We start from the raw sequence: 251,136 nt of genomic DNA on the forward strand, positions 1-251,136 counted from the left end.
TAAACAGTCTCCTCTAGGGACCTCCTGGTGACGAGTGTTTCCAAGATTTCTATCAGTACACTCTTGGACCATGTTAATCTGGGGCAAAGAGTGAATATGGAAGTGCAGAGAACTGATCATACTAGTTAAATCTCGACTCCAGATCAGCATAGGGTCTGGTCTAAGCCAAGAGGGAGAGGAAGAAAGAAGAACAACCTGGAAGGCGTATCTGCCTTTCTCTCTATCACAACGTTCAGATTAAGTTTAACTTCTTTTAAAATCAGTGATCAGAATTATATAGCTCATCATAACATCTTCCTTTATCAGTGCAAAACCTTGTTCTTCCTTCATTTAACACGTTAATTTCTAAAGGAAAACACACACTGGATGACGATGTGACCAGTTCACTGGTTTTTATTTCCTTCAAATTCTTCATGGCGCCCCTGAATCTACCAGCTGCCTCAACAGCTGAGCCTTAGAGGGCCTCATCTGCTGTCTAGTTGACCAGCGATCAGGACGCTGAGGTAACCCTGCTTATCACTCAGCTGATCAGCAGCTGAGCTGAAGAGGAAGTTCCACGTTGATCAGTCGATGGGTGGCCAGACCCTGGGGGGAAGACACTCTGCCTGCCACTCAGTGGTTTGGAGGTGGTTGGCAGAGAGCTGGAAGACAATACAGCCAGATCAATAGCTGGGGCAGCTCTCCAGCATCCATGCAAGGTCCTACCCCTCCCTAGGGACCAGCATAGCTTTATATGGGAGGAGGGAAGAAGCTAGGGATTATTAATTTATAGTCTGCCTTTCTCACTGAGACTAAAGGCAGATTGCAACTACAAACCATGCAATAAGAACAGCATTAATACATACAGACCTACAAAACCAGATAACATTGCACTAAAGACATATAATACAGACACAAATGCAGGAATTACAAGCGTGTAGAACAAGGCAGTGAAATGTCATAGCAAGGTAAGAGAACCATGCAATACACAGAGCAAAATGTGTAGTGTGGGAGCCTTCTTGACTTCATCAGACAGGATATTCTGCACGGTGGGAGCCATTAAGAGAGAACACTTGGGTATGGTCGGCTGCTGAACCTGCCCATTTCCAGGGTGGTATATTCAGACAGCTCTGCTCAGAGGTGGAGCTGCTGCAACAGAGCATGTCAGGAGAGATGGTCCTACAGATCTGAGGGTCCTAAGCCATGATGGGAACCATAGAAGACAACCAGAGCCTTCAATTGAACCCAGATACTAACTGGTAACCAATGGAGCGACTGCAGAATAGGTATAATATGCATATTCTGTGTAGCTCCCCACAGTAACCCAGCTGGGGTTTCCGAGTTGTTTTCAAGGGCAGATCCACGTCGAGTGTGTTACAGTAGTCTAGCTGCAAGGTTACTGCAGCATGGATTCACATGGCTAGGTCTGCAGATTCAAGGTAGGGAGCTACCCTCCAGACTAAATGAAGATGCAAGAAAGCATTTTTTTCCAGCTGAATTAACCTGCATCTTTAGTAAGACTGCTGCACCCAGTATAACCCCCAGACTCTTAACTGAGTCAGCAAGGGTCAGTTGAACCACAACAAATGTGAGAAGCTCAATACCGCAGCCTTCTTGACCAGCATCACCCCCTGCTTCAGAATGCAAAATAAAAGGCCGAGAGAAAGGAGAACAAGGGTGGTCCAAGTCTCCATCCATGTGCCACCATATCCTGAGGACTGAAAGCATCTACTTGGGCACTGCCTTCCCCTAAGAATGGCAACTTGACACTTCTCTCCTACAGGCATCAGGCAAGTTTGTTTGGGGTGTGAAATACTGTACCACACTGTTGGATGACAGAACATTCAGTGGATGTACTGACAGTAGCCACCTGTGCCAAGCTGGCTTGCAGTCTGGGAACAAAGGCATTCAGTGACTCCTGGCACTGTCAGAGCCTCGAGGTTGTTGATGTGGAATTTTTTCAAAAAGCCCGATTGACCGAATCAGTGTCACAGTAGGGGATGCAATCCCAAAGGGAGGAGCCTGTCATCAACGTGAGCTGTGGGACAAGAGATGTAAAAAGGGCAGTCCTGCCTACACTGTTTTGATATGTCCTCCATTTGAGAAAATGTAATAACCTTGTTGGTTCAAAAAACATTTTGTCCTGTGAGTCTGTAATGATTTTAAATGTGTGTGTGTGTGTGTGTGTGTGTGTGTGTGTCTTTAAATGCTTGGGGTGATACAGATGAAGAGTGGGGGTGAAAGGGAGGGATGAGTGAGGGAGATGATTGGCTGATGGGCAGAGTGAAGGGAAGCTACGTGGAAGCCTGAAAGACTTCTCATTCTAGTTCAATCAGGCAATCTGTGTGAAGCCCAAACTGTGTTTCTGAAAGAAATAAAGCAAGCAAGCTGTGTGCAGCCTGAGTGAGAAAGTTTATGAAGATCTGAGTGACTGTGCCTATGAAAAGAAACTTTAAGAACAGATAACACTCTTTGAAACCATCAAACTTAAGAAATAATATGAAACTGATACTCTTACTGTAAAAATAAGTTTATTTTGTTTTTTTTCAACCCAGAGTTATTCCCATATCCCATTCCTATCCTCAGGGCCACATAGTCCCACGAAGGAGCCTGACGCTTGGGCACGTTATTAAAGAGGACATTTAAATTATTTTGGAATATAATTCCTGGTGGCAGCAATCTACCCAGAGGGGGCAAGAAGAAAAGGGTTAAAGGCAAAATCTAACTAAAGAAAGAAAGGGGCTCGTAACAAGAGTCCCTCACGGGCTGGAAGTGACAGATGTACCAAAGTTGCAGAGGCCGCATACGTAGTGTGGCGTAGCAGACCAGAGACGAGAGACTCTAAAAGGTTTAATAACTTCAGCATTGTGTCACAGCTGTGTGAGTGAGAGGATTCTATATTAGGCCCCTGTTAGCCACATGAAGGGGTTGCCTGCAATTTTAATATAAGCATTGCCTCAAAGCATGAATAGCACATGTGCTTTACAAGTCAAACTTTCTGGGCTACATCAATTTTGTTTCAGATTCTTCTGGTTGCCTGGGCTGTGGGGATTACATACAGGGCATGACCGGTATAGGATAAAGGAAAGTTCTCTCTATTTCTACCTGAAGAGGGTAAAACAGAATCTAAAGTGGGCAAAATGGTGCCTTTTTAGTAGCATGAGCAAAATACTGGCCTTATCACAGGTCGTGCTATTTAATGTGTAAGGAGACCTTGTCCTCTGTCTCTAGGGGATAATAATCATAAATATTCAAACTGCCATGTGGACTGCCTGAAGGGCCAGTGGAATACTGTTACCTTTCAGCTTTGACATACAACACCAAAAGAGATCCATAAATGCCATAATTGATGTCCCTTCTGGGCTTTGAGTCCAGACTCAAATGAGGCATCTGCAGGTGATGCTTGGAAAAGGGGGTCTACTGGCCTCAAAAATCTATACTGGGGTCACTGGGGAGGGGGCAGCTGTGTGGGTGTCAGTTGTCATGACAGCCCAATGCTGTGAACAGGACTGAGTCTCAGCATCAGAAGAAAGCTGCATATATTAGGGCAGAGGCAATCAGGGTCCCAAGATTACCATACAAAGGTGCTGGTGTGAAGTGGAGATGCGGCAAAGCAATGGAGGTGTACCTCTCTGCCCTGGATATACTCTGGGACTGGAAGCAAGCAGGGCCAGTTGGGAGCTCTTTTTAAGCCTGGTTTGGTACTTGCAGTGGTGACCAAGAGTTCTGAGGCCCTGCATGAGAAAAAGAAGGGGAAAAGGTCTTTTTTCAATCCTCTCTAGACTGGAGGAAACATGGAAGCCAGATACATTTGTCTCCTGGTGCAAGCAGGCCCTAGAGAGGCCTGTAACATAGGCAAGTACCTCTCCAGTGCAGCCCTCACATTCTGCCTTATTTTACTATTCTGTCCAGTTTTGATCAGCTACTTCTTAGAAAAATATTGATACCATATTACTGTTAAAAAAAACTCTTCCAGCAATCATTGCTGGAATGGGGCATCTGCATACTTCTCTACTCTGCTTCTTCTTCTAGCTCTTATTATATAGACCCTTCCACTCCAGGCAGACAATCCACCAACCCCTAACCTCTATGCTTTTTCCTGTCTCCATTCCTTACCAAAGAACTGGCCACAGCAACAGCACACTATGCAAACTAAGTAAATGCATGCCTGTTTAGTTACCTTGTGCAACGTACCAGGACAGCAGTATTTGGCTCCAAGGCACAGAATATACAGCGGACCTGTTACGAACTGACTTTAGGAGATTTCAGCCTTTGCCTCACCTTGGATCCTAGTTGCCTGGGATTGTAACCGTTGGAAATAAAAGGCTCTCTATTATTTCTGCTGGATTTTTAGTTTGAAGAAATGCTTTCTATCAAGAACATCTGGCCTTGTGAATTGTGTCAGCATTATTCCCATTTTTCAAGTCAGAGCGCTATGACTAAGGCCCAAACTACACGTTGCATTTGACATAAGATCACTGTGGGGACTCACAGTCATACAGCAAGTCCTGTGGGAGCTAAAATCTAAAGCACCACAGGGCCCAATTCAGATCATGACTGTGGAGCAGGAGGAAGAGGGGCTCCAGCCTCCCCCACTTATGCCATTTTCCTTGCATATATATTCTGATGACAGGGCGAGTAATATCCACTGGGGCCATTTTGGATTGGAAAAACAGTGTGTGGGGGAAGGAAGGCTGAAGCCCCCCACGCTGGTGGTCTTGAGCTGAACTGGGACCTTGCAGTACTTTAGAACTGAGTTCCCACAGGGAACTTACAGATGATGTCAGGCTGTAAGTGGGGAATCACAGGTTGAATGTAATGTGCTGTTTGGCCTGGAGAAGCAGTGATTTGTCCACAGGCCATGAGATCAGCATGGCAGGAATGGCATTGGGGTCACGCCTAAGTCCTTGCTCTTTGTCGCCATACCCAGAACAAGAGTGAAAGGCATTTGAGACTTCACAAAAAGCCAGCCCGGACCCAAGGCTGGACTGCTCCATGCTCCACTTATATTACTGGCCGCACTCCTGAGTAAATGCATCTTTGAGCTGCAAGCTGAAGTGTATGAAGAAAATTACAGTCCGTGCAAAGGCAACCTCTCGCCACATGTCCTGCGAAGGAAGAAAATGAAATGGCCCAGCCAAACACAAACAAGAGGTGATTCTCAAGACCATGGGTGTGCGAATCAACTATGGTGGTACTTCTTCATTCATTCATTCACTTGAAATGGGCAAGCAGCACTGAGAAGATCCTGCCAAGATAAACCACAGGCGAGGGTTAAAGGTTCTCTTTATACATCCCTATGAAAATGCTAACTATAGAGCCCATACCCAGTTCTTGCCCATCAGTCACAGGAGTAGAAGAGACCTAAAAGGGCTCTTAAGCACCTTTAGCTACTAGAAACAATGTTCTTGGTAGAGAGACACATTCATCTTAACCAGGTTTCAGTGCAGAAGGCAGGCCCAGGAAAGCAAGCTGCACTGCAGAATCGGCTTTGCTCCACAGTAGCCAGCCAGCCTGCTGTTTCCTCTCTCTAAGCTCTCCTGCTTATTTGTTCCTAATACAGACAAAAAGAAAGAAACGGCCTGCACATAAGCGGCAGGAAAGTTTCCCCAGGTTGTGTAAAGGAACCGTGCCTGCAGTAATGCTGCAGTGTCGATGCCACGACATTGATTTGCAGTCTTGGGGGAAGGCTGAGCCGGGCTGCAGTGTCAGCTGCACTTGTAGCAAGCAGACAAGCGCCCACCACACCCTTTAGGCTGCAGAAAAGAACAACCTCCCTAGCATGGTATTTAAGAAAAGACATCTGCAGGGGGCTTGTGTGTCTTTTACCCCTTATACAGGGCACAAGCACCTGTGCTTCTTGATCCAACTGAGGGGGACATTTTGGACTTTGAGAAGTTCACTGTCGGTATATAGTATGTGTCCCCATACTAGGATGACATCTCATGCCTTGAGTTCTCCAGCAAGCTTTTTCATTTGAAACAAGTTTGGTTTATTTGACACGTTCCAGAGTAATAGCCAAGCCACGTTAGTCAGTAGCAGCAAATGCAAAAAGATTCATCTTTAAACTAACAGTTCTATGAAGAAACATAGTTTTCAAGACTCTGTTGTTTTTATTCCCTTGTTATACTTGTCATTTATAGGCCTTTCCCATCAACTGAAGGATCAGCGATGTTATACTGGACGGAAATACAAATGCACGTCACACTCCACTATGACATGCAAAAATATGGAAACATCTAACACATTTTTAAAAGAACAGATTTCATGAGCCTTGAGCATCGCATCAATTCTTGGTCACCATCCTCCATCACCTCTTCAGCACCAAACTGAGCAAAAGAACAAGAGACCAACAAGCAAATTCTGCAGGTAATGAGAGCCTTCGCTTTAAGGCAGACACAAGGAAAATTTACTCCTTTGTAGGCAAAGTTGTTTCTTTGGGCAATTACTGTGTACTCTAAAGTGCCCATTATACCTATTGTATATCCTGCTTAGCACAACACATATTCTACAGGATCTGTCAGCTCTCTTTATCCACCCCTTTCTTTCCTGTGGGACAAGACTCCTGAAAATGAAATGCACCCATAGCCCAGTCATTGGTATTATTTACTAAAACCTGTATAAAAACAACCACTCAAAGCAAAAATCACCAGGAGGACAGTACTAGCTTGAAACCGTACACATCACTACCAATCCAAACATACTGCGCTAAATAACTCCAAAATAAAACGGTTTTAACTTGCTGCAGGGGAGAGGCTTAGCGAGACGTCTGGGGAACCCGTTCCTGAACTTTGGCAGCAGAACAGAGCGGGCCTTGATGCTGGCTCCCTCCAACACGAGTGGACGGTACTCGGAGCGTGGATCTCAACATGCTTCGGGAAAACCAGGGCTGGGGCATTCCCAGAGCCATACTAGGCCAGGCAGGCAACAACCAGCCTCGTGAATTGCGCTCCCCAAAACGCACAGCCCCCGATACCCCAGCACCGCCTCACCCTTTTACTTAATAAATAAATTTTATTTCCGTGCATAAACTCAAAATACAATCCTATAACCCCCATGCATCTACTACCTTCTGCTTCTACATTTATCTACCTGAAACATAAACCAGACATTATAAATTTTAACATAAACCTAAACTAACGTCATCCCCAGCATTCACATATTTGTATAGACTCGCCTTCTAGGTCCCTGGGTTTCCACTTCTATTTCAACATCTCTATTCTACCTTTACCGTCTATCTTCCTCCCCAATAATGGTTTTTATTCCACGCCCTCCTGATCCTGTTTCTCTCCCGGGAAAAGACACGCGGGCCCTCTTCCCAGGGCAGCGTCATCGCCGCCAGCGAGCCCAGGAGGGCGCAGAGGACGGGGCGAAGGGGGCCCGGGACGAGGCGCCCGGGGGAAGGGCCCCTCGGAGCCGGGGAGAGGGGCCCCAGCTCGTCCCGCCGGCTCTTCGGGTCTGGAGGCGCTTCGGCCTCGGAAGTCCTTGCCCCAGCCTCCCTCTGGCGACACCCGCGTCTCCTCGGCCTCCCGCCCGAGCCCCGCCGCCGCGCTGCCTCTCCGCCCCTGCGCCTTACCGCGCTCCAAGCCCCTCCGCAGCGCCGCCCGCTCCTGCTCCGAGCCGACCTCGCCGATCACCGCCAGCAGCGCGGCCCGCCTCTCGCTGCTGCTGCCCCGGCCCAGCGCCGGCGTCTCCAGGGCGACGGGCCCAGCCGGCGTCCCCATGGCAACCGCCTCTTCGCCCTGAGGATGCCAGCCGGCTGGCGCCTGCCTCTTAAGAGCAGCGGCGGCCGCGCGTCCATTGGCTGCGGGAGGCACACGACGCCGGCGGCCCCGCCCACGTCGCGGTGCGTCGCGCGTCCCAAGCAGTCCCTTTTTCTTGGGTGGTGGGGACGGGACAGGTAGGAGGCTTCAGTTTTTTGCGGAAGCCTAGGGGGCTGTCCAGCCTTAGGATCTAAGCGCGGCTCCCTGCTTGCAAGCAGCGCCCTCTTCACAAGGAGCGAGGGGGGAGGAGTGGGACCTCGTGTTTTCCACGCCGCAGCTGTGACTGCAGTGCAGTGAAGGGACTCAGAGCTGGCTTCCCGCCAGGCATTTAAGGAACGTCGTCAGTCTAGGCGTGGGTCTTGCCAACTTTACTGAAATCAGAAGCCTGTGTTGGTCCTAGAAAAACGTAATTGGCTAATTCTTTGTTATGTAAAGATTGGGTCCAGATTAAGAGTGCAATCCTAAACAGAGTTACTCCAGAATAAGCCCATTAATTTCATTTGATTTAGAATGGGGTAACTCCATTTAAGATTGCACTGTAAGCCTGTTTCACAGCATTACTGCAGCTGAATTCCTGAAGCTGACTTGGAGGAAGGAGGGTTCAGTTGAAACTAGATTCTACCTAGGCTCCCCTTAGTCTCAACTCAGGGTCAATCATAGAATCCTAGGGTTGGAAGGTACTACCAGGGTCGTTTTAGTCCAACTCCATTAAATCATTATTTTCAGAACCATTCCGAATCAGGTTCAAGGTGTTGGTTCTTACCTTTAAACCCCTGAGCGAGTTGGGACCAGCATATCTTCGGGACTGCCTCTCCCTGTATGTTCCCCGGAGACCGCTTCGATCAGTGGATAAATGTTTACTGGTGGTCCCCGGCCCTAGGGAAGCCCGCCTCACTTCAACCAGGGCCAGGGCCTTTTCAGTCCTGGCCCCAGCCTGGTGGAACGCTCTGTCAATGGACACCCAGGCCCAGCGGGACATATTGTTCCGCCAGGCCTGTAAGACAGAGCTGTTCTGCCAGGCATTCAGTGGTTGAAGGGGGCGGTGCCATGTTGGCCTCCCACCTTTGGGATGGGGGGCTGTCCCCACTATTGTACCTTAATATATTTAGTTAATTTACTTTATTATTCTTTGTTGTATGTTGATTTTAGAATTATTGTTTTCTTGCTTTTATTGATTTTAACTGTTGTTCACCGCCCAGAGCCCCTGAGGACGGGCGGTTTAGAAATCGAATAATAAATAAAATAAATAAAATTGTACCTGTGACTTTGTATCCTGTTGGTGTAAAGGGAGAAGAGAGCGGCCAACCCCATTCACCTGACTTGCTTTCAGTAGTCCCAATGCTGTTCAATAAATATGGGCATTGCTGTATGTCTCTGTGTGACTGGGGTGTAAGAGATCAGGATCAATCTCTACCCACTGCTCCTTACTGACCTCAGCAGTTGTCAGCACACAACACGGGGTGAGGCATGGTGGGGAAGAGATCCCCAGTTTGCACATTCCACCACATCTTTGCGGGTCCTTGGTAACTTAGAGCCAAGCTACAAGTGACGCCTGACACAGGTTGGACACTTGTCAGCTTCCCTCAAGTTTTGATGGGAAATGTAGGCATCCCGGTCTTGCAGCTGTAATGGTGAGCCAAGCTGTAAAACCAGGATGCCTACATTTCCCATCAAAACTTGAGAGAAGCTGACAAGTGTCCAACCTGGGTCAGGTGTCACTTGTAGCTTGGCTCTTAGGTGCTTGGCAGGGAGGCAGCTTTTTTATTTCACTTACCTGGACCGTTTCTATGCAGCCTCTCTGTAGAGCCTGATCAAGGCAGCTTACAAAGTGAATAATAACCTCTGGATCCTGAGTAAAATTATGCGTTATCTTCTTGAATGTTATTTATCTACTTCTTGTTTCATCACTCTTTATTCAGTTCTGATGCTGTGCTAATAAATATTCCTCAGACAAAAGCTTTAAATGTATCCCATGTAACTTGGCCAGCTAACCTCAGGAGTTATATCGAATGAGAAGAACGAATGAATATTCAAATGTATTATTTTCTGTACATCTGCTCTCTGCAAAAACCCGTTACCCAATCTCCCTCCTTGAATGAGATTCCCTGTCTTATTTAATAAGAATCGGTGCATGATTAGCATAGACCAAGAGTTTATACTAACACAAATGGGGGCCCTCTTGAAAATTGTGAGGGGGATTCTTTCCCAGCTCGTTTGATCTCAGCCTTGCTGCCTCAATAATGGCAGAGGCATTTCCATCCCTCTCCTGAGTCACACATCCCAAGTGAAGGCATCTGCAATGCCACAATTTAGTAAATTTCAGTACTAAGTCACCCTTATGAATAAGGCAGAATCAAGACTCCTGTAAATGAATGTCCGGGAAAACTTACTTTTTTTCCTCCTACAGGCTTTTCTGTGTTGACTTTCTTAGTGTCAAATTTGTGACCATTAGTTTGCCCTATACACATGGCATGTATATTTGTAGATCTTAAAGTGTCTATCCTAAAAGTGAATTTCAAAAACAGGACACAGCGGGAGATTGCTGAGATAGCACGATAACCGCTGGCCAACTCCCACCTTTTCCTAGGTTTGGCCCAGCCCAGGGTTTGTTAGAAGGGTACTCATGGGTGCCTGGGTCCCCCTAAATTTGTGAGGAGCCCCTCCCTAAATCCTCCATGGCCCCGCCTCCATAGATGGTGGCAATGGAAGCCCCTCCCTGTGATGTCATTGGCTCCTCCCTATGATGTCACTGGACCCCCGGTTCTTTTAAGGACCGGATATAGCAGTGCCTCTGTCCCAGCCCCAGCACCCCCCCGGGAAATTGGAAAGTCTACGCCCCTGCTCCCGACCCAAATCCATGTTCTCCACCTCAATAGAGGTGGGGGCAGCAGTGGTGCCCTCCTGCCTGCCTGAAGACAGATTTGTTACCCTGTTGGTGGGGTGGCTTCCATCACCTGCCTACGTTTTCTGCCTGAATGGAGACAGCAAAGGTGTTTTCCCTATACCCCAGCCTGCCTGACTCATGGCCTTCCCTTTGGTGCCACCTCTTTGCTGTCTTAATGGCAGCAGTGGTGATCCCAGCCCAATCCATCCAACTCCTTTAAATGTCACCAGGCCGTCCATAGACATCCAGGCCCCCGGGCCCTCCTCCTGCTACTTGAGGACCTTTGAAGGTGACAAAGATGGTAGCAGCTACACAAGCACAGACAGATGTAATGTATTGGGAGGTATTTAAAGCCCCTTTCATTTTTTCTCAACTTTTCAGATTTTTCTGCAAACCTGGGGGAGTTCCCCCAATTTTGTACCCAATTGGCCTGGATTGACAGATTTAGATATCAGTATGTCATGGCCATTGGTTATTGAATATATGATCAGGGCTTTTTTTCAGCTGGAATGCAGTGGAACGGAGTTCCAGAACCTCTTGAAAATGGTCACATGGCTGGTGGCCCCGCCCCCTGATCTCCAGACAGAGGGAGTTTAGATTGCCCTCCGCGCCATGGTGCGGAGGGCAATCTCAACTCCCTTCTGTCTGGAGATCAGGGGGTGGGGCCACCAGCCATGTGACCATTTTCTCCAAGGACAACCCACTGAGTTCCACCACCTGTTTTCCCAGAAAAAAGCCCTGTATATGATTACCAGTCCCAGACATAACTGATGGAGTAAGAAAGAAAAACATTGATTCTCAAATATGATTTATGTGGGGATTAAAACTGTTATCTATAACATCTGGGTGGTGTATTCTCCAAGCAATCATAAATTGGTGATTATAAAGAGCTTTCAAAAATGTTTTTAGCAAAGCTTTTACACTAGGTTTATCGGATTACCTATCCCTGTTGGAGTTCTTGATAATATTCAACTTTTCAAAGCCACACTAGAGTGAAAGAGCGCACAATTTAGAGGACATGATAAATGTAGTTAATCAAAAGCATTTTGAATTTGACAATAAGCCTTCTAAAAACTACACTGAATTTTACAGAGAGTGAAAAAGAAAAGCTTGATCATGTCAGTCACAGTGAAAGGGAAAAGATTTGCCTTAACTATGGGTATAATCAGCCAATTTAAAATATTTTGTAACAAACTAAACACATTGGAATAGTCTTTTTTCCCTTCTTTTTTTAAAAAAACTTATTAACTTTAAAAACAACATACAATGCATAAACAAGAAAACAAATTACACAATGTTAAAGTCAACTATAATACAAGAAAAAACAGATAGCTTATAATATACTACCCGTTTTCAAATATAATATTAACAAAGGAATAAGAAGATTCGGTTAGAGAATTGCAATATACCTAAGCAGAGAGGGAGGTTCTTTACAGTTTGTATGAAACCTAACATATTGCTCAGAAACACCATGGGACAAACGATAAATGTTTTGGAGGGTGTATATCATTGGTTAATAAATAGTCAAAGAAAGGGAGCCATTTTGTCATAAAATCAGTTTCTTTTGGAAAATGCTGAGATTTATAAACAGAATCATAAACCTCCTCCTACACATTGGAATAGTCTAGCAAAAAAATCAAATTTGACTTTTTGAAAAGAGACAAAGATAGCAAGAGGTGCCATTCGGCCCATATAATTTGGCAGCTGCTATTAGGAGTTCAAAACAAGAACAACAACAACACCCTCTCTGTCCAGATGGATCGACTCCTCAGTTCTATTAATTTTTTTTAGATAAACCAACACCTATACTATCTCTGATAATCAAGAGCTACTGTTTGCCTGTATCTTTTAATTAGCAAACATAAGACATACCCAATTTGGGAAATCTTAAAATTTGGAGTGATAATAACTTGGAAACTTTAGAAGCATTAACCAGCAATCAACATAAATTAGGATATGATGAAATTATCCTGAATATGAGTAGGACTAAACCCCTGCTCTTTCGGTTTTCTCAAATCAGACATTTGGTAAATACATTGATGAGGACGTACAAAAGCCTGAGAATGAAATCACCTTTTGAATTATTGATTACTGCCATACTGTGGAGCTGTTTGCCTGAGGCTATTAGGGAGGTACTCGCTATCGTTTTGCAAAATGTGCAAAGCAGAATGGTTCAGGAAAGAGGTGCATAGATCTGGTGTAATGAATCATCTCCATATATTACTTTTTGGGGATTTTTTTTCCTTACGCTGATTGCTTTTGTTTTCCTGTGGTGTTCTGCAAGTATCTGACGAATGACATGGTGAGATAGGGAAGTCAACATGGACTTGCCCCTAACAGGTCCTGCCAGACCAACTTCATCTCCTTCTATGACCGAGCGACGGGCTTACTGGATTGCAGGAATGCTGTTAATGCAGTTTATCTGGATTTCAGTAAAACTTTTGACAAGGTTCCTCTTGACGTTATGATGGTCCAAACAGATTTACTTAGAGCACCAGGTTTTATTTCTTCAGATACTACTTAATATATTGCCGCTCCTGCAGCCTGTTTTTACTTTCTTGAATCCAGTAACTCCAGGAGGGCATTTGCTTTAGCTAGAAGTTCGACTCTACCCTCTGCCATTCTTGGAGGAAAGTTTAAAGCTGTCCCTTACTCTCTTAGGCTTTGCTCCTGTCCCCTAAGAGAAATTGACTCAATAGAGCACATCTTCAACTGCCCAAGTCACAGTAAAATTAGAGCGGAAACCATCAGTCCATTAGTAGAAAGATTCCCTGGAAGTCAGGGCTTTTTTTCAGGGGGAACGCGGGGGAACGGAGTTCCGGAACCTCTTGAAAATGGTCACATGGCTGGTGGCCCCGCCCCCTGATCTCCAGACAGAGGGGAGTTGAGATTGCCCTCTGCGCCATGGCGCGGAGGGCAATCTCAACTCCCCTCTGTCTGGAGATCAGGGGGCGGGGCCACCAGCCATGTGACCATTTTCTCCGAGGGCAACCCACTGAGTTCCACCACCTCTTTTCCCAGAAAAAAAGCCCTGCTGGAAGTTCAAATAAAATCAAACTTGATTATCTTTTGTCTGATTGGACAGATCACCAGACAACACGTCAAGTAGCAAGATTCTGTGCCCAGGTCTACAAGCAACGTAAATCGCATAAGGCAGACTGAATGTATTTTAACCTTTTAAACAACTAATTTATGATGATCTTATTTTTCTACTCTTATATTTATTCATTGTTCTTCTCTTGTATCAGGGCTCAACTGTTTTTAAACTGATTTGCAAATGGTTTTATATGTGCTGGTCGCAGACTGTAATGATAAACTTGACTTGACTTGTTCTGATGGTAAACTGAAGGACTGTGAACTGGACTGTAGGATGGTTAGATGGATAGGGAATTGGCTTGATAATTGCACCCAAAAAGTAGTTGTCAAAGGCATCACATCTGATTGGAGGGAAGTGTCCAGTAACAACAACAACAATAACAACATTTGATTTATATACCACCCTTCAGGATAACTTAATGCCCACTCAGAGCGATTTACAAAGTATGCCATTATTATCCCCACAAAAAAACACCCTGTAAGGTGGGTGGGGCTGAGAGAGCTCCAGATAACTGCAACTAACCCAAGGTGACCCAGCTGGCTTGGGGAATCAAACCCGGCTCTCCAGATTAGAGTCCCACGCTCTTAACCACTACACCAAACAGTAGAGTACCACAGGGCTCAGTTCTGGGCCCAGTGCTTTTCAATATTTTTATAAATGATCTGGAAAAGGGTGTGAAAGGGTTACTCATTAAATTTGCAGGTAACACCAAACTGGGAGGAGTAGCAAACACCTTTGAAGATAGGGATAGAATCAAAAGAGATCTGAACACACTGGTAAAATGGGCTGGTTTTAATGAGATGTCATTTAACAAGCATAAGTGCCAGGTTCTGCACTGGGGTAACAAAAATGCAAAGCATGTATACTGGATGGGGGATACACTTCTGGATAGCAACATGTGTAAACAGGATCTTGGAGTACAGGTGGATGGGAAGCTAAATATGAGCAGTTAGTGTGATGCAGCAACAAAAAAGGCAAATGCAATCTTGGGCTCTGTCAACAAAGGCATAACATCCAAATCACAGGGTGTAATTGCCCCACTATATACTGTGTTGGGCAGGCCCCATGGGGAGTATTGTGTGCAGTTCTGGAGGCCTCCCTTCAAAAAGAGTGTGGACAAATTGGAATGGGTGCAGAGGAGAGCAACCAGGATGATAGGGGCCTGGAGACCAAGCCCTATGAGGAAAGACTGAGGGATCTGGGAGTGTTCAATTCGGAGAAGAGGAGGTTGAGGGGAGACATGATTGCTCTCTTTAAGTATTTGAAGGACTGTCACTTAGGGGATGGAAGGGAGCTGTTCCTGTTGGCAACAGTCCTAGTCCTATCATATTGCTTATTAGATATCCTGTTGATTGCATTGATTCAGACTGTTATTTGACTTGAGTACCAGTGAAAAAGGCAGCATATAATGTAAATGAATCAACAGAAATGTTTTAGCCTTTCTCTAAGCCAACCACTCAGGCTGAGCTGATAGGGAAGATGCTCCCTTGGTGCTGGGCAGCATCCATCTGAACCCTAATTGCCAGTGGGAAGGTGTTGGTAGGGTTTAGCACCACTTGGCATAATTCTGTGCAGGAAATAAGGTGCCAAAATGTTCTTGCCACACTCCTTGCTAGAGAATAATAATTACTGGCCTCATCACTGATGAGGGGGCGCTACAGTAGTCGGGACACACCAAAGTGGGGGATAGGAATGCCAACCCGACCGTGCCTTCAGCCCCAGAGGCTGGCTGCTGATGTGCGGCACCTTGGTGAGGGGCCACCGTGAAGCAGCCTAGGGTTGCCAGCTCCAGGTTAGAAAATTCCGGGAGATTTTGGTGGTGGAGCATGGAGAGGGTGGGGTTTGGGGAGCGGAAGAGACCTCAGTGGGGTCTCCTGCAGGTGCCAGGCTGCACATGGGTGAACGAAAAAAGACGGGGGTATGCTCTTCCCGCTAGACCAAGGTAAGAGAAGGGGGAGGGAAGGCAGCGAAAGCCATACTAAACAATTATGAAAAACTTTTTATATATGCTGGTAATAGTGTAATGTAAATACAAAATAAATTGTCTTTTGGTGCTACACCTCTGAAGATGCCAGCCACAGCTGCTGGCGAAACGTCAGGAACTACAATGCCAAGACCACGGCAATACAGCCCAGAAAACCCACAACAACCATCGTTCTCCGGCCGTGAAAGCCTTCGACAATACACAAAATAAATTGCTTGTACAAAAATTAATTCCTCCAATTATTAGTCAAATGAACATATGTTGCAAGATAAATACAAGAACAGAGACCAAAAGAACATGGGACATGTTGGTTTGGTATTGGAGTGTGACTAGTTTTTCTTTTGTGCGTGGAACCTGATTAACGCCCTGAGGAAGCAATGAATTGTGAAACGGGGGAAATGGAATAATATGCAGGCATAATCCCATTGGCGTTTGCATCAGAATCTTCAGCCTTCCAGTGTACCACCCACATATGGACATTTATTTTGATCATCATGGTTCTTCTGTATACATTGTGTTCTAAACCAACTTACTTTTGAGTTCATTGGCTATTGGTCCTGGTATCTTGCACATTACTAATTGACATTTATTGTATTTATTGCATCCTTTTCATTGTATTTATTGCATTCTTTTGGTCTCTGACCTTGTATTTATCTTGCAACATATGTTCATTTGACTAATAATTGGAGGAATTAATTTTTGTACAAGCAATTTATTTTGTATTTACATTACACTATTACCAGCATATATAAAAAGTTTTTGTTTAGTATGGCTTTCGCTGCCTTCCCTCCCCCTTCTCTTACCTTGCACATGGGTGAAAGCAGCAGCACGTACACGGGCTTTCTCTGTGGTGGCCCCTATCCTGTGGAATGACCTTCCTGAGGAGGTCAGAAGAGCCCCCACTCTCCTGGCTTTTCCTAAATGATGCAAAATGGAACTATTCAAAAAGGCTTTTCACTCAAATGGGAGGGCTGCTTCGCTAATGAGTTAGGGACCATAGACATCATCACAATATTGCCTTACATATTATTTGTTGCTTTTAATATGTACTCCTATGTACCACCAGCACTCCACGTTGTCCTAGAATTGATTATGCACTGCTTCAGTATTTTTTCTACTCTGTATTGGATTCTTGCTAATACTATGTCTTTTAAACGTCTATCTATTTACCCTATGGCATTGTTTATGGACATGTCCTTGATATTGACTGTTCTAATCGCACACCGTGTAATCCGCCTTGCGTCTCAGCGAGAAAGGCGGGCTATAAATGACACAAATAAATAGCCACAGCGAGGCCTTGCCTGCTGTGGCGCCGCGCCCCCTCCCCGGCGCCGGCTTCTCCTTTGCTTTCCCGGCCGCGGCCGGCGCGATCGGCAGCCGAGCGCGCGCGCGAACCCCTCACCATGGCAACAGCGGGGCCCGTCGCGCGCGGGGCGGGGCGGGGCCTGCCGCTCGGCCCAATGGCGGCGCGGAGGAGCGCGCGGCTGGGCCTGGGCCCGCCCCCGAGGCCCGGGGCGCGCGCGCTTCCTCCCTCGCTGGCTGGCGCGGTGGCTCGATGGCGCTCGGCGGCGCCCCACCGCTGGGCCTGGGCCTCTCGCAGCCGGGGCTGCCCCAGGAGGAGCCGCCGACGCCGACGCCCTGCCTGCTGGTGGACGACTCGCAGCCCGGCGCCACCGCGGGGGACGCCCCGCCAGCGCCAGGCCTCGGCCTGCGCCCGCCCTGCGAGGAGAGGGAGCCCGGAGGCGGCCAGGAGCCCCCTGAGGGACGGCCCCCGCCTGGCCAGGGGCCGGGCCTGAGCCGCCCCCCAGGGCCGGAGAAGGAGGAGGGCTCGTCGGCAGAGCGCAGCGGCGGGCAGGCCTCTCCGCCGCCCCCTGTCGTCGCCTGCCCTCCGGAGGAGGCGTCGCCCGAAGCCCTTAGCCCCGTCCTGGCGCCGCTGCCGCGGAAAAGCAGGTAGCCCAGACGGCCTGGAAGCCGCGTGGGCCGGCGGTGCTCGTGTGAAGGCTGCCCGGGCAGGTCGGCGCTGGGGCTGCAAAACAAGCCAGATCCGCCGCCCTCCGATAGACAAACCGCGCGGATTCCGGTCAGAGCTCCTTCCTTTAGGCACAAGGGAGAAAAGGAGATCCGCCTTCCTCCTCTTTGCAGAAAACCACAGAAGGGGAGCTGCGCCGGGAGAGGCCCCGTATCCTAAGCTGGGGGTGATGCTCCGTGTCCGGGAATGGAACCGCCTGGGCAGCTGTAACAGGTGATGAGGGAGGTCGCAGGTTCTGGTCTCTCTCAGATCAACAAAAGTGCGATCAAGAAGTGGGACTAAACTAGTGTAAGAAAGAGGTGCTTTAAAGCATGAGAAAATGGACTGACATCTGTCCTGGTTTATAGTGGGCTGCACGTTCAGCCCCCTGGGCCCTGATCTTTAGAGAAGGGGGATGCTGCTTGTGCGCTGTGTTAATGATGTTTTTTATCATACTGTAATTGCTACCATTGTTTTAATGCATATTATTGTGTTGTGTTCCACTCTCGGCCTGCTTGTGGGGAGAGCAGACTAGAAATCTAATAAAATAAATATTGAAGTTACAGAAAGAACGGTCCTTGGATTATTAAAAGTGACGATGATAGAGGAATCCCAAGTATCTGTTAAACCAGGGCTACAGAAGGTTTTATGTTGGTGGTGAGTTCTGATTCATGGCTTTTGGCTTGTCTTTTTGTTTTGTAGTTTTTCTGTAGAACAGTGATGTCTAAATCGGCAACAGTACGTCCAGGAGGACTAAAACAGTCACCCAGCGGTGTCTGAGTATTGCAGTTTCTTATGTCAGATTTACGCTCATGGATTTGATAATATAGGGAACAACATGTTTGTCCAGCCTAGATAGTAGAGGTTAGGGTGTTGTTATATATTAAACTGTCTAATATGCAAGTGGATGAGCCCAAGATGGTGTAACTGATGTCTTTAGTAATGGTATTATCTGACAGCCAGACTAGGCATGACAGCCTTCTTGTGGCCACCAAGAGGGTGCAGTTGCCTGTGGCATGCCCCCCCCCCCCCCCGTGCCTTTTCAAGTACCAAAAGAGCCTGCGTCCGGGAGAATGCTGTTATGTCTACTTTGGCCCTCAGTGTATTTGAGGACAAAGTTGGCATCTAGGTCTGTTGCAGAGGTTTTCTCTCGGATAGATGGTCTATTGTTGTTGATAAGAAGTTGTTTAAAGTTAGCAGGTTGTCTGTAAATGGGGGAACATCCTGCAAAAAAGAAACATTTTTATCCAGGAGAAGCTGGCGGTTGTCCGTGATGCACTGGACTCTCTTCATTAATTAGCTAGTGTGGTGTAGTGGCTATAGTGATAAACTAGAATCTGGGTGACCCAGGTCCAGTCCCCCATTCTGCGAGGGAAGCTCAGTGGGTGACTTTGGGCCGGTTGCACTCTCTCAGCCTAACCTAACTCACCAGGTTTGTTGTGAAGAAAAAGAGGAGAGAAGAATGATGTAAACCAGTATCTCCCCATTGGGGAGAAAGGCAAGGTACAAAGGAAAATTTTAAAACCTGAAAGTAGATTAGTTTGTTTATTCCTCTTTATCGCACTTTTTTGTCTTCATTGCACCTGAGAAAGGCCAGAATCTCTCACCTGTATTAAACTACCCCAGCGGTTCTCCTGAAGGATTGCACCTGATTTATTATACTAAACCTCTCTCTGCTTCACTCTTCTTTCCTCCCTTCCCTTCTGTAATTTTCTGCGGCAAGGAAGGAAATTACTTCCATTCTTCCCATTGTATCTGAAGAAGTGAGGTCTGACTCATGGTGGGATAAATTTTGTTCTGGGACTAGACCCACCTTGGTCTCACCTTGTCCCAGGGGCACTGTGCCCTGTTGATACTGATGGACTTGGGGACTCTTGGTGGAATGGGGGCGTGCTGGTTTCTGCCTGTGATATTCCTTTGTTGTGTTTGTCCTTCTAGAGATGAGGCGACAGGGGCAGATGCCCTGGAGTGTGCTCCCCACTCTCTCTGTACAGAAGGTGAGTCTTCCTCTCTCCACACGGTGCTTTCTATTGGCTTCATTGCACTCTGAGGAACTGATGGCTTTGTGCTGCGGGGAGGAAAAAAATGCTTCTTAAAGGCAAGAATGAAGTCCCCCCCTTCCCTTCTGGGAGTGGGAAAGAGATGGGGATCTCTCTTAGAGCCAAGCTACAAGTGACGCCTGACACAGGTTGGACACGTGTCAGCTTCCCTCAAGTTTTGATGGGAAATGTAGGCATCCTGTTCTTGCAGATGTAATGGAGAGCCAAACTGTAAAACCAGGACACCTACATTTCCCATCAAAACTTGAGGGAAGCTGACACATGTCCAACCTGTGTCAGGCGTCACTTGTAGCTTGGCTCTCAGCCTCTTCCCTGATCCTTTGAAAGTACAGTCTTACTGAAACTGTGCTGTGGACTGATACTTCAGTATTAATGTGAGACTCTCTGCCTCTGATATTTTCCTGTTCATTGTATATTAATCTAGTGTGCATCTGAAGCCACTGTTGATGATTGACTGGGAATTGTCATTGGTTTGAAGATAAGCCAGTGGTGGTGATGTCTGTACTTTTAATGTGCATCAGTTTGAGAATATGCCTGAGAGAGTTCCTTTAAATTTTGAACTCGCTTCATTTTTTTAAATACTGAGTTTCTGCTGTAGTGATTAGAGTGTGGTATTAAGATCTGGGAGACTTGCATTCGAATACTCAGAGTCTCTCTACATGAGGATGGTGGCCTCGACCAGGGCCAGGGCATTTTCAGTCCTGGCCCCAACCTGGTGGAACTGTCTGTCGGAGGACACCCAGCCCACCAAGACCTTATCTTTTTGGCGGACCTGTAAGACAGAGATGTTCTGCCAGGCATACAGTTGAGGCCAGTCTTTGATCATCTTAGGAGCCTCCTTACTGGTGTCCCGCCAAGGGGGCAACGAAATCATCTGCCCCCTATAAGTGCAGTCACCAGATTATTATAAACTGCGGCCCCATTCCACCCTTTCTGTTCTGTTCGGCTTGTTTACATAATTGAGGAATTGGAGGGGAGCTGCCATCCAAGATGCCGTTGCATGCATCTATTGTTGTTTTTTGTTTTTTAACTGTATTTATACGTTTTAACTAGCAACAAAGCCCGTTTTAGCAAAAAATGCAACTGGCTTCAAAAAGGGCAGGGGGGACAGGCTGGCCATTGCCCCCTCCCCAGCAACCTGATCTGGGTTGGGGAAAGGAGGGCAGGGTAGCGGGGCTGGGTATTGCCCCCTCCCCAGAGCCCCAGCCTGGGTTGGGGGAAGGAGGGCAGGGCAGCCCAGCTGGCTACTGCCCTCTCCCCAGAGCCCCTACCTGGGGGTGGGGAGGGCAAAGCAGCCTGGCTGGGCATTGCCCCCTCCCCAGACCCTCTATCTAGGGGTGGGGAGGGCAAAGCGGCTCAGCTAGGCATTGCCCTCTCCCCAGCACCCTGATCTGGGGTGGGAGAAGGAGGGCAGGATGGCCTGGCTGGGCATTTCCCCCTCTCCACAGCCCCTATCTGGGGCAGAGTGAGGAGGGCAGGGCCGCAGGGCTAGGAACTGCCCCCTCTCCAACACCCTGAGCTGGGGTGGGGAGGAAGGCAGGGTGGCCTGGCTAGCCATTGCCCTCACCCCAGAGCCTTTATCTGGATGTGGAGAGGAGGGCAGAGTGGCCCATCTGGGCATTGCCCCCTCCCCAAAACCTCTATCTGGGGTGGGGGGAGAAGGGCAGGGTGGCCCGGATGGGCATTGCCCCCTCCCTAGTGCCCTGATCTGGGATGAGAAAGGAGGGCAGGGGGGCCTGACGGCATTGCCCCTTCCCCAGTGTTGCAATGAGAGGGACGGTGCCAGGTGCCCTGATGGGCGCCTGCGCCTGGCAGTGACTGCTGCGGGCAGGGAGCACACAAGCTTCTCTACCCAGCAGCCACCTGGATTGGGGCCGCTGCAAGTGGAGAGGGCATGAGGGGGGCGGCTCCAGCTCCTCCACCTGACAGCCACCCAGATCGAGGTTGCTGCGGGTGAGTAGCGCGCGAGGGGGGTGGCTCCAGCGCCTGCACTCAGCAGCGACTTGTTCCGGCCTCATTGGCCCACGGAGCAACTCCCCTCTTCTCCCACTAGGGGCGTTCTACTGTGCCTGCGCTGTGGAATCCCAGTGAGTCATCGGAAACTCATTTACAGAATTATGTAGTAGGCCTGTTCGTGGGGAGGGCGGGCTATAAATCGAATCAATAAATAAATCAATAAATAAGTGTAGCGAGAGGCAATGTTAGCCGGGAGGCATAGTTTAAAAAGACAGAGCCTCAATTTCACCTCTCTACACTGTCTCAACCTAATCTATCTCATAGAGTTAGAAAAGGGGAGAATGATGCAAATCACTTTGGGTCCCTGTTAGGGAGAAAAACGGGGTATAAATAAAGCAGATAAAATTAATAACCTGTACCCGTACAGTGGCGGTGGTCATATGACTAGCCCTCCTTGGGAAGGTTGTAGGCAGTCTTGAGTCCTGAAGTTGGCTTTGACTATTACTTAGTCTATAGACAAGTGGATTTTTTTCCCCTTTGTGTTAGATTCTAGCACATCTCAGTTGGGCTTTGGTGCCCTAGAACTCTCCCAAAGCCAGGATTTAGAGAGCGACATGACAGCAAGCAGTGTGGACAAGGAGCGGGTGCAATCCAGAGACACAACTTTGGAAGAAGAGGAGAAAGCTAAAGGCGGTATGTGAGTGCTGTGTGCCTCAGGTGTTGTATGTCTAGGGCAGGATCCCCCCGGTACTTATCAGTTGTCCTAATCCTCCAATGGCCGAGTCTGCTTCTGCAGCCATGGAAAAACCTTTTCAATTGACTGAGGGCAGCTAATAACATGCCATTCCATACACTGGCCCCTGGCCCTGCCCGCTTTCTGAAAAAGCTTGTTGGATGCCACAGTGGGGAACTAATTTTGGAAATTGGTTTGCATTTGGGGATGATGTTAAGAAATGCAGCTTAACTTCTTTTGGATGGAAAAATATCTGGATCCAGCTCATTTATTTAAAAAGTACATAGTTCCTTGTTGAAGAAAGTCAAACCACCTAGAAAGGCGTTCAGACATAGTTTCTCAGACAGATGGCTTATCCTGTTAAATATGCTTGCTGCCCTTCTGTTGCTTCAATTCTTTGGATCTCTTTAGGTAACATGTCTCAGTTTTTCCCCCCCCCTATGTATGTGTAATTTTAAAATAATTGAGCAGGATCTAGAGGATGCTTCTTTAGTAGGGATTTCTATTGCGGAGGGCATTGCAATTTTTAGTAGTAATAGTTTAGTAGTAATACTGTTTGGGCTGTAGTCAAGTGAGCATCATGAGAACTCCTTGACTGGTGACATGTCATGCAAGTGTTAATTTAAAATTCTAATGAGAAACTACTTGTAAGATTTTACAAAATTTTACTACTTTAGGTGCTGATCTTCTACTGTAGTGAGGATGTTCGAGGGAGGCAACCAGTAAAGAGGGTTCATCTGCTGCAGCTGCAGTTTTAGCGTGCTTTTAATTTAAAAACCTGTGACTTAGTGTGGAATCACACAGATGCCTCTTTCATGAAAAGAGTATTTTATTGGTAGAAGGCTATACCGCTCATCCTGTATAAATTACTCTTGGATCTGAGTGCAGAGACAGTGCCAAGCCACGCTGAAGTCAGGTCCTGTCATTCTAAGGAAATAGTCCATATTTCTGCCAGTATTGTCCATATTGTGATGTCTTAGGCCAGATTATGGCCCAAGCAGTGCACAACTGTTGCTGTTTTTTTCTGTCCTATTTGCAGATCATAATACAGAAGAACCTGGTGAAACAACAGGGTTGGGGAGTGATTGCATTGAAAGGTAAATCTTTGACACCCCCCCCCCTTCAGTAATGCTTGATTGCTTTTTGTGACTGAGCCTGCAGAGAAGACAGTGCATTGGAGAAAGCCCAGCTTGTTATATTTTGTTCATTTTGAGCAGCTGCATTGCTTTTTCCTGTGAAGCAGGTTCTGCAGAAGAGGCACAAGTTTCTGAACAAATAAATTTGTCCTTCACTTGCTGCGTGTGTGTGTGTGTGTGTGTGTGTGTGTGTAAAATCTGTCCTTCACTTGCTGTTTGTGTGTATATGTGTATGTGCTGTCAAGTCACAATTGACTTATGGTGACCCCAGCAAGGGGCTGTCAAGGCAAGTGAGAAGCAGAGGTGGTTTGCCGGTGCCTTCCTCTGCAGAGTCTTCCTTAGCCCATCCAAGTACTGACCTGCTTATGAGATCTGATGAGATCGGGCTATGCCATGCTGCCTCCCCTCCTGGTGAAGTGGACACCCATCCTATTTCCTACCGTGAGGGCTGTCAGGTTGTATTTGTGCTGCACCATGATGAATATTGATTATACTGATGTTCCCAGCTCACAGGTCATGTCCACTAGCACACCCAGAAATCTGCAACTCTGTAAAGAAACCACCAGTGGCCCAATACCTGCTTGCGGTCACCGGGAGAGAAGGCCAGAAGCAAAGGAGCCGACGCGTTGGGGTTCTCCTGGTGTTGAGATCTTGTCTACTCAAGAAGATATGTTTGACCAGACTAGAATGACAGGTGATAATAGACTGCACACTTCTGCGGTGCCTGTATGCTCTGCTCTGCTTGTCATGGGAACAGGTGGCTTCCTGCAGCCCAGCTTTCCCAAGCACCCAGGGATATGTAACACCCTAGAAACTGTTTACAAATCTGTGCTCAAGGGTTGTGGTAGTTGTAATATGGATAGTAGGAGTTCTAGTGAATCTATGAATCTTTCTAATTTCCCGCAGAGTACGTTTCATACACAGCCACACATCACTCTAAATGGCTATCCTGCTATGGTGATAGTTACAGCACTTGTTCTGGTTTTGCAGATTCCGGAGGGATAGCTAAGTTGGTCTGTTGCAGTGTCTTGTGGCAACCTTTTAAAGCAGGGTCTAGTCCATAGAAGCTTATGTACAGTTAAACACTTGTCTATCTTTAAGGTATCACAGGGCTCCTGTTGGTTTTGCAGAGACTGTTTGCAATGAACTGTGACTGTAGTGCAGAGCAAGTTTATATAGGGCTGTGAGTTTCTAGCATGGACTTTTCAAAGCATATCACTTGCAGTCTTAATCTTGTGCAACTTTCCGATGGTTTTCTCCCAGCATTCAGCAGTTAGAGTTACAGGTGTCTTGCATTAAAAGAAGGGTGGCTGGGAAAATCCCACTCAGGAAATTTATTATTGTTATTATTGTTATTATTTCTAATCCTCTCTCCCCATGAACAGGCTCAGAGTGGAACACAATATATATAAAATACATAGACATGTTAATTCAAAACTAGATAAAAACATCAATATATCATACAATTTCTAAAAGGCAGCCGCACACATATTGTGCTTACTTACTGCTAATATTCAGGATCATAATGTGTTTTATGAACACACGAAGTTGCCTTATTTTGAGTCAGACTGTGATGAGTCTGCTGAGCTCTGTCAGTGATGTGAGTGTCCAGAAATACTAGAATTGGGAAAAATTCTGGAAGATTATCTAGTGCCTTAAATCTGATTTTAGCGTGTTTATTTTTACTTGTGTTTAGTAAACACATTAAAAAAGTAGTGTATGTTGATTTTATATACTGATAGCAAAAGATTGGATAAGCAAAAAAACCCACAAAACAAATGAGTTGAATTAAATGTTGTATGCAAATAAGTTGAAACCTATGAAGAAATTGTTTTTATTGGAAATGTAAATTTTCGTACCTTGTGAGTTGGAACTTGTAAATTTTTAAAGACAATATGTAGACTTGTAAATTTTTCATAATTTTTAAAGCCATTGAAGAAAAGTTCCTATTTTTTGGGGAAAAAAGTGATATTTTGGAAAAAAAAAGTTGTGTAGTACTTTTCTATCAAACCTAAGCCAATTGTTGCTTTAACAACATAAAATGCATAATGTATAGCTTAGCATATGAAATTATGTTGATTGACATATTTATAGACTTTAAATATATGCCTTACTTTTCTACAAGCAAAATTGCAAATACTCAATACTAAAGCATATTTTGCACATTCAAAAAGAGAAAACACTATTTTGTAGGAGTTTATTTCAGTGCTTACCAAAATTACCCAATTTTCTGATGGAGTTTTAAAAAAGTAAATAAAATCTTGTCTTAAAAAGCATTTCACTCATCTCAATTTAAAAAATAAGATGTTTCTGCACTCCTCCAAATTTCTCCCATTTCTAGTTGGATTATTATATATATTTATGGTTTTAGTCTTTTCCCCATCCACTTACAGATCAATAAAACATACATGTATTCTTTCACACAATTTCTAGAGATGATTGCCTAAAAAATACGAATTTTGAAATTATTCTTATTTTCATTTTTTATTTATTTAGAATATTTCAGTGCTTCCTCTTTAGAGTCCTGTTTGAAGTGGCTTACAATTAAAAACCAACAATATTAAAACATATTACTTTATTTATACCCTGCCTTTCTCCCTATTGGGAATGCAAAGCAGTTTACATCATTCTCCTCTTTGCTATTTTATAGCAAATGACCCTGTGAAGTAGGTCAGGCTGAATGTGACTAGCCCAAGATCACCCATCAAGCTTTCATGTCTTAGTGGGGATTCAGACCTGGGTCTCTCAAATACTAATCCAACATTCCAGCCATTAACTACATCACAAAACTGCTTGCTTACCAATGGCCTTTTTTCTGCTGATATGTGCTGGAATGGCTTACTGTGACATCTTCGAGCAGGCAGGACTTGGGCAGCAGCACATCTTTTTAAAGAGAGAAAAAGCTGTGCAGAGGAATAAAGGAGGGGGCAGATCTCTGTGTGAACACTTTGTCTCCTTAGTGGGTTCAGGCATTGTCAAGAAGAGGAGGATGAACTGGCTCTTCCCGCTTCTGCCTTTGACTCTCACAAGTCTCCCAATAGGAAAAGCAGTGGCAGATCTGTTCCCTGTGCAGCACCCATACTGCATGAGTGAACTGATGCCCTGCAGGGGGAGCGTTTTCTGCCCTCCGTTCACAAAATCAATCTCCTGAGGCCCAAAGTACACAGTGAAACCCCCCCCCCCCCCAAATTGCTCCAAGCATGCACAGAAGGGAAGGCAAACCTCCATCCTCAAAAGCAAAGGGAGTGGAGTTGCCATTCTGGTATTTCCCTTTCTGGTGTAAAGCTGCACAATCAGAGGATGTGTTCTGAGCTTCTGTTCAGTGTCTGGCCTTCTTGATGGATTCTTTGAGGAGGGAATGGAAAGCGATGGAACACTACTCCCCCCTGTTGGCAAATGTTGGGGTCTCTTGTCCGTGGGACAGCAGTTGGGGCAGAGGAGAGACTGTGGCCAATTGGTACAGCTTAATTTTTTAATGCTTTTATCCGGCTTTGCCCAAGCTGCTCATGGTGGTGCGCATTGGTCACCCAATGCGGAGAGCAATTGGCTGTAGGTCGCACACCAAGTTTCATGGCAGAGTGCGGAGTTTGAACCTAGGTCTTCTAGACCCTGGTTTGAGAACTTGGACAGCTATACCAAATTGGCTGTGCAGCTTTCCGTGCAGAAGGTCCCAGGTTCACACCACAGTGTCTCCAGTTCAAAGGATAAGGTAGGAGGTGATGTAAAAGATCACCATGTGAGACCTTGGAGAACTGCTCCCAGTCAGAGTGACCTGGATAAACCAGTGGTCTGGGTCAGTACAAGGCAGTGTCGTGTATGGGAGGAGGAAATGTTTCTTAAAGGTCCTGTTCTGTGCTAACTTTTGAATCGGGAAACACGCTTTCTAGACTATAGAAAAAGTGAATGGATTGAAGTTAGTGTTTTGATCATAAAGATAACATTGTGATTTTGTATTGTTTCTGGGAAATATTTTTATCAGTACAATTAAAACAAAAGAAATGGAACCAATAGTATATCTGGACTTTTATCACGTTGGATAAGAAGGTAGTGTCACGGTCCAGATGCAACAACAAGCCATAAGCCTGGAGAGTCTCATGCACATCTTTCAGAGACGTGGATGGGAATATGATTTTGTACTGTATTTTTCCCTGAAAAGTTTCCATTTCTAAAATGGTCTCATTAAATTAATTACAACCAACGGATGCCATTGCCAATTCAATGGGCTGGATCCAACCACATTTTTGAATGTTGGAAGAGGTAGGAGAGAGTTCCTTTTTGACCACCCAAAAGCCTATGCGATTTGCACGGACAAAAGCCACGTAGGATGCGGATTGTAATGAGGAGGAGAATTGAGTGAGTGCGCTAAATGGCTGACTGGATCCAGCCCAATATTATATAAACTTGTCAGTTTCAAAATTGCAATTAATCTTTTCCGGTAATTACCCCTATCTGCGACAGTGTACATGTATGCTTTGTAGATTTGTAAAGGGAAGGTGGATAAAAACATAAATACGTATAATACTCCAAATAGGGTTCCCAAGGTGGCAAACATCATGGCGCCTCTTGTTTTTGGAAAAACAGCAACAGCTGAGCTTAAAGACTGTATTTGTTGTGGCATCCTTTCCTTGTTAATTTAATGCAACAGTCTTTTGAAATGGAAAACTTTCTGCAGAAAAATAAAACACTGGAAATTTTCTTCCCTCCATCACTGTGCTTAGTATTGTTTATTGTTGACTGGTAGTGGCTGTCCAGGTTCTCAAGCAGAGAAAGATCTTTCCCACTACCTGCTACCTGAGATGCGCCTGCTACCTGAAAATGCTTTGATGGGAGAGGCTAGAGTTTGAACCTGGGGCCTTCTGCAGATACTCCACCAGGGAGCTGCACATGGGCATATTTAAACTTGAAGTCTTCTGTTTTCACACTAAGAAGTATAGGTGATCTTCAACAATCCTGTATGTTTAAAACAAAATATGCAGATTCTTTCTCAGATGTGAGGAATGTGAGTGCTGGCTTGTGTTATGTGGGTAGGACACAGCTTGTCTTGGGTGGCTCACTGTCACAGGTCAGTGAAATAGCACCTCTTGGAGGGTGGTGTTGGTTCCGTGATAAAATACATGCTTTGTAGAAAAGCCTGACATGCGGTCTGTCAATATCTTGGATTGGATGTTGGAAAGTTACTGCCAGTCAGGGTAGAGAGGACTGAACCAGAAGGACCAGCGATCTAACTTGGTCTGAGGCAGCTTCATATAACAGGAAGCCTTCGTGGCACCTTAAGAGACTGACAATTTATTCCATCATTAGCTTTCGTGAATCAGAGCTTTAGTTCATCATGTGCTTGAAGTGCATCTGTTAAGTATAAATAGCTGCTATGAATGTATGTTTTATGAATCTAAGCAAAGGACCTCTGACTCACAAAAACTTATGCTGGTTAAAATTATGCCTGTCTCTAAGGTGCCACTGAACTTGTTTTATTTTGCTGGTACACAGCAGCCCATCTGGAATTAATCGTATGTTCATGTGTTGCTCTGCAAATATGCATAATTATTCTCTTAATTTTTTAATCTCTTTTAAATAGCTTCAAATGGTGGCAGTAGTGTATCGAAGGTAGAAGATGCAAGCTCTCTAACGCACCCTCCTGTTGATTCTCTGTGTGTCCTTCACCTCTCTGGGCAGGGTCCTCTTTTCACGTAAGCTACAAGTTCATTTTGGTTGCTTTTGCTACCTGTTCACTTGAGAGTATTTGGTCTTCTGTCATACAGCTGTGCTGGATGTCTTGCTTCATTCAGTAATCGAGTCACTTGTACAACTGGCAATCTCTGTACTGATCTTCCTCTTACATAGAAACAGGAAGAGACATGAGGGTCATCTATTCAGGGCCGGCGCGCCTATTAAGGCCAGGTAGGCGGTGGCCGCAGGCGTGGGGTGCCAGAGGGAGCGCCGGAGGAGGCGCGGCGGGCGGGAGCGCGCGCCACAAAGCACCAGCCTTCTATCCCTCCCACCCCGCACCGCTGCTGCCACCAGCACAAGCTCCTGGCCAGGTGCAGGCAACCGAGCGGGAGAGCTCGGAGGCCGCCCGCCACAGCAATCAGGCCAGCGGCGGCGCGCGCGCGCTCGTGCACGTGTGGGGGTGCCCGGCCGGCCGGCCGCGAGCATGGCAGACCCTTGCACCGCCCTTGCATCTATTCCAACCCCCTACACAGTACAGAACATCAAAGCTACCCCCTCCCTCTGTGACCCCTACTCAGTGCTCAAAGAAAGGCAAAAAAACCCCCAGGATCTTTGGCCTGGAAGAAAATTTCTTCCTGACCCGGAAGTGGTGATTGGTATTACCCCTGGGCATGTAAGAAAGGGGCACGAGACCTGATCACTGGCTCATCTCTTCTTGCCCTCCATCTAGCCATCTGCCTGATTTTCTAATCTTCCTAATTGCGTTTGCCTTTTGAAATACTCACTTTCTCGGGCCGCTTGCTTTGCTTGCTGTTTCTTCTTTCCTCCTGTGCCCTTTGTTCTCCTTTTTCCGTCTTCCTTCCGTTTTGTTTGTACGTCCAGAATGCCGTGTTCTAAGGCCAGCTTGAGGTTGTGACAGAAAATTGCACCACGTTTTCATAGTTCTTCTTAGCGAAGCTTACTTTGTAAGCTGCCCCTATCGCTTTGATTTTAATAAACCCAGTGGGGCTATATCGTGTGAGCTTGGCCTTGTCTTCAGCTCTGGGGAGGGTTTACTTACGTTGCGTTAGCTGGAACTGGCACTTCTGTTGTGTAGTTGTGGATGCTGAGAAACACTGGCACAGCTGTGTGCTTTTCCCCTCCCAGTGGTGCTTCTGGTCTTGCTACGCATTCTCCTGAAAGCTTGCAATCCGTACCTCTCATCATCCCAAGAAGCCCGACAGAACAAGCATCGGAAGGTACGTCGTCCTTTCTTTTAAGGGGCCACAGAAGCCGGTGGCTCAGCAGTTTGTGTGCCCCTGTTTTTCCTTTGGGTTCTGAAACCCCAGGCCCAGTGAGATTTGTTATCTTTCCGCCGGGCCTGTAAGACGGAGATGTTCCACCAGGCATATGGTTACGGTTGGGGTTTGGACGTGCTTTCTTCCCAGTCTCCTGTTGAGCGTATCCCCCTCATTCTGGTTTTTCATCAGTTGGTCCACCATTGTTTTACCGCCCCCCCCCCCCATGGGATGTATTGCCTGGGGTTGAACAATATATGCGGTTGTCTAGAGATCTCTTTTCACTGAATTGTATGTTTATTTGGTATTTTCATGTGAATTATTTCATGGATGTTACCCGCTCTGAGCTCGCTTGCAGGGGGAGCGAACTATAAGACCAATCAGTCAATCTGAGGGTGTATTCACACAGTAGTCTTGAAGAGTACTGAAATAGGAGTGCAGCTAACAAGAGGGCCAGTTAGCACCACTCTTCTTTTTTAGCAGTGAAACTCTGCGCTCCAGCGGCAGGAATGTCAGTGTCCCTGTTGAAAACTTTTCAGTCTTCCACCGTCTTCTCTTTCAGCAGGAAGGGAGCAAAAGGAGTCATTGGATACGAAGAGTCCAGGGCTTCCTCAGGTCTCCACTCCTGTCTCCCACAGCATCCCTTCTGTCGCTACAGGATTCATTCCCGTACCATCACAGCCAGAGTTTTCCCATGTGAGTAGATGATAATACTCGGCAGTGGGATTAGTCTGTACTGGGGCTTGTTTTGGGGTGCACGCAGAAAGCAGAGTCAACCTCAACACTTGAAAGGAGGTGATGTCTTAATCGGTTGTCCCATAATTTGACAATCCTCTTTTTCAAATGTCACAGAAGAACTTTGGTAGGGGAAAATAAAGCAAACCAGCTCTGTCAGTGTTCACCTGGCTGTGAGTTCCTAAGGGTAAACTTCCTGTCCTTTGACTCTCAGCATATTGGGCTTCCCAGCTGAAGGATGTTACTGATTTCTGGAGGATATGGCTTACGCTGTTATACCCTGGTTGGAAGGTTGCTTTTAAAGTGTATCTTTGAGTTGAGTCATGTCTTTAGTTTTGCTATGGTGGCAGTTTTCCTGGGGCTGGCTGGCTGGCTGAGGGCCCTGCTTTGTGCCTTCCCTCTGCATCCTGCTTTGGAGGGAGGGCTGCTCTGCTCAAGCTGTGGCCCCTGCTTCTCTGATAAGAGAGCTGATGTGACTGAAGGGCAGATTGCCAAATGTCTTTTGCAGAGCTGTTGTACCTTCAACTTCTTCCTTTAGGACACCTTCTTTCCAACGCCAAGCTTGGAGGAAGGGCCAGAGACACAAGCTGAGAAAAGAGAGAGCTCTGAAGGCCTGGAGAAAGTGACCGAAGCATCTTTAACAGAGGCCCGCTCGGAAGCTTGCACGTTGGTGCATTCTGCTGGTGAACACAGTCAGCTCACTAAGACAGAGAGTAGAACTCTGCAGGCGGAGGACAAAGGGACAGTGGCTTGCAAAACTCTGGCAGAACTTAGTGGTAACATGCAGCAGAGGCTTAATAAGGACAGTCAAGCCTTGCATGTACAGACAAAAGGAAGCACCTTCACTGTCCAAGCTGGGGCCTGTAAAGATCTCGGAAATCAACCTCGTCAAGGGAACTCCTTGAAAAAAGAATCTTTGCCAGTGGAGTGTGAAGCTACCTCTGAGATGCCACATGAGGGAGTGAGCGAATCTAAATTATCAAGTGAGGATGGAGCTTCCTTCCATTTGATGCTTTCTCAAGAACCGTCCCTTTGCCAGGAAGGCAAGGTAGCAGGACAGATGGAATCTGCTGCAGTTTCAGCCAAAGATTCCTCTCAACATCTGCCCAGGGTGACTCAGAAGGGGGGAGAGGTGCATGCAGGAAGCTCAAAAAAAGACTCCTTGGAGGAAGCTGAGGCTGCCAGAGAAGGGCATAGTCCCGAGATGCTGAAATGCTCCGATTCCCAGGTCCAACCTGACATGGACAGTAAGAGGTGCCAGGGGAAGGTCGATGTCCTGATGCCACCTGCTGAAATCTCTGCAAGTGGAAGTAGTGAGGAAAGCTGTGCAGAGGCGGCACAGGTTGAGGAGGACGAGGGCCTTGTGCGGCTCCCAAAGGAAGGGGTGGATGTGATGAAAACCAGCCAAGGCAGCACGCTGGAGAGTCAAGCTGACGGGGGGCCTGTTGCCATTGCGGAGAGCCAGCTGACTCCTGAACGAGAGAGTGCAGTGCTGGGAAACCGGCCACTGGCTGGGAAAGGGGATGAAGTGGTGACTCTGCAACAGAAAGCCCATCCCGTGAATTCAGAGAGTCATGTGGGGGACCAGCGGGAGCCGCGTGTGCCGGAGGAAGAGGAGCAGCTGCAGCAAAGGGCGCCTGACCTCCCTGCTAGCCTGCCTGGCGGTAAGTGGCCTGGGAGTTTGGAATGTGCATAAGCAGGGATGAACATGAAACCATGCAGTGACAAAGGTCGAGGCAAGGGCTTGATGCCTGTGAGGCCGGAAGATCATGCCAACCCGTCTCTCTCGAGCTATTATTCCATATTGTCGGGGTGTGGGCATGCCTTTTTTTTTTTACATCTGATTGAAATAGCATCGTACTATGCCAGAGTTGCCAAAAGGCTGAGGATAAAAACAGAAATGGGCCGCTGGTTCCTTCCCTGTCCTTTCCTATCTGTCAGCTCCCTTTTTGGGGTTCAGATAAAGAGAGTGCATTGGTTTTTCTGTGCCCCGCTTTTGTTACCTTAGATACCTCCTGAAGGCAGTTAAGCATAGATTGCCTATAGTCGGTTGGGACTTGAGCAGAGCCTTTGGAAATATTGAAGGCCGGGGGAGGAACTGGGCCAGACTTCAGTGTACTGGCTGTTTGACTCTCCAGCCTGCGTCTGGTCTGTACTTCTTTTGGTACCTTGTTACAGTGTTTGAGAAGGTGAACCTTGGAAGCAAAGCCGATTTTTCAAGAATGCTTGTTGAAATGGAATCTCTTTGGTATAACCAGTAGGGCATGTAAAGTTGTGTAAGAGGGAGCACCTGAGCTTCGTCTCCTGCCCCATCCTTGCAGATCTGCTTGGCTTCAAGCGTGTGTATTAGAAATTTCTTTCTAAAATAGCTTTAAGCAGTTCTCCCTTTGGCAGAGGAGGGTCACTTCTCCCATTCACTCTAGGGTAGGTTAATGCAAACAGAACGATTTTTTTCTCTGTGGGTGGGAGGAGCACCCCTTCCACCTGTCTGTTGCCAGAGCACTGAGTTTCAGTGAGAAAAGTGGGCTAGAAGTGAAGTAAATACATTTTGATTTAAACCGCTCTTGTTCTCTTTCCTTGCCTTGAATGTGGTTTACACGTTCCCTAGATTCATCAGTTAAGATGGGAAGGAGACCAAGCCAAACTAGAATGATAGTGGCATGTTTTCCAGGGGTGGCTTGCTCTGCATCAGTTAAGAGTCACAGGCTCCCTAAGGTGTGGAGGAGGAGCCTGTTGCAACCTTGAAACGACTTCATGATCCTGACAACTGGACAGGCAATGAAGGGGTTGGAGCCCCCAATCTCAGATCTACTTTTGCTCCTTTCTGATGAGAGCACCTCCAACATGCACCCAGGTGCCAAAACAGCATCCCATGTGGGGGTCATTTTGGAATAGCATTCCTCTTCAGACATGCAACTTGGAGGGTGCTTATCTGCTGGGACACGACTCCCTTTCAGCCTGTGGGCCAGAACAAATGCTGGGATTAGGTAGGGTGGCAGAACATACATGTGGACTCTCGTGTACAGAACTCTAATGTATCTAACTGTAGCATGCCAAATGAATTTCTTCATTATGTAGCTCACTGGAAAGGCAAAAGAATAAGCTGCAATTGTTTAATATACTTTAGGTGACCCTCTGAATTAAGTAAAGCTCCATATGCCATAAACCGTATAAAAATGTGAGAAAATTGATTTTTCCCCCCCCATTATATCACAAAATGGTAATGGATAGAAGCATTATTAGTATTAATTATTAGTAGGAGAATGTGTTAACTTTCCAACGGAGCTTTAAAATTTGAAATTGGTCGCTCAGTTCATGAGTTATAGCTCAAATTAGACAAGGTAAGAGAAGCTGGCCTCGGCCATCTTGGTGATATCATAAAAAGCTTAAGCTACCAATCGGAATGCATTATCATATCAAAACATAATACATAGATATACGCCTTTCAGAAAAACGTAAAGAAACTTTGCTATCTTACCTGATAGCAGTACGTCAATTTTTGGTTCTTCGTCCACAGACTATTTGGACTGAGAGACTTGCACTCTCCCCCCCCCGCCCCCCGCCCCAGTCTCGTTGTGGATACAGACTTCTTGTATCTTGAAGCAAAAAGGTGTAAAGCAAAAAGTAATAGTAAAGCAAAAAGGTGGTTGATTAGCATGAGAGAAGCATGTAGGAAGAGCCCTGTTGCATCAGAGGAGTCGTCCATCTAGACCAGCCTTCTGCTGCGTGCTGTAGCCAAACAGCAAACAGGGCACAGAAGCCAAAACTTTACCTGATGAGATGTTGCCGCCTGCCATCGGTATTCAGAGGTGGATCGTATGAAGGTGGAAGTTCCCTTTATTCATCACGGCCAACAGCCACTGTTGAACTTCTCTTCCGTGAATCTTTCGAACTCCTTTTTAAAGCCGTCTATTCTCAGGCCGTGACTGCCTCCACTGGCAGTGAGTTTGACAGTTTAATTACTCGGTGGGTAAAATAGTATTTCCTTTTGTCTGTCCTGAGCCCATCAAATTCATTGGGTGTCCCAAGTTCTAGTGGCATATGAGAGCGGGGAGAAGCATGCTCTGTCCCCTTTCTCCACCCCATGCACAATAACCACTCTCTCTAAAGCACTCCCTTAGCCATCTTTTTTCTAAACTGAATTGTCTGTCTGTCTGTTCTTTAAAGGAGTTAAGCGGAAGAAAGGGTGCTTACCTGAAACAATACAGAAACCTACCAAGGTTGTTAACGTTGAGTATTCTGGCAGCTTGCACTGGGCTTTGCTTGTGTTTAGAGGCTTTGTCTGAGTAGTGGTCTCTTTCTCCCTTTCAGACTGTCTCTATCAGCACTTGTGTTTGTGCACTCCCCAGGCTGCCACCTGATTGCTTGGAGCCTCCTTCCGGCTGGGTCCAATGACTCATCTCCTGAGCCCCAAACAATGGCAGCCTCTGGCAGATGATTGGCCTTAATCAGCAGAAGTCCCTCCCACTACAAAATGTGCTCAAATCAAGCAAGCTTCAGAAAGGCAGATAGACAGCAATCGACCCTGAGCATAAAGAAGCTTGCTTATTTACCCCCACCTTGCCTCTTGTACCAGAACAGTGCCTGCCAACTGACTTGTCCAGGAAGGGGGTGGAGGGAGAAACAGAAGTCTAAAATAAGGCTCCTAAAAGAAGTGGGCTCTCATCCTGTCCCCCAGTCTTCTTTTTAACTCCTAGGCTGATAGGATGGGAATTACTTCTCTGCAGAATCAGGCCAGTGAATAGCATCGACTGACTTAACATTGGGGTGGGGGTGGGGGATGGATAGCTGCCCTTTTTACATCTCTTAGTAATGCTCTTTTTCCTGAAACATTTGAATAAAAGTTACAGGGGAAATCAACCACCAGCTCTTAACGGGAAGGACACTCTGAGTTCCACTCAGTGCATTAATAGCCTGCTTCAGTTGACCATGAATGTTGTTAGGGTACCACTGCTAGATTCCCTGGCAGCTGTCCTGTCTGCAGATCTCATGAAATATCAGGCATGGCTAATAGGGCATTAGTTGCTGCCTGTATATCTTTTGTAGATAATTCATCATGTGATGAAGTATCCTTTGGTAATTTGAACCATTCTTTGGTGGTTATTAATTTCATTCTAAAACATTTGCTATTAAGAATGGAAGGGAAAAAAAATACCCAACATTTTTCTTTTTTCAGCACAAGCATGAAGTCCTTTTGGGTGATGGTGAATAAATTTCATACACTCCAGCAATAAAGTAAATCTGGACCATAATCCAGTATATGTAATTACATCAAACCTGAATATAAAACCACCACTTGCAATCTTCTCTTATTAATTGGGCTCTGTTTTTAGTACCACTGAAAGTTAGTTTGAAGACTGAAAGACTTGTTGCTTCTTTTCTAGGCCAAGTTTCTCTGTCCCTTCTCATCCCACCGAGCACAGCCACTTGCCTGCCTTCAGCTTTCCCTTGACTGCACCAGGAGAGGGTAGAAATTTCCAACGAAGGCAAAAGTCATCTTTCTTCTGTGTGGTGCTGGTGCTAGTGCTGCTAAGCAGACTAGGAGAGCAAGCACTGGCTGAGCTCAGTTTGCAGTACTGCTTGTGTCCTAGCAGCAAATTAGCTCTGTGCAATGAGTTTTGCAGGGCATTCCTTTTGAGGACTGACTTCCCCTTTTGCCCCACCTTCGTGATGGGCACATGGTCGCAGTTGAGTAGCTGAAGGCAGATGGCGAGCATCAAAGTGCAAATACAGCATGCATGGCTAGAATAGGGGTCCCTAACCTTTTTGAGCCTGCAGGCACCTTTGGAGTTCTGACACTGCATAGTGGGCGCCACCACAAAATGGAGGCAGAGCCAACCACAAAATTTCAGGGAATGAGTTTATATGTAACTTTTTTGGCCTTTCTGGCAGAAGCTCTGTTTAACAGGATGTCTTTTAAAATAAACATGTTTAAAATATTTTCTTGCATACACACAGCTTATCTTTCATTCATACAGTTAAGATCCGTGTGCTGTGGTGGCAGCTGCTGCTGAAGCCACTTCTAAAAAATCTGCAGAGTGAATCAGATCTCTTAACGGCCACTCAGAAGCCTTGCTGGGCAAAAGAACCACCTGCCCCTGCCACTTTTTAAAAACACTTGCTGGGTGCCAGGAAAGGTGCCCATGGTGCCATGGCAGGGAACTCTGCTAGAACTTAAAATATTATGCAAGACATTTTATGCATTCAGTATCAGCTCAGGAAACCCATGTCCCACGAAGGAGACCCGTGTTGTAATACTTGGTAACCTGACTGCTAAGGCTGCTGTCTCTCCGTTCTCTGCATTCTTTCCTCTTTGTGTGCTCACGTCCCCACCTGCCCCAATTTGGATGACTGTTCATCTGCCCTGCATGTTTAGAAAAGCTGCAGCATAAATCTTTGGCACCTAAATCACACGGAGTGATTTTTCTGGCCCGAGGCTCAGTCAAGCAACAGAGTGGAAGTCCATCCAGTCATTTATCTTTTGCTGTCCCTATCAGAAAAGTTCACTGATACCTGGTGGAGCAGAGGGCTTAGATGCCCTAATTTACACTAGATTCCAGGATGCCTCCAGTGCCTTACCACCAACATCTTTCTCACCAGGGTTCTGTGAAAGGCAAGAGTAGAAGAGCTCCTTATTGGTTGTACTTCATTGGTAGCAGAGGCCATATTTTTTGGATTTAATTTGTACGGTAGTTTATCTGCCTTGGATGATAATTGATCTCTCATGGTCTGCTGATTTTCTCATTCCATCATCCAGCTGTGGTTTAGTACCATCTTTCTGGCTGATGCTGAGCAGAAAATCCTATACTTCAGATGCTTCAAGGGTGAGAGGTGGAAATATTTGGGCATTTCTATGCTGCTTTTCTCCTTGGAGGAGCTTACAAAAATTTCCCAAACCACCATTTTAAACAAAACAGTGTCAATAAAACAAGCACAGAAAACAAACACATCCCAGATGAGTCCTGATTTACTGTGTGTGCTGTCATAGGCTCCGAGGCCTATGTGAGCCATGGGCTAACAGCCAAAGGGGCCTTTGGCTCTCACCTCTGGCTAGAGCTGGGCTACATACCCCCTAGTAGAGAAGAAAAGAAACTTAGTCCAGGTGGAACTTGGCTACTGGAGTGATCCTACCAGTGTCTTTCCATTCCACTCAGCAAAGCCTTCCTCTAGCCTCAGGCAGCCTTTTCCAACTTAAGTGGCTCTTCTGTTGCTACCCGGTTGGCAGAATTTTCCCGACTTTCTCCCTTGCCTTTCTCTGCTGATGTAAATTTGATTGTGTTTCAACTTATGGGTTTCCTGTTTGCCAAAGGACTTTTGTCTCAACACTCTCCAGAAAAACTGGAGCTCATTCAACTGTTTTGATCGGACACCTCCCCCCCCCCCGCCACTGTTTGTAAGGGGCAGCTCTGCTGAAGCCTCTAACAGCGTTTATCTCCCCACCTGTGATTTATATGAGTTGCCCGGTGTCACCAGAGGAAATCCTTAAACTCGGGAAAACTATGTTTTAGGATTCTGTCCTGAGGGGCTGCTCTCCTAGTCTACAGAAGAATCTTTGAACGAGGAATTCTCTTATTTAGAAAGGAATTCTGTATACTTTGTCCCAACAGGGTTGTCCTCAGAACTGATCCTTCTTTTATGCCCAAAATAAATCTTTCACTGGGTTCAGGAAGCCATTCTACCACAGGCTTGTTGCATCTAAAAGAAAAGTAGTACTATAAACAGGACATTTATAGGGTAATAAAATCTAGTTGAAAGGCTCTGCAGGAGCTTGTAAGTCTTATTCTAAGTCTGGTTTTATTTCTCTGCCATGGGGTAGTTGGGTAAAGACCTGTCTTTGCCTGGCATGTGAAGTAGAGTTTGTCCTCTTGGGGATTACAACCCACTTGTGCAGGTCAGCCTCTGCTTTGTTTAGTACTAATGCCATGTTGGATGCAATTGACAGAGTTGCCACTTTTGCCTCCTCTTGTTGCTGTATTAGAAAGTTCTGCCTCTAGTTCCAAGGATGACCTGCCCTCTCCAGTGCCTCCTCTTCCATTAATAGCAAAATGAACGTTGGATTAGCCACGAACATTCCTGAAAATGGCCGAAAAGGGGCCCAAAATGGTCAGGATTGGGCCGCTGAGTGGGAGAGTGATCCACCACCCGTCAGGACCCAAAATGGCCGAGAGTCAGGTGGGCGGGGCCACCTGACATATGACCTCTTTGGGGAACTGCTGGAACTGCGTTCCTGCGTGTTCCCCCTCGAAATGAGCCCTGGCCTTGGTCTTCATCTTAAACCCTGATAACTCCCTTTGTGATGTTGCGGCAGTTGCTCTCGCTCAGCCTGATATCACAAAGTTAATATGATAAAATGATGTCCAATCCTGTCTTTGTCACTATTTGAGCTCATTGGAAGAAGGGTGGGATAAGGCCAAAAAAAAATTGCACAGTGCATAATAAAAATGTCAACTTGACTGTGGCAATGGTGAAGAAGGAAAATTCCATGCTGGGAATTGTTAGAAAAGGAGTTGAAAACAAAATGGTGAATATTGTAATGTAGTGCAATCTACAGTGTGGCCTCAATGGAATACTGCGTGCAGTTCTGGTCTTTGTACATTGAACAGGACATTACAGAGTTGGAAAAACTACAGAAGAGAACAATCAAGATGATTATGGAGTTGGAGCACCTTTCCTATGAAGAAAGGCTCAAGAGTTTGGGACTTTTCAGTAAAAAAAAAAAAAAAGATAATAGCAAGCGACATGATAGAGGTTTATGCATGGGGTAGAGAAAGTAGATGGGACGTTCTCTCTTTCTCCTATAATACTACAGCTCACGGGCTCCCAATGAAGTCACTTGGCAATAGATTCAGAACAGACAAAAGGCAATATTTCTTTATTCAACGAATACTTAAACTGTGGAATTCTCGGCCAGTGGCCGTAGCGATGGCCACGAGCGTGGATGGCATAGCGTCAATGGCTACTAGCCATGGTGAGGTAAGGGAATCTCCTTATACGAGATTCTCTGAGACCCAATGGTGGGTTTCTAACAATTCCCAGCATGGAATTTTCCTTCTTCACCATTGCACTCAATGCTGGGAGGCAACATTGGGGGAGGCCTTGGCCTCTACGTCCTGTCGGTTGGTCCTCCAGGGGAACTGGTTGGCTTCTATGAAACTGGATGCTGAACTAGATGGAGCCCTGGCCTGATCCAGCAGGGCTCTTCTGGTGACCTTGCGCAATGAAGTTGTAGAAACCGGTGCCTCAGAACGTACTGATGGGGGCCAGTTTTTGAAGAGAGAGAGTGCGTGCGGGGGGAAAACTTGTATAGGTCTACCTGTGGTTATTCCCGTGGTGTCTAAACGGAGTCTCCTAAGTAAATGGCATTCAGAGGTATATATTGGCTGTGAACATGCGCTATACATCTGAATGCTGCAATGGAGGCTTTTGTGTTCCTTCTTGTTGGCCTTTGGGAAAAAGATACTGGACCTTTGGTCTGTTCCAGCAGGGATATCTTAGATGTGCTGTTTCCTGAAACTGGGATGGAGGCACTCTTCCTACTGGAAGGGACCCCTCCCTTTCTGATTTGCATGGTGCTGCCTGCTGGTGTAAATGATGGAAGTGACCCTCTCTAGGATACCCTCCACACCCAGAGAAGGAATGTTCATAGTAAATCTGGCATTCCTTTCCGTGTGGCACGCTGTAGAGGGCAAGGGGTGCAGGCACAGGATTTGTTCTACTTCTTGTGCTGTACCCGCTCCTTTTCTTGCCTGCTGTGCTCTTGACTGTTGATTTTAGCTGCTGTTCTGTGACGTGCACAAAGCATCCACTGCTCTGTTCACCCCTGCAAATTGCTGATGTTTTTGGCAAGGACAGTGCCTGTCTTTGTCTAATGTAACAAAAAGCAAAAAGAAGCAGTCTCAGTTTCTTTCTCTCTCTCTCTGTCTCTCTCACACACAGAAACTCTGTTTCATTTCACTTTGCTGAAGGAGGGAGCTTCCCTGACGAACATCACTCCACCTCTTACTGGCCAGCTTAAAAAGGGCCCCAGGCGACACAGCACTCCAATTGGTGAGTGGCAGATACGGCCGTACGCTAACCATGCACCTTTGCTGCCCTTGCAAGGGGTGCCAGAAAGGAAGATTTCAGGCAAGCTTACTTGTAGAGGAAAACATGTCCTCCATGGGTGACTGGAAATGTGAATCTGTCTGGTAAGCAAGGCTTGTTTGTTTTCCACATGACTCTCCTTTATTTTCCACATGACTGGAGGTGGGGGAGAGGAGACTTTCTGTAAGTAGAAAGTAAAAGAAGAGGAAAGATGGAAGAACCTGTAGCAAAACCCAAGTGGGAGAGCTGAACTTCAGGAACAGAATCCTTAAGGCCTGACTCAGGCATTTTGCTTCTCTACATATGGACCAAGCCACTTGCCCCAGACAACAGTAAGATGATTCCATGCTGTTGAAGGAACGTTTTGAGCCGACAACAGCTCCAGAACTGGGTAGTTTGGGACATACCTGTTTACAGACAAATCATTCTTCATCAGTGGAGGAGGGTATCTTTGTGAACAGCACACCTCCCATGTGCTCTGCCGGCAAAGGCTATGCAAATTCTTGCATGGCTTTTCCCTTGCAATCGGTGGTGGCTTCCCAATCCCTTCCTGCTTTACAGCAAGGACTTCTCCAGACCTCTGCTCTGTTCCTCTTGCTTGCCCTTGAAGCCGGCTTCCTTTCTCCATCTGCCAGCCCGAGCCAGGCAGGAACGGGAGTTAGTGATAATGCTGAATGAAGTCTATAAACGGACTGCTGCTTTGCAGTCAGGTAGCTGTTGAAACCAAGTGGTGATAGCTTCATAGGGCATGGAAAGAGCTGCCTAAGGAAGCTGTGGAGGAAGCAAAGGCTATGGAGCTGCTGCAGATGTGATCTCTTAATGGCCCCACCAGAAGCAAAAAAGGATGACCATAACAAGACCAGGGTGTGGTTCCTTTTGACCTTACAGGCCACTGTTTGAACCTAGAGAAACTAGGGACGCCAGGCCTTCCTGGACTAGGCCTAGACTTCAAGGCAGGCCCCATTCAATTTGTAGCCAGAACACCATCCTGCATTGACCTATAGACCAGGGTGGACACAAAGAAAATTCTGGTTGACTTACATTGCCTGCCAATGAGTGCTCATTGCAAAGCCAGCCAGCAGATTAATCTTCGAAGGCCAGAAATCCACCTCAATTAGTCATCTCCTAGATATTTGAAGGATATAACTTGCACCTTCGAACCCAAAATTCCTTGGTACAGAGTGTAGCTTCTTCGTTATTGCCCAAGAAACGTGACAGCAGAGGGCATCTCAACAAGCTTGTGAGGAAAAGGAAATTTTGAATGGAAACGGAGGAGCATCGGGGACATTTACTGAGAAGCGTTTCACAGAATCTTCCCTGTGTGTATTCACCCTCTCCTTGGGAAATCCCTCAGATTCGCCGGTGACTTTCAGAGTTTCCAGTTTAGGGCCCTCCGGTTTGGCCTTAGCTCTACAAGCCTTCCCTAGGATCATAGTTGCCTTAGATGCTCACCTACATCTCCAGGAAATGAGTGCTTTCCCCTTCCTTAATGACCACATTGTCCTATTGCTGCCCTAGAAACAAAGTCATCTGGATATCTCTCTGGAACATGGTCTCTTCCAGGAGCCTGTTCCACAGGCATGAGGCAGCCGCTGAGAAAGCCCAAGTCCAGACTGTCGCGGAGCACTCTGTAGACAGAGAGGGCACAGGCAGTAGGCCTTACTGGGAAAAGTGTTGCTGCTGCTGTTGCATGGGAGCATGGAGGAAGAGGCAGCCCTTCATGCATGTGGGCCCTCGATCACGTAGGGCGTTGAAGTTGTAAGCACCAGCACCTGAATTGGATCTGGAAACAAATAGGCAGCTGATGAAAGGACTTTAACATAGGAATATGGTTCAGGTGGCTAGCCCCTAATAACAAACGGGCTGCTGCATTTTGCTGGATAGTTTCTGGGTAGTTTTCAAAGGTAGTCCAGTATAGGATGTGTTACAGTAATCCAACCTCGAGTTTATTTTTTTTATTTTATTTTACAAAATATATGAGCTATAACTAAGAAAGGGGGAAAGCCTATAAGCATAAAACTAAAACTTAAGACAACACCCTAAATCCCTCTATATCTGTTATTTTGTCTAAATACACAACAGTATAGTTAAACATTTTGCTTTGGTTTTACCTTATTCCAATAACTGACGCAAAGACAGACCAGACGTGTTTTGGCCCTCAGGCCTTCCTCAGTGGTCAGTTGTACAATATTTATGTTAAAACAAACACACCCACACATTTAGAAACCAATATAAAAATGTTCCCTATGCTCTTGTCTAAAATACAAAAAGAGAAAGGAGGTAGGAAAAAATTAATTAACAGGCAAGATTAATCAAAGCCTGTATTTTCTGGCTTATGAGTTTCAGCATCTCCCAGTCCCATGAGGATTCTGTTGTTCTCCACGAATTCACCCTTATAGGAAATCTGTCCTGCTGCAACCTGGGCCTCTGCAGCCTATTTCACGAGGCGCTGCGAACTGGACCTCTACCCCTCTGCAGAAATAGAGTTTGGGTATGTGCTCCAACATGTACTTCTCCAGTAGTCTCAAGCAGTTCTCATCTAGGAAGATGCAACTCTTTAACATACTTCACAAGGATATCCTCCTCCACTAAAGATAGGTTTACCGTGAGAATTTTTCTCATCGGTGGATTGGGTGGAATCCTTACCTATCCAGAGGTTGTTTGCCAGATACCATTGGGATCTCAGTAGAGAGTAGTCTTGGGATCTGTCTTCCCTTCCTCTTTCTATATATTATTGGGGCCTAAGCCTCATTACGTTTAGGTTTCCTACTTTGGGGAACTGCCTCCAGTTGCATGAACGCACATAGCTCTGCCTGTGAAGCATGTGGGAGATGTAAGCCTCAAGCAAATACCCTCAAATCCACCAGTGGCAAGAGACCCTCTCAATGCGTCTGATGTTTTGATCATGTTGATTCTCCGTAGCCCCATTTGCACAATGACAATATCTGCGATTCTGGAGCGGGGAGCATAACTGGGAGTCTTTTGGCTGTTGGAAGGCTGGCCAAATATTAACGCATGCGCTGTGGAGCATGATAAGGGAGAGCATGGCCATCCTTCCATCTTGGCTTTGTGGAAGGAAATGGGATGGCTGTTGTGAGGCTTCCGTCTTGTTCTCGTTTCAGTGATTGGGAACTGCCCAGACAACACCATAGCAACCAGTGATGTCACTGCAGAGAGTGCCAATGATGTCACAGTGGAGAGCACTGTAGCTTCTGCGGAGATGGAGGGAAGTCCCAAGGAGGATTCTGTAGCTGTCTGTGAAGATGAAGGAAAGCTCTCCTTACGAATGAACCTCACAACCCCGGCCACTGAGGAGAGTGAGTCTCTCCCCTTCAGCCTGGAGAGTAAGAGACACAAAGCAGGAACGGTTAGGGAGGAGCCTTCCTCATCTGCTCTCTTCTTTTTCTCCCTGTGGCAGGGTACCCTAATCGTTACTGACCTTCTCCTTGCTTAGTAGCCTCCTCTAGTCTTCAAGGATGCTTTCAGTGCCTCTCTGCAATACCTGGGTGGGGGGAATACTGTGCAGAAATACAGCCTTGAAAGGAGCTTTTGGAATGATGGGTGGAATGCAGCCTGTTTATGTTGGCTGCACAAAAACAGGTGGGTTGAGCAGGCTTGGGGAGGCCCAGATGGAACAGTAGCTTGTTACCTGTCCCAGGTATGTTTTTGAATAGTGGTGGCTGGCAAAGTTGCTTTACTGACAGGCAGGCCTTGTTCAGAAGCCCTAGAGTGGGGTGGTGGCGGCAGTGAGTGCCCTTAATATAGCCGTCTCTTCTCTCCCACTTTTGCCCTTCAGAGCCTGCAGCCAGTGAAAGGAAGAATGGGTCTGTGGCTGGTGCTGTAGCCAGGTAATTGGAAATTTGTTGCTCTGAATACATTTGGGAGCAAAAAGAGAGTGTGATTTTCTTACTAAGAAAGACCAGGCTAAATTATGCCCTCTTCCCACCATACGATATGGACCCAGCTGTGTCAGTTGGGTGTGGCATAGTGGTATCTGTCTAAGATGTGGGAGATCTGGATTCAAATCCTCACTCTGCCATGGAGCTGCCTGGATAGCCATGGGCCGGTCATTATCTCTAAAGGTAAACTACCTCACAGTGTTCTTGTGAAGATAAAATAGGACAGAAAAATCCATGTATGCCACCCTGAGCGCCTTAGAGGAAGAGCAGGATAAAATGTACTAGGTAGATACAGTTACAACTTTGGGTTTTTTTAATTTATTAAAACATTTACATTCCACCTTCTGCTGGCTCAAGGCAGCTTATAAAAACCAGTTAAAACATTACAATTGAAAAACCAAATAGAAAAAGAAAGCCCAAACAGCCCAGTCTCCCAGATACCAGCTTTTCATACCCCTTTAAAGGCCTGGGAAACAAATTGAGGCTCTCTGTTGGTGGGGCACCCTCCACCTCTCCCAGGAACCCATTCCACAGAGTGGGAACCATGATGGAAAAGGACCACGTTGTGGTCAGTACCAGATAGACACCCTCAGTGGGAAACAACCATTAGTTACACCCGGGAACTTAGGGGAGGAGACGGTCCTTTAGATAACCAGCACCTTGAATTGAACTCAGAAGCTAACTGGCTGCCAAAGTTGCTGTTTCAAAATGGGCAGCATCCCATTGGTTTGTCTTCAAGGGCAGCTCCAAGTAAAGCATGATACAGAAGTCCAGCTGCAGGGTTACAAAACCATAGATTGAGTGAATCTAAAAAAAGGCTTGTTAAACCTGATGCAGCTGAGAGAAGGCGCTCGGTCTTTGCATGTCACAGTGGAGATTTGTGCATGCTCAGAACAGCAATTTGGGAATTTCTAGAGCAGGCAAAGGCCTCCCCCTTAGAAATGCAACCTTGAATTCTTGATATGTAAAGGGAAAAGGGTCTCATTTTTTATTTTGTTTTTTTATTGTCCACCGTACCATTTGGGGTGAACTGGAACTTCTGTGAGGGAAATTCTGTTTGATTTTCAGCTGGTTTATTTTAAACTAAAAACGTGTTAGTAGTTGATAGTTGTGTATAGTTTTTTCAGCGTGCTTAGACCACCTTGAAAAGGTGCAGCTCTTTCAAGAGCAGGATCCCATTTGCTAACAGTCACAAGTGGTGTTTTTTGCGTCTGGGAGATGACCACTGTTTTTCCATCAGGAGACACAAAAGGAATAACAGAGAGTTAGGTCTTAGAGTTCTTTTGAGGGGGAGAGAGCTCTCTTGCTTGCTCACTTGGGCCATTTCCACGCATGTTCAGTGCAACTGGGAAATGGATTTTTCCTGTTCCCCCACAACGGTATGGTGCATTTGTGTCTCTTCCTCGGTTTTCTAGCTTTTTTGCTGCAAAGTTTTGGGGAAAATGGCTGCAAAGCCTGTATATTTGCCATGTGGGTGGAAAAAGTAGATTTTCCTGCTGTCTTGGCAGCCATTTTCCTTGTCTCTGACCCTCATGGCGGCCATTTTCCTTGTCCCTGATCCTCATGGTGGCCATTTCCTCCCTCTGCCACCAGCGGGGAGTTGTTTTTTTTTAAACTGTCAATTTAATATTGTTATAACATTGTAAAAATCTGTACATCGGGTTCTCTGAATTCCCAGCTTTCAAAAAGTCCAGCTCCATTGTTGCAGAGATGCTAGTGGTGAATGGGAGATCTAATCCAGGACAAGGTGTTACCCATTCCAGACGGGGTTACACTAGTGCCTTTTATCAGCTCTGATTGGTTAGCCAGCAGTGCTGTGGACTTTCCAGGGCAGAAAAGATCTGGCCACTGTGATGCATGCCCTGGTTAGTGTAGGCCAGATACTGCGGTGTGCAGTACGTGGGTCTGGCTGCCCTTGAAAAGGGTTTGGAAGTTTCAGTTGGTGCAGAACGTTGGACGGAGTGGGTCGTAGGGACCATCTCGCTCCTGTCCTGGCCCGTTTACAGTGGCACAGTTCAAGTTGCAGGTGTTGACCTTTAAAGCTCTATAAGGCTTGGGGCCACCATACATGAAGGACTGACTACTGCCTTATGAACGTACCCAATCACCGTGGTCATCCTCCAAAGTCCTGCTTTGAGTGCCCCTGCCAGGTGGCAACTGGGAGAGGGCCTTCTTGGTTGTGGCACCAAAACTCTGGAATTTGCTCCCCAGAGAGGCTTGCCTGTCCCCTTGTGTTGCCGTCGTCCGTCAGTGATCCTCCTTCCTGCTGTATGTTTTAATTGTTCATATGTATGTGTATTTTATTGTATTGTGTGTTTTAACTTGGTTTTAATTCTTTAAGTGGTGTTTTTGTTTTATTTTAATGGCTTTTAAGATGCGTTTTTATTATGTACGTTTTTAATCTGTTAGCTGCCTTGGTGGCCCTGATGAGGGCAGAAAGGCAGAGTATATTTTGTAAATAAATAAAAGGAGAAGGGCATATCTCTGTTACAAAAAGGGCTGGGAACTTACATTTTAAAAAAAGGTAAGCTGGGAATCCAGAAAACATGACACACAGATTGGTGGGGGGCAGGAATGCCCTGCGGAAGCCCCGTTGCTGCTGCTGTGTATTGGCCGCCCCAGTGAGGAAACTGCAAGAGCCATTGTTCATCATTGTTCTGTGCCGTCCCACACTGGGACTAATCACATGCGGGCTGTCCGATCGGAGACGTTTTCATTGCTTCCTTAAAGCTCCGTTACAGGCTGTGTCTCCCAATCACGTAGTAACCTGTTTCCCCACCTAAACAGCCAAATGAGATGTGGGAGAAGCTGCCCCCTTTCCCTGTTCTCAGCTGCCATGAGGAGAACTTTACTTGTGAGTTCTGTGCATTTTTCTTGGTGACTGTCCTCTTGGACTGAGTCTTTGTCTTTGACTTTGATTCACGTCTTGACTTCAGCTTGGACTTGACTTCATCTCTGATTTGTTATTTTACTTCTTACTGATCTCAGATGTCTTGACATCTGCCTCGACTTTGACTACATTTGTGATTCTGGCTTCTTGTCCCTTCTTCCCCTCAGAAGGCACTTTTTAAAATGTCTCAGAAGGCACTTTTTAAAATGTCTCAGAAGGCACTTTTAAAAAATGTACCAAGTGTGGTACGAAAATGACCCAAACCGACAAGCAAGAGCTCTGCCTGTTGTGTTTGGGAGAGGGCCACAGCATTTGAGCCGGTAAGTTTTGTTTACACCCAAGGCCAGAAACGTGAGGGCTGTCTGTTTAAAGGCCACCTTGTCAGAAAGAGTACTCACCGGCTCCAATCCAGTCCTTAGCTCCAAGCTAAATCATCTGCTGTGAAGGAGCGCCCATCCAAGTTGGTGTTTGCAATCCCACCTTTACGTAGGGATTGCCTTTCCAGAACTGTTTGTCATGTCCTCACCAGGACTTGATACCATAGTTTCTCCCACAAGTATTTGCTGGAGTTCTACTGTTCTTTTTAAGAAAAACCATAAGTGTTGACACGTTATGAATGTTTGCAACTTTCATTCAATCTCCCAAAGAAACCTCTAGTGATACTGGGAAGATTGTATGCCATATTTCTGCTATTGGGATCCGTGCCTGGCACTTTACTACCCACAGCTCGACCCCTGTGAGACCATTGATATGTACCACCAGTCATTGTCTCTGGTGTGTTGGCTTCTAGACTGACCTATAGAGAGAGGGGTCCTGAAGTGAACTCTGGAGAATACTGGCTTCGGTAGCAATGACAATGCATTTGACATGAGTACCAATTTGTCCATCCTCTTCAATATTGAGGGTGTTACCTTCGATACCAGTGCCTGTGCAATCAACTCCCATCAGCTTCTATTTCAGCACCTTCGGCTGTGGTGTTAGTGCCACCATTTGTGTCTCCCAGGATCCAGTGCGTCTGCCTCCTGTAATCTTCAGGCCTCCCTCCCCTATACCTTCTGCCATCCTGCCCCCTTGTTCTGCCACTCCTCCTTCTTCTGCCTCTTTCAGAGAACTGTCAAAACCATACTCTGCCTCTGATACTTACTTAGTGAAGCATCTGGATCCTCTCTCCAGCTGAGTGGCTCTTGGAAAATCAGCAGCCTTCAGCGCTGGAAGATTTGAGGATCTGTTCCAAGTAACTTAGAGCAAGATTCAGGTCCACGAGCACTTTAAAGACCAACTAGATTTCCAGGATATGAGCTTTTGTGAGTCAAAGCTTCCTTTGTCAGGTATCTGATGCAGGGAGCTTTGACTCTCGAAAGCTCATACCCTAGGAATCTGGTTGGTCTTTAAGGTGCTCCTGGACCCAAATCTTGCTCTTCTAACTACAAACCAACACCGCTACCCACCTGTAACTTGTTCATTATGTAAACAGCCTTGGGCATAGAAGTAGTGAGACTCAGTAACAAGCAGACCTGGTACTCAGGATTATACAGAGGCTCATACTGGGGAGTGCCTCTGATTTTCCCTGCACTCTCAGACATGTCCAAAGAATCACAGGCAAACCCTTCTTGTTCCTTCTGCATCAAAGAAAGAATGGAAAATTTCTACCGAATCCAAATGGAGTAGTGCAGGTTCCTATTTTCCCACCCTCCAGCAAATTTGATGATTGTTGAAGCTGCTCTAGGAAAGAGAACGCAGATGGGCTGTAAGGGCAGAAATCAGATTCCTTTTGTAGGCAGGTCGGCACCTCCAGGGCAACGACTGTGAAGGTGGACAGCCATTCCATGTGCATGATGAGATACTGGCACTTCCTACCCTCAATACTGGGGTGCCTTTTAGAAGATGTGGACTCCATTGCTGCTACTCTTAGAGAGGAAACTTTTAGACTTTCTGAGCAGCAGCTCCTAATAGCCACGCCTGAGTTTAGCTGAGTGTGCCTTGGAAAAGATGTCCATGGCGATTGTATTGAGGTGACATGATTGGTTATGCTTGACATCCCTGACTCCTGAAGTGAGAACAGTGATGGAGGATTTGCCTTTTCAAGTGGGATGCTTGTTTAGCAACAGAACAGGTGGTACTCTGGAGCTGCTACAGAAGCTGTGACCCACAGCTTGCTTGTAGGGCATGTCTGCTTCTTGTACCAGATAGCAACATGCCTGGTAACCATCTTTTATCCCTTGAAGCAATCTCTGTGTTCTTCTACACATCTCATCATTCTGGAAATCCTTTCGTCACTCCTCGAAGACACAGCAGTCTTCTCATCTAAAGCCCTCTTTGGGATCAAATAGGCTCTTTTGAAGTTTTCTATGACTTTTCTGCTCGCTATCTATGTCAGTAACTTTCTGCCTGGAAATTAACAGCTGATCACTGGGTGCACAGGTGCACACTCTTGTAAGGCTGGGATACTTCCGCCATCCAAAGTGTTTCTGTGTTCTCTTCCAAGAACGGAGGCAAGAGAAGCTCTGCCTTTCTTTCGGAGGGACTTAGGGTACTACTCCAGGTACTTCACAGTACTGAAGAAAAACAGAGGTCTGTGCCCTATTCCTCAGACTCGAGAACATCCAACAGATTCATAATCCAGACGTTCCTGGTGACGATGCTAGCATCTCTCCTGCCCTTGAGTTTAACTATACGTGTGGGCTAGGGCTAGGGCTGGTGCCTTGTTTAAGCACCTGGGTCCACCCCTTGGTATGTCGTCTTGCTAATCTGTACCCATCAGTTACTATGGGAGGCGGGCATGGGCGCTTCAGTTGAAGGCTGTGTGCAGATTCTGCAGAGCACGAACAGGTTGCGCAGTTGTAACTTTTTGACTGATCATCTGTGTGTACACACATCTTGCCCATATTCCCTGCAACAGGTACTTTGCTGCAGTGTATGATTTTGGAAAGAGCTGAGCAGGAGCCTGTTAGTCCCCTCCCCCCCACCTTTAGGCACGTACGGTCCAAGACTGCATTTCTGAGGGAGAGGCCTTGGTGCTCAAACATTTCCAAATTGCTGCTGTGCCCATGACCACTTGAAGAACAACAGTTGTCGGGTAAGCTGCAGCACAAGTGAGCTTGCCCTGGGAAGGGAAGGGGAGAAGAAGGAATTCTTGAGAGACTGCAGCCAGTGAAATATACTCGGAATAGAGAGGACCGTTCAGCAGCTGTCCCATGAAACTAACTCAGAGCTCTGATGTGTTACAGACTCAGGATGTTTTACATGAAATGCTTCTTTCTCCTTGGGCTCATTTGGGTCCTAAGAAAAAATGCAAGCCCCTGGTTGTCTTGATGGAGCTACTGTAATTGAATTGTGAGTTGCTTTGTCTATGTTTATTCTTTCTTGGCTGATCTGTCATGTTTGTTCATAGTTCTCAGAAGATGCCATCTGTGTTCACTCGTATCTGTGAAGCTCAACAAGACGACGAGATTCAAGGGCCAAAGTTACCTTGTTCACCGATCAGGCAAGCCTGCTGAAGACCTCTTTCATGTTGCATCTAGCTGTGTCTTAATAACAGAGTTTTGTGGTGCTTTAAAATCTAACAATCCTGCTAATACTCTTTTCTGAGCTCCTGAATCATGTTGTGTCTGTGTACATCTTCTATTTTACTGGCATTTGTTCCAGCTGCAGGACAAGCAAGATAAAATTGGGCTTTTGTGTTCCTAAGAGGAGGTGGAGTCAGCTGGAAGGAGGTTTATCCTGAGTCAGTGTCCATCTTACCTCTGAGCCTGCCCTTCAAAACACCTTGCTTAATGGGAATGTTGTCCAAAGTGTTAGTTTCAAAAAGAAATTACTAGCAAGGCTTCTTGTCTGTTTTAAGTGGCTGAACAACATGCTGGGAATTTCATCACCTTGTACAATATACGGTAATCAGAGAACTTGAGTTGCATGCATGGGAGTGAGTGTTCATTGTATTGTCGAAGGCTTTCACGGCCGGAGAACGATGGTTGTTGTGGGTTTTCCGGGCTGTATTGCCGTGGTCTTGGCATTGTAGTTCCTGACGTTTCGCCAGCAGCTGTGGCTGGCATCTTCAGAGGTGTAGCACCAAAAGACAGAGATCTCTCAGTGTCACAGTCTGTGTCCAGTGTCCAGACTGTGACACTGAGAGAGATCTCTGTCTTTTGGTGCTACACCTCTGAAGATGCCAGCCACAGCTGCGGGCGAAACGTCAGGAACTACAATGCCAAGACCACGGCAATACAGCCCGGAAAACCCACAACAACCATGAGTGTTCATTGCTTATGTTCTGTGGTAACATCCCAAACTCTTCATGTAAATTTGAAGGCTAGCTGCATTGGTCTTTAACAAGGTGCAAGGCTCGTGCTTTGACAACAGTAAAGTAGGAAGATAGCAGACGGCACACTTCACTGTTTGTGTGTACTGGGAAAAATATAAAACCCTAACATCTGCAATCCCAAGCTGATAGAGTAGCATCCAGACAAACAAGATTGAAAGGAAATTAGTAATGTTCAACAAGAGTTTAGTAACAAAATGGGAAATCACCCTTTGGAGAGGTGAAATGAGTTTTGTGTTGAGATTTTTGGTTCGGGGGGGGAAATTTGGAGGGACTGTCCGTTGTGAGGGTTATTAATACTCTGTTGAATGCAGGTGTGAGTTTTCCAAAAAACTGAGGGATACTCTTTGAATTCCAGACACTAGGAAAACTTCCAAAAGAGGAAAGCAAGTCATTTGAAATATATTCAGTATTGTCCGTTGGACAAATTGGCCTTGGAATGGGACCTGTTAGAGACGTGGCATGGCCATGGGGGGGGGGGGAAGGGCAGTGATAAGGAGCTTTTGAAGTAGGGGCAGGTGTGGCTGTTGCTACCCCCAAAAGGATGAGGAGCTTTTTCTTGCTTCCCCTGTCCTAGGGAGAGGGGCAGCCATAGCAGCAGCAGGCATGAAGCATTGGGAGTCTGGTAGGAGAGAAGGGGTAAGTGAGGCGTGTTTATGCATGTTAAGGTGTTACGTGTGATTGCTTTAGCCATGGTAGCCGACTGGCCAGCTTGTTGGCCTTCATCTGAACCTTCCATGCGCTCTTATATTCGTACATTTGCTTTTCAGAGGCGAGCTGTTCAGTTTGCCGAGCTCTCGGACAGAAGAGAAACCACCCAAAACATGTCTGAGCCAACAGTCTCTGAAGTCTGTGAGTTGTGAACAGGCCCTGGACTTGAAAATGGGTGTTAAGCAGTCCATGAGCTGTGTGAAGGAGGGAGAAGCCATGGAGGTAGTGGATGCAGGGGCTCAGGAGGAGGAGGAAGGAAGTCGGTCCTGGAAGATGCCAGGTTCTGCACTTTCTTCCGAAAGAAATGATGAAGACCGAGTGCTTCCAGTTGTCAGAAGCAGCAAGGGTGTCCAGACTGCAGCGGCATCTCTCTGTGATCCAGCAGTCTTTGTGTCAGCGGCTACGCAGACAGCAGCTTGCAGTCAAGTGGACGTGGGAACAAGCATTGCTGGGTTGAGGCCCACAAGTGGTCCGGGGAAGGAGCCGCAACCTCCAGACAACCAGGTGAGAAGGAGCAGGATGCTGGGCTGCCTGTGCTTGTCGGCTGTAGGAGGACCCAAGCGAAGGCAAATCGTTCTGCATGCCGCCTGGCCATAATTCTGAGCTATCTACTGAGGGAGGCCATTACTAGATGAGCTTCCCTTGGCCTCATCCGCAGTCGGCAAGGTGGGAAAAGTCTCTCCTCGCTGTCTCGTTAAGAGGGCAGAGGGACGTTCCTGGATTAGATCAAGGGAGCAGCGAATCCAGCCAGATGGGAAGTTCAGAGGCCAGATGTGATCAATGTGGCTTTCCTCTGTATTTGGTAATTGGACCAGAGGCTTTCTTGTGTCTCATCCTGATTACAGATGTAATCCTTTAAAAGCCGTGATGAAAGCATGATGGGAGGTTTTAGAAGGGAGTGAGTACAGGTGCCTTCTTGTTTGGAGACTGCCGCCAGGTGCTTCATTTGCAGGGGTGGGGGCGGTCTTGAAGTTTGATATTTCAGGAGTCTGCCTTCACCACCCGAAGTCACTGTGTCATTCGTAATCGTGCCCTTTGCATAACTGCATTTTTCATAAACCTAAAGGCCCCACTTTCTGAAGCTGCACTGCATTCTCTTTCTGTTAAGAATCGGGTTGCTCCTCTCATCCACTTCTAGTAGCAGGACTAAAAATACATTCACGGTTCCTGGACAGGGGGCGCGTCCCCCACTTCTGGTCCCCCATCCACCTACAGAGCAGGGTCTGCCAGCAGCTCAGTTTAAACAAAGACTTTAGAATGACCAGACAATTTTGGTTCGAGTGCACTGGCTCAGCTGCCAAGACTTAAACCAAGCAGTATGTGTGCTTCATTCCAGATTCTTTGGGGCAATTCAGATTAAAGTTGACTCTCCTTCTGTGGACTTCTTTGCCTCTCCTGCAAACCACAATGTCTCCAGGTTCTAGGCTGGTTTTCCTTTGAAAGTGACAGATGGGGTGTATGCCCTAAGAGGGTTGGCTGCTAGGCTTGCTCTGTGTATATCCATCTACATCTTTTCTAGCCAAGAATTATGGAAAAAACATCAGAGTCAGCCGAACAGAAGTTATCCTGTTTGTTTCTTATTGGCCTTGGAGCCCATAGTTTTTTTGAACCCAGTTCAGCAGGCAGCTTACATGCACATTGCCATGGATTCCACCCAAGACTCAGCTACACAGTGACTCTGGCTCTGTGACTGGAGGTTTCATGGCAAACACTGGGAGTTGTAGTTACTCTGATGTGGTTATCAAAATTGTCTTAGTCTCTTGGAGACTAAGACCTAGAAGGCCTATGGAGACTAAGACCTAGAAGGCCTATGGAGACTAAGACCTAGAAGGCCTCTTGGAGACTAAGACCTAGAAGGCCTATGTGGTGCTGTTGCCAGCCCCTCACACCCCAGTTGGCAGGCACCACAAGTTTTGCAGTAGCTGCAATCTGTCTGGAATCAGGGCCTCTGGCCAAATCATCAGAAGGGCTGCATATCATCTCTGTCACGGGGTAATGGCCCCTTTCCTGTACATCAAGTGATTCTTATGTGAGGCATCAAACTAAACTGTAAACTAAATATGAGCAGTCAGTGTGATGCGGTGGCAAAAAAGGCCAATTCAATCCTGGGTTGTATCAAAGGGGCCATAGCGTCGAAATCGCAGGAGGTCATAGCCCCTCCCTATACTGCCTTGGTCAGGCTGCACCTGGAGTACTGTGTGCAGTTCTGGAGGCCCCACTTCAAAAAGGATTTGGACAAAATCGAGAGGGTGCAGAGGAGAGCAACGAGGATGATCAGGGGTCTGGAGACAGCCCTACGAGGAAAGGCTGAGGGCCTTGGGAATGTTTAGTTTGGAGGAGATTGAGGGGGGACATGATTGCTCTCTTTAAGTATTTGAAAGGCTGTCATTTGGAGGAGGGCAGGGAGCTGTTCCAGTTGGCAGCAGAGGGTAGGACCCGAAACAATGGGCTTAAATTACATGCACAAAGGTACCGGCTGGAAGAACTTTTTCACGGTCAGAGTAGTTCAAAAGTGGAATCAGCTGCCTAGGGAGGTGGTGAGCTCCCCCTCACTGGCAGTTTTCAAGAAGAGGCTGGATGAATACTTGTCAGAGATGCTTTAGGCCGATCCTGCACTGGGCAGGGGGTTGGACTAGATGGTCTGTATGGCCCCTTCCAGCTCTATGATTCTGTGATTCTGTGATCAATAGACACATACGTAGACAGTTCTCTAGGCCCTAACAAAACTGCCCTTTGAGCCTTGGAGCGTCTCTGTGCTCCCCGTCCTCCTGCATGCATTGGCAACATCCTAGCTTGCCTAGTTAGCATAATTCTGTCTGCAGGGCAGGTGGAAAAAGAAACCCATCCACAGTCAGGAAGAATTCTTCATGGTAAGCACCAAGATTGATTGCCTGGAGGATTCTGCATGTTTGCCTGGCAATGGTCTAAGAACTACCGAGTAGATGGAGTCTTTTAGTCAAGGTTTGTAATACTTCAACTTCCTAATCATGCTTATAGTTGAGGTAGCTACTGATTCTGGGAAGGGCAGTGTCTGTAGCCTCAGCCAGTTTTTCTGTAAAAGAATCTGCTTCCCACTGGAAGTGCCTGATAGTCTGGACCCCTTGGCCTGGACCACCAGAACAAGTAGAAAGGCAGTTCACCAGATAAGCAAATTTTCCATTGTAAATGCAGAATTCTATCAGTTGAAAGTCCTGTGTGATGTAATATTAAACAGTGATTTAAAAACACACATTTTCAGTCCAAACATGAATACTGCAGGGATCAGGAGAAATGTCTGAATGGTCTGGGCGAATTTTTCTCCTCTTTAGAGTGAATACTTGGATTTGCCCAACTTGCCTCCTGGTAGAGTCTTGCGGCGCCATGTCCGTACAATCCGCGAAGTGCGCACCGTTGTCACACGGGTCATCACAGACGTCTACTACAAGGATGGGGCTGAAGTGGACCGCAAAGTGGTAGAGGTAAGAGGCCCCAGGCAGGCGTCACCCTTTCTACTTGGTCCAGAATTTGTGAAACGTTGCCCTTTCTGGGATGTTGCTGTAGTTTCTGCAGGAGGGCTGTTACTACGCAGAGGATTTGCTCTGCCCCAGCTCTCCAACCGGAGTGGGGTTTTTTGGAGCAGACACACAATGTCCTCAACCTGTTCTTCCCATTTTCCGTTTTTTCTTTGATGTGTCTGGAATCTGCTTTGCTTTGATCTTTCTGCAAGGTTTGCCCATAGAAAGGTACGGATTTCCGAACCTTTTGCCCGCACCTGGTGTCATTTCCCTTCCCCGTTCCGCTGTGCCCACACCTTCCACACCATCCAGACTTTTTGCCAGCTTTTTTTTAAAAAACAAGGTCTTTGATATAGTGTTATAGAGATAAATGTACTATTGATTAAAACAAAAGCCTGCTATTGCTTGTTGTGTAGGGGGGTCTGGAGGGAAGAGTGGAGAATTGACTGGCGGAGACCCTCCGTGGCTGCCACGAATGTTTCTGCGTTCACAGTGGGGAATTGTCCCCTACGTGGAAAGTAGTCTGAGCTTTTCAGAAAGCTGCCGTGCCACATCCTTAGCTTGTATCGTGAGTAGTTGTAATGCAGTTTCTTTTTTATAATTCCTGCTGCCATGTGGAAGAGGAGAGAAGCTGTCGTCTCGTTTTCTCCCTCTCCTCTTTTTAAAATAGTAAAAAGTCCAGTAGCACCTTTAAGACTAACCAACTTTATTGAGGCATAAGCTTTCGAGAACCACAGCTCTCTTTGTCAGATGCAGTGGAGCTGTGGTCCCCAAAAGCTTATGCCTCAATAAAATTAGTTAGTCTTAAAGGTGCTACTGGACTTTTTACTATTGTGCAAGTGCTGACTAACGTGACTAACTCCTCCGGATCTCTTTTTAAAAGGCTCTCTCTGAAGCTAATTGGCACATATGCCGATGGGGAGGTCACAGCTCGTTCAGCCGCTAGAGAACATTGCCCAAGTGCCCTTCGGCTGCCAGATAACTGGGTTCTGGATAATGCCAGGGACTGGTCCAAATTACTGCTGATTTTTATATTTTCAAATATGATAACAGCCAAAACCTGCTTAGAGAAACAGGCAGTAGCCATTGGGGGAACTTGCTGTGCTTTACCTCATCACAGTTCCTGAACTCCCATCTTCTCACAAACTGTAAATTGTGAGGTTTTCAATTTTGTCCTGAAGTATCTTTTTTCTCCCCTTTACCCACAGTTTAGTTTTTCCCTTGCCATTTGGCCTGAAGAAGAGTTCTGGGAGGACTTGAAAGCTTGCTTTCTCCTTTGTATACATAGGTAGCTTTCTTAGATAGATGGTTGGTCCTTCTAGTTGCATGCTTTCTGCTCTGACTCACAGCAGAAAGGACAACAACAACAACAACAACAACAACAACTGTGCTTATATATTGCTCTTCTAGGCAGATTAGTGCCCTGCTCAGGGCGGTGAACAAGTCAGTGTTGTTATCCCCGTAATACATCTGGGGAGCTGGGGCTGAGAAGAGTGGCTTCCCCCAAGGCCACCTGCTGAGCTCATGGCAGTAGTGAGATTCGAACCAGTAGAGTGCTGATTTGCACCCGAACCACTTAACCACTGCGCTACAGCAGCTCTCATGGATATCTGTTCCCTGAGATCATTTTAGCTGGAGCTGCCACGTCTTCCTGCATGCTAAGCTTTATGTTCTTTGTTAAATATTTCCCACCCTGCTTTTCTCCCCATCAAGGACTGAAAGCTGCTTATAATATAAGCAGCTGAAAATATAATTTAGACAGACAAAAAATATAAAGAACAACACCAGCACCCTGGGCCGGTTCTGGATCTAATGGCCTGGCTCTCTTAGGACCAGAGGCTGAGAGCTGTGCCTAAGAGTGCCAAAAGGCTCATCATACCTCTGGCCACGCTCAGGCTAAACTCTACATAAATAAGCAAGGAGGTCCGTCCAGAACTCACTCAGCTGGCAGAGATGTTTCCATTGCTTCCACCCCTGCGGGTTCAGCCTGGTTCAGAGTGGTTCAGAATCCAGACCATGGCCTGTACTCTGGCCACTAGGAGACAGGCCCCCTTTGAAAACGATGAATTGGCTGGGAGTGGACTTAGGAGGTACCTTCTTCCCCTGGGAAGAGGGCTAGTCTTCCTGCCTCTGCAGTGAATGGGTTGCAGAAGACTTCTCTCTTATTTTGCCTGGCTTGTAGGGTTGTCAGTGCTGGCTTGGGAAATTCTTGGAGATTTGAGGGGAGTGCTGGGGGAGTGCAGCGATCAGGGAGAACAATGAGGTTCTGATTAAGAATGTCCTTGGAAGCTGGGGCATTTTTGCAAGCTAGAAGGTTTATTTATTTATGCCTTTTATAATCCGTCTTTCTCTCTGAGACTCAAGGAGGATTACACAGTGCAATTCAGTATGATCAAGAGCTGGGATGTTCAGTAAACAATAAAATAGAATATAAACTACAGTAATTTGAAAACAAGTTAAAATATGATGCAGAGCTGAACAAACATGAACAACTTAAATGATGTAGACAACAGTAGCAGGCAGTGCACAGTATTACAGTCTACAGTCCCTATCCCTTTATCTTAGCATCTTTTTGAACCATTTCCTTACAGCACAGCCCTGCTTCCTGTATAATAAAGCCCTCCAGAATAATTTGGTTTTGTACAGTTTGCAGAAAGCCCAGAAAGTGGGAGCTTTCCTGACCTCTTCAGGCAGGCTGTTCAATAAGGTGAGGGCCATTACAGAAAATGTGTGTGTGTGTATGGGCAGCTGTTGACTTTGCCCATTTGCTGGGTGGAAGATGCAGAAGACCCTGTTCAGATGAGTGAAGCTGCCATGGCAGAGCACAGGCAGAGAGGTGCTCCTGTAGATATGAGGGGCCAAGGCCATGTGGTAACCAAAACTTTGAATTGATTCTGGTAACTGATGGGTAGCCAGTGGAGTGACTGTAGAACGGGAGTAATATGCATGCTCTGCCTAGCTCCTGATAATCAAACTGTGGCATTCTGCACCAGCTGGAATCTCTGAGTTAACTTTGAGGGGAGACCCATGTAGATTCCATTACACTATTCCAGTCTTGATGTTACCATGCTGTGGATCTAGGTGACCAGATCGACCATGTCAAGGGTGGAGTGCATCTTCTGGGCTACATGAGTTCATAGGAGGCATTTTTTTGTAGCTGCAGTAACTTGCTTCTCTAGCAGCAGCGCTGGGTCCAGTATAAGTCCCAGGCACTTAACTGAGTCTGCAAAGGTCAGCTGAACTCCATCAAAAGCGGGGAACACAATTTCCTTCAATATCTCTTTCTTCCCAACCAGCACCACTTCTGTCTTGTCTGAGTTCAGTTTCATTTTGTTCACTTTTAGCCAACTGACCACAACTATCAAGCATTGACTTAAGGCCTCTGTGGCATTACCAGGGGATTTGGAGAGAGAGAGAGAGAGATGGATGTCATCTGCATATTGATGACATCCAATTCCTAAGCTATGAATTATTTCTCTTAAAGGTTTTACTTAAAGGTCGAGTAACATGGAGGATAAAATCCCCCATCTCGCATAGTTTGCATGATCATAACTGTGAAAATACGGCAGTTTTTCTGAAAGTATACACATGCAAGTCCCAAGTGTTATTTCTCTCTTACGAAAAGCAGGATTGGAAAAAATGACCACCAACTGCTACCGGAGCCAAAACTTGCTGTTCTTCGCTGTGCTGCATGTCAGGAATGTCCACAACAGTCCACAAATACTGGCTGGGGTCACTCGACAGTTGTGGCAGGAGCAGTGGCCACAGGGCTCCTAGGGGCCTTGTGAGCATATGTTAATTTAGCATAGTACTTTTCCTGCCATTACATTCTTAGCAGTGTTTCCATGTAAGAGTCCAATGGTAGTCATGGGCTCATTCTGTCCACACTGGGACAATCCAGAGTTCTGCATATGCTGGCCTTTTAATGTTCAGGGAAGTCATAGGAATGTGCCGGCCTCCCACCTGGCAAGGAAGCAAATGCAGTATCGGTCCTCACAGTACTCGGTGGCAATGAGTCCCATAGGCTAGCTCACAACGTAATAAATACGTTACCTTTTTAAGGTGTCACAGAATATGTTGTTTTGGGATTTGGTTGCAACAGAGGCATTTGTTTAATTGCTGCTGTGTTTTTTTATTTACTTCATTTATACCCCAGATTTTTCCTCAGTGGGGACCCAAAGTGGCTTATAATACTCTCCTTCTACATTTTGTCCTTCATAAAAACAACCCTGTCAGGTAGGCTAGGCTGAGAGTGTGTGACTGGTTAAGGTCACCCAGTAAGCTTCCATGCAGGACTAGGGTTTTGAATCCGAGTCTCCCAAATCTTAGTCCAGTGTTCTAACCACTTTGCAATGTAGGCATAAAATATAAGAGCCTGCATTGACAGCCTACAAAAGAGAACCTATAAAATATATTGATATCCCCCTTTTTAGCTATGCAGTCTTTGAAACGGCTTGCTACATTTTAAAAAACACAGGAGAGGGTGAGTCAAGACTATTTCAGATCTGGAGGGCAGGCTAGCTTTTATTTGGTCCGTCCGTCTCTTCCCCCCCCCCCCCCATTTGCAGTCTTGCTTCTGTATCTAGCCACAAATTCTCTCCTCTGTTCCTTCTGATTTCTATTTAAATATCTGGGAAACAGAACTTTCAGTTCTGTCGAAGAGTTCATCCAAGTAAAACATACAGATGTTTCTTCTCTTCTTCTCCATGTAGAATAATAGCTTGGGACAAGAAAAGGAAACAAATGTAACTCAGATTTCCTCCTGCCATAAGCCCGTTAGGAATTGGAACATTATTTTAAACTTTTCAGTTCTGATTTGAGTCCAACCACTTGGGTTCAGAGTTTCTAGGTATTCAGGTGAGAACTCGGCTTTTATGTTAAACTAGATATTTAGATTTGGCACATTCAGAATATGGTAAAAAAAAAACCCTATTTATTTGTTTTGTTTACTTATAGTCCATTTCTCGTTTATTTATAGCCCGTATAAAAATAGTTCAGTCAGACAACGTAAAGCATCTAACAGGATTACAAAATTAGGAATCAGTGCAACAAAAAACTGTCAAAAGTATGACATACTGTGATGCAGAATTCAGCTTACAAAAACAGAACAGAATGCAGTAAAAACAAGGTGATGCTACAATAAGTATTGCAACAGATGGTGGGAGCAGGAGATGCTGTTGCTCTCCGTGTCTGTGTGAACCAGGTGTTAGGTCAGGGTGGCAGGGAGAGGGTGGACAGGCAGGTGCAAGGGAAGGAGCAGGTGATGTGTCCGCCTCCTCCGTGAGTTTAGTGGGTCCCTCGGGGAGGGAATGGGACCCTGAGGGCAGACAGATGAGCAAGCTGGGGGGTGTAGGATGTGTTCCTTCTCTGCAAGTCTTTGGGGTCCCCACTTGTTGCATCAAATTCTCAGCATGGTCTCATTCTCAGCATGGCCTCATCTGTGGATCCTTAAATCTGCAGACAGGATGATGTACAGATGATTCTACAAACTTGGGGGTGATCCTGCAGGTTTGCAAAAAAATAGTTTACCAACAACAAATGCACATATATACTCCTCTTCATCCACTTGCAGGCAGACTAGAGATCCAGTGTGGGGCACTGGTTAGACAAGGATTGGGAACACGCAGATTCAAATACCCAGTCTCCTGGTCACTCTCAGCCTAACTAGGATAAAATGAGGAGGGGAGGATTGTATATACTGCCATGACTTTCTCAGGAATGTTGTAAAACTAGAATGTTTGCTGCAGCCTCCCCAGAGCCAATCATTACTTCAGCCATAAGCCCAAACTCAACTCTGTTCAAAAGAACTACTGAAGACAACCAACCAGCTTAGTGATCATCTAAGCTTCTGACTATTGAGAAGGCCCTGGATCACTCTCTGGCAGATAAGTAGATGGAGGATTTAGCAGGTGAGCAAATTCTCCATTCTTCCTACTTACCTTCTTTGAGTGGTCCACATCACGGATGTCACGGAGAAGTGTAATGACAGTGTGCTTATATACCGTCCTTCTGGACAGATTAGTGCCACACTCAGAGCGGTATCCTCACAATACAGCTGGTGAGCTGGGGCTGAGAGGCTTACCCAAGGCCACCTACTGAGTTCATGGCAGGAGTGGGATTCGAACCAGTCCTAACCATTTAACCACTGTGCTACAGCAGCTAATAGAGAGTTGAGTCTGTACACTATGCACTTTCATCAGCCCGGTCATGGTGGCCACTTGGGAGATCATAACGCAGGAAGGGGAGTCGCTGACCTTGATTGTGTATCTGGTGAGTGTCTTTGGTGTCTGTATAGGTCGCTTGTGTATTCTTACGGTGTATTATAAGCTGCTGGGGATACAAGAGAGTCTGTGATTCTTTGTAGATGCTCTTCCAGTTTCCTTTACTGAGGAATGGACTGAATTGCCGAAACGTGGGGAGTAATCCGGAAGCCTCGTCTTTCTCCGCATGCTTGCAATACCGTGCAGACTGTGATCAACTCAGAACTTTTTCTCAGTCCGCCAATAATTCCTCATGTTATATTTTTGTATTGATAAAAATAATATTATTATTAATATTTTGAATACAATACCATTTTCATTTCGTGTTTGTTTGGGAAGTGCTGCATTTCACGTGAGCCAGGCATGCAGAGGTGGTAGTGAAGAGGGAGGGGAGGGGAGGGGAGAGCAGGAGTCCCTGTGTGAGCCACAGAAGCAGAGGCAGTAGTGCTGCAGTTGGGTAGGTTAGCTGGTGAATGGGTTGCCTAGTGGTGGAGCGGGAAGGGGATTCAGTTTCTCCCCATCATGAAATTTGCAGGCTTCCCACTTCTTATAACTAATTTTGAAAATAGACCCAGCTGCAGATCCTTAAATCCAGTGACAGGGACCACATACAGTCCAAACGCAATTTTCTACAGGACTGGGGGACCTCCTCCCCGATTTGTAGAAAAATGTGAACACTCAAAAAAGGAGGGTTTTTAAAAATAAATCCTTTTCAGAGGAACGTTGTGTGCCCTTGCGGAGACAACATAAAAGGGCATCTTTGTGGGGGCTGGGTGTTGGCCTATCTTGCAGATGGTGCGCGGGGGTGGGGTTGCCAGGGCACTGCTGCCACCTCCCCTATTGTATGTGCCAGGCACAAAAAGGTGGAGAGCTATCCCCTTGCTGCCATGAGAGCTAGCCAGCTATTGGCAGTGTCACTGCAAGAGGCCAGGCTGGCTGTGGGCAAGTGGCCTTGGAGACGGGAAGACCCAAGAGAGGGGTCAAAAAGGATAGGATTCCTCCTCGTTTGTTCCACGGCCCCCTCGTTAGTTCCTTTACAAAAGTGTCCTGCTGAGCTGTTCCATTGTACTACAGTTGTAAATCCCTTTATAAAGATGCCCTCCTCAGTGTTTCTGCTTTGCACACTCTACAAAATGATAGAAATGGGGGCGCTTTCCTGACTTCCACAGGCAGACCGTCCCACAAGATGGGGGCCACAACAGAGAATGTGCCTGACTGTGTAACGTTTTTTTATCCATACCACATTAAAGCTTCCACACCTCTGCTTTTGAGATTTATATCCTAAATTCTGAACAGCTCGGGAATCTTCAGATAAGGTTTAAAGACAAAGATCTTTCTTTAAGGAACCTGTTACATAGTAAAAAATTTTATTGGGTTCTCATTTTAATCCTTTCCCTCAAGGCACACAGGGACTTCATTTAGAAATTAATCTTTATTCTTTATTGAAAAAACTCTTACTCTTTTTAATTAAGCAAGATACTAAAATTAAAAAAAATGATTAAAATGAAACCTGTATTTGATGAACAAACGTATTCAATAAAAAAGCTAGTAATGATTTAAATTCAGATCATACGCAAGTCTACTGTGAAATGGACTGGATTTCCAATAGACACACAGACGCATATATTTCTCAGCTAAACCACCTTCATGAGGTTTCTTTTGTCAAAACCATAATCTCTTACCTGGGTGACATCTTTTATACTAATTGGCAGGGCTTTTTTTCTGGGAAAAGAGATGGTAGAACTCAATGGTGGAATTAGGACCACACAGTGGCATTACTTTGGGTCAGCTGGAACAAGGGGGAAGTTTTTAAAAGTTTAAATCACCCTTGGCAAAAATGGTCACATGGTCAGTGGCCCCACCCTCTGATCTCCAGACAGAGGGCAGTTTAGATTGCAATCTCAACGCCCCTCTGTCTGGAGATCAGGGGGCGGGGCCACCGGCCATGTGACCATTTTCAAGAGGTGCCGGAACTCCGTTCCACCGTGTTCCAGCTGAAAAAAAGCCCTGCTAATTGGCATGTGCTATCTATAAAGACAGAGCTATCTTTCATACATGAGAATAATATAAAGATATGATTGGTCTTAAATTTAGCTGATCTTTCAGATTTTTTATCATGTGATATTCTGCCAAATCCAAAGGAATACTGTGATGCAGATGCATGATAAGCTTCATAAATCTTTAAAAGTTGACAAAATTTAAGTGAATAGCTCATCATCGGTCCATTCTAGCAATGAAAGAATCATTAATCTAACTTCCTCCAACTACTTTAATTGGATGTCAAAAGATAAAATGAATACCTGTTCACTAGCATACAAATTATAACTAGAGTATTTGTGATTAAATCCATATTCCCACTACAAATGGGAAGTTGCCAATTTTATCTGTTTGCGTAGTGGCATCTTCAAAAGGCTTTGCGTTAGCAAGCTCAGGGAGTGGATCATGGCAGGACAGCCAGTCCTGCAGATATGAGGGTTGAAGGCCATAAGGGGCTTGGCAGGTGATAACCAGTAACTTAACCTGAGGTGGGTAGATGGTTGATAACCAATGGAGTGATTGCAGAATAAGCGTAACATGCGTATTCTGCCTAGCTCCTGATAATAATTAAGCTATGCAGTTCTGTACTAGTTGGGGTTTGCAAAAAGACAAACTTTTAATTAAAAATGCCTCCTGCTACATAAGTAATTTTGGAAGATTGTCCAGGGCTAATAAATAAACAGCCAGTGTATTATAGTATTAGCAGCACTAGCCTCATCCCAATTCTGTCTTCCATTGCTGCATATTCAGGGGGAACTGTGGTGTAAGAAAAGGGCCCTATCAGGCTCTCAAGTGGATAAGTTTAATACTCTGGTTCAGGCTCTAAGTTTGTACAGGCCCCCAAACCAGGCCTGTTTTGAGAAAAGTTTCTTGGCTCGCTTATCCGGCGCACCTGCGAGTCGTCGCTGGTCTCTTGAGGACTGGCCTTGGGAGCCCTGGTGGAGCCCAGCTGCAATCACTATCAATCAGTACTCCTCGTATTTCTCATGCTAGTGCTACCAGTTAAGTATCCAAGCCCTGATTGGTTCATGCTCTGGTGAGCTGATGTAACACAGGCCTGAAAATGACTGTTTGATTGTACTGTGGATCCTCTCAGCATGTGTGAGAGAGGCTTGGCTTCCAGCATGACAAGAACTGCATAGCATGTTGCTAAAACGTTTGGTAAGGGCCTCAGCCATGAAGCCAGAGATTGTGAGATAGATAGCTTGCAGTGTTTTAGTTAGTTACGTGTATTTAGAATAGCCAAGCTCTTATTTGTTTTGTGCTTGCCTTAATGCCTATCTGAAGAGCAGTTCCTGCTCAGCATACGTTTCTGAAATCTGTCTTTAATAAGCTGCAATATATTATACCTGCCTGTGTCCAGAGTTACTTGCTGACGTGTACACGCCTTCAGAGCGAACTCAGAGGCTGAAAAGCCTCAAACAAATAGACACCCAGAGCCCTTGGAAGCTCCTAGGGGACTTGGGAAGGCTGTGCTCAGCACTCAGGAATGGGAGAGGGGGGCCTGGGATCTAGACATGTGGGGTATCCCAGATAGATTGATTGAGTGGGGTTTTATGTGCATTCCCCCCCCCCAGTATTCTGAATGGATTTATAGTCCTGAGAAGTTAAGTTGTTTCATGCACCAGATGGTTGATACCCCTCCTTTTCCCAGAAATTAACAGAAGAGCAGCCTTTCTGAATGAAGCTGTGGTCCATTCAGTTCAGTATCCTGTTTCCTACAATGAGCAGCCAGAAGCATCTGGTTAGCCCTCTTGGGAAGCAAGGTGCTGGATTACATGGACGATTTATCTGATCTGCCATGGTTTTATATATATGTTTTTGGGAAAAAAGCAGCTTGGGAAAAAGGGAACCAGTGGAAGTTTCCACTATAGCAGCACATCCAAGAAAAATGGGATTTGACTGCCAAAAAAATGCAGTGAGCACTCTCTGAACTGTGTTTACATTGAGCACCCTTGTAGTTCCATCCAGATGCAAATGTGTAATAGTAACTTGTGTTTGTGGAGATAATGCTTTTTGCCCCTTGGTTTTCTCTGCCTTGTGTCCTGGACTGCCTGTCCCTTGGTTTCAACCCTTCTTTCCTTCCAGGAGACTGAAGAGCCCGTGGTGGAGTGCCAGGAGTGCGAAGTGGATGCCTCTCCCTCCCAGACAGGGGGATCCTCACTCACTTCTGGAGACCTTGGAGACATCAGCTCCTTTTCCTCCAAGACCTCAGGCCTCCAGCACTCATCCAGCGGAGGGAGCAGTGGCTTGTCAGTGATGCGTAGCACTGCAAACTCTGGGCATGGAGCTGGGCTCCTCAGAGCAGGAACATGCAGAAGACTGGAGACCGGAGAGTTGGTCTTGCCTGCCGTCAAGAAACTGAGGTGTGTACAGGGTTTCTGGGTGGGCAAAGAGAAAGATGGCAGAGCCCTGGCCATCGGCTGGGTTTTGTTCCAGGTGAGCAAATATCTGCCTTCCTTTCTTAGGCTGTTCACAGATAACTTACCAGAGAGATTATCTGGCATTCATTGATTACGTATTGATATTTATGTCAGGGGAGATTGAATTTTTTAACTAACACAAGGTATTTGTGACTCAGCTGTATTAATCTCAGGATTGGTTTCGTAGACTTATTTTGCGTTTTTATTTTATTTTGAAATGCGTGTTATGCTTTTGGTAAGTTAAAAGTGGTTTATGGGGCCAATTAAATGCCAGATTTAAAAATCCAGTAAAACCATGGCACATAATGCCATGGTAAAATCATCTGTACAATTAAGTACATAAACCCACAAGACCAACCAGAGGCAAAGCACTTAAAGGGCAGTCAGTGTCAGAGGCGAAGTTACTTAAATAACGTTTCTGACCATTTAGTCAAACCACCTCAAAGGGAGAATGAAACGTGGTTGCTTCAACCCCTCTTGCTTGGCTGTGTGCAAGCATGATTTCAGGACAGCTGACAGGGCCTTCTGTGGCCCGTGTCAGTATTTGCCCCCCCCTTTTTTTTGATAGTTAGATTTTCATGCTGTTTGGATTCATGCCTCGAGTTACATAGGATGAGACCCTGTGCTGTGATAGGGAGAAGGGCAGAAGCGCTGGTGAGCTCCTCTCAGCTGCCTTTCTTTTCCTAGCCCTAAGAAAGGGGGCGGCCAGCCCCGTTCACCTGTGCAGCATGACGATGGGGCAGTGGAAGAGCATGGCCTCAGCAACCAACAGGTTGGGAAAGCACCTCTTACCCCCCGTGGGCGAGGAAGACGTGGCCGGCCCACCTCACGGTCACCTGGAACCAGGTCTGTTAACAGGCGGTGACGATGCCAGTGGGTGGGGGGAACGGGAGAAGAAAGGCTGGAGTGCTTAAGGACCTACCAGCCTTCTCTTTTGGAGGCTGTCCAGCAGTTGTTCTCCCTGGCTCTACAGGAGTGGTCCATCAGCAGCGGAAGATCTCTCAGCAACAGCCTCACTGAAAGAGAAGCTCAGCTCTCACGTCTCAGGCTGCCCTGTGGAGAGGCAGGAGCAGGCTGACGCCCCTTTCCGCCGCAGTGACTCCCCTGAAATCCCCTTGCAAGAAGGGCTGGCTGTCTCTGACTGTGCTGGGAACAGCTTTGTGGGCCTCCGGGTGGTGGCCAAGTGGTCCTCGAATGGCTACTTCTATTCTGGGACCATCACACAGGACGTGGGAGGCGCCAAGTACAAGCTGCTCTTCGATGACGGCTACGAATGTGATGTTCTGGGCAGAGACATCTTGTTGTGTGACCCCCTTCCACTGGATACGGAGGTGACTGCACTCTCCGAGGATGAGTACTTCAGCGCAGGTAACTGAGGCTTAGAAGAGACCAGGGATGTCCACTCTGGCAGTGGTGGCAGGAGTGGCTGGGGAGTAAGGAGCAGGAGAGGCCCCAGTCAGCGGCGGTTCTGTTGTCTTTGCTGCAGGAATAGTGAAGGGGCACCGCAAGGAATCTGGAGAGCTCTTCTACTGTGTGGAGAAAGACGGGCAGAGGAAGTGGTACAGACGGAGAGCTGTCATTCTGTCTCTGGAACAAGGGAATAGACTCCGGGAGCAGTTTGGACTCGGCCCGTATGAACCTAGCACACCCCTGACCAAGGCAGCCGACATCAGCCTAGGTAAGGGGCTTGGAGATGGCAGTCCAGCGGCTCTCTTAGCCTCTGGATCCCTTCAGTGCTCGCTTGGTGTCTTTGGTTGGGAATGTGGAAAGCAGGCCACGCGGCCAGGCCTAGGCCGGCGCAGAGTTATGGCTGTGTTTGATGACTCCATTGCCCAGGAAGGGAGTATCTGGCAGGGGCTTGTGCCACCATCCCTGCATCACGAGTCCTTGGCCTGGCAAGGGTAGCTAGAAAGGTAACGTGTGCAAGCTTCTTTGGGATGGCTTCTCCTACCCTGTAGAAAAGTTGTTCAGGGGCCCGTGTTCCACTGGGGACTGATCTGTCTTATCTTACGGCTTTAGATAACTTGGTAGAGGGAAAACGGAAGAGACGCACCAATCTTGGCCCGGCCAGCACAACGCCAACACGCAAGCACCCTGAGAGTCCTCAGGTATCACACAGGCCACTGACTGGCAAGAGGAAGCTGATGGCTTCCGAAGAAGAAAGATCTCCAGCCAAGCGAGGGCGGCGATCAGCCACTACCGCAAGATCAGGTGAGGTTCTGGGGATCATGGCCCAGGCTGTTGGGCCTCCTTAGCCTCTTGGGTGTAACATGGGCTTCAGGTTTCCACTGAGCTTGGCCTTGGCTTGATGCCACCCTGGGCTCTGCAGGCCTTTTCAGTTGTCCAAGGTGCTGTTGCATGCTTATGAGCTTTTTGGTCGACAATCTGAGTGAGCTGAGAAGTGTGAACCCTTCACCGTCCAACACGGTATTATTACAGGTGATCTGGCTTTGTATCTTGCACTGTAGTTATGGGGCTCTTTCTTTACAGGGGAGATGACGGGTCAGCCCAGCAGTAAAGACTCCGGAGACCTCTTGGCACTTGATCAACGATGGGGGCCTTTGCCCCACAACAAGACCCTCTTTCTGGGATACGCATTTCTCCTTACAGTGGCAAATCCTAATGATAAACTCTCCAGCCACCAAAAGCCTGCCGCAAGCAGTGAAGAGGAGGAAGGTAAGAGCCGTTCGCTCAAGAGGATTAGGCCTGGGGCCAAATCTGACTCGGTATCTCGGCTTGCTTGCAGTGACTTGGGTAGTCGGGCTTCTTGGGGAACACGGCAGTTTGCGAGCCACAGTCTGCAGGGGAAGGAAAAGTTTAGTAGGGTTTAAATTTCCCAAAGGGGATGAAAAGAGGTTTCCGAGCAAAGCTGAGAGGAAGGGGGTGGGGGCGGGGCGATGGAAGGATGTAGTGCCCTGAGAAAGAGGCACTTCTGGGTGGGAGCAGCTGGGCTTTCCTCTTGGAATGCGTCAGATCAGACAGGCATGTGCTGGTGGGAGAGGAGAGCACTAGGCGTGCGCACACACACAAAAAGGTCACAATTCAGATCTGAGTATCCGGAATACCATATATATTTGGTATTCCTGATATTCAGGTCCAAAAATACTGGCGTAATATCCGGATCAGTGTTTCATTTGGAAATCTAAATATATTTGGCTCCATTATTCCTGATGAGGAAACCTATTTGTGGGGCTGTGGGGTCATTTTTATGCAAACTCCACCAAAATCACAGGGAACCTACTTCATGTCCATTACAGACCCCTTACGGTTCAAGAAGATGGGAGCAAGAGGTCCGATTCTGTGGACCCCTGCACAAGATGCCCCCCACTCTCCATTGTTTTCTATTGGTGGGGGGTGGGATTCCAAGGCTTTCCAGGGCAAAGGAACCTTAACCAAACACACACTGTCAGCCTCTAACCAAAAACCAATCCCCATGCAAACTGAAGCAGCAGTAAACCAGAGAATCCCAGCAGAACCAATGCCAAATCAGACAATCTCAGCAGAACCCAAGTGAAGCAAGGGACACTGTTGCAAGCCCAGCAGAACCAGCGTCACACACACATCAAGTTGGTATAAGATCCCACTCTCAAGGAAGGCTTCAGAAAGCAAGAAGGTAATTTTGGGTGACCCAAGTTCTCCTTTCTCTGCAGGCCGCAGCACAGCTTGCACGGTCCCTCACTGGCCGAGCCTCGAGGCAGAACGGCAGCCTCAAAAATGCTTGGCGTCCTTTCTGTACAGGAGACCAGGGCTGGGGGTGTGGGGCAATTCCCCCGCCTGGCTTGCTCATGGCTGTGCCGCACCAGCCTCTCTCTTGCACCCAAAAAGCACCGCATGGTAGTGCTTCTTCAACTGGTTCCTGAGTCCGGTAGTTGAGAGATGAGCCGGGTCTTTCCCTTGACTGATCTGGGCCCTGCACTGCTAGTACTGTACATAGCGAGGGCTCTCCTTCTTCTGGAAGGGATCCCAGATGGCAGAGGTGTAGGGTCTCTGGGTAGACACACTATGTCTAGGAAAGGCAGAGAGAGATGGCTGAGGAGGAAGGGGTTGCGATGACAGCACCCTGGCGGGCACTTCTTTCATCTCTTCCTCTTCCGCCACCTTCATGCTCTCCTCTTGCCTCTCCCTGAAAGGCCTGCTGCTGGCCTCGGAGGAAACTGGCCAAGGCTCAGTGGTAGTGATCGTCTCCTCCAGCCTCCAACAGTCCTTAGGCCCCTGGGGCGAGCTCGAAGACAAGAAGACTCGTGTCCTCTAAGTCCATCCCAAGGACAGCTCATGCTCTTCTTCCTCCAGTTACTGAGTCACAACAGCTGGAGGAAGGGGAGACTCAGCAACAGGCCGCTGCCCAGTGCCAGCTCCTGCCTCAGGCATCTGCTGTGGGGGCAGCGTTCCTGCAACAGGCTCAGCAAAGAGGACCTTGTGAGGCCTCTTGCTGTCACCAGCCAAGCCAGAAGCCAGGCGGGTGGAAGGCAGTTGTGGCAGAGCAAGCCTCCACACAGGAGAGGGGAAAGCTGTCGCCCTCCCCTCCCCTCTGCTGCTCTTCTGCTTTGCCTTTCCCCCAGGGCCCCACTGGACTCCTCTCCTGTTGTTCATCTGTCCCCACTAGTACTACTTACACTTTCAGAATAGGCCTAGCTGAACTGGGCTATGCTCCCTTACACAGCACTAACACATACAATTTTTCCAACCTGCCCTTTTTTTAAATTTTCAACACCTAGCCAAATATCAGACTCTACCTATTCTAAAAACTGGCCAGTTGTTGTTAGTCTAACCTGGAGATGGAAATACGTTCTCTTATTTAAAAGCCTTATTTAGGTTATGTTCTAACTACCCTAGCAAGCAGCTTACTTCCTCTTTGAGAATCAAACAACTCCTTTTTTCAAACTGAGAGACTAGTACAGGTCAGCCTCTGGCTGCAAATACTACTTTTCTAAACTGTCTGTCCGGGCTTCACTGAAGCCAACTGATCAAGAACAAGGTGAGCAGCCTAGTTTTTTAAAACTATGGCCCTGTTTATCTATTTGACAGCAACACCTGCATCCTTCTTAATGCCTAGACAAGCATGGTCCCTAAGCTAAAAATAAATTTGTGTTTTTTAACCAGACCCACACCTCACTTATGCTAAAACCTTATTAAAACCTAGCAACAACAACACAGAATAACCTAACAAGAGCACCCCAAAAGACCACTAGAGGCAAAAACAATAAACAACTTAAGTATACAACAGCAACTCATAATATATAGCAATTAACTGCAAGCAACTCTTCAACTATTAAATCAAGCGAAAAAAAAGCAGTCCCCACAACAGCAACTCTTACTATATAACAGTTAACCTTTTTAAATATTAAATCATACCAAAAAGCAAAAAAGAATGTGCCCCTCACAAGAGCAACATGTATTACATTACATTACCTCCAGAAAACATGCAAAAGCACACCTCAAAAGAGCAAAAGCAATTTAAACAAAGTTTTAAAAGGAAGTTTAAAAGCAAAGAAAAAGCTTGTCCCTTTCCCCACCCCTCCCCAATCCAACACCAGCTCCCCCAAAAAAACCAAGAAAAAATGATGAGGTGACTACTCAAACCAGGCAAAAGTTCCTCAGGTGGTCCTACAGGCAGAAGTTCCTCCATCATGCACTCCAGGCAGGCAGCAGCAGTAATCCAAAGCACAAATCCAAAAGGCACTGGTAAATCTCGAAGACACACTCCCAGAGCAACCAGAGGCTAAGAACACTCACAACATAATCTCCAGAAATCTCACTCAAAACGGAGTCTACTTTGAGTCATGTCTCTTTTTATGTTCTTGCAGAAATTCGGAAAAAAACCTTTCCCATCAAAGAATCCCTGTAATTGGCCAGACAAGTAGAACTTCTACACCCATAGGTCATTCATTCACTCCCCCTCCCTCCTGCCTCACTCCCTCCTCCTGCTGGAAAGAACAGAAGGGAGAAGCCTGCCAGCTTTAAAATGGTCGGCATGGCGATTCCTGGATAAATCCAAATAATTTGGGTATATTAGAGAATCCAGTATTTGGTATAGCTGAATACATCCAGATATAATTGTGTATGCTGAATACACCGGAATAATACCAGCAAAATATTATTCAGGTATATTTTCTGTCTAATGCCCCTAGAGAGCATTAGAAACACCAGCCACGAGCAGGGGAGCCTGAGGAAACGAGGATGGGGTCAATGATACAGTGTTGTAGAGAGGAGCCCAGGAGAAAACGGGACTGGGGAAAACCCACAAAGAAAGACCTAGAAGAGTCTGCCAGGGCAGGCAAGGGAGGCTGCTTTGTCTTGAGTTGGGGCCCTGACAAGGGAGTTCTCCCAGTTGTGATTCTTCTGTCATGGCAACATGATGATCTTGCAACTCCAGGGCCAGTGAGGGTGAGCTGCTGGGGCTAAACTTCAAGCAACGCCGCCTGGGTTTTGCTGTGGACAAATTGACATTTCAGACGTAATGTTGCTGAGATAATAGTGAATGTGGAAGTGACCATGATTGGCTAGCAGGAACCCAGCACGGTGTTTGAAGCCTCACTCTGCCATGGAAGCTCACTCCCTGTGGGCCAGTCAAACACTCTTAAGCACAGCCTACCTCACAGGGTTGTTGAGGACGTAACGGAGGCAAGGACAACGACGTAATCTACTTTCAGTCCCCACTGGGGAGAAAGTCGGAGGAGAAGTGAAGGGAATCAATAACTTCATCAGCCACTGCTCTGAGCAGGAAAGTCACTGTAGGCTCTAAATTTAAAGTGTGGATGTGAAATCCCTCAAGGTGGCTTGCGCCTCCTGTCAGCCCAGTCTGTTTGAGAGCCAGTTTGGTGTAGTGGTTGAGAGCAGCGGGACTGTAATCTGGAGAGCCGGGTTTGATTCCCCACTCCTCCACTTGAAACCAGCTGGGTGACCTTGGGTCAGTCACAGCTTTTTCAGAGCTCTCTCAGCCCCACCCACCTCAAAGGGTGATTGTTGTGGGGATAATAATAACATACTTTGTAAACTGCTCTGAATGGATGTTAAGTTTTCCTGAAGGGTGGTACACAAATCGAATGTGGTGGTGGTAGTGATGGAGATGATGATGATGATGTATGGAGCACCATGTTCTGCTAGTGCTGGCTAGTGTCTCAGGAGCCATTTGTGGAGAAGATGGACTTTTCGCCAGATCACTGCTTGCTCTGAGATCAGGCACGAAACTGTCTCTGTTCTTGACCTCAGCTAAGTATTCCAGATAGTGGTCACTTCTCTGGCTTTTTTGGGATTGATCATTCCATATCCCTCTTTTTGGAGACAAAAATGGGAGATGAGGCGCTGCTTAAAAAGCAGATCTGTTTTGAGAAGTTCCTTGTGGTAGACAACGGGCTTCAGCTTCCTGTTTTGTTCCAGAATTCTCAGATACGACTCCTTACAACAAACACTACATTGAGTTACAGCTGCAAACTGGAGGTGGTTTCATTCTGGAGGAATTCAATGACAGCCAGGTCAGAACTCTGGGCTCTGTGTGTGGGGGGGGGGGGGATGGGGGGCAGGGGGAATGGTGCAAGATGTTCCCTCCCAGGGGTCAGTATGAGGAGGCCTGACTGGATGATACGGGCTTCCTGGCACTTTGCCCTTCCCTTGTTTTGAGCATCTAGTTCTGCAAGTGGTGTACACCTCAGCCACTTTCCAGTTGTATCTTCAAAAAGCTGCTGCTGGAGGAGTGATGAAGTGGTGGGTGTGGTGCTTACCAAAGCTCAGGGTCCAAAAAGCAAGTCATTTTCCTGGTGTTAGAACTGCTCCTCTGGCCTGTGAGCTACTGGTTGCTTTTCTGCAGACGCCAGTGGAGTGTCTGAAGTAAGCAATACTTTCACTGTCACGATTCTTGCTGAAATTTGTGTGCGCAGCCTTGCCTCAAATATGCACTGCTGTGTAAGATTAGGAACCAAAGCTGCCAGAACAAGGAAGTCAAGACATCAGAGTGGTAGTGCAAACAAGACGTCGTGATGGCTGTTCCTTCCATGAAGGAAAGGCACTTATAAAGATGCTTTTTCAGGGACTGCTAGACAAGGGTAATGCGGGCAAAAGGTGACTCTGTTCACCTGTTTCACCTTGCCTTTGCTGCACATGTTGGGTCTGAGTGAGAAGGCAGTTGAGCAAAGGCTGTCCTCTTCAGTGGGCTTTGCACAATGGACTTCAGGCACATTTTGAAGGTTAGGCATATGAAGGAACACTGGGTAAGGATCTAATCAGGCTGCCCCTTAAAATCTTGAGTGCTGTGCTATGAAGGAGCTCAGAAACTACCCTTCTAATGTTAGAGGTGTATGCTGAAAGCCCGTTTAGCATGTGCTGTTCTTTATTTTTGCAGTGTAGCGCAGCTCATCAGTGTCTCCTGATAGCAGACCAGCATTGCCGGACCCGGAAGTACTTCTTGTGCCTTGCGCGAGGAATACCCTGTGTCTCACACGTCTGGGTCCATGACAGTTGTCACGCCAACCAGCTTCAGAACTACCGCAATTACCTGTTGCCAGCTGGCTACAGCTTGCTGGAGGAGAGACTACTGGAGTGGTAAGTGCAGTGAATGGGACCACAAGACAGAGAATTGGGCTTCTTGCTACGAAGAGGGTGGAAGAGACGGTGCGGTGAAACAGAGTGGTGCTATAGGTTGGTGCCTGAAAGCATTTAATAGCAATGGAGCCCCCATTTTTTCTAGGCACCCCCGAGAGAACCCGTTCCATAACCTGAAGGTGCTTCTGGTATCAAATGAACTGCAGGACTTTCTGGAACTCTGGGCCGAAGTTCTCATGATTGGGGGAGCAGCTTCCGTTAAGCAACATCAATCAAACACTTGGAGTGCAGGTATGTCTCTGGCTGCCAGCAGGGAGGGGCTGGGTGACCTGTACAGGAGGGATATGCTGTTCTGCCCGTGGAGAAGTAGCTTATTTGCTACAGCTTGCTTATACCACATGGTCTATACCACTGCTGGGTGCTCCTCTTCATCCACTCACAGGCAGACTAGAGAGCCAGTGTGGGGCACTGGTTAGACAAGGATTGGGAACACGCAGATTCAAATACCCAGTCTCCTGGTCACTCTCAGCCTAACTAGGATAAAATGAGGAGGGGAGGATTGTATATACTGCCGTGACTTTCTCAGGAATGTTGTAAAACTAGAATGTTTGCTGCAGCCTCCCCAGAGCCAATCATTACTTCAGCCATAAGCCCAAACTCAACTCTGTTTAAAAGAACTACTAAAGACAACCAACCAGCTTAGTGATCATCTAAGCTTCTGACTATTGAGAAGGCCCTGGATCACTCTCTGGCAGATAAGTAGATGGAGGATTTAGCAGGTGAGCAAATTCTCCATTCTTCCTACTTACCTTCTTTGAGTGGTCCACATCACGGATGTCACGGAGAAGTGTAATGACAGTGTGCTTATATACCGTCCTTCTGGACAGATTAGTGCCACACTCAGAGCGGTGAACGAAGTCAGTGTTATTATCCCCACGATACAGCTGGGGAGCTGGGGCTGAGGAGTGGCTTATCCAAGGCCACCTGCAGAGTTCATGGCACTAGTGGGAATCAAACCTGCAGAGTGCTGGCTCAGAGCTCAGCCACTACGCTACAGCAACTTGGTGTATAGCAACAAATGGGAGCAGCTTTGAAGCACCTTTCTGCCAGAGGCTGCCTCCAGTTGCACTTGTAGGCAAAAGCCAAAGAGCAGCGCTCAGCACCTGGCTGTGCCTAGAGTGAAGGGGCCAGCGCCTCTTGCAGAGAAGAATAGTCACCTTTCCCCACCTGCAGATTTAGCAGATTCCCTCCCCCTCAAAAGCTGACTCATAGGTCACCAAACATCTTACAGGCTTCTGCAGGGCACATGGAGCCATCTAGCAAGAGGGATTTTGAAATGCTAATTGCACAAATGAAAAGGAAGAACTGCTTTACATGAGAGTAAATACGGAGGGATCTATCCAAGTTGGGGGAGAAATAGCAGAATGTAGTACCACCCATCTGCCTGTGCACAGTATTGGCTGGGCTAGAGTTGGGTCTTAAACAGCGCTTGGATAAACTCCAGGCTAGAGAGAGAGAGAGAGCACTTGAGCTAGCAAGGGAGAAACAAAGCCATGTGCCCTGGAAAACTTTATCTGTGGACTTTCCCAAGCAGCCTACAGCCTCTAGGTAATGCTGGAAAGTCTGGTATTGGATAGGGGAACACATTGTCATGGAGTAGGTTGGGATGAAGTGGGAGTGAGCTGGGAGAGGTCTGCTGATCAGTTTTAATTCCAGGGGAGTTCCAGAAACCACCTGGAGGTTGGTAGCCCTACTTTGCAGGTAACCAGGCGTCTTGCTGTAACATCTCCTAAAATCCTTCTGCTCAGTTGATCTGCTTGGCTGGTCTGTGCCCTTGAGGAGTCAGACCTGTACAGATGCTGTAACCTCGGCTGATGGAAATAATGGAACAGTCTGCTTTCCCACAGCCTGTGATGGATGCAGGTGGTGTTGGCTGAATGAATCATGACACGTTTCCCTAGAAGTAATCCTGGAAGTCCTTTTTTTTAATTACATTTTTTTAATAACAATAAACTATTAAATCCTGGAAGTCCTGATAGGCAAGTAGGAGGCCATATGACATAGTCCCTTATGAAATCAGACCACTGACCTATAAAGGACAGTATCGTCCCCGCAAGCTGCAGCTCTCCAGGGACTCAATCCCATTTCTGCCACCTGATCCTTTGCACTGGAGATGCTCCCCCTTTGAACTTAAGAGATGAGAACCACCTTGTTTGACAGACTCTTTCCATGGCCTCAGCCAGTTGGAATTCTTAGCCCCAGCAGTGGAAGCCATTAGTATACCTGACAAACAGAACTCCCATCTGTTAGCAAAACGGTGAGCCCAGAAGGACAGCGTGTAGTGAGGTATGTTGTTGAGGCTTGGGCATCTGTTCCTTCTTTTAAGGAGTAGAGCCAAGCAAGAGCGGCAATGAAGAGGCAGCTCTTACTACCTTGGTTACCACTGGACGGGTCTCTGCAAGATGGCACAAAAAATCATTAGGCAGGAAAGTCTTAGCTAAAGAGTCCTTTGTCCACAACTGGTGACATCAGGATACTTGTTCCTGAGAAGGTCCACTTCCAGTCTAATGCAGTATTGTGTCTGGAGAGTCTCAGGCCTTCGACCACAACAAAAAATTTAAGTTAGTATTGGCACAACCTCTTTCTGTATGACAAAGGCTGGTGGATGGTCAGAAGGTATAATCCTGGGAAAACTTTAGGACTATCTTGAGTACTTCAGAATACAGATGGGCCATGGGTTTGGCCTGCAGGGTCCAACCCTATTTCCTGATTAGGCTTCTTGCCTTTGGACTTGAAAGACGAGAGGAGCTCGAACTGCTCAATTCCCCACTCTGCCATGGAATCTAGTTGGGCAACACCTCTGTCTTAACACACCTCAAAGGATTGTTGTGACAATTAAATGGAGAGGAAACCAATGTAAGCTGTTTGGAGGAGGGGGACAAAGGTGGGGGACAATTGACATAAGTAAAATGCCCCCCAACCATGGTCAGGAACTGGGTGTATTATCTGCAAGCTCCATAACAAAGCAGGGAGATGGAAGACCAACACTGGAGTCCCTCCTGGGCTAGGAAGCATCGGTTGCCATACATCTTTGAAGAGAACTGTTCGTTACTGTATGCGGCACTGCTCCAAAGTGCCTGGCAGCTGCCTCTCTGACCCAGACTGCTGGCAGGAGGCGTCTGCTGGGGGTTGGGAGTCAGCCTGCAGCAGAGGTTTCCCAGCTGCTCAGCTCCAGACAAGGACACGGCATCCCCAACCAGTATGCCTGCCCCGCCCCACTCCTTGGCCCCAGTAGCTCAATCCTGCAGCGACAGAGGCCGAGTTGCAGCTTTCATTATGTTCCAATTATATTTAAAATAAAGATAAAAAAGGACTCTTGGGCAGCAGCTGGATAAAAGCCTGCCAAAACCGGGGACCGTGGAGGGGCCGGAGGATTGAGTTTTTTCCTGGAGAGGCAGGACAAAGATTGGCTCGGGGGAAGACGTGCCTCCGCAGTCAGTCCTGGGCCCTTCCCTTTCTTTCAGAGGAACTTGCATACCATCTGGGTGGCAAACAGGGAGAAGGAAGCTGTGGCAACAGCTTCAGTGTTGGGGATGGGCTAAGTGAAGTGCCCCCTAATGTGGTTGAGCTGTTGGATGAAGAAAGGAAGGGCATTCTCCCCGCCGCCCCCCCGAGGCAATATGGGTCAAGGCACAGGGGTTATGCCACTGAAGCAGGCTGCCCTCTTCGTGACCTGTTTCTGGCTATGAGGCTGGCCCTGCAGGTAGAAGATGCCAGGAGGGCTTTGGCCCCTTCGTTTTTTTAAATTTTCATTTTTAAAGTATGTTACCTGTAGTCCATCTTTCTCACTGAGATTGAAGGTGGAGTGCACAATACAAGTCACTGTGATCAATGACTGGGACGTTCAATAGACAATAAAGTAGAGTAAGGATAGCAGAAATCCAGTAGAGAGCTGAAAAAATTGCTGAAACAAGCACAAGCAAACTTAATAGGACATCTTTAACAACATGGAACTATCCAGCAAGAACATATTTGCAGCACCAGACAGTACAGAGTAGCATACTAATCCCTGTACCAACACATCTCCTCAAGAATTCAGTTTGGCAGAGTTTGCAGGAAGCCAGGAGGGGGGGGAGCTTTCCTGACCATTCAGGCAGGTCGTTCCACATGGTGGGGGCCACTGCAGAGGATGCAGGTGTCCAGGCAGCTGTTGATGTTGCCCGTTTGCAGGGTGGCACCTGCAAAATGCCCAGTTCAGTTGAGTGAAGCTGCTGTTGCAAAGCATGGGGAGAAAAGCGGCCCTGCAGGTATGAGAGGCCAAGGCCATGTAGAGCTTTGTATGCGATCGCCATTGCCATAAATTTAGCCTGGTGACAGGTGGGTGGCCAATGGAGTGGCTGCAGAATGGAAGTTAGCACGTGCGTTCTGCTTGACTCCGGATAATGATCAAACTGCAACATTCTTCGCTGCCTGGAGTTTCCAAGTCGACTTTGAGGGCAGACTGATGTAGACTGGATGTGCTGAGGTAGGGGGCTGTCTTCTAGGCTCGATGGGAGTTTGTAGAAGGTATTTTTTGCAGCTGCGTCTACTTGTTTTTCAAGCAGCAGTGCTGGTTCCAGTACGACCGCTAGGCTTTTATCCGAGTCTGCAGGGGTCAGCTGAACCCCGATGAAAACGAGGAGTCCAGTGCCCTTCAATATCCCTGCCTTCCCAACCAGTATCGCTTCTGTCTTGTCTAGGTTTCACTTAGTTTGCTTCAGCCAGTTGACCACAGCTGTCAGGCAGCAGCTGAGGACCTCCACTGCATCCGCAGATTTGGATAGAGATAGCGCTGGGCATCATCCACATATTGATGACATCCAATTCCATAGCTATGAATGATTTCTCCTACAGGCTTTATGGAGAGGTTGAATAACATGGGGGATAAGACTGAGCTGTGTGAAACCCCACGTGATAATTCCCACCCTGAAGATAGCTGGTCTCCAACAACCTTTTCGAGTCTGTTCCATGAGGAATGACTTAAACCAGTCCAAGGCACATTCCCCCAATATCCACTTCTGCCTTTCAATGCCTCAACAGGATGGCATGATTTGACTGTGTCAAAGGCTGCAGAGAGATCCAGGAGGAGCAACGAAGAAGCCTGGCCTTTGTCTACATTCAGAGGGAGGTTATCCACTAAAGCCGCCAGAGCCACCTCTGTGACATAGCCCAGCTTGAACCCAGACTGGAAAAGCGTCCAGAGCGCAATTGTTACTCAAGACCTAGAATTGGCCTGCTAGCTTCTGCTCTCTCAATCACCTTGCCTATAAAGGGCAGATTGGACTGTGGGTGATAATGGGTTACATCTAGGGATTTTAAAAATTAGTAACATTCAATTTATACACCGCCCTTCAGGACAACTTAATGCCCACTCAGAGCAGTTTACAAAGTATGCCATTATTATCCCCCCAGCAAAACACTCTGTGAGGTGGGTGAGGCTGAGAGAGCTGTGACTAGCCCAAGGTCACCCACCTGGCTTCAAGTGGAGGAGTGGGGAATCAAACTCGGCTCTCCAGATTAGAGTCCTGCGCTCTTAACCACTACACCAAACTGGCTCGCTCTGGTGGATAACTGTTTCGAGTTGTTTTGGGAAGGCATCTCGAGTTAGTGACCGATCTATAATAAAGGCCTCATTCGTATATTTACATGATTTTAGCACCCAATATGGGCAAAGATCAAGAGCACAAGTAGTGGCTTTCACCGATGCCAGAATCATCTTAATATCTATCGCTGTACCTGGGTCAAAATGGTCCATAAGCTTTGTCTGAATTACCTTCTTTTTCTGCAGATGTTGGTTTGGGTGTGTTTGATGTGGTGGTGACCGACCGTTCCTGCCCACCTGTCGTCTTGAAATGTGCAGAAGCATTACAGCTGCCTGTGGTAAACCAAGAGTGGATAATCCAAAGCCTTGTTGCTGGCGAGACTGTTGGCTTTAAACACCCACAGTATCAACTGGAGTGTAGCCACTGCTGAAATGCCTTTCTGCTTTGTGAAGATACATAATGTAGGATTCAGGTGTCTGTCAGTTGACCTGTGCATGATGTGCTATAGTTAACTGCTGGCGTTTTATGAAAATAAATGCTGATTTTTTGTTGTTGTTGTGTTAACTGAATACTCTTTTATTTTGCGATCTCTAAAGGGCCCCAGTGTGATTCCTTGGCAACTGAAGAAGAGTTTCTTCAAAATAACTTGAATTCCAGTCACTCACACAGAGAGTTTTCTTAAGGGCACAGGGCATATATTTGTGGATTATGTCATTTATAGTCTGCCTTTCTCACTGAGACTCGAGGCGGGTTACAGTTAGAGTGGTGAGTGTTCTAGGCAGTGAGTATATGTCTATCAAATTACATAGGCATGCCAGTCAGCATCCCTTGCTGCTGTACTGAAGTTGGCTGCTCAGCACAGCATGAAGCGGCCTGCTGACAGTAGCATCTTCCAAAGTCCTCTGTATGCAGCCCAGCTCACCTGCACAGTCTGGGCATGGCTGGAAGAACAAAAGCCTTTTGTACTCTTCCTTTTGCCCCCTTTCCTACACTTGCAGTTAGCCAGAGAGGGGCACAATTCAGGCAACTACAGATTTGTAAGGCTGAGGGATGGTGGTGAAGCCAGCTTTTCCTGGTCCTCTAGGTGAGGTTTTCAAGGGGGATTCCCGTAGTCTGAAGAAGGGTTTCCAAGGTGGCTAGTGCCTCCCAGCACTGCAGCACCATTTTGGACTGAATGAGGAAAGAGGACTGCTGCACTCAGAGAGGACCTGCTTCCTTACCACTGACAAGTGCCATTCTTGCAGCTTATAAAAATAGAGAGGGTTTAATACTGCCTAAGGTAAGCAGAATTTTTTCCCCTGCCTAGTTCCATAGACAGTTACACAAACTGCTGGGATTGCAGAAGAGGCCTTTCTGAAAAAAAAAAAACCCTTCCAAGGAAAGATGTACGAGTGTTCTTTATTGAAGTGTGTTGATTTTCCCAGTTGTTAAGAAAGGGGTGGGGGCCCAGGGACTGATGGCTACCCCAAGTGGCTGGGCTAGTGCTCTCAGGTCAGGCAGAAATTACGCTGGCTCCTCGGCTCCAGTTGAGACAGGTTCAGTCCAGCCCCACACTGCAGAGGGAAGAGACAGCGAGAGGCAGGATTGGCTGCAGGTTTGAACCTTGAAGGGGAAAAAGCACTTTAGCCCACCCCCGTGTGGCTAAAGGCCAGAGCAAAGATGAACCAGGACGGTGGAAGTAGCCTCCTTTCACTTTTACGATCAGCAAGTTCATATTGTCTTTCTAAAGAAGTTAAATTGCTTGTCATGGCTCAAGCATATTCGTCTCAAGATAAGGCTTAGGGTTTTTTTCTGCATAGTTAGCCAGCCCCTAAGCTCAAAGGCTAAGGAAGACAGGTGGGCATGTGTGCACCCACAGACAAGAGCGGGCAGGATTGCAAGAGGGAGGTACACAATGCCAAGGGGAAATGGGAATTGTTTTGATGTGATATTTAGGCTGGCTGGGGGACAACATGAGGGCAGGGCCAATGGCTATCTAAAGCTCTGTGGTGGCTTTTGGCAGCCGGTGGGGGAGCATTTTGGGGAACAGAGGGCAGCCAGAATTTTAAGAGAAGACAAGGAAGAGATGTTGAAGGAGGGAAAGTTACTAAAACAAGGCCCTCTCTCCTGTACCCTTTCAAGCACCACTGTATGTCACAGTAGTTTTGCTTGCTGCCCTTAAGATCACACTTGGCCCCCCAAACAGTTGCTTTGCCCAGCTGTACCTGCCCAAGGTGCCTCCAGCCTGAGTGTAATACTTGTTGTAATCCAAGCGTAGCAGCAGTTGAGCCAAGTCTGAGTTTATCTGGTGGTTATGGACACTGGAGAGAATCTTGAACAGAAGAGAAGACTGGCTGCTGAAGCCCTGCAAGATGGACACGCAAGCGGTTTCTTCTGTTTCCACCCTCCCCATAACAGCAGCCCTGCTAGACCACACCTCTGGTATACCTAGTCCAGAACATCCTGTTTTATGCAACAGCCAGACAGTTGCTCCAGATGACCAACTAACAGGGCACTGAAGCCAAGCTGCCGCTGTTGGGTCCTAGCACTGGGATCTCAAGGGCTCCGTCCGTCAGCATGGCTAGTAACTGCTGGTAACTGGTTCTCCGTGAATTGTCTTTTAAAGGCACCTATGCTAGTAGCCTTCACTAAAGCCTCACTGGCAGAGAATTCCACAATTTACTTTCATTGAGGAAAGTAGTATTTCCTATTGTCTGTCCTGAACCCGTTTCCCAATAACTTCATTGGGTGCTCTAAGAAGCAGTACTATGGGAGAGAAAGAAAAAGCTCTATATACTTTCTCTGTCCAGTGCTGAATTTTGTAAACATTTGTCATGCCCCACCCCCCCAGCTTTTTTCCCCAGACTGAAAAGTCCCAGATTGTTTAGCCTTTTGTCATAGGAAAATTACTCAAACCCCTTAATCATCTTGGCTGTCCTCTTCTACACTTCCCTAGCTCTGCAATAATCTCCTTCTGAGATACTATTAGCCAGTAATAGTGCCCCTATATAGATATATGGTGCAGCCTCATTAGAAAATAGTGCTGGGCTGTAAGATGTTATGAGAATAGGCTTTTTTGGCTCAGAAATGAGACTGGGTGTTAAAAAGAAGTGGGGGAAATTGTTCTGTCCCTCTCTTTAAAGGGGGGGGGACCACCCTGAACAAGGAGAAGTTTTAAAAAGTCCTAAACGGTTTCCTCGGAGACATCCCATTTGGAGACAGCTGCTGCTTTTAAGTGTCTCAGCTTACTGAATTTTTGATAAATCACTTAATATGTTTCAGTTAATGCTGTAGAATCAGTAGGGCTTAGATACTGCCTGAGTAAGTGAAGCCTGGAACACCCAGACTCCCTGGCTTAACAAGAAGCACCACAAGCCGATGTGCGGCTTCTCATACTACTAACTGCCCCCCCCCCCGGGGTGGTGGGGGAGGGAGGAGGCTGGACTTCACGCTCAGGCTTCCCTTTGAACACGACCTCCTCCATCCTTCGGTCAACAGCAGAAGTGCACTGCAAATGTCCCCCATCCTCATATAAAGAGACTGAATGTGGGTCAAAGAACAATCTCAGAGCTATGCCGTTCTTGAATATACAGCCTGTGGAGAGGGCTGCCACCAGAAACAGGCAAGATTAGCGACAATCACGGGTAAAACAGCAAAGGGCTACCTTCCTTTGCCCACAGAAGCACCTACTGAGCTTCCACAGTGGTACCTTAAGAATTTCATTGTCTCCCGCCACCTGCAAACACCATACACTGTACCAATTAGAGGAATGAATATACCTTGGCTAGGATGCTCAGCTGGGTGGTGCCTCGTTCATCCAGTGGTCCTAGGTTCTGGCTGACTAGGGAGCAGAAGCTATGGCAGAGATCCAAGATTTCGTTCAGACAATGGAAAGCCTGCACAGCAAGAAAGCAAGCGCATAAAGAGACATTAAAGGGGCTGCTCCCCTCACAGCAGTCCTGGTTTTCCCTTCCTGAAATTTCACATCTCGCTGTTAACGGTGTGAAAACATTTTGGACAAACTTTGAATTCAGTTTAATACATTTCCATAAAGTCTTGGCCAAGGAAACTATTTTGATGTTCATAAGCACCTGTCCAAGCAGTAAACTAGTCTGGAATAAATTACAAGAACATCTCACATGCCAGCGTGTGTGCGGTGCTTTGGGAAAAGACCAATGGCAGCCTTCCTTTCTAACTCTGCTAACAGCTGCTGCTACTAAGCTGCTATCAAGAACGACCCCCCCTTTGAACATATACACACAAAACTTGCCTTTGTGATGCTTAAGTGCACAAAGGATTGTTTAAAACCATTTCAATGCATAATTTTAGTGACTTACATATTCTGTATTCATGGCTCGGAAACTGCTAGGGAAATAACTTAAATTCATCATGAGAGTGCGGGTGGATTCCCCATGTGTGGCATTGCGTTAATTTAATGCTGGTTCCAACAGAACAACTCTTACATATCTGTTGGCTGAAGCAGAAGAGTGGTGTGTGTCTTGTGACGCTAAGAGGCACTCACTGGTTTCAGCAGAATAAAGGACTGTGCGAGGAGGTTGCTCAAGAAGTGATCATGCGCCAGTCGGATGCTCTCAAAGTCACGGGTAGAATTGATCTGTTGCAGTAGCTGTGCAAACTGAGACTCCAGGACATCCACCTAGGAACAAAAAAAGCCAGAAAACTTGCCATCTCTGCCACAGGTATCTTGGGGGGGGGGGGAAAGTCTGTCTGCAGGAACAGGTAAGTCAGCAGGTCTGGGTTGGAACTTTAAAGGCTATCCAAAGAGCTGATGTTTTACTCCATAGAAGAGGTACAACAGCATTGGAGACATCCAAGATTATACGCCTTAAGGTCTGTATTACTCCTTTATCTCGGGCCCGGTTTCCACCTGCCAATTCTCTCAAAGACAGATGGGAATGCCCAGCACCCTCACCTGCAAGTAATACTGCAGATTGTCGACGAGGAAAGTCATGTGATGCCGCATCCGCCACTTGATTGCGTCTGTTCTGTTAGATTCTAGGCGCTTGCACTGCATCTGCAGAGCCCAACAGTGCTGCAGCTCAGCCTGGACTCGCCGCACACTGAGCAGGTACTTGAACACGACATTGTATCTGAAGAGAGGGCAGATCACGGTTGGGCCAACCCCTGGTAAGGAGTCCTGACAGAGCATGGGCTCTCTATACAGAGCAGGATGAGCCTCTGCTCTTTCCAGAGCACACTGCGTGTGAAAGATGTGTCACCCAAATCAGTTCTTTCAGACTTTTGCTATGACCAATCATGAAGTACGACAGCCTCCAAATTGAAACCAAGAAGTTCGGCACTCACTTTTCCAGGACAGCTGGAGTGAAGAGGATATGGAGAGGCCACTGTACTTTGTAGTGGAGCCCTAGTGCAGCCCAGCCTGATGTGGGAGACTCATGGGGAGATAATTCTCGAGAAGGGGTTTCACGAGCCTGAGCATCTGAAATGGAAGCCCAGGGAACAACTTGCATTTCAGTCAGGATGCAGCTGGGTAACAGTTCAGTCCAGGGCAGCTGTCAGAATTGATGTAAGGAAAAAAACCTGTAATTTTCTTAGCATGAATTCCTATTTTTAGGAGAGAGAAGTGGTGATGGAGGTTGCCCTCTAGTCATAGCTGACTTACGGTGACCCCTGGTGGGAATTTCATAGCAAAAGGTGGTTTGCTGTTGCCTGCCTCTGCAACCCTGGCCTTTGTTGGAGGTCTCTCATCCAGTTACTAACCAAGGCCGACCCAGCTTAGCTTCTGATATCACCTTCTTCAGAAGGAGGACAGGGACAACTTATGAAAGCTGACTTGGAGGAATTTCTCTTACTGTCTAGACAGAAGTGGAAAAAACAAGAACAACCTACAGCATGTATGGCGAGTGGTCAGCAATGGGGTAAATGAAGCTGTGTAAAGTGCAGTGATGCACACTGGAAATCCTGACTTTGAATCTATGCTGACGGGTTTCAACTGGCCTCACACGGAGAGAAAGATCTGGGTGTTGTGGTGGACAGCTCAAGGAAAATGTTAGTTTAGTATGTGCCGGCAGTGAAATAGGAAAGTTTCATGTTGGGGATTATTAGGAAAGAGACTGGAAATAAGACAAAACCACTACTGTAATGCCCCCTGTGCAGACCTATGGTATGGCCTTGTCTGGAATTCTGTGTAAGTTCCGGTTGCTGCTTCTAAAAAGAGAGTTGCAGAGCTGGGGAAAAAAAGGGCAACCGAGATGCTTAAGGGGTTGGGCACCTTCCTATGAGGAGTAGTTTTTTTCAGTTTCAAAAAAAAAATGACTGAAGGAGGACATGTAGAAGTTTGTAAAATTCTATCTCAGGTAAAGAAAGCAGATAGAACTTTTTTCTCCCTCTCTCATAACACCCAATGAAGCTGATGGACAGGAGGTTCAGGACAGACAACAGGACAGGTAATTACTTTAAAGTACCAGAATTCACTGCCAGTTGGACCTAGCTTAGACGGTTTCAATAGAGGGCTAGGCAGATTTATGGACGATAGGTCCATCCACGGCTACTAGAACCACATCCAGAGGCAATAAATCACTGAATACCAGTGCCGTGAGGCAACAGCAGGGGAATCCTGGCCCCTATGCCTGGTGTTTTATGGCCTTCTATAGCAACTGTTGGCCTGTGTAAAAACAGGATATGGGACTCAATGGTCTACTCGTCTGATCCAGCAGGGCTTTTCTTCTTGTTGCTACAAAACCAACCAACTTCATAAAAACAGATCCATGTACACATGAAGCAGAGAGGCTAGGGACTGAATTTGTGACTTTTTGCATGCAAAGCAGATATTCCCTCCAGAAAGGCCTTTAGGTACCACCATTCGCTTTTTGCTGAAAGTCAACTAGATGACAGAAGTGTGGCCTGCACTTTTTCTGAATAGCGCTCTCTCTTAACTATTGCTGCAAAGCTTCCATGCTACAAGACTGGGGTTTTTTTAGGTTGATGGCGGTGGATCAGGCCTTGAAATACTAGACCCTTCCCTCTCCATGACCAGCCAATGAGACTTCACTAACATTGATGCCAGCTGCAGAAGCATGGGTCTATGTGAAAAATTAGGATTAAAGCTGTGTTAGGAGTTTAGATGCACTTCCAACATGTAAACTCAGGGAGACTTCCGCATCTGAAATGGGAGCTCCCATTGCTCACATCCAAACTGACCTCTGTGCTCCTTTCCATGGTAATGGATGGTGAGATGAAGGAGAGGGAGGAGGTTGTCATCATCCAGTAACACTTTGTGGGCTGACTGCTGGAATGCCACGTTGACATCTGTGGGGCAAAGGCAAGAATGAGCCAATCAGCAGGCATGAACATCTTTGGCCACTCCCCTTGCCCTCATCAGCAATGAGGCTAAACTGATATTCCACCTTCCCTTGCAGGACACAAGCCCTCCTTGGACAGTAGAGAACGGATGTCTAAGTGGCCAGAGAAGCTTTTCCCTGAAGCACCAGATCTATGGAGCTGCACTCCCCTTCCCAGAACTTTCTGACACTCACCGTGCTCTGTCACCGCAGTGGGAGGTGTCTTTAGCAAATGCTGTGCAGTGTCAATGAAAGCCTGAAACAGTTCTCCTCTCCCCAAGAGATAAAAATCTTTAATAATCTGAAAGGAAAGCAAGCAAAACTGAGGGCATCATGGTCTCCTGCTAAGTCGTTATCTGCGAACAGCCGCCAACATCTTCCAGAAGGAAGAGCTTTCAAAAGTTCAGGAGGGAATCTGCATTTACCTTCAGCTGTCCTATTAGATCTGATTCTTCTACCATCAGCTTCCATAAGTGCTAGGAAGTAAGAGAGGACAATCCATCAATATCCCGAGCCAAGCACCCCCAGTATCGGAGAGGTGGAGCCACCCATATGAAGCTCCTGTACACTGAGCCAGACCACGGGGCCTGTCAAGGTCAGTATTGTCTATTCTGACTGGCAGCAGCTCCCCAGAGTCTTCCACATCAAGCTACTAGCTGGTCCTTTTAAAAGGAGATGCTCAGGATTGAACTTGGGACCTTCTGCTCGACCAGTGAGCCATGGCCTCCACTCCCTTCTACACCAGCTTGCTCGCTGTGTACAAAGTCGTCATCTGACAGTCTTTATTACTTAATCCAGCGATGACCTCAACGGCCATTTCCCCCACCCCAGATGTGTTGCTGCAGGGGCCCCTAAAGGAGCCGCCACCTAGAGCAAGGCTCAGTATGCACGTTTTTTTTTCTCCCTTTCCCATAATATTAGAATTGGGGGCACCCGATAAAGTTGATGGACACTAGATCCAGCATGGACAAAAGGAAATGCTGCTTTACCCAACGAGTGATTAAAGAGAGGAATTCGCTGCTACTGGACCTAGTGATGGTCGTAAGAACGTATGTGCAAAGCGCCGTCAAGTCACAGCTGACTCATGGCGACCCCCGTTGGGCTTTCAAGGCAAGAGACAAACAGAAGTGACTTGCCATTGCCTGCCTCTGCATAGTGACTTTGGACTTCCTTGGTGGTCCCCCATCCAAGTACTAACCAGGGCCAACCCTGCTTAGCTTCCAAGATCTGATGAGCTCAGGCTAGTCTGGGCCATCCAGGACAGGATGCCATAAGCAGAGATGGTTTTAACCATACAGATCCATAGATGGTTTTAATCAGATAGATCCATGGAGGGTAGATCCATCAAGGGCTACTAGCCATGGTGACCAAAGGGAACAGCCGTATTTAATAACAACAGCAACATTTGATTTATGTACTGCCCTTCAGGATGACTTAACACCCATTCGGAGCGGTTTACAAAGTATGTCATTATTATCCCCACAACAGCAAACACTCTGTGAGGTGGGTGGGGCTGAGAGAGCTCCTAGAAGCTGTGACTAGCCCAAGGTCACCCAGCTGGCTTCAAGTGGAGGAGTGGGGAATCAAACCCGGCCCTCCAGTTTAGAGTCCCACTCTCTTAACCACTACACCAAACTGGCAGTAGAGACAGTAAACCTCTGAATACGAATGCTAGGAGGGAACATTAGAGGGAAAGCCTTGGCCTCTAAGCCCTCCCTGTTGGCCCTCCATGTCCACACAGGACCCGCGGCTCTTCTTATGCAAAGCCTTGGAATTATGGCCTACCTCAGCCACAGTGCTCCGGATCCAGTCAACCACAGACTCAAAGTCTACCAGGTTGAAGAGGGTCTGCTGCTTGAGGCGATGCAACTCTGCGGCAAAGATATCTTCCTGGTTCTTCAAGATGGACCCTGAGGCATAAGATAAAGGCAGTCTAGTCGGCAGCTGCCCTTCACGTCCACAGGAAAGAGCAGAAACCCTTACTGAACACATTATTCTAGCTCACCAGTGCATTCCATCGGACACAGAAAGTTGGTCCTGTTTAATGTCACGCTAAAAACAGCAGCACATGCAACACGTCAAAAATAATCAAAGGGTTCTATTCCACACTGGTAGGTCTTGCTGGAACCCCATATTCCCTTCTGAATACCTTAAGAAAACTGGGGAAGCCACAGCAGACAGGGGAAACTCTGAGGGGGACCAAAGTGGGGAAGTGGTGTGAGAACACTCTAAGGTATTCATGATTGCAAAAAAGACAGCTGAAAGATTTTAAGTATTTCAAAGAGATGAAAATGGCAACAGTAGTTCACCTTTGTCCACCAAGGACAGGACAAAAACAAGTATGGAGGCAGCAGATCCCAAATAAATACTGGACATACCAATCAATACCAAAGATAAAATAGCCACGCCTCTCGTTTTCAGCAGATCTGGCAATAACCTGGGGCTTTTGCTGTTCTTTTCAGCAGTCTACCAGATCCCCTCTAGCCTTACAGTACAATTATCTAGGACCAGCCACAGTCCTGCAGTGATTACTGGGCAGGTCTGAGAGCCGTACCAGCCAGCCTTTATATGCATCAAAGTCCTAACGCACTGAGGACATCTCCTTGGGGTGGGTGGACACACTGAAAAAGCAGAGATGAAAGTGGGCCTTTGATTTGCTGAAGCCTGGTGAACACCCAAAACTACCGCAAGTCCCTGATCTCTACTCTACAGCTTCCTGCTTACATTGAGGTGCCCACAACCAATGGGATATTAAATTCCAACTTGAGCAGAACCCACTATGCCATCAAAGTGTGAGATTGTAGGAAGGCTTCACACTCTTTTAATTGGGTTTGATTATAAATGCCACTCTGCCAGGAAGCCAGCAAGGAAACTAAGCATTTAAGCACCAGTTACCTGACTCAATATGCAGAATGAGCCACAGTTCCTTACCTTTTTTTGTAAGGCTTATATTCTGACTCTCAAACATCTGAACAGACTCTCCCACAAAGAGGATTTTCTCAGCAACACGCACGGGGATGTAGGAAGGCAACATTTCTATCCGCAGAGAGAACTGCTTTGGAGAAGGGGCCAACATGTTCTCCTCTTCAATCAGTCGCTGTCTCAACAAGGGTTGGATGAGATACAAGGTGCAGAGACAAAAAAAACCAAACAAGAATGGAAAACCATCACATCAAAAGCACCAAGTCAAGCCACTTCTGCTGAAGTTCCTGGTTGGTGCCTTGCCCATCAAGCAGGTGTTGTGAGAAAACAAAAATGTCATACGGGTTATGTCTGGTAAGAACCCCTGAACCATGAATGATGGCCTGACTGCTTCTGAACTGCCTGTAACTTAGAGAGCACCTAACGAAATAAAGCTACTCCAAGTCAGTTTCATACAAAGTATTAATCATACATTGTTATTAATTGCCATTCAGTTCATTCACAATCATTATACAGTCTCCCTCACCAGACCTATAAAGTGCTTAGTGCATATCACAGATATTATTATTGGTAATGACCCTTCCACTTCATACTGTTTTTTTTGTTTTGTCCAGAAGTTCAATTATTTGTATAATGGTCCAAATGGTCACAAGTCCATTATAGGTCCATCTAGCACATAGATAGAAACGTCCATGGAGACTGTATAATGATTGTGAATGAACTGAATGGTAACTAATAACAATGTATGATTAATACTTAGTATGAAACTGACTTGGAGTAGCTTTATTTCGTTAGGTGGTCTTGAATTCTGTAACTGTTAGCAATTGTCAGGACCCTCCCTGTTTTTGTAACTTAGAGGGGGCAAATAGGACACCTGTAAAAGAGGATGAAGGGACAAGATTTCAAAGCAGCTTTCATGGGGAGGACGCCACATCTTACCATATCCTGCAGCTCTCGTAGCTGTTTTCCTGTCAGCCCTCCAATGCCCAGATCATCCTCCTCCTCTTCAGGCTGGGAAGGGACACTCCCTGAAGAGGGACCCTGCTTAATGAAGAACTCCTCATACTGGTCCAGGAGTAACCCATGCAGCATCCAGGCTGAGAGCTGTTTGTACATGACAGCATGACACATAGCCAAGACCCTGCAGATGAACAGAGAGGGCAAGGCTCATTTCCCTGAGAGGCAGCAGGAGGCCAGGAGATGCAAATGCCACCCAGGCGGCATCTCCTCAGTGGGCAGCCATGCATCCTCACAGAATTCACGTGCCAAAGCCATGCTGAATTAACAGGGGTAGGGTGGATGACTTTGCTTCTGGCAGTGGGTCACACCCCAGAAAGAACAGTGATACGGGCAACAGTGGCACTTGAAGGAGATGAGGAAGGGATCCCGGGGTCAGAAATCTGGCATTTCTCTCCAGCCTCTGTCTGGTCCCTGCTCAGTCGGATCTCAACAGAAGCCTCTTACTGTTCGAGGGCACTCCGTACAGGGGGCAAGCCACCACGACTGTAATGATGGACAATCTCCAGGATTTGACAGCCGTGAATCTGAAAAGGAAGCAGATCCACAGACATTTCTTTCTGCATGGTCTGCTACTGACAGGTGGGTTTCAGAAGACCCACGGACCTCCCCTCTCCTGCCAAACTGAAAGAGGAGGGATTTATTTCAAATGCCTAACATACATCCAAACAGCTCTTTTATTTTGCCCATTTCATCAGTTACTAGCAAGATTTGTGCTACCACAAAAACCTGGGCTGGAATCTGTAAAAACAGACAGCTACTGGCAGTGAGGATACATTGTGCTGCCTCCACGTAAGAGCAATAGATGACAAGCGGCTTTCTGAATTAGGCGGTACCTTCTGCGTCTTGATCTGCTCCACCACAACCATCAATGAAGGAAAAAGGAGCTGAAACTGCAAAATCAGAAAAAGAACTGCTAGTTATAATGGAGGGGGTGGGTGGATCTCCAGCCAGGGAAAGAAACAACTGGTAAAGCTTCACTAGCCACTCTCCCATCCCTGCAACCTTTAGGATGTCAGGCCAAAAGAAGGGAGGTTTTGGTGTTTGGCCCAGGAAGAACTCAGGCACACCTGTCTGCCTTGAGGAGAGAAGGCATCACTCCACCAGTGGAAGTCTGTAGCCTGCAACAATCTGGATTTGCAAGTAGGTGGAACATACCTGGTCCAAGGAATAGTTCACATGTGAGATGGTCAGGTGAGGATCAGCCAAGAACTGCCAAGAACAAAGAGACAAAGGAGACTAGAATAAGCCGTCAGGTGACACATACAAAATTTCCAGAAATTTTGAAGCCACAGGGGAAGAGGGGGGAATAAAATGGAAAGGTGTGTGAAATTAAAATACATGAAATACTTCGTTTCCTAGCAAACCTAAATGTATTTGCCCGCTTTAGAAAAATAATCTGCATCATTTATAACTTGGTTAGCATATTTTTAGGTGGGTAGCTGTGTTAGCCTTTAGTAGCAGAACAAAATTTGAGTCCAGTTGCACCTCAAAGACTAACTAGATTTCCAGGTATGAGCTTTTGAGAATCTAAGCTTCCTTCTTCAGATCCCTTCTCATTTTGCAGGGCGGTGAAGTGGTTCGGCTGTGAATCAGCACTCTACTGGTTCGAATCCCACTGCTGCCATGAGCTCAGTAGGTGGCCTTGGGGAAGCCACTCCTCTCAGCCCCAGCTCCCCAGCTGCATTGTGGGGATAATAATATTAAGTTGTTCACTGCTCTGGGTGAGACCCTAATCTATCTAGAAAAGTGGTATATGTGCAGTTATGGTGATGATGAGTATGATGAGTCAAAGCTCTCTTGAGCTCACTTTGACTCATGAACTTAGTTATCTGAAGAAGTGAGCTTTGACTCACAATGCTTTTATACTGGAAAATTTTGTTGGCCTTCAAGGTGCTATCAGACTTGAATATAGTTAGCATATGAAATGGTACTAATTGGCATATTTGTGGAATTGCTATCTATCCTGTAAAGGGAGCTGACTAGATAAGCACAGATTAAGGGTACCAATGTATGGATGAGAAATTGGTGCCAGAAAGGTTTCGGTTTTTAGGCAATGGAGAACTTTCTAGGACAAGCCAAACTCATACAAAAGAGACTGGCTTCATCTGAACCAAAAGGGAACCACTTAATATCAAAAAAGGCGGCAGAACAGCTTTTCAACTAAGCAGCCTAACATCTGTTTCAGGTAAATTAGTAGAAACTGTTAGTAAAGAAAGAACTTATTGAGAAGGCCTCAGACTCAGATAGCAGGGATAAGAACTTATCAAAGGGAAAGAACTTATTAATGAAGGCTGCTGAATGAATATCAGCATGGCTTCTACAAAAAGGAGTCCTGCCTCTCTAATCTTTTGGAGTTTTTGAAGCAGGTTGATAAAGGCAATCTAGTAAACATCATATACTTGAAATTAGCAATCATGAGCAAAGAGGACGGATGAACTTATAGATTAAAAATTGGTTAAATGGAAGGCAGAAGAGAGCAGGAACAAATGGACAGTTCTCACAATGAAGTGAGCAGTGGGGTCGTACAAGGATTGGGGCTGAAAAGAGCGCGCTGTTCATAAATGAATTGAAAGTGGGGGTGCTGACTGCATGAGAAGGATCTACAAAGTCTTTCTTAAGTTGCTTCTTGCCACTCACATGTATCTCAAGAGGAAATAAAAACGCCAACTGGAAAGAAGTTCAAAAAGGGAAAGCAAAAATGTAAGGCAAGAGTCCATGACTAGTCATTGAAGTAGCTATGGTAAACCTATCCATAAATAGAAAGGGAAGCGGGAAGAATGACCATTTAGTTCCAGTTGCTTCATTTCAAGTTCCTTCTTGCAAATGCAGGTTTTTCAGGAAGCAGCCATGCTCAATCCTCTGCTGAGCAAGGTTCGAGTCCAGTAGCACCTTAAAGACCAACAAGATTTCCAGGACACAAACTTTTGAGAATCAAAGCACCTGAGGATCTTGAAAGCTTATACGCTGGAAATCTTGTTGGTCCTTAATGAGTGACTGGACTTGATCTTGCTCTTCTGCTACAGATGGCTACCCACCTGAATTAATTCTCTGCTGTTTTCTTGCTGGAAAAAAGGCATAGTAGCTAGGATATAAATTTTTATTAATGAGAAAAATAGTATCTTCTTCACACACTTTCTGAGCCTTCTTTGCAAAATAAAAACATCAGTGGTGAAAAATGGGGGGGAATATCACCCTTTAATATGCCACAAGACATTTCTTTTGATTTTCCTCCCCCTCTGAATGCATCTTGTTAGAGTAAGCTTCTTAACACAGCTCTCTCTTTCCCAAGGCCAGTGTACTCTGAGACAGTAATGCATCTTAGAGTCAGGCTGCAAGACAAAAGAGATCCCATGGTTGCTCCACCACCACCTGTTCTTGTCCCTCTGTGTGTGGGGGTGGGTGGGGAGCACAGCTTCCAGCTCTGCTACACCTTTCCCTCTCCACCTTTCCCTCTTTCTGGGGAAAATCCCAGCTTTGCCTCCTTTACCAGCAGTGGCTGGGGCTAAACATAGCTCAGCATAAGGGAAATGTTGGACTCACTTCTGCAAAGTGGGTTCACAAAGGCATTCTACCTTTGTAGGGAAATATCTTTGTAAATAATTTTGCTACAGCTCTCTCTATATGCTTTAGACAATGACGGCAGTATCTAATGACACATGCTTTTGACCACATGAGCATGAGCCACAATACGTGAGTCTTGCTGCTAACTGCTGTAACAGGCTAATGTGGCTTTCTGTTTAATATGTAACGCTTAATACAACGCTTAGAGCAAACCAAGAATTGCTCACCCCTTTCTAAGCAGTCGGCTGAACGTTTCTTTGGGTTGACGCATCTGACGAAGAGAACTGTGATTCTCGAAAGCTTATGCTACAGTAAAGTTGGTTAGTCTTAAAGGTGTTACTGGACTCTTTGATTTTGCTACTACAGACTAACACGGCTAACTCCTCTGGATCCTTGGGTTGTGGCACCTGATTTCATCAGCAGAGTCTCCTAGTGAGCTTGATGCAGCAGGCAAAACAATGCTCCTTCTTACCTCTTGCTCCAAGTCAAGCAAAGCTTGTCGGTATGGTTGCAGGACCGCATCAAGTCCAGTGCAGAAAGCACGTAGGTAAATCCCTTGCTGGGGCAGGTGACCATCCTGAAACCAAAGCAGAGAAGGTGGCTTCTTCAAACCTCTGATGTGAATGCCAATACACAGGGCTCCAATACACAAGGCTCCTGCTTACGTTAAGACAGAAAAAACCCTAGAAGCTAATGGCAATAACAAACCACACACACACCTTCTAGGATCCAATTTGCCGCCTGGGAGAATTCCCTTCCTTGGCAGAAGCTGGAACTGAGGACACAGATCAGGTGGGTGGGTTGGGATGCATTTCAGCAAGTTTGCGGCCAGGATAGGCTGACCCAGAAGCTAAACACATGCATTCATTTTAGTTTTCTGAAATTGTGTTGTCTGGGACTGGGCCGCCGAGTCACAAGATCCCATCCTGAGGAATGACGGCAAACGCACCACAGTGTTCCAGGCTGAACTCTGCAAGGAAGTCTGGTGCTCAGCACACATGTGTATTTTTATTTCTTTATGGCATTTATACTCTGCCTTTCTCAGTGAGACTCAAGGCGGATGACAAGATTAGTACAGTCAATATAAAGGACCTACGGGACTGCCTCCCTTCCTATAGGCTGTGTGCCATTAATAGCAGCAGAGTGGGAGAACAGAGCACCACATCAAGGCTTCACCCTCACTTTGAAGGTTCATGCTGAAAACGAGGAGTTTCGTTCATCTGAACAGGGTCTCCCTGCACATGGGTGAAATCAACAGCAGCCTGCACATGGGCTTTCTCTGTGGTGGCCCCTACCCTATGGAACGGCCTTCCTGAGAAGTCTAGGAGAGCCCCCACCCTCCTGGCTTTCTGCAAATGATGCAAACTGGAATGATTCAAAAAGGCTTTTTACTCAGATAGGAGGGTTGTATTGTAAGTAGGACGTCTCAGAAGCTTCACTAATGAATGAGGAACCATGTACTTCCCCACTATGTTGCCTTACATACTATCTGTTGCCTCAAGTACGTGTTCCTGTGCGCTTCCAGTTGCTTCAAGGATGACTCTACTGGGTAGTTCTATATTGTCTAATGTCAGTCCGAGAATTGCTTATTTCAGCCTTTGTATTGGATTCTTGCTAATGGTGTGTCTTTGCAAACTTGCATTTATTTACTCTATGGCATTGTTTAGGGAGATGTCCTTGATGTTGACTGTACTAATCTCACACTCTGTAATTCGCCTTCTCAGTGAGAAAAGTGGACTATAAATGACACAAATAAATAAACAATGACGTAGGGCAAGTAAATGCAAGTTTACATTAGCAAAAATCCAATAATCAAAATGCTGAAAAAGAGCATAAGCAGTTCTAAGATTGACATTCGGCAGCACAGAACTACCCAGCAGGGCCGTACTTGAAGCACAGGCAGCACATACTCAAGGCCACAGATAGGATGTGAGCTGGGTGACCTGGGGTCAGTCACAGCTCTCTCAGAGCTCTCTCAGCCCCACCCACCTCACAGGGTGTTTGTTGTGGGGATAATAATGACATACTTTGTAAACTGCTCTGAGTGGGTATTAAGTCGTCCTGAAGGGCGGTATATAAATCGAATGTTATTATTTATTATATTATAGGCGCGAAGTCTCCAGTCCCTAAGAAGCCCCTGAAAGGCAGCCGCGAAGGCCTCCCGCTCGGCCTGAGGGGAAAGGCCGTCCCCACCCCGAGGCTCGGGGCCCCACCTGCGGGTGCTGCTGAGCCGGCGGCGGGAGCTGCGGCTGGACGTGCTCGGCGAACTGCTCGACGAACTCGCTGAAGCGGATGTAGAAGGCGCCGAGGCGGCAGACGCGGGCCAGGAGGCCGCTCTCGCTGGGGTGCAGGAAGGGCAGCTCCGGGCACACCTGCGCGGGGTGGGGGTTGGGGGTGGGGGGGGAAGAAACGTTAGCACCGTTAAGACCGGGCCCCGCCCCCCCCCCCCGCCCGTCCCGAGGGCGCCACCTGCAGGCCGCCGCCGAAGAGGCCGCCGGTGTAGCCGCGCAGCGCCAGCAGCAGCTCGTGGATCATCCCGGCCAGCGCCGGTCGCGCGCAGCACGCCGGGAAGGAGGGCCAGCCGCCTCGCCTCGCCTCGCCTCGCCGCGCGGGGGATGCCGGGAGGCGCGTCGCCCCCACCCGGCCAGCGAGCATGCGCGCCGAGTTTCCCTCACGGCAGCCGCCGCCCTGAGTCCGAGAGGCGGGGCGCGCTTCTCCTGCTCGGCGCGGGCGGCCTTGGCACACGTGTGTCAGCCGAGGCGCGCAAGGCCGAACGTGGGAACGGCGGCCCCGGTTCCCCCGGCGGCTCTTTGCCCGGCGAGCGCCCGCGCAGGGCTCGCCGCCCGGTCCGCCCCTCCGAGTTGGCTGTAGGGCGAGTCACGCCCCGGCCGGCCCGGCCCCCTCGCCGCCCTCGCAGGCGCCGCGCCCTTCCGCGCCCGCCTCCCCCCGCCCTTCCTTCCTCCTTCCTCGCAGGCTGGCTGGCTGGCTGCAGAGCCGCCGCTCTCGCCCCGACGACCCGCGCCCCGGACGGAACCCTCGCGGCGACGCGCCCTCATGGCGGCCCTGGAGGAGAGCGACGGCGCGGGCGTGGCCCGGCCCCACTATGGCTGTGAGTCGCGGCGGAGCCCCCGCCGGTCTCTCCCGCTTCCCCTCCGGCCGGGCAGCGGCGGCAGCGCCCGACGGGCCGCCGCCGCCTCTGCCCGGCGCTCCCCTGCTGCAAAGCCGACCCGTGCCGCCGTCGAGCCTCCCCTTCCCTCCCGTCCTGCCCGCACGTCTGGAAGGGCTTGGGTGGGGCTCGGCGCTCGGGCTGCCTGCGGAGGGAGGCGGCCGGAGAGGCTGCCTCATCCCGCCCCGACGCCCCTCTCCGCGGCCCGGCTCCCCGTGGGGGACTCGAAGGCTCCCCACGGGTTGGCATCCTCCACCCCGTCTGCCTCCCGTGCCCAACGCGGCCAAACTCGCTGGCTGTTTTTTTGCCTGGCGGCTGAACGTCGAGCCTCGGAGCAGGAAACGCTCCCCCCAAAAGCTGCCTCGATTCTGCCTTTGGGAGGCTGGAGGAGGCAGGTGTGGCGTGGCCGTCGGACAGCTGGACTCGGGCCGGGCAGAACTGGGCTGAGTTCCCTGCTTGCGGAGCCACCTTGGCTCCGTCTCTCCCTCTCCGGCTCGCTTGCATCATAGCGCAGCGGCGAAGATGGCATGGAAGAGGGAGAGCTGCCCTGCCTGCCCTGAGCTCCTTGCAGGAAGAAGGGGTGGGGTGAACACGCACTCCATAAGTAAAAAGACAGCTTCATTTTCCCTCGGAACAGATTTGATGGGGAAGGGCTTGCCTCGGGCCGCAGAGGGGGATTGTGAGGGGGCTGTGCTAACGCAGCCTGTGAGTTCTTTTGCTGCCTGAGCTCAGGAAGCAACCCATTAGATTCTTAGCTCTGGTTAATAGGCAAAAGATTAATAGATGTTCCTTGTTCGGTGCTAATTTTAAAACATCTTCCCCCCTTTCAGAATGTACCCCATCAGTGTCTTTAACCCTTTTGCCTTCCTGCACCTTTCTCACTTGAAGAAAGCCACCCCAAGGTCGTTTGTTAGGTGCCAACCTTTTGCCGGCAGGTAGAGTACAGGGGGGACATTGCAGGCGGCCTGGAGCAAGGGCTGAAAAGCTGTTCTCTCTCCCACGCTGTTCTCATTGAGAAGAAGCTCCAGCTGCTGCATATGTAAAAGAAAATAGAGTTTTAGAATGAAATGCAAGAGAAGGGAACACAGAGTTAGCCTAAGCCATGTTGTTTAAATGGTTACCCCCCTTTTCTTCCTGATGGAGACCCAAAGTAGCTTACAAAGCCACCAAAATAATAAATGAAATAACAGTTTTAAGTACCCCCCCAATACCTAAGCTGCATCCTGAGCAGGTTCTGAAGCCTATGGGACAGCTTGTACAATTACCATAGGCTGGCTGCGGTGAGCCTATTGGTTCTAGCCCTTTTACTTGTTCTTTGGCCTTGTTCAGCCTTTTATACCTTTAGACTAGAAGGTCAGCTAGATGTTATGCAGCTTTCTCTGTTAATGAAGGAGACAGTTATGAATGGCTGCTATGCATGATAATAGAATGAGATTGCCATGTTTTAAAGCAATATATTTCCATGAACTAAATGCTGTTTGGCTATTGGGAATCTGAATGTTGGCAAGGTGAACTTTTAGGCTGTCCCCTCAAGGCAGCACCTGATAATTATATATGTTATTTATAGTCCACCTTTCTCACTGAGTCTCAAGATGGATCTCACAGTGTAAGTCAATACAGTCAACTGTTGGGATATTCAGCAAGAAAGGCGATAGGGTATGGACTGCAGAAATTTGAAAACAAACACAAATCGGATTCAGAGCTGAAACTCGGATTCTCTTCCATCTGCATCTGAGGCCTAGTTCACACATGGATGAGCATGAGATGGAAGAGACCTAAAGTAGTAAAGTTTACTTGCACCACTTCAGGGTGCTAATGGAGAATCACATTTTGGAATGCTCCCTTGCAAATAGGAAGGCAGCAGAGCAGCCAAAGAGGGGGGACAGAACCTTTCCCCTCTCAACAAGTTTTCAACTTGTCGAGAATTTTGTGGAGGAATATTTAGAGCTGGAATCCGTGGCCTGTTCTGTGAAATGGTGTAGCCAGTTTACCACCTCATTTTCGTGTGTGGCTGAATCAGACATGAGATGGACCATTCCCTCTACTTGATACTTGGTGCTTCTGTTCTGCTGCTTCCAACATAGTGACAATGTGCTTTCCTGTCTCCCGGGAATGTGGAGCTTTGCCTATCCACCTCGAGTCTGTTGTGGTTCTCACTCCATAGTTGCCTCCCCAGTATCAGACCTGGACAGTGAAATGCCGTGAAAATGGGACACAACGCATGGTGGGAGCTGAGTGGGAGACACGTGGGCATTCATCCTATGAAAGGAACTGATCATTTGGAGCCCCCAAAAGTCTTTAAGATGAAATCCTGGCTTGGGAGGTCAGTGATCAAAGCAGGAGCAGGGATAGATTTGGCATGTCTAGGGTAGGACAGTAGACATGGCTTAGGGCCTGGAAATAATGAGCTGACGTCTATACAGTTGCTTTAGGTATGAGCCAGGACTTACGCCTAAAACGTGTTCTCAATTCCTGGACTTCCTTGTCATACAGGAGAAATAAGAGGTTATTTGGGAAGGCTCAGAGCTGCCTTCACAACTGCCTCCTTTGTTTATTGTAAATAAAGAGAATGACATGCTGCTTGCAGGTACACTTCAGCAGTACCGGGTTTCTTAAAAACAATATGGTTTAAAGCGAGCTCTGGCTTTAATATAAACCTGTATGTTCAAGTCCTCACAACAAAATGGAGTCCCTGATTCTTCGACTGAATCCCGCTCTCAGGAGGTCGTCATGTAAGCCTCTAGGTTGCTGTAGCAACCAGTGTGAAAGCTGTACGTTCCTCACAAGACAGTAATGAGGAGGAGAGCTGCCTGCAAGTAGGCCAGATAACTCCATAGCACAGGTATCTGCAAGCTTATACAATCGGATCCTTCCAAATCCTGCAGCCAAAATATTGGTGGTTGCAAATCCTTTAAGAGGAAGTGGCACACGTGAATTCTCATGTTAAGTAATACAGAAGCATCCGGTGCGATTGTTTTAGAGCACTGGCATAAACCTGCACAGGGTTGGCATTTGGGGATTATTGGTAGCTATTCAATCATTGCTCTTTCTGTAAAGCATCTCTAAGAAGGTCTTTGGTCCCATCAAAATCTTTGCCTGCCGTTCCCTTCTCAAACTGGCTATTCCAGAACCCCTCCCACCCCTCCAATGTACCTTAACCTAAAGATTGTTTTTCATAGTAAGTGGCATTTGGCTCTAGAACTAGATAGATTGTGAAGCCCTGCAATAGCAAATTATGAGTATCTGTGTCAGAGAGAGTGCACAAAGCAACTAAAGTTAAGAAATTTTAAGTCCTGTTGACTTAAGAGTGCATAAGCAATGGACATTTGACTGGACTGAGCCCTTTCTGATAGGGAAATGCTGATCTGTCCAGTCAGTATCACCTGTTTCTATACACTTCTGGGCATTTAGCCTTCAAGAAGACACAATTGCTTTCCTTGCCAATAAGTTAGTCTGTAGTGTAAAAGGTCTGTGGATTATTATATCTGAAAGTTAGATTTACTCTCTCGGGCTGTTTAAAGACTCTCCTTAGTCATAAAGGAGAACCTTTAAACAAATCTCTACCTGGTATATTTTTTATTTTGCCGTTCCTTCAAGGAGTTCTGGGTGGCTTCTTTAGTTCTTTTTCCATTTTACCTTCGCAACAACCCTGTGAGGTAGGTTAGGTTGGGAGGGTGTCTGACCAAAAGACACCCAGCAAGATTCATGGACATCTGAGCTGAGTTCTGTCAGATCCAATTAGTACGTGTGCATGTTTGCTCTTTGCTTAGAATGTTTTGAGGGAAAGGCAAGTGGTGTCAGCAAACACATTGATGGCACCAGGGGTCATTTCGTAGAAAAAGAGCAGGAGGAACTTATTAGCATAACTCATTAGCATATGCCATGCCTCTTGCCATCACTGGCAGTGTGTCATTAGTATAACTGATTTGCATATGCCACACCCCCGACGTCACCTATTCTGGCTCTTTTGGATCCAATCCTGGCTATTCAGGGCCGAAATTGGGCCCAAAATGGCAAAAACAGGGTGAAAAGGGGCTCAAAATGGTCAGGATCGGGCCACTGATGAGCGGGAGAGTGAGCCACCACCTGTTAGAGGCCTGATCCAGCCCATTTCGGCCCCAATCCAGGCCAAAATAGGCCCCAAATAGCTGAGAGTCAGGTGGGTGGGGCCACCTGACATGTGACCTTTTTGGGGAACTGCGTTCCTGTGCATTCCCCCTCGAAATGAGCCCTGGATGGCACCATGTTCCAGATCACAGGGAGCTGAGAGGGCATGCCTTTGTCCTTGGTGGTGGCTGACAGGTTTGATGTTGGAGAGCTCCCTAAACGTATAGAGCTGCACCATATGGAGTTTATCTAGGAATTGGCGCATCTAGCTTAATGTTCTCTTTAGAGTTGTAGTGACTCCACGGTTTCAGATTAAGATGGGTAGCTGAGTTAGTCCGTCTTTAGCAGTAGAAAAGAGTAAGAGTCCAGTAGCACCTATAAGACGTAACAACATTTGTGGTGGGGTATGAGCTTTTGTGATACAGATGCTGCTGGGATCGTGCTCTTTTCTACTGCTCCGGGGTTTCTTTCCCATTGTATACTTGAGATAATTGATCTCACCGAACAAATGCCTCAAAATATTTTGTGCATGTCAATAGTATACATGGGAATTCTCATTTTCTACTGCTATGGGTTGTCAGACTTCAAAAAATATCCCAATAATACACATTTTGCATGAGTAAAAACGGACTTTAGAAAGCATTTCATTTATCCCCAAAGAGAAGACAGTCCATAAGAGAATTTTTTTCCAGTGTGTCTCTAAATGTCCCAAGTTTTTCTTTTGGAAAAATTGGGGGAGGGGGTGTTCCTGAGAAAGGAAAAAAAACACTTTTTCTGGGCCTTCCCATCTCTAGGCCCGCAAAGGTTTTCATTCTAGAGGGAGCACATGCTCAGCATGTTTGCTTTGGGGGTTGTGTGACCACCACAGCCAGGGCTTTTTTCCAGCTGGAACGTGGTGAAATGGAGTTCCGGCACCTCTTGGAAATGGTGACATGGCCGGTGGCCCCGCCCCATGATCTCCAGACAGAGGAGAGTTTAGATTGCCCTCCGCGCCAGCGCTGCGGAGGGCAATCTAAACTCCCCTCTGTCTGGAGATCAGGGGGTGGGGCCACCGGCCATGTGACCATTTTCACCGAGGGTGATTTAAACTTTAAAAAACTCCCTCCTTGTTCCAGCTGACCCAAAGTGGCTTCATTCTGCGGTCCTGAGTTCCACTACCTCTTTTCCCAGAAAAAAAGCTCTGACCATAGCCATGTTTTTCTAAGACTTGCTGTCTTCTTGCAGCTGTCCTGGATAATGAGAGGATGACGGCTGAAGAAATGGATGAGCGGAGACGTCAGAATGTGGCCTATGAATATCTTTGCCACCTGGAGGAAGCGAAGAGGTAAGGCTGCATAAGATGGGTGGCAAAACCTCTGCTGTTCAGCCCAAAGGCAGAACTGGAACAAAACAAGCTGTTGCTTGCTTTTGCAACCGGTAGGAGAGATCGAATGCACTGCTGGCTTCTGTGGAGAGAGGAGAATGTGTATGAATTTAATGCAGTTTAGCTTGTAACTATATGGACTGATGTGCTATAAAACAGGAGTGCTTCCGCACTGGGAAACTAGTTAAGCTGTTTCCTTGTCAGACATCAGGTCGGGGATAATACCAGTTCACACAGTTCTCAGTTAATTGCTTTAATAGTTTGCTTGTCTCTTTTGCCTGAAATTTAGTGTTCATACTCTTTTTCTTAGAACTGTGTTTTAATACTGTAAAAACCCTCTTGTAATATCCAGTAATAAAACATAAATCTACAATAGGCTTGAGGAGAACAATGATTAGATGGATGAGCACAGTGTTGTGTGCAAAGAGAAGAAGTCAGCAGTCGGTGGACAAAGATTTTTCTATCTCGAATGTGACATTGAAGCTTGGTCATGGCATTGGGATATTTTTGAGATGGAAGAAGGTGGTTTGATCTAAAATATTTGTGTGCCACCATCTCATTTTAAAATGCTTAAGGTAGCTTGCCTCAATTAATTAAAACCATAAATGCAAACACCCACTGAGAGCAGTAGTAAAACACCACATAAAATTCATAAAGAAGCAGCAATAAAACATCAGTAGTCAATAAAAGCAGCAGGTAAAACACCAGGCAAAAGTTTCCTTTTGGATAGTGTCAGAGGAAGATGGTAAGATCATAAAAGTTGGTTGTTGTGGGTTTTCCGGGCTGTATTGCCGTGGTCTTGGCATTGTAGTTCCTGACGTTTCGCCAGCAGCTGTGGCTGGCATCTTCAGAGGCGTAGCACCAAAAGACAGAGATCTCTCAGTGTCACCACCACCACCAACCCTCTCAGTGGTGACACTGAGAGATCTCTGTCTTTTGGTGCTACGCCTCTGAAGATGCCAGCCACAGCTGCTGGCGAAACGTCAGGAACTACAATGCCAAGACCACGGCAATACAGCCCGGAAAACCCACAACAACCATCGTTCTCCGGCCGTGAAAGCCTTCGACAATACATCATAAAAGTTGTTAATGGCTAGCTTTAAAAAAAAGCCACATGCTGGCTCATAGGCTTGGCTTCATTTTCCTGTCTGCTGTTTTCCTTGCCCTACCTACTGCAGGGATAGTGCAAAAACATGCACACTTTCTGGGCATTAAACCTTGGTGCACATGTTGGGGTGTGCATATTCTGGGGTGTAGGGTATAGAGTGTTTTTTTTTCAGTGCTGACCAAAATATCCCAGTTTTCCACTGTAAACATTAAAAAGAAGTCTCTGTGTATCTAGAAACAATTAGGTTTTTAACTGACTTTCCCATGGCCTTCACATCTTTAGAAATAAGCAGCCCCTCCCAGTACTGAAGCTGGAACTGAAGTTTCTTGCATGTTAGCTTTTTTTGTTCTTTTTAAAATGAATGTTTTGTAAGTAAAATAGACATGGAATACAAATTGGTTCCATGCAGCATTTAATATAGCACTGTTGTGATGAGATGCAGGCAGAAGTTGGTGTAGAGCATACTGGCTTTTGATCCTGCTCAGTGAAGGTGTGCTCCACTGGAGAAGGTGAGATTTAATAACACATGTAAATTCTTGAACGAATTAAACCAGATGCAGTTTTGTGTGAAGATCTGAGCCTGTTGCAAATTCACACGTGCTCCAAAAAGCGTAAAAACTGTAAATTAACTGTGCTGTCCTAAACAAAGTTATACTAGTTCGTTGAAGCCAGTGAGTTTAGAAGGGAGCAACTGCCCTTAAGTTTGTATTATTTTCATATCACACTGTGTAACTTTTTAAATAAATGTAAACAGTAAAGGTGTTCCATGGTCTTGCATGTTGTGTTTCCTGAGTTGTGCTCCACACACCCTTGCTGAAGGCAAGGAAGGTGTCATCGGAGCAGTGTCCGCTTGATTGCGAGGTGACCCCCAGCTTTCCCTAAACGTTTTCATTTGAGCTCAGTAGAATGCTGCGCCACTGCAGAGGTTGATATCTACTAAATATAAGGGAGTTTTTACTATCAGTTATTAAGGTGACTGTGCAATCCTAAACGAGATTGTTAGTTGAAAATGAAAGGTGTATCTTTTGCGTGTGTATATCTTTTTTTAAGCAAATGAGAGTGTCAGGAACAACAATTTTTTTGCCCTGTATTTATGATGCCCTCCTGGTTGGACAGCTGATAAGCAGCTGGCTAAGTAGAATTCCCATCATCCATAGATGCCTCAAGGTGCTTTTAAAAATTCTATTTATTTGTTTTAAAAACATCTTTTAAACAGTAAAGAGTCCAGTAGCACCTTTAAGACTAACCAGCTTTATTGTAGCATAAGTTTTCGAGAATCACAGCTCTCTTCGTCAGATGCATCTTTACTATTTTGCAACTACAGACTAACACAAGTGACTCCTCTGGTTCTTTTAAACAGTGATCAGACAGAAGTTTTCATATATTTATTTTCAAATAAACAACCCTAATTCTGGTGTGGGTTGCTACCAGCAAGTGGTGACTCCAGCCCGGTTCCAAACTTAGTAGCCATCGCCACTGCTGGTTTCATACCTGCCTAGGGTTGCCAACGTCTAAGTGAGACCTGGAGCTCTTCCAGAATTACAGCTGATCTCCAGACTACAGAGATTGGTTCTCCTGGAGAAAATGGCAGTTTTCGAAGGTGGACTCTATGACATGACACTCCTGCTGAGCTCTTTTCCCACTCCAAATGCCACTTTCCCAGGCTCCACCCCTAAATCTCCAGGTATTTCCCAACCCAGAGTTGACAACTGGATACATGCCCCTCCAGTTAGGACCTTATCAGGCTATGCTAACCAGGTCTGTTTAAGTAACAGTATGAACCAGTATACTGATACACTGTGAAGCAGGCAAAAAAAGAATTCCTTCACGGCTAGTTAAAGACAGTCCCAGAAAATTCTTGCTTGGCCCTGAACCAACCGGGTAATCCTGCACTGTATACAACCCTAATATACACACATGTTAGTGTCCAAATAAATCAACAAATTCAGACCAGATGTCATGAGATTGCACATTTGTTTCTTGTTTATTAAAGGCAACTTTATTTGACTGCTTTATTTGATTGTTGCTTCAGCCTATATTTCAATTTGTGGCATAGCTATTTCTTTCTACTTTTAGCTATTACCAAGGCTCATAAGATGCAGCATCTTTATTTTTTTGAGATGTTCCAGGTAGAAGGAATGTACCCTAATATGGCAGTGACAGTGCAATCCAAATAGAGTTACTCTGAAATCAATGGGCTTAGACTGGAGTAACTCTTTTTAGGATTGCACTGTAAATGGATTAAGATCCATTGAACATTCTAGTGTTAAATTAATTTATCTTGCCATTTCTAACCAGATAATCAGATATATCCATAATGGAGATGTCAATTTGCTTTTGACTGCTGATATCTCCAGCACCTTTCCAAGTCTTATTGATAACTATTTCAGTTACTGTATAATCTTTCTTTGTGTTAATATAATACAGTATTTCTTGCAGGATTATTTTCTGAATTTGGATATTGAATTGTATATTGCAAATCTGCCATAATTCTTCAGTTACATGTTTATAATCATCTCGTTTTTTTCATAGAAAAAGAAAACGAATATATAGGTATTTAAAATAATAATAATAACATTCGATTTATATACCGCCCTTCAGGACAACTTAATGCCCACTCAGAGCGGTTTACAAAGTATGTCATTATTATCCCCACAACAAAACACCCTGTGAGGTGGGTGGGGCTGAGAGAGCTCCGAGAAGCTGTGACTGACCCAAGGTCACCCAGCTGGCTTCAAGTGGAAGAGTGGGGAATCAAACCTGGTTCTCCAGATTAGAGTCCTGCTGCTCTTAACCACTACACCAAACTGGCAAACTGTACTTCAGGGTTGAAGTACAGGTGATCTTCAAAAGTGGCTTATTTATTTAAACGGTTTTTGTTTCTTTGTCTAAATGCTTGTGGTGATGGTTTGTTTGTCCCTGCTTTGCCATGGAGGCTTGCTTGCTTGGGCCAGCTGCTCTCAGCTTAACCTACCTCATAGGGTTGTTGTAAGGATAAAATGGAAGAGGAGTGAATCATGTTCTAAGCTGCTTTGAGTCCCCACTGGGGATAAAAGCAGGGTATAAATATGTAAATAAAACGGTGAATGACTTGACTAGCGCTACAGCCTGTTTTGGAAGGTCCTCTAATCCTGTGAGATGAGGGTCTGCGTTTCTGCTCCAACATGCCTGCCAGCATGGTGTAGTGGTTAGTGTGTCAGACTAAGATCTAGGAGACCTGAGTTTGAATCCCCATTCTGCCATGGAAGCTTGGGCCACTGTCTCAGCCTAACCAATGGCACAGGGCTGTTGTGAGGATAAAATGGGGAAGAGAAGAATGGTGTTTGCTGCTTTGGGTCACTCCTGGCACGAAAAGCAGGAGATATACATGAGGAAAATAAAGTAAACCCGGGCTGCACCACTGCACAGTCACAGGCAGAGTGGACATTTTTTTATCACTAACTCCGATTCTTAGATTCTGTGAAATTTGCTTAAGTTGATACATGTAACTACAAAAAGCACAGAGTGGCTTGTGCAAATGTAGCAAAGTGGGTGCTGCTATCTTGTGGCGTAATCCAAAACTCTTGGCAGGTATGAACAAATTCCTGCCCATTGTTCTCACAGAATCGGAGACAAAATCCTGGAGGAGTTTGTGGAGTTCCAGCCCTCCGTGGGCCTTTACAGTTCAAACCTTTGTAAACCTTTGTAAAATAGTCAAAATGTCATTTTTGAGCCTGTTTTTTTCAGGGAGTATGAAAATTTGCTTTTATATGTGCCTTTTCAAGGTTAGATCATGGCAACTGTTTTTGTTGGTGTTTTATGTATTCCTTAGACTCTCTTTTCATTGTGTTGCTGCTGTGGGCTCCACTTTGCCCATTAGTTTTGAATGTATTTTTGTCCTCAAAGAGTCCAGTAGTACCTTTAACCAACTTTATTGTAGCATAAGCTTTCGAGAGCCACAGCTCTCTTTGTCAGATGCATCAGATACATCTGATGAAGAGAGCTGTGGCTCTCAAAAGCTTATGCTACAATAAAGTTGGTTAGTCTTAAAGGTGCTACTGGACTCTTAACTGTTTTGCTACTATAGACTAACACGGCTAACTCCTCTGGTTCTTGTCCTTGAATTGTCTTAGTGTGTATTTTATTGTAAAACACCTTGGCTGCTATTTTGGCTGAAAATGGCCTTACGTAGGAAATACAGCATCCATAAAAAACCTCTGCTAGAAGGGGGAAGGAGCTCTCTGCGTGCCCTTATAGAATGGGAGCCAGGAGTTTCCTCGGGGCTATCACAGGTTCATGACTGGGGAGCATGCTATTGGCAACACGTTGGCAACAAGGTGAAAAAACTTAATTGTATTGTATATGCAGTGTGAAAAAAACTTATGTTGTGTCTTATTGGATATCCAATGTATTTTAGGATAGAAAAATGCCCCGCGAGCCCTATGGTAGCAGAAGGAAGTGTGCTTCAGAATACCAAAACACTCTGAGCCTAAAAATGAACTTTAAAAAAAATCGTTTGTAGAAAGTGGTATTGGAGTCTTTCGGCCCCCTGACTGTAATCTGATTTGTCCATGATGATTGTTTCTGAGGCTTTTTATTGCATTTCTTTTGGCATGGCAGCTGTTTAGCAGTAGGTTGTGAATTGTTCTATTGTGAAGATGTTGCCCATCCATCCGTGTTCTATTCCGGTCATTGATGAAAGTACTCCATCAATGGAAGAAGGTATCCTGAAATAGCTTACAACTGTTACTTGCTGCTCATTTTTGTGTCACTTCTACAAGAGATGCTTCGCTAACGAGTTCGGAACTATAGACTTCACCTCTGTGTTGCCTTACTTCCTATGTGTTGCTTTAAGTGTGTGCTTCTATGTGCTACATGTTGCTTTAAGTATGATTCTGCTGGGTAGTTCTCTGTTTCATTTTTATTTTTATTTATTTATTTATAGTCTGCCTTTCTCACTAAGACTCAAAGACGGATTACACAGTGTGAAATTAGTACAGTTAGTTTCAAGGACATTTCCATAAACAATACCAAAGCGTAAATAAACACAATTTTACAAAGACATAGCATTAGTAAGAATCCAATACAGAGTTGAAGAAATGCTGAAACAGAAATAAGCAATTCTAGGGCTGACATTAGACCACATGAAGCACAAGTAGCTCACAAGGGCACATATTTAAGACATAGGTAGTATATAAGGCAACATAGTGGTGAAGTCTATGGTCCTTAGCTCATTAGCAAAGCATCTGAGAGCCCCTCCCTGCAATACAAAAGCCTTTTTGAATAATTTGGTTTTGCATCATTTGTGGAAAGCTAGGAGAGTGGGGGCTTTCCTGACCTTCTCAGGCAGGCCATTCCACAGGGTAGGGGCCACCACAGAGAAAGCCCATCTATGGGCTGCTGTTGATTTTGCCCATGTGCAGGGTGGCACCTGCAGGTGACCTTGTTCAGATGAGCGAAGCTGCTGTGGAGGAACATAGGGAGGGAGGTGGTCCCATAGGTATGCCGAGCCATGGCTGTGAAGAGCTGTTATCTAATATTGTCACCATCATCATTGTTTATTACGGTCATAAGACCAGCATACTAATTATATAAAGGGAAAATACAATTAAAGGATTAAAAAAGTCAGTTTGAGAGTTTTTAAAATACAACTGCCGTAATTTAAGAATTAAAGCACAGAATGTAGCAACTTGCCATATAATGACATTTTTATCAGATAAAAACCAGTATAGCCTTGCTTTATTAGTAATTATATGACCCGGGATCATAAACTAATGGGGTAATAAATCTAAGACGAACTTCCCTGTAAAATAGACAGCTAAAAAACATATGCTCTACAGATTCGATCTCTCCTCAGGAGCTTGAGCGCAACCTTTCAGAGTGGAGGATTTTGTTATACCTGCCTTCGATAACTGTGTATGGAAGAGCGGAGCGCCTAGCTAGAGTAAACATCCTTCTAAGACTATTTGCTTCCACAGAGGCCAAATATGTTGCCGGCTCAGAAGCGCCTTTAGTGTTTAGCAGCGCCCCAAGTTTTGATGCATTGGAAATATCAGATTGACTTTTAGTATCCTCTATTCTTTGTTTAATTAGCCCTTTTGCTTGTTTGGCTCCGTAAGATAAGAGTGTCTGGGGAGAGAAGCCTTCATCCACTCCCTCCCTGTTCTATTAATATGGCTATGAACAGCCTTAAGCCAGCTGGATTGAAAATCATCTTGAAGGATCAGGGGAAACAGACCTTGTGGGTTAAAATGGCCTGTCATCCACAGGAAAATGTATTGAATACATACCCTGGCTTCAGACCTAAGCATACTGGACTCCACTCATATCCAGGCATTGGATACACAGTTTGGAGCTTGCAGAACAGCTCTCAGAAATTTGGACTGAACTCTTTCTTGGGGGGTAAAGCATGAAGAGGGCGGTCCTAGAAATGTTCTATATAGCATCTACTCCAGTGATTTGGCCTTATATAACTTTAAGGGTGCAGGAATGTTGTCTAATATCAGTCCTAGAATGTCTTCGGCTCTGTTTCAGCATTTCTTCAACTCTGTATTCGATTTTTGCTAATGTTCTTTGTAAACTTGTGCTTATGGCATTGTTTATTGAAGTGCCCTTGGTATTGACTGTACTAATCTCACGCTATGTAATCTGCCTTGAGTCTCAGTGAGAAAAGTGAACTAGAAATGACATAATAAAGCCCCTGCTTTGCTGTACGTTGAATGAGTTTCCACAGATCTTTAAAAAAAATTAGAGAAGAAGAGTGAATCAGACAGTGGCACTTAGGCTTAGCAAGGAGTAAAGATCCACAACATGCTGAAATAACTCCAAAAAATATTGGGTATGGCAGCTGCCCACACTGGTGCCTCTCCGGCACACTCCACAAGAATGCCGCATTGGAACTGAGGGAGCTCGGCTAAGCTCCTGGCTGTCGGAGTGTCCTCTTCTAGGGCAGATACCATCCCTGTGTTAGTTCCCCAAGTCAAGGGAATGGCCAGAGCTACTTCTGCAGATACCTTGTCTGTACCGGCTCCCCGGTTGAGGGAGCAGCTGGCATCCCAGCCGCCAAAAGAGCCCGCCAGGGTCTCTCCACCAACAACACCCTGCCACTGAGGCTTCAGCAGGGGTGGGAGCATTTCAAGCTGGCACCATGCCCACTTCTGCGGCTGCAGAACAAATGCCATTGGAACATGAGGGATCCACTTTCGGTTCTGGTGTGCCAGTCCCCTCCAACATAACTCAAGCAGGCAGGATTACCTCCAGGGCTTCAGAGCTAATAGTGACGGCTGTCGGTGTTCCCAGTCCCTTTTTTCCTCCCCTCCAAAGATTTTTGATGGGACATCCCTACACCCTGGTGTTTGCTCCTGGATCACTAACTAGGTCATTAAGGATGTACACAGGAGGGGTTTATGAAAAGCAGGAGGGAAAAACAAAAGGTGTAGACAGAGAGGTTGCTCCCCCTCATTGCCTTCACCCACTCCCTCCCTACTCCAAAAAATTCAAGAGGATCTCCAGGGCTCATCACGGGCATTTCTCAGATGCAGCAGTTCTCCAGACCCCTGGCGTACTTTCTGGGGCAAAGACACCAGGAGCTCCCCAGCATGATCCCCCTTGCTCTCCTCCGTGGCCCGTGTGCTGCCCCACGCGGCTGCCTCTGGGTGTTCAGATTCTGATTGCTCAGGCTCTAAATCTGTGTTGTCTGATAGAGAGAAAGGGGAATGGTCAGGCCTCTAGCACAGTGCCAGGCCCTTTCAACCGGAGGATTTCCCTTGCCTCCTAGCTAAGGTTACTGCAGACCTAAAATTCTCCACTGAGAGGCTATCCCAAGCCTCACAAGCTTTTTCCAGCAAGGGGGATTCCGTGGTTTTTCCTCGACCTCATCTATTGTGCCTTTTCCAGGCTCTTTTGAGGAGACTGAAGAGTGAATGGATGATGTCTGATGGAGGCAAGTGCTTAGTGGTTAGGAATCTTTACCCCCCTTGTTGCTTCTATTATGAAAACTCTACAGCAGGGGTGGCCAAACTTGCTTAGTGTAAGAGCCACATAGAATAAACGTCAGATGTCTGAGAGCCGCAAGACATGATGCATTGAAGTGACTTCAGATGAAGAGTCGGGTTTGGAGGAGTGTCCTGAAAGTGACATCACAGGAAGGGGTGGGGGGTTTGTGCAGTATGCTGGAAGTGACATCAGAAAGGGTGGAGTTTGGGAAGAGCCATCACCTGACCTTTGACTTAGAAGTGATGTCACATCCTTGCTACCCCCAAAGTCCTCAGGTATTTTCTAAGTCAGACCTGGCAAACCCAACATTTTTATTGAAAATATGAAAGACACGGAAAGAAAGAAGGAAGGAAGGATAGGGAGGTACGGAAAGACATGAAAAGGAAGGAGGAAAGGGAGGGAGGGAAATAAACAAAACTAAAAATGTATGGCCATGGCGATACTCAGAGACCACCGGGAGCCACACAATATGTCTAGAAGAGCCACATGTGGCTCCCGAGCCACAGTTTGGCCACCCCTGCTCTACAGGTTCCATTAGTAGATGTCCTGGTAACTGTACAAGCGTTTACAGGATCTCCCTCCCAGAAGAAAGGATAGCCAACATCCAGTAGGCTCTCTGCTCACATAAGTCATCTCTGCTGACTTAATGACCCTAACCGCAACTTAATGACCCTAGCACAAGTGCTAGGATTCATGATCGCCTGTGTCATCATAGCACCGTAGGTCAGGGTGCAGTCACACCCACTACAGTGGCTCCTCCCCGCTCTCCAAGACAACATCCTGCACTGCAGCCACAAACAACTTCCTCTCCCAAAGAGGATGCCTGGCTGCGGTGGGCAAAATTGGCCATTCTCACAGAGGGAACTCCTTTCCCTGTTCCTCCCTGGGTGCAAATAACCCCAGATGCCAGCCTAAGGGCTGGAGAGCTCACTGCCAACATCCTGTGGCCCAGGGCAAGTGGAACTGCACAGAAGCTAGGCACAGGATAAGCTGGCTGGAGCTGAGAGCCATCTGAATGGGGCTCTTGGCTTTTCAGCCCCAGACACAGGGCACTCTCACCTGATAATCCTCATGAACAACACAACAGCCCAGGCCCACATCAACCGGCAAGGAGGGACCAGCTCCCCCTCCCTGTAGGAGGATGCCATTCTTCTCCTTCACTGGGCAGAGACCCACATGGCCTCCTGCCTAAACGTGGACTGCCTTAGCCACCAAGACATTGATTCCACTAGTGTTCTAGGCAATGGACAGGCGCAGTGACACCCAGAACTTGGACTTTTTTGCCTCTCCAAGGAATCACAAGGTACCCAGATTCCTTTGCAGGTTCAGGACTGATGGACTAGAAGGGCAGGACACACAGCCAGGTGGTCTGAGGGGCTCCTGTATGCGTTGCCAAAGTGCTGCTAATATCAAGGGTGCTAAACAGGATTTGCAGAGAGAAGTAATCTTCATTGCCCCATACTGGCCAAGACGACTGTGACCCTTGGAACTGGCTGTACTAGCACTCAGACCTCCCTGGATCATCCCTCCAGCTCATGACATTGTCCTACAGGATCCTCTTCTATATCCTGATCCAGCCTGGCTCCAGCTTTCCATGGGGAGGTGGAAAGACTGCTTCTCTCCCAAGGTTATACCCAGCATGCTCGCATCCAAGAAGCCTTCAACCAGCAGGAACTAGGAATTGATATGGAAAGTATGGAATCGGAGATGCTGCAGAAAGCAGATTAGCTGCTAGGATCGGGGAAGTCCTCCAGTTCCTCCACGAAGGCCTAACTCAAGAACTGCATCCAAACACTCCTCAGTCATGAGTAGATGGAACAAGATAAAGGTAGTCCCCTGTGGAAGCACTGAGTCATTACTCGCCCATGGCGGGATGTCGCATCACGACATTTTCTTGGCAGACTTTTGTTGCAGGATGGTTTGCCATTGCCTTCCCCAGTCATCTACACTTTACCCCCAGGAAACTGGGTGCTCATTTTACCGACCTCGGAAGCATGGAAGGCTGAGTCAACCTTGAGCTGGCTACCTGAACCCGGCTTCCGCCAGGATTGAACTTGGGTCATGAGCAGAGCTTGGGCTAAAGTGCTGCAGCTTACCACTCTGCGCCACGGGGCTTACAAGGTGCCTACTTTATTTCATGCTCATATCAAATGATTTCTCAGAGTGGTGGCTTTCCCACTACTCTCTTTCTGGGTCGTCCAGGCATCACACCAAGCACTATTTGAGTTGATCATGTCAGTACAGTACCCCTCAGGATTTTATCCTTCAAGGTAGCCTTCCGAGTGGCTATAATGTCTGTGAGATGGATCTCGGAGCTTTCTGTCCTTTCAGTAAGGTAGGAACAGACCCCTTCTTTGCTCCAAAGGTAAATTCAGCCTTTTGTAAGGACCAGGAGATCCATCTACCATCCTGGTGCACCCCAAGGAGAAGGAATGGCACACATTGGACATAATGAGAGCATTAAGGACATACATACAGCTCATAGAATCCTTCAGAACCACGGATTTTTTATTTGTCTCCTTCAGCCAATCTTCCTTGGGGACTAAGGTATCCAAGACCACCATTGCGAGGTGGATCAAGGTCTGTATTTTAGCCTATGAGGTCTGGCTCTTACCTGTTCCCAAGGCGGTCACAGCTCACTCCACCAGGACTGCAACGGCTTTTCCACCAGTGCTTCCATCACAATATCTGTATGGCAGCACCCTGAACCTCAGCGTCTGCATTTGTCAGATACTATGAACTGAACACCTACTCGTCTGTTTCTCCTACAGTCAGCAGTCTACCCATCTGGGATGATGCAGCCATGGAGTCTATTAATATTTGTGGTGGTCATATCTCTTTCTTCTGGAAATTGAAAGGTAGTATGGGTGATTTGGAGCTTGATTGTACATACACAAAATTTGTAATTTGTTGATATATTTATATTTCATTTGTTTTATTGGACAAAAAATATGAATAATTTGTAGTGGTCTTATTTCTTTCTTTTGGAAAATTGAAGATACTATGGGTGATTTGGAATTTGTCTGTTCCTGTAAGAAAAGAGCTGTCATTTGATGGTATAGTCATACGTCTTATTTTATGTAAAGTATGCAATAATAAAATATATTTAATTATAAAAAAAGAAAAAAATGCAAAAAACTCAAACTCTACTCTTAATGAAGAAGCTCTTTTCTTCCTCCGGAAAAATCTTTTTTCCAGATGAATTCTCGGCACAGAATCAAAAAGAGTCCAGTAGCACCTTTAAGACTAACCAATTTTATTGTAGCATAAGCTTTCGAGAATCAAGTTCTCTTCATCAGATGCCTGAGGAAGAGAACTTGATTCTCAAAAGCTTATGCTACAATAAAATTGGTTAGTCTTAAAGGTGCTACTGGACTCTTTTTGATTTTGCTACCACAGACTAACACGGCTAACTCCTCTGCATCAGCACAGAATGTGTCCTTTCTCCTGAGACTGCAAATTAAAGACATATTTTGCTCGCCTTTCCTAGCCAAAATTTACCTTCAAATAAACCTTACCTGTGGAATTTCCTCAGGTCATCTTTCTGTTCATAGGCTATACCTCTCTAGATAGGCTGTATCTCTCTAGAACACTTGCAGTGCTTTCTTCTAACACTGTTTTTACACCAGTGCATGACAGTAGCTGGGGTTAAAAAGTACCCCACTGTCAAAACCAATAGATTTCTGGAGTTGTGTTCTATCCCAAGGGGTTTTTGGTTATAGAAAGAAAAGTGTAAATGTTTGTACCTTGAAGACGTTTTATACTAATACGAAAGTAACAATATCGTAAGAGAAAAAACGTTGTAGAGCCTGCTAATTTATTCTACCCAAAAAGTGCATCACCGGTGGAAATTCACTCTTTCCTCCGATGGGCAAGTCCTGAGCTGTGGAGGCATTTCCTTGAATAGTTGAGTCCCGAGAAGCACTATTGGCAATAAGCCCTGAAAATTAGGCTTGTGTGTATCTGCCTATTCAATATGCTAGTTAGGCTTGTTAATTCTTGCCCCAGTGCTTCCTGCACAGCAAAGGGTTTGCTTTTGTGCACCCTTCTTCCTGCATGTAGCTTGGTTGGTTTCAAGCTCTGGGTTGGTTCCTAATGTGACAGGAAACCTTGACCCAAGACTGAGATGGGGAAATGACTCACTTTTTCTTGCAGCTCTCGTTTCTTTCTTTTAGACCAAGGTGCACAGCCCAGAATCTTATGAGAGGCTCTGCCTGTTTCCACATAGAGACAGTACAGGGAGGAGGAAGACCTGGGTCTGGCCCTCTGTTCTTGGCTTGCACTGTTGAGTTAGAACAGTTTTCTCTCCTGTTCGGTCTTCTGCTTTGCCATCAATGGCACCAGTTTTTGACCTTTGAGTGTTTTTCTTTGTTGACTTAAGTGGGCTACTTTAAATTCCCACTGGTTGTGGACACCAGAAATGTCCAGCAGCATAGCCACATCTTGGGTGCCTTTGTTGTTCACTGTTGGTCATCCCAGTAGGGCCAGTCAGCTTAGTTTCCTTAGTGCCTCTCTTTGCCACTTGGTAACATCTCTGGCAAACTTGTTTGTGCAGCAAGGAAGTGGGCAATTTCTGTTTCTTGCTACTACTGTTCAAGAGGTATTAGATGGTGACAGTGAGCCTCCAGCTTTGCATTGAATAAAATAAAGTACGTAGGATCTATTTGCTATTTGTTTGTGGTTGCCCGCAAGGAGGAAGTAGTCCTTTGTGCTGTTGGATAAATGCCAGGAGGAGACCCAGGTTCAAATCCCAATTCACAGTGACATTTACTAGGTAACCTTGGGGCAGTCACTACCTGTCAGCTTAACCTACCCCACAGGGTTGTTGTAAGGATAAAATGGAGGAGGGGAACTAATTGTGTGTGCTGCCTTGAGCTTATTAGAGGAAGAGTGGAGTTGAAATGTGTCAAATAAATTCATTTCTTGGAGGCAGAGTTACTTAGAGCAGCTTGCTTCTTGGACAGAAGCTTTCTCTGCACGTTGTCATTGTGCTTATCAAAGCTTGGAGCCAATCCTGATACAGAAGGCCTACTGCAATTGGTGTGTCGAGATGCTGGGACACAGCTGGCTTCTGCCTTGAATGTCTCATCTCCATTGGCCTGGACCAGGGATGGGAGCTGAGAATACATTAGGAGAATGCGTTGGGCTGCTGATACGTTGGGAGTATGAATTGTGCTATTACATATTTCTGCAAGTGGTGCCCAAAGCGGTGTCAAAGATTATTACGTTTTTATCCTACCCTTTCCCCAAGAAGCTCAGTGTGTAGAGTAGATACACAACAGTCCTCTGAGGTTGGTTAGGCCAAGAGAGGGGTCACCCAGTGAGCTTCTTGGCAGAGTGGGGGGGGGGGGGTTGAGCCTGGGTCGCTTCAGCAGCCCAAATAGCCCCGCTTAGCCCAAGCTTGTCACAGCTTGGAAACTAAGCAGGATTGGCCACGGTTATTGCTTGGGTGGGAAACCACCAAGGAAGATGGAGGTTGCTGCGTGGAGCAAGACATGAGGCAGTCCCCTCTGCTGGCCTTTTGGCTGTGGATGAGGTCCTGCGGATGAGGCCACCATGAATTGGCTGTGACTCAGTGACACTTCTCACTCAGTTTTATTTTTTTGCTTAAAGGCCACAGTAAAAAGATGCCCTGCAAATGGTGCAATTACCCATTCGCATTTCCAGCTGCATGAGCACTGCATTCCTCTTCTGTTCTGAGATGCGTTTCTGCCAGTTGCCCTGAATTCTCCAAGCCGTGTTGACAGTCTATCCTATTTTCTAGCGAAGCTATATTCCACAGTGTCTACTCAGTTCTGTTTGCTGTGAGATGGACTGGATACCTGAGGAGAGTAGGGTACTACCTCCAAAAAGGGGTGCCTAACAGTTTGAGGTTTGGAACTACCGTGATCACGGTCCACTAAGTTTCTCTTCCCCTCCCCCCATGACATGTGGCTGCTCCCTTACCTCCTTACCTGCCTGAGCTTTAATTCAAGCCACTCATACACCGTTCCCCTTTGATGCCAATGTCTGCTGGGCATTGCTCTTCTGCTGCTGCTGTTCTCCTTTCTCTGCCACTTTCTGCTCTTCTGTTGTTTTAGTTTAGCTCAGAAGTTCCCACCTTCCCACTGAAAGGGCTAGACAAATCCCTGCAACTGTTTAAATAAATGGTCCTGGAATGTAGGATGCTGACTTTCTTTCCAGGGATGGCACCCAAGAAGTGATGCTTTTAAACCCCCCCCCCTCACTTCTGCATAATATATTAAAAATACTAGGACAAAAGAGGTGCCTTTTGCTACCTACCCTTGTGATACGTTCTCAAAGTGACTTGCCCAGTGGGGAGTTCCAGTAGGTGTCTGGGCATGTTTTTGCTAGGGGGAAATCTTGGGGTTTGGGCAGCTGGAGGAGGTTGGGCTGCACATCTGAACGTACCAGATGCACACTGGAAGAAACTGTAGCATGTCCAGACACAGCCTCTTCTTCAATAAATGCATCGCCATAACAGTTCAGTAAGATCCACTGGGGTCTTGAAGAAATGGTGCAGACAGTAATTTGCATCTTAAATATTCAGAGTAGAACGAGGAACTGCTCCCCACACATCAGAGTTGAGCCTTAACAGTGGTAGCCCCTAATTTCCCTCTTGATCAAATGTGTTTAATCAATAAAGGAAAAAGGAGTAATGTGATTTTTAAAAAAATTCAGTTGTGCTTTTCAGCATAAGAAGTACTTTGTCGGTTAGGCTGCGCGAGTGGCCTGTGCTAAAGGTCACCCGAAGAGGTCCTCGACTGAGCTGGGATTTGAAGCCCAGCTCCTGAGAGCTGCGCACGTGAACTGCAGCACCTGATCTGTGAAGCAAGCGCTTGGTCAGAGTGAGAAAAGGGCACTTGACTACCTCTGGTCCTGGAAGTGGAAAGGCTTCAGATAAAGCCCCTGTTCTGTCTTCTCCTAAACTGTTCCCGATAGTCAGCTGCCTCCGCGGCTTTTGGCATCAACAAGCGTTGCGTGCACATCAGCCTCTCATGCGTCGTCGTCTTGTGAGGGCTGTGGCGTAAATTCTGTGCTTGCTGCCTCTTCATATTGCCTGTTTTACGTCACCCTTCCTGGGCTTTGAATCGGTCCGTAGCGGCAGTTCTTTCTCTTGAGGCGTTGTGTGTGCACCTGCACCCCCACTGCCCATGTCAGTGCAGCATAATTCTGTAATCTTCACAGGGCAATACTGAGCATGCCCAGGTGCCAAAACACATATGATGAGCTTATGCCGCTTGGTGTGATCGTGACACATGTAAGGCTTACCCAGTGTGCCGCTCTGGTTATTCAGACCTTGTTGACGCAGGGGAAACTCACATCAGTCAACTGTCTTGGTAAGGGGTAGTCAGTTTCTAGTCATTTCAGGCTAATGCAAGAGTGGGTCATGTGACCTCTGGTAGTGAGTGCTGAAATCGGCATGTTTATTAATTGTAGTCTCTTGCAGCAGTGAGCTTGAGTATGGTTTGGAAAAAAAGTGCAAAACTTTGTCCTAAGAGTCTGTGGTCCTGGGCTCTCCAAGATCTAATGCACGGAAGCATCTTTGCTTTGTCAGAGATTAAACTTGGGGTGCAAGGTCTTTTATGAACTAGGTCCCTTCCCGTTTTTTAAATTGCAGAACCTAAAATGCCTGGGTTTTTTGCGCTGAAGGGAACGCCCGAGCATCAGTAGAAAGAGGAACTAATTCTTTTTCCTAACAAGCGGCTTGCTTAAGAGGGTCAGCCAAAGCACCTTGTTCTGTTGAGCAATAAAGGAAAAGGAAGGCGTTTATGTCATTTTCTATAGATGGCAAAAGGGTTCCTCCTCCAGCTGTGCCCTCCGACGGCTGCTGCAGTTCTTCACCGGGGATCATGGTGACATTGGTCCAGTAGAACCCGTGCCTCTTTCCTCCTTCCTACTGTCCTGGAACATTGAACATTGCACCCTGGAGATCTCAAACCTACTACTGTTAAGAAAAAAAAAGTTTGGATTCCTTCCTGGTGTGCGTGTGACTGCCTTTCCTTTCCAGTGATCTTGAGCAGTGGATAGAGTCTTTATTTCTTTAAGGAAAATATGGTGGAGATGTACTTGGCCATGGCCAGTGTGGTTCTTGGGTCTCTCTCTACCAGCAGATAGGGAACTATATTCTCTTTTAATACAGTAGGAGGTAATTGAGTTAAAACATGGGCAATCCATAATTCGCAATAAAAGTTATAATGAGGACATTCCAATATCATATGGGACAGGGAGTCAACCTTTTTCAAATCACATTGGCAGAATAAGGCAAATTACAGTATCTCCCATGTTGGACTGCTGAGGGGGGCAGCATTTAAGCATGCGAGCATGAATGCTCTACAGTAGCAAGGAACTGTTAGATATTTAGTATACAATATAACAAGGTAGTACCCGGTACAGAAGAAAGACTGCCCAATGAAAATTACCCGGGTGATTTTTCATTGTGTAGATATTTGGTATAGGCTGGAATGGTTGGAGGTGGAAGGATGCCAAAAAACTGGGTGGAACGTACTCTCCGAGCTCTGTGACTGCAAAGGCTCCTTTGGAATGACTGATCTTGACTTGTAAAAACTTCTGACTTAAAGGAGAGTTAGGCAGGCAGTTCAGTGGCATGGCATTATGTCCAAGGACACATTCTTTGGGAATGATGGGTTTTATCTCATTCAGCTAGACTGACTACCATTTTGGCATTTGGAGATTAGCTTGGATAAGATTAGCTAGGGAGCGTGTATGTTTTTCGTTTCTTCCTCAGAAAGTGGTGTTGCTTGCTTGCTTGTTTCCTCTGAAATGGTTTGCATTTCTTTTGGTACAACTGGCCCCTGCTTGAGTCAGACTTATTTGGGATGATGGGTGGCAAGGAGGTTGCAATAGTTGTCCTTTATTTCTTTCCCACGTGAAGACTGGGAAATGTAGGATTTCCCTTGAGATTCAGGAACCCACTGATAGTTGGGAATCCCTTTCTGCTCAGGCCTTGTGCAGCAGAAGCATAACAAAATATGTACAGATGTAAAAAATCTGGATATTTTGAAGCCATGGACCCCCTCCCCGTTCCCCCACCCCAGAAAAGTGGAAAATTTGGTGAAACATTTTACTGCTATAACAACATAAAATGTATCAGTTATAATAAGTTAAAATGCAATTGGAAGAATTTGCAGGACCTTGAGTCGTGTCCCCAAATCTCTCCCTGTAGGACAGGATCCTTGCTGCGTTTGTGGGTAGATGGCCGCTTTCCAAAGAGAGTGTCCCCTCGTGGAATGTGATGTGGGGTGGGCAGTGCGGGAAGCCCATTGAGTCCCCAGCAGCTGCAAAGATCTTATCAGCAGAAAAGTTTGCGGAAGTATCACAGCTGATCACCAGTTCATGAGGATTTAAGGACGCAGTCCAACGAGTCAGTGAGTGCTGAAATCCTGGCTACGAACTGGCCAATGCAGTGGTGGTGGTAGAGAAGTAAGATTTCTTTGCCACTGTTGTTTACTGTTGTTACAAATAATTTTAAGGCTGACTGTTAAAATCCCATTTCATGTGCCAGTGGTGCCCTTGAGATTCCTTCAGTGGAGAAGGTGTGTGTGTGTGTGTGAGTGACAGAGAGAGAGTGAATGAATGCAGATTTAATTGATTAAGACTCATTCCTTTAATTGCCTTTTTCAGTACTGGACTCAATTTGTCCGTTATGTGGGGGCTTGTTGTAGTTTAATGGAAACATTTTGTGCTTGCTGAGGGTAACTCCCCTGGGGATTATGTGTTTGAACAAGTCCTGTCAAGATTGTGCTCTAGGGTGCACTGCTAATGTGTGATGTGCCAGCACATCTTTCCTTCTGCACTCTGTTTATAAAGCTTTCCACCTGATGTGTATCCTCAGTAGATGTAAAATTTCCAGTAATTTTGAAGCTACAGGAAAAACACGAGGTTTTTTTTTTTCCTGGAAAAAAATTGGACATTTCAGGGAAAATTGAAATATTTACTAACCTATTAAACTTAAACTAATGTTACTGCTATAACAATGTAAAATGCATCCTTTATAACTTCCTTAGCATATAAAATTGCAATATTTGACATTTATAGAGTTTAAAAGTTACAACTGACTTAGTTTTCCACAAACAAAATTGCGGATATACTCAGCTGATGACCCTATGCTACCTTAGCAACATATGTTAATATTTGCTATCTGAAAAGTTAGGGGAAACAAACAGAAAATGCAAATTTTGTGGTAAATTACATAAAATACATTATTTGGTCAGAAAAAGGGTCACACATAAAAAAACTAGTAATGCATTTTGATATGTAGTTAACCTTTATAACATTATAGTAAAGAGGCCAGTAGCACCTTTAAGACTAACCAACTTTACTGTAGCATAAGCTTTCGAGAACCACAGCTCTCTTCGTCTTGAAAGCTTATGCTACAGTAAAGTTGGTTAGTCTTAAAGGTGCTACTGGCCTCTTTACTATTTTGCTACTACAGACTAACATTGCTAACACCTCTGGCTTTATAACATTAAAGTATTTGACCATTCAATAGTGTATTAGCAACATACAAATTATAGCATTTTAATTATGTACAAAATTAGTCACATTTTAAAATAAAATATCCACACCTCAAGTCTCTAATCAGAATCAGTTTCTGAATCTTATGAATCTGAGCCTTCATTTTTTATCCACGTGCGCATCTTTGAAAAACTTTCAAAGATTTTTTGCATGAATTGAAGTTTGCATGAATTGAAACAAGCTTCCCTACTCTTTCACACCTTCTAGGTGCAGAAATGCATCTTGGATTTAAGAGCTGCGCGATGTCTACGGCATGCTCACCTTGTCTTAAAAAAACTTTCATTATATGAGATATTTTCTCTTTTAGAATGAATTTATAAATTCCTTAAAATAAGGTCTTCAGAGTTTTTTCCTGGGCATTCCCATCTCTAGTCCGCAGGTGGTAACAGTCTTGTAAGTCCTGGATTGGCAGCATGAGGTCAACCTTGTGCCCCATAGCCAGAAACGTGTATGGGTGCAGGTTGCTTGTTGGTTGAAAAATTCTCAGTGGCTCTCCTGTTGGTACCACTGTGTCAGGTTTCCAGTCTGTATTTGTCAGTGCACACTTAACACAAGAGGCAAGGCACTTCTACGTGTAGTATCAACTGGAAGGACTGGAGCCACGTAGAGAGAAACCAGACTTGGAGCTGGTTTGACATTTTCTGTTTTTATTTAGGCAACATTTCTCTGTTAACAGATGCTTTAAAATTTGCAGTTTGTGGATGTGCTCTCTGTATTCGCAGTTCACGAGACACTTCCCACATGAGTGTGTGTGGGGGGGAAGCAGCAGAAAGTAATGCATGAATGTCGGGCTAAGGCGTCTGAAAGAGAGGGACCGAGTGGTATGCTCTCTTACCAAAATGTGCTTGGCCAAACTAGGAGGGTCTGCTGTGAATGCAGAAGCCAGAAAAGTAGAGAAATAGAGAGATTTTCAAGGTGAATCCTCAAGTGTTATGCTTTGTACAGAAATAATCTTTAAATTCTGAGAGCCAAGCTACAAATGACACCTGACACAGGTTGGACACTTGTCAGCTTCCCTCAAGTTTTGATGGGAAATGTAGGCGTCCTGGTCTTGCAGCTGTAATGGAGAGCCAAGCTGTAAAACCAGGACGCCTACATTTCCCATCAAAACTTGAGGGAAGCTGACAAATGTCCAACCTGTGTCAGGCGTCACTTGTAGCTTGGCTCTGAGACTCTTGGGACCAAACTCTCCTAGTAAGTTTTTATCCAACCCTTCTTTTAAGGAGCACAGCATAATATACATTAGGCGTTGAAAAATGGAGCCAGTCCAAAAATTTAGGCGCCAGACGAATTTTTCTAGCTTTCAGGTTTTGTAGTTTAATGACCATAACTTTTAATACAAAACAAAGCACTTCACAGTTTCTTGTAATCGTCCGCAACTGTCATACAACAAAAGTATTGTGGTATATAAATAAATTTGAGGTAACCTGGGCTGTCAGTAAAAACCTCATAATAAAGTAATTGCTGAAACTACTCGGCACTGCAATGAAATTTCCAGGCATGACGGCAGCCTGACATATTTGTTGATCCCTAGTTCTCTGTTCCCCCGTTTTATTTCCTGTGAGTCAGATTAGGCTGAGAGAAAGTGACTAGAGTCACCCAGCCAATTTCCATGGCAAATTGAGGATTGAGCCTAGCTACTAATCCCACACTGTAACAACTACAGCACTACTTGATATATGCTTGGTCATACATACTTTTTCACTGAGTTTTTTTCACTTTAAGAATACAGCTGCAATTTCTATTCGCCCCTCCACTGCCATCATTTTCTCTTTTAAACTGAACAAAATGCTTCTTAAGGCAACATTTTTCACACTCAGCATGTAACATGCAAAAGTTTGAAAGCTTTCCCAGTTTTTCCAACGGAAAAAGTGGGACATTTTAAGGAGCGCTGAAAAAAATCTCCTATGAATTTTTTTTTCTTTTTGAATGACAAAAACCTTGTGTTACAAACCATTTTACTCATTATAAATTTTCTTTTTTCCAGTAGGAAAATTAGGAAATTTGGGACAGAATTGAAAAAGATCCTCATACAATAGACAATACAATATTTTCTAGATTTTTAAAAAATGTATATAATTTTGTCAATAATAAATATGCTGTAATATGTTTAATGATAATACGTTATTAAAATGGTCAGTGTTTTCAGTATTATAAAGTTTAGTTTAATATCCAAACATGCTGGCAGTCCTACCTATTGTGACTTAATTTTCTTGCTAAATAATATACTTCCTTCTGTCAGTATTTACTACAGAATTTGTGTTCCACCTTGAAATTTAATTTTCCGTACCTCTCAGACAGCATAAATTAAAGTTACTTGTACTGTGGTAGCAAGGAGTACAGCAGTTTGCAGTTGTTTTTCAAGTACTGGGTTTGTTTGCATTTTTTCTTTTCTTTTATACTTTTAAATACTTTAAATATGCCAAATAGGAAAAATGTATATACTAAAATCAAAGAGTCCAGTAGCACCTTTAAGACTAACCTACTTTATTGTAGCATAAGCTTACAAGAATCACAGTTCTCTTCATCAGATGCATCTGACGAAGAGAGCTGTGGTACTCAAAAGCTTATGCTACAATAAAGTTGGTTAGTCTTAAAGGTGCTACTGGACTCTTTTTGATTTTGCTGCTACAGACTAACACGGCTAACTCCTCTGGATCTATGTATATACTAAGTTATAAATGATGCATTTTTGCTTGTTCAGTCAGTAAAAGTAGTTTGGATTTAATAGGAAAACATTACGTATATTTCAACTGTCCCTCAAATTTCCATTTTTTTTATGGCAAAACCTTTTCTACCCAGGGGCTTCAAAATTTCTGGAAATTTTACATCCCTGGTACATGTCTCTTCTATTGCAGGCTGCACTGTAAGAAAAGAAAATGTCTGAGAGAAGCATTGCTTGTGGTCATGGTGGCCTTTAAAAACCTGGATGGTTTAATAAAAATTATTAAAAAAAAAAAAAACCTGGATGGTTTGAGCAGCTTTTTGTTGGTGGGTGAGTTCTCGGCCTGATCAGTGGCCGGGGGGGCGGGGGGGGGCGGTGGCATTGTTGAGGAAGGGTCTGATAAATGCACTCTGAGTGTCTCTCTTGGTTCCTTCATTCCAGCCGCTCCTCAATCTGCTGCACTCTGTCCATGGTTTTAAAGAGTGTTCTGTCTCTTCTACAGTTAATCAGAAGTAAAATCTGGACAGGCAAGCTAAGCTGCTGTCAAGCAATTGAGGGTGATTCCCCACCTGCGGAATTTATTACCTCCAAAGTTGTTATCCACTACAGCACCTGATGCTCCAAATGCTCAACGCTCTGTTAACAGCGCTTAAGTTCAGATCCAAATAATAATTTTGCAAACAGATTTGAGTGAAGGGCAGATAACTGAAGAGCAAGCCTCCAAGCAGGATGCATTTAATCCTCGTGGAGTTGTTTGCAGTACTAAGTGTGATAATGGTTTGGATCTGCCCGGGATTCCTCTGTATTGTGGAGTGATGAGCTGTCCTTTGTTTTAATTTCTTTCGTGTTGCTTGAAACGGGAAAATAACCGAGATCATGCAAAACAAGTCAGACAGGTTTTCTTATTCCTCCTTGCCCTTCAGCTGAAGCACTCCGCCCCCGCTATGCCAAGCTGGTTTCCTCCAGAAGCAGCTCACTTGGGTGACTTTATGTGTTTATGGACATCAGGGTGCTTAAACTACTAATCTTTATGTGTTGCCTTGAAATGATGGCGGGGGGGCGGAGGTGGGCTTTGGTTTGTTGGGAATTCTTGCAGAAACTTTGCCAAGGGCTCCTCAGTTACTTGCTTTGCAAGAGGGTGCTTACGGTTTTTCTTGTTTCTCCTGTTCCATACAGTCTCTTTGAGATATTGGCCCAGAGCCCTGCACAGGATATGGCTTGCCGGCTACTGATTGATGGCTTTCCTACAGCTTGTTCCAGATGCTTTTCCTTTTCGTATGTCGGCCTGGGGGAGAAGGTGGCAGTATAGTTTATCTCCCACCGATCACAAGAGTTGGATATCGACAGCAAAAAGCACAGAAGGTGATCTGTGCTCCGTTGTTCCCGTAGTTTCTGCTGCCATCATCCCTTCCTTTGATGGGAGTGGCCCTGTTGCTGGTGTTGGGGTCCTTGCGATGGTTGTCCTCAGGGCTTTGTTTCTGGGAAAAGAGGAGATGGAAGTCAGGACCACACAATGACATCACTTTGGGTCAGTTGGAAGAAGGGGGGAGTTTTTTAAAGTTTAAATCGCCCTTGGCAAAAATGGTCACATGGCCAGTGGCCCCGCCCCCTGATCTCCAGACAGAGGGGAGTTTAGATTGCCCTCTGCGCCGTGGTGTGGAGGGCAATCTAAACTCCCCTCTGTCTGGTGATCTGGGGGCGGGGCCACCGGCCATGTGACCATTTTCAAGAGTTGCCAGAACTCCGTTCCACTGTGTTCCCGCTGAAGAAAAGCCCTGGTTGTCCTCCCAGGCCTGGTGACCCTTTGCAGTGATAGTTTCCTCTCTGGTGGTGTTCTTCCAAATGCTTCCTGATCTGCACTTGCTGAAAGGTCATTTGCTCTGTTGCCACCATCCCTTCAGCCACCTTTCCCTGCTGTGGAAATTCTCACCGTCACTATCTAGACTAGAGAGCCAGTGTGTTGTAGTGATTACAGTGTTGGACTAGGATCTGGGAGACTCAAGTTCAGGTCCCCTCTGCTGTGGGAACCTACCTAACAGCAGGGCTTTTTTCCAGCTGGAATATGGTGGAACGGAGCTCCGGCATCTCTTGAAAATGGTCACATGGCCAGTGGCCCCGCCCCCTGATCTCCAGACAGAGGGGAGTTTAGATCTCCCCCCCACACCATGGGGCGGGGCCACCGGCCACGTGACCATTTTCGCCGAGGGCCATTTAAACTTTCAAAAACTCCCCCCTTGTTCCAGCTTACCCAAAGTGACATCATTGTGCGGTCCTGAGTTCCACCACCTCTTTTCCCAGAAAAAAAGCCCTGCCTAACAGGCTTGTTAAGAGGGAAAAATGGGGGAGAAGAGCATGAAGTACGCTGTTTTTTGTCCCTAATTGGGAAGAAAGGTGGAATATAAATGAAGTAAAATGAATAAATTCGATGCTTCGCTCTCTGTCGCTTCTGATGTTCTCCATTCTTCTACAGTCATGTCTTCTGCCCTAGCCCATTTGCTTATTCACAGGTGAATATGGTTGATTTCCGTTGGGATTCCTCATGAGTAACTGAGCACAGGATTGCAGCCTTGCCTCTAAACTAACTTAGGGCGCCAGTGGGATCAAGATTTTGCACTAGCTGAGACTAATGAATGAATTCAAGTCGACGGTTAATGTGTGCATTAAAATGGTGGTAAATTCTCAGGCTGACCTGGTTTATATCTTCCTTTAGTTTCAAATCGAGGATGGAGGGCCACCTCTGTATCATCCAGAGGGATTTCAAAGTGTGTGCAGAGTTGTACTCCATTGCTGAAGAAGAGGGTCGGAAGAAACTTTACAAACGTAAAGATACAACATCTTGTTTAAATTAGAAGTGGTAAAAATTCACAGCTGCGAAAGAACACACACATTCATTGTCTGCATCCTCCCAAATAATAGCTTAGGACAGCGTTAACTCCAAAATCACCCGTGATCCTCAGTCTGATTTCCTTCATATCTGGCTGGTGCCTTTGTTGTAAAAAGTATCTTTTCTGCCTATTGAGATTGTAAGGAGAAGGGAAAACACATATTTGCGGTATGGAGAAATGCCCTCCACCCCAGAATTCACCCTAATAATTAATTCACACGCCGGGTGTGCACTTCATTTATGAAATTGAATCCCTGATGCAAGCTCATAGCTGGCAAAAGAACCACTTACAGCAAACAGTGTGTATTCACCATAGGCTAGTTTTAGGTGGGCAGCCACCTGGCCTACAGTAGAACGGTGAGACTGGAGTCCGGTGACACCTTAGAGACCAATAAGATTTTCAGGGTTTAAGCGAGAGTCAAAGTTTCCTTTGTCAGATACAAGTAGGAATGGAGATCCCAGAGCCATTAGTTATATCCCACTCAGAAGGGAGTCAGGATGCAGAGGTACAATGGTAAGATGCAGCTCAATTAGAACAGAAATTAGCATATATAGCAAAATAAAAATCCTACGTCTCTATTCAGCCCCAAGGGTTCCATTGTTCTGAATTTGTGAATGAACTCAAGTTCAGCAATATCACGTTGTAATTTTACGTTGAAGTTTCTCTGTTTAAAGACTGTCTGCCACTTTCATATCAGCAATGAAATGTCCAGGAAGATTAAAATGTTTTCCCACTGGTTTATGAGTTTTGTGATTTTTAATTTCAGATTTATGTCCATTCATTCTTTTGCATAGGGAGTGACCTGTTTGTCCAATGTAGAGAGTGGAAGGGTATTACTGACACTTGATAGCATATATAACATTGGAACATGAAGTTATGTATGTTAACGTCAACCCCTAAAGCTGAATAGAGACAGAATTTTTAGTCCTGATCTTCCTATCTCAAGAAGAAGAAAATACTGTCTAGCCATTTGGCTGTCCCAGTTTCTGTCTTTTTCAGGTGTGACACTACAGCAAAGTGTGAGATGTTTAACCTTTTTGTTATTCCTTGAGCTACAGCAATTAATGTAACTAAAAAAACTGGGGACCCATGATTTGGAGAGAGATGACTTACCTCCTCTAGCTGACTCGCCTCCTCTAGCTGTGTTGGTCTGTAGTAGAAGAGTAAGATTCAGGTCCAGTAGCAGCTCAAAGACCAATTAGATTTCCAGGGCATGAGGTTTTTGAGAGTAAAAGCTCCCTACATCAAATACCAAAGGAGCTTTGTCTCGTGGAAGCCCATACCCTGAAGATCTAGTTGGTCTTTAAGGTGCTACTGGACTCGAATCTTACTCGTCATCTCCAGTGTTCTGTTTGCCAGCTATGAGCTCACAGCCAGGCTCCATCTCAGAGCCGATGCATAGTCCCAATGATTGAATTAATGGAGTGACTTCTAAAGTGGGGGGGGGGCATTTCTCTGCATTTCTTTATTTACTTCATTTATACTCCACAGTCTCCCCAATGTGGGCTCAAAGCAGCTTTCGTTGTTCTCTTCTCCTCCACGTTATCCTCAAAACAATCCTGTGAGGTATGTTAGGAGGAGAATGTATGACTGGTCCAAGGTCGCCCAGCCAGCTTTCCGTGGCAGTAAGTAACTAAGTAAATAAACCACTAGTTAAGCGATTTGCTTCTGTCCCGTATATCTTTGGTATCTAGCATAGTATTAAAATCAGCTTTATGTTGCTGTGGTCAGGAGGACCCTCGCACGCTTGCTTCAAGTGCCGGATCCGTGCCCCTCTTTCCTGGACTTCACTTGGCTGCTGTGTCCTGAGGGAGTGCAGCTGTGGGGACTTAGAACAGCAAAGCTCAGTTTCCTGCTTGTGGATTCCTTGGGTCTCGCTGGGTAAATGCTGTGCAACGGCTTTGGGCGTGGTCTCTGAGATGATATCATTCTTTAAATTTGGTCGAGTTGCCAGCCTGAGCCACTTAACTGGAAACTTTCTTGCATGGGTGTAGCAGGAAGAGGTTGGAGCTGTTAGAGGCTGTGATTTGGCCTGAGTTCTGGAGAGGAGAGATTGCTCAGTCCTTGGAAAATAACTTACATTTCTGGATTGCCTACTGGAGCCCAGATTCCTTGTCTTAACTGTCAGGTTTGTCTGTGTGAGAGTCTGGGCAGGGCAGTTGCACACACACCCTGATACCCTTCACTCTTGCATGCTGCCTGACAGGTAGGGCTTGAATATGGCTGTTGCCCCTTTTCCTTGGCTAGTTTGGTTGCTAGACTGGAAAAAAATGTGCATGGATTTCCTTTAAATTTGTTGGTGTCATTATTTCTTCAGAGATGTTTGCAGATACATACAGTAGAGGCAGGGCAGAGAAAAGGCATGTAAAGACAGGCGATTCGTCGCAGACTGGAGAAAGTTTCCGGCTAATGGTAGCACCCTGGAGCATATGCATAAGTGGGCATGGGATGCCCAGCCAATACAAACACAGATGGTAGACTTTCCTTACTGTTTTGTTACATAACTATTTGTGACACTTCTAAATAAATAATTTGGTAAGAATATAAAATGGTACCATTTGGCATATTTATGAAACTTGCGAAGTTTAAATTCCTTCGATTTCTTCAAACAAAATTGTGAACTGCATCCTGAGTGCACACATCTTAATTTTTGCCACCTGAGACTTTGCTTTACCTTACAGCAGGGGCTCTTCAGCCATTTGTGCCCCCCTTCCTTCCAGGGCCAATTTTCTGGCTAAGCCCCAGGCGTTTGGCTTGCTTCCTGCTGACAGTGACGGGGGAGATGGCTGGTATCACCTTCTGGTCCCATGCCGCTGCATTGCTTGGCTTGGACTGGGCTGGCAGCAACAGGAGACCCAGAGGTGATGGGTATACCTGGCTTCGGGCAACAAAATCCCTTGATCCAGCCCTACCTCCTTCAGACTTCTTTATCCTCCAGCAACACAAGGCAATAAAGCATTTGTTTCCCTGCAGCAGGGTGTGTGCATTTCAGTCCTGAGGAGAGAGCTAGAAAAGTTGGCCATGGTGCAGGTTGACCAGAGTGTTAATCTTTAGGGGGGGGGTTGTGTTTGGGGGGAGAGGGAAGGGAGGCCTCCACATTTTTAAGCACATGGCCAAGAGGCAAGAGCGTCTCAAAACAGAAGCCTTTGCAGTCCCTTCTGAAGCATCTCACCTGGCTCTGACACTCCCCGTTCTTTTTTCACCACATCATGCCACCCCTGTCCTCTGGGCTCCTACATGTCACGTCCTGCTTCCTCACAAGCAGGCAGAGATATGCTCTGTCCTCTCCATCCTTGTAAGTGAGGTGGGTGGTCACTAGAGGCACGGCCTTGATGGCTCCTTGGCTCTGTAACTCCCCGCCCCTCTACAGTTCGGCTGAGTAGTTTTAGGCACCAGGTGAAGCCTGGCTTGTTTCCTTAGGCACTTTGGTTGGTCGGATTCTGGAGGTGTCCAGGGTTTTATCTCTGGCCTTTGTCATTGTAAAGCTCTTAAGTGTTTTCAGTATGGGTTTTATATTTTTAGCATCCCTTAGTATTTGATTTGGAAGCCATCAGGTTGTCCACAGGATATACCTAAACAAAGAACCTGCAGCAATATAAGCTTCCAGAGAAGATGGGCCCTGAGCCCATTCATGGGGAGAGTGGAATATAAATTGAACCAATCAGTCAATCAGACGGGAGATGGGGCAAAAAGGTCTTTCTTTGCAGGAGCTTACAGCAGCCTGAGGAAAGAGTTACTAGACCTGGAAGTGATGATCTTGACTTCTGAGGAGATGCAGAATGTGAGCGGGTCCCGTCACCTTCCCTTCTCTTTTCAGGTGGATGGAGGCTTGCCTTAATGAAGAACTACCTCCCACAACCGAGCTGGAGGAGGGACTTAGGAACGGGGTCTATTTGGCCAAACTTGGGAACTTTTTCTCCCCCAAAGTCGTCTCTCTCAAGAAGATCTATGACCGGGAACAGACCCGATATAAGGTGAGGATTTCTTGCTCTGTGAGTGAAGATGTTTGTGGTATGTTAACAAAGGATACTGTGGCTGCAAGATAAGGGAGGGCCCTTCCCAGTGTGGGATCCAATTTATTTTCTAAACATTTCCACTCAGCCTTTCTCCAATGCTGACGTTGTTGTTAAATAATATAATATCATTACATTTGATAATGACACTCATAGTAATGAATCAGAGAAAGCCTTTCCAAAATAGGATGCTGAAGGATTGCACTGCTGGACTGCTTTATTGCATGGAGTGTGTACAAAAGGGGCTCAGCGGATACCTTCCATCTGACTGTTGTATAAATCCTCTGATAAAGCACCTCTTCCCCCATTCCCTTGTTTTCTGGATAAAGACAGTTCTCAGCTGTCATGCCTCACGCGGCTGACTTCAGTGCTTCAGCCTGGCCCTGCCTGCTGGCTGGCTCTTCATGTCCCCCTTTTCTCCTTCTGCATTTCAGGCCACAGGTCTCCACTTCCGGCACACAGATAATGTGATTCAGTGGCTGAATGCCATGGCTGAAATTGGCCTTCCCAAGGTAACTTTTGCTTGATGGGTGAATAGAAAGATTCCTTGAATGGGGTGATGTGACATTAGATAATGCCCACCAAAGAGTTTTAGGTTCTTCTTTAGAATGTCGGTCACAGCATTTTAAAGATCCTGTATATGCATCCATTTATTCCATGATAGTTAAAAGGCCAAAAGGTTTGTTCCAGTACTTTGGAACTACGGAAGGTTCCTTCTAGAAGAACACTATTCCAGTGACAAGTGCAGTTGAGTGGCACTTTGAGAAATAACGAGTCCAGCCCCATGGACTCCACATATGCTGTCCAAATTACTTTGCCAGGCCCCTCACTCCAGCTTCTTGGCATACGCTTTATTTTTCTTTCTCCTTTTGGCTCCCTTGGAATAGTACGAATGCCTGAATTCCTACTCTAGGAGGGAAGTGTGCGCTGTTAGAGTACTCTGCCAAGGTCCGGTGGATAATTGGTGTGCTTTTTCTAATTCAGATCTTCTACCCAGAAACAACAGACATCTACGACAGGAAGAATATGCCACGCTGTATCTACTGCATCCATGCACTCAGGTATGTATGAAACTGCCTTGTGCCTAGTTGGACCATTGGTCCATCTGTTTTAGTGTCTTCTTAATTGATTGGTATTGATTGGTATTAGTCTATTCCAACCCCTGCTAACTGAGATCCTGACTTGGCACTGGCCTGATGCTTTGGAGGGTCTGAGGATAGCCTTTGAAAGAATGAATAGAGTCTGGATCACATACACCCTAACTTTTGCATTGTTCTAGTAGAATAAGGGGGGGGGGTGTTCCATTGCATTCAATTCTTCCTGAATAATTAGTTCAGGGATTGGTTTGCAGCTTGATTGAAGAGATTGCTTCCCAGGGAACTCATTTTTTTTTTACTTTTTATTTTTCAAGTTTTTTTCCTTTTACAATAAAAAAAACATTTAAAACATTCAACACTAAAACCATAACTCAGTCCTCAGCATAGTAACTACGACAATAGAAATACAGCGTAGAGATCTGATAAATTCCATACATATCAACCATGCCACGTGACATGTACAGTAGTAAACTTTCAAAATTTGAACTTATATACAAAAAGGGTCTTTAAAATAGAAGTTGGAAGGATTTATCTCCGAGGCAATCATACAGTCCAAAACTGGCCGCCACTCGTCCCAAAAGTTTGCTTGTAGGGGTGTCATTTCTGCTCGTTTCAGTTGGGGTGATATTTTTTCCATAAAGTAATGGTCCCAGATTCTAGCATGCCAAGCATCAATTGAAGGAGACTGACAGGGAACTCTTTTTAAAAAAAAAAAATCCCTGAATCCCTGGTCTCTATCTGTCTTACAAGCCTCAAGATGGCTATCTTGTTACTCTAGTAGCTCCTGCAGTTCTGAGTGAAATCTAAGCAGGGCTGCAGCTGTCTGCGTTTGAATAGCAAAAAGCAAGGCTGCGCTTAGCAGAGGTAAAGCTGCTTTTTAATCTCAGTATGCCTTTGCATATTGAAGAAGGTCTCTGTTGGTCCTTTTGGCAAGGGGAAGAGTGTACTGTTATCTCTGAAATCATTCTGGATTGGTGACCTTGTCCTAGTCATTTCTGCAGTTGTCTCTAAAACGATCAAGGCTTAGCCAGCGGTAGCTTTTTGCCCATCTTATGCGCCTCTGAACTGTCATATTTCTGAGAGTCAAGCTTTGGCGAAACCTGTGGGTTGAACTGAATTCTTCAGTCATTCTCGTGCTTTCCCCAAATTAACAGGCAACTGTTTAGAGACTGATACTTTCTACACAAATGACTAGTTCAGGCCAACAAATGCACTTGATGACTTTTAAAGTGCAGGATTTTACGTGTATAAGTGAAAAAAAGTACTGTCCCAACTTCCTTATTGTGTGTTGGTAAATGCCTGCCATTATGGGGGCCCCTCTTCCTGTCCCAAAGGAATCCATTAAACAGCAAGAAGCAACTTTGGCATTTTTGTGAGTATCTTCTGTTGAATGTGGTCCTCAGGAGGGAAAGATCCTTTTGAAGGACTCTCTGGAAGTTTCTAATGCTGGTTGCCTTTATTCCTGTGAGCTTTTTTCATTGACATCCCCTTTGACAGCCTGGAGTGTGCAAACCTTGCTGTCCTTCCCGTTCATGGGAAGTGTTTTAGGACAGCTCTCTTCTTACTTTGTGGAAAGAATGCTGAGCGGGCTAATGTGCAATGGGAGCTCAGACACGCCCATTCTGTCATGCTCACCTGCCTAGGTTTCTCAAGCAAAAGATGCAGAAGTGTTTGCTGGACAGGTCTAGGCAGGCAGTAGCATCCTTCTCTCCCTTTGCTGTCCATTATCCACTTTTCTGTTTTCTTTACAAGTGCAGTTTTACTTCCTGTTCCCTTCTTTAGGAAAAAAAACCCCATATTATATTTATGTTTATCACCCTGTTCATTTCAGAAAGGAACCTTGTGGCACCTTGTAGCATCTAAGTGACTTATTACGGCATAAGCTTTTGTCGTCCAGAGCTCACTTTAATACAATAAATGAGCAGGATAGTAAAGCAACAAAGACTACTTAATAATAACTACTACAACAACAACATTCAATTTATATACTGCCCTTCAGGACAATTTAATGCTCGCTCAGAATGGTTTACAAAGTATTCCATTATTGTTGTGGGTTTTCCGGGCTGTATTGCCACGGCAATACAGCCCGGAAAACCCACAACAACCATCGTTCTCCGGCCGTGAAAGCCTTCGACAATATTCCATTATTATTATTAAAACCTGTTACTTAAAAGGATCTTCTGCTTGATAAAACCAGGTATTATCTCGTCAAGTCAAGCAGCAGAGTCCAAACAGAACAAAACTCCAAGGGCCAGCAACCTTTTCTGGCTGCTGGTCCAAGTACCAAGAACTTATCCCATATCAGCCTGCATCATGGGGTGATTCTAAGAACCAAACAAGACGTTGCTATGACATGTGAACATGATTCTCTGCAGATGCGACATGTTCCCAGTCAGAGCAGTTAGACCACACCTCAGCTCTGATCCTTAACAAGAGGGAATGCAGGGGTCAAACCTTCTTTTCTGGCCCTCAGCGTTAATACTGCCATGATCTGGGTTCTGCAAAACACATGTCCTAACTTATCTTTCTGGGAACTGCTTTCTCTAAGTTTACCAAGAATTCTGCTTTGAGGCCTAACCATGCAGAATGGCCTTAGCATGAGTTTGGTCAAGAAACAGGCTAGGAACTAGGAGAGTTTTCTTGACAGCCATAAGTCAGTTGCGACTGGGTGGCATTTTACTTAAAGCTGAATCAACCCATTTCTCACCCCTTGTTGATATTAAATTAGCTTATAATTAGGAAGACAACTTCTTTGAGTGGTTACAGTAGTTATCTTGCATACTTTTAAAGTTTTGCATAGAAATGCTATTGATGATTTCTTGCATTTCATGACCTTTGGACCCCACATTTTTTCCTCTTGTGTGTGCTGACTGGAGAATGATCTTCAAGCGTCAGATGAAGCGGGTTTTAGTTAATGAAGGGTTATCTCTGGGGTCATTTCATAGAAAAAGAGCTGGAGGAACTCATTAGCATAACTCATTAGCATATGCCACACCCCTTGACATCACCGGAAGTGTGTGATTAGCATTGCTGATTTGCATATGCCACCCCCCCTGACATCACCTATCCCCGCTGTTTTGGACCCAATCCTGGCCATTCAGGGACGAAATTGGGCCCAAAATGGCAAAAAGGGGCTGAAAATGGCCCAAAAGGGGTCCAAAATGGTCAGGATCGGGCCGCTGCTGAGTGGGGGAGTGATCCACCATCCATCAGAGGTCCGATCCGGGCTGTTTCGGCCGTAATCCAGGCCGAAACAGGCCCAAAATGGCCAAGAGTCAGGTGGGCGGGGCCACCTGACCTCTTTGGGGAACTACCGGAACTATGTTCCTGCGTGTTCCCCCTCAAAATGAGCCCTGGTGGCTGCAGTCACTTCAGAAGATGGCAAGGAGATGGCTTTTGCCTCATTTGGAAGGCTCTTAGTTGGTCTGACTGTTCCCCTGTCTTTTCTCAGTCTGTACCTGTTCAAGTTGGGACTGGCCCCACAGATTCAAGACCTGTATGGCAAAGTGGATTTCACAGGTGAGGGGAATATGTTCCTTCTGTACTGTTTGTCTGAAGAAAGCTGCTCCAGATGTTTTGGAAAGGGCAGCTGCTGTCTTTGCTACCTGCCAAAGAATGAGTGGCGGGTATAGCAGTTAAAAAATGGTGCTTCAGGGTCTCACTGCTAGACGTCTTTCATGTGTGATGGGAGGAACCAAAGCATCCCACCCCACTCTTTATCCTCCTCTTGTGTTACCTGTATCAAGTACTGACTTCCTGAGTTTTTCCTTTCTGTTTCAGAGGAGGAGATCAGTAACATGAGGAGTGAACTGGAGAAGTATGGCATTCAGATGCCTGCCTTTGGCAAAATCGGTGGGATTCTAGCCAACGAACTCTCTGTGGATGAAGCAGCATGTAAGAGGAAATGAGTTTCATTCTTGAATGTTTGGATCTCCCTGTTTAGATAGCAAACAACACTTTTAAAATGAAATACCAAAAAAGCACACCTGTGTGTAAAAACAGCAACAAACCTCTCCTCTAGCTCTTACTTAACAGAACTCTTCTGAGCTGGGCTGTCAGCTGCCCCCAACAATCAATTGTAATGGACAGATCTTGCACAGCGGAGCTTCTGATAAGATGTCATCTGTTACACAAGTGCTAAAGTTGTCTCCTCTCACTTAAAACAATAGAGCCTATATGAGATCTGGGCCTGGTGGGTTGGGGCAGGACTTGACTGCGTGTGTGCTCTAGCAGTTAGGCGTTTCTAAGGTCTTTCTGGATTGTAGCTGATCGAAACTGTGACTTGTGTTTCTTTCAGTGCATGCAGCTGTGATAGCTATTAATGATGCCATAGACCGTCAGATTCCTGCTGAAACCTTTGCAGCAATGAAGAACCCCAATGCTATGTTGGTGAATCTGGAAGAGCCCGTGGCATCAGTTTACCAGGACACACTGTACCAGGCAAAGCAAGCCAAGATGGAAAATGCTCGGAACCGGGTACATGTTCTGCCCTTCTTCTTTGGGATGCCCTCCTGTTTGAATTGTGGTTATGATGGATTGGGCCTTCAGTTCCATTTCTGTTGCCAGTAGAGTTATATCTAGCTGATGTTTCTGCTGAACTGGGAAAGAAGACCTGGAAAGAATGCTATATTTTAGTTGCCGTACAGGTTCCGTTCCCATGTAGTACAGCTGGCGCCTGTGATGTCTTTATGTCTCATGCACAGCTCCGCCTTACCAACAGAGCTATTTCTGTGGTGCCGATATGATATACTGTAGGATTAAATTACATAAAAATGCTAGGAGATGAATGCCCACACAACTAGAAATGTGAGAAGTGAAGTGACCCTCAATTTTGTAGAATGTATAACTTTTACACACAGTTTTTCATTCCATAGATGAGGAGTACTTTGCAGGGTGTTATTTTCCAAAGGAAGGCTAGAATCATAGTAGATCAGCTGGGCTTCCCTTGGAGGCGGTCCATTTCCCTGAAGTCTTGCAGATACTGCTGGCCCTCATAGGCATCATCTTGCTTTTATTGGGATGGTTCTGTGCTAGGTCTCTAGGCAGCATCCTGCTTTTGGGGTGAGGGAGAAATGCTTTAGTGGTACTATGGCAGTCACTGGCTGTTTAGCCCTGCCGCTTGAGCTCACAGCTCCCTCACTGGTGGAAGACTCTGCCTCCAAGGTGTGTGCTTTTAAGCAAAGCTTTTTGCTTTCAGATTGCCTCTGAGGATGTGGAAAGAGAACGGGATGTGTATGAAGAGCTACTGACTCAAGCGGAGATCCAGGGCAACGTCAACAAAGTCAACAGTAAGTTTGGGGAAGAGCGTGCTGCCTCCCCTCCTGGCTGCCTTTTTACCCAGCATGTGGGATATTCTCTCTCACTCTCTCTCACTCTCTCTCTCTCTCTCACACACACACACACATTCTCACTCACTCTCACTCTCTCTCTCTCTCTCTCTCTCACACACACACACTCTCTCTCTCACACACACACTCTCACTCTCACTCACTCACTCACTCACTCACTCACTCACACTTGCCCAGCCTGCTGCCTCTGTTCCACATCTTTACTTCAGGGGTGTGCTCCATAAATTCTTAAGCTGTGGTACATAAGACTTGTATACCTTCTTCTGAAACGCTTTCTCTCAGCTATGGGGAGATGGGAAAGGCAACCTAGTTCTTTCCTTCTTTCCTTCTCTTTCTCTCTAGCCTGTTCAGCCTTATCCAAGATTGATCTTGCTCTGGAGCAAGGAGACGCAGCAACTTTATATAAAGCACTGTCAGCAGCAGCTCTTGGACTCCGGGGACTGCGGCATGAAAACAGCGACTGGTATTTGAAGGAGCTCACGAGGGAGAAGCAACAGAAGCAGGAGGTACGGGAAAGCTGGCGTGCGCTCCGTGTGCCTCACTGTACACAAGCAGCTCTTGTGCCTTTACTTTCCACTTCTTCAGAACTGCCTTGCTGTTGCGCAGCTGGCAGCGTCGGGTGGTCTGTGTGGCACGTGGCAGTGAATTAGAAAACGGGTGTGGTTCATATCTGTGCTCTCAGCTTCTACTGCTTAGCAGAGTAGTCAGTGCACGCTTTCTTTGGTCTCCTCCAAGTGCCGAAGTTGTTTTTTCTGACCTGATTTGTGGCACGATTGTAAACAGCATGTAGAGCATAATGGCCAAGGCGACAGAAGAGTGCCGATTCTACATTGATGTGACAATATTGTGTAGTGGTTAGAGTGTCAGAATAGGATCTGGCAGTCCCAGCTTCAGATCTTCACTCTGCCGTGGAAGCTCACTGGGTGACCTTGAGCCAGTCATACACCCTCAACCTTACCTGTCTCAGAGCCAAACTACAAGTGACGTCTTACACAGGTTGGACACTAGTCGACTTCCCTCAGCTTTTGATGGGAAATGTAGGCATCCTGGTCTTGCAGCTGTAATGGAGAGCCAAGCTGTAAAACCAGGGCGCCTACATTTCCCATCAAAACTTGAGGGAAGCCGACTAGTGTCCAACCTGTGTCAGGCGTCACTTGTAGCTTGGCTCTCACAGGCTTGGAGGAGAGCAGAACTATGTAAGCTGCTTTCGGTGCACATTGGGGAGAAAGGTGGGATATAAATGAAGTAAACAAATAAATGATGGAAATCTCTCTCTCTTCCCCTCAGATTGGTGGAATTGGGCCGCTGCAGAAGGAGGACTTGCAGGCTGGGGTAGACACGGCTAACAGTATGGCCCAGCAGTACCAGCAGAGTAAGTCTTCCCTTTGGCCTAATAGCGGAGGTTGCTGTGTGCTCTTCATGCCTGGTGCACCTCAGGACTACTAGCTAAACTCGTAGCCCAAGAAGACCCTCCGTGGGGCGGGTCGCTTCATTGCATGCTTTCCTCAGAATGATGCACTTATAACAGACTTTGTTCTATTTTAAACTATTTTTAAGCGAAGAAATCAAGTTGGCCTGGTCTCTGCTCCTCCAGCATCTTCGGGAGACAGCAGCTCGAAAGAGCTGCATTTATTTATTTGGATACTTGCCCCCGGCTTTTCTCCACTGAGTGTGGAGTAAGAGAAATCAACAGGCCATTGATACAGTAAATCTACCTGGCAGCAGCAAACTAATCCACGGGGAGGGGAAAGGTGGTGAAAGGTGGCGAAAAGCTCTGTCCCAGAGGGCAGCAGTCTGTCCCCAAAGCAGCTTCCCGTTAAGCCAGTGGCCTGGAAGGGCTGGAAGGTTGGACTTGGGAGAGTCGGTTCAGATCCTCAGCCATTAAATTCATTGGATGACCTTGAGAGATCGGTCCTCTCAGCCTAACCTAGCTCACAGGGCTGTTGTGAAGATTCATTGACGGAGGGAAATGCCACTTAAGGGCAGGATGAAAATATGATAGAAGGAAGAACATCCTTTGGCATATCCTTCAACCAGCCTTTGGAACAAGCCCTCTCCTACTAGGCTTCTCCTGTGTCCCTCTTGTTCCTAGGGTTAGCAGCTGTGGGGCGAATCAATGTGGCCATCCAGAACGGTATCGCTGAGAAGACAGCGATGGAGCTGATGAATCCAGAGGCCCAGCTGCCCCCAGTCTATCCTTTTGCCGCCGAGCTGTACCAGAAGGAGCTGGCTACCCTGCAGCAGCAGAGCCCTAACGTGAGTCCCCGGAGGCTTCAGGCAGGCCCAGGATGTGTTTTGTGTGTGGTGTGTCATATGCATGGTGTGAGATTGCAGTGTCAAGGAACTGGAATTGGCTATGATTGTGCCTGTGCTACATTAGGAAGGCCCTCCTCCAGCGTGCACGCATCCCCCAGCTAGTCTGTTGGCGTCTCCGTTAAACTGTACTTATGTGGCTTAACTGGGGCTTGGCAAAGGTAGAGCAAGCAGCATTGAACTGTGTTTGATGCATTCTTCGGGTAAGATTCCCCCCTCGGCATTTACTTACTTCCTACGCAAACAGCGCTCAGTATTTTAGCCTGTCCCTCGCCCTGCCCGTGGGATCCCAGCGCTTCTCATCAGATCTCAGAAGCTAAGCAGGGTCAGTCTTGGTTAGTAATTGGATGGTTGCAGAGGCAGGCAATGGCAAACCACCTCTGTTAGTTTCTTGCCATGAAAACACCAATAGGGCTTGCCAGAAGTCAGCTATGACTTAAAGGCAGGATTTCATTTTCATCATTGGGGTGCGTGTGGAGGTTTTGCACCATTTGGCTTTCCCGCCTCAGTAGCAAAGATTTCTTGGCCAGTACTGGCAGAGATGGGACAGGTCCTTCTTTTATAATATTTTCATAGAATCATAGAATCATAGAGTTGGAAGGGGCCATACAGACCATCTAGTCCAACCCCCTGCCCAGTGCAGGATCAGCCTAAAGTATTTTATAATATATAATAGCAGCATCTCAAGAATAGAAGGGATCTTTCCTTCTTGATTTGTGGAAATGGTTTAGAAGTTGTCTTTTCTGTGATCTGTGTTCAGTAGTACCTTAAGAGACCAACAAAACTTTCTAGGGTATAAGCTTTTATGAGTCAAAGCTCACTTCATCAGATACAAGTAAGAATGAAGATCCATCAGCCCTTACATCCTGGTCAGAAGGTGAGAGTGGTGTTACCATTCCAGAGTCAGGATGCAAAGGTACAATGCAAAACATAACTTGATGAGGACAACGAGATATGCATAGAGGTGATAAATACAAAAAATGAGATAAGAACTGTATGTCTGTATTCATCCCAGAGAGATCCATTGTCTTGAACTTGTTAATGAATTCTAGTTTGGCAGTCTTGTGCTGTAATCTCCCTTTGAAGCTTCCTCTAGGAGAAACGCTACTCTTAGGTCAGTAGTGGAATGACCTGGAAGATTAAAATGTTACAGTGAAGTACTGTGGGGTTTTTATCAGATTTATGTCTGATTTATTCTTTGGTATAGGGACTAAGGGTGTTGGATTTTTTTCCGAAATTCGGAAATACCATAATTCCGAAGCGGCAAGCCGAAGCGTACATCCCTAATAGGGACTGGCCTTTTTGCCTAATGCAGAGAGTAGAAGGGCATTGTTGACATTTGATAGCATATATAATGTTGGAAGATGAGGAAGTGAATTATGGTGTTACAAGGTCTGGTGATTAAGTTGACATGTTTGTTCAGAAGTTGTTTAATGTTCGGGGACTGTCTGCGGACAAGAAAAGGTCTGCCTTCCATTTCCCATGAGAGAGGCATATCATTATCTAGCATAGGTTGTGGGGCATTAATGATGCATTGAACTGGTTTGAGCTGTATGTAACAACCACCTGTGATGTTCTGCCATTTCATGTGCATCTATCTTGTAGTGCATTATCCCGGTGGGTACCATTCTGGCTTTGTCATTCTGTTTCCTGACAGAATCAGGTGGGTAATATAATTCCTAAACTGTTGTAGATCCCTCAGGAGAGAATTTTGGTCAGAGAGTTTGGAACAAATGTGGCTGTAGCATACACCTTGCCCGTAGACAGTGGATTGTTTGCTGTATTTAGGGTGGTAATTGGAGGCATGTTCATACATTTGGTGATTAGTAGGTCTCCATTATAAGGTTGTGTTTACGTGTCCGTCATGTATTTGTGTCCAGAAAGAGGTACTGCTTGTGTAGATTGAATGAGGAGGGGTGAATATAGGGGAAGTGCTGGTCAAATTTCTCAAGGGCTTCTTTCTCATGTGTCTTTATGATAAATATGTCATCAGTAAATCTCAAGTCATTTTGGTGTAGTGGATAAGAGCAGCAGGACTCCAATCTGGAGAGCCAGGTTTGATTCCTCACTCCTTCACTTAAAGCCAGCAGGGTGACCTTGGGTCAGTCACAGCTCTCTCAGAGCTCTCTCAGCCCCACCCACCTCACAGGGTGATTGTCGTGAGGATAATAATAAGACACTTTGTAAACTGCTCTGAGTGGGCATTAAGTTGTCCTGAAGGGCAGTGTATAAATCGAATGTTATTCATGTTATTATAAGTACAAGAGAAATTAATGGGTAGCAGCTGAGGAAGCATTGCTTTTCAGCTTTTTAGCTAAGATCAAGTGTAAATCTGAAGTAGTTGTGAGTGAGGACAACATGGCAGTTTGCTGATGAGGTTACCTGTAATATTGTCAGAGATGGCATTCCTAATGGTTTGTAGTCCTTTGTGGGGCTGTTCTTTTTGGAATTCCTGAGTGGGGTCTGATGAGAGCAGTTATAATTGTATTCGCAAATACCCTTCCTTCCCTACCTCAGCAGTGTGAGTTGTCTTTCCCTCCCATTTCCCCACTCCGTTTTGTTCACCTTGTGTGGCAGCAGGAGTGGTCTTCACAGTCCTCTCATTACACAGGGTAACCTTACGCACCCAGAGCTGTCGGTTGCTGTGGAGATGCTGTCTTCCGTGGCCCTGATTAACCGAGCCCTGGACTCGGGGGATGTGAGCCTGGTGTGGAAGCAGCTGAGCAGCCCAGTGACCGGTCTGACAAACGTCGAGGATGAAAATTCACAGCGGTGAGTTCCTGCCGTAGGACTTGAGCCCGTGCAACGTTTCCCAGAGATGTCCTGGATGACAAAAACACCAGGGGCCCATGTGAATGGGGAAGAGGCTGGAGAAGGGAGCACAGGTGAAGCACGCCAGCAGGGAGCCAGCTATAAGGGAGGGTGCCCTTCAGTGTTGAGCTCTCTGCAAGAGGCAAGTGGAGCTTTGTCCGGAGAGACTCTCAAGCCCAGCTGGGCTTCCAGCCACAGGCCTTGCTGTATTTCTGCTCCCAGGATTGCAGTCCCCTTTTAGTGCTGCTCGTGTTTACGTGATCCTGGCAAGCATGGCTGTTCTCGTCCCCTTTGCCTTTGGCGGGTTGTTTGTTTTGCATTGTTTCTGGAAGCTGTTTGAAGTATTTCCTTTTCTCTTGGGCATACCAGGTACATTGATGACCTACTGAAGATGAAAGCTCAGGCACAGGATGGGGGGCCCCAGTTCATCACTTGGAACGACATCCAGTCATGCGTTGATCGTGTGAACATCGTGGTACACGAAGAACATGAGAGTAAGTGACCATAATGGCTGATAAAGAAGGGTGGGGAACTGTTTCCCAGCTTGAATCCCAGTGGTGGGGTGACTTCGTCTTCATGGGATGTTATTTAAGTTCTCAGTGTACTAACTAGTGGATTGGGCCAAAGATATTCGTTGGGGATAGATTTGGATCTTGGAAGGCCTGTGAATGGCTTTGGGGAAGTCAGCCTGAATCCCTGTCTGTAAAACAGAGATAGTGGCCGTCTCTGTCTTTATCACAGGAGCATTTGGAGGATGGACACAAAGATCATCAAGGAGTGGTTACCTTACCAGCCCATGGCAGTTTTAGCCAGCAGCCACTTGTGCTGTTCTCCCCTGGCAACTCTTATGTCTTGAGCTGGTAGATTAATTTCCCTTCTATGTTGTCCACAAGTAACAGTGAGTTTGGGCTCAGATTGGGTTATAGAGCCACTCTTGAGGACTTCTGAATTTTGTTTTATTGTCCAAAACTCTGGGCTGCCGTATTTTTGCTGGCTGGTTCCCATTTGGCCCACATGTCTTGTAGAGTGGCTCACTCCTGCTTTCTTTCCCCACAACGGTGTGTAGGCTGTCCTGCATACCCCAAGCATTGGGGATGCAGGTGGACGCTCATCAGAAAACTCCGTAGTGAAGAAAAGGAAGGGCCCAGATGGATCCTGCCTTTGACTCCAAACAGGAACCTTCACATCTCAGTAACTTTGGAGGCTCCTTTCCTCCAGCGTTTTCAAGAGGAGCTTGTCTTCCTTGCCAGTTCCATGGGGCAGTAGCTGTTTTAGTTTGTTGCAACAAAAACAAACAGAAGCCTAAGGCAACTTAAAGGATAACAAACATTGATGTAGCACAAGTTCTTTATCAGCAAATGATGGCACCCTTATGATGGGTTACACCCCTACTTTCTCCACGGGCAGGATTTATGCAAATTAATCTGCAGAGTTTACCTGCTACCTGAGGACAAATCCACAGTCCATGCTCTGCCCAGCTCTACAGCAGGATCAGCTCCCCAGCTCTCTCTTTTCGACTTAATAAGATGCCCATGAAAGAAGCCTTGGGGCTGTCAGCAGCCTCGTGGCTTAATTTAGCCACTGTGCAAGCCCAGAAGTAGTTGCCGTGGCAGGGACTAGCCACTGCTCATTAGCCTTCAGCTATTGCTGTTCTGCTTTTTGGAAGTTGGGTCTCTTCTTCTTTGTTTGCTAACTAGATGCGGGTTTTGTTGCTGTTGTTCATTCCAGGAATTTTAGCGATTGGACTCATCAATGAGGCTTTGGATGAGGGAGATGCTAAAAAAACACTGCATGCACTACAGACGCCTGCAGCAAAACTGGAGGGGGTGACCCCCAAAGTTGCGCAACATTACCAAGATGTGTTGCTGCGCACCAAGAGGGAGAAGGCACAGGTGAGTTGGGGAGCTGTAGCGATCTTGATGGACCTACATTGGAGCTCTTAATAGGCTGCAGTGCCTTGCAGTGGAGTCAGTTTTGTCAAATGATTTGCCTGTGTTGGGAAGCCAGAAAGAGCATGAGGCACAGTGCGTCTTCATAAGCCCTTTGTCTAAAATTCCTTGATTGCTCCCTCAGACAGCCTCAGTACAACCTGTTGATAAAATACATTAAAGTTCATACACAGTTAACTGGAATATATGTGAATAACCAGAAAATATTGTGATCTAATCCATATCCCAGTTACACATGTGCAGCTTCTGACTTATAGTGACCCTATGAATGAAAGACTTCCAAAATGTCTTATCGTTAACAGCCCTGCTCATTAACTGATTATTCCAAATAGAGCCAATTTGGATTCTCTAAAGGAGTTTAACTCTGGAATTAAACTCTATATAATCAATAAACCGCAGAGCTTAGAAGCAGTGCTGTCTTGCCACCATCTTGACCACTGGTTGACCTCCATTATTGAGTCTCATTTTAGGTCTTTCTCTTTTTCTGCTGCCTTCTGCTTTTCCTAGCATTATTGTCTTTTCCAATGAGTCTTGTTTTCTCGTGATGTGACCAAAGTATGAAATCCTCAGACTTGTCATTTTAGTTTCTAGGGATTCATAGGTTATGGATGCTGAATGTTAACTTATTAAAGCTGTTGTCCACCCTGAGTCTTCTTGTTCATTAAATGTATTGGGCCCCATGCTTCCCCATAGGGGAAAAAAATCACAGGTGGCATTTGGTTTCTTGGGCGAGTCGGCCAAGATCTCAACTTTCAGTGGATGGTGCTCTCTTCTCTGATTCCCTTTTAGCCACTTCAGTCTGTATAGAAGTGTTCTACTCTCATCACTGTTCTCCTTGGGGATAGCTTGATAGAGTGTCATGTAGCCAGGGCTTTTTTTCTGGGGAAAGAGGTGGTGGAACTCAGTGGGTTGCCCGCAGAGAAAATGGTCACATGGCCAGTGGCCCCACCCCCTGATCTCCAGACAGAGGGGAGTTGAGATTGCCCTCCGCGCCGCTGAGCGGTGCGTAGGGCAATCTCAACTCCCCTCTGTCTGGAGATCAGGGAGCGGGGCCACCGGCCATGTGACCATTTTCAAGAGGTTCTGGAACTCCGTTCCCCCGCGTTCCCCCTGAAAAAAAGCCCTGCATGTAGCAAAAATGGTTTGGCTTAAAGCAAAATAAAACTGCAGGCTGGAGATTGTACAACACTGGGTGAGATTGTGTGAACTGGACCGGCTGAGTTGAGTGGACACCCTTGTGGATGGGTGGGGCCTCAGACGAGTGCAGCTCCCCTGGTGTCTGACTTTGGGATGAAGTATTTCCGTTTCTTCCGAGTCAAGATGAAATAATGAACTCTGTGACTGAGTTCGCACTGATCTGAGAATAGCCACTGGGGTGAAATTGCCTTTTTTAGGCATTTGCTGTTCAGCTCTGCTCAGCTGCATTTCAAAAGTAGCTGAAGCTCAGACTGCAGCCAGTGATCGTTTCAGATTGTTTAAAAGCCTCGTCTCATGCTTGGAGGGTCGCATGCATTTGAGTGGAGGGGCTTCAGGCAAGCCTTCAGATGTCCCAGGACAGGCAGGCAGTCAGAAGGGCTCGTCTAGAAGCCTTGTCGTGACTTCTAGGTCAGATGGAGTCCGGATCTGGATCCTGTGTACTTTGTAAAGCAAGTGATGCAGTACACAGTTTGCTTTTTTAAAACTTGAAACAGTCTTTTCAAATCCTTGTGCAACAGTGGTGTATGGCAGGCTTGCACTTTTCACTCCAGTGTTGCAGCTGCTTCATTTTTCCCAGCTTGCCTGCTACTGAAGGCTGCCAATCTTGAAGAGACAGAAGCTGAGGCTCACTGTCTTTTTTGTGGCCATATCCTGCATGTTGACATGGGAAGTAGATACCAGCCCAGCCCATGCTGTGTTGACTGGCAGGCAGTAGGGTTTCCAGAGTGAGCTTGCAAGTGAGGTTGGGCCTTTGTGCTAAATGGGACTGCAGAAGTTGTGTTAAAGCCTAGGCAGCAGCCAGGGGTTCCCTCGTCTGGTCTGTAAATCGAACCATTCCAGGCATTGTCTAGTCTCCTAGTAGCTTCACAGACAGGACAAAAGGTACTGTGACCTCTTCTGTTGGCGGGGAGGGGGGCTTTCCTGAAAGACATGCAGATTACTCAGTTTATTCCATTGTTAACCAAACCATCCATCAAAGCAAAGCATCCTAAATTTAAATATATGCTTATGGGGTCTGAACTGGCAGAGATTGAGAGGGAAAGAGATCTTAGTGGATAGTTTTATGAACATGTTGACTCGGTATGCAGCACTGGTGAAAAAGGCGAACTCTATGCTGTGAATTATCCAGGAAAGGAATGGATAATAAAACTAATATTGTTACGCTTCTTTATAGATTTATGGTGTAGCCTCGTTGGTGTACAGTGTGCTGTTCTGGTTAGCATATCTCAAAAAGGATATTGCAGAGCTTGAAAATGAGAAATAGAGGCCAAACTGGATGATTAAGGGGTTGAACACATTTCCTCAGAGGAACAGCTAAAGAGCCTGGGACTTTTCAGTTCACAGAAAAGACGGCTCAGGAGGAGATGATAGAGGTTTATAAAATTATGCATGGAATGGAGAAAATGGAGAGCTTTTTCTTCCTCACCCATAATACTAGAACTCAGGGACACTCAGTGAAATTGCTGAGCAGTCATTCAGGACAGACAAAAAAAAGAAAGTCCTGTTTTAATCAGTGTGATTAAATTGTACAGTTCTCTGCCAGTGGACATAGTAATGGCTTTAAAGGGGATTAGACGTGACTCAGATGATTTGGCCGTGATGACCAAAGGAAATTTCCACACCTGGAGGCTGTAAACCTCTGAATGCCCATGCTAAGAGGAAGCATCGTTGGGAAGTCTCTGTGCCCTGACCGGCCGCTGCGTGAAATAAAATGCTGAACTAGATAAACTGGCTGGCCTGATCCCACTGGGCACCTGCAGCTCTGTAGGTGAGGTGATTTGGAAAGGGCATTAGCTACAGTACCTACTTGCCATAAAGGCAGGGCTTTTTTTCAGCAGGAACACGGTGGAACGGAGTTCCGGAACCTCTTGAAAATGGTCACATGGCTGGTGGCCCCGCCCCCTGATCTCCAGACAGAGGGGAGTTGAGATTGCGCTCCATGGGAGGGCAATCTAAACTCCCCTCTGTCTGGAGATCAGGGGGCGGGGCCACCAGCCATGTGACCATTTTCTCTGAGGGTAACCCACTGAGTTCCACCACCTCTTTTCCCAGAAAGAAAGCCCTGCATAAAGGTATTTCCTTCACTTCAGTGTATTGGAAACGGCTACCTAGAAATGAGATACTTCTCTTGCTGTCCCCCTGTGTGAACTTTTTTGGGGGGGGGGGGTATCACTTTCAGTAGTGCACATTTCATTGTTTTGTCTCCAGGAAACTCGGGATGAAACTGCTGTCCTTTGGTTGGATGAAATTCAGGATGGGATTCATCAGTCAAACAGGGACACAGAAGAAGCACAAAGGTGTAAGTCTCTTTTGCAGAGTTCGGCTGCTTGGGGCTTGGGGGATTTGACAGTTTCTGATTGTGGCTAAAGATACTGTGATGCCCAGCAAGATCTGAAGATGGAGACATGCAAATATGTCTAACATGTAATTCTTGCCTGTGTAAGTCTAGAATATCAAGGGCTTCATTTATGTTATTCACTGTGATGAAACCACCATTCTTCTCTTCTGGAATCTTCTGCTTTTCAAAAGTCAGTAACTTAGAATGGCATGCTGAAATAACCCCAAATGCTGTACTTTTAAAGAAAGCTGAGCAGTTATTTAAATGCTGTGGGAAAAGTGGGGAACATAATTTGGTTGTAAGTTTTTCTTGATCTGTGATGCTGTTGATTTTGTGTTTTCTCAATGGTTGCTCACAGTGCTGTCTCCAGAAGAACCCCAAGGTTTTATTCCTTGTGTTCTGGTCACCTTATCTATGCTGGGATAACAGGGGCTTTTCTTCCATTTCATCCCAGTTGCCTTAGGAGTTTTGGCCATTAATGAGGCAGTGGATGAGGGGGATATTGGAAAGACCCTTGGCTTCCTGCGTTCACCTGACGTTGGATTGTATGGAGTGACTCCAGAATGTGCAGAAACATACCAGCATGAACTGGCAGAACTCAAACGGACAAAACTGGTGGCAGGTAAGGAGGGACGGAGACCAAACAGAAAATCATCACCGGCTTGGCTAGCCAGAGGTTTTGTTGCTGAGGCAGGGAGATTTTGCTGCTTCCGGGAATGGGCTTGTCTAGGCTGCATGTCTGGATGCATATGGCAAAGGTGAGCTATTCAGGAGGGGCTAACTCCAGCATCAGGAAAACATTACGTTTCTTCCAGGAAGCAACAACAGTGACTGGGTGAAGCACTGGGTGAAGGGAGGCTACCATTATTACCATAACCTGCAAACCAAAGAAGGAAGTTGGGAGGAACCTCCGAGATTTGTGCAGAATAACACACAGCTCGCCCGGGAGGACATCCAGGTACGTGCACAATTTTGCTCTTTGCACCACTAAGGCCGATTTCATCTTTGGCGGTGACTTAGAAAGCGGAAGCTGGTTGTGTTTACTGACACTAAGTTCCAACCTGTTTGGACCTCTTGGTATTCCCATCTTCCATAGTAACTACTTTTCCTGAGAGCCCCGAATTTTGTTTTGCACCCACAGGCATGTTTAGGAGCTTAGTATTGCTTTTGGTGCTTATTATTGTAGCGAGTGAAACAATTAAATCTTAGCAATGAAATAAATAAAACTGGAATGCTTCTGACTAGCAGCACCTACAAGCCTTGGGGGTCAAGGTCAGATCCCTCACGTTTTGTGAAAGAGAATTTGAATTTCAGCTTGACACAAAACTTGCATGTTTTTTTCTCTCCTGGTGTCCCTCTGATGACCAAAATTCCAGAGCTCTATCTCAGCCGTCACCGCTGCATACAACCGAGAGCAGCTCTGGCTGGCCAATGAAAACCTGATTACCAGGCTGCAGGCGTGCTGCCGTGGCTACCTCGTTCGCCAGGAATTTAATGCCAGGATGCATTTCTTGAAGAAGCAGGTTCCTGCCATCACTTGCATCCAGGTATGGAGGTACTCTGTTTTTAGAACTCTTCACAGATTGGATTTGTATCCCGTGCTTCTTTCAAAGCATTGGATTGTGGTTCTTAGTATGCCAAGAAGTCAAAGAACAAGAGTTTGCAGAAGGAAGGGTGGGGACTGGTGCGTGACTTAGGTATATGTGTAGCTGAATGTAGCTTGTGAAGGTTCCCTTGCTGTGGAGGCTTGGGGCCTGTTCATATGCCCGTAAATGTCACTTTTGCCCCTGTTCATTAGTTAGGGGCAGCTGGCTTTGGTTGCTCTGAGCTCTAATTTTGTTCAGGGTCTGAGTTATTCTGAAACTGCCTAGATTCCTGTGGCAGAATTGAGTTTGCCCATGTTTGCTAGTTTGTACAGCTAAGGATGGGTCCTGTACCCGCTAGCCCGCAGGTTTCGGGGCACAGAAGAAAATGTAACCTGTGAAATGCAGTCCTAGAGTGCAGCATGGTTGGTGGCAAGGTGTGAAACTGGGTTGGGCGTTGTACAGTCATACAGGAAGTCACAAACATATCTGTCTGTTTGGCTTCAGTCTCAGTGGCGAGGCTACAAGCAGCGGAAGGAATACCAGGATCGCTTGAAGTATCTACAAGCACACAAGGATGAAGCAGTGAAGGTAGCTCTTTTTCTCAGGTGGAGGAGCCCATCGAGTCTTGGGTGGCCTTTCTTGATTGCTGGTTGGGGCACAACTTGTTGATACTTCAGGGTTGTCGAGGTGGCAGTTTTTATATCATTTTTCTCACTGCAAGTGACACGATCACCGTGGGTACAGTGCCCAGGCACCCTTGGGAGCTTTTGATTCATTGTCAGTCTTCTGTGCAATCCCATATGGGACTGTGCATGCCTGCTGATCAGTATGTTCTGTCGGTTTAAATCTGAAAGGGGGTGCCTTCCCCTCCCAGAGCTCCTGCACAGCTGTTTCCTGCCCAGACAGCCTGCGCTCCGGGAAGGGCAACGCCCCAACCCTCAGTTTCTCTCTCACTGCCAGTTGGAGCGGAATGTCTGTAGCAGGCTCTTCTTTATCTTGGGCCTCAATGTCTTTGCCATAGCCCAAGAGAGGAGAATAAAAAAGATTGGTGAGATCATGGCTGGAAAAGCTTTATTTAAAGAGCGCAAATAGATGGTCACTCTCTTTGCCTCATCTGCTTGGGAGAAAGGCGTAATGTGGGTGCCTACAAGCATTGTCAAGTCTTTACTCCTAAAACCCGTGTGGAAAGAGCAACCTGGCTCAAGGCAGTTCTCTGGAAGAGGCTTGTCTCCAGTACTGACAGCCCAGCAATGAAGTCTTCCGCCTTGGCAGAGCTTGCAGGTCGATTACACCTTTGGCTATGGACCTTAAATTCAGCTTTTCCTTACATTATCTTAAACTTGTACTTCAGGAGGGCCCTGGTCCTAATAAACACTCCTTAAATTTCCATATATCTCTCCTTATATATGATAATGAAGCTCAGGACAATGCATCCACTTGGACTGCTAATTTCTCCACACCCACTCCCCCTCTGCATACCCCACCCTATTCAATCACACCTGCCTCTGTCATTCACCGGCTGTTATCATTCAGCTTCTGCAATCACTCCACTCTCCAAGAGATGACAGATGGACTCACATTCTAGCTGTATATGAAGAAGTGAGCTGTGGCTCACGCAAGCTCATACCCTACCACAAATTTTGTTAGTCTTATAGATGCTACTGGACTCCTCTTTTCTACTTATATTTCCATTCACACAGAGCTTAGGTGTTCTCTACTTTACCCAGGCTTATACCTCAAGAACACCTTCCTTTTTTCTTTCTTTGTGCATGTGACCTATATATTGCTGCCTCCCTGACTCCCTCAAAAGGTTTTCACTGCAACCAAAGACCTTACCCAGTCACATAGCTTTGATAAGGGTGTGTGAAGGATTCGATCTGGTGGTCAATGTACACAAGTCTAAATGGTCCCTTCCAGAAAAGTATGGTTCATCGGGACTATCCTAGATGCCTCACAAACCAAAGCCTTTCTTCCTCCAGAGATGCATCTGACAAAGAAAGCTGTGGTTCTTGAAAGCTTATGCTACAATAAAGTTTGTTAATCTTAAAGGTGCTACTGGACTCTTTTCTATTTTGCTACTGCAGACTAACACGGCTAACTCTTCTGGATCTATTTTCCTCCAGAGAGGGAATAGAAAATACAGACACTGGTGCATTCTGTGTCAAACTATAGATTCCACTCAGCACTAAAAAATCCAGGCACTGCTAGATTTGATGGCAGTGGTCACAGCTGTGACACCTTCCGCAGGGCTACACGTGAGAAGCTTCAGAATTGGTTCCTTTCAGTCCATAACTCTGCAATATATTTGAAGGCTAGAAAATGCTCTTATTCCGAGAACAGTACTCAAGTCATTAAGCGGGTGTTTTGGCCTTCTGATACTCACCTACCTCTGAGGCAGAGAGGGCCCTCCGTACACTAGAAGTACACAGGGCGATGCTCTTCTATGTAGATCGCACTGCCTCCTTTAGATCAAGGCACAGTTGTTTGTCAGTTATGCAGGCCCTGAAAAAAGAGATACAAGCCTCATCTCAGACCATTTTTAGTTGGGTAGTTCAGACTATTAAACTGTGTTATGAACAAGCCAACCTTCGTTGTCCATTGGAGATGCATGCACACTCCATTAGGTCTCAAGCGTCTTCTGTGGCCTTTGTTAGAGGTGTAGCCATACGAGACATCTTTAGAGCAGCAATGTGGTCATCTGCCAACACCTTCATAAGACATTACATCCTGGATGTCAACAGGAAAGAGGCGGCAGTCAGCCAGGTGGTACTATAATCCCTGTTGCCATGAAGAGACTCACCCAAGATTTACCCTAGGGGGGGTAAATGGCTTGCTAAACTCCCATGTGGGACTGCACAGAAGACTGACAGTGAAAACAGGGTTGCACTTAACTGTAACTGTTGTTCGTTAGAGTCTTCTGTGAAGACGCACATACCCTCCCTGCTATCTGATCACTACTTACCTTGGAGAGTCCGACAGCTCAGGAGAAGCTGAGGGTTGAGGCGCTGCCTTTCCCAGAGCGTGGGCTGTTTGGGCAAGAAACAGCCGCACAGGTGCTCTGGGAGGGGAAGGCGTCCCCTCCTCTTCTAAATGTAAAGCTACAGAACCTACTGATCGGTAGGCCTACGCATGTGCAGTCCCATATGTGCCTGTATAAAAGGCTTCAATGAACAACAGTTACAGGTAAGTGCAACCCTGTTTTTCTGGAGTGATAACGAAAGCAAATTGGGACAATCCAAGCCCCACTCTTGGTGGTTCATGAGCCCCACAGCCAGCTTCTGTCCTACTCCCATCTGAGAATGAGGAAATACAGAAGTAACTTCATATTTATTTTCTGTCCCTTCCTGCCTGCTCTAAAGAAAGCCTCCAGACTTCTCTCGTTTGTGCCCCCTTGGTTCATGTGTAGGAAAAAGCATCCTCTTCTGCTCCATAGGCACAATTTCCTTTTTCTCTAACTGCCCTGTCTAGTTACAGCTCAGCTGCTTTCCAAGAGCCAGGGAGCACTGGTGTGTCTCAGCAAGGCACAGCCATCCCACGCCTTACTTGCTTCCTGGCAAGGCACTTGCTGGCTTCTGTAGGGCTGGGAGAATCAGCAAGTGGGTTTCCCTCTGCAAGATTTCTTTTTCATTTCCCAGAACTCTGCAATGCTTTCTTTTCAACCCTGCTGAGTTTTAAGTGCATTGAACATATTTGTGGGTCAGGTTTTTCTGTCACTGCTTGGCTTGTGGCTTATTTCCTTTTCAGCTGCGTTGAGGATTCTTGTGTTTCCCTCCAGATTCAAGCGATGACCAGGATGTATCAGGCCCGAAAACAATACAGAAAACGACTGCAGTACTTCCGAGACCATGTAAGATACTCTTCATTTTTATCTTAAAGCACTGTTTTATATATGTAGTGGGATAAGATGCCAAGGTCTTTGCTCTTATCTTCTGCCTAGATAAATGACATCGTGAAAATCCAGGCCTTCATCCGTGCCAATAAAGCTCGTGATGACTACAAAACCTTAAGTGAGTACCGTAAGAGTGTTCTTAACATTGCTAAGAGGTTCTGTGGCTTGCTGTGTGTGGCAGCTGGGGGAATGTAGTCTCGAGGGAGGGTGGTTGCGAATTTCAGTCAATGCACTACTTGACTAGAGTGCTCCATTCAAGCAGGTTGTATGACAAAGGTCGTAAGAAAGAGAACTTGGACACTAATACGGTTTTAAGCTTTCTTTGTTGGACTTTGATGTGTTCCTGGTTTTACAATGGGCCTGCCGTAGATGCAGCTTCCTTTGGCCCATGGTGCTTTCTGCACTGGATAGGAATGAGTCAGCTGTGGTTAACTCCTTACTTTAATATATTTGATGATATCAAAGTTTATATCCTGGAAAATGTGGTTGGTCTTTAAGATACTGGTAGAGGACAGTATCATCAAGTTGCAGGTGACTTACGGTGACCCTGTAGGGTTTTTAAGGCAAGAAACATTCATAAGTGGTTTGTCATTGCCTGCCTTTGTGTAATAAGCCTGGACTTCCTTGGTAGTCTCCATGCAAGTACTAACCAGGGCTGACCCTACTTAGCTTCCAAGATCTAATGAAATCAGGTTAGCCTGGGCTATCCAGGTCATGGCTTTAAGGTGCTGCTGGACTCAAATTTTGTTCTTATAATAACAACAACAACAACAACATTCAATTTATATACCGCCCTTCAGGACAACTTAACACCCACTCAGAGCGGTTTACAAAGTATGCCATTATTATCCCCACAACAAACAACAGCCTGTGAGGTGGGTGGGACTGAGAGAGCTCTGAAGAGCTGTGACTGACCCAAGGTCACCCAGATGGCTTCAAGTGGAGAAGTGAGAAGTCAAACCTGGCCCTCCAGATTAGAGTCCCGCACTCTTAACCACTACACCAGACTGGCTCTTCTGCTACAGACTAACATAACTATCCACCCAAAACTTCTTACTTTGGTTGTCTGTTTCCTAAGTGGCTAAAACTCATGGCTGCTTGTAATATCCTGTCATAATCAGGCAAGGTGATACTTTGGGCAGGGATGTGTGATCTTTCTGATAATTTCTTTCACATATAGTGGGTGGAGGGTATGCTTGTGGCTTGTTTCTCCCATCTTTCAGCTGGTAGGGCTCCATTAATTAGTTGTTTTATTTCTCATCTGGGAGGAGGCCGTTCCCAGTTTCAGTCCTATTTGCCTACTCCAGAGCAACGAAGATTCAGAACTACATTTCCTTTGTAGTACAAAGCCAGTGTTCCCTTTCCGCCAGTTTCCAGATTAATCTGGCAGATTAGGCTTGTTGAGCTGTATATTATCCAAAGAGGGGAGCACATCCACAGTGTAAAGACAGGATGTCTTGAATCAGCTGAGTCGGGGTAAAGCCACTGTAGAGAAATTGGGGATGAACCATCAGTAATAATTTGTGAACCCCAAGAAATATTGGAGCTCTTTTATGTTCTGGGGGGCCTGAGCCCCTGGAGGGGAGATGATGTGTCCTAAGGATTCTCCTTCCATCAAGTTGAAGACATGCTTCTTGAGCTTGGTGTAGAGGTGATGTTGGTGCATTTTCTCCAGAATTGAGTGGACATGCGATGTGTATTGAGTCGGATCCGTGGAATATATCAAGATGTCGTCCAGGCATTCAATCACATATCAGTCTGTCATTTTTCAAAACACATTGTTCATAAAGTTCTGAAAGACTGCAGGGGCATTGCACAACCTGAATGGCTTTACTGTATACTCGAAATGGCCATACTGGGTGTAGAAGGCAGTCTTCCATTCATCTCTTTCCCGTACCTGGACTAAATTGTTGGCCCCCTCAGAGGTCTGGTTTGGTGCACTGGGTCGCACCCCAAGAGACAGCAGAACAATTCAGGGATTGGAGGCAGTGGATATCAGTTGTGGATTGTGATCTTGTTCAAGGCCGATAGTTATTGCACAGGCGGAACTCCCTGGATTTCTTCATGAACAGGACCGGGGCGGCCACTGGGGAGAGTGAGGTTTAAATTAATCCCCTGGCTAGATTTTTATCTAGGACGTCCCTTAGGGCCATCAGCTTGGGTTCTGAGAGAGAGTACAAATCTCTGCTATGCAGTGCTCTAGAATTTGGATAGGCTTTCTCCCTCATGAGGAGCAAGCACAACTAATAAGGAACTGGCAAAGTTTGCTAGAGCCAAGTGGAAGGACTAGCTTAGACAAAGGTAGTGAAGAGAATGAACTTACTCTGTATGCTTTTCCAGCTTTTGAAGGTATCTTGCAGTGCAATATGTTTCTGCTACTAATACAGGCTATTTCTTAACAGTTAATGCTGAAGATCCTCCTATGGCTGTTGTCCGGAAGTTTGTCCACTTGTTGGATCAGAGCGATCAAGATTTCCAAGAGGAGCTAGATTTGATGAAGCTGCGCGAGGAGGTTGTGACCTTGATCAGGTCCAATCAGCAATTGGAGAATGATCTGAACCTCATGGACATCAAAATTGGGTTGCTAGTGAAAAACAAAATCACACTACAGGTACAATATACTCAGCTTTGGAGGGTGCCTATGAAGAAAGCAAGCTTTGGCCCTAAAGAGTTCATTGGTAGAAAGGAGTTTGTTAGTAAATAATTGCCCTGCCAGGTCCAGTCAATGATCCAATGATACACAATGGCTCAGCATTCTGAACAGGAGTATGCTTCTCTGGAGTGTTGTCTCACGCTGGTAAATATACCACCAGGCAAGCATATAAGTAACCTATCTCAATGTGTAGAGGTTGTGTTGCATAGTTAGTAATCAGCAGATGATCTAATGCAGCCATTCATAAGACAGCCAAATTCTAAAGATCATAGTTTGTGTAGCTTTGGGAAAAGCTTTGATTTCTTTACACCTCTACATTGCCATTTTAATAGGAGGCATTGCTCAGCCAGTAAAAAAAAAATGCTAGAATTGAAGGAAAATCTAGGCAAAGGAATCACTTGATGAATTTCCAGATCTGCATATGTTTTGAATCCCATTTTATTAGTATTGCTCCTTCTCCATCATTTAAAGGACATGATAGCAAGACTGTGCGGGTGTGAATGGAAGGATGACCTGACCAGACCTTGTTTTTTTCTCTTCTGCTCCTCCATTTACTTTTCCAGGATGTTGTGTCTCACAGTAAGAAGCTTACAAAAAAGAACAAGGAGCAGCTGTCAGATATGATGATGCTGAACAAGCAAAGAGGAGGCTTGAAGGCTCTGAGCAAAGAGAAGAGAGACAGGCTGGAGGCCTATCAGCATCTTTTCTACTTGCTACAGGTAAAGAAAAAGTTCCGCAATATTATACTAAAAATACCATTGATGAAATATAGTTACCATAGCATAGATGCAGAGGAGTTAGCCGTGTTTTACTGCTACAAACCAACAGGGCAAACTCTTTTGAAGCCTCACACAAGCCAATTAATCTCCACGCCAAAAGGAGATGTTTACATTTACTAGTAAAGGAATGTTTTGGTTGCATCCTCCCTCTCCCCCCCTAATTGCATCTTTTCTCTCCTCCCCTCCTCCCCCCTCCTCTTCTATATTTGACCAGTTTCTGTACCATGCATCTGACGAAGAGAACTTGATTCTCGAAAGCTTATGCTACAATAAAATTGGTTAGTCTTAAAGGTGCTACTGGACTCTTTTTGATTTAGTTACCATAGCAGTCATTATACACAGTGTTAAAATTATAAAGAACACTAATAATTGAGCATGAGCAAGTGAACTTTATAGGTGATGAAATTCCAGTAACCGTATCTGGATGACTGGCCTTCCAGGAAAATTGTATCTCATCACGTCTTTGTAGTTCTGTCTACTCTGTCTCAATTAGGCCTTATGGTCAACAAGGAGAAGTCCTCCCTGTCCCCCTCAACAGTCCGTAACCTTTATAGGTGCAATCCTAGATGCAGGAAATCCTGTCTACTCAAGACAGGATTTCCAAGCTGCTCCTCTCACTATCCAAAGTGCAGAGGTGCAGGCATTAAACAGCAAAGGGCATTCAAAACTGTTCCATTTTGCCAGACTGAACCCACATCGATGTATTGTCGAAGGCTTTCACGGCCGGAGAACGATGGTTGTTGTGGGTTTTCCGGGCTGTATTGCCGTGGTCTTGGCATTGTAGTTCCTGACGTTTCGCCAGCAGCTGTGGCTGGCATCTTCAGAGGTGTAGCACCAAAAGACAGAGATCTCTCAGTGTGAGATGCCAAGACCACGGCAATACAGCCCGGCAATACAATGCCAAGACCACGGCAATACAGCCCGGAAAACCCACAACAACCATTGAACCCACATCCCTTACAAAATTGGTTCATCTGAGTCTGCTTTCCACAGCTCCACAACCTGTACAAGTGGTTGTCGGTACCCAGGTCAATTCTATGCTTCCTACGTTGGTGGATGATAAGCACAATCACCTGTTTGTTGGTACCTCTTTGTCCCTGGTTGGCATTTCTTACCTATTCACGAGCCTATCTGCCTTCCTGTTCTGCTGCAGACTAACCCAACTTACCTGGCTAAGCTGATTTTCCAAATGCCCCAGAACAAATCCACAAAGTTCATGGACTCGGTGATCTTCACCCTGTACAACTACGCATCCAATCAGAGAGAAGAATACTTGTTACTGCGTCTCTTCAAGACTGCTCTGCAGGAGGAAATCAAGTATGTGATTTTGAGAACGTGCATGTTGTTCCTAATGTATAAGCTTGTTCAGTTTGCTCCCTTAATACTTCACATCCTGGTATGAATTACAAGGGTATCTGAATTGTCAGTCATCTTACCCACTGCTTGTTCAGGGGAAAGAGCAAACTAATCGTCACAACCCATAGGATCTGAAATTCATAGGAGGTGGAGCAAATTCCTTGAGATGATTATGGTAATAAATGTTGGAGAGAGATTATGGACTGTTTGGGTGAGGGATTATGGACTGTAAAATTATTTACAAATAGACAAATATTTCTCTCCAAGAACTTGAATTGACAAAGTGCTTTCTGCAATTCAAATGTGAGAAATTTATTATCCACAATATGGTGGTTATTACTGCTGGCCTAGGTGGTGGATAGTGCCCTTAAGTCATAGCTGACATACGGCTTTCATGGCAAGAGACTAACAGAGGTGGTTTACCATTGCCTGCCTCTGCAACCCTGTTCTTCATTGGAGATCTTCCATCCAATTACTAACTAAGGTGGCCTAGGTAACTTTAAATAAATAGGTGGATTCAAAGAGAAGACTGTACTAGGTACACAAAGCATTTCTTTGTTCAGACGCAGTATAACTGAGAGTGTACTGTTTGGGGGAATAACAAGGAAGGGGCATTGTCTTGGCTTATTTGTGAATGTTATATCTGACTAGTCACTGCTGGGAACAGAAAATGGTGAGCCCAAAGGATCTTGGTCTGATTTATAATCTCTTCCAGATCAAAGGTGGATCAGCTACATGAGATTGTGACGGGCAACCCCACCGTAATAAAGATGGTGGTGAGTTTCAACCGTGGCGCTCGTGGACAGAATGCCTTGCGACAGATCCTGGCACCTGTTGTGAAGGAGATAATGGAGGACAAAGCACTCAATATCAAAACTGATCCAGTGGACATCTACAAATCGTGGGTCAACCAGATGGAGTCACAGACCGGAGAGGCCAGGTATAGGCGCTGTTTCTACTAAAACATCCAGGTTGTTTAAGATAACCTTGTTTGGAAGGTCTGAAGGTAATAATGTCAGAGTCCAGGCTAGACGATCAGGAACTGGGACGGATCTCCATTTCACCTGTGTGGAAGCATGGAGGGCCATTTGATTGAAATGCACCTTTCTTTTCTGAAAATAAATCATTTAAGTATTGGAAGAAATGAAATTTATTTTTAAAGTTGTAGTTCTGTTTGTTCCACCTCTTAGCTACACTCCTGCTGTTAGAAGAATGAGGTTTTATGTATTTCTATATGTTACCCTGCTTTCCATTGCCAGTGTTTTGTCTTTCATTCTGATACCTTGGTCGCTTGGATCAATATTAGATATAGGATGAATTGATGTTGACACAAAGGAATAACAAGCACCAAATATGAAAAAAAATTATAAAAACTAGAATATGTAAAAGGATGATATGAATACTGAACTGGGTGTTTGTCATCATGGCTTGTGTGTAGTCCTACAAGAGAATTGCACATGCACGGGGCCGGCCGTGGATGGTCCTGGTGTGTTTGGATGAGGGACATGACACCATGAGGTGCGTCGTATGCAAGTAGTTCACGCCAGGAGCGCACCATGAGAGAGCATCATGGCTTACGGCTGCATTACAGGAATCAGCCCTTAAAGGTTCCACCTCATCAGATCCAGCAGCCACTGACAACGAGCCAGAGCAACCTGAATGCACTTCCTCTGTCCCATGAATGGTCACAGTGCCGAGTCTGGTTCCATAGACCTCTCTGTTCCAATAGCATCGCCCTCGGTTCCACCCAGGAGCCAATCAGAGCAGCCAGAGAATAAAGCAAATCTGAAGACGAAACATCCTGAAAAGTCTCATTCGCCTTCTATAGGCCCAGCCCTCAGAAAGAAAGAGTCTTTTTCCTCTTTGGCTCCAGTTCTGCCTTCAGATCCAACACCGGTTCCGAGAACACCTCCAGCTCTAAGGCATTGATTGGCATTGCTGCTGTTACTATCTGGTGAGGTCCTTGAGCTCATGAAGGCGTCAGCAGCCATTTTTCCCTCTGCCTCTGTCTCCAGGTTCTACATCAGTGTTCAAAAGGAGGCAGCTGCGCTGGCTAGTGCAGACAATTGTTCGGAACCATCACATCCTTGCAGGCACCACCATTGGTTCCAGTACTCGCCATATGCCTTGCCCTACCATCAATACTACATATACAGGTATGAAGGCTCTCTATGTATGTACCCTCATCATCATCATCATGAGGAAGAGCCTTTTATGCTGCCCCACTTGGAACCAACAGACAAAACAAAGTCTACATCAGTTCCCTTTGCAACTCCTGAGACCGTTGCTGTCCATCGCCCGCTCCCGGAACCGTTCGCTCAGTCCACCAGTGACTCCAGTGTCAGTTCCAGTATTACTTCAGAACCATCGCCACCTGACTTTCTCACCGAGGAATTGGCTGTTTCTCCCAGTGATGACCTTCAAATGTATGCAGAACAGATGGTAAGAATGACAAGCTCACTGGAGATCGAGGTCACCTGTTTGGCTCCAACACCATCAGAGCCGCATCTTCAGTTTTCAAGCAAGATATTCTGCTACTTGACATCTGTAAAGCAGCCACCTGGTCAACCCCTTCAACATTCATCATACATTGGCAAAATAAAATCAGCAGCCCACTAAAGCTTGACCCGAGAGATATTTTTACCTTGTGCTTGCCCAGTTCTAAGAGCACAAAATACAAACTTTACCATAGACACACATCATTTCCGGACAAACAATATAACAAACAAAAACCATGTGAATCGGCTAGTTGTTCTGATAGAAATTCACCATAATGCAAAGTATACAATCCAACCCTGCTGCTCAGGGTCTTTGGCTTGTTGCATACTTGAAGATACTGGTGCTCGCACAAACTCTTGTGATTTCACCATGAGCGGGACTGCTTATTGAAGATGTTGGGGAGGGGCTGCGGCTCAGTGGCAGAACATCTGTTTGTCATGCCTAAGGCTCTAGATTCAGTCGGTGGCATCTGCAGTTAAAAAGATCAGGTAGTTTGTTACATGAAACCCCGGAGAGCTGCTGCCAGTCTGAGTAGATAATACTGAATTTGATGGACCGAAGGTCTGGCTAAGTATAAGGCAGCTTCATGTGTTTAAGATGCTAGAACCTGGACCTTGAGGAACTACACTTGGAAGTCTTTACCTCCCGCTCATCTGATCCTCTCTGTCTCCTTTTCCTCTCAGCTCATAGTTCCTTCTTTCAGTGAGCTCTTCCTCTGCTATCATTTTCTGTTGCCTCCTCCAGCAACTGCTGGATCTTCAAACACCTACTGACTGACTAAATCTCATACCATGTCTCAGGTCTTCTCCTCATTGGTTTATGCTGAAATCCAATGCAAGTCATTCAATGGTCCACTAATTGATCAATCGTAAGTTTGGCCAATTAGAAATGACACATTTTGAATTCTGTGCTATACCATATAAATGTAAAATAGATCCAATGAAATCCTCCGACAGAAAATTACTCCCTGGGCAACAATAGCAAGACGTCAGTTCCACTGTTTGGCGGACTGTCCAGAGTCCTGCATGCCTTGTACTGTTACTTCCCTCGCAGGAGTTGACTTCATAATGTTAGAGTTTCTTAATAGAGGGCTTGACTGAATGTTATTCACCACCCCAAAACATATTCACCACCCCAAGCCAAATTCCTTTGTGTCCCAGGTTCTTGGTGGCAGAAGTCAGTGTGCTTCCCAATTCCCAGAACCTGATTCAAATAGCTGGAGAGTTGATACTGTCGTATAAAACGTTTCTTTTGCTCAGATGCCCCCTTTTTTGCATCTTTAATAACTCAAGCCAACTCTATTTATTGAAATCAAAAAGAGTCCAGTAGCACCTTTAAGACTAACCAATTTTATTGTAGCATAAGCTTTCAAGAATCACAGTTCTCTTCGTCAGATGCATGGAGGGCAAAAAGAGAAACTGGTCAGATATAGGGGAGGAGAGGGAGGGTGGGGTAGATGCAAACAGCTCCTTCTGATATGCAGATGAAAACAGCTCCTTCTGATGTGGAGATCAGTTTGCTTCTGTAAAGGTTCAGAGGACTTAGCCATGTTAGTCTGTAGTAGCAAAATCAAAAAGAGTCCAGCAGCACCTCCATGACCAACCAATTCCACTGCAGCACAAGCCTTCGAGAACCACAGCTCTCCCCACCAGATGCATCTGACAAAGAGAACTGTGATCCCCGAAAGCCCACGCCAGGTGCCACTGGACTCCCCCTGACCCCGCCTCTGTAAAGGAAATCAGTTACCTGTGATAATGAGATAACCATTCATAGTCCCTATTCAGTCCCAGCTTGACAGAGTCAAATTTACATATGAATTCCAATTCAGCAGCTTCCCGTTGGATTTTGTTTTTGAAAGGTTTCTGTTGAACTACAGCGACTTTTAAGTCTTTGATGGAATGTCCTAGTAGATTGAAGTGTTCTCCCACTGGTTTCTGGACGTTGCCATTTCTAATGTCAGATTTGTGTCCATTTATTCTTTTGTGTAGAGGTTGGCTGGTTTGTCCAATGTACAGAGCAGAAGGACATTGTTGGCACATGAGGGCATATATCATATTGGAGGATGAGCAGCTGTAAGAGCCAGAGACAGTGTAGTTGATGCCATTGGGTCCTGTAATTGTATTCCCTGGGTAGATATAGGGGCAGAGCTGGCATCTGGGTCTGTTGCAGGGCCTGGTACCTGTGCTGGTGACCCTGCTGGCCGATTCATGATTGTAAGTGAGAAGTCGTTTAAGATTGGGGGGCTGTCTGTAGGCAAGGAAAGGTCTTCCACCCAGGGCTTCTGAGAGAGAGGTATCATTTTCCAGGATGGGTTGTAGCTCACTGATGATACGTTGGATGGGTTTGAGCTGGGAACTATAGGTGACCACCAGTGGTGTTCTGTTGTTAGTTCCTTTAGGTTTGTCCTGGAGCAGACTGTTTCTGGGTATTAGTCTGGCCCTGTTGATTTGTTTCCTCACTTCATTTGGTGGGTACTGTAGCCCCAAAAATGCTTGTTGTAAATCTCTTAAGTGGGAGTCTCGATCAAGAGCATTGGAGCAGATACGGTTGTAACGTAAGGCTTGGCTGTAGACAATAGACTGAGTGGTATGTTTAGGGTGGTAGCTGGAGGCATGTAGATATGAGTATCGGTCTGTGGGTTTCCGGTATAAGGTGGTATTTATCCGTCCATTATGTAGTTGTACAGTGGCGTCCAGGAAGTGTACCTGTTGTGTAGAGTGGTCCAGGCTCAGGTTGATAGTAGGGTGAAAGTTGTTGAAGTCCTGATGAAATCTCTCAAGGGCTTCCTTCCCATGGGTCCAAATGATGATGATGTCATCCAGGAATCTTAAGTATAGTAGTGGTTCCAGTAGATGGGAGCTGAGGAAGCGTTGCTCCAAGTCCGCCATGAATATGTTAGCATATTGTGGTGCCATGCGTGTGCCCATGGCTGTGCCATTAACCTGTAGATATAAGCTGTCACCAAATTCGAAGTAATTGTGAGTGAGTACGAAGTGACAAAGTTCAGTGGCGAGGTGTGCTGTGGTTTTGTCCGGAATAATATTCCTTATGGCTTGCAGTCCATCTGCATGTGGGATATTGGTGTATAAAGCCTCCACATCCATGGTTGCTAGGATGGTGTCATCTGGTAGGTTGTCAATGGACTGTATTTTCCTGAGGAAGTCAGTGGTGTCCCGTAAATAGCTGGGTGTGCTGGTGGCATAGGGCCTGAGGATAGAGTCCATGTATCCTGAGACACAGTAGGACTCTCAGGAGACCTGTGGTTCTCGAAGGCTTGTGCTGCAGTGGAATTGGTTGGTCATGGAGGTGCTGCTGGACTCTTTTTGATTTTGCTACTACAGACTAACACGGCTAAGTCCTCTGAACCTTTACAGAAGCAAACTGATCTCCACATCAGAAGGAGCTGTTTGCATCTGCATATCAGAAGGAGATGTTTGCATCTACCCCGCCCCCCCTCTCCTCCTCTATATCTGACCAGTTTCTCTTTTTGCCCTCCATGCATCTGACGAAGAGAACTGTGATTCTCGAAAGCTTATGCTACAATAAAATTGGTTAGTCTTAAAGGTGCTACTGGACTCTTTTTGATTTTGCTACTACAGACTAACACGGCTAACTCCTCTGGATCTATTTATTGAAACATTTTCACTCCACTTTCCTGCTTTGTGAGGTCCCAAAGCAGCTTACAAAATACAAAAATGCAATTTAAATAAACAGAAAAACAAAGAGTCGTATACACTGTATCTTGACTTTCTCCAGGATCCATGTGAGTCATCCACTAAGGACCAAGAGTCTTTTGGCTCTTTCAGAAAGGACTGTCTACTCGCTTACGAACCTACCCAATCACTGCTGTTATTTGGGGGGCCCTGCTTTGGGTGCCTTCTGAGATTAGGTGGGTGGCAATCTGGGAGAGGGTCTTCCCATGCGGCACCAAAACTCTCTTCCCAGGGAGACTCACCCACCCCCTTCACCAGCAAGTGAAGACTTCTTTGTTTTGCTTGGCATCCTCTCAGTAATTCCCCCACCCCCAATATTTTAACTAGCAGGAACCCACAGCAGCTCATCACATTGTTCTCCCCTTTTCCAGTTTATCTTCCTAATAACAATTATGTAAAATAGTTTAGGCTGAGAGACTGTGATAGGCCCAGAGGTCTCCCAACGACTTCCGAGGCAAAGTGGGGATTCAGACCTACTAGTTGCACATGCTTACTGCTACATCACACCAGCTCTTTCCTGGGGCACTTTTTTCTGATAAAATGCATGGGCTGCTTTGTAACCCCCGTGTAACTGGTGCAAAACCCTGCCTCAGCTGAAAAATCTGTTGTTGTTTTAATGCCGTAGGTGCTCGTTTAGTTTACAGAAAGAATCTAAATGGTAAATGGGTATGTTTTGAGGACATTCTGCCAAAAAAGTGCAACCCCCCACCCCAATCGATAAACTGAAATTGCCTTTCTGTGTGAATTAACACTAGAAGATTTGAGCTGTTTCTCCATAAGTATTAATACAATTTTTAATGGAAACCTCACATAGTTGAGTTCAAAGTAAATTGGTCAGTCTGCTGTGGGTGTATGAACACTGTCTTTGGAAGCAGCAAACAGAGGCAGCCCTCAAATGGTGCTCAACAAAGCTGGGCTTATATTCCTGATTATCTTGATGAATGGTGTTCAAGAAATGTTCCTGCTTTTTTGGGAGGGGGCGGGGCGGGGGCTTCAGAATGGCTACTCCAGAGGAACGCAGTGTGATGCTTTGGCTGTGTGCAGCATGCACTAGCATTGGGTGCTGCTGCCCTCTTGGTTCTTTTGATGCCCCTGCCTTGTCCTGGCCACCTCCAATGGGCTATCACCCTGATTGCTGCTTTTGCTGGCTCTGGATCCTAGGAAGAGCAAACAGCTTTGGAAGTTAACAACCTTTCTGTTCTTGTGAACTACTCCTCTGGCAAGAAGTTGAGAAAGCAGCCTCTTTCTTCTTTGCTTTGGAAGACTCCTCAGAGGGCAGGCAACATAAAGGCCCAACATTCTTTTTTGGAAGGGGTTCTTGATCCTCCAAAACTCTCATATTCCTGTGTCTTTTCTGACAGTAAGCTGCCTTACGATGTTACACCTGAACAAGCCTTGGCCCATGAGGAGGTGAAGACGCGTCTGGATGCCTCCATCAAGAACATGCGAACAGTGACAGACAAGTTCCTGCTGGCCATCATCAGCTCCTTGGAAAAAATCCCGTGAGTTCCTTCAACTGCTACCAAAGCCGAGACTGGCAGAAAGGGTTGCTTCCCCCACCTTTCACGTTTGCTTTCTGTCTTTTCCCTTCTGCAGTTACGGCATGCGTTTCATTGCCAAGGTCTTGAAAGATTCACTGCACGAGAAGTTCCCTGATGCCAGTGAGGATGAATTGCTGAAGGTGAGGAACTGGGGGGGGGGGGGCTTGGGTTTCCTTACGTCTTCTGGCACCAATAAGGGGAGTAAAGGGGACTGATCTGAGAACTGGGGCTCGCTGCGTCTATCGCCTCTGTCTTTCTGCTGGGCTTCCTTCATTCTCTCAAATGCTGCAGCCAGTGATCACGCTTTGTTTCAGAGGCAGCAGCCTGTGCCAGCCCTTCCTTTCTTAAAGAGAGCGTGCCAGGTGAAAAGTAATGGCACCTCTTTTCAAGTCGCATGGATGTGAACAGATGCCAGGCATTTGGCCAGTGGCACACTGTTCTTGGATACAGCTCTGTTTAAAACCAACTCTGAATAGCGTTGAACTTGTTCAGTGAATCTGCCTTGTCTTCATGAACGAGTACGGTAAGGATAGTAAGCATGGTAATACCGGGCAGTTTCTCTCTTAAGACAATCCCGTTCCTCCTCCTAAAAAGTACTGTTTTCTTCTTTCTTCTAGTTCTGTGCTTTCCCACACTGAGGCATCGAATCTATGCTTTATCTGCAGGTGAATTCAATTTTTTCAATCCTACATTTAGATGGGAAGCGAAAACATTCCTTTGGTCTCCCCATGGAGTGGCTTCCAGTGCTAAGAGTAGCAAAATCCGAAATCTAGGGCCACCAGCCAACCAGTTTTGGCCATGCCTGTGGCAAACTAGCAGCACCCCCTGCGGAGAACATCCTCTGAGTCTCCTGGCATCTTTCCTCTTCCCAGTCGTATGGGAATGTCAGAGGAGCTGGAGACAGTCCTGCCCTGGCCGCTGGCCCTGTCCCCAAGACCGTTACATCTTGCTCTTAGCTTTATTCCCGTGTAGGTTAATGGTGGCAGCTGCCGGCTTCTGGGCAAGAGAAGGAGAGATCCAGAATAGATGCGCTGAGTGTTCTTCCCAGCAATCTCTTTGATTGGCAAAAGCGCAGCAGCCAAAAGGGGCTGAAGAGCACCTGGATAATGTAGTTGCTAAACAGAGATGGGGCACCCTCGGCTTGCCTTTTTACCTGGAATCTTCACGCTGTGCCAAATAACCGTCTCGTTTCTGCTTCTCTTGCTTTTCCTGCATCTGAGGGGTCGGGGGGGGGGGGGGGAGAAAGTTCTCCAAGTAGCAATTCTGTTCAAAAGAGAGGGGGGACTGCTGTAAATATTCATAACTTTATCTTGATTTCAAAGACTGTCTTCCATATCTGAACAGGTTGAAGGAGTGGGATGGGGGAGTGTGGAAAGTGAATATTATTTGGTCCAAAGGAGCCTGCTGCAACCCTCTTGCTGTCATTCCTTTTCTCCAGATTGTTGGCAACCTTCTCTACTATCGCTATATGAACCCAGCCATTGTGGCTCCTGATGCCTTTGACATCATTGATTTGTCAGCTGGGGGACAACTGACAACAGACCAGAGGCGCAATCTTGGATCCATTGCAAAAATGTTGCAGCATGCAGCATCCAACAAGATGTTCCTGGGAGACAATGCACACCTCAGTATCATCAATGAGTACCTCGCACAGTCCTATCAGAAGTTCAGGTAGGGGATTCCAAGGGAAAGGTAATCTCGGTAGCATAGGAGAGACTGTGGAGTCATGAAGACTGTACTGGGCAGCCGGCAAGACTCGATTCTGTGAAATGTCCGTTGTGCTTTTCTGTCTAGAACTGCCTATTTGCCTGGGGTCTTGCTGCAGTCAGAAAACATCATATTTGGGAGGCAGGTCCATTGAATTGTTTGGCTGAACAATCCTGGCTTAGACCTTGCTTTGAAGGTTCTAAGTGTTTGGTTGCTACTAAAGAAATAATATATCATTGCACAGAAAACCTTGTCCAAAAAACATTCTGGTGTAGATTCAAGTGTAATATCTTGGTGTTGGTTATTTATGAATTCTTATTAGCCACTGCGTTCCAGAAGGTATTAAGCACTTTCGTGTCTTCCCAAAGTGTTGCAGAGCATCTAGAGGGTTTTCTATTGTAACAGACGCCCTGTCCGCGCCTTGCTAAAGATTCTATCTCAAAAGAAAGATTTTTCTTTTACTCTTGGATAGCTTTCAGCAGGTAGTATAAGGCCTGTCAAACAGAATTGCTCTTTGAGCAGTCTGCTTACCAGTACATTATTTATTGGGTTCTTTTTGCTTTGCCCCGTCTCATCAAAGTACACAGACACCTTTCTAGAGTTTATTTCCTTTTATTGAAATACACTCTGGTTTCTTAATGAAGCAAGTTATCAAAATATATATGATTATTAATATAAATCCTACAAAAACAGAACACAGAAAGGCAGTAAGAATCAGATTTGCTAACATTTCCTAATTAACTCTTAAGTTTAAATCTCTGTTTCTATGAAACGCATTACAATGCAAAGATGAATTTCTCACCTAAATCCTCATGAGATTTCTTCCAGTCAGAACTCTCACACACTATCGGAATTTGCATGTTTTATAGGTTATCTTATGCAAATATCTAAGATCCTTTCATGTGATAGCATAAACAAACTATAATTGGTTTGATGCTTCATTGAATATTCATAATTTTTATTGTATTACCTCTTAATTAGCCAACAAATGACATTATATCCAACTTGCAAAACAAAACTATAAATCTGTGAAAAATGACAGCAAGAGTTAAGTTGGTAGAGGAACATTAATCTAAATAGAGTCCACTATTTTTAATTAACTGTCAAAGATGAAAGGACACCTGTTTTGGTTACCTAGCATTCTGAAAAAAAACAGACAGTTCGTGCAAAGTTTGAAAGTTCACACAGAATACTAGTATATTACACTGTATTGCTTAGTACAGTGTGCTTTAATCCATATTACTGCAACACTGTGAGGTTTTATGTACTTAGTGGATTTTAATGTATATATGATTTCATCAGTGTCTGCTTTTAAAGATTGCTTATACAGTGACTGATGTGTGACCAGCGGCAGGCTGTGTACATAAAAAAGTAATAATAAGACATTGGCTCTGTCTTCAGGTTTACACCTTAAAAGGTGAGACACAAAGGAAAAGGTAGAGGAGGGCAATAGGTTTAGCAGTGCAAAAACCAAGAAGTATTCAGTGTTCTACCAAGTGGATCTCTGTAGAGGGTCCTCTGTGCTGTACACTTTATTTTCACTGGGGTGTATTTTCTGGATAGAAGCCTTTATTGGGCAGAGATGTCATAGGTTCCAGCCATTAGAAGCCACGGGCAGCTGGATTGTGGGGGTGAGAGTGGAGAGCTAAAATCTGGGATGTTCCTCCATTTTCCAATCATCTCTGGCATCTGGCATCTCCAACTTCTCCGTGTACTGCCAGGCCACAACAGATGTACAGCATTTGATTGTATACAGGGGGAAACCCAACAGTACATCACATTTTAAAAATTAAAGTTAATGTTGCTGAAAAGCTGTGTATGAATAGATCAAATGAATAAAGACATCCCGTTGGGGACAGGCCGAACTTCAGTTGCTGTAACAGAAGAGGTTCAGCGGCCCAGTGGCCCTTCGTGCTCTGCTGTTACGTCTTGCTCCTCGTTACTATACAGCAGTTAGAACAGGGAGATGGAGGAACCTGACAGCTCTTCCTCTCGTCATGATATTCTTGGGAGGGAGGCTATGCCACCTTCCCGCGTTTCTTGGCAGAGAATGGCTGTTAGGGGAGGATGGTATTCTGTTTTTAAAAAGCATTATACTTGGGGAGGCCCCTTAGCCTCCATTCAAGCCTTCAGAGAACAGGAAAGAGTCCGTTGCTTGTTTGTGGGACTTGCACGATTGGTTTTGCTCTCTGTGTCTATCTGCAGACGCTTTTTCCAGGCTGCTTGTGAGGTCCCAGAGCTGCAAGACAAGTTTAATGTTGATGAGTACTCTGACTTGGTGACTCTTACAAAGCCGGTGATTTATATCTCCATCGGAGAAATCATCAACACACACACGGTAAGTCTTCTTCACCCCGTTGTCCCAATCTGCAGCCTCCATCTGGGCTCCAGACCAGATCATTAGAAACCAGATGGAGTATGACTTAATTGCTTATCTCTGTTACCTTCAAACCAGTTGCTTCTGGATCATCAAGACGCAATTGCTCCTGAGCACAACGACCCCATTCATGAACTTTTGGATGATCTGGGGGAAGTTCCCACCATTGAATCCCTGATAGGTGAGTGTCTCTGATTTGGCAGTGGTGGCTGTGTTTCAGAAACACGGTAGAATGGGGGAAACCAATGGAATATGGTCATCCCCTGGGTATAAGCTCTATAGGCGGGACCGGAAGGGACATATTAGGAAGATGTTGCATTGTATATCAAAGGGCATCGAGTCAAGCTGCAGAGACAGGCAGTGGCAAACCAGAACTGTTAGTCCCTTGCCTTGAAAACCCCAGCAGGGTGTTGCGGTGAGTCAGCTATTACTTGACGGCACTCTCCACCACATAAAAGTCAAGCGTTTGGGGAGCATTTATTTATTTTCTGTCATCTACTCTTTTCTGCCCTTTCTCCTTCAGTGGGAAGGAAGTCACCTCTGAATTATGCCTCCTACTCACTGCAAGCTAGGTTTCATACAAATTAAGCTGATTCCTAAGGACCAATAGGGAGCAGACCTTCCCCAGTCCAGGCAAGACTTGCTTAGCCAGCTCCATCTTGTAGGCCAAAAAAAGAGGTGGGGTGAGGTGGAGAGAAATTTATTTCTGTGTTTGCTATACTCAAGGCTGTTAAAAAAATGGCTGCCTTAAAGCTTCTCACTGCAGCAGCCAAGAGGAAGAAGTCCAAGACCCCTTCCAACATTGGTTTTTCACTGCGCACTGCTTCAGAACTGCACCAGGTTGAGTCAGTGTTGCCCCAGGCACGGAGTTGTAACAATCAGCTAGGATCACCTGGGACCCTCGCTTTGGTGCCTTGGCAGGTGCCTCAGAGCTGTGCAGCTGTGGCAGCTCCCCAGGGCTGCTCCCTTATGGACTGTGGATGCTGCCGTTTCCTCAGTATCCGGCTCCCTGCCTTTTCTGAACATCCTGGATTGTTTGCAGCACAGCTTCTCATACCCTTCCTAAAATGCCTTCCTAGTCCTCTTGCTTTATGTTTGAGGTGGAACATGTTCTGGCGCCCTGCCGATGGAGGCATCCTGACTCCCAAACTGGGCAGAAAAACACTTGGCAAGCATTCAGTCCCAGCATCTCCAGGGCCCTTCAAACACGGAAACTGACGGGCTGAGCAGACAGCAGATAGACCTGAGAGAGGCCGTGGTTTTCAGATCTCATCAGCATGTTAGCAAGTCATAGTGCCCTCCATTTGTCTGAATCTGAAGAGGATGGGGAAGAGAGTTTCTAAAGCTACTGTTGCCTCCTGGGTTTGACATTGTAAACTTCCCAAGGAAGTTTAACTTACTGAGTTTTCTAGTTTTCTGTCATGGAGCTTGGCTTTGGCAGGAAAAAAGGAAAGTCTAACCCCTACTTAAGAAACAATTAATTTGCATGAACCCTGCCTTGGAGTGAATAAAAGGCATAACCCAAATAAGGATGGTTTTCCCCCCGCTAAAGATCAGAAACCAGCATTTCATTGTCTCTCTTCCTCATGGCTAATACTTTGTTCACAAAGTGATACGTTCCCTCCCAAAAAGCATAGAAAAGCAGTTATGAAAAGGGTGCTTTGGCAGAAGGCACTAAAAGAATAAAGCAACCAGCCCTCACAGCAGTTCATTCTCTGTTTGTTCCCAGGGGAAGGACCCGGCAATGACCCTGGCAAGGAGATGCTGGCCAAGACAGAAGTTTCTCTCACGCTGACGAATAAATTTGATGTTCCGGGAGATGAGAATGCAGAGATGGATGCAAAGACGATTCTGCTAAAGTTAGTGAAAGCTAAAGGGGAGCCTTTCCTTTGTACTTAACAGTTTTCATTATGCTGGTCATGCTTGCATTTAGCCCTATGTCCCAAGGAGCTCAGGGCAGAGGATGTGAGGTTGTCCCATTTGCACCTGGCCACCACCAGAGTTCTAAGGTAGGCTAGGCTAGCGGCTTGCCCAAGGCCATCTAATTTGCTCCATGGCTGAGCTCAGGTCTACCTAATCTAAGTCCCCTCTTTTGCTTTCAGCTTAACCCTAACGATGTTTCCTCACATATTTTAACAATAAGTGTCTAAAAATGTAAATATAGTACTAGTAACGTCTCTTGCTGTACTAATCTGGGTGGTTATGAGAGCATTGTTCCAAAGCCCTGGATTCGTTGTCAGCCACTGAAATGGATACCAGTCGTCTGATACACAGGAAGAAGTATTTGTTTGCATGTTTAGCCTATGGATGCTATAATATTTATTCAAGGCAGCAGGATTTGGGCAGGTTATGGCCGTTTCCACATGCTGTTAAAGAGACGGTCTGGTTACTGAAGGCTGGCGTTTTCTTCCACAGATTCCAGATGCCTCCGATTTCAAAGCGGAAGCAGGCCGTTTGTCTTGCGTCTAATCAGCGTCTTTTCTGAGACCGGGATTTCCCGCGCTTTCCTGTGCCGCTGATCAGGACGCTGATCAGACGCAAGACCAACGGCCTGCTTCCACTTTGAAATCAGAGGCATCTGGAATCTGTGAAAAAAAACGCCAGCCTTCAGTAAGTAGACCGTCTCTTTAACAGCATGTGGAAACGGCCTATGTGCAGTTTCAGTTATGTCAATGAATATTGAGAAGTAGTAAAATTCCCAGAGAGACTGTAGTAGTTAGAAGAAAAACTGTCATAGCTGAGACTGAATAGTTCAGTGGGGACTTCATGTTGTGGGTTTTTATATTTTCATTGTCCTACTATTCTGAAGGATATTTTTCTCAAGGGCCTAGCTGTCCTCTGGGGGTATGTTAATGCAGTCAGATCTTGGAATCTTTTGAATGCAGTTTGTTGGTGGCTTGCTCTTGAACCTTTCCATCCTTTTGAGGCATTCAGCAAGGTGGTATAATGGGACAGAATAGCCAGTATTCTCAATTTCTTCCCTGCGCTCGGTTAGAAATAGTGATACTCTTAGCTGTGCATGAGAGAAGTGAAATGCAACAGCATGTTTATTTTCCTGCCTTTTCCCCCCAGTGCAAAACGTTTAATTGTGGATGTCATCCGCTTCCAGCCAGGAGAGACATTGACTGAAATCTTGGAAACTGCAGCCACTGCAGAGCAGGTACGGGAAGGAGTTTATTCCCATTTCTACCCTAGACTTTCAGGTCTGAGGACTTGGACTTCGCATGCCGGATCTGGAGGAGGGGGGTGTTGCAAAGAGGGGCCGATTTAAGGTATGATCCAGTCTAAAGAGTTCACTCTGCATGGGTATAGGACACTTCCAACTGTTAGACTGTTGCTGGTAAGAACTTGTTTTACTTTGGGGCAAGTCTTAAGTGACAGATCTCTCCTTATCTATAAACACACACACACCAAATTATTTTGGGAATGATTTCCTCTTTGTAGCATGTGATAAAGTGAGCTCTGACTCATGAAAGCTCATGTTGAAATAAATATTAGTCTTTAAAGTGTCACTTGGTTTCTGTTTTAGTTTGCTGACACAGAGTAACACAGCTGCACTCATCTTCCAGGGTAATATATGCCATCAGGTATCAGCACTGCCCTTCTACTCTTTACACTGGACAGACAGTTCAACCCTTACACAAAAGAATAAATGGACATATTGTTGATGTTAAAAATCACAATATTTCGTATGCTTCCGATTCAGATTTGAAAAGCTGCTTTGATCCATTAATAAATGTGGATAGACACTGAAACCTTCCAGTCGCAAGATGTAGGTTAAAGTACAGTGTGTTGCGGCTTATGCCTATCCAGAGAGCTGCTCCTTATGAAACAGGACAGTCGTCTTAAAAGTCACAATTCTACTACAAAAGAAAGAATGCCAAAGGCTTTTGCTGAATAACACTCAAGTCTTTTAACACTCTCAGCCAGGTCTTAACAGGGACTTCGTACTCATATATCCCATCTCTTAACAGGTATTAATTGCTTCAATTACACTCCTATAGCTTCCCATTATATCTGCTTATCTCACTTCACCCTGCATGAGTTTTTACATTTTTACTGCCTAATGATAGTTGGGGGGTGTCTCACATCCATGCAGAGTAAACACTCTTGGGACCACATCATGTTTTGAAATGGCCTCGCTTTGTAACACACACACCCTTTATAGAACCTGATGGATTTACATTTCTCTGCATCAGATGAAGTGAGAAGCTTATGTTGGAATAAATATATTGTTAGTTTTTGAGGTGCTACTGGACTTCTGTTTGGTATAGTGGTTAAGAGCGGCGGGACTCTAATCTGGAGAGCCGGGTTTGATTCCCCATTTCTCTGCTTGAAGCCAGCTGGGTGCCCATGGGTCAGTCACAACTTCTCGGAGCTCTCTCAGCCCCAGCCACCTCACAGGGTGATTGTCATAAGGATAATAATAACACATTTTGAAAATAAATCGAATGTTATGTTGTTATTATCATCAATGGTGTCCTAAGACCAGGATGGTGTGGTTCAAGCAGGCCACAGCGGGTGGAAACAGGGCTTTGGTCTATACTGAGGCTTAAGAGAATAAGTGGTTTGCAACAGTTCTTCTGACAATCTTGCCCAGGAATCTGAGCATCAGAGGGTGATGCAGAGACGAGCTATCCGGGATGCCAAAACACCTGACAAGATGAAGAAATCAAAAGCAGTCATGGAGGACAGCAGTCTGAGTCTTCAAGAGAAGAAAGAAAAGATCAAGCTGGGGCTGAAGAAGCTGACGGAGCTGGGCATCGTGAACCCAAAGAACAGATACCAGGACCTGATCAACGATGTTGCCAAGGCAGGTGCTGAGGGGATGTGGGGAATGGGGTGCTGTGCCTGTTAACTTCAGTAGAGGCTTCTGGCTCCTGCCTAAAAACCATCACTGTATGGTAGGTGTGGTCCCCAGCCTGAAGCCCAGCCTCAGGAATGATCCGAAATACTCCCCAGCCCATCTCCCTTTTGAAATGTCAATCATTTCTGACCTTGGAGGCAGTTGTTCTTGTCTGATAGCAGCCAGGGTTTTATCTGTTTTCATTTTTAATTCTCCCAGTTCTGTACCCAGAACTGGGAATGTCTCTAGTAGGCTTAGTGCTGAGTTAAGAAATTTCTCACCCGACAGGACATCCGAAATCAGCGACGTTATCGCCAACGAAGAAAAGCTGAATTGGTGAAGCTGCAGCAAACCTACAATGCACTTAACTCCAAGGCAACTTTTTATGAGGAGCAAGTGGATTATTACAAGAGTTACATCAAAACCTGCTTGGATAACTTAGCCAGCAAAGGAAAGTAAGTGGCCCAGTGAACCACACTGTTCTCCTGTAAGCCCAGGGCGAAAAGGATTTACACAGAGCAGAGGGAGGATGCAAAATAAGGGAAGAAAAGGAAAATTCTCCTTTTCCAGGTTATTCTGCCTAGCTGCCAGGTTCTTCTCCCAGCTGCCTAGGGAGGTGGTGAGCCTCCCCTTCACTGGCAGTTTTCAAGAAGAGGCTGGATGAATACTTGTCAGAGATGCTTTAGGCTGATCCTGCACTGGGCAGGGGGTTGGACTAGATGGTCTGTATGGCCCCTTCCAACTCTACGATTCTATGATTCTGTCGGAGGAAAGTTGGTTGGCCAGATCCTAGAGAGGTACGGACGGGTGTTAGCAACATCCTTTCACCACAGTGTGTCAGTGACCATAGTGGGAGGAGCACATGCTCCAAGTAGAGTCTACTCTTAATCTTATGGCTGCCACCAGTCGCATGGACATTTGTCAGTCCCATTGCTCCAAGTTGCTGGAAGAGGGAAGTGCTCCCCAAGCCCCGTCACAGCTTGCTTTGCAAATGCTCTTCCGTTTCTGCTTCAGGGTCTCAAAAAAGCCACGGGAAATGAAAGGAAAGAAAAGTAAGAAGATTTTCCTGAAGTATACAGCAGCCCGACTGCATGAAAAGGGAGTCCTACTGGAGATTGAGGATCTGCAAACCAGCCAGTGAGTTTCGCTCTTATATCTGGAGCATCCTGCAGGCACACATCTTTGATTAGAGAGCCAGCACGGGACGTTCCAGAGTTCATTTTCTCTAGAGAGACTTTACATAACCAATCAGAATGGAGAATGTGGGTCGAGAGTTTACCCTTGTTGTTTTTGAACTCTTAGCATCTTATTTCACACCCAGGTCCATGTGTTCACAGTATGTCAATGAACAACATAATTTGCTTTGTGGAAAAATGGAAGTGGAGGGGCAAGAAGCTGAAGGTTTTGCATAGGCAGAAGTGAAGAGTAGTAAGGAGTAATAAAAAGCTATGCTTGAAATAATGTGTGTAGGGAAAAGATCGCTGTAAAACAAGACACACACCCTCCCCATATGATAGCTGCAAGCACCAGTGAAAGGGATAAGAGCTGTGTGGTGTTGGAACAGGGCATTGGTCCATCTATTCCAGCATCTGTTTCACACTGTGGACTACTAGATGCCCCTTCTTCCTGTCAGAGAATCTACATGCTCAGCTGGTCCTAGGTATGGAGAGACGTTTAGTTCAAAGCCATTGGAATGTGGGCCAAGAGCAGCAGTAATGGAAGTGTGTTGGTTTCCTCCTAAATTGCAACTGGCATGTTTGCAGTTCGGTTTGCGTTTGAGTCCAGGCAGTGCTTAACCAGTTGATCACATGCTAAGCTGCACCCACTCTCTCACTTGTACTCCTTGCTGCATGACTTCTTGAGAACTTGTGGAGGAACCAGAAACTAGATAAGGCAAGTTACTAGAAATAGAATATGCTGTGTTGAAAAGGTGAATGCAAAAAGCAGGCAGGCAAGTTTCTCAGTGTTACTTAGAGCAACAGTGCGACATTTTGTGTCTGGATTGGGGAGAGCCATTCTCCTTTTCAGCCCACGAATGGTGAACCTACAATGAGACTCGAAGCCCTGCGAATGGAAATGGAGCGACTGCCGCCTCTGCTAAGCCGTCACACTTTGGCTTTGTACTTCCTTCACCTGGAATCTCACTGCTCCTGTCGCTTTCATTATAAGTAACAGATGTCTTTCTCTTCAAATCATACAGATTTAAAAATGTGATATTTGAAATTGGTCCAACGGAAGAAGTTGGAGATTTTGAAGTAAAAGCAAAGTTCATGGGTGTTCAGATGGAGACATTCATGCTACATTATCAGGTATTTATTTATGCGCTAAATATATTCATATCCCAGTTTTCTCTCCATTCAAAGAAGTTTAAAGTGGCTTACAAAAAGCATGGGTAGAATATCTGAACACAGGACAAATTATAGCCACTTAAACAGACAAAAGCCCAGGCAAGCAGCCCCCCAATTATCAGATCCTTAGACAGTAGAACTCCATCAAAGAAGAGTGCTTTTTGGTACTGGTGAAAACCACCCTAGGGAGTGCCCTCCCGACTTGCTCTAGGAAGCTATTTCACAAGAACAAGGGCCACAGCTGAAACAGTCCAATAAACTTGGATGTGCGAAATCGTTGGCTCATGTCCGGAGACAAAGTCCTTTAAGTATGTAGGTTTATCATGAAGGATACAGGTAGATGGGGGGGAAAGAAGCAGTTCCAAAACCCCTCCTTTTCTTCCCTTGCTTAGCAAAAACAGATTACAGTATACACACACACACACACACACACATAAACCTGGTAGCATTTCCACCAGTATCCTTGATAGGAACTTTGCTACCTGAACATAAGCAGATACACTGTTACACATTCATGCTCCTCCTGAGTCTAGGCTGAGATACTCAGCTGAGATCCCGCTTGGTCCTCAGGAAGGCATAGCATATTAAGAAGAGGACAGATGCAACAGGTTGCTTTGAGAATCTAGGGAAACGGGAGAAGGAAGGGGTTAGAGGGGATGTGCATAGCGTTCCAAAGAGTTTTTAAAAACCCAGCAAATCCTGACATAACTAGCTGCAACTGTTCCTAGCCAATGGCCATGTGGCTCTGGTATGAATGTCCCTAGCAAAGCAATGCTCCCATCCTTTCCCTGCTCCAAAGGGAAATGGCTAGGCCGGCTAAGGGGCCACCTCTCACCTTGACAGCAGGCTGTTACTCTGGGTCATTTTGTAATTCCCATGTCTGAGGAGGATGGCCAGGTAGAGGTTATTATGACTGGAAGGGGGTTTCTCTCTCCCTCCCAGTCTTTGGTTCCTTTGATTGGCAGCCACCCCCCAAACTGAAAATGCTTAACCCCTCACCATCCATTTGGGGGAACTGTTGAGCCGCTGTGCATGAACAAAGTTCTAGCAAAGGGCTGAGCAGGAGGCCTGTGGCTGAGAACACCGTTGATACAGGTTGACTTAACCAAAGAAAGAAAGAAAAGGAGAAAGTCTAATATCTAACTATCCCTTGAGAATTACCGACACCACCTGGACATCCCTTGCTTTGTTGAATGTATAAAAATTCTTACATATGACTAACATGGTCAACGGAAGGCTTTCCCATCTGTGTTACAGCCCTTGGAAAACTATGGAATACATTTCTGACTAGTATGTATTTTTTGTAAAACTGGATTTTTCCTATTGGGCACAGCCACCTTCTGTCCTTTGAAGGGACAGTTGTTTTTGACGTGTATGTAACTGATCTTGTGATATGCTTTGTACCTTAATTAGCAGTTGTAGACCAGCCACTGGGCAAGTCACGTCTGTTTCTCAGTTGCAACTCCTCTCCAGTGTGCCCCACCAACTGCAATTAGTCTTGGTAGGAAAAGAATACGGGTAAAAACGGGGCTGCCTTTCTTCTTTCCAAACTAGCTACAATAGCAGGGTGGGGCGATTTTCCTTGGTAGTCTTGGTGGAGAATTCAGAATTTTTGTTTCTTTGCAGGATCTGCTACAGCTACAGTACGAAGGTGTGGCTGTCATGAAGTTGTTCGACAGAGCAAAAGTAAATGTTAATCTCCTCATCTTTCTCCTGAACAAGAAGTTTTATGGGAAGTAACTCCTGTTCCTCAGACACCCGTGAAGAGATTTATATATTGCTTGTGTCTTCTTTTGCCCAGGGGAACTAGACCCCTGTCCTACAGACTTCGCTACCGCATGTGTAGTCTTCCACTGAGGGCCCACCTGAAATATTGCTGTGCCATCTCTTGAATATAATTTCCCAGCTGCACCATGAATTAAATCATTATTAGATTCTCTTTTCTAAGCGTTCAGTATTTTTTTTTTTTGCGCAAGTACTTGGGTGGCGGCAACAACCTGGTTCAGTGTGAAGAAGGCATACCAGTTGCACTTCTGGGCTGTAGCCTGATTCTTAAGATACTCAACAGAACACTTGAAAAATAGCAGACTTACATGGGGAATACTGACGAGAGCAGTGAATTTGGTCTTGTCTCTTTGTGTGATCGAGCCACAGAGCTGTAGCTATATTTTATTTTTCACTCCAGCCTTTTGTCATGAAGCACAGGGCACAATAGTCCTGCTCCTGTGAGGAAGATGTGGCTGAGAGAACGTGCTTGGTGGATCATGAGAATTCTGTGGACAAAGTGTTCTTTGACTGTAGCTAAGCATTTGACAGAGGCTCCCGTGATTTCCTTGTGGACAAGATGGTTAAACGTGGGCTGAATAAAATTACTTCTGGGGGAGGAGAGGTTGCAGGGAAGACTCAAGTGGAGTGCCACAAGGCTCTGTCCTAGGCCACCTGCTATGCCAGGTTTTATAAATGTCATGGGTAAGGGCACAGAAGGGATGCTTAACGAATTTGCAAGCTACATAACTAACATCAAAGAAGACAGAGTCAGGATTCAAAATTATTTTTAGATGCTGGAACATTCGGCCATCCAGGATGGAAACATTTAGGTACAAACCAAACCAGAGGCACCAAGAACAGAATGGGGAAAATGTGGCATGGCAGCAGTACAAGCGAAAGGAATCTAGGTGTCTTTGTCGAAACAAGGTAAACATGAGCCAGCAAGTGATTCAGTCTTAAGCATAATGTCCTTGAAGTAGTAATTCCACTGTATTCTACTATTTTTTCAGATGGAAAAATTGGAAAAGTACTGAAAAAATCATATGTAATATTTTCTCTTTTAGGAGTGAAATGCTTTTATAGACAAGATTGATACGCTGTAGACCTATAGCTCTTATACAGCTCTTAACTTCTGCAGCTAGAAGGATACTTGATCCTCATGAAGGGAGCGTGCCGGTCTTTCCTTGCTTCTCAACCGTTGCATGCCCTTCGTTGTCCTTTTGACCTGATTCTTCCCTTCAGGTTGACCTTTACTCCTCTCAAACCACTGTGACACACATACCCACACATTATAGTTTATTGACCTACTTTGCTGGAGGTGAGGAAAGATGAGAAACTGCAGCAAAGCCAAAGGGAAACTCTTTCAGAACTGAGTTCTCTCTAAGCAGTAGCAGCAGAAAGAAAAAGGGCAACATCGAGCTGGAACTAAGGTAGCAGAGAGTCAATCAGCTTGCCATTTTCTCTCAAGTGTTGGGAATATTTGCAATTTTGCTTATAGCAAACTTAGGAATTTTATGTCAAATATTGCAGTTTTATAAGCTAAGTTATAAATCATGCCATTTATATTAAAGTAGTAGAATTAGTTTAGATTTGCTAGGATAGTATTACATATTTCAATTTCCTTCTACATTTCTGGATTATTTCCAGAGGGGAGAAGGGGAAAAAATCCAGTGGCTTCAAAGTTTCAAGAAATCTTACATATCTGGTTCTGGGTTCACATTTTAAAAGGAACAACAAATTAGATGGAGTGCATCCATAGTTAAAGGAAGATTTGCTTGTTACAGAGCAAGATCACTTCAGGTAGAAGCGAGCTACCAGAAAGTGTCTTTATGGACATGAAAAGTAATGTCACAGAACACACGGCCATAGGTTCAAATTATTTATACAATAACTGGGACAAAATCAAGTTAAGAATCTTCTGAGGTACAGGTTAAGTCTGCAGTAGAAACAAATTAAAAAATTTCAGTAACTTTTTGAAAAACGGCGAGTGAGAACTAATTTTTCCTTAAAATGGTTGTGAAAAGCAGAAATGGCTGCTAGGTGAACCTTTGAGGGAGCTGCTAAACCAGAATCCTTTAATTCTAGGAGGTGTAGGATTAGAACACGTTATTTCTGAGCTTCCTTGCAGCTTCATTTCACATCCCCCACATCCCTGGTTTTCCCCATAGTTTCTCTAACCGCACTGACTTCAATGTATTTTCCAAATATGCATCAGTGCTTTTTTTCCTCTTTATAGACGGCCTGCGTTGATTTCAATGATCCCATCCACCGGGCATCATGTTTATTTTTTTTTTAACGTGCATGCTAGCAATGGCTGTGATGCCGTATCATGCAAAACATTTAAATTTCTTATATGTGCTGGGTTGGCCCTTGCAAGCATAGTCAAGTTATGGCCATGTGGAAGCTGGAAACACAAAACAGTGAGTGTGTGGAGTAAAAAAAAAACATCATGGGGAACAGCCATTTGAGCGTGGCCTAGAGAGAGCTGAGGGCTCCTTTCTTCTCTACAGCTATAAACAGACATAATTATTAATCTGACCCCCCCCCCGCCTCTACTGCAGTTTCTTTCCTCTGATTCTTCAGCTAAACCCCCCTTTCCATTTAATTCCAGCCTTGCACTAGAGCCCACCATTTCATCCGAAAGATCCTTAAAACTGAGTATGTTGGTCTAAATCCAGGTTTCTGAGCATATTCCTTTCTAGCCAGGTACTGAAATCTAAGCAGCTCCTGCTAGGACAGGAATGCATGATGGCAGGGGGGGGGGGAGTCTCTCTCCTCCAACTGGCTACTTGTGACCAAGTACAATATGAGAAGGGGACTCATTCACATAAAACCACCTTCTTTTCAAAGAGAGAATGATTTGCCCGAAGTCTCCCAGAGAAATTCCATAGCAGACTGGAGGATTTGAACCTGGGTCTTCAAGGACCTATTCCTGCATTTTCACCAGTCGGCTGCAACCAGCATTATTGACTGTGTGCACACACAGTGCCCCACTCCCACGCACAGGAATATGAAGGGGACTCCTGTTCCTGGGAGGGCTACAAGATACTTGTTGGGCTAAGAAGGGCAAAGGAGTAGGGCGAACAAGCAAGGATGAAAAATAATTACAGCTGCATATTCAACAGCTTAGATTTATTTCTGATTCTTTTGATCAAGTCTTTTCCACTCCAGTGGTCACCGCAAACATGAGGCCTCTGAACTCTTCCCGCCCATGCACGGGTGAGCACACATGTGTCTGGCAGCCAGGCTGGGGAGCATCAGCTGCCCCATGAGAGCCACATACTGAGACGTGGAAGGAAACTGCAAAAGCAGACCCAGGCAGTTTCTCAAGGAACTGGTTAATTCTATTGCTGCCTTGGACGATACCCAGAGGTCAAGCTACAAGCAAAGGCTTCAGCAGGACTGAAGGATTAAAAAAATTAAGGCAGATTGATACCTGCAGAAAAGGCCCCAAAAGGCCCTCTTGAGCCAAGGGAGGGGGAGCCTTCCAGGCAGCCCTGATGCCAACTCAAAAGGCCAACCCTTTCTGTTGGCCCACCTGCTTGCCCAGGAGCAATCCAGCCGAGTCTCAAGCAGATGCAGATCTTGGCTACGTGGCCAGCCCTCGCGTTCCGTGGGCCCCACTTAACCTCTAGACAGCAATGGACCCTTCACGAAAGTTTGTTTTCCCGATGAGGGCATTGATGAGGACAGGCCGTCCACTCCTGCACTCAGACTGCGCGGCCCTGATAACGTCATCCATTTGCTCTTCATTTTGGTTGGTAAGGAGAAATCCTTTCCCACCTAAGCCTTCAGCCACCACATGGTAATCTGCAGAGAAGAACATCACTAAGGAGTCATGGAAGAGAGCACACGGACAAGGAGACCAAGGTCTTTATTTCTAAAACGTAAGGTACGAGAGTTCAAGTCTGCCTCTGCTTGACAGGACAACTGTGCTCCTTGGTCAAAGGTTATTCTTACTAAAAAATCTAAAAAACATAGTTAATTTCCCACTAAAGATAGTAGCTGAGAGAGGCAGGGAAACCTGACTTTTTTTTTTTTTTTTGGCATTCAGGAATTTGAGTGTACAGCCAGAAGCAAGCAGGTTTGCATATCAGCTGGACATTGGAAATCCAGGAAATGCAGCTTCAGCCTCTAGCTGGCTCCTTCCTGGGCTTTTACTTTTTTCTAGAAGGGGGGAGGGAGGCCAGAGGGAGGGGGAGTGGCCGATCCATCCAGAAGCTCTTCTTGCCTGCCTGTCTTCTATGAATAACCCTGCAGCAGTGGTCACTGGCGGTCTTGCCTCTCTGTTTCTGCCTGAGAGCCTCCTTGGAAATGTTTCCCCCATAGGGAACAATGACTGGAGGCACCTTCTTGAGCAGCCTATTGAACTGGATTTCAGGGTCCAATCTCCTTAAAACCTGGGTGGTCTTTAGAGGACAGTCAGAGTAGGTTCCCTGAAAATTTGGTGGAGTCTGCTTGAAAAGTGTCACCCTGGCGCCCCAAGATAGTTTTCCTCATAGGGAATAATGGCCAAATAAATTAGCCTTTCTCTGATCTATCTTAACTGGATCAGAGAATCTTCTCTGGATTTTTGGGGATCCCTGAAACCTAGATCTGGATTTCCCTGATTAGTTTGTTTATTTACATGATTTTTACTCTGCCTGTCTGCCCTCATAGGGCTACCAATTAAAACAAAACTTAAAATCTCATCTTAATAAACATTAAAACCAGCACACAAATACGCAATTTAAAATCACAACTTAAAATGAATGCAAAAGATAAAAATAACAGTTAAAACATTGGGGAGAGGGGAGGGATCACTGGCAGAATGCCAAGCAAAACAAAAAAAAGTCTCCACCTGCTGGCCGAAGACAGCAACAGGAAACAGGCAAATCTTCCTAGGGAAAGAGTTCCCGGGTGTTGGTGCCACTACTGAGAAGGCCCTCTCCTGGGCTGCCACCTGCCTAGTCTCAGAAGGCACCTGAAGCACGGCCTCTGAAGATGACTGCAGTGGTCGGGAGGGTTCATAACGTAACAGGCCGTCCTTTTTGTAAGATCTACACATGATGTGGGTTAAAGGTATAAAACTAAATGCCATTTAGACTTCTTAACTTACCCAAGTAATCCAGGCCGCATGCTACATTACTACCCAGCATTGGGACTTGCTCTCGGGAGATTTGGCTCCAACAGGCATCATTCCCCACCAGGGCAATGACGGGCGTCTGGCAGAGCAAGAGAAAGCAATGCAGAGCAAGAGTTGAGAGAGCCTGCCCACAGTCCCACAGTCATCCTGCTCTTAAGTTGTCGCACGCCAACACACGAACAACAGTGGGGTTGAATGGGCAATTCAATGACAGATGAAGCCATTACCCAAAGCCCCTGTTGTGAGGAAAGAGGAAAGAACAGCTGCACCCAAGACTGAACAGGCTTAAGCTCTCTCTACCTGGTATACAGAACCATGTGAGAAGAGAGAACTGTGATGACCGCGTGACCCAATCCATCCCTCCGAGGGGCATACTTTGCCCCCTCCTCTACAACAGTTGAAATGCAGAGGACTGAGAGGATAAGGTGGCAAAGGAAGTAGAAAACAAGGCAACCCATCTTCTTTCTCTCACTTCACAATACCTATTTTCCCTTCCCTTCGTCAGCTTCTAAATACCAGCGCTAGGAGGCAACATCAGAGGAATGCCTCAGCCACTGAGCCTTGTTGCTGGCCCTCCAGAGTAACTGGTTGGCTGCTGCGTGAGACCAGATGGACCACTGTGCTGATCCAGCAGGGCTCTTCTGCCAATCTTTAAGCAGTTTCAAGAAGCGCACAGATTTCCTCCACACTACTTGGGCTGGCTTTGAATATAGGAGAGTAAGGAGGGGTGCAGGATCTTCTGGCAGGCAATGCAAGTCAGGGATTACCTCCCCAGAATGGGCCCCCCGTTTGTTATTGAAAATGGCTGCTAATCAAAGAGTTGTTACTGAGCAATGAAATAATTTATGAAAAAGATACCATAGTATCCACAGCTTCCCCATCCTGCCCACCTCCAGCTTGCTTCTAGTGCTTCTACACCCACAGATGTTGAAAGAGCCCAGGACCCACAGAAACTCGGACAAGGTTAATTTCAAACTGAGGGCTGAGCTCATTGGAAAGAAGATGGGACAAAAATAATTTACCTTATGTCGCACAAAGGTGTCAAATTCCATAACGCTGAACCCAAGAGAGCCATCTCCATAAAGAATCCAGACCTGGCAAGGTGAAAAAGGAGGTCAGGTGTAGCAGCCAGGAACCACCGTGGTAGGTGAAGGGCGAGACCCAGAAGACTTTACCACCCATTGCCCCCAAGGTGAGCAGCTGTAAGAGGGCCACTCAACCCGGAGCAGAAAGATGGACCCCAGAATACAATGTAATCAACAGCGATCTCTTTGAAGAGGGATATCCCACCACAGCTTCTACTGTTGATCTTTTAACTAACCTCAGATTCTGGTCTGCAGAGCTTGGCTCCTAAGGCAAACCCGCCACCAACTCCCAAGGTCCCAAAGGCTCCTGTGGTGAGAAGAGATGGAATGCGTTGTCTAGTCCATATTCCTGTCCCAAAACTGGGTATATCTAAAATAGCCTGCTGGCTGAGGTTTGCCCAAGCTTCTTTTGAAAGCCTCCCAAGAATGGAGATGGCGCAACCTCTACATGATCTCGCTTCGTGATGCAATGGTTCCTGTAGTTACGAAGATTTTCCTGATGCTTTCTCCCTTCAGACAGAATGAATCAATCGCTTCTTGTTCTACCCACCAGTTATCCTTTCTGAGATCTCTTTATAAAGATGTTCCAAAAATTGAGTCCCACCATGACTGTGGAGAAGCACCGGACACCTCAGCTTTCTTTCAATATCATCTACCCACAGCCTCTAGCAGGTCAAAGATCCCTAGCAGCTGAGGCATCAGCCCCAGGTAACATTCCTAAAAGCATTTCCACTGCCTCATACAATAGCAGTGTACTAGACCAGGTGGCTGTGCAACACACACAGATAACAAAAGGATGTCAAAATGACATCCTTAGTGTCATTTAGTTAGTTTGGTACTTAGTGTCTTTACCATCCCAGATCGCTCAGTCCGATCCCCTACTAACAAAATATCATTTATCTAAACGTTTTACTAGCCAATACCCAACTTTTGTTAACGGATTACCTGGATCCAGCCATGCCAGCGGACCAGTAGGCTGCACAATATAAGCAGCGCTCCCCACAAAGTCACCCCCATCTACCACCAGCAGGCTGTCTTCAGGAAGCAAGTGATCCACACGGTGCAGTAGCTTCAGTGGGTTGAGGTACCGCTCCGTTGGCTCCTCTGCCTTCTCCCTGTGGAGCGACAAAGGTCAGAGCACGGCCCACAACCAATCATGCCCTCTGAGTATCACACAGTTAAGCAAGCGCAGCACTAGCCAACAGCACCTGCACGTCTTTCAAGAACTTAGTGAAAACACTTTGTACTCTCCCCTCTTGCCTGATACATCGAATGACAACAAGATGAAATAATAAAATAAAAAAGCAACACAGGATAAAAAGCATTATGCAGATTAAAAAATCCCCCCCCACCCCCCAAATGCTGGACCAGCAAAACATTTCCATCCTGTGGTATGTTGAGGACACGGTCCTAGTTTCTTTAACTAAAATTGGCCTAAGGGCAGTTATGCACCATCTACAGCGTTATTGCAAAGGGGAAGCACTTTCCATCAAGTACGAGAAGACCAAGGTAGTGTTTTTCAAGAAAAAGGCTAAAATCTCCTCTTGGGAGTATATTGGGAAATTCTATCGAACAACGTAGCTCTTTCAATTACGTAGGCGTCACTTTTAAAGAGACTTTAAACTGCCCTGCCCAGCTGACAAGGACAAAATCTTCAGCTTTAAGATTGGTTGGGTCAATTCTGAGCTTCTATTTCTTTAGGGGGGGGGGGGCGCGGTTCGGCTTATAGATCCAGCTCTGAAACTGGTTATAAGTAAGTTTATTCCACATCTTTTGTATGAGGTTGAAGGGTGGGGGTGGAATGAGACAACTTTGGCGAGTCTTGAATGTATCCAGAACCAATTTTAAGGCGTATTTTAGCCCTTCCTAACGGCTCATTGGCTGCCCTGATGAGAACTGAAACTGGAATCCCCTCTGTCAGGGCATGAGCCCCTTTAACGTTCATAAAAGGAGCATTTCAGAAATTGCATAAGAAGAGCCCTGTTGAATCAGACCAGTGGTTCATCCAGTCCAGCATCATATTTCATACAGTGGGCAAACCTGGAGGAAAACGACAGGGCACAAAGGGTGAGGCCTCTTGTTTTTTTAAAGTAAGCAATTGTCTACCTATTCTATCACTATGTTAATTGGTGTAACAGGTTTTATGAATACCTCAGGCTTTCATTTTTTTAAAAAAAGGAAGTAGCCCTTTTTGTTGCAGAGACAGAAGGGAAAAGGCATATCACAATCAAAGGGGCTGGAGACTTGCTATTCTTTTAACAAAAGCTCAGAATTCACAGATCCTATTACACAGATTGTTGCAACAATTAACAGTATTAAATTCCCTAGTAGCATGGGTGGGAGGGGGTATGGCTGCCGCTGGGGAACCGGGTTGCACAAAAATTAAAGATACATGTAAAAAAAAAAGATACATAACGTAGCGTGCAGAAGTCTGCAGCTCTCAAGTGCTTGAACATATTTGCATTTTTGCTTATAGAAAACTCAGGTGTTTATACTTCTATATTTCATAAATATGCCAATAGTACAATTTTATATGCTAAATTATAAACGGTGCATGCTATGTTGCTAAAGCAGCAAAATAAGTTTAGATTTGACAGTAAAGCAAGCACTGCACGTATTTTATTTATTTCCTAAATTTTCATCCACCTTCTACCCCAGCTCAGAAAAAGTTTCTTCAATAGCTTCAAGATTTACAGAAATTTTAGCTCTCTAAGATAACAAACACCAAAACACTTTGGAAAAGTTAAAAAAAACCCACTTTCTGCCTGGCATGTAAACGACTCTTAACTTCATTGCCAGGCAAGCTTCCGAGGAGATCCACAGCTTAGTTTATTCTAATTCTATTCCAATAGGCTGAGATTCTTGGGTCTGCCAAGAAGCTCCGAGCAAAATCACTCTCATTCATTCGTACTCTCTCTCTCCGGCAGAAACAGCCTGCCATTTTGATGAAGCTGAGGTGTGTAAGATATTGTAACTGTTCTGAAGCAGAGTTCTGCTACCCCCTATTGTAAATAATTATAACTTGTATTCCTTGCTTTATCCACCAATCCAATAAGCATTGACCCCATCTACGGAAGAAAAAATAAACTTATTCCTTTTGTTGTGGAGCAGAGGTATCAGCATGAATCAATCTTCGGGGGGGGGGTGTGTTATAGATATTACCTATGATTCTTATTCTGCCTCCCCAGGCCTCTGCTGTAAAAGCAGCAGGTAACCTGGCATAGTTATTTATTAACATTGCCTCACAGACCACTTGCAACTCAGTCCATAACAGAATCATCTTGGTCACTGCTGTTGGAAGGTGTGATGGTAGAGGATGAGAAGCTGTGAAAGCAACTGGCCGTCACAACTAGGGGTGTGCAGGGACAGAAAGAATCGGAAATACGCCATTTCTGAAGCAGTGCTTATTGCCTTGCTTCGGTATGTTCTGTGAAGATTCAGAGCACACTGAAACTTCCCGCCCCACCGCTAATTTCACCTGATGGGAGGGGGAGGACAGGGTTCTCTCCTCCCCATCCCATCGTGTGAAATAAGCGGCAGGGGGACTTCCCACACTTCAGCTGGCCAGCAGGGGGGGGGATTCCCGCCCCCCACTGGCCCGCTGAAGTTTAAAGGGCCCTTTCCGTGCCGCTCACAAGCAGGGGGGCCAGCATGCTGGGCCCAATTCGGAAATCCCGAATCTTTATAAATCGGGTCCAATTCAGGTACTTATCCTGAATTGGAAACCCGAATCGCACACCCCTAGTCACAACACCTCAGTCTGGATCAAACATCAGTTTATTGGCATCCAATTAATTACCATTTCCCATTCGCCAGTTCAGGACATCTCCTGTCTCATCTGGCTCAGGCGGGATATAATGCATAACGATATAATGGATAATGGTAACATTACTCTCCAAATCTCTCCCAGAATTTAAACGTCACAGGAGACAGAACAAAATCCTGCAGGGTAACATTTATTATAGCCAGTGCAACCAAAAACTACTACGAGGTACCTGCCAAAGAAGCTGGTCAGTGAGGGCTACGAAGAGCATTTCTGTCCCCAAACTAGGTCTGAACGCAGACTAAAACGCGTCCAGTTTATTAGTTTCCTTCAAGAAAGTCTAGAGATGCACTGCACCATTCACTCCACCATTTTGCCCAAGAAGAAAATATTTCCAACTGGCTGAATTACTTAGATCCTCAGGGTCTAAGGAAGGCTTCGTTAGGTGGGAGCTTTTCAAGGTTCCTGGAATGACTCCCTCCCTCATTAAATCATTTATTACTACAATAACCTAGCCAAGCATCTCATTTGGCTGTAAACTATGATGCAAAAGGTAGCGCAATTGATCCCGAGCAGCACTTGCAGGAAATAGTCCAACTGTAGGACTGGAACCATCAAAGTATAGGGTCCTTCATACCCACTTCAGCTAACTGGACCACCAGTTAAAAGTGGCAGATCCAAGCAACTTGTCTACACCTTCAGAATACAAATCCTGGAATACATCAGAAAAAAGATCTGTCCAAACAGTGCTCTGATGATATTCTTAGACTGTTCTGCTAGAATGGTAAGACTTTGGGAATGTAATTTTTATCCAGGAAAAACCCAGCAAAGAGATCACTGCTGTTGTTGGGCAATCTTGGTTCTTTAGGGGTTTGTTTTAGAAGCTCCATCGCTACCCGAAACAGCTCCACCGGACAGCTTTCACACACAATAGTGGGCATCTCGCCATCATCGCTGCCACAGAACAGGCACAACTATATGCTCCAGACTATGGCTACACGTTTTCCTCCATTTGCATTCTAGGTGCCTGCCAATCTGCTCCATCATCTTAAGTTCATCACTAAACCAAGAGGCCATAGGGGCTCACTGGGATGACAGAGGACTAACGGAGACAACTATTTTGCCCGCCCAATCCTCTTCCCACTCTAGGGACAGGAGCAGCCATCAGTGTAAGCTGGAAACTTGCAGAGGGGCCTCAAGGTCTGGATCCGCCTGCCTCTAGGAAACAGACCATCCTAATAGAAAAACCTGCGCAGTTTCTAACCTGTTTATTTTCTCCTTCGCCCGATCCATCTCCTTCAGGCTCAGGGCCCACTCCCGGGGGCAGGAATATCCCTTAAGCCCTTCGTTCAAGTGCACCAAGAAGGAGCCAGCATCCGCTGCAGGAAAGGGATTCAAAATGTCGGCAACGCAAACATCTGCGCCCAGGGCTAGAAGTACAGCACAGCCACAGCACTCTTCTCTGTGGTCATCGGCTCCGCTATCGTCCCCCTCTAGCAATCCCACTCTTCCAAAGCCCAGGGCCTTCTCCACAGCTCCCCGACCGGAGCCCCGGTGGGTAACTCACCTCTAATGGCCAAGTGGGGTTTCCAGAATAAGTGTGCATTCTTTAGCAGCTGTGGACGGTCTCTGTTAATGGCAATGATTTTGCTGCGCTTGCTCAGGACACGCCCAAAGGACAGGCGAAAATCACAGACGGTACCTGGGGAAAAGCATGTATAGAAACAGGTGACTGATTACATCATTAGACACGCACATAAATTCTTCCCCTTCTCTGAATGCCCCCACTCAATGTCCCGGTGCTTCCAAAAAAGGCCCCTTTTTCAAAAGGAAGTTCAGCACTAGGCTTTCAGTTACCTGCCAGAATGACCACATCTGCCTCCTTGAGTGCCTCTCGGCGATTCTGACGGATGTGCAGTGGACTATTCTTTCCCAGCATGCCACGGGCCATCCCACCCAAGAAGCACGGAATCCCCAGTTCTTCTAAGGCAGTTCTGCAAGGATAGCAGAGTATGACAGAGTATCAGAGCACCAGCAAAATCTCTGATTTGTGACCCACAGCTGCCCCCCTCTGCACTGAGACAGACCCATACTTCACTTTGCTCCTAATTCTGGTTTCCTTGTTGCTTTGCAATGCATTCCCACACTTCCTCTCATAAGCACTGATGGTGCACCTGCGCAAGCAGTAGCGTTCCACAAAATCTAGTCGCATTCTAGTGCTACGGCCGCAATGCAGATGGGATCTGCTAAAGCTCACAGCTGGAGCTTCCTTGAATTTCCCCATCGGCCACAGAGCACACCTCACCTGAGTACCTTTACAGGTGTTGGAGGCAAAGTAACTTGGCTGCCAAGAAGGATGACTGGCTTCTTGGCTCGGCTGATGAGCTCCACACACTGTTGCACCTACACATAGAACGATACTACAATGAGAGCCAAGCTGGGAAGGAGACTGGCTCCTGAGCAGCAACAGAGCGGCACTGTGTTGATTTATTCTGCAATTCTATGGGGATCCTGGAAGTAGAATTCTCCTAAGATCAGGCCTTGGGGGAGCTACACAGGAAAAAGAAACTGAAGACACGCAACGCCATGCTCGACTAGCCTAAAATCAGCAACTGACCCATCTTAAACCAACAGAAATTGGATGCTGTATGTACGAATCAAGCTTCCTTATACTGAATCAGACCACTGGTCCATTAATGTCACTACTGTCTACTCAGACCAACAGCAGCTTTCCTAGGTCTTGGGCAGAGGATTTTCCCTTCACCAACTACTTGATCCTTTTCACTGGGCCAGAGTTTGAAAATAGGACCTTCTGCATGCCAGGCACATACTCTTCCACTGAGCCATGGACCTGCCCTAGTGTCACAACGCATAAGTGAAAACAGCAAAGTTGGAGCTCAATGACCTCCACTGGGCATGTGCCAAGATGGCAAAGTGGCTGCCTGGGCTTCTAAGGCCCCCTGTTGCAAGAGGCTGCCATATCGAATGCGTATTACCCAGTTTCATCGTGTTCTCTGCTGCCATCCCAAAGGGTATAAATGAGGGCAAAGTGGCAGTTACTGGAGTATCAATCGGGCACTGTGTTGTTAATTTGCTATTAACTGGTAAACCCATGTGACTCTTCTGAACAATAAATCCTTTAAGACTAACCAACTTTATTGTAGCATAAGCTTTCAAGAAGACAAAGAGAGCTGTGGTTCTCGGAAGCTTATGCTACAATAAAGTTGGTTAGTCTTAAAGGTGCTGCTAGACTCTTTATTGTTTTGCAACTACAGACTAACATGGCTAACTCCTCCAGATCTCTGAACAAGAAATGTGTGCCTGAAGAGAGATGATTCATCCAGGTGGTTTGGGATGAGAACGGCCAACATCTTCCAACACGGAACTGTTTCAAGGAGAGAAAAACCACCCAAAGCAAATGAGATAACCAATAAGGACACTGTCCTGATTGGCCAACAAAATTACTGAGAGTTTTGCTTAGGAACTAAGCCTGGGGGGACAGCTAACTTGTATTGCTTGCATAATTCTCTTACATCAGTTGAATAAAAACCTGAGTCCCCCTCCCCAAGTCTGATAAAGTACAGCTCCAGTTCAAAATGTGGTTCCCATTATACCTGGGGGCAGCTTCCAGGGATGGAGACAACAGCAGCTCATTTTATGAGCAGAGGATGTTGGAAGGCACAACTTTACAACAGGCAGAACAGCAGCTTTCAGCCACAGAGCGAACATTGTCAGAGCAGGAAAACACATTATACTCTCTCCTTCCCACTCCAATTTTATCCATTTAACTCTGGGCTTCCCTCTCAATGCCTTCTCTAGGAAGTCTCACCTGTTCCTTTGTGGCATGTGGTACGTTTACCGGCAGAGGTGAAATGTCCCTCACCTCCCAAGCCCCAGCAAACAGGTTCGCCAAATAGTTCTGCAGATACCTAGGTGAGAGCAAAGAGGACATGTCCACTGAAACCAAGAAACTAAAACGGTGATAGTGCACAGGAAAATGCAGTCTGCAGTTCAGAAGACACACAGCCTCAGCTTCTGTTTCACCGCTCAAAATATGAGTGTTTACAAATCACCCAGAAGTTTGGATGCTTAGGGACTTGCTGGTAGAAAAAGGTAGAAAACTGCTGTCTGGAAGGCAAAAAAATCCCCCCAGTACAATAAAACAGATTCAATTAAGAGTAAAGGTTAAGATCTCAATGGAGCATTCTCAAAGTTTGATACAAATGCTATACACAAGATATTAAAGAAAAAGATACTACACTTCAAGACCCCCTAGATCTTGAAGGGAGATGGTGCAATAAGGCCCTAATTAAATCACCATCATCATCCACAGTGGAAGACATTTACATACAGCTCTGCTCCTTATCACATTAGAAAATTCATGGATAAACCTCATATGCACCATAATTTAAAGACAGAAGTCCATTAGAACAGACCAATATGCCGAAATGGTGCACGCTTTCAAGTTCTTCAAAAATTTTCATTAAACTGGATGAACATAACTTTTCTTTTTTGATTTTCCTTCCAGGCAACATAGCTATATTCGAACTCTGTCTACAATAATTTAACACCCATCTGTTACTTTAAAAAACTTAGCTAGAGAAATGATGTGGCTATGGCCCACGATAGATACAGGCCTTCCTGCATAAATCAACTGCCCACAACCCCTTCAGTGCCGTTTTATCCTCCGCTATGGGACAAAAAAGGCACTGGTAGCCCTAGCTGTAGAAAAAGGCTGCTCTTCACGGATGCTTTTACTAGACCTAGTGGCAGCCTTTGACCCATCAGATTATGTCATCCTGTTGAGATAAACTGAGGAAGAAGTAGGGATCAAAGGATGTGCTTTGAATTGGTTCCAATCAACCCTTAGTGGCAGGACTCAAAAAGTAGTTTTTGGGATGAGTCTTCTATAGTGTGGAACTTGCCCTGTGGCAAGTCTGTCTTGTCCTCTATGCTATTCAATCTCTATGTGAAGCTGTTAGGGAATTTTTGGGGTGCTCTATTGTTTTCTATATGGGTGGTCTAAATTGACCAAAGAACTCTTCTCCCTGTGGGCTCATCACCCCTCATTCCAGCCTGTATTTTGGTTGTAATAACACAAAGGCCTGGCTGTGTGCTGTCAGTTTGCACTCGAGAACAAGTGAAGGCTACACATATTTCCTTCCTGCCCTGTTCTCAGCCTTGGGGATGTTCTTCCTTAGCAATGTAAAGATAACCATGGAGTCGTTCTGATAGTTTGTTACATGACCTGAAAGGAAACAATCTTGACCTGTCAATCTATCATGTTCCAAACATCATGAGACAGTATCACTTGATGTTTATATATTCTTGTAATAATCCTCAGTACTGGAAGCAATTGTTGTTTACTTGCATCACGGCTGTGCGATGGTATAAATGTAGGTGCTGCCTATTTGCTGGCATGTACCCTGCTCTAATAGTGTGTGCATCAGGCTTATTTGAGAACTTCTCATAATAAACCTTTTCTGCTTCACCAAGTTCGAAGCCTTGATTTATTATTCAGACAAGGAGAGAATAGAGACCTCATAATTGGCAAACAGAGGTAATAAAATGTTTCCTCCACGTAGAGGTGTTCGATGTATTGTCAAAGGCTTTCACGGCCGGCGAACAATGGTTGTTGTGGATTTTGCTACACCTCTGAAGATGTCAGTCACAGCTGCTGGCGAAACGTCAGGAACTGCAATGCCAAGACCACGGCTATACAGCCCGGAAAATCCACAACAACCAGAGGTAATAAAAGTTTCCCCCAACAGAAGCCATCAGAAGAAATAATTTGTGGATTTGGAATAGGATGTCATTAATATGCTGATGACACTCAGCTCTACATTTCTTCAACCAGATTGGCTGGGGATGTGGTAGAGACTCTGAACCGCCACCTGACATTTGTAGTTAGAGGCTCAGGGTCAACAAGCTGAAAGTGATTCCTGATTGGGAAGAGCAAGGTCCTGCACGACATGGGGCTCCTTGCTTTTGAAGGAGTCTAACTGCCTCCTGCTTTACTCAGTGATTTATTTTTTTAACTTCATTTATATCCTACCTTTCACCAGCAATGGGGACCCAAAGTGGCTTACACCATTCTCCTCTCCTCCAGTTTATCCTCACAGCAGCCCTGTGAGGTAGGTTAGGCTGAGAGTATGAGACTGGCCCAAGGTCACCCAGCAAGCTTCCATGGCAGAGCGGGGAATTGAACCTGGGGCTGCCAGATCCTAGTGTGTTACTCTAGCCACTACACCACACCTGTTGAGAGAGCTTTACTGCTGGAGAAGCAAGTTGATGCAGCTGCAAAAAAGGCATTCTTCAAACTTCACTTAGCTCAGAAGACGACCTCCTATCTTGATTCAGCTGACTTGGCCATGTAGAGCCATGTTATGGTCACCTTGAGGCTAGATTATTGTAATGTGCACTCTACATGGTTGGCCCTTGAAGACATCTCTGATACTACAGTGGTACAGAAAGCCTTGGCCACTACGTTGATTTATTATGAATCTTTGTTCTTAGACTCAAAAGGTATCATTCAAATGTTATTTTATAATCTACTTATTGACTGATTTAATAGTCTATTGTGTTTGTAATTTTTATTATGCTATTGTATTTGTAATCTGCCTTTAGTCCCAGGGGGATATACAGACTATAAATGAAAATAAATAAGTAAAACCTGTCTGTTTGCTGGGCCCTCTTGGAACAACTCATTAGTTAACAGCTTTGCTGACAATTGTGAACACAAGTTAACTCACCAGTTAACAAGCTTTCCCACCAGACCCTTGGGAGCCTCAGCTTTCAGCATCTCCCTCTTGACCAGATGATAGGGGTACAACACATCCAAAGGGAACTCCACAAATACAGGACCTGCAAGACAACCAGGGAGTCAGAGCCTCTTCACACATCACAGAGTACACAGACTGGGTCTGAGGTCCCCACTTTGAGTCTGACATAGAACAATCACATCAGGTGCAGGTTCTCAGATTAGGATCAAAACCCCAGAACACATGGAACAGGGGCTTCAGCCTTCCTCATTTCCATTTCTTCAAACTCAAAACAGTTCTTTAGGGAGAGAGGGGTGCTATTTAGGGGAAATCATGTGTCCCATAAAACAATGTGGATGTCCACTAGTAACACCCCTGCTCTGGGGACTTTTTCAAGATGAGAAAACAGCAAGAAAGGAAGAGCTGAATCTCCTTCTACACATGCGCCTGAGCAATACACAATCCAGGAACTGATGAGAAACCACAACCCATGTGTAATTGCGCTGCCTGACACACAGTGAAAACCCCAAACCCAACCTATGCACTCTATAGTATGTAAAAAGCCTCATATTAGCAAGGAAAAGGATACAATGCCTTTTGATCCCCAAAGCAAAACGTTTAGAAGCATTCCCTGGTTGCAGCGCACCTCAACCTTCCCCATCGTATTATCCTGTCTGGCACCACTCACTTTGGGGCGGGGGGGGGGGGAATCCTGTGGGTAGCCACTTAAGGGCAAGTGACAGGAACCACATCAAACCCAGAAGAGAGGCCATAGTACTTCTCCGCCCTGTACTTTGAAAACCAGTTATCTGATGCAACAGAAAGTACACCTGTGTCCAGAAAACTGAAGAGCAGAACAAGAGACAGCCTCCTGCTTCGCTAGACAAGTCTGATAGGGTTACGCCTGACCTTTCAGCACCATAACAATTCTCAGGAACAAGCTGCTATACTCTTCAACTCCTTCAAAGGTCCAGCAAGAAAGGACCTGCTATTTCTGCACCATCCTGTTACTGTCATGAAAAGATCACCTGCCAAAGCACGCTCAAGTGGCTCTGGCTGCTTCTGGCAGCAGCTGCTCCAAGGCATCATAGTAAATGAGGTCCTCTGAGCAGTTTATCTGTACATTATTGGGCTTTGAGTCCATGCAGAGCTTCCATTTAGAAACTTTTTTAGAGCAAGCTTTTGATGATGAAAATCCTCTCCGCTCCCACAGTTTTGATTGTGCATGCTTGAAAGAGAGGAGTCGTGTCTTCCCGCTCAGATCTTCTAAAAAGTAACACTGCAACAAGTTATATACACCTGTTGTAGGGAAGGCAGATGGGCCATGCTGAGAGTCAGGTTAGTGTAATAGCCAGAGTGTCAGACTAGGATCTGGGAAACTCATGCTGCCATTGAAGCTCACTGGGTAACACTGGGCCAGTCACCCACTCCCAGCCTAACCTACCTTACAGAGCTGTTGTGAGGATGAAATGGAGGACAGGACAATGAGGTAAGCTGCTCAAGCGCCCCAATGGGGAGAAAAGCAAGGTATAAATGAAATAAAACTTTTAAAATGCGAATACACAGATGACCATTCAACGAAAGGAAAGCAGCCTGTTTTTCTTCTTTATAGTTTCTCCACATCACATAAATGGGAAAAGACTAGCAAGATTAACTACCCGGTTGTGGGCAAGGGCAAGAAGAGTGTTGTGGCACTGCACTGTTGAAAGAAAGTTTGCTCTGGCTTTGACATCTGAGGCGTGCCTTCCAATGGTGTACGGCTACGCCCAGGTAGCTGTTCTGTAGAGTTCCATAAAAGAGGCCTCTTGAAGCGCTAAGAAGTTCTGGTAATTTTTCTAGAATGTTCTGACTCAGGAAGTTCCTTACGGGCCCACTCACAGCAGAGTGTGATGCTGCACCCAATGTATTTCTCCCAGAGGCTTCTGGCTAGCCAAAAAGTAATGACAGAGACAGCGCCACCTTATTTATGTAGCTTTTTATGACCATACCATCTGGCTAGCCCATAAGGCTTCTGTGTGCTGCTGATACAGCAATTTTCCTTGCAAGTGCCACGTTAAACAGAAGTTGCACTTAAACTAGCATTTTTCAGTCGGGCAAATTGCACCAGTGCAACAAAAGTCTATAAACTACAATGTCCACCCAGAATATGGACAGAAGTTCACAGTAGCACATAATGACAAAAGGAAAGACAGCAAGTAGCTGTGAGGAGCCGGACTACATAGGGGAAGCCAGTTCTCTCACTACCACAGAGGCTTTGTAAGTATTGCCATGCACTTGGTGAAGACCTTTTGGGGGCAAAGGACAGGCCAATGAGTACCACTGCAGAACAGAGAACTTTGTGAGGCTATAGCTACATGAAAACATAGACACAGATACTTTTGAGACTGATAGAAGGGGGAGGACTGATGGTAGCATTACCATTCTGAACTTCTTGGACCTGATGTATTTGCTGCTTGCCTGTGAGGTTGAGGATAGGAGGCAGACTGTCTTTTCTTTGAGATCATAAAGCACTGACATTAAAACCCAAAACCCCTTTGGGAAAGTGGTAACGCGTTTATTCTCTTTCAACAGAAGAAAGGTAGGTGAGTATGCCAAGCACTAAGATGAGTGCTGATGTTGACAATGAAGAGGTATGTGGTAAAAGGCCACGGACTACCAATTCAAGTTCTGGTCATACTGATGATAATTAAGGCTGTTGATGGTCCAGGCCTCTGGTGATAAAAGTCTGGAAATACCAAGACACATGCAGGAGGAGGATCTAGGAGACCTCTGTGGTAGGGGACTGGAGCACAGAATATAGAGATCATAATATAGAGATCATGCAATATATATATATATCACACAACTCAGCTTTTGAGAAAGATCTCACAAGCTGTGAACACTTGGGGATTGAAGTCTGTCAGCCAATGATATTCTCAGAATGTATTTATTTATTAAGATCAGTGACTTAAGGGCATAAATAATAGTTCCCGGTGGTCTCTTAAAATCACCCAAGATCAGTACCGGCCATCATGGGACCAAGTCTGTCAAAACATATGAGCTAGAACAGATAGTAGAGAAGCAGCCCCCCACACCTTGTCTGCCTCCTTCTTGATATTTCCCCTTGAGTTTCTTATTCCTCAGTTCCAACAGTGATCAACCCAGATATCTATACCTCAATGGCTTAGAACAGAAGAACTCTGGCACTGACAATTCCAGCACCAAAGGGCAGTTCAGCAGCACAGATGGATTTGTGTGCCTGATGTCAATTCATCAGCTATCTCATCAGAGACTGAAAGGGCTCTCTCCCACGGAGTGGCCTGGAGCCAATGGTTGCACTTTCCTGCTTAGTAAACTTCAGGCAGCAGATGCGGCTGTGTTGCTCTTCAAGCTAACCTTGATCATGGCCAGCAATGGCAATTTCCCACTGCACTGCCAATATGGTTTCAAGTTATCTTCTCTGTCATAGGTGCCGAGCACTGAAGACAGGCAGATTCAAGAAATAGAACAGATATGAAAACTTGAAATGAAAAAGAAGGGGGAATTGTGTGTGTGTGGTGTGTTTGCATGCATGCAAGTAAAAGAAAAATTAGTCCACAGAGGAGTCTCTTAAAGTTTTCCCAAGTGCTTCTGCTACAGGGGATGAAACAACAGAGGGGGAAGATGCAGCTCCCCCCCCGCCCCCGCTCCCAGGCCTGCAGAGCAGGAGGGGTGTGTATGATTAAAGGCAGGACAGAAATGAAGTTTAAAAAATAAATAACCGAGTACAGCAAGAGGCACTGGTCTCCTTCAAAAGCAAGGAGCTCCATATCCTTCAGGCCTTTGGTCGTCCCAATCAGGAACCAGTTTCAGCTTGTTTACCCTGAGCCTTTAACTACAAATGTCAGGTGTCGGTTCAGAGTCTCTACCACATCCCCAGCCAATCTGGTTAAAGAAATGTAGAGCTGAGTGTCATCAACATATTGATGACATCCTATTCCAAATCCACAAATGATTTCTTCTGAGGGCTTTGGTTGGGAGAAACTTTCATTAACTGTGTGTGTGTAACTAAAAATTAGTATTAGTATTGAAAGTTTCCAAATCAAAGTTCTGCACACAAAGTTCTGGGGTACAAATCCCATAAGGGTTCTGTAAAAACACCATGAAGAATAACACAGTATTGCCCAAAAGCTTGGGCTTTAACCCTCCCAGTCATCAATGAAAGATGAAGGTGGCAGGGGAGAAGGACACAGCCAACCATTCTGTAGACGGCAGTAGCCATGTCACATGACCACAAATAGTTGCCCCCCCCCCCTGCCACTCACCTATCCTGAGACAAGCAGGGCAGACTTCTTGGGAGCTAGTGGCATACCTGGAGTATCGCACTGAGCAATGGCCATGGCCTTTCGCAGCACAGGGACAATCTCCCGCACAGTCTTCACTGAAGCACAGAATTTGCAGAGGGGCTTGAAGAGAGACAGCTGGTCAATATCCTGGAGAGCACCTTGACCCTGGGGGAGAAGAAGCCTCACTCATCCACTTGAAACCCTTGCCCGCACATTGCCCCACCCTTGCCCTCAGACACCCATAACCACAGCCAGAGCTGCGGGCAGGGTCAACTGCCTCAGTTGAGTGGCCGTACTAGAGAACACAGAAAGATCAGCCAAAGTTTGATTAGACAGGTCAGGAGCAACATGCAGCCCCAGCTGTTCCATCTCTTTCTGGATCCACAGCTAGGAGCTGCAGCCTACCTTCTGCAGAGTGGCAGCTGCCCCTCCAATCACCAGCACGGGAGATTCTGCCATCTGGGCATTTTTCACAGCAGTCACAGTGTTTGTGACTCCCGGTCCTGCCGTCACTGCAGCGACTCCCACTGTCCCTGAAGCAAAAACAAGGAGTCATCCTGTGCTCCTGCCTCTTTCTAGCATCAACAACAGGCATGAGGTGGGTACCTGAGAGCCTGGCCATCGCATCTGCTGCAAATACAGCTGTAGCTTCATGCCTTGTGTCCACAACACGAATGCCCAGCTTCTCGCTGGCCACCAGAATGGGAGAGATGTGTCCTCCCACCAAAGTGAAGATATGGCGCACACCATGGGCTTTCAACACTTCTGCTACACTCTCCCCACCATGCCGAGGGCTCTTGGTGTCCACCTGAAACAAACACAGCCATGGCCTGAGAGCCAGTTTGGTGTAGTGGTTAAGAGCAGCAGGACTATAATCTGGAGAACTGGGATTGAGTCCCCACTCCTCTTCTGCTTGAAGCCAGCTGAGTGACTGTGTGTCAGTCACAGCTTCTAGGAGCTCTCTCAGCCCCACCCACCTCACAGGATGATTGTCGTGATGATAATAACAACACACTTTGTAAACTGCTCTGAGTGAGCATTAAGTTGTCCTAAAGGAAGGTATATAAATAAAATGTTATTATTATTATCTTGTCCTTAAAAAGACAAGAATAGAAATAACATTTCCAGACATTCTGAAGCAACTTGGGGGGGGGCAGTCCTGGGAAAAAATGGAAATTTGTGACATATATGTAGCACTTAATTTTCTATTAAGCCTAATTTTTTTTGTTTTAACATTATAATATACATAATGTATAACTTAGTTTGCATATAAAACTGTTCTCTTGGCATATTTATAGAATTTGAAAAAATAAATGCCTGACAATGCAATCCTAAACACCCTTCTATTACTCTGCATAGGACTTCACTGATTGTGACTCTATTTAGGACCGACTACAAGCAAAATTGTAAAGCACAGTTAAGAATTATTTAATGCTGCAGCTTGACTCACTGTATAGCATGAAAAATTTATGTCAGTAAAACTTCGTATTATAAAGCACTTCACTCAATCAAAAGGCACAGAGGTTTTTCAGTGCTCCTCAGTTTTTCTACTGGGGACCAGAATACAGAGGGAGATACAAGAAAGCTTGCAGGAGAAAGACATCTCAGACCTCTCACTCCTAGAAGGCTTGTCATGCTTAGTCTGGCACCTGAGCTGTTTGGCAAAACTGCCCAACCTGTTGGGTTCTTAGCCCAGAATCAGTCTCCTTTTTAAAGACAACAGCCAAGATTATTAGAAGCAAAAAGATGTTGAATTTAACATTGCAGTATGCACTACAATCCAAGTACCGCAAATTCCTATTGTACTTCTGATGCATAGCAGGAGGGATTGAAGCACAGGAGCAGCCACTTGCTACAAACGTTTCCCCGCAAACTCCGTTTGATCAGAAATCAGCACTACTAGATGCCAAGATAAGTCCCCCCTAAAAAGAGGGATTGGGTAGGTCTGGCCACACTTTTGGTCTACTACGCTGAAGCCATGTGCACCTCCTTTGGGAAATATAAGACAGTAAATGGTTTCTGGTATACCTGATGCCAAAGCCGGTAGATTAATCCCAGTTTCTGAGCTGCCACAAAAACCACTGTTAGAGTTCCCAGTAGTGCGAAGAGCCAGACTGAGAGGCCTCCCAGGGCCAAAGTGGTAGCAGCAACAGCACGATCCATTCAGAGTCCGCTAAGGACACAGTCCTGTCTGAAAAAGAAGACACACAGGTAAGTGCAATTCTCTGACCCATCTGCGTCCATACCAACCGCGCTTTACTCTTTCAGTCTTGCAACTTTTAGATTTTGTTTTAGATTCCCTGAGGCGACAGATAAAGAAGAACGATTGTTTTGTATGAGTGATCTGGTATCCCTGTCTTTAAAAACACACTCACCTGTTCAGCCACAGAAACCTGAGTAAAGCCAACAAAGGCTACTATACTGTAACAGGACAAAAAGTGAAGAGATGGCCCAGAAGGCTGCATCTCATAGTTCACATCCATGACAACTGTGATGTTAGGAGGTCTATAACTAACTGTTCTGAATGGGGAGCTGACAGTTGTCAAATGTACCAAAAACAGTTGGGGATGCAGAGCACCCCATATATATGTAGAGTCATTATTATTATATTTCTAAATAAGAATCTTGAAAGCTTGATTTTCACACAAGTCTCCTGTGCTTTCTGACACCCAGGCTTAATGCAGAAATTGCCCACTATTACACATTCCACATTTCTGTAATCTCTAGATGATGACTGCTATGCGTTCTATATGTGGGGGTATTGTGGAAGTTTCAGCTAGTCCAGAATGTGGTTGTTAGCTTACTTTTTGCTTTGTTTGCTTACTTTACACGCATTATGTACGTGTTCCTTTCCAATCAGCTGCTATGCTGACTCTCTGACAGAAGAGATGGAACTCCTTAGGAAAACAACTCCAAGCCCACAACAGGCTCAGAAAGGAAGCCTCCCTTTCACAAGTTGGCTTCAGAATAATGCCGCTGAATCAAATCTCCAAGGATCCGTGTTGGAGGAAACTTTTATTACCTCTGCCAATTACGAGGTCCCTATTCTCTCCTTGTCTGAATAATAAATCAAGGCTTCAAACTTGGTGATCTTAGAAGCAGAAAAGGTTTATTATGAGAGGTTCTCAAATAAGCCTGATGCACAGCATTATTACAGCAGGGTACATGTCAACAAATGGGCTGCTCCTACATTATTATCACACAGGTATGATGCAAGTAAACAACAATTGCATACAGAACAGAGGATTATTACAAAAATATATCAACATCAAGTGATAATGTCTCATGATGTTCGGAACATGATAGATTGATAGGTTGATATTGTTCCCTTTCAGGTTATGTAACAAACTATCAGAAAAATCCCATGGTTATCTCTACATTGCTAAGGAAGAACATCCTCAAGGCTGAGAACAGGTCAGGAAGGAATCGTGTAGCCTTCACTTGTTTTCAGAGTGCAAACAGACTATACACAGCAAGGCCTTCATGTTATTACAACAACAACAACAACAACAACAACAACAACAACAACAACAACAACAACAACAACAACAACATTCAATTTATATACCACCCTTCAGGACAACTTAATGCCACACTCAGAGTGGTTTACAAAGTGTGTTTTTATTATCCTCATGACAATCATCCTGTGAGGTGGGTGGGGCTGAGAGAGATCTGAGAGAGCTGTGACTGACCCAAGGTCACATAGCTGACTTCAAGTGGAGGAGTGGGGAATCAAACCTGGCTCTCCAGATTAGAGTCCTGCTGCTCTTAACCACTACACCAAACTGGCTCTTAACTACTACACCCAAATACAGGATGGAATGGTGATAAGCAAACAGATTCTTTGGTTAACTTAGACAACAAAGATTCACATACAGAAAACAACAGAGCACCTCCAAAATTCCCTAACAGTCCGCATGTGGGCTTTGTATGATTTCTTCCCAATTGGACTCCAAGGCAGCTGACATCATTTCCGTTTTATCCTCGTAACAACCCTGTGAAGGAGGCTAAGCTGAGAGTGTGTGACGGGCCCAAGGGCACCCAGCAAGCTTCCATGACGGAGCAGGGATTCAAATCTGGGTCCCAGATCCTAGTCACGCATCCTTAAACACATTTGGTGTGTGTGGGGGGGGGGGGGTTCCTGTTCAAGGCATTCCACACAGAGGCACAAAAGGGGCACCCCCATTATGGAAGCAGCAGCTAGTGGGATGCAGGCAGCGGATGAGGCAGATGCACCCACTGCTGTCCTTCTCCCCACTGGGAAGGCACAGGCCAGCTCCACACACGTCCCCTCCCCAGATGAGCAGCAGGTAAGGTTGCCAGCCTCCAGGTGATAGCAGGAGACTCCCAGGGTTTCCTGGAGATTTGGGGGGTAGAACCTGGGGAGGGTGGGATTTGGGGGAACAGAGGGGGCTCAGTGGGATATAAAGCCATAGGGTCCACCCCCCAGAGCAGGCATTTTCTCCAGGGGAACTGATGTCTATGGCCTGAAAAGCAGGGTGGGGGTTTTTTTTGCATTTTTAAAGCATTTATTTAAGAGAAAAATAGAAATAACAATAGAAAGTGCACAAACCTTATACAAAATACATTAAGTTACAACAGAAAAATATATAAAGTAAATAGTAATAGATTTCAGCCACATAAGACATAAGCACTATATATAGAGAGTAATAAATATATATTACTTTTACTTCTCTCATTCAATTAATCTGTTATATAAAAAAGGGAGAACGCACTGTAGTGCTTCTAGATTTCTAGAGTATCTAATAACATATTTTAGGGGGGTGGGGGGGGTAAGGCTGGCAACACTAAGATCTCCTGGAATTACAAATGATCTCCAGGCCACGGAGATCAGTTCCCCTGGAGAAAATGGTTGTTTTGGAGGGTGGCCTCTGAGGCATTATTCCATGTTGAGGTCTCTCCCCTCCCCAAACCCTGCCCTCTCCCCGTTCCACCCCCCAAGTCTCCAGGAATTTCCCGACCTTGGGCTGGCAACCCTCGTTCCGCGCCGTCTCCTATTTAAGTCCGAGTCAAACTGTGTGGAGGAGAAACCCCCGGGGGTGCCCAGCCCCGCGTCCCCCACCCACACCGGGCAAAACCCTCGTCGGGCCCTTGAGGGAGGCGCAGCGGCACGAAGAGAAGCGAGGGCGGCCCGCTTCGGGACAAGATTCTCTCCGCAGCCGGCAGAAAGGCGGCCCAGAACCTGTCTAAGTGGGACTGCCGCCTCTCAGACTTACGCTGCCAGGTAACCGCAGCGGCCCGGCGTGAGGCCCGCCCTCGCCTCGCCTCGCCTCGCCTCCCTGTCAGCAGCCAGAGGAGCCGGCGGCAGCGAGCCTCGCTCCGCCTCAGGACTCCCAAGAAGGCGGCTGCCGAGAGCTCTATGAGGCGCCTCAAGGGGGGGCGGGAATCTTGGCCTGAAGTCCCTTCCGGTCTCCGAGGGCCATTTCCGGCCCGTTCGTGAATCCTCCGGCCCCTACAAGGACAAAGCAATGTTTTGGTCCGGTCAGCGGCGCTGAAGAGGGTGTGCTGGGAGACTCGCGGCGCTTCGGTTGCCAGCTCCAGGTTGGGAAATTCCTGGAGATTTGGGGGGTAGCACCTGAAGATTGGGGTTATGGAGGGAAAAGACCTCAACAGCGTATGGTGGCATAGAATCCACCTTCTAAAGCAGCCATTTCCGCCAGGGGAACTAGTCTGTATAGCTTGGAGACATCAGTTGCAATACCTGGAGATCTCCAGCTACCACCTGGAGGTTGGCAACCCTACTTCCAATAGACGAGCATCTTGTTCTTAAAGCTGTTCATGCCGAGTCCGTTCCAACAGTATAGTGAGGTCAAGATGGGTAGCCATGTGAGTGTCTGTGGCAGTCGTAAAGAGCAAAAGTCCAGTAGCACCTTTAAGACTAACAAAAGTTGTGGCAGGGTATATGAGCGTTTGTGAGTCACAGCTCACTTCTTCAGATATTAAGAGCCTCGTAGCACCTATAAGACTTAACATTTGTGGCAGGGCATGAACTTTCTTGAGTCACAACTCACTTCGATATATTGTCGAAGGCTTTCACGGCCAGAGAACGATGGGCTTTCACCAACAACTCACTTCTTCTGATAGCACTAAAATGTGAGTCCATCTCACATACCACAAAGTAAGACCAACTTCCCGTATAGAATTGTCCCCACTTACGGTTGGGGACCATCTTTTGTGAGCACAATACATCTGGTCCAACCTATTAGTTTTAATGTGACAAATCCCTACCAAGAACAGGAGTATCATTAGGCACAATATAACATTCTACCGGTACACAACACGCACTAAAACTAATGAAGGTAAATGGCCACATTTTTAAAATTTGATATTTTTTTTAATAGCATACCAACTGCAATTTTGGTTTTGCCAGTGGTGCATTCTTAAAATATAAAAAAAAGAATAAGATAATATGGAAACTACTGAACCAGTATCTAGCAGCAACTTGATATCCTGACCCGTCTCAGAAGGTGTAGCAAAGATCTTAACAGTGTTGCACAAAAGTGCTTCCCCTTTGCCCCTCCGATTCGCTGAGCAAAGAGAAGATGAGACAGATAAGGGCTGTTGTGACAAAAAAAGTATATTTGCAAATATAAGGTACAGGCTTCAAGATGAGCTCAGAATGTACCCCCGAACAAAGGAGCACATGTTACTTTTAAGGGCTTGTGACATCATTTTGGAGAAACGAAAGTCACACTCAAAATAAGGCACCTGATCTCTTTTACACTTTTAGATAGGACTATTGTCCACCTTTCAGTCTCGCGACAACATCATTTACCATCCTATCCTGGTCTCCATAGTAGCCTCAAACTCTCTTCTCCAAAGGGGAGGGGGTGGAACTTATAATTCTCCCTTTGTCTTTTGGCTGTGCCTTTTCAGATGCCCTCAGGAATGTCCAGTTATCTACCCAAGGCTAGACATTCTCTCTTTCCATGTACAGCTAGGGAGAAAAAGAAAAGGGGGGGGTGGCCAAAAGCAGAGACCAGTTACTTTAAAACATAAATCAAAAAGAGTCCAGTAGCACCTTTAAGACTAACCAATTTTATTGTAGCATAAGCTTTCGAGAATCAAGTTCTCTTCATCAGATGCATGATCCGAACTGGTCAAATACAGAAGAGGAGGGATGAGAGGGGAGAAAGAAGGGGACATATATCACAAGGAGACAGAATGCAATTAGCGTGGAGGCAGTCAAAACATTCCTTTGCTTGGAAATGTAAACATCTCCTTTTGGTGTGCAGTCAGTTTGCCGTATTCATTTGTAGCAGTGAAAGTATCCAATTCCTATGTAGTATAAGCCTTCGATGACCACAGCTCTCCCTGCCAGCTGCATCTGACAAAGAGAACTGTGATCCCCGAAAGCCCACACCAGGCGTCACTGGGCTCCCCCAGACCACGCCTCTGTAAAGGGAATCTGTTACCTGTGATAATGTGATAACCATTCATAGTCTCTATTCAGTCCCAGCTTGACAGAGTCAAATTTGCATATGAATTCCAATTCAGCAGCCTCCCGTTGGATTTTGTTTTTGAAAGGTTTCTGTTGAACCACAGCGACCTTTAAGTCTTTGGTGGAATGTCCTGGTAGATTGAAGTGTTCTCCCACTGGTTTTTGGACGTTTCCATTTCTAATGTCAGATTTGTGTCCATTTATTCTTTTGCGTAGAGGTTGGCTGGTTTGTCCAATGTACAGAGCAGAAGGACATTGTTGGCACATGAGGGCATATATCAGATTGGAGGATGAGCAGCTGTAAGAGCCAGAGACAGTGTAGTTGATGCCATTGGGTCCTGTAATTGTATTCCCTGGGTAGATATAGGGGCAGAGCTGGCACCTGGGTCTGTTGCAGGGCCTGGTACCTGTGCTGGTGACTCTGCTGGCCGATTCATGATTGTAAGTGAGAAGTCGTTTAAGATTGGGGGGCTGTCTGTAGGCAAGGAAAGGTCTTCCACCCAGGACTTCTGAGAGAGAGGTATCATTTTCCAGGATGGGTTGTAGCTCACTGATGATACGTTGGATGGGTTTGAGCTGGGAGCTATAGGTGACAACCAGTGGTGTTCTGTTGTTAGTTCCTTTAGGTTTGTCCTGGAGCAGACTGTTTCTGGGTACTAGTCTGGCCCTGTTGATTTGTTTCTTCACTTCATTTGGTGGGTACTGTAGTCTCAAAAATGCTTGTTGTAAATCTCTTAAGTGTGAGTCTCGGTCGAGAGCATTGGAGCAGATACGGTTGTAACGTAAGGCTTGGCTGTAGACAATAGACCGAGTGGTATGTTTAGGGTGGAAGCTGGAGGCATGTAGATATGAGTATCGGTCTGTTGGTTTCCGGTATAAGGTGGTATTTATTCGTCCATTATGTAGTTGTACAGTGGTGTCCAGGAAGTGTACTTGTTGTGTAGAGTGGTCCAGGCTTAGGTTGATAGTAGGGTGAAAGTTATTGAAGTCCTGATGAAATCTCTCAAGGGCTTCCTTCCCATGGGTCCAAATGATGAAGATGTCATCCAGGAATCTTAAGTATAGTAGTGGTTCCAGTGGATGGGAGCTGAGGAAGCGTTGCTCTAAGTCCGCCATGAATATGTTAGCATATTGTGGTGCCATGCGTGTGCCCATGGCTGTGCCATTCACCTGTAGATATAAGTTGTCACCAAATTCGAAGTAATTGTGAGTGAGTAAGAAGTGACAAAGTTCAGTGGCGAGGTTTGCTGTGGTTTTGTCATCATGGACAAACAAAATTATATATAAGAAGCAGAAAGACAACTCTCCAAAACAACATTCTATAAAATACTACCTTCTGACCCCACGGAGCAATACAAAAGGGAACTCAATAAAATATTAAAAACACTCCCCATGGACATACAAGAATGCATCCATACAGACACACCCCAGGAACCACGACCAGGAAGATTCTACCTGCTACCCAAAATCCACAAAACAGGTAACCCAGGACCTGTTTGTCCATGATGACAACTGCTCCGCCTTTGTCAGCTTCCTTGATTACGATGCCAGAATTATTTTGGAGGCTGTTTATATTATTCCAGACAAAACCACAGCAAACCACAGCAAACCTTTTGTCATTATGGACAAACAAAATTATATACAAGAAGCAGAAAGACAACTCTCCAAAACAACATTCTATAAAATACTACCTTCTGACCCCACGGAGCAATACAAAAGGGAACTCAATAAAATATTAAAAACACTCCCCATGGACATACAAGAATGCATCCATACAGACACACCCCAGGAACCACGACCAGGAAGATTCTACCTGCTACCCAAAATCCACAAAACAGGTAACCCAGGACCTGTTTGTCCATGATGACAACTGCTCCGCCTTTGTCAGCTTCCTTGATTACGATGCCAGAATTATTTTGGAGGCTGTTTATATTATCCCAGACAAAACCACAGCAAACCTCGCCACTGAACTTTGTCACTTCGTACTCACTCACAATTACTTCGAATTTGGTGACAACTTATATCTACAGGTGAATGGCACAGCCATGGGCACACGCATGGCACCACAATATGCTAAAATATTCATGGCGGACTTAGAGCAACGCTTCCTCAGCTCCCATCCACTGGAACCACTACTATACTTAAGATTCCTGGATGACATCTTCATCATTTGGACCCATGGGAAGGAAGCCCTTGAGAGATTTCATCAGGACTTCAATAACTTTCACCCTACTATCAACCTAAGCCTGGACCACTCTACACAACAGGTACACTTCCTGGACACCACTGTACAACTACATAATGGACGAATAAATACCACCTTATACCGGAAACCAACAGACCGATACTCATATCTACATGCCTCCAGCTTCCACCCTAAACATACCACTCGGTCTATTGTCTACAGCCAAGCCTTACGTTACAACCGTATCTGCTCCAATGCTCTCGACCGAGACTCACACTTAAGAGATTTACAACAAGCATTTTTGAGACTACAGTACCCACCAAATGAAGTGAAGAAACAAATCAACAGGGCCAGACTAGTACCCAGAAACAGTCTGCTCCAGGACAAACCTAAAGGAACTAACAACAGAACACCACTGGTTGTCACCTATAGCTCCCAGCTCAAACCCATCCAACGTATCATCAGTGAGCTACAACCCATCCTGGAAAATGATACCTCTCTCTCAGAAGTCCTGGGTGGAAGACCTTTCCTTGCCTACAGACAGCCCCCCAATCTTAAACGACTTCTCACTTACAATCATGAATCGGCCAGCAGAGTCACCAGCACAGGTACCAGGCCCTGCAACAGACCCAGGTGCCAGCTCTGCCCCTATATCTACCCAGGGAATACAATTACAGGACCCAATGGCATCAACTACACTGTCTCTGGCTCTTACAGCTGCTCATCCTCCAATCTGATATATGCCCTCATGTGCCAACAATGTCCTTCTGCTCTGTACATTGGACAAACCAGCCAACCTCTACGCAAAAGAATAAATGGACACAAATCTGACATTAGAAATGGAAACGTCCAAAAACCAGTGGGAGAACACTTCAATCTACCAGGACATTCCACCAAAGACTTAAAGGTCGCTGTGGTTCAACAGAAACTTTTCAAAAACAGAATCCAACGGGAGGCTGCTGAATTGGAATTCATATGCAAATTTGACTCTGTCAAGCTGGGACTGAATAGAGACTATGAATGGTTATCATATTATCACAGGTAACAGATTCCCTTTACAGAGGCGTGGTCTGGGGGAGCCCAGTGACGCCTGGTGTGGGCTTTCGGGGATCACAGTTCTCTTTGTCAGATGCAGCTGGCAGGGAGAGCTGTGGTCATCGAAGGCTTATACTACATAGGAATTGGATACTTTCACTGCTACAAATGAATACGGCAAACTGACTGCACACCAAAAGGAGATGTTTACATTTCCAAGCAAAGGAATGTTTTGACTGCCTCCACGCTAATTGCATTCTGTCTCCTTGTGATATATGTCCCCTTCTTTCTCCCCTCTCATCCCTCCTCTTCTGTATTTGACCAGTTCGGATCATGCATCTGATGAAGAGAACTTGATTCTCGAAAGCTTATGCTACAATAAAATTGGTTAGTCTTAAAGGTGCTACTGGACTCTTTTTGATTTTGCTACTACAGACTAACACGGCTAACTCCACTGGATTTAAAACATAAAGAATCCATCTTATGCTTCTTGCTAGCTTAATATTATGGCTATATGATTAATTCATAGTCTTGACTAATACAAATTTGCTAATCCCACAACAGCACACACAATTCTTTTTGTTACAAATACAAGTCTATACCTATCCACACGCAAATTATTCTCATCAAGCACTTGAATTGCATGTACTTGTTGATTACTCGGTTGGCTATGACAAGTCTTAACAAAATGTCCAATCTTCCTGCCGAAGGCTTCTTACAAGAAGCTGTGTAGAACCACAATGGAAACATGTTTTGATTGGCATTCTGCTTCACTGACTCCATAACTTTCCAGTAGTTTCCTAAGTATAATCTTGAGTCTGCATTAAAGCTTTTTGCGACAAATCCCACACTTTGCACTCTATCTCCAGTGCCCAGACATTATCTTAGCTTAATTCAAAGCTGCCCAAGTTTGACTTGTAATAACTTTCTCCACAGAGGGTTCTAGCCATTCTCTTATATGAGGCACTTTTTTCAACCAGCTAGTCTCTATCATCTCAGCAGTCAGCCCTCCAAACTCACAGGGGCCAATTAAGTCTCTCAAAACAGCAATATATTGTAACAATGGTTCTCCAGATTTCTGTTCACGCTGATGAAATTTATCGTTACCTACCAGATTCATTTTGAGCTAAAAAAAATTCAGTTCTCACATGCACCAAGGGCAATTTTATATTTCTCATCAGCCAGAAGATATGTGTAAAAAATACGTTGCCCTTCTATTTCAAGAGAGTGAATAAGCAGTGCAAGTTCTCTTTTTCAGACAAATCTGTGTCACTAATTGCAAGCAGGTAATTATCAAACATCGAGATCCATGAAGTAAAGCAATTGGAGTCTCACCTGGATTTTGCCAGTGGATCCAAATGCAAAAACAGCACTCCTTGATACTGATTTGTTACGTTTACTCAATAAAGCCTGTTCCAAGTTCAAAGTCTGTTTATTGCCGGTGCCAGCAAGATAACAACTTAAAACACATTCCTACATGTGCATGCAATCGCACTTCTTACATCCAATTTATACACATCTCCTCCCACAGCAACTATTCTCTTAAAGCAACATACACATACCTACACCACATAACTTGTCCCCACTGGAGTCCATAAAAAGCCACAAGTGTGCCAATCTGCTCATTAGCTCCCTGCCTCTGAAAAGAGGAAGATTTCAACTAACTCCATAACCAAGAGGAGCACAGCAGTAGTGGCATATAGTTAAGAAAGTGTGCACCACTCACAAATATCACAATGCACAGCAAGGAATTAATTACTTTACCTTCATGTTTATAGAATTGCACAAGTAGGACATTCTGCACAAATAATAGCCATCCAAAGGCTGCAGCAATAGGCAGGACAGATGGATTAATGCTTGCAGCTGCTCAGAAGGAACCTTCTTACTTACTTACTTCAGACCACCATACTTACTACCCATACAGATAGGCCAGCAGCAGGGAAAAGAACTGACTATGTGACTACACAGAAAGACCTCTTGAAGACCATCAGTTACATGAAAGCCACAATTTTTTCTTCTTTCTGATAGTCTTTGCAGTACCACATACAGGAGATTGGCAAGCCAGTTTACCTGGAGATGAGCAGTTGTATATCTTCAAGAAAAATGATAAAGAGGAAATCCGATCAAAATGGGTTTGGTTCTCTGTAGCAGAGATTAAAGTCAAGGCCTTCACTGTCTCTCTGTGTTTCTTAAAGGGAATGCTGAAGAAGTGGTTGCTACTCACGTGGAATGTATCTGAGCAGTAAAAGAAGCACAAGATGATAGAAGCAAGGCTCATGGATAATCTTTGAGGGGAAAATTTTGCAAGAAGTGAGTGTGTTCCTCACAGAAGGCCAATCTGTATGGAAGAAACGTGCTTGTTTACCATCCAAACTACGGATCATTCCCTCAGCCTTGTCTTTGAGCTGTGGGAGGAACAGAGTTAATTGACCTTTTGGAAGAAATGAAAGGAAGATAAAGGACTGCTTTGTTTAGGTAGGAAACAGTGGAGGCATTCATTTCTCTTGCCAATTGCGCTTTTGTGATAGCAGCCAAGAAGATTGTTTTAAAGGTTGAGATTATAAAGGGGAAAGATGGCATGACTGTGGTAGTCCTAAATCCATGTAATAGACCCTTAAATTAGGGAGTCCAACACTGTTTTTCAGTTGGTAGCTGTATTTTTTGTAGGCAGTTCTGGTTCTTCGATTATTTCCCCCCAAATAATAGTGAGAAGAATGGAATCTATTTTGAGAAATAATTTTTTTAGGAATACCCACAAGTAAGCCTCCAATTGTATAGATGAAGTTGGAAACAACATTCATTTTTAGGATGTCTGTTTTACCTGAGAGTATTAAAGGTTTCTACCAGTTTGAATCATTTGTAATACTTACTAATATGATGGTAATTTTCAATGAGACCATGTGTGTTTCTAGGGATTAATAACCCTAATTTAAATTGCTGCACAGGCCACTTAAAATGCCAGCATAATGCAAATGGGTTTGTAGGAATATCTCCAATTGACATTGCTGTTGGTTTCTCCCAGTAAATTTTATATTCTTCAAAATTTCCAAATTTAGTAATGATCAATTAATTTGCGGACTGTGTGAGCTTTCTAAAAATAACAATGCATTACTTGCCTTAGTTCTTTTCTGCAGGCTTAGTTATATTTGGTAGATTGACAGAACATCCAGCGTGTAATGGTTTCAGAGTAGTGCATAAATGTAATAGTTTTAAGCAGAGCTCATTTCGAGGGGAACGCGCGGGAACGCAGTTCCAGCAGTTCCCCAAAGAGGTCACATGTCAGGTTGCCCTGCTCACCTGACCCTTGGCCATTTTGGGCTCGTTTCAGCCTGGATTGGAGCTGAAACGGCCCGGATCGGGCCTCTGACAGGTGGTGGATTACTCTCCCACTCAGCAGTGGCCCGATCCTGACCATTTTGGGCCCCTTTTCAGCCATTTTCAGCCCCTTTTTGCCATTTTGGGCCCAATTTCGGCCCTGAATGGCCAGGCTTGGGTCCAAAACAGCCAGGTTAGGTGATGTCAGGGGGTGTGACATATGCAAATCAGTCATGCTAATAACACTTCAGGTGATGGCAAGGGGCGTGGCATATGCTAATGAGTTATGCTAATGAGTTCCTCCAGCTCTTTTTCTACGAAATGACCCCTGGTTTTAAGATAGATACAGATCTTCAAATGTTTCTAAATGGATTCAATCACAATGATTCATTTTTCTTCAGTTGCCACTGAGGCTAATAATATCCATGAAGAAAAGAACACATGTACTTTCCTCAGTTTACAGCACTTAACTCCTTCTCCCTCTTTCCCCAGTACAGCTCTGATCAACACTAGAACACACATGGAACTCTTTCCTTCAGAACAACTCTGACTAAAAACTGCAATTGACTCCATGCTCAGGGTATAGCTACCTTCCAATCACAGCTTGCTTCAGTTACCCATCCAGCCCCTCTTTTTCTTCTGTTAGAGGGCTGCATTAAGCCACAGAAAACATACATTCAACTCCCCACATAATTAGCAGAAATAAAACTCACAAAAATATCTACATGGCAAAACATTACACCCGTGTATAACACTACATTGATTTCAGTTTCTCCTATTGTTTTCCTCATTATATCGGACAAAATGAATGAAAATATTCCAAGAGGAAATCACCAAAAGGCATAGGTAATTTATGCTGTAATCCTAAACATGCTTTTCTGGGAGTGAGCCGTGTTGATTAAAATGGACTTATTTCCAAGCAGACCTGTTTAGGTTTGTTCCCTCAGGTACTTTAGGAAATGCTTGACTATTTCATGTGAAAAATATAGAATAATGATGGATTTACTATGGAAAAGTAGGACGACAATAAGGTGCATTTTCAACAAACAGAATGCTGTCCAGATTTTCATGATGTGTAAAACCACAATCGAATATGCCAGGTATAAATGCAAAGATTATCTTCTATTTAGTCTCCTAGTAGAAAGCTTTTAGGAACTGAACAATAGCACTTAGAAAAGGGAGAGTCGTTTAGAAAAGGGAGAGGCTGTGGAGTACGGAGCTGAAGTTGGTTCCTAGTTCCCAGTTCCTTATTCGCAGAGCAAAACACAAATATTGGGGGAATTTTATTTTGGGGTAGGGGACATATTCTCTGGACTGCTGAGCTGTGTGATTTGGGGGTGATCCAAAGATTTTTTTTTCAGGTGCAGCTGCCCCCCTTTCTGCTTACTGATTTGTTCTGGGGGCACCTACTTTGAAGCTGTTAACTCAAGAACTGGGCTTTGTAGGAGGACTCAGTATAGGTCCACTTAGAGGGCAGAGTCCGCTGGATATGGAGGTGTATGATATGTGCTCCCAGAGCCTTTATTTTGTGGTACAGAGCTTTTCAATTTCCCCCAATATTTGTGTTTTGCTCTGCGAATAAAGAACTAGGAACCGCAAATAAGGAACTGGGAACCCACTTCAGCTTCGTCTGTGGAGCGGCAATTTAGTATCTTGAGTTGATTTTAATGCAGGAGGTTCTGATGAGAGAGATACAGGAATGATCACTGTCGAGAAAGAGAAGAAAATCATGTCTGGTATGGCCACTAGGGAGTGTAAAGGATGCACTGGTTAGTACAGAAAATAAATTTTGCCAAGTATATATGTCATTATAGGCAAAGGGGGAAATGCATTTTGTGGGTGGGTTTCCCGGATGAATGATATGTCTTCTGTTGCAGTACTGAGGGCGCATTCATTCTGTGCAGAGGCAAACGTGTCTATTCTGGGTTGATTCCAAACTCGGAAGAGCTTGCATATCTAGTATGGTTTCTGTGTCCAGTTGTGTTCAACTGACTCTGCTCTGTTTAGTGCTATGATAGGCAGGAAAATGAATAATCATGGGACATATGCTGTAATCTATGCACCAGTCCTGCATTGCTGTGGCTAGCATGCAAAGTAGAAAAAATGTGGTCCTGTTCTCTTAGTTGATGTAGAACTGGGCAGTACCTTTGTCTGTAGCTCCTTGTTCTTCCTGGCTGAAAAGTCAGCAATAGAAAGAAATTAGTATGTTCCTAACTGGCAGGAAACATGCATCCCTTAATGTTCACATGGTGTTGTTACCCAACTAGCCTACACATGTCTATCCCTTGACTATTGGAGCATCTCCCTTCATAGCGTGTCAAGCACAGACACGTGTAACTGGGCAAATTATGGGATCCTGCCTACGTAATGATGAGGTCTCAGATCTGAGGCAGTGCCACATATCAGCATGAGAAGATTCCAAAAAATAAGGAGGCAGAAGACAGAAAAAAATAAAATCCTTATTGAGAAACTAATAGGTCTTTAAGGTGCTACTGGATCCAAATCTTGCTAATAGAACAGGGGAATGGTGAGAGGCACACAAAAATCCAAACACGCCTGCAAGCACGCACATGCGTGCTCACAGAGTAAAAATGCTAAATTTAACACCTAGACAATAGATGAAGAGGTCGGGCGGGAGAGGGGGGAGGAATGAAAGCATACAACCTGTCCTGTCGAATGTGGAAATCCTGTTGAGTCCTGATATGGAGAGCAGAAATGAGGAGTGTAAAGACAAAGACTAGCTTGTGTCTTCAAGGAGCCTGTGTCAAATCACACGGGGGAGGGGGTGGAGAGTAGCTGGACAAACAGGAAAAACTGCTGCCGAGTATTGAGGATTTGGGGAATATACAGCCACCTGCTGAGCTCATGAGTACCTTCACACACACACACCCCCAATCAAGATATCAAAAGTAATTCATTTTGTTTCTTCATGGCAGAACGGCAAATGGTTCCTCTATCACCAGGGTGCTTTTCTTCTTGCTGGTAACCAGAGGCTTATTGCCTGATTCCCGTATGATTTGAGGTCACTGGGTTTGGTGTGTGATTTCAGGGTATCCTACATTCCTTTGCCACAATACCTCCAACCTAGGAAGATGAGATGTGGGGGAGGGAGGTCACGCAGTCCTACAACCACTAAGGAATATCACCCAGATATTTTGTTCTTAATCCCTGCTCTACATGTCTTTGTTAATCAAAAGCTACAGACTACAGTTATCTGCATGCTTACTTAAGGAAAAGCCATGTTGGGCTCAGTTGACTTCCAAGTAAGCATAGGACTGGCTTGATAAATCAAAGGAGGCTGGGCGAGGAGGAACACTTTCTGACAATGCAGTCCTACGCATCTGACGAAGAGCACTTCACACCTTAGAAATCAAGTTGGCCTTTAAGGTGCTGTTGGACTGCAGACCAACATGACTATCCACCTGAAACTATTTTATGTAGGGTTACTCCATTTAACCCCATTAACTTCAATGGACTTAGCGTGGAGTAACTCGGCATAGAAAAGCACTATAAGGACTGTACACCTTCCTTCTAGCAATGTCCCTGTACAGAAATGGTCCTCTGGAGGCCCCGTTTCTATCCGTGGGTAGTTCAGAATCTCTGGGGACATCCCAAGTTACCAAGCAGCAATTCCCTTCACTCCCTTACTTCCCTGTAATGTTTCCCCACTTAATATTTCTGCAACCGCCACCCCGTCGAAAGAGCATCTCTTGCTGGAGGTCTGGGACCTCAGCCTACCCTCCTCCTTTTTATTTTTCCTTCAGTAAATGTGACTAGGTCAGGTGTGGAATGGGTACAGAAATCAGACATCCAGTATTCAGATTATAAAGGTTTATTAAAAGGATAAAGCACACACATAATTCCTCAATGCAGAAGAACTGCACAAAGATGAAAAAAGTAAATAAAAGCAACCCTTCTGACCCTGTTCTAAACTTATTTCACTTTCTCCTTTGAGGTAAAACACCTCAGAAATACTCCATTACCTCAGTTTTCAGAATTGAAATTTGTCCCATTGTCTCTCAACATGTGATCAAGATGGAGTTCCTGGATAAAAGCTTACACCTCAGTCCTAAGCCCCAAGGCAGCGTAGTTGCTTGTGCATTGACGTAAATGGGGCGCTGCTCCACAGCTCCCTATGGACTTTTGCAGGACAGCCCCACTGGCGCCTGAGTGCGGCAAGGCAAGGCATGGCCATCGCCAGGAACCCCCGCCTGCCATTCCCCTGACAACCCTGCTCACACCAGCCAATGGCCACACTGCTCCCCTGACAGGCAGGCAAGGAGCAAGCAGCGGTGCAGCCAATGGGGAGGCCGAGATCCCCACTGTTGCCAATAGGCCCCCCCCTCGGAGAGCAGGCATCCCTGCCAGGGAGGGGAGCAGAGGTGATAGTGAAGGTCCAGATCCAACACCCACCTTCTCGCCCGTCCAGCCCCCATTTCCAGTGAGGGCCAGGCCGGTGGCCACAGCTCGGTGCGCCTGTAAATCCCCGCCACCGCCCCCACTACTGCAAGAAACAGGTTCCCCCTCCCTGAAAAGTGGGACCAGAAAGCCTGCAGCACTTGGGAGCAGCCCCCAGGATCCAGAGAGACAGTGAGGGGGGGCGGGTTCTACAATGAGTGACAGGAATGCCCATTGGAAACCACGCAAGAGGCCAGAAGGGAGTGCAAAGTGCCCACAGACTTGCTGTGGCACCATTTGAACAATCACTGCATCACAATGATGCAAGAACGCGCGTTGGACCTTGAGAGCCATGCCCCAGCCCAGCCCCCCCCCCAGTGGATTGACAGCCCGCAGGAGCAGAGAAACTGCTCCGGGGGCCACCATTCACCCCCTCCCTGTGTCAGATTTCCCAAGTCCATCCCTGCTTCTGCAAATAGTGAAATGGAGGGTGGTCCATTCTCCTGGAGGAGGAAGAGATCCGAAGATGTTGCTCCACCAGGGGCGGCGCGCCTATTGAGGCCAGGTAGGCGGTGGCCGCAGGCACGGGGTGCCGGAGGGAGCACTGGAAGAGGCGCGGGGGGCAAGAGCGCGCCCCCCCCAAAGCAGAAGCCTCCTATTCCTCCCACCCTGCGCCGCCGCCGCCACCAGCACAAGCCCCCGGCCGGGCGCAGCCACCGCGGGCAGGCATCTGCTGCGGCGGAGGCAACCGAGCGGGAGAGCTCGGAGGCCGCCCGCCGCAGCGATCGGGCCGGCGGCGGCGCATGCGCTCCCGTGATGACGTCACGCATGACGTCATCACGCAGGTAGGTGCGCGCGTGCTCGTGCGCGCGGGGGGGGGCGCTTGGCCGGCCAGCCGCGAGCGCGGCAAACCCTAGCGCCACCCCTGCGCTCCACATCCCCCACCTCCCTGCAATAACTTCTGCCTTCCCCTCTGCCTGGCTTATCAGATGCCAGCAGCTCAGTCTGTCAGAAATGAATGTCCTCAGTGGAGCATCCCCTTCGCCCTGCCAGACATTTATGGGCCACACTTCAATTCCCACCGCACTGCCTGAACCTACATTAAGGGGAGGGAAGGGGGCAGGGAAGCTGGACAGGGTGTCACTTGACACCTGCTCCTCCTGGCAGCAGAGCCCTCCCCATCGATCCCAGCCCCAAGCCAGGAAAAATTTGCGGGGATGTGTGAGAAGACATCCCAATGGGGAGTTGGGGGTGGTGGCAGCTACGATCAATGTCAGGAGAGTGAGCAGACAGACAGCAGTTTCTTGTTTTTCAACACGTTTTATTAAACTGGAAAAGGTGCAAAGGTTCTCTGGAAGTATTTCCTGCCATTGTGGCTAAGCCGCAGGCTGCCTTGGTAAACTGCTCCCTTGGGCAGGATCTGAATGGCACTTGTGTCGGCTTACGGGGGGCTCAGACAGCCATGCCCCATGGTCTCCCAGACGAGTGGCAATCTGCCTGCAAGGGAAACAGACACGTGTTGCAAGTGACTCAGGCCGGTGCGCAGCTGAGGCCAAGCTCAGTTTTGCAACATCTGGGAAGATGTCCTTTGGTTAAGAGCTGTGGCGGCAGCTCCACAGGTGCAGCTCACAACCACATGATGCTTGACCCTCTGGCAAGGCAGTGCTCTGCCTTGGGATGATCTTAACCCATGAGGAAGGAAGTCAAGTGGCTGAGCACCCTCCAGTAACAGGGTGTTACAAACACCTAGTCAACCCAACCACTGGCCGCACTTCCTCCTCTGCCGGGAGGGGCCCTAGCTGAGGGAGTCGGAACAGAGATCCCACATGGGTAGCCCCCCCCCCCACAATTGGTTGTGTCAAGAGTAGTTTTCTGGGCAACTGCCTCTGGGGCAGGCAGGGGCTGCTGCCACCCCCCTCCCCCACCAAGCTTCACCTGAAGAGTTCAGGTGAATTCAGATGAGGGGGGCAGGTGAGTTCAGATGAGGGGGGCAGGTGAGCTCAGATGAGTTCAGGTGAGTTCAGATGAGGGGGGCAGCTGGCACAAATCAGCGAGCCAGGTTAGCAGCCGCCCCAGCTCCTTCTTACCTGTCAGTGCTCCCTAACTCCTTTTCGAGCTGGAACTCCAGCGTCAGATAACCTGCAAGAAGACTTGGGTGGTTATTGTTAGTCAGACATTCTGGACTTTGGCCTTCTTCCCTTGAGCGAGTGCAAAGTTCTCCCAGTTTTCCCACTGTCCTCCCAGTGCACTCAGGGCCTGCCACCCTAAGTACCCATTCTACCCATTTGCGCACAAAGTCCTCACGGCAGAAGGCTGACGGGCAGAGTCTCTGGCCATGTGCTCACCTACCTAAGGTCATGAGCAGCGTAACTGGAGGTTTTGTAGGGTGCGTGGGCAGGTGATTGGGTGCGGGAAGGGGAGCTTGCCCACTCTGGAAGCACACGCGGATTGGCCCCCCGTGGTAGTTCCCATCCTATGCTCCTTCGGGCCATGGGGCCTGGGCTGGGAGAGGGACCCGAGTTTTCCCATTCAATGGGCGCCTATGGGCTATGCCTCCTTTTTTCGTGGCGGAACTTTCTGTAGCTGCAGTGGGCGTTCCCGGGCCTAGAGTGGCTTTGGAAGCGGACTAACTCGCGTCCTGCCCCCCCACCCTGCCTCCTCTAGCGTCGGTGAGGGACCTTGCACTGCACCTACATCTCTGCCCAGCCACCAAGCGTGCCTGCTGGCGGAGACCCGTCTTCAGTACTGCGCCTCGGGGGGGGGGGGTGCCGGTGGAGGGAGAGTTACGTCCATGTAAGTGCCATTTACGCCTGCGCAAGGCTTAGTTCTCTCCCTATGCGCTTTCCACCCTGCTGTTTAGGATTACACTGTTAATCTTTTGTGGCTTGAGATAAAATGGCTAAGAGCAACTGACCACTTCTTCCTCGTGGTCCCCATGCCCACCCCTTTATGGGTCATCTTTCTTTCCAAAGGGAACGGATATTCTCTGGTCGTTTAACCTCTGTATTTCTATGTATAATTACTACTAAGGAATCACACAACTTTAATGTTAGCAATGAAGAAACTGAAATTGTTAAAAGATTTTCTATACCTTGGCTCAGTCATCAACCAACAAACTAGAAGGAGATTGAGATTTGAAAGCCATGAAAGAATTTGAAAAGATTGTTAAGTGTAAGGAAGTGTTACTGGAATCAAGAACACGATAATTTATACTATTGCGTTTCCCATTACTATGTATAGTTTCCAAAGTTGGACAGTGAAGAATAGAGATGGGCACGAACCGGGGGGGGAAATGAATTGTGCAGTTTGTGCATTTCACAAACCATGGACTTTCACGAACCTGCCCCAGTTCACAAACCAGTTTGTTTGGTTCGTGAAAACGTCACATCCAGGTCAGCAAATTGTCACTTCCAGGTCAGCAGAAGGTCTCTTCCGGGCCAGCAGAAGGCCACTTCTGGGTCAGAAGAAGGTCTGCAGGAAGTCCATCCCCTATTGTTTAGGAAACTGATTGATTAGCGCCCGGCTGTCTGCAGTGACGAACCAAAAACCGAACCAAACAAACCAGCCTAAAGTTCGTGGCATTTAGTCAGAAATGGGCTCTGACGAACCGCCGGTTCGTGAACCATGAACCGGCCTGGTTCATCACGAACTTTGGTTCGTATTTCGGTTCGTGCCCATCTCTAGTGAAGAAAACTGACAAGAAGAAAACAGATGCCATGGGGGCCAAAGAGAAAAATAAGTAGGTTTTAAATCAAATCAAGTCTGAACACTCCCTAAAGGTAAAATGACTAAACCTAGGATATCGAATTTTGGTCATATCATCAGAAGATTCATGAAAAGCTGAAGGCAGTAGGAAAAGAGGAAAGCCTAACATGGAGTGGATAACATGACTCGATAAAGGAAGCCACAGCCTTCAGTTTGCAAGACCTGAGCAAGACAGTCAATGATAGGTGCTTTGGGTCACTATTGTTGAGAAAGGCGAGGTGTAATAGAAATAAATAATAATGTTTTGTTTTAGGCAACTGTACATGTAAGTCAAATCCTGTTTTTTAAAAAATTCCTCTGAGAGTCCAAAGAAAATAAAAGTAAGAATGAAAATCACCCTTGTCTGAATTCTGGCATCTAGATGTTGAAAGTGCTGTGCTGGTAATTAACCATTTTCCCACTGACACGTGAATTTCTGGGCTCTGGATCAAAGCAGGTTCAGATGAAGGGTTCTGCACCATTTGGTCGAAGTTTACAGCCCCTGACACCTTTCTATAATATAACTGGGCTTTTTCTGCGAATAAGGAACTAGGAACTGCAGATAAAGAACTGGGAACTGGAACTGGGAACCAACTTCAGCTTCGTGGTGTTGATGTGTGTGAGGGTTTTGCAGTATATGAAAGTGGTTGAATGTTGTCCCAGTGGACTTGGGAGAGTGTCAGGGCTGGCGCGCCCATTGAGGCAGGTCCGCCCCCCGCCTCGAGCGCTGAGGTGCTGAAGGGGGCGCTGGAGGGGGCGCCGGGGGCGGGGGCGTGCGCCATGGAGCTGGCGTGCCTGGCCCGCAGCTGCTGCAGCCAGCCAGCCACCCCCGCGCCACCGCCACCGCCAACACACACCCCCAGCTGGGCCGGGGCAGCGTGCGGAACCTCCCCAGCCTCCGCGCCCTGTCCCAGCTACCTGCCGGCCAATGGAGCCAACTTGCTGCATGATGACGTCACACGCAGTGATGTCATCACGCAGTCCAGGGGGTGCGCACACGCACTCTATGCGCATGCACTTAGGAGCAGTCACGGGTGCTAGAAACCCTGGCGCCGCCCCTGGGGACTGTTTGTTGGTCTACTGTGACCATAACACATTTGGCCATATCCCCCCTCCCCCATTCCCGAGAAGAGTAAATTTTGGCAGCTGCAGTGGGAACAGTGGCTTCCAATACCTTTGGGAAAGGGTGTGGGATAGAGTCATCATTACCCAGAGGTTGGGTCTTCAACCCCCATGGTGCTGGATGTTGTTAGCTTAGGGCTTGAGTCCATGCAGAGGGTTGGGGGTTTTTTGCTTGCTTGCTTGCTTTAGTGGTTTTTAAGTTTTGAATATGAATTTTGAGTTCAGGAGCTTTTTACCCACCACCATCCCCCAAGTCTGGCCACCTTTGGGAAGACCAACCTAGTAAGTGCAGGTGGTAAAATTTGAGAAAGTTGTACCCTAGATTGGGTGGTAGAATTCCACAATGGGTCCCCAGTTCGAATTTTTGGACACCCAGTGGGCTGTAGAATCCTTGGCTGGGATCGGTCTAGATCACAGGGCATTTAGGCCTCCTTGTTTTGCGAAGCGTAACTAAATTGTGCCTTGTGGATTGTACCAGTGTTCAGGTTTAGAGTACTTGCACCAGGTTTTTGCTTGTTAAGTGTAACTGTTGAAGGGAGACCTTCATTTTACAGTGAAAGACAGGATGAAGGAACTGTTGTGCAAAAGAAAAAAAGAAAATGAATTGTTGTGAGCATGGAGAAAATGTTAAGATAGATGATTGATTCCCCAACCAGGATAATCTTGAGAAGTGCTTGTGGAAACTTAGTTCAAAACTTTGGGAGAGTGGAATTTTTGTGGGAGAAGAGCCAATTGGGTCCTTTCAGAAGGCGTCTGAAGAGTATTGTGCAAAATCCAAACCTTGATGTAGCTAGAAGGATGAGTGGGCAGTTTGGGGTTTGTGGACAGTTGCGAAAGAATGTGGTAAACTACTGAGAGAGCGAGAAAGAGGTGTGTACAACAAAGCAAGCTGCAAAATGGAAGAGTGCATTTGGAGAACTATACTTTGATCAGGAAAAGGAAATTTCGTGGCTGGCTACCCTTACTGGAGTACAGGCAAAACTAGAGCAGGTTAACATTGAAGTCCACACTGAGTCAGGTAGCAACTTTGAAAAGGTATCTGGAAGAGGCATCTTTTGGGCCACTCAGGTTGTTCAAAGAGAACTTGTCACTGTTCCTTTCCTCAGGTTTCAAAGAGGGACAAACCAAGGAGTTAGAAAGATTAATAGGTCAGGGTACCTGTTTACTGCTCTGACTGTCCTTTGATGTGTAGATTCCCATTCTCAGGACTTCCTCCTCATGACACTTCTTCTCTTCCTAACTTTTTCACACTTCTCCCTTCTCTCCATCTTGCAATCATGGATGCAGGATTTGTCATCCATGTCTATCCTTAGATAGATAAATAGGAATCTCTCTCTCCTTTCCTATCAGAGTATGACATTCCTATAATAAAGAACTCTTATTTCCTTTCTAAATATAAACCAAGTGTAAGTTTGTTATTTTCACTCTCACACACTAGCACATAAGCTCTAACCACCCATCTCACTCTGCAATCGATACTACTCTGCTAAAGGCCCAACTACAGATTCCTTTAAAAAGGTTTCTGGGGCCAGCTTATTGCTCTTACTTTTAATATAGGTGAAAACACAAATTGCAGCCGTCAGGTTGATTGAAACAAGGAATTTATTTATTTGTTTGTTTGTTTATTTAATGTCATTTATATTCTGCCTTTCTCACTGAGACTCTAGCGGATTACATAGTGTGGGATTAGTACAATCAGTGGCAAGGACAAGGGCAGGCATTTCCATACAGTGTCAAGAACATTTCCATAAACAATGTCATAAGGTAAATGAATACAAGTTTACAAAGACATAGTATTAGCAAGGATCCACTATGGGGTTGAAGAATTGCTGAAACAAAACATAGTCAATTCTATGACTTACATTAAACAACATGAAGCACAGGTAGTATATAGGAGTACATATTTAAAGCAACAGATAATATGTAAGGCAACATAATGGTGAAATCTATGGTTCCTAACTCATTAAGGAAACATCTGGGACCCCTTTCCTACAATACCGCCCTCTTAGCTGAGAAAAAAGGCCTTTTTGAATAATTCAGTTTTGTGTTGTTTGTGGAAAGCCAGGAGGGTGGGGGCTCTCCTGACCTCCCCAGGCAGGCCGTTCCATAGGGTAGGGGCCACCACAGAGAAAGCCCGTGTACGGGCTGCTGTTGATTTTCCCCATGTGCAGACTGGCACCTGCAAGAGACCCTGTTCAGATGAGCAAAGCAGTAAGCCATCTCTCCATTGTTGAGAACGTATGCCTCCATTTACTGTTTTAGTAGTTGTTTTTATGTTTTTGTATGTGCTTTTGTTTTAATTGTTTTAATTATGTGATTTTTCTGGGTTTAATGGTTTTTAAGATGAGATTTTATTATTTAAGCTTTTAATTTGTTAGCCACCTCGGTGGCCCTTATAAGGGTAGAAAGGTGGGATATAAATTTTGTAAAGTAAAAGATAATAATAAAATTACAAAGCCAACAAAATTTTGTATTAATACTTTTATTAACATCATGTTTTAAAAGACACGCAAGTAGGTTTGGCCCAGTGTGGTTCTTAATTTAACAACAGCATCACATAAACTCAAAATGTGTATTCCTGAAAACACTGAACAGGTAGCTTGGTTTATAAACCACCATTTCACGGTGAGTGGAAAGGATCCAGTCTAATCCAGATACAGCCTTCTAGACCACTAATTCCCTTCTACCCTTTCGTGGAGTTCTTGGACTGAAGGCATTAATTATCCTGTGGGAGGGCCCAGAAGCAAGCAGTTTGGAGCGAGGCCACAGAAACCAGGATGAAGTTTGTTTCACAAGAGGTTGCTGAGGCTCTCTAGGCTTTCTAGTCCCCCTCTGGCCTACCTCTATGTCACCCCAGGGTAAACAAGTAATATCCCGTGTGTAATAAAGTCTTATCTCCATAAACATACAATCAACAATATATTTATTAATTAAGTTATCTCCTATATCTCCTGTGTGACCGGCACAGTGTCTGGGATCAACCTTGGACCGTACACACATTGAACTGAAATATAAGGCGAAATTGACTCCATATATGATAAATTGTGTCAAGTGACACCGGAAAGCAATTGCACTTTAATAGTATGGATAATAGGATTTAGAGCACGAGACACTTTAATTGATTGGTTGGAGTATGTATGACGCCTACAAATTGAAACTATAATTGCATTGTAATATGTGGTATGAGTCCTGGTTATATAATAGGAGATAACTTAATTAATAAATATATTGTTGATTGTATGTTTATGGAGATAAGACTTTATTACACACGGGATATTACTTGTTTGGCTATAGCATTGACCGTGTTGCTCTGTTATTGTTAATCACCCCAGGGTAAACAACAACAACAACAACATTAGATTTATATACTGCTCTTTGGGACAACTTAACACCCACTCGGAGCACTTTACAAAGTGTGCTATTATTATCCTCACAACCAGGGCTTTTTTTCAGGGGGAACGTGGTGGAATGGAGTTCCGGCACCTCTTGAAAATACTCAGCAATAGTGCTTGAAAATAATATTATTTCAAAGAATCCTGTGTGTTTCTTCCTCATTTCCCTCTTGAGAGTTCCGCCACCTCTTTTCCCAGAAAAAAAACCCTGCCTGCAACAATCGCCCTGTGAGGCAGATGGGGTTGAGAGAGCTCTGAGAGCGCTGTGACTGACCCAAGGTCACCCAGCTGGCTTCAAGCAGAGAAGTGGGGAATCAAACCTGGCTCTCCGGATTAGAGTCCTGCTGCTCTTAACCATGACATCAAACTGGCACCAAATTGAGTAGATGATCTGGAGCAGCACCCTGATTTTCCATCCTGGGGTCAAGAGTGACAGCTCAATCCTAGTTAAAAGACTGTCAAGGGAAAGAGAAAGGGACAGTATTGGCCTCCCTGGGCCCACAGTGGCTCCATCCTCCTAGGGAATATATCGGTTCCTCTTTGGCTGGCGGGCTGGCTGGCTGTAAATGCATCCTGGCCAGGCCTTGATGACTGCCTAGGCCACAGCTAGATCGAGCCCAAATTCCCTACTCTTCTGTCCTGGTCCTCAGTTTTTCTGCCTGCCATTCCAGACTGGGACTCCTACAGACTCTGGTCTCATTCGGCTAGGAGGCATGCCTCTAGCAGCCTGCTCTCCCCCTGCCTACACATGCCCCAGCACTCCCACCAAAAGCAGAGCGTACAGAGGAATTCAATGAGCGGCTTTTGACACTACGGCATTGCTAGCTGTGAGGGTCCCATTCCTGGCTGACAGGCTGGCATTGGGCCCCTCCCCCTGGTGTGAGGAGCGGTCTGACTTGCTGGTGCTGCCCTCCAGTATGGGGAGACCAAAGTGCTTTCCTCGGCTTTCCTCTGCACCTGGTGTGACTGTCAGAAGGCAGCACAGTAGCTTGAAGATGGCTCGTCTCAGGTCCTTACTGGTGAGGGTATAAATGATGGGATTCAGTAAAGAGTTCATCATGGCCAAGCCCAGGAAATAATCTGCCTTGTATAACAGGCTGCAGCCTTGGGTCTGGCATGCCACATCCAGCAGTAGGAGAAGAAACAGGGGGAGCCAGCAGGCAATGAATGTGCCCACCACCACGGTCACCGTTTTCAACAAGGACATATGCTTCTTGGATTTTTTTAGTGTCCCTGCATGAAGGCTGCCCAAGCGCCGCCGATTAAACGTGACCATGCAGTACACACGGGCATAAAGCACCACGATGGAGAGCAGGATGGCCAAAAAAATGGTAATGCAGAAGAGGACGTAGTGCTTGGAATAGAGAGGCAGCACTGTAGAACATGCAGGAAGGCGATCCAGGCAGTTCCAGCCCAGGATGGGCAGCACCCCAAGCAAGATAGAAGATGCCCAACTGGTACCCACCAGCAGGAGCATCCGCCCTTTCTTCTTCCCATGATAGAGTCGCATGCGAATCATAGTGACGTGTCTCTCAACAGCAATTGCAAGGAGGCTGAGGACAGACGCCGCAAGTGTGACAAAGACTCCCCCTTCGCGCAGGAACCACTGGGTAGGAGTCAGGCGGAGGGTGCTGGCCCCAGACAGGATGATATTAGCAGCATAGGCTACCCCAGCCAGTAGGTCCGAAAGGGTTAGATTCCCGAGCAGGTAATACATGGGTGAATGGAATTTCTTGTTCCTCCATATGGCCAGCAGAACTACTAGATTTTCTAGCACAATGAAGACACACACCACCAGGAAGACAATGGCGTCAGCTTTGAGGCTTCCCTTGTATTTGCTACTGTGGAGCTTTCCTGTGTAGTTATAGTGCAGGGAAATTATGTTGTTGTTGCGATACTCCGGATACATCTGGACCAAGTGGTGTGGAGATTCCATGCTGACAGGTTCCATCCAACTAGTAGTCCGCTCTCTTTAGTTTTGCAGGTTTGCACAGAATGGCATATTCCCTTCACCCCACCTCGAGTCATGCTGTGCCTCGGTCGTTTGTGTCCTTCACTTTGTCCAGGGGGGATGCTGCTGTTTCACAAATATTCTCATCCCCCGTTGCGATCCTGGAGAAGCCATCATAGAACTAACGATCGAGAAGAAACCTAGAAATTCAACGAGAAACTTATGTAAGTTGATATTCTTGCAAAGCACAAAGCCAGGTAAAGTCCAGAATAGTATAAGGGTGGTATCTGAACAGTACTGAAATAAAAGGAGCTCTCTCTGAGACAAAATCTGACGACTTTTAGCCCCTTACTGCCTATACTGCTGTCAGTAAAATAAATACTTGTCCCACATCCATTGCACTGTGTACTTGGGAACATTTTTCTCTTTACATGGGCTTTCTAGTATTGGGTATCATTGCTGAATGCTTGATATTAGTTTGACTACTAATTCTCCTGCCCAGATATTTGTATTTCCAATTTCAGTCTCTCCAGATACTCTCTTAATTCTACACTCGCCACTTTGTCAACATATCTCTTAATACAATTTTGTGCTTTGGTTCTACCTGGATTATGGGCATTCCTTCAACTGGGTGCAGAACATAAGCCAGTCACTCTTAAGATGCTCCGGCTGTGTTAGTATGGGTCTGGCCATGAAGTGGGCCACATTCACACTAATGGCTGTGTGTATGTGTGTCTTATACATAGTAATAACAGGGAAAGGGGCTGTTTCTCAGGATAACTGCCCGAGCAAAACATGTAAAAAAATTAGCATCAACAAGTACACTCACACAATAGAATACACAAATATTTATATTAATAATATTGTATGCAAATTAAGCATCCCTTTTAATAATCCTACTATATAAAAGGCTAACCGTGTTCCTGACAACTCGCTTCCTATCCTGGTGCACCACAGAAGGTGCTGCCATGGAGGGAAGCCCAGACGAGGCAACCTGTTCCTCCAGAGAGAGCGCTGTGGCTGAAAGCCCTGGCAGTGATCAGGCGCAGAGCAAACAGCAATGCATGCCTCCTGCCTTCCAGCTGGGATCAGTTGCAGAGCAGGGGGCAATGCCTGCTCCCTGCCATCACCCAGCTGGGATCAGGAGCAAAGCAAGTGGCAATGCCCACTCCTCTGCCTTCACCTGGCCAGGAATTGGATCAGGCGCGGAGCAGGAGGCAATGCCCGCCCCCCCTTCACCCAGCCAGAATCAGGTGTGGAGCAGGCAACAGTGCTGCCCCCCCTTCACCTGCTCAGCGGCAATGCCTGCCCCCCCCCCTCACCCAGTCAGGATCAGGAGCGGAGCAGATGGCAACGCCCGCCCACTGCCTTCACCCTGCCTGGATCAGTCATGGAGGAGGAGGCAATGCCCACCTGCCCACCCCCTCCTTTCTATTTTTCCCCACAACAGGCTTTGTTACTAGTATAACAGTAACATTTGATTTATATATCGCTCTCCAGGACAACTTAACACCCACTCAGAGCAGTTTACAAAGTATGTCATTATTATGCCCACAACAATCACCCTGTGAGGTGGGTGGGGCTGAGAGAGCTTCAGAGAGCTGTGACCGACCCAAGGTCACCCATCTGGCTTTAAGTGGAGGAGTGGGGAATCAAAACCGGTTCTCCAGATTAGAGTCCCACACTCTTAACCACTACACCAAACTGGCTCTTAAAAGACTGGTAGTTCTAGCAGGATTAAATGCTCAGCACAATACTATAATCACAAACAGGAATGCGCACACATCCAAGGCTCAAACAGCTGACACACAATGTACGTGAAAGCAAATATTATACCAACACTGTCAAGAACTGCTCCAAAATACTACCACACTGGTACATTCATTCCCCCACTCTGCCAAAGGACTGAGAAATTATTCTGAACAAAGGGCTGATACAGAAAGCACAAGAACTCCAACGGCCACAGCATAAAGTTTGGAAGGCACTTTGAAAATTAAATGGAAGTGAATGGTGGTTGTCTGTTTGGTGCAGGAGGCTGGGAGCTTGTACCAGGGAACTATGTGTACAACAAAGGCTTTCTACAGGGGCTCAAAGGAACAAGTTGCAAGACCGTTGAGAGCAAGCAGATTCTGGTCTGTTGAAGAGAGAGCGAGCTGTGAGTTTTCTCCCAGCCATGTGGCAGACACCTTTGAACTTCTATCTTGTCCTGGTATTGCAATGTTTTTATCTTCCTTTGATCTCAAGTTCTGAATGTACTCCCCATGGCACCCTTCTCACTTTTAATTTTTTTCCCTCCGCGCATGTGCTTCCCTCTCCCACCCCTTGCTCAACAGTCACACTCACCTGTTTCGCCATTCTACAGATCTTGGACCATTCACATGAAACACCTTTCTTCCTCTGTCGTTCGGGCAGCCAGCCTCTCTCTAGCTTGGCATCCCGACATTCCAGGCAGGCCCTAACAAGACTTCTCACAACCTACAGCACGCCCGCCCGCACACACACCTATGCCTTTCATTGTCTGTACGGCTGTCTGATCTTGGGTTTCAGTTTCTTCCTGGTTCGGCTGCCTATCAAGCAGCATCAGAACAAACTCTGTCCATCAGCAAGCTGCAGAAACCTGCTGGGAGTGGCTCAGCAGTGACTAGAAAATGCCCGGAGAGTTTGCAAAAAAAGAAAAGAGGGTTGCCAGGGCCCTAAAGCACAGCAGCGATGCAAAAACTGGCAAACGTTCTCACCAGAATTCGCACAAACAGAAGTCACGTCAACACCTAGAACCCAAGTCAGGGCTTCATCTAGACTAGACCCTCATTTCAGTAGCCAGGGTGCATCGCAGGGAGGTGTGTTGACTGTACCTTTCACAAGCAGTTCCAATGCATCTGTTACATGAGCATGAGCCACAGAACCCCTCCTTTAAGCACTGCCCTAGGCAGCAGGTCCAACCAGAGAAACATCTGCCTACTCTCCCTTACCCAAGCCAGGCGGACAGGAATTAACCAAATATTAATTACAACTTTGAAACCGCCCGATTTGTCTGATACTGATGTTGGCCGTAGCATCCATTCGTTGGTTTTAACTTGACGAAAAATTACTCTTCAGAAATGGGTGTTTTTCTGTGGAAAAATTTCCTCCCCACATAATCTCGTTTTATCTTCTCTGTGCATCAGGAAACGCCAGAGGAGATCAAAGCTTTGCGCATACCTGCACATTCATTGATCTACACTTTATTAAGCAATCTTCTGCAACCAGCATTTATGTGGTAGTTCTAAACAGCCTGTCTCTGACCCCCCCACAACTCCAGTTCCAAGGGCATTTCTGTATCAAAAGAATGCACTGGGGTTCCCAGGGCTTTTTTTCTGGGAAAAGAGGTGGTGGAACTCAGTGGGTTGCCCTCGGCGAAAATGGTCACATGGCTGGTGGCCCCGCCCCCTGATCTCCAGACAGAGGGGAGTTGAGATTGCGGCGTGGAGGGCAATCTCAACTCCCCTCTGTCTGGAGATCAGGGGGCGGGGCCACCAGCCATGTGACCGTTTTCAAGAGGTTCTGGAACTCCGTTCCACTGTGTTCCTGCTGAAAAAATGCCCTGGGGGTTCCTACACACTTCCAATATGTAATTTCAGCTGTGATAAAACTTCATTCTCACAAAACTTCCACAACCGTTGCCATCACGAACAAAGTCATCATTCTTTGGCCTACCCTGGAACCACCTCAGTATCTCCCTCCTCCAAAAAAGCACATACCCTCCCTAATTGCATCTGGCAAGCAGAAGACAAGCTAAACTCCCGCACACAGAGATAGCTGCTTGTACACAGCACAACACAAATGTATTTATTTCAATACTCATTCATCTCCTGCATTTCTCACTTTCCACGGCAACTCGAGGCATACAAAGGCCGGCTCACCCTGAGCGATGTGGTCTTGAAAAGCAGAGATCGGTACAAAGCAATTTTGAAAAGCTACTAGCATTGAGTTACTTTTTAATCTAAATCCAAGAGTCATATTTGGACCTTGACTTTCCGCAAGGGGCACAGAACAACATCAGTGATGTGGGTTTTCCAGAAAAATATAAATCAGCAAATTTTCAAATGTATGAAAGTGCGTGACTTATGTTTAGTAAACAAAATCATAAAAATACCCCATGTTCGTTTTATGGCTGTTACCACGTGAATGTTCTGCTCTATCTTGGCTCCCTTAAAAGAGTATTAGATAGTCTACCTAAAAGTATTGTAACTCTACAGTGTTATAGTACAAATGTGTGTTTATGGCTACATTAACTTCTTTTCTGTATAACAGACTAGTCCTAAAATGTTAGAAAACACAGACTTTTGTGACAGGTAACAGAAAATTAAGAAAACTCAAGAATAGCTATTCTCCTGCCCTGGAAATGACGTTTTCATGAACCAAAAGAACCGGTTCGCAAACCAGGCAATTTCATGCCAGTTCATGGTTCGTGAAGTGTGACAAACCACAAACCTCAACGAACCGCCATTTTTCAGGTTTGTGCCAGCCTCTATTCTGCATACATTAGAAAGCATTTTTACTTTCCCTGCTGAACCCCACCCCAGAAGCCAATGCCTTCTTCTCTGCAGGGCAGAATCTAGTTCACAGGACTATAGTTAAGATACAAAGAGAGGGTTGGGAAACCCAAGTCTCTGCTTAAACTGGGGGGGGGGGGAAGGGGGCGTAATGTTTAGTCTGTTGATGAGTTATAATTCTGTACTTTCACGTTGGAATCTCCCTTTGCAGTTTTTTTGTACGAGCACAATTGTCTGTGACTGTATGCCCAAAAAAATTCAAATGCTTAATGTTGCAATTTTGATATCATATTTGTGTCTATTTATTCTAATCAGTAGGGACTGACCTGTCTGTTCAATGTAGACAGTCAAAGGGTATTGTTGAGACATGAAAACATACATTGAATTGGAGGGTGAGCAAGTAGATCATGATGATGTATACATGGTGTGCACAAAATATACACCCATCATGTATGTATTATATGCAAGATAGAGAGCCCCGTGGCGCAGAGCTGTATGCTGCAGTACTGCAGTCCAAGCTCTGCTCATGACCTGAGTTCAATCCTGGCAGAAGCCAGGTTCAGGTAGCCAGCTCAAGGCTGACTCAGCCTTCTATCCTTCCGAGGTCGGTAAAATGAGTACCCTGTTTCCTGGGGGTAAAGTGTAGATGACTGGGGAAGGCAATGGCAAACCACCCCATTAAAAGTCTGTCAAGAAAACGTCATGATGCGACATCCCCCCATGGGTCAGTAATTACTCGGTGCTTGCACAGGGGACTACCTTTACCTTATATGCAAGATGGTATAGCTTGCATACCTAAGGAACTTTCCTAAAGCATCACTCATTTTAACATTGCTGTCCCTAAAGCGAAGCCATCATTTGAAAATCTATTGAGAAGCATGTCGTTTACATTGAGAATTTTGATGCATTTTATCTGATTAGTTTATAATGATTTGGGTCAGACACAGGCACAGCTGACATTCTTTTAAAAATTTATTTAGAATATTTCTAGGCTGCTGCTTCAGTCTTGCTTGAGGCAGCTTACAACTTAAAATCAAAATATTAAAAAACACGTTAAAACACAAGCGGCATAAAACTATCCATAAAACAGAAGTAGAGCACTGGAACGTTTTTAAGATAAAACCTCTAATTAAAAGCCTGGATAAAAAGATGTGTTTTAGCTTGGTGCCTAATAGAAAGTAAAGTGCCAGGCAATCCTTGAAGGGGAGGGGAGTCCAGAGTTAAGGTGCCACCACTGGAAATGCCCCGCCTCACCTCACCTCACCTCACAGACAGCAGGGCTTGTGAAGCAGAACTTAAGCGGCAGGCTGCATAGTTTGGGAGGAGAGGGTCCTTCAGGTATCTTATTCTCTTCTAGATGTGATCCAGAGATCACAACCATCGGTAGACTTTACTGAGCAAAACTTCCCTGCTTTCCCCCTCCACCTGCAGCCCACCAGTCCCTACGATGTTTTGTACTACAGATTTTACATCAGCTGGTTTCTTAATATTGCCATTTTAATGTCAGATTTGTTTGCCTTTTGTGTTCATTCATTCTTTTGTGTAGGGATTGACCTGTTTGTTCCATGTAGAGAACAGAAGGCATTGTTGACACTTAAGGCTTTCAAGGGTGAGCAAAGGAGCAGGCCCAAGATGGTTACTGGCACCGCTGAATAAATTTTGTATAACTACAGAGGCAATAGGAGCACAGCTGGCGCAGGTGAGTGGAGGATTATGTTGCACATCTCCAGTGCTAAGGGCATTGCCTAATAGGTATCATGACACCTTGACAGCTACATTTGGTAACAGGGACCCAGCTGCTGCAGTGAGTGTGTTACGACGTATTGTGGTTGAAATTGTGGGGAAATTGTGGGGGGGAGAAGCAACAGCAAGGTTATCTTGGAAGAAGCTGTTTGTTGAGAAATGAAAGCGATTATCTGGATAGGGCTGTATAAATCGATCTCATGACTGACTGGAGTTGCACTGTAATTATGCATGCACAAAATGGACAGAGGCTCAGGGCAGCGGCTCAACGTACGCCTGACACAGGAATGGCCGACCCCTCTGCGTGGGCTAAGCCGCATAAAACATTTTAGGAAGTTCGTAGTGCAATCCCATAAAATGATCCTTTTGCCGTGGTTAAAAGAGGATTGGGTCAGATGAATAAAAGCAACAAAGGGCCAGCAAGAGGCTTGACAGAAAGGTCACCCAGCCATGACCCTTTGAAGGAGCTTTGCCTGACCCTTTGAAGGAGCTTCCTCCACCCTACTCCTCCATATTTGGGGCAATGGAGATGAAAGTAGCACACACCTAAGCTTTCCAAATGTCCACAGCTCACTGCAAGAATCCAGCAAATTAGGCTGCACAACTTGTGTGGCATGGCAAGGGCTGAAGCCCCCTACTGGGAGAATATGAAGCAGAAGTCTCCATCTGCACAGGGATGCAAATACTGGGGGGCCGGTAGCTCAGCCTCAGGACTCACTTCCCTGGGCTGACATTTTGGTACACATGCACACATACATGCATATTCAACTCCTGGGTCATGCTAACTGCGACTATGCAGCTTTATCCTTGATATTTAATTTGCTCATGGGAAATCCTACTATATAAAAGGCTAACCGTGTTCCTGACAACTCATTTCCTACCCTGGTGCGCTTCCAGAGGGTGCTGCCATGGAGGGAAGCCGAGACGAGGCAGCCCGTCTGTAATAATTTTAAGTAAATGTGTGTGTGTGTTCAAATGCTTGGTGTGGTATAGATGGAGAGTGGGGGTGAAAAAGAGGGATGAGTGAGCAATATGATTGGTTGATGACTGAGAGGGTGTGCAGCCTGAGCATGTTTAAGCAGTTCTGAGAGGAATATTTAGTCAGGAGAAAGCAGGCAAGCTGTGTGCAGCCTGAGCACATTTAAGCCGTTCTGAGGGGAATATTTAGTCAGGGCAAGAGAGGCAAGCTGGGTGCAGCCTGAGCATGTTTAAGCCGTTCTGAGGGTAATATTTAGTCAGGAGAAAGCCAGCAAGCTGTGTGCAGCCTGAGCATGTTTAAGCAGTTCTGAGAGGAATATTTAGTCAGGGCAGGAGAGGCAAGCTGGGTGCAGCCTGAGCTTGTGTATGTTGTCTGAGAGAAATATAACCTGTGTGGAAACCGGAACTCTGTGTTTGTGAAAGAACATTCAGTCAGGAGAAAGCAGGCAAACTGTGTGTGTGCCTGAGAAAAGGTCTTACTTGTAATTGAGAGATAAATTAATATCAAAAGCAGGCAAACTGTGTGAGAAGCCTGAGAGATCTGTGTGACTGGGTTTAAGTAAAGTAACTTTAAGAATTGAGAACTACTCTTTGGAAACCATCAAGTTTTAGAAATAATATGAAACCGCTACACTTCTTATAAAAATAAAAGTTTACTTTGTTTTTTATATATCCCAGAGTATCTGTCATTCCTATATACCATTCCTTTCCTCCGGGCCATGTAGTACCACAAAAAAGCCTGACCCTTGGGCACGTTACTAAAAGGAGAAATTCAAGTTATTCTGGAATTTAATTCCTGGTGGTAGCAATCTACCAAGAGGGGCAAAAATAAAAGGCTTAAAGACCAAACCTACCCAAGAGAAAGAAAGGAGTTGTAACACCATCCCTACAGAGAGCATGGCGCAGTGGGAAACCCAGGCCAGGATCAGGTGCGGAGCAGGTGGCAATGCCCACCCCCCTGCTTTCACCCAGCTGAGATCAGGAGCAAAGCAAGTGACAATGCCCACCCCCACTTCAACCCGCCAGAATCAGGGGCAGAGCATGCATCAATGCCCTCCCCTTCACCTGGCTGGGATCAGGCGTGGAGCAGGCATAAATGCTCCCCCTTCACCTGGCTGGGATCAGGCGTGGAGCAGGCAGCAATGCTCACCCCCTTTCATCCAGCCCAGATCAAGCACAGAGCAGCCAGCAATGCTCGCCCCCTTTCAAGTGGCTGGGACCAGGCATGGAGCAGGTGGCAATGCTTGCCCTCCAACTTCACCAGGCCAGGATCAGGAGCAGAGCAGGTGGCAATGCCCACCCCCCTGCCTTCACCCAGCTGGGATCAGCACAGAGCAGGCAGCATTGCCCTCCCCCGCCTTCACCTTCACAGGAGCAGAGCATGTGGCAATGTCCGCCCCCTTCACCTGGCCGGGATCAGTCACAGAGGAGGCAATGCCCGCCTGCACACCCTGCCCTTTCTAGAGCCTGTTGTAGTTTTCCCCACAACTAGCGTTGTTACTAGTCTGTACATAAAATTGTGCTATCAATTATGAAACTATCTGCCAGCAGATTCTGCATGGTTGTATTAGGACAGTAGTATCTGCTACTCTCCGTCTCTCTCCTCGCAGCATTATCCAGCAAGCATCACCAAGGATCCTGCTCCAAAGCTGTGCTCTGATCTGCCCCTGTGCTGAACTGGTTCTGCTGGGACTAGTTCTGCCTGTATTATCCCTGAGCCGCCTTCCCCAGCTGCGCTCTCACCTGCTTCTCGTGCAAGCCTAGCCTGAAAATTCAGTCCAGCTTTTGGGGCCACAGGGCCTGCCCTCATTTCTTCTCTTCGAGTCCTCTCTCTCTTTGCAGCACCCATTCAAACTGAGGCAACAGTTTAAAGTGATTTCACAGGAGTGGTAGAAAAGAGCAAGAGTCCAGTAGCACCTCTAAGACTAACAATATTTGTGGTAGGGCATGAGTTTTCGTGAGTCACAGCTCACTTCTTCACTGGAGTTCACATTCATGGGGTCTTCCATTTGAAGATCCATTGGGCCTTCCGTACATCAAACTAGAGGATGTGGCAAAACAACCCTTACTACAAGAGATAAGGAATTTACTCAGCTGGCCAAGGGCTCAGCCGAGACCTCAATGAGGGCTTCACCCCTTTATCCCATTGATCCCCCCCTCCCAAATAGAGTTTACTCTCTGCTGCCACCAATAGACCACTATAAGGATTACATCCTGACAGCCTATAGTCAAACTTCAGAATAAATTCAGAATCTCCACCACTTTATTTTCAGCCACCACGTGAGAAGCAGAAAGCTTTAAAAAATCTCACCAATTTGACAGGCTCTTCCTGCTTCTCCTAAGGTGTTTCCCATAGTTGCAAAGGCCAAATAACTCCAATGGGGGGGGTGTCTAAACCTTGGCCGATTCCAGACGGCCCCCCCACCTCGTGAAACGTCGCGCGTCGTCGCGCAGAAAACGCGAAATATCGCGTTTTCTCACGCGAGTTTTGCGCGATGTCGCGCAAAACTCGCGCGAGAAAACGCGATATTTCGCGTTTTCTGCATGACGACGCGCGACGTTTTGCGAGGCGGGGGGCCATCTGGAATCGGCCTTTATCTCTGCCATATTAAAAGAGAGGCAAAATATCTTTTGGGGAGGTATAGAAATTTTATTTAAAAAGATATAACAATAGAACATGCATAAAAGAAACTTACACAGCACTACATTTGGAATTAATTTGAAACATACAAACTTATACAAACAGTACATTTGAAATTCGTTTTGAAGCGTATACAAGCACTACATTTGAAATTAAACTAAGAGAAAGATACAGTCAAAATTTATAATGACAAAGCCTAATTATGTAACAGCTCTCCTTCCCTCTCCTCGGTTACTTATACAAACTTTAATGTCAACTGCTTTGGTTAATCATTTCCTTGTGTTTTATCTTTGTACTAAGTTACCTTATAATTCTTTTTAGTTTTTCCCTAAGTAGTAAAAAAAATCCCATTTCCCCCAGAATTCAGCTAATGGTCTATTATGTATATAAGTAGTCAATGTGGTCATTGATGCACATTCATAAATCTTATCTATCCACTCTGACACATCTGGGTGCATATCTACTTAAGAGAGGCAAAATATCTTAATATCGTTTAAAGTCCATTCATTTCTGCTTTCCCTTCTTCCTCCCTCTGGCTGATCACCTCTCTTCAGACCGCTGAGTCCCCATGAAGTCACCAGCCTCCAGAACTCCCAAGAATGGCTGCTTCTCCTTAAGGGTGAGCCTCTCGTATCTGTGACCCCAAGACCATGCCCCCAGGCGATCCCCCAGGGAGGGAGGGGGGGAAGCTTGAACTATCTGTCCAGCCATTTTGTGGCTCTCCATGGATTATTTGCTGCCTCTTGGGTTGCCTTAATTAGCATAATGATGACTTTACACCCCCAAATTTGGAATTCAGAAGGGAGGGGGGGGGAGAACTGGCTGTTTCCTTTGACTAGACCGTCTGTAAAGGCAGTTTGAGCTTAACCCCTGAGCATTCACAGAGTATAAACCCCAATCCTCCACTTGAAGCCAGCTGGGTGACCTTGGGTCGGTCACAGCTCTTTCAGAGCTGTCTCAGCCCCACCTACTTCACAGGGGGATTGCTGTAAAGATAATAACAACATACTTTGTAAACCACTCTGAGTGGGAGTTACGTTGTCCTGAAGGGCAGTGGATAAATCGAATGTTATGTTATTATTTATCTGGCAAAGTGGAAATTTTTTACTCAGATATCTGGGCACTTGGCAACCTAGAGAATAGCTCATCAGGGCTCAAACTAGATAAGATACTGAGAGGTGTATATTCAAAGTCCACCAGTAGTTTTCCTTTGTTAATAGCAGTTGTGTGGGGGTCAGTTTGGATTGGGAACATTGTGCAGGAGCGTGTGTTAAACCTTTCACCCTACTCTTGTTTCCCTATCCTTAAACAACTCCATGAGGCTCTCTGCCTGTTGGGACAAAGATTCAAGCACAATTCAACTATCAGGAGTTACTGAATCAAGAGATTCAGAAACTAGGACAAGTCCTAGGACAAGTCAGTGGCTGTTCTACAGGGTTCATCCTAGCCTTGCTCAGTTCTTGCAAGGTTTCCGACTGTGACAGCCCTCCTAATCCTACTTTTCACTGGGGCTGTGTGTTGATGCTTTGGGAGCATTATAATGCATGGTAATGTTGCAGCAGGAGAGAAGCGGGCCATTCCAGTGGTGTTTCTTTCACTGAAAGAGGTTAAGTTGGTACAACAGGTACACAAGAGGAGGTCTAACAGCCCACCATTTTAAAGAGAGATATGTTGACCTCCTGCGACTGCCTCCAATACCACAGCCAATGACAGCATGAACCTGACAATATAAACCCCAGCCAAGGCCCAGGTCATGCAGATATGTAGCATAGAGCTATGTTGCTTGGGTGTGTGCCAGCATGACTTAGCATCTTGTACCATGGTGGCGGTACCATGGGCTCCCTCCCAGCCACATCGCCTTAGCCCTGCAAGTCTGCACCGACCATAGAACGGTACCTGTGCCAGACCCCCATTCTGGGTTTCACCATCAATGGGAACGATGCGTTAGGCAGTGAAAGTGCTTCACAGTTACTGTAGCCCAGGCAATGGATCTCAGGGGTTTACAGTAATTTCCCTTATATATACAGCAGACAGAAAAATCCAAATGGGTCACTGTCCGAGCCCAGGGCACCCAACCCCTAGGGGAGCAGGGGTGGTGCAGGAGCAGAGACCGAAGGAAGGCAGCCACCCAGAGCCAGAGCTGGCAAGAGGGCCAGGTGGGGCAACAGCAGCGAGGAGGGAGAAGCCAGACGGAAGGCCCACCAGTACTAACTCACTTTGGAGCAAGGGCCTCCTGGGGGGCAAAGGCCTCCTTGAGAGGAAATGCTTGCTCAAGAATAAGAGCAGGGAATTAGGAGTGGCCAGGGGAAGAGGGATAAAAAGGGAAGCGGGCGGGTGCGTCTTGCTTTCTGCAGCTTTGGGAAGACAGCAGCCCCGGTCCAAGGGAGCCAGGAAGGGCTTTTCCCATCCAGCTGAAGCAAATGAGCTAACTCCTGACTTGATGCTGACTGCTAGAAGGGAGCAATGGCCAGGACAGGAGCCTAAGGAGCTGGAAGAAAGATCGAGATGGGGAACATGGCCCTAGGAGCAAGGTGGGAACTGGTGGTGGTGAAGGCCGCAGGGTGGTGATCCATTGCCTGGGCTACAGGGTGGTTTCAGCCGGAACACGGTGGAATGGAGTTCCGGAACTTCTTGAAAATGGTCACATGGCTGGTGGCCCCGCCCCCTGATCTCCAGACAGAGAGCAATCTAAACTCCCCTCTGTCTGGAGATCAGGGGGCGGGGCCACCAGCCATGTGACCATTTTCGCCGAGGGTGATTTAAACTTTTAACCCCCCCCCTTGTTCCAGCTGACCCAAAGTGACGTCATTGGCCCTGGGAGTATGCATGCACTTTGCACGCGCACATGTGGTACCAGGGGCACCACCTCCTGCCAAGAATTGCCCCCTGTGCTGGCAACCCACTGAGTTCACCACCTCTTTTCCCAGAAAAAAGGCCCTGGTGGTGATTATCTGTTAGAGTTGTCAATGTGACAGAAATAAGGCATTAAAAGTGCAAACTTCAGCAGTCTTGTGTGTTGCCTCGTCTCTGACCCCAAGGAGGAAAGATGGCCCTTCCTCAGGGGAACGTGGCCCTGGAGTCTTCACAATCACAAACAGGGTTGTCAGGTACCTCCTGGCAATTGGCAGGAGCTGGGGAGGAGCGGGGTTGCCAGTGATTTTTGTTTGGGGGGCTGATTTCTAAAGAATTGGCCCTGGTGCAACACAGTAGCTTCCAGCTTGCACTAGAATTTATTTATTTATGTCATTTATAGTCTGCCTTACTCACTGGGACTCAAGGCGGATTACATAGTGTGAGATTAGTACAATCAGTATCAAGGACACTTCCATACAGTGTCAAGGACATTTCCATAAACAATGCCATAGGGTAAATAAATTCAAGTTTACAAAGACATAGCATTAGCAAGGATCTAATACAGAGCTGAAGAAATGCTGAAACAGAACATAATTCTAGGACTGCCATTAGAAAACATGAAGCAAAAGTAGTATATAGGAGTACATATTTAAAGCATCAGATAATATATAAGGCAACATTTGACACAGTAGACCATGCCATCCTGTTGAGGCATTTAGAAACAGAAGTGGGCATCAAACCATGTGCCCTGGATTGGTTTAAATTGTTTCTCATGGAACGGACTCAAAGGGTTTCCGTCAGAGATCAGCTGTCTCCAGAATGGGAACTATCTTGTGGGGTTCCGCAGGGCGCAATCTTATCTCCCGTGTTATTCAACCTCTACGTAAAACCTTTAGGAGAACTCATTCACAGCTAGGGAGTTGGATGTCATCAATATGCAGATGACACCCAACTCTATATCTTGTTATCCAGGTCCCCACAGGATGCAGTAGAAATCTTAGCTCGCTGCCTGACAGCAGTGGTGAAACGGCTGAAAAATAACAAATTGAAATTGAACCCAGACAAGACTGAAGTGATGCTTGTTGGGCACACCCCTCATTGCCAGGGCCTACCTCCTCCCGCTGATCAGCTGGTGACGGCCAGGCAGAGGAAGGGATTGCCAAGAGAATACCTGCTGTTGGTAAACACCTTTTATCCCTACTAACCAGTTAGTGGTAGGTTTGCCAACTCTGGGTTGAGAGATTTGGAGGTGGTTCTTGGGGAGGAAAGGGGTATAATGGGGCACAATGCCATAGAGTCTACCCTCCAACGTAGCCATGTCCGGGGTCTGGGTCCCAGCCCCCAGACTTGGTAGGAGGGAACAGCAGGTCAACTGGGCGGACAGGCATACAGAGGGGGCAGCCAGCAGCCAGCAGGTCAACTGGTCAGCCAGCAGACAGCAGGTCAACTGGTCGGCCGGCTGACAGCAGGTCAACCGGTCTGATTGGCAGGCAGAAGGGGCAGCTGGGGGACAGCAGGCCAACCCCTCCCATGGGCAAATGGGGCCAGAACCTGCCAGTGCCAGGGGCAAGGGGCAAAGGCCCAGGGCCTCAGGAGGCAGGGGGAGACAGAGAGAGGCCAGCGAGTCCCACTCCCCTAGGAAAAGAAAGGGGACTAAGCAAGGCGGAAGGGGGCAAGGGCAGAGGGATTGGGGGCCCAGCAGTCACCCACCCAAAGGCCTTACCTGAGGAGGAGAAGCAGCAGCAGCCCCAACAACCCAAAGCCACGCCCCAGCTAGAAAATAGTAGCCTGGCCCAGGAGTTGCCAAAAGCCAAGCCACTCCAGGTGGGGCTAGTGGAGGCACTCGGCATGAAGCCCTGGGCAACCAGCCAAGGAGCCGCAGCTGGACCCACCTTCAGCCATCAGCTCAGCCAGGGAGGCCGGGCTGCTAGCCAGGGAACTGCAGCTGGACAGGCCTTCAGCAATCAGCCAAGGCAGGGAGGCTGGGCAGCCAGGGAACAAGGCACAGCTGGTGCTGGTCAGTGGGGCCAGATCAGCTACCCCAGCTGCAACTGCTTGGTGCAGCCCAAGACCAGGCTGGAAGAGGGGTGGGACAGTAGAAGGAAGCCCTATAAAAGCTGGCTGGGAAGAGCCCTGTGGTGGTGGGTGTGAACGAGGAGTGATGATGTGGAGTGAGGACGGTGCAATGCAAGAGTGGAGGTTTGGAGGAGAGTTCTGGAAGGAAGGGATGAAGAAGGACACAGGGGGCAAACAGGCCAGGTTGAGCAGGCCAGCGAGTGGACTGAGAGGGAGTCTGGGTGAGGTATACCGCCCCTCCTTCCACAGAGCAGGGTCCTGCAGAATCCCTGGCCCCCCTATGACGTCAGGAGCAGACCGCCCAGGGCCACACCCAGCGGCAGCGGCGGCACGCCCTGACAAGTTGGTGGCCCGTACGGGGAAAGTCGTTCCGACGCAGGCGCCAGTCAAAGGGATGTATCCCAATGCCGTAGCCCCAGCAGACCTCAGACTGTGGCTAGAGGAATGCTTGGACAGGATGTGGAGGAAGCTGGAGGCGGCCTTCCAAACAGCTCAGGCAGAGCTAATGCAGGCCGTGGAGCAGCGGATGCAAGCCTGCACCCCCACAGCCTCCTCACCAGTGGTATGTGCGTTGGCTTGGGAAATTAACCCGCCAGCTGGCAAGAGGATAGAGAGTCTGCGCGCCACCGTGAGGATAGGCCGGCAGAGCCTGCAGGCCCTGTTGGACTCAGGGAGCGCAGTCTCGGCGATCCACACCCAACTCGTCCCAGCTGCCACCCCAGTGCACCGCTGGATCCCGGTGACAGATGTGATGGGCCGCACCCTGCCGTATCCTGCGGTCTGGGTCACGGTGGAATACCTGGGGGCGAACCGCCGCATAGAGGTCGTCAAGGTGGCCCACTTACCCCTCCCCATGCTGCTAGGGAGAGATGCCCCTGAGTTTTCCCGGTTACTCAGGGAGGCGATGGGGGCGTTGGCAACCCCCCAAGCTGCTGTGGCTCTGCAGGTAGAGGAGGCAGCTGACCCCAGCGAGGGCCCTTCCCGTGGACCAGTGGCCGAACCACAGGCCGAGGACCCCGCAGGTCCTCCAGCAGACCGCCGGTTCCGCAATGCCCAAGGTGCAGACGAGTCCTTGCAGCGCCTGCGAGATACGGCAGCTCGTGAGGAGGAGCAAGTGCGGGATGAGAGAAGGGCCCAGCGGCTCCCCCGCATTGAGAAGCAAGGAGAGGTTTGGGTCCGTCTGGCCCGTGCCCCAAATGGCCAGGGAGAGGTCCGCCAGCTACTGGTGCCGGCAGCCTACCGGGCGGAAGTTCTCCGCATGGCCCATGAGCATGCTTGGGCCGGGCACCTGGGGCACCACAAGACCCTGAAGAAGGTCCTCGAGCGGTTCTTCTGGCCCTCCGTGAATGCGGACGTGAAGGCCCACTGCCGCTCATGCCCCACCTGTCAGCGGGTGGCTGCACGGCGCCCCTCAAAGGCCCCCCTCTCCCCATTGCCCGTCATGGAGACACCCTTCCAACGCATCGCAATGGACTTTATCGGCCCGCTGCCGCGCACACCCCGGGGCCACCGCTTTGCCCTGGTGATCGTGGACTATGCTACGCGGTTTCCGGAGGTCATCCCACTAAAGACAATGCAGACCCCAGGGATGATACGGGCCCTGTCCAAGCTGTTTGCAATGGTGGGCCTGCCGGACGAAATCTTGACGGACCGGGGGGGGCCGTTCCGTGCCAAAGCCATGCGTCAACTCTGCCAGAATTTGGGGATCCGGCAGGTATTCACCTCGGCTTACCACCCTCAGACGGATGGTTTGGCAGAGCGTCTGAACCAGACCGTCAAGGAAGCCCTGAGGAAGATGACCCGGGACAAGCCCCACCAGTGGGATCTGTACATTGACCCCCTCATGTTCGCCCTCCGGGAGACCCCACAGGCATCCACCGGCTATAGCCCCTTTGAACTGCTATATGGGCGCAAGCCACGGGGGATGCTCTCTCGGTTGGCAGAACGGTGGAGTCCCCGCGCCAGCAGCCCTGCTCCCCCCATACAGGAGTATGTGAGCCAGCTCCGCGAGCGGGTGCAGAAGTCCCAGGCAGAGGCAAACCGCCAGCTAACACACACCCAGGCGCAGCAGAAGGCTGCCTACGACCGGGGTGCAAGGATGAGGACCTTCCAAGTTGGAGAAAAGGTCCTAGTACACCACTCGGTGTTCCCACGGGAGGAGGGGGACCCATGGAGGGGCCCTTACCAAATTCGGAGGGTACTGGGTCCCACCACTTATGAGCTGCAGTGCGGGCCGGGCCGGCGCCGGCGGAGGACGCTCCATGTGAACCTGCTGAAGAGGTGGTACGAGCGGGACAGCGAGGAGTGCCAGCTGGCGGAGGATCCCCTGGAACTCCCGTCCAGTGAACTGCCGTGGACCACAGAAGGCCCAGAATTCGAGGAGCCCAAGGTGGACCCCCAGCTCGACTCAACTCAACGGGCCCAGCTACAGGCTCTATGGGCCCAGGTACCAGGCGTCTTCTCCCGCAGACCGGGTAGCACCAGCCTGATACAGCATGCCATCCCAACCGAGCCAGGGCAGGCGGCCCGGGCTACGTGGCGACCCATCCCTAGAAAGCGCTGGGAGGCAGTGGAAAAGGAGACGGACGAGATGCTCCAGCTGGGGGTGATTGAGCCCTCACGGAGTGCCTGGAGGAGTCCAATAGTCTTGGTGCCCAAGCCGGACGGGACCACCCGCTTCTGCGTTGATTACCGAGAGCTGAATAAGGTGGCCAAGTTCGATGCCTATCCCATGCCCCGAGCAGACGTGCTGGTGGATCACCTGGGGTCCGCTCGCTACCTGTCGGCTCTCGATTTAACCAAGGGATACTGGCAGGTGCCCGTGCGGCCTGAGGATCGGGAGAAAACAGCGTTCGCCACCCCCCGAGGTCTTTTTCAATTTAAGAAAATGCCTTTCGGTCTCCATGGTGCGGCAGCCACGTTCCAGCGACTAGTGGACCAGGTGCTGGGCGAGTGCCGGGCATACGCAATGGCCTACATTGACGACATCATTATCTTTAGCCCGGACTGGCCCACCCACCTCCAGCACCTGGAGTCACTCTTGAGAGCCCTTCAACAGGCCGGACTGCGGGCCAACCCAAAGAAAAGCCATCTGGGGTTCCAGGAGCTGCAGTACCTTGGCTTCGTGGTCGGGGGAGGACGGGTCCGACCACCGCCGGACAAGGTGGCCTCTATAGCCGATGCCCCACAGCCCCAGACCAAGAAGCAGGTCCGGCGTTTCTTGGGACTGCTGGGGTATTATGGGCGGTTCATCCCCCACTTTGCCTCCCGAGCGGCACCTCTGACGGACTGCTTAAGGAAGGGGATGCCCAACCAAGTCCGGTGGACCCCAGAACTAGAGGTGGCCTTCCGAGACCTGCGGTCAGCCCTCTCTAACGCCACCGCCCTGTGGAACCCGGACTTTGACCGACCCTTCACACTGGCCACAGACGCTTCAGACACCGGCCTCGGGGCTGTGCTGACTCAGGAGCATGATGGAGTAGACGTCCCCATTCTCTTCCTGAGTCGGAAGCTACAGCCCGCAGAGAAGCGCTATGCCACAGTGGAGCGGGAGGCCCTAGCAGTCAAGTGGGCAGTGGGGGCCCTGCAGTACTACCTGGCCAACAACCCCTTTGTACTGCTGACGGACCATGCGCCCCTGCAGTGGCTCCACCGCATGAAGGCGCACAATCCCAGGGTGCTGCGGTGGTACCTCTCCCTCCTACCCTTCCAATTTACCATCAAATACCGCCAGGGGGCACAGCATGTGGACGCAGACTTCATGTCCCGCATGTTCGAGACTGAACCGGACCCCCACAACTCAAAGCCAAGCGGGGGGGTGTGTCCGGGGTCTGGGTCCCAGCCCCCAGACTTGGTAGGAGGGAACAGCAGGTCAACTGGGCGGACAGGCATACAGAGGGGGCAGCCAGCAGCCAGCAGGTCAACTGGTCAGCCAGCAGACAGCAGGTCAACTGGTCGGCCGGCTGACAGCAGGTCAACCGGTCTGATTGGCAGGCAGAAGGGGCAGCTGGGGGACAGCAGGCCAACCCCTCCCATGGGCAAATGGGGCCAGAACCTGCCAGTGCCAGGGGCAAGGGGCAAAGGCCCAGGGCCTCAGGAGGCAGGGGGAGACAGAGAGAGGCCAGCGAGTCCCACTCCCCTAGGAAAAGAAAGGGGACTAAGCAAGGCGGAAGGGGGCAAGGGCAGAGGGATTGGGGGCCCAGCAGTCACCCACCCAAAGGCCTTACCTGAGGAGGAGAAGCAGCAGCAGCCCCAACAACCCAAAGCCACGCCCCAGCTAGAAAATAGTAGCCTGGCCCAGGAGTTGCCAAAAGCCAAGCCACTCCAGGTGGGGCTAGTGGAGGCACTCGGCATGAAGCCCTGGGCAACCAGCCAAGGAGCCGCAGCTGGACCCACCTTCAGCCATCAGCTCAGCCAGGGAGGCCG

General features: G+C 46.4%; 5 protein-coding genes across 12 annotated transcripts; 2 read left to right on the forward strand and 3 right to left on the reverse strand.

Moving 5' to 3' along the window:
* The first annotated feature begins 17,252 nt into the window (after positions 1-17,252).
* TP53BP1 (tumor protein p53 binding protein 1) lies at positions 17,253-82,059 on the forward strand. Of its 3 annotated transcripts, none has more exons than XM_055002144.1 (25): positions 17,253-17,657; positions 19,654-19,712; positions 22,278-22,424; positions 23,504-23,561; positions 24,107-24,294; positions 29,176-29,287; positions 30,414-30,505; positions 31,110-31,240; positions 31,818-32,943; positions 41,216-41,326; positions 44,485-44,706; positions 45,159-45,210; positions 51,543-51,635; positions 53,237-53,681; positions 56,486-56,635; positions 67,057-67,334; positions 68,079-68,237; positions 68,365-68,759; positions 68,878-69,069; positions 69,411-69,602; positions 69,882-70,067; positions 74,769-74,863; positions 75,727-75,926; positions 76,072-76,217; positions 81,754-82,059. In XM_055002144.1, the coding sequence occupies exons 1-25, from the start codon at positions 17,263-17,265 to the stop codon at positions 81,936-81,938; spliced, it is 5,409 nt and encodes a 1,802-aa protein (XP_054858119.1). In that variant the 5' UTR covers positions 17,253-17,262; the 3' UTR covers positions 81,939-82,059. The 3 variants fall into 3 exon arrangements, with proteins under 3 accessions (XP_054858119.1, XP_054858120.1, XP_054858121.1); XM_055002145.1 differs by having other exon boundaries at positions 44,485-44,679; XM_055002146.1 differs by lacking the exon at positions 17,253-17,657 and adding an exon at positions 17,881-17,949.
* Positions 82,060-82,889: 830 nt separating this feature from the next.
* On the reverse strand, positions 82,890-99,189 carry TUBGCP4 (tubulin gamma complex associated protein 4). Of its 3 annotated transcripts, none has more exons than XM_055002149.1 (18): positions 98,908-99,189; positions 98,526-98,684; positions 96,785-96,889; positions 93,907-93,960; positions 93,585-93,641; positions 93,196-93,275; positions 92,671-92,872; positions 91,741-91,906; positions 90,595-90,719; positions 89,235-89,285; positions 89,005-89,110; positions 88,670-88,777; positions 86,813-86,948; positions 86,421-86,598; positions 86,010-86,144; positions 85,267-85,383; positions 83,713-83,852; positions 82,890-83,061 (listed from the first exon to the last, which is right to left on the reverse strand). In XM_055002149.1, the coding sequence occupies exons 1-18, from the start codon at positions 98,965-98,967 to the stop codon at positions 83,046-83,048; spliced, it is 1,995 nt and encodes a 664-aa protein (XP_054858124.1). In that variant the 5' UTR covers positions 98,968-99,189; the 3' UTR covers positions 82,890-83,045. The 3 variants fall into 3 exon arrangements, with proteins under 3 accessions (XP_054858124.1, XP_054858125.1, XP_054858123.1); XM_055002150.1 differs by lacking the exon at positions 98,908-99,189 and adding an exon at positions 98,782-98,862 and having other exon boundaries at positions 83,713-83,819; XM_055002148.1 differs by lacking the exon at positions 98,908-99,189 and adding an exon at positions 98,782-98,862.
* A 75-nt stretch (positions 99,190-99,264) lies between these two features.
* Positions 99,265-182,418, forward strand: IQGAP1 (IQ motif containing GTPase activating protein 1). Its single transcript, XM_055002147.1, has 38 exons — positions 99,265-99,421; positions 104,810-104,909; positions 133,937-134,093; positions 134,567-134,644; positions 135,117-135,193; positions 138,681-138,748; positions 139,010-139,123; positions 139,527-139,705; positions 140,427-140,517; positions 140,920-141,083; positions 141,865-141,949; positions 142,670-142,833; positions 145,502-145,662; positions 146,071-146,195; positions 147,430-147,593; positions 151,056-151,146; positions 151,640-151,807; positions 152,001-152,143; positions 152,562-152,732; positions 153,276-153,359; positions 156,547-156,618; positions 156,709-156,778; positions 159,063-159,271; positions 159,877-160,032; positions 161,246-161,409; positions 162,164-162,388; positions 169,022-169,162; positions 169,257-169,341; positions 170,640-170,872; positions 173,114-173,246; positions 173,364-173,466; positions 175,015-175,144; positions 176,358-176,445; positions 177,886-178,098; positions 178,420-178,586; positions 179,146-179,268; positions 180,332-180,440; positions 182,106-182,418. The coding sequence occupies exons 1-38, from the start codon at positions 99,367-99,369 to the stop codon at positions 182,217-182,219; spliced, it is 4,974 nt and encodes a 1,657-aa protein (XP_054858122.1). The 5' UTR covers positions 99,265-99,366; the 3' UTR covers positions 182,220-182,418.
* Positions 182,419-185,357: 2,939 nt separating this feature from the next.
* Positions 185,358-220,003, reverse strand: ILVBL (ilvB acetolactate synthase like). 4 transcript variants are annotated; one of them, XM_055002153.1, is made up of 16 exons: positions 219,946-220,003; positions 205,313-205,475; positions 203,891-204,092; positions 203,690-203,817; positions 203,311-203,449; positions 198,972-199,083; positions 196,049-196,148; positions 194,525-194,622; positions 194,077-194,213; positions 193,787-193,921; positions 193,484-193,598; positions 189,402-189,571; positions 188,693-188,763; positions 188,394-188,465; positions 187,345-187,450; positions 185,358-186,056 (listed from the first exon to the last, which is right to left on the reverse strand). In XM_055002153.1, the coding sequence occupies exons 2-16, from the start codon at positions 205,445-205,447 to the stop codon at positions 185,878-185,880; spliced, it is 1,899 nt and encodes a 632-aa protein (XP_054858128.1). In that variant the 5' UTR covers positions 205,448-205,475; positions 219,946-220,003; the 3' UTR covers positions 185,358-185,877. The 4 variants fall into 4 exon arrangements, with proteins under 4 accessions (XP_054858128.1, XP_054858126.1, XP_054858129.1 ...); XM_055002151.1 differs by lacking the exon at positions 219,946-220,003 and adding an exon at positions 215,302-215,391; XM_055002154.1 differs by lacking the exon at positions 219,946-220,003 and adding an exon at positions 215,078-215,133.
* An 8,168-nt stretch (positions 220,004-228,171) lies between these two features.
* On the reverse strand, positions 228,172-234,402 carry LOC129345164 (sphingosine 1-phosphate receptor 1-like). The gene is made up of 2 exons (XM_055002161.1): positions 234,232-234,402; positions 228,172-232,088 (listed from the first exon to the last, which is right to left on the reverse strand). The coding sequence occupies exon 2, from the start codon at positions 231,886-231,888 to the stop codon at positions 230,728-230,730; it is 1,161 nt and encodes a 386-aa protein (XP_054858136.1). The 5' UTR covers positions 231,889-232,088; positions 234,232-234,402; the 3' UTR covers positions 228,172-230,727.
* Positions 234,403-251,136: the final 16,734 nt, after the last annotated feature.

This window comes from Eublepharis macularius, chromosome 18 (genome assembly GCF_028583425.1).
Source record: "Eublepharis macularius isolate TG4126 chromosome 18, MPM_Emac_v1.0, whole genome shotgun sequence".
NCBI classification, from domain to species: Eukaryota; Metazoa; Chordata; class Lepidosauria; order Squamata; family Eublepharidae; genus Eublepharis; species Eublepharis macularius.

Bases quoted from the DNA above. Each gene is read 5' to 3' on its own strand.
- TP53BP1 (XM_055002144.1), top strand. From the start codon at position 17,263: ATGGCGCTCGGCGGCGCCCCACCGCTGGGCCTGGGCCTCTCGCAGCCG. The intron at 23,562-24,106 runs GTAAATCTTTGA...TGATGTTCCCAG, and splicing joins GGGAGTGATTGCATTGAAAG to CTCACAGGTCATGTCCACTA. The intron at 41,327-44,484 runs GTGAGTGGCAGA...TTCTCGTTTCAG, and splicing joins GCGACACAGCACTCCAATTG to TGATTGGGAACTGCCCAGAC.
- TUBGCP4 (XM_055002148.1), bottom strand. From the start codon at position 98,847: ATGATCCACGAGCTGCTGCTGGCGCTGCGCGGCTACACCGGCGGCCTC. The intron at 86,145-86,420 runs GTGAGGGTGCTG...TTTTGTTCCTAG, and splicing joins ATCTGCAGTATTACTTGCAG to GTGGATGTCCTGGAGTCTCA. The intron at 83,853-85,266 runs GTATATTCATTC...TCCATCTTGCAG, and splicing joins AGCTGAGCATCCTAGCCAAG to GGCTTCAGCAGCCAGTCTTC.
- IQGAP1 (XM_055002147.1), top strand. From the start codon at position 99,367: ATGGCGGCCCTGGAGGAGAGCGACGGCGCGGGCGTGGCCCGGCCCCAC. The intron at 145,663-146,070 runs GTGAGTTCCTGC...TGGGCATACCAG, and splicing joins GAGGATGAAAATTCACAGCG to GTACATTGATGACCTACTGA. The intron at 151,808-152,000 runs GTAAGGAGGGAC...CGTTTCTTCCAG, and splicing joins ACGGACAAAACTGGTGGCAG to GAAGCAACAACAGTGACTGG.
- ILVBL (XM_055002153.1), bottom strand. From the start codon at position 205,447: ATGGATCGTGCTGTTGCTGCTACCACTTTGGCCCTGGGAGGCCTCTCA. The intron at 203,450-203,689 runs GTAGGCTGCAGC...CTTCTCCCCCAG, and splicing joins CAGCTGCCACTCTGCAGAAG to GGTCAAGGTGCTCTCCAGGA. The intron at 193,922-194,076 runs GTAACTGAAAGC...GCTTTTCCCCAG, and splicing joins AGATGTGGTCATTCTGGCAG to GTACCGTCTGTGATTTTCGC.
- LOC129345164 (XM_055002161.1), bottom strand. From the start codon at position 231,888: ATGGAACCTGTCAGCATGGAATCTCCACACCACTTGGTCCAGATGTAT.